The sequence below is a fragment of the Poecilia mexicana genome, unplaced genomic scaffold, assembly GCF_051168715.1.
Source record: "Poecilia mexicana isolate PSO_F unplaced genomic scaffold, ASM5116871v1 scaffold_9, whole genome shotgun sequence".
Taxonomy (NCBI): domain Eukaryota; kingdom Metazoa; phylum Chordata; class Actinopteri; order Cyprinodontiformes; family Poeciliidae; genus Poecilia; species Poecilia mexicana.
Window position 1 is genome coordinate 23,973,743 of NW_028263378.1, and position 243,793 is coordinate 24,217,535.

Below are 243,793 nucleotides of genomic sequence, written 5' to 3' on the forward strand. Positions count from 1 at the left end.
GTTAACACAGTAAATATGGTGTAAAAGGATAAAATCTAGATCTGCATGGAGACCTTTACAGCATAGTATGGAACTGGAGAATAGGCAGAAATTACAGACATTGTTCTACATTTAGAGACCCAGAAACGTAATAACGATTGAGTGTTGACGTCAGTAAGTACGTAAATGATCTTTATTGACAGTACCTTTCACGGGTCAGAAACTACAAAGTGGTTTACAATAAAAACAGGCATAACTGTATGCAGATAGATTAGAAATGCTTGGTTTAATTAGTCCAGCTGTCTTCTCTGTGCAGCAGGATAAATGGCTTAAACTATATACCTTTAAATATTATAGTCAATAAATTAGGATATTATTGAAAAGTTCATTTATTCCAGTATGTCAGCTCACTAAGTTAAACACATTATATAAATTATCTGCAAGTACACTCAGACTGATGTCTCCAAGCTTTTATTTATTTTTAAATATGATTATTTTTACACAAACATCTTATGAAAATAGCATTTAAAATTAGAATATTGCATTAGATTAATGAAAATATTAATATAGATGTATAGGTTTTAAAAAAAAAAAAGTTTTTTATTTTCAAAAGGTACTTTTAATCTGTGAAAAGAGCCTCATCAGGACGTATGTTATAACTTTTTGAATGGCTGTTCATAATTGTACACGTTTCTTAGTGCTAATGTAAATGCGTGTGCAACTGAAAAACACTAATTAAAAATGTCAAGCGTGTAAAATTTTAATTCTACAAGTTTACCAATGTGACACATTCACATTGCCTTATGGCAAGGCCTTTGAGCATTTAACCGCCAAGAAGACTCTAAAGACCAAGAATAAATTATTTCTTTAAGAACAAAAAAAAAAAAACATTTCATATATCTGGGATGGTATTCTTCCTGTCCACAACGAACATTTTAGCTCACTCAAACATCACTCTCTCTGGAACATTTTCCATTCATTTGTATTGGATTTGCAGTTGCACCCATCTACAAATAGTTTCTTCCTAAAATAAACATTGGTCATTGCTGAGTTGAAATGATTATTTGAAGTAAGCAAGTAAGTATTTAAATGACAGTATTAAATGTAAGTATTTAGGCAGAGAGGCTTTTTTTTTTTTTTTTTTTTTTTTTAATTGAATGTTAAAATGACTTTACTGCTCTAATCAGGCAGCTTCAGAAGTTTTAGCTGCACGATTGTGTTCATGTAGTTGAAAATTGTCTCCTGAACTATCATGATGTAACAATGCTCTCTGTGAACAAAAGTTAAATTATTTTTGCACTGTCCCTATATTTTTATATCTCATCGTCCCTCTAATGAGATGCGCTTTAAGTATATTGATCATTGGCGGTCCACCATCTTTCACATCTGTTTCCAGAATAACTAATCATTGATTCTTCTATAAATGTCCAGTCACAGAAAAATGCTGACGGTTTTATGGCGTTTTGTTTTTTAAATCGTATTCATATAAACCATCATGATGTTTTAAAGGCTGAAGTTAGAAGAGATCAAAAGTCCACTTTGTCTCAATCTCTGTCCGACTGGCCGTTAAATCTGGATCCTCAATTACATTCTTGATCTAGTCTGGAATTGAACCAAATCACGGGGTCGATACACATGCTGCATTTAAGACATTAAATCCTTATAACCTTTTAAAAGAGCCTCACTTCAAACATCCTTGACAGTCCCTTTAAGCTGTGCCTGAATTAACATGAGCACAAATTCAACTTAAAATTGCCGCATTGAATCCGGTAACATGAAGCAACGATTAGCTGTTTTTTAAATCCCCCGAACAAATGGAGGATTTTTGAGCCTCTCATCAACAGAGGTGTCAACGTTCAGATTTAGCTGATCTGCTTGTGAGGTGATTTAGAACTGGAGGCAGAAGGAGGCAGCAAGCCCTGACAAAGAGCTGCCATCGCACAGAAAACATACCCACAAACCCTTGCCTGTGGCTTGGCCTTTGAAGGTGCATGTCTCTTCTTGACACTTCTCGTCAACTTGCCTTGGGAACAGTGAATTCCATCCACTTGGTCCAAGGTTTTTCTGACTGTGTGGCATGATGCAGTAGGAAAGAAACAACACGCAACTGTCTTTATTTCAGGTACCAAGTCACTAATCCCTAACGGCTATATTCCCAAAGTAATCCGTATTTTCCAGCTGGATGGTTTGATTCACTGAAGGAAGAAGGTTCAAACTTCCTTGTATTTAAAAATAGAAACACTCCAAAGCAAAATACCAGCTTTAACACGCCGCGAGAGCGGAGGGCCATTGTTCTGCGTTTTCTTTTGTACAAACAGGAATCTGACAGGGAATTTGGCATATTTGTGGCACTGCTGCAATTAGAAGAGAACGACATTAATAGATCGTGCTGGGTGTAACACGATTAAAACATAAATATGCAAAGCACAGTGGGAGTCCAGCGGCGCCCTGGATGTGCAGGGACAGATGCCAGACGTCCTCGGTGTTTACAGCGAAGACAGTACAAGGAAATGGGATCAGAGTGCATTAATTTGAAACGTCTTCTCGTTTTGATTTCGGCAGGACTTAAGATCAAGACGAGCTAAAACAGTAAATGAGCACAGCAAGAGATAAAAACGTGAAAATAACCTAACATGTGCAGAGGAAACCGCCATGAGAACCGCCATGTGCTCAGTGAAAGGAAAAAATTTCTTTCTTTTATTACTGGATGGATAAAAAAAAAGCTAAGCATTATAAGTTAAGTAATGATTGTCATTATTTTTTGAAGGGTCTCTAATGTGAGAGAAGGTGTGAAAAACACTGTGCATGTCTGGACAGGGATCTGCTCCCAGGCAGCTGCAGTGGAGAGTGAAAGTCCTGTCTGTCTAACGGACTCCGGCCCCGCTGACACGTCCCGTCCTCTTCCACGGGGTATTTGCTTTCTCTTTCAGCGGATTCATTCTCGGTGGTCCCGTGTTCAGTTTGGCTGATGAAGCAGACGGGTCCACTTGCAGCAGATTTACACGAGCTGCCAGGCGCGAGGTGGCTGCCCAATAACATAGGCTCCTGCGGTCCGTGTTCAAGGACCTTTGAGCTGCTACATGGCCATTGCCAGTGAAATCTCCGTGTGGAAGAGTGGCAGGGGAACCAAATGCGTCGCTGTGACAAAAAGGCTCTCACTGCGAAAGGTTCCCCTACAGTCGAACGCGGGACGTCGAATCAATTTCAAATTAAGGCTTGCAAGCTGTAAGCGTTGTGTCTGGGTTGCTGCAGCGTGTAGCTCGCTTTGATAAAGTGTAGAAAATGGTTACTTTCCTTTATTTGTTCGCTCAGATTATGTTGCGAAAATGTTTATGGCCCTTGAAAAATTTTGTCGCATTACAACTGCAGTCTTCATTGCATGTTATTAAAAAAACCTAAGTTACTCTAAGTTAGAGGAAACTGAAGACACCCAAATGGACAGGAGGTTTTACTTTCCAGCAGCACAACAAGCCTAATTATACAACCACAACTGTAATAGAGAAGCCTAGATCAAAGTATATATGTGTTTTAGATCATCCTAGTCAAAGTCCAGAGCAAAATCTATGAGAGAATCTGGGTAGGATTTGAAAATTCATTTTCGTAGATGCCCTCCATCTGATTTGACTCAGCTCAGACCATTTTGCAAAGAAGAATTGTGCAAAAACCTTCAGCGTCTAGACGTGCAAAGCTGGCAGAGACAAACTTCAGACTGACAGCTGTAATTTCGGGGAGAGTTGACGTTACGCGGTATTGATTCCAACAGAGTAACCGGATTTGTTCAAATAAAAACTGGAACCTTTACAAGCAGTTCGTATTGTATATCTTAGGCTTAAGTGCATCCCGAATCGCTTCAGTGGAAAAGATGGAACCGGTAAAGCCTGTGCTGACAGCTGCTGACAGCCGACATGAGTTCATCAAATGTAAGTGATTTTGACAAAGCCTAAATGGCAACAAAACGCCTTTTTGAGAATCCGACAAAGTGCGACTGTGATGACGAAGGTGACGATGACAATTCTGATAAATGAACCGCCGCGCTGCCGTTGCACCCAGCAGAATGTTGTTTGCTGTCAAAAATTAGCGCCGCAGATAACTTCTGTTTCACCGCGCTTTCTGACGAAATTTCGTTCTCATCTTCCACATCTGTTTTTATTTTCCTGCTGGCTTTCTCTGTCACAGTGCGGTTTTCAAAGTTTTTTTTTGTTGTTGTTGTTGTTGTTGTTGTTTTGGGTGTTTCTCAATGTGCCCTCGCAAACCTCTCCAACCCAAGTAATAAATTTACATTTGCGTTTCTTCCATGGTTGCCCATATCTGCGACAGTGTTCCCTCTTGTTATTGTTCCAATCAATTATCTTAAACATGACAGATGTGATTTGGTAAGTTTTTGGGAAGGATAGCGGGAGGGTTGGTGACAGTGGAGGCTGGTGTGTGTGCTCTGAAGCGCAAATAAATGACAATAGAAAGAGTTCAGCGATGAGTTTATGATCAGCTTGTGAAAGCTTTTAAACGAAGCCTCTCTCCCCTCTGACACAATACCAGCCACAACACCAGCGGAGGGAAGAATGTCTTCACAGCTAAATGACCGTGACGTTTAAGTGTGTTATCACTCACTCCTCTTTCCGAGTGAAACAAAGTCCCTCGTTCTGAGGGGGAGGAATCGTGTCTTGGATTAATTAGCTTGAGGAACTCCCAGTTTGGGGAGCTTAGCATGTGCAGGGTGATGTTTTCTTCAGAGTCTTTTCCACAGGGATAGGTTTGCACTCATCTTTGATAGTTAACCCCGCGTGACCCTTCCCTAGAGCCACAGACCGCTCCCACTTTTCTGCTCCTGCTTCTCATTAGGGCCTGTCCACTAGCCTGACTCGGTCTAAGCAGTCTGCCACCCAGGCCACGAAGACGCCGGCACACAATACGATGTGGATACGTGTAAAAGGATCCGTTTCATCTGTTAATAGCTTTGTCGGATTAATTCATAAGGTGACACGAATCTCAGTTTACTGTCTGAAGAGTCAGGGTTGTTTTCGTCCTGGTCTTGCTGCATAGGCGAATCTGAACACACGGGGTTCTGTCCGTTACACCGCGACGATATGTGATCGGACCTTCTCATGTGTATTATTATATTTTACAAGTAATGTGGATGATTCAGTGCAACATAACAGTAGAGTAGTTAATAAATGTTTAAACTGGCTGATGCTGTCAACTATTTAGCTTCATTTAGGATGTAACTGCTGGTAAAATGCTCTGAAAAGGCCTTACAATTAGTGACACCATCCCTCCGCTCCTTGTAAATTACTGAGCCTTCGACATCAACATGAAAGACTGACTAAAGTCTCTCCAAACAATTAAACATGATGATTAGTTCATATTTTAGTCAGACGGAGCCAAAGACACATGATGGGGATGTTTTCAAATAGCTTTTTAACTACTTTTGTTAACGATTAGCACAGTTAGCATTGTTAGCTAACTGTAACAGTAATTTCTAAACGGTAGATTTTCAAAGTGTTGGAAACAGAGTGCTGACATTTACAAATCTTTTTATGCTGAATGACAGAGAGAGAATAGAAATAAAAGAATAAATTAGAATATCTTTCAAACGTTGATTAGTTTCGGTAACTCAATTCCCCAAGTGAAACACGTCATTGGATTAATTACAAATAGACTGATGAGTTCCAGCTTTTATCTCTGCTAATTATATATATATATATATTTTTTTTTTCTTCTGACAGCTAGATAATACACCATGTTTTAATACATAATATGTCTAACATGTGCCTATGGTTGTTATTTTCTAAAAGTTTCTTTTAATCTGACAAATAAGCCCCATTAGAGCACATATTGGATCTGGTTCAAAGCAACCTTCTGTATTGATGTTAACCTTCCTGTTGTCTGATGAAACTTGTGTTGTCCATCTGTTGAGCTCTGGAGTTTTCTCCTCAAATCTTATTCCAGTAACAATTTGAGATATGTTTCAAATATTTGCACACAACACATATCCTGTCTTGTATTATCTCCATCCACTAAATCATCTCAGAAGAAGGTGATGATGAAGAGCTTAGTGCTCGTTCTGCAGAAACAGACTGAGAATAAGCTTTTGCAGCATAATCCCCCTGCATATTTAAACCTTCAGTAATCTACATCCTTTTAAAAATATATTGATGTGTTTCAAGCATTTGATTATGTATGCATGGGTTTTTGAGATTGCTATGTATGTTTAATGCGTATGTAGACTGTGTAACGATTTTGTGGCCACATCTTACTTTAGTAATCTGGTAGAAAAATTAGAAAGCAAAACAAGGCCAGGTTAAATATATAGCATCAAGTAAATATGGCAGTGCAGCTGGTTTCCATAAACTCAAAGGAAAACTATAACCAAAAAAGCTTTGGAAAGCATTGCATAAAAAAAGAAAGAAATGTTAAAATGTATATTTAATCTGCAGTTTCACACATCAGTCAGTGAATAATGATCAGAAGGTGCGACAACAACAAAATAATCTTTTAGTCTTGATTTTAGAAAGCCAACAATTTCTGCATAGAAAACTAAACGCTATGGAGCAATGAATATGTAAAAAAAAAAATTATTTCCTGCTTAACTGATGAATATGTATTTAGATTTATCAAAAATATTTCTTAAATGTTCTGAACTTTCATGGTGCCTTTTTAAATACGAATTGTTTTGCAATGCAGTTCATTTTACATAACTGTTTATTCTTACATTATTCATAACATTTTTTCATCCAAGCAGATATTTCAACTTTTGCTGCATGACGGTGACCAGTTTATACTTAATTGTTAATATCCAATCAGGAAATTTTACTGGAGGACAGAAAATACTATACTATGTCTATTACAAGCGGTATCCAAACAATTTTAAGCAGAAGCGTTAAAATATTGTGATTTTCTTCACCTTTATGTTGACAAAACAGAAAATCACTAAATAAAATTCACAAAATATCACGAGCATTCCCAAACATAGACCAATATTCTTAAAAGAAAAAGAGAGAAGAAATACAAAAGTGTCTCTTTGACGAATCATAATTATTGTTTCACACTGCAGGCAGTGGAGTTGAAACCACAGCTGAGTCATTATCACTGTATCACCGCTATCTCTGCGTATGATGAGACATGAATTCATCTGACCTGCTTGGGGCAGGACAAAGGGCTGAATTGAAAGCAGGGCACCTCGAGGCCAAGCTGGCGGCCGGCCCAGCTGAGGAACACCGGCCAGCCGCCACCTGCATGCTGCTGCCCGCCCGCCCGCCTGCCCCCACCACAAGCTGCCCCCTTCCCTCCCCCACTTCCCAGCTCTGACCAGCCTCATCTGCATCCCAGCCGTGTCCCTACTCCCACTCCAAATATCTGCCCGGTCCATCTCATCCGCCCATCACGCCAGCTGAACTCGAGACGGAGACATCAGCTGGGAACAGATGTCTCAAGTTGTCAGTGTGCCGTTTCTTGCAGGCAGAGCTTGTCAGATCTTTAATGTTAGACTGTAGCTTAGCTTCTGGTTGTGTGGATTTTCTTTTTTTTTTTTTTTTGACATTTGAAATTATGGACAAAAGCTGTCATATTATCAGCTGTGGGACATTTGTTGGAGACTCAGGCGCCACGTGACACAAAACTTTGCTCTGAATGACGTCACTCCCTCAGTACTAATTGTCTTTGGACTATAATTTAAATGCAAGACATATCATCACCCTGACGTTGAGTAAAAATTGACCCGCCTTCACCAAGGTGAAGGAATTGTCTTTCACTTTGTTAGAAAAGCTAGCCTATATTATCAAAGGAAAAGCAGAGGAGTTTGAAAACATATGTAGACCTTGGTTGGACTTTTTGAGACACAACAGCGCAGAATTTAATGAAACTAATAGTGCTGTACTTTTTTTCTTTTCTTTTTTCACCTGCTTTTGTTTGTGTGTGTTCATACCATCTGGGAGGTACTTTTCTTTTTTCAGGCTTACTTTGTTTAATAAGGTTCAAAATGCTAATAAAAATATTTCGACAACAAATTAACTCTGTTTTTTTTTTTTTTTTACTCACTAAAATGTAAAAATAAAAAAAAATAAAAAACCTGTAATATTTCCCCTGCATTTTTGCCAGCCTGAAAAAGAAAACCGGCATCACTTGCTCGCATAATCAACACGGATTATCTTGTTTGTCTCTCTTTGTGTCCCATAAATTGAACCTGTCAGTGACGGGGTGCCCACTTGGAGTTCTAGGACTGCTTTTGATCTCTGACCATTAAAAGCTGCAGCATTAAGCATATGAATGCTTCTGAAATATCTCAAAGTTACCGGCAAGGATTTGATTAATTGGCTTGTTTGCTTTTCATGTGTTCAGCCTCTGTACAGCTTCAGGGCTACAAGTGTGCTTCTCTCTCAGTTCAACAGTGCCCCCTGGAAAACAGATGGTGTATTGCAAATCAGAAAATCCATCTGAGGGTGGGGAGAAAAAAAGGTGACAGCACAACAGACTGATCACTTAGCCTTCCACTGGAGAGGCTTTTTCTCACGCAAACATTCACACGTTCGAGCTCCTTGATGTTGAGGTGAAAATTCCGCCATGCATTCTCATTGTAAAGATGATTTAAACACCTGCAGGGATGATGTCGCAACTATTAGCATACTTGCTAATAACAAAGACTCACTTCTTCCACCTCTGTTTTTTCTGCCTGAGTCGGGCCCCCGTTTAAATTTTTACTTTTACCAAGATCACTGTTTACAATTCATTTCCCGTCAAACTCGGATGTCACAACCCAGATGACCCTTGCCCCCACCCACCGAGTAAAACCAATATCTAAACACTGAGCCGGGATGACAGCGGAGCCAGACAGGGAGCACAGGGATGCCAATGCCAGACAATAAGAAAAAAGGCCAAACCGAGGATGGTAGAAATTCCCCTCCCAGCTGTAGACCCTCGTTGGGTCCCTCCTCTGAATTCCTGAGCTCTCCTGAAGGAGCCCTCGAGGCTGGCAGAATGGCAGGGCTGTGTTGTGGGAGTCAGTGCTGTTTCTCTAAACCCACACATGGGAAGGAGAGGGCCGAGGGGGCGACGGGGGAGAGCGTGGGGGGTACGTGTGCGCTTGATAAAACCGCATTTTTGACCCCCTCGCGTCGCTGCTGTCTCTGCTGCGGCGTCTGATTCACGCCGAGGCGTAGTCGGGGCCCTCCAGACTCGTCTCTGAGATTCACGCCAAGACTAATTCAGCGGCTTGTTGCGGGCGACAGTGTTTGACATCGAGCATCAGCTTTCCGAGGCGCACTAATGAGAGAGTTCAGGGAAGGTTAAAGGGTTAGCGTGCTTTACTACTGCACTAACCTTGATCACCAAGGTAATTATGAGGCTGGGCGGGAGGGGACTGTGGACATGCCTGGGGCTGTGGACATGGCAATACAGAAGAGCACAATATCTCAGCTGAAGTGTGTGGGTGATGTAGGTGAGCTTTGCTTATTTGTCAAAAACACACTCAGACTTTTCTGTTTTAATATTTCTCACCCAGCTCCAAATTGTTCTAGTGGAAAAGATTTTTTTTTCTGATTGACTTCTTTATAAATTCTTAACTTTTAATAAAAAAAAAAATAAAAAAAAAATACTTATTTAAAACACAGGTTATCTATTTACATGAAGAAAAAACAAGATAAAGGTTTAAATTTTATTAAAGTATTGTTTTGGAAACTCATTCCTAATTTATTTGATTAAAAAAATCTAAATAAAAAAATGTAAAGGATATTTATTTATGTTAGAAACAAAATTTACATTTAACAAAAAGACATGAGACATTATCATCAAAGAAAGTTGTCTATAATGAATTACTTTATATTAAATAAAATATAATAATAAATAAGTTGAAGGATATTTTGCATCACGAGTTGACCCTTGTAATCGTTTCCCTTTTATTGTTATTTCTGTATGAATATTACACACAGACATGTTTGTCTTCAGAGTGATGTGTCTCTCCATTGAGTGACTAAATGAAACAAACGAAAACCTGAAGCTCAGATGTCCTTGCAAGAAACTCAACCCACTCTGATGTAAATTCCACTTAGAAAGGAACTTACACCCCTACTAAAACTGCTACCTTTACCACTACTACTGCTAATAACAACAATAATAATTGTCTAAAAAATAGTGGTATGTTGTGAAGGTATGCACCTTTCTGAAGGGTGATCCAGACGCCGAAGGAGGCTGTCATTCTGCATGAAAGCTGACAAGTCATATCATCTGTGTTCATCTGCATGCAGCGGCTCTCCTGAGGGCTCAGACTGTGGACTCTGTGTGCAGGACCAGTTTTGGCCCTCAGATCGGGGGAGCGGTTCTTAAGGCGATCCATTATCAGTAATGGGTCAGGGTCGCACAATGGGGGCACTTTGTCGGATCTGTCGGGGATGCACTGCGGTAGGCAGAGGGCTCGCTTTGATCTCTGTGCGTATGTTCACCGAAGTGTGCCATGTCTGAAAACTGATCCTCTAAGTGACATTGCCCTCCCATAACCGTCGGGGTCCGTATCTTTCTTCTGGAAAAACAAAACAAAACAAAAAAAAAAAAAAAGATGACTGTTTACCTGTATTCCCCGCAAGACGTAGCTGCATCTGCGTGGAGCAAAAAATCGCAGCCTCACGGAAGGAAGCTTTGATGATATCTCTGTTGCCCGTCCTCTGTATCACAGATAAACGGGCAGTTAACAGTTGGCTTGTGTGTGTGCATGCATGCATGCAAGTGTGCATCTGCGTGAAGCCGGGACTGCCTGGTGTTTGTAGTTTTTGTAGTCCTCAGGGCCCCCGTTGGGTGTGCTCACTTTAAAGGGCCCAGTGAACTGTGAGGACTTGAGACATGAGACCGTGCCGCCCAACTGGCCCAGAGGACACGGGTTCACCCGGAGAATGTGAGCCGGGCAGGGGAACTGGGCCGAGACGTGCTCCCACAAATAGCCATCCCATTCCTGCGAGAGAGCCATCCCGGCTAAAAGATCCGCCTGTTGCTCAACAGAAGGAAATGCTGCATTGCAAACAATGCAAAAGATGAACCATGTGCTTCATAAGTCCCAACACTAAAAAACAAAAAGGCTTAAATGGTTCAAATCATCAAACAAACATTGGCTAAATGATTGCTTCATTTACTAGAGAAAAATTGTACAAACAACCATGTAAAAATAAAATTGTCCCCCAAATTAAATGATAGACCACCATGTTTGGTCCATTTTTTCCCAACCATCTAAACTTAATAATCTAAATTTAATAATTTAAAGACTTTCTAGAGCAGGATGAGAAACAAATGAATTGATTTCACTTCCATCAAAGCCACTCACAATTCTGGATGGATCAGAACAGCGAGGCTGTAAGATCTGGATTTGTTGAGAATAACAGAAATAATTGAGACAAAAGAAGATTTGTTAAAGATTGAAGATGTGGTTCACTTGTGGACCAAATGTCAAATTAAAATATCTAAACCAAACATCCTTCCTTTTTTGTGCATCGTTGAAAGAAAGCCACAAGGACTCCCACTTACGTTTTACAATTACTTTAAGAGAGGCAGCAAACACATGGATGATTTTCACTCATGATGAAACATGGTGATGGCAGCATCATGCCGTGGAAGTGCTTCTGGAGACATGTGGTAGAGATTCAGCTTCCATCAGGAAAACATCGTTTTCGAATACTTTAGATCAAATCACACTCAAGATTTAGTCAATGTCCAAAATTAAAAAAAAATAAATAAAATGATGCTCACAGATGCTCTCCATCCTCTCTGACTGTGCTTGAACTACTCTGCAAAAAAAAAAAAAAAAAACTGGGGGAGGAAAAGGTGGCTGAGCGTGAGACTGTCTCTGCATATATAAAGCTGGCAGAGACATGCCCTCACAAAAACTGCAGGAGTAGTAATACCTTTTCAAGGCACTGTATCAGAAATAACATTTACATTTCCACAAACATATTTTTCGGCAGCGTAGTGTGTGTGTGTGTGTGTGAAATTTATTTTTAGCCATGCAGATAGCTTGAGGAAGCCCTTATAGATTGCACCCTCCCAGGAGAGGAAAAACAGAGACTCCAGAAGTAAAGCGAACCCCAGCTGAGTGTTGATATCAGATTGGGATGTTTGCTGTTTTAACATGAGCCTCTCTTTTCTTGTGTCCTGTTGTTTCTTCTCCTCTTCAAGGGTAGACGGGCAGACGAGGCCCGAGGCTGTATCTCCCCAGCTGGGATCTTAAGGTTAAGCTCCAAAGAGCAAAATACCAATGTTATTTCTTGCTGCATTTCCTTCGTTGCTACTCTATTTTACATCCTCCTCTGGACGTTTCCCATCGCACGGCTTTGCTCTTGTAATTTGGACGAGGTTGTCCAGTTCATCCTGAGGTAAACGGTTAGGAAAACACAGACGCTCACTGTTGCTGAGCTGTCCATTTTTTTTTTTTTAGTCCTCTGAAAGACGGAGATTCGTCCATTTGTGGGCAAGACGTTAGAAAGTCGAAAAGGGCCCCAAGACTTATGATCGCGGAGTTGTCTAAGCAACTAGAGAGCAAGAACACTCCTGGAGCACGTTCACCTCTTCTTTGTTTGCAGAGAGCGGCATCCGTCAGGTCGAGCTCCAGAGGTACAGGGCCTGACAAAAATGTCAATTAAAGGGCAATTTAAATATTTAAGCAACAAAGTTAGTAAGCGGTCCCCTGGGTGCAGTTATGGGGGAGGAGGGAGCGGCAGGAGAAGTAAATGCAGCCTCAGCTCCCTGGGGAGCAGCCTTAATGCCAGGCAGCCAGCGTGGATAGTTGGGAGGCATCACGGCTAGGGTTACAGTGTGAATTAAAGCTGACACTAAGAAGCGCTCCTCACAATGACCTGCAGAAAACGGCAGACAAAAGAGCCCATTTTGAAGCAGGACAAAGGGGAGGTTGGAGGAGATACCTGAGCCAAGGCCGACCGAGCCAGCGCGTCTGCGGAGCGACGGACGGCTGGTGTGACGAGACCACCGCCGTTATAAACCCACCTGTAGAAGAGACACGGGGAAAGATAGTCCTGCATGCCCACACCCCGCTTGGCTTGAGAGCCCACATGACTCAAAAAAGCTGAGATTTACGAGAAGGGGGGAAAAAAAAGGATTTTATCTGTATGCGCTGACGTTTTGGTCTCACTCACAAGGTGTATAATTTCCTTAACATTTTAAACAAACGTGTTTGTTGATGCACTGTAAAAAGACATTTTTGAAGAGTGTTAAATATTAGCCATTAAAATTATATCAAATTTTAATTCAGCATAGTAGTTTGCATATATAATCTTCAATAATGGTTAAATCTGGAGTCCTGCAGAGACAGTGAGGCTGGTATGTTTTTATGGGTTGTAATATGAGGTAATGTACGGCTCTGGGAAAAAAAAATTAAGATATCACTTAAAAGGATCAGTTTCTCTGATTTTACTTTTTATATGTTTGAGCAAAAGGAACATTGTTCTTTTATTCCATGAACTACCAACAACATGTCTCCGAAATTCCAAGCAAGCATTTAGTATTTATTTGCAAGAAAACGAGAAATGGTCAAAATAAAAAAAAAAGATGCAGCGATTTCAGACCTCAAACAAGTTCATATATTCACTTAGAAACAACAATACTGATGTTTTTAACTCGGGAAGAGTTCAGAAATTGATGTTTGGTGGAATAACCATGAGGTTTTCAAAGGGTGGTGGTCTCTTCATGTTTTTCTGGAGCTGTATGACCCAAGTTAAAGTTAAGAACTAGGCTTGGTGCAGAAATGTTACTTTGTGTCAAGTTTTACAAACTGCATAAACTCACATTTTGTCCCCTTGCAGCCCCACGCTACAGTGAATCTTGAAGTACTTAATAACTGTAAAGTGGTAGGAAAAACTTACAAACGCTTTACATTTTTATCACAAGGAGGCATCTGAAAAGTGTGGCTTGCATATTGATTCCAGCCCTCTAGAATCACTACTTTGTAGAACCATCTTTCACTGCAAACACAGCTGCATGTCTCTACCAGCTTCCAGTGAAAGTCTTGCCCATTCAGACCAACTCAAGTTCAGTTAGACTGAATGGAGAGAGTCCGGATATCGATTTTCAAGTCTTGCTGCAGATTCTCAACTGGACTTGATGTAAATCGTTCCGCTGCAGCTCTGCTGGCTCCGTTTTGATTGAAGTGTCTGTCCTTCTGGAAGGTGAGCCTCTGCTCCAGTCTCAAATCTTCTGCAGCTTTCAACAGGTTTTCTTCCCACTTTGCCCATTATTTACCTCCATCTCTGACCAGCTTCCCTGTCCTTTCTGAAGAAAAGTATCTAAAGAGCATAATCCTGCCACACATTTAGCATGGTGTGCTTAGGCTGATGTGTTAGTTTTATTCCAAATATAATATTCTACATGCTGGCCAAAAGTGTTTTGGAAGGAACAGGAAGATGATTTTTGGCTGAGAAATGTAGGTAGTTATAAGCCAATCTATTTCATTAATGAAACACCAGTAAAATGTATTAATGTCAATCAAATGTATCATTTGACCCCTTCTAGTCTTATCTAAATTTATGTTGCGATTCCTTTGTCATCTGAAGACAAGTGTGTGTTTTCAAAAATAATTTCCTCAGAAGCAAAGTCCTCTCAATCATTACAAAAGACATTTCCACTTGAAATTCTCATTACCAGAAATACCTCCGCCAACGCTCCACCACTCCTATAGCAACGCTGCTGTCGCTCCCCACCCCTCTGCTCCCCCAAAATCAGTCAATAAATGGTTGTGAATTCCACAGAAGTTTGTACTATCTCCCTCCGTCTTCCGTCACCATGGTCGTCAGCATGCGTTTCGCCTCCGTCCTAATCCTCCCCCCACCCCCAACTTCATCTGAAAGTCAGGATGACTCGTCGTGTCTGTTTGTGTGTGTTTGTGTTTTCTCTGACTTCTCTAATGTCCGCCTGCTCTTTCGGCAAGGAGGCCGCGCAAGAACTCGCTCGAGCAACTGGAATGGTTTTATTCTTCTAATAAATATATCAAAGCTCTAATTCCCCCTCTCACCCTCGGCCTAAACTGAGTTATCTGAGGAGCTTATATACTTCTTTATTTCCAGACAATAGTTCATTTGCTTTGAGCCAAGCTGAGAGCATCCTGGTCTCAGTAATTACTTTCTGCAGACATCTCCCGGGGTGCGGAGTGTCCAGACGACAGCCACATCCGTACTCTGGCACTCCAAAGGGTCACTGCGAGGACAGCGCTTGCCGTGGAAACCATGTGAGCGGCCATCTTTATGCTGCCGCTGCCGCATTCTCTTCACCCGCTGTCTGCGACATAAAGGACGAGCGGCACTCCTTAGAGCCAGATATTATTAAGCTGAAGGCTTTGTAGGTGAGATTCCTTCTCTGTTGTGAAAACAAGAAGACCGTGACACAACATGCCGAAACCCAGACAGGTAATTAGAGGAGATGAGACACCTCAGTGACATTTATCGACGGTGTGAAGCAAAAACACAAACAGCCACCTTTAGATGTAAATGAGATCAAAAAGACCAATTTTTTTTTAATTATTATTATTATTAAGGTAACCACATTTATTTAACCATTGAAAGATACTTAAAATGTGTGAACATTCTCCACTGAGAAATATTACTCTAAAAATTATGATGTTGCTTATTAAAGCTTGCATTCACTTATTTACTGGGATAAAGTAACACTATCCTGTGCTCAGTCTTGGAAAAATTTCCTTTCAAGCCAAGTCACACGTTGATGTTCGTACTCCTGATAAATGAATATGCAAAGTAACTAATTTAAATCAGATATGGCCCTTCAACCAGGGCTGCATGGCAAAGGGGGGCACCACCAGAAACAATAAAATAAAATAAAAGACTCTACATTATCTGTGAGTAAAACTGCAGACAATCCAGTTCAAAGCTTTCAGTTAAACTAATTGGCTTTTCATTGTTTTTGTGTGATACGGACTGAATTTTAACACTTGTAGATCAAAATCTAAAATACTTAGCCTAATCAAATCTGACCTGGATTCAACTACACTGAACCGATATTTTTAAACAATTTGAAGTCTATGAAACATTTATTTAAGATGAAACCTATTAAAATTTGGATAAATGTTCTCCCCGGTGATCCACATGCTGACACCCTCAAACGAGAGCATAAATTCAACCAAAAGAGCTGTCAGTATGGAAAAACCTGATCTGGAGCTTACAGATCGTAATATAGGGTGGCATTGGCGGGGACAACCTGATTGATCTGTCATTTGTCCCACTGAGCGCCTATTTATTGTTTATTTTTCTGTCATTTTGATAGGGAATGCATGCTCCACTGTGTTGGGTGCAGAACATGATGATGAAATCATGGTCATTTCCATCGCAACGCTGTCAGTCTGGTTTGCATCTTATTCATCGCTTTAGACTCTGAATTAAATTTAAGGCATATTTGACATTTTTAAGGAATCTGAATTGCATTTCATCCTCTCTATTCAACTTCTAAAACCCTCGGACTGAGCAAACCTCAAAGTGATAGTCCCACAGAGATTCTTTACCAACAGCTTGACGGTCATAAAGTATTTATTATTTGTACATTATGACGCTTTTAAATTGACACAAGCATCCAAAGCACAACTTTATAAAGCTGGACTGAATTATTTACATCAGCTTAGTTTCTTTAAAACACAGTTTTTACTTTGTTTAGGAGAAAGTTTGCATTTGACTATTTTCAACTATAGCTGACGTAGCTCAAACAGATCATTTTCAGTACCTAATGTTTCTGACAGCAAATTAAAAAGCCACTGTTTTCCTTTTTGTTTTTGTTTTTTGTTTGTTTTGAACCTCTGTTTGCACCTTGTTGCATGGCGTGTTTGGTAGAGACAGGTGTTGGGAACCAAAAAGGCAGCCAAACTACCTGCTCCGCTCGCGCTTCCTTGTACTTCCAAACTTGTATTTAGCTAAAACACAAAGCCTTTATCAACACAAGTTAAATTCTACATGCAAACTAAATCTGGCCACAGCGTACAGTCAGACAGAGCCGCCCCAGCAGGAAACCAGTGGCTTACACGTCTCCGGTCTCCACTGATTAACATGGATAACTGTGACCCACAGACTGGGTGAGGATTCCTGTCTAATTGAATTACTGTCAGTCTTCCAGCCTCCAAATATTGTCTTGAACTTATACCCCTCAATTATTTACATTTTATATGTGGTAAAAGTTTCCCTCCCATCAGCGTTTTATTATGTCAGCCGTACCAAAGCATGTTAGGACCATGAAACAATCTGTAAATGAAGGACAGGTGAAATAGGGAAAGTGTGTCCTTGAGTCTGGGTTTCATTTGTACGCTAAAGTGGAAGCCATAACTTCATTCACTGTTTTGGATTAGCCAAATAGTGTCACCCCTTTCCTCTGCACTATAAAACTCAGTTAAAGTGTTCAAGTTAAGTTCCATAAAAATTACAGGCTTTATATTGGCAGCGAATTCTACCAAAACAGTCACTTGTGTGTACTAAAACAATTGAAATTGGCAAGAAACCCCTGCAAAGTCCCATCATTGGAAAAAAAAACAACAACAACGAAGTTGCTGAAAAGGTTGGAAAACAATCTCAAAAGAGATTGGCTCAAGAACCATAATACAGGGATGCCTCTCATAATATGATCTTGGATCTATTTGTCACATGTGAGGAATCATAGATAAGTTTGAACATGTCATAATACTTCTTTTTCGAAGGAGGAAATAACCTTGAAATTGTGGTTCAAATGGGACAAAGAGTATAAACGAACCATTTGGTGATCTGTATTTTTGGCTTTAGAGCAGCAATTACCTTTATGTGTCGACCAGTCCAATCCCTGGAAAAGCAGAGAAACTGTGGAATGTAGCTGAATCACCCTGAGCTGGAATGACTGGTCACAGGTGCCAGAGGTCAGCTGAATCCATCCAGAAACACGGGCTACAGCAAAATCCATAAGCATTCCTCGGTTTACACGGTAAACGTTTGAATTTGGAAAGACAAATGCAAACACTGGAACTTTTTAACTGCCTACTATTTATGTTTCATGACTTTCAGCAGTGTTTTTTCTTCCTTTTGCATGTGCAAAGCTTCTCTGTGCGAAAAAATAAAAAGCAAAACAAAACATACTAAGGATTTTGAGCTTTTCTCACGTTTTCAAATAAATGCTACTATGGTGATCAAAACTGCATTTGAAGGGGAAGAGTTTTGAGCTCAGGAATTTTAAATGACTGCTAATTTTATACTGTTTGTGATCCGTTGATTTTTCAAATGTACTGAAATTCTATCAAAACCCTATATTAATATAAAATAGTATATTTAGCACATAACTGATGTTCTTGGACCAAAAATGAGTAAAATTTCCTTAAATTATATTAAAAATAGGTTAGAATGAAAAGTTGTTGTTGAGTCAAATATATGTTTAAAGTCAGTGGAAATGTAACAAATAAATTAACGTTTTGCTGGTAAATGTACAACATTTGATGAAAAAAGCTAACTTATTCTGCCAAATCCACCTTTTCCTTTGGTTCCATTTTGTTCTCTCAGTGCCGTTGAACATCACCGGGTGGATTGTTCCCAGAGACAGGGCCTGCAGCTCCACTTCCCTCCATGTTATCCTTTCTGCGTCCTGGGAGAACACAAAAAGTGAAGACGGCATCCCCGGCTGACAAAACAGCTCGCTTGTTAAACTCCAGCAACACTTCCTTCATGTAACATCCATTCGACTTGGAGAGTCAAGACACGGCGGCACGAATGTTCTATAAAATATGCATATCTCAAGTGTCCATGCTGGATTCCACAGTGGACACTGGGAGATTTATGGCACCATTGACCCTGATTGCTACAGCTTCCTCAAGAGAACTCGCCAGGGGCTGAGTGCCGAAATGCTTTAAAATTTAAAGAGGTGGTGAAGAAACTGCACAGAGTAGACAAACCACATCAGTTCTTCCACAATAAGGCTTTTCTCCTTCTTTTTCTTGCCTTCTTTCAGAGTGATTCATCCCACACGGAGCGGTCGTTATCCGGCACTTCAACTTATTTGCATGTTTTGACAACAGCCATTCATAGTTACGGCGGCGTTCGTTATGGACAACCCGGGAAAATTGGATTAATCTTTCTCAGGAACGAGGCAGCGCTTAGCTCAGATTCCAATTAGAAAGTTATTTAGCCTAATCACATAAATTAACTTTAAACATGATTATTGCGAACCAGAGATGTCTAAAATTTCTTCTTTGTGATTGTTAACAACTCTTCCCCCGTGTGCCTTCTCTCTGATTGCAGCATAAAGGAAGCTTTCGGCTGGTGACGGGGAGTTTTTTTTTTTTTCTCTTTCTATTCTTCCTTCAGTCCCTTTGCTGCAAGCACAACACCTGCACATTTTTCAAGGTTCCAACAGAGCTCTGAATTTGACCTTAGCTTTTAAGAAAAAAAGAAAAAGGGTGTGCAAATATTTTTAAATGTCCAAATGACATTTGGCCGACTGACTGGGGCTCTGTTCAACACAGAAAAATTTCCAAAGGAAGTAAAGTCTGCACACCTTTCTGGTAGTTATACGGAAACCTCAAATTGTCACTGTGTTTAAATCTACCTGAAAGCGTTTCCTGACACCTGGCAGCCATGAACCATGGACAGGTGAACTGGTGAGGTCAGTTCTCTCAGGGATGGAAGATGATATTTTCCTACAGGCATGCCGAGCTGACCCTACAGCACCTAGTTATATCCCAGCCCTCTGGCCTGAAAAAAAAAAAGAGAAAGAAAAAAATCTCCCTCCTTCTCCAGGATAGATTGGGTTCTGGGACCCTCTCCTCTCTGCTTCTCTCCTGGGACCGACCCAAAACAGAGGAATAGGTGGGGGCTTTCATGGGAGATCACAGGTGCTTATATACAAAATGGCAATTTTCTTCTTCCATAATTCCATGTTACCGCATTACCAGATCTTATCGTCAGGCCAGTATCTCATTCCTGAGGTTTTAGACGTTAATGAAAGATGCTTTTCCTCCGGGCCGCTGGGGGGCTAGACCAACAAGCCGTGGATTCCTGTTGGTCTTTGTAGGGGGAATACCAAAGGCAGCGAGCGAATCGAGCTGAGGTCAGAGACAAAGCATTGAGCCCAGGATGGAAATGCTTTCTGCTCACCGAGTCAGGTCATTTTATAGTTCTGGGCAAAACCTTTTAGATGTACTTCCTATAAAAGTATCTATACCACTTGTGCTTTCCCTCATCGTGTCACTTTTAAAATGACTCAATTGTTTAAAAGGCATAATCAGTTGTTTTTTTTTTTCATGTATTTCCATCATCAAACACATACCCAGAGTGTTGCTTTGACTCATTCGTGCATGTTTGAGGAATCCTTGAATCTCATGTGGCAGTTTTGGAAACTACATCCAAAGAGTTACGTGTGGTAGAAAGCTAGGACCTTCAGCACACCAACCCCTACTGGGAAACATGTTGGTGGCAGCATCATGCTGCTGGCTTACAAGGGAAGCTATTCAGAATCAATGAGCGGATGGGTGGCGTCGAATAGAGGGCAAACCTGCAATGAAACCTTTTAGAGGCTGCAGAAAAACTTGAGCCTGGTGTGGAGGGCTGCCCCTCCGAAGAAGAACAATGATCTTAAAAATACAACCAGAGCTGAGTTGGAAGGGGTCGGATGAAAGCATATTTTCATTAGAATGAATGTGATTTCATCTGAACAGTTGTCGCTCCGATTGTATGTTTAGAGTCATAAAAACAAAAATGCATGTTCCAGTTTTAAAATCTTTCAAAGTCATGTATTTCCTTCCACATCCCATCTATTCATTGCTCTATGTTGGTCTGTCAGATAAAATTCAAATAAAATACCTGGTTTGAAGTTGCAATGTGACAAAATCTTGAAAAGTTCAAGGGACATGAATACTTTTGCAAGACTGCACACAGAGTACCCACCAGAGCGATCCTCACAGTGGACACTAGCAAGCTAACTTCCCCTTATTATTCCCACAGCTGACATAATAATCACCTAAAACTGTCGCAGTGTATCATTACATAAAAGAGAAATATTAAAATGAGGCAGACAGATCAATGCACACCATGGTATAATATAACTAAATGAATGGCATGCTATTCTTTTCAATGGAGAATTGAAACATTTTTTGATAATTACTTTTTATGCCCTTAGTGTGCTCCACAATCCGACTGAAACAGCCTCAACAATATGTGTCGAGGATATGTAATTTCACCCACTTAGGATCATTAAAAAGAGATCATATTAAATATCGCTTCCAGAGAGAGGAGAGAGAAAGCGAGAAAGAAATAAAGAAGAGATTTGTTTGTCAGTCAATTCCGACCCTTCGCAATCTCCTTAGTCCTGTGAAAGAGTGGCGGAGAAAAGGGTCGGGGTCAGCTTTCTGTAAATCTGCTGATGAAATGTTGACAAAACAGCCAATTTTCTGTAATTTTCCTCCGACCCTCTTTCAGCAGCTCACTCACTCAGAACCCCTTCATTTCAAACAGCGGCGCGCCGCGACCTCTGACCTGCATCTCGTCCCTTGGCCTCCCTTTGGCCGGGCAGAGAGACATAACAGTTGTGCCTTTTAGCTCAGGTGGACGCCGCTTAAGGAGCCAGCGCTATAAAGGACGCCATTGTCTCTCAAGCAGGATCTCCTGGGCCCCAGTAAAGGGATAAGAAATGTAGTTAATAGCTCAAGAGTGGCCTAATCATCAGCTGCCATTACTGCCCCAATATCAGTGGAGATGACAGACTTATCAATAACAAAGGCCCAGCTGAAGCCTCTGCCGCTCAGTCATTTTGATCTTTGCTCCACTAATCAGAGCTTTCATTTGAGCTAAGCACCGGGCAACACACCTCTCATTCTCTTCAAGCTGTGCCAGATATCACTCATCTTTACAAGCCGCTCTGTACTCCCGCAACCCCCGGCCACCATTTTCACAAATTGGCTTAATTTCTCAGGCAAATAAATGACACATCTGAGAACTCATCATCTTTGCAATGCCAGTGATTATTGCGCTCGCCGGCAAAACCCCTTCTCTCGCAACTGCGGCTTCGTCTCGAATGGCTTTAAGCTGGAATCCAGCTGGCTTTCAAATTAAAGTGAGAATCTGTTAAATGACGGAGGCAGGCAAATGTTTCATGAAGTTATTCTGTGTTTTTCACGAATAGCGACGTAACATTGTGTGTAAAAACACAGACAACTTTGAAAGAAAAAAAAAAACACTTTTCCGTCATCTACGGCGCACTTACTGTACATACTAACAAACACGTTGCAAATGAATAAATGCCCCTTGACATTTTGACATTGCCTCCGTTTCTTACTCAGTCCACCTGAGTCAGTACTTTATAGAAACAGCTTTTACTGCAAATTAACCTGCAAGTCTTTTGGCTTGGATCTGTGAACATTCCTTTTCAAGTCTTGCCACATATTCTCCATTACATTTGGGCCTGGACTTTGAGTGGGTAATTTTAACTCATGTTTATGCGTCGATCTACACCTTTGTATTGTACCACTGGCTGCATGTTCAGGGTCACTGTCTAGGCAGAACATGAACCTTCTTGCTCCAGTCTCAGTACTTTTGAAGCTTCTAACAAATTTTCTTCTGGATTTGCCCCGTGTTTAGCTCCATCCGACATCCCAGTAACTCCAACCAGTTCCCTGTTCCTGCTGAGAACAAACACGCCTATAGCACGGAGCTGCCACAACAATGTTTCCTGGTATGCTCTGGGTATTCAGGGTCATGCACAGTGTTTGTTTTCCTTCTTGCTCAGCATTTTGTATGTAGGCAAAAAATATATATATATTTTGGGTCTCATCTGACCAGCCAACAAAATGTCTTGAGAATTTTTTTTGTTTTTATGATGACCTATTATGCTTCATTAAAAAGGTTAAAGGCTATCTTAACCTTTGGGCAAGACAAAACATATTCATTACATTTTTTGCACAAATCATTTTTAGATTATGAGATTATAGTCCCCTCAGTTCCACCTATTTTGAGTTCCTTCCAGAAGGAACTGTTTTAGGACTCTGTCACTTTAAATCCAAATAAGCTTCTGCTGGCCACACCCCTCAACTGAATGTTTACACTGACTGAAAATGACTGAAAACAGATGAGCAATCATTCAATTGTACGTCTTTGAAATCAGAAGTAGACCCCGCTGCACAACCAATCAAGGCTGCAGAAAGAGGTTTCAAAATGGTAAGTCAACACCAAAACGCTTGTCTTTTCCAGCAGTCATTATACAGAGCATACAATGATAAAACCAGCTGACCAAATGTGCTGGAGCTCCACTTGGGTTGCGAGTTGCTTGGTACCCATCTAATGTGACTAAACATTGATGAGCTTTTGAAATGACTTGTTTTCTAGACACCACAAAACATTAACTTATTGCCCCCAAAAATTGTGGGTGTTGTTTTTAGAAGCAGTTGAGACCCAAATAGAAGTACAAAAATGTGCAAAATGTGAATTTTCCACATTTTTTTTCTAATTCCTTCTCTTCCCATTTCTTTTTCCATTCTAATTCATTTCTCAAGAAATGAATTAGAACAAACTTAAAATCTAGACAAACTCATCTAGGGAAACTACTCATTACATTAGATCAACATTTGGGACTATCTACGTTACACAATCAAACATGGAGAACCAACACTTGTGTTACTTTAGACCAATATTTAGCTTATTATTATCCGGAGAAACTCCTTTTAGCTTATAAGTTATGGAGTACATATACTTATAACATCTAGTTTATATATTCAGGAATTAGAATGAACTTATCCAGAGAAACTCCTATTGGCTTATCTCTTCTTTTGCTCTTTCCTTTGGTTTGTTGTTTTTTGTATTTCCTTCTAATTTATGTAAAGCACTACGAATTGCCTTGTTGCTGAAAATGTGCAACATAAATAAAATTAACCTCACTTTACCTAGGTCCCCTTCAAAATTAACTTTTTAACCACTTATCCTCAAAGACTCAAAGATTTTTGGAATCCACGACTCATAGTTGCCCTGCCAATAGATTCACTCACCTGAGTTGTGGTTCTCTGCAGCTCTTCCTTTCTGCTTTATTTCTTGGTCTCCATGATGCTGTTTGATCGCTAATGTTCTCTGAAGTCTTCCAAGAACAGCCATGTTTACAAGAAGCATCACAATGGGACTCTCTCCTGAAGACAGTCTTTTTTTATTTTATTTTATTTTTTTACAGAATTTAATTTTGGAGTATCAAACAAAAGGGAGCTTGAGACAGATGCATGTCATGTTTGTCAGATTTTCCCTCACAGAAAAGCATTTTCCTTCTGTGTCATAATTATGAACAACTCAGGAAAAGAAAAAAAAAAGAAAACACTTAAGTTTGTGGTTATAGCATGACAAGGTGGTGAAAAATTCAAGCAGGGTGAATACCTGGAAGGCACTCTTAAGTTTTAAGAGTAATTTTCGCTGTTCATTTCATTACTTGTGTCAGTTCTATCACACCAGTCTTCTCCATCAAGGAGAAACCTGAGAGGGTCAGAGCAGGCGCGCCTGCACCTGGCCGAGCCGGGCCTTTTATTTACAGCCATGGTGAGGATCAAGCTCTGACTGGCTCGGACACCTGCTATTGGCAAATATGTTCTCCATCAGTGAACTATAGACTTTTTTTTTTCTGAACAGGAGGACTGGGAGACCATTGTTCTCTCCAGCAGTGACAGCCAAGGTATTCTGGGATTTCTAGGCACTCGTAGGAAACAATGTGTCATTCATGCTAACTTTAAAAAGTGGACTGCATACTCATAACAAATTGTGGTTGAAGTTGTGAATCTGGACGCTGAAAAGTCGCTTAATATCGTTTGGAGTTAAATCGCTTTAGATTGTAACGAATTCATTTGCAACCCAATGGACACTTGCAATTAACACAACAACAATGACTCAACACACCAGAATATAATTCCGGTCCCAATATGACTGAACCCACATGCATTTATAAAAATACCTGCCTTCTTAGTAAGCATTAGCTATGGTCTCAAGTTAAACACAAAACAGTGGAGCTCCTTATTCCCCCCAGTCTGACACATGATATGTGCTTTTTTAAACAAATCACCTGGTCTCTGCTTCTATACAGTCTTATATAAGACCATGGAGTTTGAGGATTTTGCAATGTCATCTGGGATTAAAAAGGGGCAGCACATCAGAGCCCCAGGCCACACCACCTGGAGACCCTCCCCCCCATCTCCCCCAATCGATCCCACTGCATTCAAAGCCATCCACGTTAGCCTGCTGCCAAAAAATACTCGGTCGACCAAACGACACTGAGCTCACAAAGCCCCGCTTCAGAAAAGATTACAACTTCAACAAGAAACTCTTTGATTGCAGGTTTGCTTGAAACGTTATCAATATCATGATCATTCCTGCGGATCAACAAAAAAGCATCTCTAATCACCATACTTTTGGCTGCACCTTCACTTGTGTGTTGGTCTCCTGAAAAAAAAAAAAAACCCACGAAACAGAAAAATGCGGGGATGGGAAGGTGGGGAACTCACTGTGGAGAATAAAACACTGGCTTGTTTAACAAGACACATGTGCAATGACAAAGCGATTCCTCTCTCAATGTTGATCACCCACCTGCACACAGATTAGGTCAGATATTTACCTGAGCTGCCAAGTTGTCACTCAGGCTAGTAAGAAAAAAAAAAGAGAGAGAAAAAAAAGAAAAACAGAAATCCACACAGTGCGCATTCATCCTTCCTTCTCGTCTTCGGGAAGAACAGATAAAGTCCTGCAGAGAATAGAGAACAGGGGCTTACTTGTCCTTTTCGCTATCATGAAAACAGGCAGCCAAGAATTATTACTCAGATTAAACACAGCATAAACAGTACAGTGTTTAAAAAGAGACTAGCCATCAACACTGAAATGGACAGAAAACGGTCAGACAAGTTGAATCTTTACTGTTGTCACATTAGGCCTGAGTGGTATTAGCAAAATAAGTGATTTGTGATGTGATTGTAATGTTTAACCCATATTTTCTTCACTGGTCTCTAGATATTCTATTCTCAAAGTGTCCACGCACCATGAGCATCAGTATCTTGGTCACTAATATCTACATCTGGTGTGGGGATCCAGTGATAGTTTGTCTAACTGGCCAAATATGCAGAGAGGATATGCATGACATGTGCAATATACTGTATTAACATACAAAACTTTGAATACTGAAGACATTCATGTTCTGTATAATTTCTCATAAAAATCCTACACTATTCCTTTTTTTTAGTCTTTGTTTACCTGTCGTGGTCTACAATACATGTTCAGCAAAATACTATAACATGTTCAGGCATAATTTGGTCTTTAAAACTTTTGTAGGTATTTTAGCTCTCATTAAATATTTCTATTACAAATCCAGTTAATCTGATGAGCTCGGCTCAGTTTGTTTCGTCAGATTGGCCTCTGGCGCCACTCTGTGGAATCAATGCAGAAGTGAAGTACAATTGTATCTCAAAACCCTTCCGTCGAAAGTCACTTTTGTCGAATATACAAAAGAGCAGAAGACATTCTTACAGCTTATTTTCCTTTATTATGGCTGGCACTAAGTTTATTTTTCATCCCTTTCATTGAGCTTTTACCCAAACAGTAGCACACATAGATCGCAGACTTCACACAAGAAAACACACACACATAAATTCTCAGTTTTGTCAGACTTACGTTTTCAAAAGGACAAATACGGAAACCTATTAAAACAAATGAACGATGCAACATGCAGGGTTCCAAACAAAAAAAGTGTAATTTAACACTTTTTTGGGGTCAAATTACATTTTTAATTTAGATTTTGTTTGTGTATATTATTATTATTATTATTATTATTATTATTATTATTATTATTATTATTATTATTATTATTATTATTATTAACAATAGTGTCTTTATTATCGTTCTCTCATGTACAATGCTTATATACTGATATAAACAACATATTGTTTCCTCTTGGAGCAACAAGAAGAAACAGAAACTCATTCAGTAAAACTTGTACATATGATTCTGTTCTGTTCTAGATCAAGTTACCACAGAATAAATAACTTTTTACTGTAGTTGGAAAAAAGAAAGTTAGACTAAACTGCACAATTTAATTTCTTTTTCATAAAACATAACCTTCAAACCATCAGTTAAACTACTTCAAAGAAAAAGACACGAGCTTACTCTATTTCTCCTTTTCTGCGAGTGCACGTCCCCCACTCCGTCATACATTAAGAACATAATATGTCACCGTACAACACTGACACAAGCAAGGGAGGGGCTGCTCTGCTGCAAGATACATTAGATAGAATGAATGCAACGAGCCTAAAGAACACTTCCTGTTGATGCAAAAATTGCAGCAGAAACTGCCTGACACATCTGGACTTGGAAAAGGGGGGGAGGCCTGGCTGTAGTGTTAGTGAGCTGCTGAGGGGAATGGACAACATCTAAATGCCAACCTTCAAGACGGTGAGTGTGGTGGACTTCGTCTTTGGCATGGACTGGTGACCGTAGTGCGTTTGTAATGTCGGCACGTCGGTGCCTTTTCAGCGTAAGTAATGGCGAAATAATTACCTACGACCGTACGCTAGCTGCTATCTTCTAGCCAGCATTAGCCTGTGGGTAACGCTCGGCGCTGAAACGAAAGTGACTAGTAAACTACGGCTAACCGTTAGCACTGGCTAACTAGCATTATAGCGGTGTAATATTATAGCCGACATAGTTTCCACCCGCGTTCGACGTTATAACTTGGTTATTAACTCTCAAAGGCTTGACAGTTATCAATATAGTAATGAACTGGAGCCCAAGATTCATGCTTGAATGACACAATTTGGAACAATTTGCTAAAGTAGTCCATTTCTCTATGAAATTTGATTGTAGGCTAGCTAGTGTAGCTAGTTAGCATCTGCTTGTTTGATGCTTAACACCCGGGTTGTCCAGCCCACTGAATCGGCTGAAAGTGGTTAAGTAACTTTAACCTGACTTTAAGCTTTTTGTTGGAGCTTAAATAGTCGGTACTTGAAATTAAAATGAGCTCGACGTGACGGTGAAGCTAGCGTCAACGATAGCAGCTTTGCTATTTAGACCCTCTCCTCCTCCCCCATCATTACCCGTTGTACATTAAAGTTTGAAGCTGTTCCTATTTCTTCTTATGTGCCTTGGCAGTCGACACATAAGAGTGTGCACTGTATGCCTCGACGCTTTCGTGGACTTGTAGGAGGGTGTTATTATTTATAAACGCAACTCCAGATTGAAAGTAGTTAATTTATATATGTGGTGTAAAGTAAAAGGTTTTTTGATAAACTATGATATGATAACTAAAATATGATGTGGCACCAGGGCTGCATTTAGATTCCATCTGTCAAAAACTTCACTGGGTTTCCTGGGGCGTGAGGTGGGCCAGCAGACATGGCAGCACACTTTGTTACAATTTGTTCTAAGAAAGTGAGATATGGCAGGACAAAGTGCAGGGACATGGCATATTATTTTTCAGTAAACCTAGGTCTCCTGGGTCACTGAAGGCAGGGTTCACTTCTGTATATTTGACAGCCATTTGTTCTTCAATTCAATAAAAATTATCCTTAGAAAAGAATCAGTATTAATGTTGACATTTGCAACTGTTGCCAAGCTTATTTAAACAGAAACATTCGCCAGATTAGATTGTTGCTGCCAAACGAGTTGCAGTGTTTGTTTACAAGTGCTTTGTGGTATTGAACCCCCACATTCTTTTGTTATTACAGCTCTGTGTTTGCTTTATGTGGTGAGTAGTTAAATTGTATTGATTCTAATTCTGTTTGTGTTTTATTATTTTTCACTGAGAGGCACAGAGCAAACTGGTCAGCATTCAAATACTCAAAAGATGCAACAAATGGCTAATTTTCGGTTCTTTTGAGTTTAGTGCAAATCAGATCAAGGTTTGTTGATAGGAAAAGATCTTGCTATCACTTAATTTTCTGCTTCATCTATAAATACTTTTTCTACAAGTGATCTTACATATATTTTTCTTTAGATATAGTCCTTTAAAACAAACAAAAAAGAGATAATTTTGCAATCAGCTTTCAAAGAAAACCGGATCAGCCAGGTATCAGTCAGAAGGTGGTGAAGTGCTCTTAAAATGTATCACTTCCCCAGCCTTAATGGCCTTTAAAATGCTTCACACCACAAGCCACATTCCCATATTTTTAGCTCTCTTTTTAGTCTATGCATAGAGCACTGTCCTCTACATTTTCACTTTGCACTATGAAAACCCGTTAAGGTTTAATTCCACCAACCAGTTATGACTCCTCCCATCCCTCTAATTGCCCTCCTGCTAAAAGAGGACTACAGTAAAAGTTATTGTGCATTTAGATATTTACAGCAACTGAACAGCAAGCGGTCACTTTACTTGCACTGACTTCTGTTTTAAGGGTGCTGTATCAAATTTAATTTGTTTTACCCAACAGGAACCTTAGTCGGTCCACTGTCTTAATTTGGTTGGCTAATCTTTAAATTTATTGGTGTTTTTATTAATAAAAGCACAATGCAAACTAAATCAAACGTAAAACATTTATTAGGGATGTTTGTTGATGGTGTCTTGTTTTAAAGCCGATGAGGAGGATAAAGACAGGCCCGAATGTTTTAAGATTCTAATTTTTCTTCATCTGCTTAACATGTATTTAGCCTGAAATGAAGAAAGAAAAGAAAAACGAGCTTCATGTATTCCAAGCAAATCCAAGAGAACCCACCCACAAGGCTCAACGTAAAACCTTCAGCGCGCCGTGCTGATTCCTTCTCGCTACAGAAGGCTGTGTCGTTTTCAGGATGTGTGTTATTTTCACTTCAGCAAAGTTATGCGCATCTTACTGTCCCCTAGGCCCTCCACGGTCTATTTTTATATGGGTGCTTTACTATCTGTTTTAAATTGTTCTTCATTCTGTGCTTGTTAAGCAGTTCTGTCCCATGTCTGGTGTGGCCCACAAACAGTTTTTCAAAAGTAGGCAAATGCTGCCTGCTGATGTTGAAGAAAGCATAAACTGCTTTCCTGCTGACTTTTTTTTTTCCTCCTCTAAATGACAAGCTTTTTAATATATCTTTGTGGACCTACGTAGCAGCAGCATCAAGCTCATTATCTAGCAAGAAATATGAGCTTAGCTCCAATTGTTTTGTTTTTTTGCGTCCAAGCCAAGCATGTGATCCTCACACATCATGTACTTTCTAGTTACTGAGCTTACATTCTTTGTCTGCCTTTCCATTTGGCTCCACCCAGTTTACATGTAGAGTCTGTCAGTGTGAATATGTTTTATTTATTGATTGCAATGGCAGGAGTGAAAATCAACCCTATTCCTATAGATATTTCTTACGCCTCAATGCAGCCTCGTCTCTGTTGCTAAGAATACAGGTTCATTGGACAGATGTCTTAAAAAGATGTCTTGGCAAGCTTTCGCAACTGGAGAAAGTGTTTACATCCCCAGTGTGCTGACAGTACTCAGTTTGCATAGGATAGTGCTGAATAGCCGGCAAGGGTTATGAGGGAAAAATGTGGGGCGGTCGAGGAGGTAGGAGAGAACAGTGAAAGCTAGACAGTCTATCACAGCCTAACAGGATAGTCCAGCATATTTGAAGTGAGCGTCTGTCAAAGCTTTATAAGCAGTTAATATCTTATTTGAAGTTGATAACTCTCTCTTGGCATTTTAATTTGTTACAATAAAAAGCTTGTCCTAACAGACTTCTACTTTCTTGAAAAAAACTCCATTCTCCAAAAGTTTTCTCATCAACCTCAAACTATTAGCGTGTACGCACTGAGTGGCTGTTTACCAGTTATTATAAACAGAGAAAATGACGGAAGAGGTGACTTGCCTTTTTCAAACACCAAGAAAGTAACATTTTTTAAATCACAACTAAGTTGTTCCAGCCTCTTGGAAGAACTTATTTGTATTTACCTGCAATAAACATACTGGAGTTTATTTTGAGGCCATTCTTTACCTGTTTTTAAGAGTTAATGCCTAATTTCAAGCCAGTGTTTTTGACAACCTAATGTCAGGGTAGGTGAGACTCAAACAGGATGTGTTAGTGAATGTAGAAGACAGTAACTTTGCAAACGTGTTAATTACCTCTTCCTGACTGTAAGTTATAATTTATAGTCATTGTTTTTTATAGGCTGTATATCCTTAAAAGGCCTGCTACGTAGCAGCTGAATTCAACTCATAGCTTTTTAATAAATGTTGTCATAAGTGACAGAGTCTAGAAAGATTATCACACATAGGCAATTGCCCCACATGAGTTGATCCTGGTTGTAGTAGCTTTTCTTTACAAGCCTTCTGAAGAATAGTAGGTGCGTGCCGACCTTCCTGGCAGAACCAGATTTTCCTCTTTCTCTGGCAGGTACTGTATGTACACTATACCTTTTTCGGTCTGGCTCCAGTGACTAACGTTTCACTACAGTCACTGGCGGGTAGACTTTGAACAGCCATTTGCGTAAGTTTCATCTGCTTTCCCATCAATTTCCTTTTAAGGTGTAACTATGTACCCAGCACCTTTCTTTTTAACGCTAACAACACAATATCAAATTTTTATGACAAGATCATAATACACCTGCTAAGCATAACATGACCAAAAATAGCCCTGAGCCATTATGATATGGGCTACACTAGACCACTAAGGGTGTGGTAACAGATTGTTGAAGTCCTATAAGTTGTGAGGTGGGACGCCCATCAACGGAAATCGTTTGTTCAGCTTGATGTAAGATGTTCTATTGGATTGAGTTTTATGGGATTTGCTAGTTGTGCTTCTCAAACCATTTCTAAACTTGAGGATCTGCAGCTTAAGCAGCCTTCCATGCAATGATCTCTGATGCACTGTGTATTTTAGGTATACAACGGTTAATGACATCAAGCTGTATTAAGGTTTTTAAATCAATTTAAGGAAACGCTAGGAGGAAGTAGAACATACAGTAATGCCCCTGACAAGCCTGCCCCATCATTTGCTGCACATTCCTCCTAGTGAGATGGTTGAAAGAAGGTTTGCATACTTCTCCACTTTCTTTTGCTAATAAGAAAGACTATTTTTAAATATTTTGACGCTGCGAAAAACAGAATCATGGTGCGCAAACTAAAGAGCCTCCACCCATCACATATATCAAGTCAAAGATGTTTTAGTTCACAGCTGGCAGCTATGAGCATAAAGTCTGTTAAGCTGCAGGCAGACTACATGAGGAGATAACTTGTTGATCTTAAACGGCAGAAAGGAGAAATGCTTTGCACAGGAAACATTTCAAAACAAACTCTAATTTGCGTGGGAGTCGATTCTAAGCTTTTCTTTCAGCTCGAAGCGCTTCAGCATCAGATGAGCTTTTATTGTGTCAGTGCTGCCAGAAAAGTTTCATTTTCATCAATGTCAAACACTTATAAATATTATAGATTATTTATCAGCAGTTTCTTTCCCGATATGGACTCTCTCAGCTCTTTATTCATTCCTATTTCTTTTCCTTCTAACACAACAGATGTGGGGGGAAGTGTTCACTTGTTGCCTATTGTGTTCTAGCTACTAACACGTGTAAGGGTTACTGCCTTTATCCCACAGTGGTCATGGTATTTTGCATATATTATAGTGTGGGTGTGTGAATGCAAAATATTAAAACAAGAATTGTTTTTGCTCTTCTCAGGCTGTCGACAAACTGGAGAAACATATCCAAGAAATGGACGACGGCAGCTACATCGAGTTTGATGTGCCGGAGTTCAGTAACACAGTTCTGACCCAACTCAACGAGCTGCGGCTGCAAGGGAAGCTGTGCGACATCATCGTCCACATTCAGGGCCAGCCATTTCGAGCTCACAAGGCCGTCCTGGCGGCCAGTTCACCCTACTTCCGTGACCACTCAGCCCTCAACACCATGAGTGGCCTTTCCATTTCAGTCATCAAAAGCCCTGAGGTGTTTGAGCAGCTCCTCGCGTTCTGCTACACGGGTCACATGTCCCTCCAGCTCAAGGATATTATCAGCTTCCTCACGGCGGCCAGCTTTTTGCAGATGCAGGCAATCATCGACAAGTGCACCCAGATCCTGGAGAGTATCCATTCCAAGATCAGCCTCCCAGTTAATGCTTGTAGCCCAGATAAAGACAGCTCGCAAATCAGTCGCAATGGTGTAAACGACAGCAACCTGTTCATAAACCCTACCCAGATCTCCCCCCCTTATTACCCCCGGCAGAGCCAGGGAGTCGGCGAAGCTCGGTCGGAACAAGCAGGCAAAGGCCAGGGCCGGGTGCGGCAGCAGCAAGAGGAGGGGCAATCAGATCGTGGCAGTAGCGACGGCGTGTCAGAGCATGACGCAGTCATCGAAGGTGAAACCGAGCAAATAGAACTGATTGGCAAAGATGGGCAAGTCACAGATGTGCATGTGAAGGTAGAAAAAAACGACAGGCCATCTTGCTCAGATAGTTCCTCGGCTGGCGACGATGGTTACCACACAGAGTTTGTGGACGGAGAACAAATTGTGGCCGTAACCGTGGGTTCCTACGGCCCAGTCATCCAGCCTGCTGCCTATTCTTACTCAGGGCTGTCCTCCTCCTGCTTCGTCAACCTCAGCAACTCCAGTCCTTCTCGCTCCATCCTCAGCGGCTTCAGAGGCGGGAGAGCCCGATCAAAGCGCCCAGTGGCTATCCCGGCAGGGGTCCTGAGTCAAATGAAACCCGCTTCAGACGACGCCGAATCAGCCGTGGGCTCTGCGGGGTTGGAGAATGATGTGCGAGATCGCAGCCTCCGGAGCCAGTGGTACCCGTACAACGAAAGACTCATCTGCATCTACTGTGGAAAGACCTTCAATCAGAAAGGGAGTCTGGACCGCCACATGCGCCTGCACATGGGAATTACCCCATTTGTTTGTAAGTTCTGCGGCAAGAAGTACACGAGGAAAGACCAGCTGGAGTACCACATCCGTGGCCACACAGACAATAAGCCCTTCCACTGTCAAATCTGTGGTAAATGCTTCCCATTCCAGGGCACCCTTAATCAACACCTGCGGAAGAAGCACATGGGAGCGTCAGAGGCTAGCAATCACACGGACTCCCCGGAGAGAACCGAGGATAGCTCAGGTCAAAAGGACCAGGGAGACACACCAGAGGGGATGGCCTATGAGGCGCAGTATGCGGAAGAGGCACCAGCCAATGAGATGGAGGAGAGTTCCAAATGCAGTCCAGAGGAGGCTCAGGCATCGAGATGTGATTTTTAAGGTCCTGCTTCAGGTTATGGAAGCTTTAAGATATGATTAGTTCAACTCAATCTAAAGGACTCGCCTTTTTTTTTTTTTTTTTGGAATCCCTCTGCTACGAACCTTTCTTGATACAAGCGTTTCTGTCAGTTTTTTTTGTAAAATTGATGCAGAGAATGAGTGAAAGAAAGTGGATGCTTTATTATAGAAATTCTTTCAAGCAAAGGGAGTCACAACGTACTATTTTTGAGGTGGTCCCAATAATCAAGACCTCCAGTTGATTGCTCTTTTTATCTTTCCATGTTTTTTAAAAAAGAAAAAATATTTACAGAGTTATATAGGCATGTTGCAATAATTGATAATGTGAAAGCTCTGGTAAGATGCTTGTCATATCACCTTTTTACCTGACCTGTTTTTGCACATGTGGCCACTGGAGGTCACTTACTCACAAGGAATGATTTTTCTGCCAGTGCAAAGCTTCGTGTGACATATCCGTTTAATACCTCATGTTGCAACTACATACTCATAACAGACAGTATTTTAACTTCAGTGAAACTCACCGGGTTCTACCTCATAGCCAAGAACCTAGCCGGCACAGACGTGTTCACCGTTTGAAATCCGTTTTAGCTTTTATGTACAGTTTATCTTATTGCCAAACGCTGTAACACTTATCCTTTTTACACAAAGCCTTGATACTAGGGTGGGAAATATTCCTTGCTGATTGTATGGATTAGGGACAAAGTCCTTGTCAAATGTCTACCGTCAGCCAGGTTAAAATTATGATCAAGAAGGTGCTATGTTAGGAGTGCATTAAACCTGCTAGCTTACTTGTGTGCTTCTGGCAAATATTGCGGACAAATTAATCGACTGGCCCTGTTATGGTTTTCAAGATACGTTTTTACTTTCCGTCTGGCGATACTTGCTTTACAAAAACACTTCAGGATTTTATCCCACACATCACTACTGGAAGTCTCACTCAGTTGGTCCAGGTGTGGTTTTAGATACTGTCACCCATGAAATGGGTGAAATATGTCCACGAAGTAAAGTCACATGTATACCTCTTTACCCTGTAGGCTAATTTACAATGAATTAACATATGTGTGTGTGTTTTATAAAGAGGAAGGCTTCCAATGTAATACTCAGTATCTGACAGAGACAAGCGTAGTTGCTGTTAACTAAGCACAGCTTAGGGACCAGCTTGAACAATATGCAAAAAGAATGAACAAAGGAATCTCAGCCATTGCCTCATGGTTAATACCCCATCATTTATAAAAGCTCATTTCGTTTTCTTGTGTTTGTTGGGAACCCATTTAGGAGTGTGTTCCTCTGTGTCATCGTCTTAGATGTGGCATAGCTGATTAAGGTTAAAAGATAAATATGTGGAAATGTGGTCAGTTTTTTAAAAAAAAGTATTAGTGCACTTTGCAGAGTTAGGTTTCAGCTTAGTGCCAGCCCACCGATTAAAAGAGCAGAACTTGGTTTTGTTGTTCTTGATGCATATTTGGAGTATAACTTCAGTCGGAGAAAAGTACAACAACTTTGTTGCCATTCTGAAATCGTATAAATACTATTGGCTTAAAGTCATGCATGTGGCATGACTTTTTTATTTTTATTTTTTACCTATACTCATTGTGTTATTTGGGATCAGGGAAGGGGATCTTATTATGTATAAAAAGGCGCTTAAAGTGCCAAACTAACTGTTTGCGAGTTTAAAACTTAGCTGGGTGGTTCTGTTTGTGCTACTCTGCTTCTTTATTTGCCATCCAGCTGTTAAATGCCTTTTTTGTGTGTGTGTGTGTGTGTGTGTGTGTGCGTGTGTATTTTTAAAGAACACCTACTATAGACTTTAATTTTCCCCTATCTGGGCCATATGTTGAATTTTATGCCAATGAATTGAAAATTGATTACATTATAGTTTATCTCATATAATTTCCATAATTATTGTACGTTTGGTGGAAGATTCTGTTATTTGCTTTTGCCTAAAATTACGTGAGCTTTTTATTTTGTTACTTCTCTGAATGTCCTTGCGTCATCTTTACGCTTTTAACGGAGGAGATAGTGACACCAAAGTGTGGAGAATTTCTCTTAAATCAGTATGGCTCGCTTTACTTTAGCAGTGTGTACAAACAAAGCGCACGCTTTCACTTATCACAAGCAGTCTGTCAGCCTATAAACGTTTACCAAGTACAATTTTATATCTGTCAAACGCTGATCTGACCTCATCAATACAAGTTGCTGACTAACATAAATTTTTACCATGATCTTTACCAGTCTAAAAGTAAAACATCCATACCCGTTAGAATCATCTGTTGAATGATAAGTAAAAAAAAAAAAAAAAAAAAACCTGTTAAATTAATCTTGTGCCAAGACATTACACCAAAGACTAATAGGTGATTTTTAGAGTCTGTTTTGATTATACTAGCTTAATGCTCAGTAATATAGGATAAGGTGATTGCTATTTGCAAGTTTGGTTTCTCAGCTTATAACAATCAATTGTGAAAGATTTAAAGAACATTTTCAATAGGTAAGTCAGTAATGTTATATTTTAAGCCATAGAAAAGTTCAATAGGTTTCGTAATTATTAAGTCTGCAAAAAGAACAAAAAGAGAGAGAGAGAACAGAGTGGCATCCTAAACCTCGTGCCTTGCCACAAGCTTTATACTTTAGATCCTGGCACTTGGAAATGTGCCTCTTTCTTGAGAATATGAAATAAAATGGCCACAACTAAAATTAGTGTCTTGCCCAACAATCGACATCAAATTGCTTCGTCACCTGACAGCCAGTCATTTTCAGCGTATTTCACTCATGGTGTCAGAACACAATTCAGTGCATAGTTGTGAAGTGGAAGGAACACGATGTAAAGTACAAAACCTGAAAAGTGTGGTGTGCATTTCGTACCTACCCAGCTCAGTGGATAATCTGTTGACGTTGATTTTACCTTGAGGCGTGTCTCTACCACTGTTGCGTTTCAGATCCTGCCAACAGTTTACTGGTGGATTGAAATCTACTTCTTGGTTTTGAACATGTTAATCATCCTGCTGTGACTCAGCCTGTGTTCAGTCTTTTGCAACATCCAATTGCTTCTTTTGCTAATTAAGTGTCCGCACACCAAGATTCTGCCACCACCATATTTCACCATGCAGATTAAGTGTTCAGGGTGATATGCAGTGATACACAAGGCATTTTACAGAGCATATTCTTTCACTTGTTTTCATAGCTTGTTGCCAACGTTGAACTGAATTTACTTTTAAAAAAAAAAAAAAAAAAAAGTCATAGCATCTCCATAAACACCAGATTTGAGGATAGTGTTGCTAATAGTTGTCCCGGCAACACAAGTACTCACCTGAGCCGTGGTTATCTGTAACTCCACCAGGAATTGTTTAAAATAAAAAAAACACACACACACATCTAAGTGCCACTCCTCAAATTTCTCTCTCTACATATAAAGATACTTCCTTCTATTTCACAACTACATACTACATTGTTTCAATTTGGAAAAAAAAAACTAAATTACACAGTGATTTCTGGTTGTAGTGTAGTAAATTATTCAAAAGGTTATGAATACAATATTAAGGCACTGTAAAAGTGTGTACCAGGAATGAGTTGGACCTAAATTTAATCTTTGTATTGGACTCAGCTAAATCTGGTCTCTAACTTTCACCTAGTCTTTTTTTTTTTTCTTTCATTCTGTTTTTTTTGGGGGGGGGGCATGGGGACGGGCCGTTGATTTTAACTGATCTTTGTAGCAGTTGATCACAATCAAACAAGGCAGACTTGTTTCCAACAAGCCAACCGACGGGCCCGTGTTCGCAGACTGTACTCGGACAATCTGAGTTATGCACTGTATTTGAAGCATTTCAGTGAAGGAAGATGATGCATGAAAAACAACAATCTACTTCCTCTTTTTTTTGTTATATTGGTGCAGGAAACTGCCTGAATATTCAGCAGATAATTAATTAATATTTGTGAGAGGGGGGGGGGAAAAAGAAAAAAAAGCTTATCCTCATATACTGTAGCCAAATTGCACGTTGCTCAGCCAGAAAATTATAAAAATGCTAACTGATAGATTTAACTTAAGTTTTCTTGTAATTGTTTCATTGACTGTGCACTTATATTTGTCAAAACTACATACCAGTTCCAACCGGAAAGTCTACTTTATCTCCTTATTTACATCTAAGGAACTCAGTAATAGTTCCCACAGTTATTTTTGGTAAGTAGGTAGGGATGTTGTTCCCTTAAGTGGTGCTTTTAGCTTATTAAATTATGTATTCATGATTGGTGAATGGAGGCAGAATTGTTTAAAGGCTTTTTATTTTATTTTTTTAAATAAACCATAGCTACTTCTTAGATAGTACACACTTCCAGAACCAACTGAACTTGAAACACTCTCAGATTGGCTCTTTGTCAGTTTTTAGGTCCACCTCTTCGAAAGGAACCGGAGATGCATTTTGGGCCACAAGTAATCAAAAGGAAGTGTTTACAAGGAAGGCTGTCAGACTACTTCTTTTTAAAATTGCAGCTCGTCCTTTTCCTTTTATAATAAACTCACTTCAGGTAGTTAACGAACACTGATACAGGCTTAAAACAAAAAATCACAAGTCTTCCATAGCTTTTCAGTCAGTTTCTGTCCACTGTGTATTATTGAAAGAAAAGCAATAACCTCTTTTTTTTTATTATTTGAGAGAGTGATTGTGGGGTATTGGGATCATCAAGCCTAATGAAATATTGGCCTGTCATGTATCAAACACAACAATGTCAGGGAGCGGATGAGCTGAAGTAGGACCAGGACGATTTTAATGTTGCTTTATCTTTATTATTTTTTTTCTTTTTTTTTTTCTTTTTTTTTTTATAATACTTTGGATGGTTTGACTTTTTACTTTTCACAACAATGACAACAACAACAAAAAAAAGAATATTCGATCAAAGTTTTTGTTGTTAGAGAGATGTTTCAGATGCTCATCGAGATGCAGAGGGAGTCGGTGAACTGCAGCAGAAACTGGGCGCTCAGCGGCACCGTTTATGGAGGTGCACGTCCAGCTGAGTGAAACAACGAAAGGGATTTTCGGGCTGTATCGCCACTGTTATGGAGCGCGGGGCCGCCTGTCGAATATGTTGAGGTTCGGCGATCTCCGGCGGCTCCTCGGGATTCAAAGCTGTAGTTCAGGATCGGAGGAGAACAGTTCCTCCTAAGGTTTTCCGCCCTGCCCCTACACTCTGCACTATAAAGTGTCTGACTCTCATGTATCTATTGACAAGGCAAAAAAACAAAAAAAAATCAAAAACCTCGAACTCAGGGTATATATATAAATATATATATACATTGATATCCTTGGACACAGACTTCGTGTCTGTAGCCTAAACGTTCGCTTCTCCTCGGGCGGGAAACCCAGTCTTCAGTCCCCACACGTTCTGCCTCATGCTCTCAGTGAGCCCTTATGTCCCACAGAGCTAAAACCCGAGGCCCGCCGGAGACCACGAACCGAACCGTGACAGCAGAATCGACCCGGCTCCAGTTTGTTTTTTTTTTGTTTTTTTGTCCACTCTATACACACAACCTCACAACCCAACTGTGAACCTCAGAACTCTACTGTTTTGTACAACTATGAAGTAAATGAAGCTAGCTACAGCTATAGACGTTGTATCTATTGCCATTTATGAATTTATTTTATAGCATGAAATAGATATATTTATTCAAATTATATATTTTACTCATAATCATTCTGTGCTGCTTCATTTTGGTTCTTAAGCTTGTAAATTGCCTTTTTATTATCTAAAAAAAAAATGTCCATAGAATAATGCGTTTGTAAAATAAAGACGCTGATTTGGCTTTGTTTTGTCTTTTCTTTGCATACAAGTTGAAGTTGGTGAGTTTATTATGCATTAATATCTGCTTACAAATATCTAATGATTAGAAAAAATTCTGGAGTTCAATGCTTTGGATCAGCATTCATGTACAGGTGCGGCTCAATACATTCGAAGAGTAAGATATGCATTTATTTTAGTAATTAAATTAAAAAAATAATAATTCACAAATATAGTTTCATTACACTGAGTGCTATATCAAGCTTTTTTTTAAGGTAAGATTAGAATTTTACATGAAAGCCATGAATGGGATTTTTATTCCAGAAATGTCTGGACAACCATGAGGAAAAAAAGTCATTAACACCCTGCAAAGAGGTTAAGTTAAAACATATTGCTGAAGAAGACAGTTGTTCAAAGTGCTATATTTATGTAATACTACTGGAAAATTGAGTGGAAGGTTGAAAAGCAGGGTAACAATCCACAAGCAAAATGGATAATCCAAAGCCCATTTAGGATTTTTTGGGGGGAAGTTCAGTAGATGTGGAGTTGGAGCTTCAAGAGTCACCACTCGTGTTTTTGTTTGTCTTTTTCTTGCATTTTTGCCTTAAAGCTCCGCTTTTTAATCGGTTTGAGTTAATATTTGAATTTTCAGAAATCATTTCGGGTATTCATTAGCTGCTACAAGCAATAAAAACAGACACCAAAGCTTCACGTCTAACACCGTGTGTGATAAAAGTATGTTTTAAAATTTCTTAAGCTGAAGTACTGAAATATGCTAGTTGTTTGAAAGTATTGGATTTATTGCACCTGTTATATAACACAATGAGCGTGAATGAGAAAGTAAGCATGTATATGTGCAGCTTGGCCCTCCAGAGGGAGCTAGAGAATCATTTTTCAGAAGAGCAGCATTCATCACCTTCGGCCTTCAGTGACTGTGTTTTAATTCCACTCTTAAAATAATGATTAAAACTAAATACAAATCCAGAGTGATAATTAGCAACTTTTGTTTGTTAGATCGCAGATATTCAGAAGCAGTTTTCTTCGCCTTCCCAGATAAAACCGTGCCCTTGGAAATATTGTGATCCGTCCAAGTCACAGAGGCCAAGTAGCAGTGTATAAAACAATAAACGGCATTAGTCCCAGATGCCTGGTGATAAAACGTGAATTTATCACCAGTCTTGATGGTTCTCCAGCTAAATTCTTTACATAATTTTTGCCAATGTTACTTTTCCTGTCCCTGCTGTGTCAGAAAAAAATGCATCCGAGGGGAGAAACCACGGCACATGTGGTAGGACTGAAAGGGCATTATGTTCACTATTTTTTTTTTTTTTTAACAGAATCAAGTGTCTCATAAATCACCATTTGCAGCTGCATGCTACATTAATATAATGCTAACTATAGTGTTTCTTCTTCCCCTCAGTTAGTTCCTTCGCTCTGCAAAAATGGGATGTAAAATTTGCATCATTTAATGCATAAAAAAAAGAAAAAATCGAATAAAGTTCATGAATTGACAGTGTTATGGGATCGTAAGCACATGCGATCCTGAAATAACAGCCTAAAAAATCTCTGCTTGGAGGAATAAGAGTTTTAAAAGGAACCACTAAACACAAGGCCAGGAACCCAGAGGTTGCTGTGTTTCCACAAGGATCTTTAAATACAGTATGATGTGATGCGGGTTTTTAACACCGACGTGGACGGATCTGAGAAACTCTGATTATTGTGTCACGCTTTCCCTGAAATGCAACTTTGAAAGGACACTTTCATGTCTGTTCGACTTTGAGGCGATCCTATGACAGCTGCTTTGAAGTGCTGTGGGAAAAAAAAAAAAGATTATTGAGATTATTTCTGTTTTTGATATAAAATGCAGTTTTCATCATTGGAAAAAAAACAAAAACAATAATCAGCTTTTCTTGGTGGAGTGAATTTGCTGGCGTGCTTTGAATCATTGTCCTCCTGCATTACCAAAGCACTTTTAAGCTTAACGTCTGAATTTGATGGCCAGACATTCTCCTTCTGGAAATACAAATGCTGCTGTTATATCAAATGATAGCACAGTCATTATTTGGATACAAAGGGAATATCACTGTTCAGTAGTAGGGGACGTGAACCTGTTTTATATTGCCAAAACTTTGATTGGCATGCTAAGAGCTGCCTGACTAGCTGACTGATTAACAAGCTAATATCAGCTTACAAAGCTCAGAGCAACACAAAGATAAAATATTTGGCACAATAAGCACATCCCTCTGAAAATTGATACTAAATTTAAAATACTAAAATGATCTGCGATGAGCAACAAACGCATGCTGTGGAAAATGTTATCGTAACTCTAAAAAAAAATGAACCCAGTTTATTGTTTTACCCACAACAGCATCAAGATGTTGCTTGTCTGTATTTATTTATTTCTTTTTTTTAATTCTTTCTTTACATTTCAAGGAAGTGGAAAAGCAGGAGAACACAGATGAGTTTCTCCTCCTACACACAAAATGTTAAATTTAAGGCTTCTGGTCCTCAGGTCCGTTTTGTCCCGGGTGGAATTCCTTTCGCAGCCCGATCAGTCTCACAAAATAGTTGTGACAGGTAGGGAAGGTTAACCTTTGACTCCAGTTAAAAACTTCCAGTGGCTTCTGGCGTGCCTGCGCCAAGTGTGACAGAATGGAAAACATTTCAAGATGGAAATGTGCGAAAAGGAAAAACATAATTTCCTCCAAAGCAGTAGCACATTATCCACGACCGAGTCGATTTGAAGCAGTCATGTATTTGTAACGTTAGCCGCCAGCTAGGTAATGCTACATGACAGAACAGATCCAATAACGTAGGAAACCACTGAAACGGAATAGGTTGAACCTTATGTGTTGTGCCGTGACTACAAATGCCACGTCTGTGTGTTTGTCTTGACCACAAGTTTGACATTTTGGTCTACACCGAAAAGTAGCTCTATATTGGCCAAACCCATCTAATTAATCAAATTCGGGTGATTCAATCACCAGGAATGCAGATGACTTTGACAAACCTTTATGAATGAATGAATGAATGAAGTCCAGTTGTTGCCGCTAAGTATGGTACAATTCATCTTTAGTTTTCAGGCGCTACTATGTTTTTCTGCAGACAGATTAGAATAACTTTTTACCTTTAATAAATAAAATCCACTATTGATTTTTGATTTTGCTCAGGTTAACTCTGTCTCATTTAAAATCTCGACAAAAGATAAGCAAAGTGGGAAAAAAATGTGAACAGAACAAGCCTGTAGAGAGTCTTATAACTTAGCTGAATTTTTTTCTGCCCATTTTATTCTTTTTTAGTATAAACAATTAGAAGTGTTCAGTCAAACCGTGGAAAACTTGCAACTTAATCTCAGCGTGTTTTCTCAGTTTAACTCAAAGAGTTAAAGGTTAACTGCGACATCGTATTGAGGTTTATCTAAACTCCAGTAATTGTGGCTCATATTTTAGTCAGTAATTGTCCTTTGTTAAATTTCTTTGACAGCTGATTTTAGATGCAAGTTGTAGCATTTAGTTTGATTTTTTTTTTTTTTTCTGCAGCTGGGATATCAAACAGTGGAGTGAGAAGAATGTGGCTTCTTACAGATTTCGGTAACACTTTATTTGAAGGGGGGTGAATAAGACTGTCATGACACTGTCATAAACATGACATAACACCTGTCATGAACATGAATAAGCCTTCATGAATATTTATGACTGTTGTCATAAAGTGTCATTCGGTAAATTATGACACTTTTAATACAAAGTTGACATTATTCAAAATGTCTGTTATGACAACTTGACATTAACCAGGAAATCATTACTGATATAAATTTGTTATAAAAGTATTACTGATTGCACTTTAAAAATTAGGTAACTTTGTGTTATTAAAGATAAAGTTTAAACAGTAACGATTAATGTTAATGTCAAGTTGTCATAACAAAGACATTTTGAATAATGTCAACTTTGTATTAAAAGTGTCATAATTTACCGAATGACGCTTTATGACAACAGTTATAAATATTCATGAAGACTTATTGATATTCATGGCATTTGTTATGTCATGTTTATGAAAGTGTCACAACAGTCTTATTCACCCCCCTTCAAATAAAGTGTTACCCAGATTTCCTTTGCTTTTCTTCACATTTCAACATTTCAGATGTCCTAACAAATATTTATATGTTAAACCTGAGTAAATAGAAGCAAGTAGTTTGCAAATGATTATTTTTCATTTACAAAGGACACCATTGCACCCCACTGACCACAATGATCATCATTTTTTTGTGATAACTGCTAATTAGTCTTTTACATCATTGCGGAGAACTTTTTGCCCACTTTTCTTTACCAGATCCCTTTGATTCAGCCACACTAGACTGTTTTCAAGCAAGAATGACCTGTTCACAGTCAAGCCATAGTACGTCTAATGGAGTCTTGACAAAAGTTCAGTCTGGAAGACTCTAGTCGCACCTGCCTCATCAATCAGCGCCTGCCTCTCTGCAACCTGGACCTATCGGCGCAGACCAAGCCTCGCTCCAGCCAATCATTGTTTGGGCTCCAGTTTAAAAGGACCTTCACCCATAGCCTCCTCTGCTCACCAGCTGCGATCAACCCACCTCCACCCCATCTCCACCTTCTGCTCCCGGCTCTCAGGCCTCATCTTCCTCTGACCGCCGCCACCAGTACAGGCCCCGGGGGGTCTACGTTCCTATGCTGCATCAGGAATGTTCATCGAGCTCATCGAAGTCCAGTTCGATGTCCCCGGCCGGGGCATGAACGCCAAAGGACTTTGTTTATTTTCATGTTCACTTTGTCATTAAACTCTTTTAATCGCCTTCTTTCTCCGTTTGAGTCTCTCCAGATTGAAAAAGATTTATATCCAGCCTTTGATTAGGCCAGTCCAAAACCGTCAATTTTTATGTTTTGAGTCATGTAGAAGTGAGAGTACTGGTGTGCTCCTGATTATTTTTCTGCTACGTAGACCAGGCTCAGGTTCATGAACCGGTGGTCAGACATTCGCTTTCAGTATTTTTAGTAGAGAGCAGAATTTATGGCTCCAGCAATTGTGTCTCCAGACCGTCTCACTAACACCCCCAAGCTTAAATGTAAGTATGAAGTTCTTCTTTCAGTTTTATTTTGTGTTAGATTGAACCAGATGTTACTTGACTCACATCCTCCAAAAGGTTCCACTTATGTCTCTGCAGTCCAAAAAATATTTCCCCAAAAGTCTCGATGTCACTGAGACGCAGTGTGGCAAAAGTCAGATGGGCTTTTATGTTCTTTTTTTTTTTTTTTTTTTGGTCAGCATGGAGTTACGACCCCTAACTCTCCCATGATTCAGATTCATTCATGTCAATCACAAACCCTGACCTGCAGTACTTTGGACTCTAACATGGATCTTTTTGTGACCTCCTGGATGTACTCTTGGAAAAAAAAAAAAACAATTGGTAGGTCAGTCACTACTCGATTCTCACAAATCGTAGGGACGACTTTGTGACTCTCTTTCCAGACTAATAGACGTGAATGACTTTGTTTCTCACCTGTTCTTGGATTTCTTTAGATTGGAGCGTGGAGTTTTGCTCCTTGAGATCTGTTCGTCTACTTCATGTTGCAGAGCAGGTTCAGTTGAAGTGATTTATTGATTTGAACATAATCAGACTTGGTGGAGATTACCCTGAACTGTCCAAACTCTGTGATTAATCCAAAATAATTCAGGACTGAACTGTATCCACGATCACACAACTGACTCGTAGCTGATGCCAAGGGTGATACGACTAGAGGGTAATCACCTAGGGCCAGGCTACTTTTGGGTCATTTAAAAAAAACATAAATAAATAAATGAAATCATTAGTTGGAAACTGCTTTTTGTATTTTTAATGCGACAAAAAAAAAAATCATAAGCACAAGCAATGTGTGAGGGGTCGTACATTTTTTCCAGTTATTCAAACAACTGAGGCAAAAGTGTGGTTTTCTATCTATGGTACAGCTGACCAGTAAGAACAGACTTTAAGGGATTTAACTTTACAAAAACAAATATATTGTTTTTATTAGTATTACTATTATTTATTTTATTTTATTTTATTTTATTTTGGAAAAAACATACTATAAAAACACATTTAAAACAACCTGTTGAACAAAGGAAAATTCCTCTTATCATTCCCTAAACGATTTCCTGTAAAACTCCACAGAGGATTTGCAGACCGTCTGGAAGAGCATGGAATAGTGGTCACGGTATGTGACTATAAAGTTATACCAGGATCTGCACATCTCCTCAGTTAGGAATCGGTTCACATGCTGAGCTTTTGGAAAGTGGGGGGGGAAAAAAAAAAAAAAAAAAAAAATGTTCCACTATATAAGAAGCAAATACCTCACCACTATTTTACACGTTTCTATTTTGAAGCTTAACTAATAACTTCCATATGCATCAAAAGTGTTTTACAGCAGCAACTGGGAATAGTTCTTGTAAAAGGTTTGGAAAAAGAGGCATGTTTTTTTTTTTTTTTTCTTTCTTAAACTGAGTCAACATTTGCTGTTTTCCTATATATTTTTGAAAAGTCAGATGTGGGAAAAATTCTGGTAAACCTAAACTGCAGTTAGATTACGGCAACGTGAAGCCGTGTCTAAAGTCGGCGTTCAGTCAGTCCAGTGGAATGCTCAATTACACAGGTGTCAGACGTGCTGCCACTTCTGAGGGAAAAAAACGCTGAAATGATAGCCGGAGTCTTGTACAACTGCATGTCATGTCTGTCCGTGGTGAGTTATCGCCAACAAATGCCGTGAATCACGTCGACGAAGAGAAGGCAGAGCGGAAAAAGGGACGAAAAGATGGATTTGATTATACTTAATGGTTACGGTTTGCACAATGGTTTATGATTAATGTTGCACTTGAGAAACTATTCGGTTTGAAAGAAGAAGAAAAGGGAGTTAGTGTTTTGTCACCGTGTGACTCTATTATGCCTGTAATATTCAATAATTTTTATAGCTGCACCCTAAAAAATTCAGCATGTACTCGTATTTTATAAAGACTTTCATGGAGGAATTTTCTCCAGTCTCATCTACGGTGGACCAAAGGATTGTGGGTAATGCGAGATGCAGGGACAGACTTGTAATGCTGAACCAAAAAAGACTGCGCGATAGAATTTTGACTGACTGTAGGTCTTCTCTATTGTACGTTTACACACGTAGTATGTACTAACTTATAGTACATACTATAGGCTAAGTATATAGTATGCAGTATATGCTTGTACACCAAGTGGTGTATTGCAGACAAGACATTAGATTGATAGCAGATGGCATTCATTGATTTACCTCACTGCAAACTCCAAATCTCATAATTACAGGGTCGCTCTTTTTTATTAAGTACACACTCTAGACAATGGGTTTGTGTTATAAATCCAACAAAAAGACCACTATTTCATTTATAAACAGTCTGTTCTGTAGCATAGCACCTCGTCGAGGCCAGCAGGTCCCAAAGCTTTCCCCACTACGTCCAGTCCCATATATTCACACGCTGGTGGTAATGAAACTACGTTATAGCCACGGCTGCTCTGGTGTAGTCTGACACTGGCAGCCTACCTGTCACTCCTACCATCTTCAGCCCTTTTATATTTAGATTTTTAGAAATGTGTGGAGGACTTTATAAAAATCCGTTGTAAATTCCTAAGCACGCGGCATCGCTTGTCCCCTCGACAGATGTTTTCTGTGACCAAGGCTTCTAGTAAAAGCAATTATGATCTTTTCTGTTGTGACTACTAAGTGAAATGGGCATTGCGAGAGGCCAGGAAAGTTAAAGCATTCCTCTATTAAAAGCCCAAGCATGCAGACTTTAACAGATGGGACACAACAATGCAGGCTCATTGAAAGCTGCAGGTTTGAAGGTTCAGGAAATGTGGGCTCCTTTTGTGCTGAGAGAGCAACATGTCAGCTCAAGGTTTTTCCATGTTGGTTGAGGAGTGGGAGCGGAACAGGCCACCCTTACTCAAGGTTTTCCACTGTGGTGAGTCTTCAGACTTGCACGGCATCCAACGAGTCTGTCCTCTATGTTTACGGAGACAATGAAACACTGCCCTTTTCTTTTTTTTTTTTCTTTTTAACCACCATTAAGTTGATTGAGAAAGCAGACGTTGTGTGTTTGTGTATCTGGTAAGTCGCCTTTTAGCAACTCATTCATGTTTTGTTAAGGAAAAGACACTGCTGACAAGAATGACAAGTGGCATGCTCAAAGTCTTAACTTCGTCCTGTTTAAAGCCTCTGTGACATGTGGAAAATAGCCGTTCAGCCAGACTTAACAGCCACTGTGTGTCAGCTTAATGCTGGTTAAAGCGTCTTTGACATTGTCACACAGGAATGCGAGCAATCCCTTCCGTGGTTAATTTTGAACCTGAAACTGAAACTTCATTCTGCGTATAACTGTTCTCCGATTAAATCCACACACGTGTTGAACAGTGAACAAAGGAAAATCTTTCACCTTTCGTTTGCTGTCGGAAAACGGTATTAACAGAGTTGGGTTCATTGCAATGTTAAGTCATTTTCCTGTCACACTGACAAATTGAGGATTACAGAGTGTTTTAGCTGTCAGTGGAAGAGACTGCTGGATGCATTAAGTTTACTAGGCTGTCATTTTTCATCAGTCACGCTAACTATACGGGATATTTGACTGTGTGTAGACGCCGGAGCAGAATGTTGGAGGCACAATACTCTCTGAGGCCATGTTTAAATATTCAGTGTTAGAAACTGTATATTCAGGATTTGTATGCACATTAGTAATATGACTTGATCAGATTAAACCATGAAATTATAGAAAAAATCTGACACGTTTGGCGTATTAAACCGTCTTCAGAAGATGTAGTTGGGTGTCGCTTCGTGTGGGTCAAACAGCGAGCGATTGAATCATTTCAAACTGACGAGCATCAAATTCTTGTCTGTTCTCAGTGTTGGTGCTGCTTTGTCCCTTTTAGCCTTCCGTTTTATTGATATACTTTTAATTAGAGATGTTCTGAATCCAGCCGTCGCCGACATCAGGTGCACTTTGAGGTCCAAAGCGCTACGATCAATTTTGATTCATTCGAGTTTTTGACGTAGCCTGAATAGAGGTCTGAGTTTTGAACACAAAAAGAAAATGTAGAAATTTTGAGATTATCTCAATCTACACATCTAAGCGTCGGTCACTAACATTTTTCCTGGTTTTGTTGAAATCATTAAGGTGTTTTCAAAAGTACAAAGTGTTTGTTGTTGCATTCATGGAGCACAAATGGTGTAAGTTCTTAGACATGATCCATTAAATGAATGAGGAAAACATTCAGATATTTTTTTCTTTTCTTTTAGCAGCACAGGTCAGAACTGGTCAATGTGAAATCAGCTTATTCTAATCACTGGTTAACTGATGGGCACATTTCTGCTGGATCAGCAAAATCATTTTGATCCGCTATAAACAAAAAACCGCAGCCACCACAACTTTCTGAGAATATGATGTTTTCTCCGGATGAAGAAAAGCTCCAGTGTTCCCTCGACAATGTCATCTACTTAATGGCCTTGTTGACAAGGTTATTAAATAGATGACTTAATCACATCTGCATCGCCTGATGCAGATGTGAAAGAACTTGCTCAGCTGGATTTGTTGACCTTCATTATTTAAAATAAACTTGACATGGCTTAGTGCTATGAATAAGTGCAGTATGACTAAAAAAACTTTCATATTAAATCTACTAAAAAACACACAAAAAAAACTTAGTGCTCAGGCAGTTTTCACTTTACTTTTGATGAATATTGTCACACATTCGGTTTTGCTGCTCCTTAAAGCAATCTGTGACAAAGCAACAAAAACTTATTTTGGCTTGATATCATGTTAATTTGTTTGGACAGTCAAGAGCAGAAAGCAGAAGGAAAAGTGATCATTTTCCAGGTAGTGACTCAAAGTATCCATCGTCCTGCCTCACAGTTTATATCCTCAAACAAATTCAGGAGGTTAGCTGCAGAATTTATTTAAGGAATCTTTTCATGAGCAAACTTACATTATTAGATTTTCTACTAAATTAATTGAGTCGCAGTTGCAGTCCCCCCCCAACCCAAAAAAAAAATAAAAAAAATAAAATAAACACAAGATCTGTACATATTTTATTGCAACTCAATTATGAAAGAACTTTTACATACATTATATTACAATTATCCTATGTACAAACACATTGTGTTGGATTCATTTGCATCGACAAAACAACACATTTATACAGTAAATACGGTGCTCGGGTTTCACAAGCAACTTCGGAAACCTGCTTAAGCAATTCACAATTTCAAAAATATTTACCAAAAGATGACTGATTTACCTTATTAAATCTTGGCAATAAGTAGATTTTTCTTTTTTTTTTTTCCACCAGATTTTTAATTGAAAAGAAACAACAACTGATAAAATGTTTATGTGTTTGTATTGCAATTTGTGGCTTCCTTTAAACAAAAAAAAGAAGACAAAAAAAGAAGGTTAAAAATATCTTGTAGTGTGCACTGTAAAATATGTGCCACAACATAGGAGTCTTTGTTGCAAGTTAATTGTTTTAGTGTTACTGGAAACTACACAGCTTGAAGTAAAATACATAATTAGCATGAAATTAAAGAACAATCACTGGATGCATTTCCTGTGTCGACCTCCTTCGCTTGTTAAGATAGATATTAATGTAGAGCTACTCAGACCGAGTAAAAGCACAGCTACCGACACCCCCTGTTTGCTACAGTGGCAACTCTGGAGCAATGTGCACTCTTTAAATATCCCGTAGTGAAAAGAGAAGCAGAAAGAGAAAAACAAAACAAGAAAAAAAAAATAAACAGCTACAAAAAAAAATATTATTATTAAACATATTATTAATTTGGTGGGGAGACCAGCATCACCCTGATGTTTCAATATTGCACTTTCAGGATCATGTTTTGTTTTTATTTTTTTTATTTTTATTTTTTTTGAGAGCTGTCTTGGTCTGGTGGAAATGATGCCAAGGAGTTTCGTGTGATGGAAAACAACACCGCTCCACGTGTGTCCCTAATGGAAGGTGTTCGGGTTCGGACGGATCATCATGACTACTTTCTTCAGCGAGTAGGCTCCTCCCCTGAACTCTGCCCAGTAGACTCCATCTTGGTAGCGGCTGCGGTAGTGTCCTCCTCTGTACCAAACGCCGTTCAGATTTGAATGTGCACAAGAGTTGTACCACCACCCTCCCTTCTGATAGTGAGCGCAATTTCCTGAAAAGATTAGAAAATAGCAAATAATAATAATAATAATATCCTTCCGATAATGACAAATGATGCTCTGCAATCTGTTTTTAAAAAGCCAAACTTTTTTATTTTACCTGTGTACGCATCGTGGTCTCTGTCCAGCGTCGTGAACTGTTTGCCGTTGTGCCAGGTGAGGGAATCCCCGGCGTTTCCGTGATACCGGCCCACTCTGAGCCTGTAGTAGTCAGCTTCCGGCTCCACTCTGAAGCTGGCGTACTCTGCAAACACTTTCCTCCCAGACCAGTCCTCCAGCGTGATGAGCAGCTTGTAGGTTCCCTGGTTCGTCAGCCAGTAGATGTTTTCCAGACCGAGCCAGTACTCGCCGTCTATGTTGCCAAATCCTTGCTGTGGAGCGAGGCGATAAGAAAAACATAGTCAGAGCGATTGGGAAACCCTCACTGCATCGTTTGGGCTGAGCTTTGCGCTGCCTGTTTGCATGTCTGCGGGGTTGCCCGCAGGATAGCCGCGTACTCCGTGTTGCTGAAACGTGCTGTATAAATAAACTCGACTGATTGATTCACAGGCCTTTTTCGAGGCGGCCTCGGTTTTCGGCTCTATTGTTTGTCGTCAGGGAACGTGATTATTAACGGAGCCTTCGGGTCAAGTTTATAGCTGGTATCAGCTAGCCATGTTTCCACTGTTTTATTGTTATTGCAGCACAGCAGGACTCACTACAGCGAGTGAGAAACTCAACAATCTGAACGGTTTCTAACTTCTTTGATCTGGCTGCCTTCACGCTAAGTTGGCCTGGAGTGCCTTGAACCAGGGAGGCATTCCTCTTCATGAAGAAACGTACCACAGTCAGTACAACATTCAAGAGTCTTTTCAAAAGTGAAGGAAATAAGCTTGTTGCTGCCTCGAACAAAGATATAATCTCAAATTCACTCTTGTAAATTGTTGGACTTGGAATAAAAAGAAGTCCTAAAGGAAAGAGAATGCAAGGAAATTAGAGTCAGCAGCTCCCAAGGATCTAACTGCAATAGATGCTTCTAAAGCTCAACAATAATCTATTCATTAGTTGAACTTTTTACCATCTGGTGGTGTGGAAACACCTTTTGTAAGCCTCCTTCCAAACTATGAGCGCCTTGACTTGGTGTGAAGTTGTCGCACCTTGTACGTCTCCCAGTTCCTGAAGAAGTTGACAGCGCCGTCCAGCCTTCTCTGGATGACCGTCCAGCCGCCCGGGTCCTGTCTCTGGTCGCACCACACCTGCATGAGGCGGTTGGCGTTTTCTGGCTTCACCAGGTACATGCCGCTGGAGGTGTGGCCGTCCTCGAGCGCCTGCAGGCAGTCTCTGAACGGACCTTGTCGGGGAGAGTTGAAGAAAACATCAGCACCGTGTCAAACTCCATCACTTGCAGCGGTATACGTCGAAATATTAGAAAAGGAAGAGAGTTACAGTGACACAAGGAGGCATTGCTGTTTTTTTTTTTTTTTTTTTTTTTTTTTTTCAACAAAAGTTCTTGTTAGAACCGTAAAATTGACTTTGGCTGCTTTTCTCATGAGGGAAATGACTGCTGGGCTGCACAGCCAAAAGAAACACTGGCAAAAGGGCAAAAGGGAATCCTGACTACCGGATGAATGATGAAACGGTAGCAGCAAGTTCCCATCGTGTATTTCATAGAGATCAAAAGTCAAGCATTGTTATTTGACTTATTTTCACCTATAGTGTTTATTTTTAATTATTGTTATTTTCAGTATAATTGCACATTTTTGTGGTGTAAAATCATCCTCTGGGACTGACATCAGATTGACAAATCTTTGTTTCATGCTCTGTTTATTTGCCAAAAAGCTTACTCAGGTTAAAGACAATAGGTTATGGGAACTATTATAGTTGGAATGATGAGGATTTATTGCTTTACTGTGTGTGTGTGTGTGTGTGTGTGCGTGTGTGTGTGTGTGTGTGCCAGTGTAATTTTTATTCACATCTAATGGGAAATGTAGAAAACCCCCAAACGCCGGCTGGCTCCCTGGCAACAATTTGTTTTGAAAGTGTTTACGTTTTCCTGATATAACACTAGCGTGCGATGCCGACTGGCACAGAATAGTGAGAGTTTAAATACAGCTAGAGGAATTAGAGATGGACTTACTGGGATCACACAAAGAGGGGAGAAAGGGGCCGAGAGGGTTGCAGCAAAGCGTTTGCCGAGAATGAAACGAGATGGAGTTTGAAAGTGGAGGGCTCGGGGGGGAACCCTCTTATTCCCCTTAAAGATTGTTTTTGGTCTATAAAACGAGGCTGGATGATAATCTTCTTCTTGGCCTGTGCTCAGCCACCCATCTATTCTCAGGAATGTCTCTGTTGAGCAGATACAAGCCAGAGAGCTGCCCTGTCCTGGCCTGCTCTGTTCTGCCTGATAAAGTCTGCTCCTTCGGTGGAACATATGACTGATTCTCGCCTGGTGGAACAAATGACATCACCTACTCCCTGTATCTCTGTACCTACCTCACCCCCTCTGGTTTTCTCGTCTTCCCGCTTTGTTCCCCTTTCCGTCTGTCTCTTCCGCACTGTATTGTGTATTCCTGCTTGGTATGCAGCTGTCTGTTTGCGCAAAGGGTTTGCGAAGGTTTTTCTTGTCTTAGCAACATGGATCTGGGCAAGAAATGACTCGTCCACCTTCAAACAGTCAATTCAAAGGTTGACAGTCTCATGGTAAGCATTAGAGTAAACTGTCAAAGGTTAAAAACACCCACTAGTCATTAGGGAAATTGCGTGTGCAATTTTTCCCCGTTTTTTTTTTTAAACAAAGTGTAGATTTCTAAAGCAAAGAGAAAGTAATAGGCCATGCAAAACACCCTTCACATCAGTTTTAAAATCTACTTACATGTGTTTTTAAAAACCATTTGACCTTGGGCCAGTGATTCATGTTGGTACACACATGTACCTTGCTAGTATACTTTGTGTTTTTTGTGGATTTAATGATGGCCATTAGTAGATATACATCTGAAAAAGACGACAGACAACAGCTTTTCTGTTCTGACAACCAGTCCTTTGCGCTGGGGAATGCATGAGATCTTTTTAAAATCGCTCTTTCTGGAAGAATGGCAAAAGAACTGTTGTCTCATGAATAGTAATTAGGCAACTCGGACACAAAAGGTTCTTGTTTTGATCCAGTGCTCAGAATAGAAACTGTAAGAGAGCGTCTGAAAAGGAGTTTAAGCTACTCACCAGATGGTTTGTCAGTGGTAGATGGGCTGTGTGTACCAACGGGCATTGTAGGAAGGGGCGGAAGAGACTTTTGGTCACTCTGGATCTCATTGCTGATTGGGTTGTTTATGCGTGGAAGGAGAGGTGGCTGGTAAGGCTTGTTGAGAGGTGGAGATGGTGGCGGAGGAGGTTGAGGTCGTGGCTGCGAGGCGGGAACGTAACGGGGAGGGTGTCGGCTCTGGCACTGCTCCTCCAGCATGGCAATTATGGCTGACTGGTTTGTGGCTAGGGAAGCCAAGTGCTGGTACTTGTGCTCGAGGTCTTTGTATCGACTGGTGAGCTGCTGCATCTCTGAGGTTTGGTTCAGGATCCGGTTCTCCATTTGGGCTAATTCCAGAGCATTGTCTCTCTTCCTGATGATCTCGTGGAGGAGCTGCATGTACAGCTGAGTCACTCTGGAGTTCATATTTCTACTTTCCTTCCGCAGAAGCTTGACCTCGTTGACGATACCTCCGTCCACCTCCACCAGCTGCTGCAGGGTTTCGATCTGCCTTTTCTGTTTCTGGAGCTCCACGTTCAGCAGCTCCAACTCTTGCTTGTGGACCCGATTCTCCAGCATGGCCTCGGGCTCCTTGGAGTTCACGCAGATGGCTCCAGTCACCTTTTGTTGAGGCACGATAAAAGTGTAGGAACACTTGTCCTGTGGCTGTTCAGCTGGAGCACGTTTGCTCCTCCCAGCATACAAAAACTCTCCTTCCAAATCATCCTCACTGCTCCCAAATTCCTGGGTCTTATGCTTGCCTTGGCTATTGTCCGACAGACTTGCCTGTGTCTGCTGGACGCCCCAACTTAGTCCATAAACCAGAACGACCCCCAGCAGGACCATTGAAGGGGGCTCCATGTGTTATTGTCCAATTCACCAAAACCTGTAGACAATTAATAAGAACACAAATCAAATTATGATTACAAATATTTGTTTGAAATTGTCCTTGTTGATCCACCATACAAGGCATTCACAACTTTTACTCATGCTGCGAAACTGTCAGGATTTTGAAACATCATCACTTTGACATTCGCCATTGGATGCTCGTCAGTATTGAGGTTTTAAAAAGCTGTGCTTCAAAAGTACAACACTTTTCCATCGTACTATTTCTGTGGTTTAAAAGTCTTTTCAATGATATAATAGATTCGGTGTCAGAGTGTATGGAACTTTCTGTGGCTACACTGAGCATAACGTGGGGCATCGCTCTATAGGCTTCTGCTACTCAGCTAGTTTACAAAAGTCTGCTACACTTTTCCTTTGCTCCTTAAAATACAACTTTGGCTTTTGGAAAAGTTTTCAGGCTTTCAAAACACACAAACAGACTTGAAACTAACAGAGCAGCTCCAATCCCAGGCTGGCTACCGGAGGAGACAGCCTGACTAATCAACCGGCTTGTAACACTGGGAAGAGCAGAATGAAGAGTGAAAAGGTCAAATTATTCATCTGTTCTAAGACTAACCCTAACCCATAAATTAAGCAGGTGATATATTCTTGTCAAAAACTACAATTCAGAATCAAAATCAAAGTAAACCATCGTTATCTATAACATTATCGGAAATAATCAATACGTTATGTTTTTGCAGCAGCAGAAGGAATGATTCTTGGTTTTCTGTTTTCCATCAAGAAGAGTTAGGGTTAGTTACATCATGTCATCATACGTTTTACATTTTAGTTTGAACACTGTCATGTCAGGAAGCAATGGTATTTTTGTTCTTGTACGACCAGTACCTGTTTGACATTAGACGAGCGAGCGCATTCACTGCTCTGCTCATTAAAAGCAGATGTTGCTTGCCTTCTGTCGGGGCACACTCACTTGTAAATTGTGAAAAACATCCAAACACAGAAGCACTGTGCATTAACATCTAAACACCAGCAGGTTTCGGCACTTAAAATACTTGGTCCAACCAAAAAGAGCACATAATCTGAGGGGAAATTGTTCACATGTGCCGCCGAGCGTAACGGTGGCTGCTTTGACTTCCCACGTCATAATAACCGCGCGGGACGCCGATGATGTGCAATGCAGAAATTGCATGGTGCCCGCTCTGTTCTCAGTGGCACACGAGGAGAACGTAATTCATTGAAAAAATATTTACCTTCCAGCCTGACATGTTTGAATGTGATCTCTGCAATCAAAAGCAACACCTGCTGTCTGAAAGCCAAGGACAATATTTATTCTACCTAACAATGTGCCCGATCTCTTTTAATCAGATAGATTGTTGCGAGGCGAGTGTTTTTGCTTTGTTCTGGCTCTGGCTCTCTTTAGGCAACTACCACAGTCTGTCTTTTACGCACAAACACTCTTGTTTTGTTCGCCGGGGCCCGGAGATGGAAAAGCTGAGGCACTGCTGGGATGATGCAACCCAAGTGGCTATTTTAAATACTGATTGGGTTGCATCAGTCAGGTCTGCAGCCTCTTTTCATGACATGCTAGCACGGAAAGACAATTCCAATTATGTAACATCATGGTAAAAGGATTGTTGTATAACATAATTCCTGTTGGACTGAATCACTGATTCAATTTTTGGTATTGTTCTTTTAATTTTAGACTTTTTTTTCCTGAGATACGTTTTCCTTGTTAGCAGACCTTTTTGAAACAACCCACAACTTTCATTCAGAGGAATGAAAAAAAAATTAAATTTCTCATCTGTTTGGCCTCAAACAAATGAGCGATTATTCTTTTTATTAAAACCAGTAATTGCAGGTTTTGAATATGATGTAGTCTTGATAGACATCGGGGAAAAAAAGGGCCACAGACCACTGTAACTGCTGCATAAGCATAATGAGTCACTGGACTTATGAGGGGAACATGAGCGAAAGCTGCTGCAGGTCAGAATATGGTGCTTTTCTGATCCTTGCACCTCCGGGGTCTAATTGTTCAATCATAAAGTCTTATAAATTGTCCGATAGTCACTGCAGAAGGATCCTCGCACAGATTCTACACAGATTATCCTTCTCGGAGATTTGAGCACAGAATAGGGCAACAAAGTCAAAAAATGTTTTAGCCTTGTTATGTAATGTGCGGGAACGAAGCCAGCACATTAGAGTGGAGACATAGAGAGGAGAAATGCAGCACTTCTCAAGAACACGACCCTTGGCGAAATCAACGCTTCATGTTTGATTTATTCAAGGGTGTAAAACATCCTTTACTTTGTTTCATTCAAAAATCTACTGCAGTAAAACAACATAGTAATTGAAACCAGTCGTAATAATTTAAAATAGAATACTCAAAGACACTCTATCCTATTCAATCAGAGCAAAATGCTTGTATAAACAGATCTCACTCGAGTTGGTGGATTATTCCAGATTCTCTGCCCAATTCGGCTTTAGCCTAACCCTGCATACATACTCTGTTCCCAGTACATAAAATGCTCATTTTAAAATTGATTTTAAAATATATCAGAAGCCAGTTCAAGCAGTCTTTCATCAAAATAACATTATGTTGTTTGATTCTGATAATAAGGTAAGTAGTTCAAGTACAGAGTGAGTCAACCCAAAACGCAGTGATCCCTGTGGGATGAAACAAAGTCGGATATCATGCTCTCACAGTCTGGTTGCGGTCAGTAAGGCCATCTTAGCAACAAAAGACATTTTATTAGTAAGTTCAAAGTCTGTTTTAAAAAAAATAAACCAAAGTGTGTGGCTGTTGAAAGGCTAAACAACTAGAGGGACCGTGGGAGCGCCGTGCCAATCCAAATCCGTTGAATTCTCAAATACAGAGACTTGCATTGCTTTTGTTGAAGTTTTATATGCCTCGAGGGAAGTTTGTAGTGATTGAAATGATGCAGAACTACCCACTTCCATATGGAGATGTGTCTGTAACACATTAGCAAATTAATGTAAGAACATATCGCGTTTTCTGATTACTGATTCCAGCAGTAGAACATGTAATCTAAACAGGATGGGGCCAAACATCGAGCCCTGAGGCGCTCTAATGAAGAACATGAATTGGAAAAGCTACTGTTTCGGACACAGGGCTGACTCCATTTAAGTGCAGTGTTCCTAATTCCCTTACAGATGATGAAGTAAATGCATGTTGTAATCCGGTTAATGAAACCCTCCTGGGTTTGTGGTGCAGAATATTCTTCTTATATTCTTCAAATCATTGTTAAGCTTTTTTAGAAGATCTTAGCATGGGACGAATTACTGCTCGTCATAGAATCCATGTACTCTACGAGTCTATAGACTCATAGACTCTTTCCAAATGTGATGTAACGATCATGAAGAAATAAAAAGGGGAAATGAAATTTTAAAAAGGTCACGTCTTCTTCTAATTCTGTATTAGGCAATCTTTTTGGCACCACAGCATTAAAGATGTCAGAATTCTTTAACTGCAGACAAAGCCGGCACCCGGTGACATCACTCCTGCAAGTGCTGATTGGCAAAGCGAGGGCAGCCGCAGTTATGGCTGTAGCGCTCCCTGAAATAGTCACATGTCATAGAGGATTTTCTAACAAAACGGAAATAATAGCTTACAAATCGTCCTGCACCAGGATAACAGAGCATCTCAGCGCTTGTTTCTTGTAATGTGTTGATGAGTTGATGAGTGTGTATTTGGCCTGTGGGTCTTGCGGTTTCTCCCCTGGAACATGAGCCTGTCTCTGTGTGCAGCCATGTAATTTCCCCTGCTGAGGAGGAGTCCCGTTTTAGACATTGTTAACGTGGAATCTCCTGCTCTGGGCTTCGCCACACTTCAAAGATGATGAGGAAGGGAAGTGTTTGCAGCTTGCAGTTGAAATGCGTCTCTGTAGGTATATGTGGCATCTGCATAAGTGCAAGCGTGTTTTTGGGGGGAAAAAAAAAAAAAAGAAAAGAAAAAGATAAAGAAACGCAATACTCGCTGGGTGCCCATCTGTCCTGACGGAGGCAACCTGTTATTAACCTGTCCGCAGCCTCCCAGAGGGAACAACAGAAAGCCTTCACCTCCTTGTTTGCTGTTAACAACCTGCGGCTTTTTATTGTCCTGGAATCGGTTCGCCAAAACAAGTTGTGCTTGACCGGGCTGTAACTACGATAATTAACAGCTGCTTAAAGCGTCAGACAAGGCTTGAGCTGCTCACGGCATAGAGACGAGGGAACGACGCGCCGTGAATTGGCAGTGTCTTGGAAAAAGTCTGCTTCACACCAAAATGTTTTGGTTAAACTGTCCTCAGGTGAAAAGTCTGTGTTTACACCACCACTCCTCGTGCTGGACTTCTAGAGGGGGGCTGGCGCAGGGGTGGGTCACTGCTCCTCTGAATGGTCATGCTCAGCACATATTAATTAGAAGGTGGGCAGCTATGCTCAGCCTGGCTCGTATCTCTCACCCCCAGCCCCTCTCATTTCAGCCCGAACATGGCATTCCTCACATTCTTCATCACCTCATTAGAGTGAGCTGCCACACTCATATGGAGAGCTAGTGGCGATGGCAGACAGACCCTCTGCACGGAGAACTACCGCCGCCCCAATCCGTGCCATGCCTATAACATAAATCCACTGACCCAGTTCGTTCCCGATGTCCTACTTTCTATTTGAATGCTTCATAATCGCATCATCGTCCACGAGGGGAGATCACAACACGACCACACAGCACCTCATTTGTCAGTAGCTGAAAGGATGAGGACACTGTACTTTTTGGGAGGAAGAAGGGGGGGTAAGGGGGGTTTTGTGCAGCGTGTAGGAATCAGTGCCAGCTCTGCAGAGAACGGTCTCTCGCATGATACCCAAAGTTTTCTGGATCATGGTCAAACTTAATTTGCCTTTCGTAATCCACGCTATTACCTTGCTTTGACTGGAATCACTCTTTCCTTAAGCATGTAAGCCATGAAATGGGAGCGCTGATTAAACTCGACCACCTGCTCAACTTGCAGACAGCTCAGCCTCGGTTTCTGTCTTCCCTCCCAACGCAGTCGCCTGTGCTTTAGGTCTAATCACAGAGAGGGAGGCAGAGGGTCTTTGGGAACAGTTTCGATAAGTTCCACCATTGTACCTCAAAGCCCCTTTATCCAAACACTCCTCTGGCAACAGGAACAAAGAGGGGATTCAGCCTGCCTGCTTCTCTATCCCCTTGGCTCAAGGGGAACATCCTGAAGCAGTATGCTTGCCATAAGACATTATCTTTTTCCGCCTCTCATTAGAATAAGTAGCAAAATGTCACTCAAGGTTTCCCATGAAAATTAAGACATTACAAAACTGCCATTGCACTTAATGTTATTTTTTAAAAAGCTTTTTTGCAACAACAAAAAAAAAAACACTCCTGCAGACAACACGTCAGTCAAACCTGTTCTCAGTTAGTCACGTTTCCTTTTCTTTTTTTTCCAACAGCATCCTTTATGTTCCTCGGTATTTACTGGCACCAAACGGTGAGTCAGATAACAGATGCTGCGCTACCTACCACTGGTGAATCTGTGGTGACTCAGATCGACTGTGTGAGCCAAAGTGTGACTCCTTTGCAAAATGGGAATCATCAGGGCACATGGTTTTAACAAGGCATCGGCCGTGGGGGAGACGATCACTTTCCCTGTCAGATCACGACCGCCGTCAGTTTCCTTTCAACTCTCTTTGCAAAATAAACCCACAGAATAAGATGCATGCACAAACATATTAAGATCACTAAATGCTTACAAGACAACTGCACAGTGTTGAGGAGGTTCTCAGTGGCTTTGCCCTTCTGCCAGACCTCTTTGGAGATCGCCTTGGTAGGAATTCATCCCAAGTCAGAAAGTTTCACCCGTGTATCTTCTCTCTCCTCGTCCAGTCTTACTCTGAAACGCTCACCTCAGTCCATTCCAAGCAGTGGAGAACTTTGTGATTAAAAGGCTGTCACTTGCTCAATAGTTGCCCAACCTCCCACACCCTCTTTGGCAAACATTGAGTAAACAGTTCAGAGATCCTCTTGAAAAGTGTGCACTCTGAGAAGAAGACAATGGGTACCTTCAGACGGATGTTGGAGCTTACTTTCCTGCCAAACGGTGAGAGTCCGGGGCAGGATGTGTGCTGCCCGTGGCCGGTTGGGAGAAGACTGTCACTTTTCCGAGGGCTGAATCCATCACTTCTGCCTCACGGCTCTAAGAGGCTGTCTCTCTCCACCGCACCTCTCTCACTCCTCCCCTCCTTGGTGTACTTAAATGATGAAAAATGCTCAAGCTGTTTTTTTTTTTTTTTTCACCAGGGCAAATCCCCCTCCCTCCCTCTCCCCCCTGTCTGCCCCCTCTCTCCTCCTCCCCTTTTCTCCCTTAAAATGAACACATTCTTGTTTAAAGCAACAGCCGGCTTCCTCCACCCCTCCTCCCCGACGGTACAAAGGAGATCCACAAGCATGCACAACGCAAGTTATTCAGACACACTGCTCACATTTCAAGCGCCCCCTGCCCCCTTGTCACCGGTTCATCGCCGCCACTATTTCTGGCAAGGCTTGCATTGGTCGCTCTGGTTGAGGACATATGTGGCATTGCATCAGTCTGATCCCCACTGGGCACAAACAGCCACCTGTCCTGTGTGCGCGGCAGAGGAGGACGGACAGGCTGGAAGCAGATCCAGGTGTTCAGCTCTGGTCTGGTTCTGTGACATGCTTTCAGAGCCTGGAGGTGAGATGTGTGAAGCGGGCTGCGTGTCTTGATGCCGGACCGACTCTTGCAAGGGCGTGATTACGTCATTACTGTGAGAGCACACTCGTGTCCATGTGCTTTGGTGGATGTGAGGATATGAAACACGTCAGTGGAGTGTTGTCAGTCATGCCAGAGGTTTCCTATTTTCTCACGCTATGTTTTGGCTTTTGATTGTGTTGCCTGTTTTTCATACGATTATTTTTTCTTTGACAGCTGTGATGTTGGTACATTTCATGCTTCTCTCAGGATCTTTTTTTTTTTTCATTGTTATGTATTTTGTTTAGTTTTTTTATGTTTTTATTTTTTTTAGTCAAGCATATGTTCTTTTTGTGTGTGTGTGTGTGTGTGTGTGAGTCATAAATACTTCAGAAAGCAAAATTACAGAGGAATTGTCGCAGCTTTAGAAATACGTTTTTAATTATTTCTAACAGCTTCACTGAAATGTAATTGTTTCAGCTCAGCTTGGAGAAGCACCAGACGGGCAGTGGTGGTCACATGTTTGCACTTTGTTTTCCTGCTTCTCTCTCTCTCTACCTCGCTCTCTCTCTTTTTTTTTTTTTTTTTTTAGCTCTAATGAATAAAAAATAAATAAAAAATCAGTTTAACTCTGCCACGCCCCGATGGTCCTTGTCACGTTTCAGTTTATTACTTAGTTTACAAACCTTAACTTCACAGTTTTATTGTAGCTTGGTGATAAATAAAACTTTCCATTATGTTTCACAGCAAGCTTTAAAAGTCACAGGATATGTGATTCTCCCTCACTGGGTATAAACAGTTAATAAGTTACAGATGTCTATTTTTCTTTGGGCTTACTACTATAAAGTTAAAGCACTAAGTACTTGGTTGCATTTAAAATAAACAAAAAGGAAGTATTTAGCAGAGTTCCTACCACACCAGCTTTGCTCGGATGTTTGATATCGGACAGCTTTATTTGTAGTTTGTCTCCAAATATTGTTTATTTATACATTGTGAATAAATGCCTCGCAAATGCAAACCGGATGTCTTGCAGCTGGTGCTTGAATTCCTTAAAGCAATTAGGCATAATGTGCAAGACTGCTGGTTGGCATTCTTTCATATTTTTCAAAAAAAATATTTTTTCACCCAAGAATATGAGAGTTTTTCTTGTATGTTTGCAACGATCATTCAAGACTGCGACATTTGTTGCTTTTTCAGCCGGTGCGATCCGCTTTCCCACTATACTGCGTCAAACAAGTCAAACTCTTTGAAAAACCTGTTCGTTCCTCGCCTGTGGTGGCGCTGCACCAAGAACTGCTGAAGGAAACGACATAAACACCTCTAAAGGAGACACCAGGCAGTACTTCCTTATTCACGAAATGTGAACAAAATTGGAGTGGCGTCAGATTTAGCACGTTGTCTTCGGTAAAAGACTACGAGGCATTTTTCTAGACTTGTGCATTTGTTTTGGTTGTATTCCCCTGTATGCTGTCCACTGTAATGACCACTATGCATGAAGTAATTAAATTGCCTTCAGTTCATATCTGAGAAACCTGTTTAGAACAAAACTTACATTCACTTTGTCGTAAAAACGTCAAAGCTCCATTTTGCATTACACACCCCAGCACTAAAAACTGTTTCCAAATTACAGTACATTGTGAACCTTTCTGTTACATCCCTGCCATCTCATTCTGAAAAGCTGGTGAATTACTACCTGCTGCAGTTGCAAGTCAAAAGCTATTTTTAACCAAGTTTGGGTCTTAACAGCAATATGTCCAAGAGGAAAAGCCAGACATCCCTGTCCCCGACAACATTCTCCAGCTCGGTGTGTAGTACCTGCAGCATATTCTAAGACAGCGAGTCATACCCAAAGAGCCAACAAAGAGAGGCGCCCCGAAAAGGCATCCTGATCCTGGACATCTTAACCGATTGCCTTCGATGTGGAAGAGCAGCAGCTCCAGAAGGAAAAAATGTCTTTGACAAATGACCTCATAAAAATAAGTGTTATCCAGAGAATATTACATAAGTGATTATTTAATTTTCCATGTATGTTTTTCTGTGGACAGATCATCTGTTGTTCAGTATTTAAAAGTGGACAGCAGCTGTTTTTTTGTGTGTGTGTGTGTGGGGGGGGGGGGGGGGGAGTTCACTTCAGTTTTTAGTGAATGGAAACGTTTTAGCACTTTCTCCGAGGACAGACCGAGACGTTACAAATGGCTTGACAGAATAAAAGTCCTTGGATTGCCAAGAACCGGACAAACGAATTTGACATCTAAAACCGAAAGCCAAAACCGAAGGATCGGTTGCTCATTGAACAGACTAATCCTCTAAGTGGCTTTTTGATCAAAGAGAATAAGACTTAAGCTCAGGCATTCATATATGTTAGCAGATTAGTGGATGAGGCTCTGAGCCTCATTTTAAACCACATTGTTGTTGCACTGATTAGTTCAGTTACTTGGGCTTAATCCTCAGCAGACAGAGGAACGTGGGATTTCACAGATGTGAAGAGGAAAAAGTAGTGATCAACCTGTGCACAGATGGGAAAGGTTGTAGAAATCATCTTCAGCTTGGAAGAGTTTCACAGATGGGTTACTATGATGGTTAATGGCCTGATTGGTTTCCTGGCAGAGCGCTAAGTTTAGAGGCAGATAGCTAAATATTATGAGCACATCGCATGACGTGCAACATTTTCATAATAAATGTCAGATTTAGTGAACTGCCTGCTCATCTTGGAGTCGTCATGCTTTTTTCCCCCCTTTCTTTTTTCTTTTTCTTTTTTTTAAATCTTGTGAAATCTTACTGCTTTTGACATGATTTTTCATAACAAACTCACAGATGGGGGTGAAATAAAAATAAAAAAATCAAGCGGTGGTCCTGCAAAGCCATACTAAAGGCAAGACTTTTCAACCCACTGCAACAATTAATATCAAATACATTTTTAAATATTCAAAGATAACATGGCAGTATTATAGTTTGCCCTGATATCTAAGAATATTTTAAGAAAAAAATATAAGTTGTTTAAAAAAAACAAAAAAAAAAACACTTATTTTTCTGGACTTTTAATTTTGATTTACTGAAAACGATTATGTTAAGAAAAACATGGAAAATCTTTTCCATCCAGATAAAAAAAACCTTATTTGCACTTTTTTCTTTTGTTTGATTTTGTCTCACAAATTAATGTTTTGCTACATGAGAGAATATCACACACACACACACTCAAAACAGAGATTCTATCAATCTTCAATTTAAAAAAAAAAAGTGTTTGTAAATTTTTTTTTTTTTCTCACCAGATTGTAGGCGGATGAAAGGTGCAAACATGAAATAAAAAGTTTATAGTGATGAAGGCCAGACTTTTGATGTTACATGAAAAAAAAAAACAACTGGAAACCAACATCAAATGAATTAAGCGACAGACATTTAAAGAAATCCAAGTCCAACAAAAGTGTAGTTGTTTCACAAGATCAGTAAAAGAAATCTAAATAATGCAGTAACTCTTACAGTTCCTTTGACTTTTTTTTTTTTAACACAGCTTGTCGTCTTGGTTTAATTTGCATCCTTTGATTTAACACACATCATTCCTGGTTTCTTCCACACCCACTTTCTTTGTATTGGGTGCAGCATGTGGTTTTGCATCATCTCGTCGCACAGATCCTAGACAAATCTCGCTGTGTGTAGTTTTCGGCATCAACCCTGCCAGCCGCAGAATGGCACATAACAAAGGTTGCCGTAACAACCTCATACGCCAGCATGCAGACCCTCGCCGGACTCGTTGTTTGCAGCACACTAGACGTTGCTTTGGCTTTTGATGTGAAAAACAAAGCCTTGTGTTTCCTACAACATCTGGAATATTAATGCGTATGAGCACATTGCAAATTTCCACTGTGTCATAGTTCATTTCCACCAGGTTCTCCAGTCCTTACAATTCCAAAGGTCATTTGTTTCCACACTAAATAAAGCACACCGAAGTGTCCACTGATCTGGAAGCAGTATAATGCCGCACGTGACATTTCATATCTCAGGGGTGCAAACCCTGGTTCCCCTCCCTCTCCTCCTCCTCCTCTTCCCATTTCCTCCATCTTCAGTCAGGGAAGTTGGGAGGAGTGGAGGAAGCTGCTGGCATGGACGAAACCACTATAAAGAAATGAAGAAGAGTGATCTAATCTTTAAAGTCTTTCCAGCTCCCTTCTTGTGTTTCTACTTAGTGGAACACTTCAAGTCCAGATGCACTTTGGGCAGATTTATTTACTTTTTTTTTTCTTTTTTTTTTATGGTATGTTTCAGTGTTTTGCTTGTGACTTCTTCTGCTTGTGAAGGTCAAGCAGGGAAAACTATTTTGGCTACTGAAGGTTCATCAGTTGCAACATTAGCGGACAGAGAGAGAAAAAGAAGAAAGGTTCCAGCGTTTAGCCGAGGTCCGTGACTCAACCGGTTCTCTGAAAATAAACAGAATCACAGCGTTATGTAATCTAAATGACTCTTCTAGGAAATGTTTGAATGTTTGTCTGCTTTATGTTGATTTTCTTAAGTGTATCACTGTTCAGACTACTACATAATATGTGCTTTGTTTTCCTTTCAAACAGTACTGAAAAATCCTCACTGGAACTCCAGGAAGGAAAGGTTAGCAAACGTCTCACTCTGTTTGCTCAAAATAAAAATAATCACTATTTGTCTTGTATTTAATTGCTTTAAATGCACCTCTCCCTACCCCCCTCCATTCAGTAAAAGGGTGTGTATTAACACACAAACACACACACAAATAAAAATCACTTGAGGCAATATTTCAAATGTCTCTGGTTCACGCTGATAAACAGTTCAAATAAATGTAATGAAGTTCTAAAGGTAATTTCTATGTTCTCTTGGTAAATATTCAGTTCATTTCAGTTCAACAATTAGATGATGTACTAGCTCTCATTATCTAAGTTACTTTAAACAGTCATTATAGGTGGTTATAGCTGTGGGCAGAAAAGATCACAGGCTGCCTCAGACTAAAGGTGCCATTGCTAAGCTGCAGTGCCGTGAATAGAAATCTCCGATTCTTTTCTTTCCCTTTCTTTTCTTTTCTTTCCTTTTCTTGGTTCACTTTGTAAAGCATTCTTCTTTTGCACAATCGATTCTACAGTCCCCAGAGTTTTTCCAGCAGAGTTTCCAGGTCTTCTTTTATCAGCTTGTTGATCTTTGTGAAGTTACTGTCCCAGCAGACGACTCCCCAGCCGACCCACAGGAGACGTCTCGCTGCACACGCTTAAAGATCCGTGAGCATCCTTTTGGAGATAAGGTCTACTAATTACTTTCCTTCTCTTCATATGTGGTTGGAAAAACAAATTAGTCACTCGATTCTGGTGTACAGTCACTTTTAAAACACCAAACAATTAAATAACAGTAGTTTTTCCAAGCCCCACAATTATTTATACCCCTGCAGGTTTGAAGTAACCTCTAATTTTACCGACATGCTTCTTCTGACTGGAAGCATAATTAAGATTTTGGAGTTGGCGCAGCCCAAGTTCCAGGGTTTCAAATCACATTTCAGAATTTGTGGAGGGAATTAAAGATCAGGGTGATGACGTGGAGATCATCATCAGATTGTCGCCACAGATACAGTAAGTCATCCAAACACAAGAGGGAACTTGCAAAATCCTGGTCAGCAATTGCAAAAACAAAAGTTTGATTTTTCTATCGCCAATGAAAATTTTTCTGCCGAGCCCACAGAACGGTGTGAGTAGCTGTTGGTATGCTGTCTTTTGAGAAAATGCAAATAAAAACAGGTAATTATTTATTTCAGTGTCTTTGAAGAGAAGTTTATCTCAATTCACATCACAGACACACTTCTTGGTTTACTGAAAATCATTTTAAGTCTAAATCTGCCACTGGTATCAGTGATACTGGTCTGAACTGAATGTGGGTGAAGATCAGCACCAAGCAAAACTGGTTCATGTTGCAACTAAAACAAAGATTTCTGAGTCGGAGTTTCGTTGTTGACTTGTGGAGAAACGGCGACCAGAATGCTTGACCATCTGATTCCATGAGTTTAAATAGACAGAAATGTGAAACATGTGGATAGAGATTCGTCCCCCTAGTTGGCATGTGATCTTTTTGGCCTCTTGACCCGTGCCCTTTACTAAGTGGGAGTCCTTAGTAAGGAGTGCTGGAACACGTGTAAAGCAGCCAGACCGCCTGTTACTACACCTTCTTAGATTGTTGCTGCTGCATAATAGGGATGCAACGGGTCTTCGCAATGATCGACGACGGTCAAACAAAAAATTGCCAACCCAAATTTGTGTTAGTGGCAGGACGTAAAGTCACGTGAATCGTCTTTGTCCGGAAGTTGAATGTAACCTTGCAAGGGTTGTGTTCAAGAACATGACAGGAACATTTGTTCTTGTCACTAAAAACAAATTGGATGGATTGTGCTGAAAAGATCTAGAACAGAGCAGATCAAGTGGACTTGAACTAGTCTCTTTAGAAGTAGTGGTGCTTGGAAATGGGTAAAACCAAAGACGGATCTCTTACAGAGAGCTTTAAAGGGATTTTAGGGGTGTGTTAGGTATTTTCCAGGTACATAGGATAATTTTATATCACAACCAAGTAACCATGTTACCTTCACTTGTTATGAAGATGCGCAACCCATGTACGGAGGCCTTAGTCTTCGACACAGACGTCATAGGTTCAAGTCCCGACCTGTGATGACCTTTGCCGCATGTTTCCCCCCCCTTCTCACTTTCCTGTTTATCTACTCTCAAATTATGGCTGCTCCAGCCAAAAACAAAAACAAAACAAAAAAATGCTGTTAATTTAACGCAACTAGGGTCTAATAAATGGTTACAAGTAATTGAGTTCTCTTATGTCATAGGAACATTTTACAAGTATTTCTTTTATTTTGGAGTAGGAACAATGCCGACCTGTCAAGGTGAAATCCACAGGTATGCAGGCGGCAGACAGAAGAATAAAATATCTGACTGCATCACTGATAACAGAAGCTACATAGACAGAGAGAAGGGATGGATGAAAATAACGGTTTACCGGTAGATTAGTCGTCTACCAGATTATTCTCCCTTGTTGCATAACCATGACTTATTGACTCTGTTCGGAAAACAGCCACACAAAATCAAAGATTTTACCAAATCTTTTGCGGCACGTCATAATTAATACAATAATACTGTAAAAAAATAAATAAATAAAAAGAGAGAGAGAGAGAGAGAGAGAGAGAGGCTAAAATGGAAATATTTACACTTTTATTTGTGGCTTGGAAAGACTTCAGACTTAATTGTCCACGTCCTGGCCATACAGCGTTCATTGTGCCTGATGGCTAGACACACAAGAGGGTTCTGCTGGGAGGAAAATTTTCGGTTTTATGATCGGAGTGGAAAGAATGGGGCTGGCTCAGGATTTTTGTCAAGCTCCCTCCAACGGTTGCAGAAACCACCAAATGAGACTGTTAAATATGCAACGTGTGAGAATTCAGAGGGAAGGGATTTCAATCAAACTTCATTAGCCTGACGCTGGAGGCCCGAGCCGCCTGTGTGGCCTTGTCTTCAATTCCCTCGTCATAATTCATGTAGTGTGACTTAACAGCGCTCCTAACAATGCCTTGGCTGCAAAAAGCATTAGGGAGATTGAGAGACGTTTTGCGCCATCTGGTCAGTTTTTATGAGTCGAAGTTCAGAGATCTCTACATTTACCCCCTTTTTTTTCCTATTTGAACCTTGTTTTGTTACAAGCATCAAGCGCCAAATTATGTCATCGCGCATATAATGATGACATAAGTTTGAACTCAACATTGTTTTGGGCAACTTAAGGTTCATTGTTTGGTCCCCCAGGCTTGCTTTGCATCATTTGAAAAGAATCCAAGTGAAAACAATCCCGAAGGTGAAAGTTTATCCAGGTGCTGTGATTTAGTACACAAGCCAGCAGTCATGACAGACAAGTGAAGGCCTGTGCCAAACAGGAAAGACTGAAAAGATCTAGTAATGTGCAACCTAATGCACTGGGAGTTAAAATGTCCCGCGTGTCAAGTGGATGCCATACAGTCCTGGTAATTCGATTAATTTCATTTCAATTCAGAAGTCGTCTCTATTGATTCTGGGATTTTTATGTGCAAATGATTTATATGATTAAAATCCGACCCGACGTGTGATAAATTACAGCACTTACTCCTTTTTCTTTATCCAACAATTGCATGTAAAAGCGCAGCAAGGGGAAAGTCGGTAGTCTGTAAGAATTGATGTTCACACAGACCTGTGTTCACTGTGGCAACAATTGTATGTTAAAGTGAAGCATCACATCTCATGTGCAAATGAGAAAACAAATCCTAATTGCCGGACGCACTGGTTGATTTTCCGTGTATTACCGATTAGCTGTGCACGAATATGCAGTATTCTGTAGGGCCCAAAGCGAGATGAATATTTAAATTTTTTTTAACAAGAAAAAATGTCACAAAACTAATAAAAAAACAAAAAACAGGGAAGCTATAGTTCATTTTTTTAAAATCGCTGTATTGAATAGAAGCTGAAATTCTTTTGCACTGCACCTCAACCACAAAGTTTATCACAAAATTTCTGACGTGTTGAATTATTTGATAAATTTTTTGTTTAATCAAATCAAGCCATTACATTATTGAGCTTTTTCAGTCAATTGTTTTTATTAACCCAGAATAACATTATAATGATACCAACACAGCACAATACCTCTTATGAGCATAAGACTCATCAGGATGGGCATTACTCTGTACAATTTGTACTTTCTTTTCTAGTAAGAAATACATTTGTCAAAATGACAAAATCATGATTTAACAAACAACAAACCAATTTCTGCATTCAGTGCAAGTGATAACTCAAAGGCATCATGATGTTGCTCTGCAGAATGGAGTCCAGGTGAGTGTCATTCATTCACTCTAGGTACGCTTGTTTTGATTTTTCATTTCAATTTATTCTCCAGGGTACCGTTTTTATGTTGGTTTTTTTTGCATTCTGTACGGCTGCAGAAACCCCCCTGAGGCAAATGTCAGGAACATCATTAGGTTTTCCGAATGGAAAACTCATGTGTGGAGGAGAGGCGCGGATCGGAGGGGGCAGATTTTATTTTCAAGTGCCAATTATATATCCTGCTGCGACTTGCTAAAAAGCCACATCTTCCTCCAGGACTGCCAAGAATGCAGACGAATTGATAATGGATCCACTCCAATCAGTTCCGACAGCACATGTAACGCGATCTAAGAAAAGGTTAGCGTGTAGAGCCAGGCGAGTCGTGGCGAACGCAGACCTAAGATTCAGTCCTTTGGACTTTGTAGAGTTTAATGTAGCTGCATGAATGCTGGACGGCCGTGTAGGATTTCAGCATATCAGGTTCGATGATGATGGTGCATGTTCTGATATCACTATGACTTTCCCTAAATAAATAAACCGTGTTTTTAGGTAAATGATGTTGTGATATTATGCAACCCTACTTGCATGTCACATAATCACAGCAGAATCAAACTTGATTGTAAACAGATTTATAGCAATTTCAGTTCTGAAGATAAATATGATTTTTGTCATAACTTTTTTTTATCAGTCTCTACTCCCATGTTGTTGTCCAGCATGCCCAGCATTAGAATTACAGTTTGCCTGAAGCAGAAACTGTGGTTAGCGAATTATGGGTTTGGAAACTAGTTCAGCGGTTATCTGTTTACCCGCGTTTCTCTCCTAGATGAAGCCACTAACTGCTCCACTGCTGCCGTTCGTTTTTTCTCTACTTTTCTTTAATATAGAAAGAAGCTACTCCTGAACCAGTGCTTTGGTTTCATTTTTGTGTGAATGCTCTGTGTTGTGAGAACCCCCAGTCCGTCCTGACAGATGACCATTCACACTGAGCCAGCCTCTGCTGGAGGTTTCTTCCTGTTAAGGGAAAGATTTTATTATTTTTTTTCCGCTGTTGCTATGTGCATGCTCGGTATGAGGGATGGCCCTAAAGTCAAGGACACAACGCAAGTGATTAAAGGCTTTCGCTACACTCTCTTTCAGGAGGAGTGAATGCTGCAAGTCAGTGACTTTATGCAGTTTGCTTGGTTTCTGTTGGTGGAAAACTTAACTGATTTGAATAATAAACTGAAGTTGGACACATTGTTTGATAACTTGGGCAATTTGAAATATTTATTGCCGACTTTGAATCTGCCTGCGTGTTGGATTTAATTGACTCTTTTTTTTTTTTTGGTAAAGTGCCTTGTGAGATGACATGTTGTGAATTGGTGCTATTTGAATAAACTGAAATGAAGTAAAATTCAAGCAAAGACAATTTTAACTGTATTTTGTAAAAATCCTCCACTGAAAGAAAATCATGGACCTTACCACAGGGTCCGCGTTTCATTGGCTAATGCCCATTTGACGTCACTGCGCAGCTACCACATGCTTAACCGTCTCACAAACAAAAGCTAAAGTAGTATACACATGCTAATGTAGACTGTGGACTAGCAGACCACAATCCACACAATCAAAGTTTTTGCGACAGAACTCAAATAAGAATGGTTCTCCACCGTCATGTGAGTTTAGTAGAAATTAATTTCCATGACGAATGGACTTTTTGTGGTGAAAGTTGAGTTCAGTCGGGTTGATAAAAGTGATGACTTATCATTTCAGGTTCCTCCTCTTACCTTTGGCAAACATAGTCTAAGTTCACCCTCAACCAGCTAATGAGTTATGAGATCATTTTATTTTATGCTTGTTTGTAGAAGCTTTTTATGCCGTTCTAATTGGATCGTTTTACGTCCCATTTAGCACCACAAAGTAAAATGCCACTTTAATCAGACTTCAAAGTATTACACCCCCTTTACTGAGTTTATGAGTAAACAGCATGGCATGATTCTTCTTTTTGCCCAATAAAGCTGGTTACTGGCACCGTAACTATAATGTTTTGTGTAATGACAAAAAAAAAAAAATCTAAACTCTCAGCTCAAAACTGATTTATAAATTATGTCTTCTGTTCCCAATTGAATCCGTCTTTACTTTAATGAGCAACTTTCCTGGAGAGTGCCACTGACTTGAAAATCGGAGGGAATTCCTTCCCAGTTTTTATGTGACCAAATTCTGTCAAGTGTGGCATTTTCCATCAGTCGGTTTCAGCAAAGCATGTCTGTTTGTATGACCCTGCCGTAAATATTGACCCTGCTGTAAATATTAAAATCTCGGCAATCCAGGAAAGGACTTAAACGTGTTACAGTCATCAGTGACGCCGCCAATGACCTCTGAAGTATTTTTCCAGCCAAAAGTTGCAGAACACTTTTTATATACGTTTCTCATCCCTTGAACGTACTTAGTTTCTCAGTCGGATCCATCAAAACGGACGGAGTTGCCTTTAACAAGTTTGTTGTGTGCTTCACAACAAACTGGAAGATGTTCCTGATTCCCAGAAATTCAGAAAAACTCCCCATCAGTGTGTTTCTGCCACCGTGTCCGATGTTGCCATTGTGTGGCCTTGACAGCATGTGAACTCAGACACTTCCAGCTCATAAACAGACGGTGAGGCGGTAAGGAACAAGTACACGTAGAAGAAATTACTGAGAGTAAAACTAACATTCGTCATGTTGTGATGGCACATGGAGAACATTAGAGTGCAGCGCCTCAGCCTTGTTTCTGTCTCTGCTTTATTCCCCATCGATCTGCTTAGGATTGTTGAACATCAGTCACCTGGCAAATATGATATGGTCACGTTAAAAAAATTCCAGATTGAACTCATTTTCCCGGTTCAGTCCCGAACTGCATAGTCAAAACACAGATGAAACCCAGTCAGCCTTCTTATGGTGTACTGTAACGGGACATGGGGAGGGCGGGTGGAGCAGATGCAAAACCTGAGAGTGGGGCAAATGTTCAACTTCTAGTAGGAAAACAACCCCTTTTTATTGTAGTCAAAGCTACAACGAAATTATTTGATTGACCTCATGACCTACTGAGTTCTGACTCAGGGTGGCTGAATATAGACAGAAAAAAAACAAAACAAAAAAACAATAAGAGCCTTTCATTGTTTTCCTACCACATTTGTAGAGTCATATCTTGCACACAGACACTCCGGTTTTCAGAAATTTTACAAAAAAAACAAAAACCTCAACAAATTAAGAGCTTTTAATTATTTTTCTTCCACTTCTGCTACATACACTCCTAATAAAATGCTTAGAAGCTTCCTGTTGTAAAGTTACCAATAACTTACTGTTGTTTCTGGTTGCTACGGTAACCATTTGTAACACTTTCGTAAGTAGAGGAGGGGGTGGCTGTGTGTGTGTGTGTTTGTATCAGTGACTGAGGAACTGATGTTTGAGGCCTTCATAAATATTGGAAGTGTGTGTGTGACCACACAGTCTGAATGAGCTGCTGACCGGCTTTGATCTTCCTCCGTTAATTACAAACATTCTATTGATTTGTGGCCATTGAAGAAAAGATGCAGATATACACGAAAGCTCAACTTTTAGCATCTGTGCAGACTTGTATATTGGCTCCACATCTGTCAATGTGCACTATGAGATTTTATGAATATTAAACCATTCAGCCATTTATAAAGTGACATCCAGCATATAGCACTGCTTCATTCCCCTCCCCTCCTCCTCTCTCAATTGAATTACCATTTTATGAGGGATTTTACATAATACAACCCGATGGGAAGCAAATATGAATTAGATTTTCTCTCTCTCTCTTTTCCTCTCCCTGTAGTGAATTTCGTGGAGCTACAGCTTACAAATCATTTGTTATGGTTTCCTCTGTGAAAACAGTAGTTAATCAGGAGGCGGAAAGCTTCGGCTGTCTGGATGTCAAAAACAGACGGGAATCATCCTCGCTCTGAAGGAAGAGCTACTTGCTCCATTTGTTATGATTACTTCTCCTTGTGTGAAGAACAAGCTCTTGAGTGAACAAGGGAGGCTTTTCCACACGGTGCTTCAGCGTCTCCTCTTACCGCTGCAACAGTAGGCCTGCAGGGCCCCACCCGACGACATCAGGAGGGTTTGAAACATTGATCTTTTAAATGGCGTGAGGGCGACTAAATGTGTTACCTGTGGGATTCCTGCAGCAAGCCGTCCCACCTCGTGGCCTGCGATTAGAGGGAGACGAAAAAAAAAAAAAAAAAAAAGAGCAGTAAAAGGATGGGGGCCAGGCGGGTGGCTGCGGTGAGCCAAGAATTGCAGACTAAGAGCATATCTCGAAATCACAGAACCCAGAGGATGGGAGAGGAATCCTCCCTACAGTTATTGTTTTCCATGTTCTCTCACCCCCCTGACCCCCCCCCAAATAATATTTTCCAGATTAAAGCATTCTCCTTGCTCTCACTTCTTTTTTTTCTCGCAGGAGGAAAAAAAAGAACACACACACACAAAAAAAAAAAAAAAAAAAAAACACAAACGAACCACAAAATGGGAATTGCTTTTCCACTGCATGAGATAATGCGCTGCGTGCCGCTTCGGCTGCCAAGGTCGAGCGTTATTTCAGCTCGTCACGGCTCGCTTTGAAACGCAGATAAGAGAGCGTCGTCTCAACGAGAAGATTACGGATGTAGAACAGTTATACTAATTTGCCATAGTTTATTGTATTAAGCAGCTTTCAGTGATGTAATTCCTGCTGTCTTGGTTAATGAGTACGTCAGGAAGGATTTATTTATTCAATTTTTTTTTATGGGGACATTATACCATGAGCTTCCCCTGTGTGGAGAAATCTGGCTACAAAATGTTTACTGCCGCAACGTAAACATGGCTTAGGAAGCGCGGTGAGGCATTTCTGGGGCCACATCAGAAAACAAGAGGAGCTTAATAAGCCTACACTTCGGCACAAACACATGTGTGCAATTAGTGTCCTCTCTGCAGAGGCTGCTGCTTTCCGACAGTGCTGAGATCATAATTTTGGCCCGGCGTCTGCAGCCGTTTTGTACTATACGCTGCCTGAGACCACATAAAGACCAGGGTTGCACTCTTATATTCGAACATCAACAAGGGCATGTTTGAGTTTGGAAAATTGATCTCAGAAACACGAACGCATGCGATTCAAGGCCTCCGGTTTCTTTATTTCAGCAAAAAAAAAAAAAAGTTTCTGTAGCTAAACCTACAGCTCCGTCGGCTCCATGTCACCAAGGACGGGGAATATCATTCTTGCCGAAGTTTGTCCAGCGAGTGCAGCCAAATCAGACATTTTCTTTCCTCTTAGTGAGCTGCCCCTCATGTCCTCAAGAGAGATAAGCTGTCTCATGAGGACATGCTTAGGTAACATTAGCTGTTCCTCCAAAATCAATCAGTAGATTTCTAATCCCAGATTTTCTTACTGTTGCATCCTTGCCTGGATGATGCTAAGGAGAGCAGTTTGCTGCATGCCATCCCAGAAACTGCTTCGGGTTTGGAGCAACGCTGCAGCCAGACTCCTAATCAAACTTGAGCTCTTGCTCAGACAACTGTTTACGCTCCACAATTTGTTCAAAAGGGGAATATAGTAAGTTAGTTACCGACGTAATGAGTTGCAGGCCAAGCAACAGTTTACTACTCGTTACCTAACAGACCAATTTAAACTCTTCACGTTGTGTTTATCGTACGGTCCGTGTGTCACCACTCGGTCGACAGTGAGCGAGTCAAACAGTTACCTAATGTTTTAGTCAGAGCTTCCATGGGCTTAGTGGCAATATTTAGTCTTAACAGGTTTGCCAGCGTTTGGTCAGTTATTTCCACTGGCCTGGCAGAGCGCGCCATCCGAAGGTCAGAACCCCAGACAGACACAGCAGTCTGTCGCAGACGGTTCGAACGCTGCCTGTAAACGGTTTAGTTTAACTTCTGTCCCTCGTGATAAGAGATTATTATAGTTGGGATTTATTAGCAGGGTGATTAGACTTGAGGTTGTTTATTCTTCTAATAACCAACTCGAGATGAACTTCAAAGTACGGCATTTGTCTTCTCTGCAAATACCCCACCGGTGACCTAAGTTCTTTTCTGTAAATGAATTATAGCCAACGTATAAATCCGCCATCTGTGTTTTTACGTTCTCTTACATGTACTAAATATAGCTTGTTTTTTGCCATATGTCTGCAGCTGTCTGATTTATTGCATAATCCAGAGCCGAGTTTCTACCCTCCTCCTGTAGGTATGTGGGTACTCTGAGCTTTTATTTCCAGCCCTGGCACAACAAGGCAGCAATAATGCCCATCTTGCGATAATGTGTCGTTATTTTATTCTCTTCTTTACTCTTTTTTTCTTCCTGCCTCCTGGCAAACGGAGAACTCCTCCCTCCACAGCAGGTATTCAGATAATATTGAAATCTGGAATCCTTGTTTCCCTCGTGGCTGAAGAAAGTACTTCATGCTGCTCTTTTGTGGTCATCATCCTGCTGCAGAACCACTTATGGACCAATCACACGCCTCACTGACAGCATTGCTTGAACAAAAAGCTCTCCATCTTAATATACCAATGATTTTGCACAGCTGTATTACTTATATTGTGTTTTGTGAATGAGCAGCACTATTTCATAAGTTAACTTGTATTTTTATTTTATTTTTGTGCATATTATTGATAGAGAACTGCACTTAATGGTAAATGTGATTTAGCTTCAGTTTTGCCACCAGCTTCTGGTGCCTTTGCAGCAGCCACAGTCCAAAGACATACCTTGGCTCCAAATACCTTCTTGAAGTAGTTTATGCATTTTTTGGTTTATTCTGCCATAAAGATAACATATCTTTATATGATAGCATATTTTATGCTTGTGCTAAAAATATCAGTCAGTGCATTGTAAGTCTTAATAACCATCAATCTTTTAAAATGTTCTCGGGTTAAAACCCTGGACTTCAATCAATCATTTTGAAATTGGACACATATTGGAGAAGTGCAGGTCTGCCAATACATCCCAGTCCACCTAAATCAACGGGCCAAGCGATGATGGCGTCGATCAGAGAAGCAGCTATACGAGGTCTGTGGCAGCTTCTGAAGGAGCTGCAGACATCCACATCTCACGTTTGAAATCCACATGACATGGCAGCTGTTGGTCACACAAACCACAAAGCTGGCTTATGAGGAAGGTTAAAGATAAAAGCTATTGTTGGACAGAAAGCCGTGAGAGGTTCCGGCAGTTTGTTGCAGTTTTTCGGCAACCCACATAAGGGACACAGGAAACGTGTGAAGTAAAGGTGCTCTGGTCATGTGGGGCAATTTGTCCCACATGCAAACGGTTGTGTGATGAAAACCACTGCTGGCGGTGGCACCGTCATGCTGTGGGGGTTCCCTTTATTTCAGGTGGGAAAGGGAAGCTGGTTGGTGTTGGTGGTAAGATGGATGGAGGGGGATTATGGATGATCAGATTGACAACCTACAGCAAAATCTACAATGGCTACTAAACAAGTCATCAAACATATTTGTTTGTGTTAGAAAGGTCCAGTCAAAGCCCAGATCTAAATCTAATTAGAAATCTCTGGCAGAAGATGGTTTTCCACAGACGCTCTCCATCTGAGCCTGAGCCAAATTTTTGGCACCAATTTTTTGGGGTTTTTAACTTCCTCTCACTTTGAAGTTATGCTCTACTTTAATTTGGACATAAAAAAAATTGTTGGAGTGTGAATCAAGGTTAGTGTGGTTTACTGAAATTAAGAAAATAAAAACTGAAATCGAGACATTTTTGTTAGCTGAAATCAATAAAAATGGTAATTAATAGAAAAAATTTACAACTAGCCTGAACTATATTGTGGGTTTTTAAACTGAAACATACTGAAACTGTTGACATAATATCCTTTGTTCTTTGCGTTTATGAATCTGTTTGTTAGCCTTCTTAAATGATGTGAAATAGATTTTTTTTCCTCCCCAAAATAAGTAGTTTACATCAGCTGTTGGCAAATTACGGCACTCCTTAATCGTCCTGGCGGCACTTACTCTAGTCCGCAAAATGGCGATGGTAAAAGTTTGGAGAAAACGCCAGAGTCAGTAGGTTGTTCAACAATAACTGGATACATTTTTTATATTGTGAATCCACTACACAATCGATGTACATACATAATCACAACACTTTAGACCATTTTTAAACTCTGCACTTAAAAAAGTATGAAAAAAACAAACTACTACTATAACTAATTCAAACTAAATGATATTTAACCAATAAAAACTAGCCAACACACTCTAAAAACTGACTAAAACAAACTGAACTGGACAAACAAAAAGGGACGACGAAGCAAAACTGAACCATAACGAAAAGCCCAAAACTTTTAGGACCCTGCGCATCTTCAAGGCACGTTGTACGTGCATGGCTGCAGCTCCATCCTGTCATTTGGTACATAATAAAATGCATCATGTGGATGACGCTCGTGTTGACGCTCAGACGTGTTGCTTCTCCCTCCCACTTGTTGATTTGAGTCCATAGCTTCCCCTGTAAACAGGCTGAGATGGACATTAACTGTAAGCTTCTCCAGCTTACAAACAGAGCAGACAAGGAAGAGGAGCAGATGTGTAAAAGGGATACAGTTTAGATTGTGAGTGGGTTTTTGTGTGTGCGTGCGTGCATGTGTGTGTGTGTGTGTGTCCGTGTTTCCATTCTGACTTTTCTTTCACCAGACAATTTTATTTCCCGATGCGGCCCTGGACAGTGATATTCCATGATGAAAGACGTGGGAGTAAATCCCTGAGCAGAATAAATTGCTACAATTTGCTTCCTCTGTGTAGCTAGCTGCGACTTTGTGTCCCACTCTGCAGGTTTGACCCCCCCCAGAAAAACAGAGCTGACGGAAAACCCATCTCTGCTGAGATGGGTTTTACTGCTATCCAGGCTCTTGCTGGTCCGGCATGATGTCATTTTGACGGAATGTCCAAGAAATTTCACTAAGAGTTAAGTAACAGTTCCTTCCTTTTTTGTGTGTTTTACCCCCAAAAGCTGGAGTTTCTTTAAGCAGGCTCCATTTTTTTTATTTTTCTTGTGTCAGCTATATCGGAGCATTAACTACCATGAAGATTGTTAAAGAGCAGGGCTTGTTTCAGCACACATGGTCTGTATCAAATGCATGCGGAGGACAGAGCTGCAGTGATGCCTGCACTGTGAAAGTGAAAACCAATTAGGGTAGTTAAACTGAGTCACGGACTTTCGGGCCATGGGTTCCGCTGGGTTTTTTGGCCAAACCATTTCTGTATCAGATTTTTACACACCGGCCCGAGTCTGCCGAGCTTTTTACGACACTCGTAGATTAACCCCCGGGTAACGATGCTGCTGCCCTGGAGCTCCAGGACAGATAATGGGTCCGTTTGTTGATCAGAAGCGACTTAAAGACGGGAACAGGATGTTACTTGGATTTTAATAACGGCGTTAAAAAAAAAAAAAATGTCTTTGTTCTTCGAAAGTGTGAGTTTAGACTGAGTTGTAAATTCAGGTGGAATATGGGCTTCTAATTTTTAACACTGATAAACAGGATGCAAGATTTTAAAGAGAATAAAACAAATGTTGGAGACAGAAAGACATTTGGGCGCGATACCAATAAGGATGACTCAGTTGTGGTACTGAAATTAAGCAGTCCAGTTAAGTTTAATGGACTTAAGGACTTCATGCCAGTTTGGAGTCAATGGATCTGATCTGGGTAAATACTACTGTTTTTAAAGTGCTGCTTTTAATTGCTGTAATGGGGCCTTCAGTTTCTCTGTGTACTCTCCCCCACTTATCTTCAGGCACCTTTAGACAAAAACTTTATATTTGTCACAAAGCTCTGCTTAATGACAACTTCTGCTTTTATGGATTGCTTTTTATAATTTGGTTCCCACGAAAGGAAGAGTTTCTTTCAGAGCTTTTTTGTTTTGTTTTTTTACAAAGCAAGAAATATCTGTGAATTTTGAGCATTATAAAATTCTCCTCAATAAATGAAACACGAGAAGCCGGTCCAGAACGAATTAAAATGCGGAATAAACACGTGTTCTCTTTAGTACTTTTTTTTTTTTTTGCAATAAAAGAATAATATACTTTTTATTTGCCTTTTATAGACTAATTAACTAACTAACTTCGATTAGTTTATAAATTATCGACCTGGGGAACCAATATTTGGTTTTGTTGTTTTGTTTGAACTGCCTTGTTGTTGAAAATGTGCTGCATGAATAAATTACCTTACATTACCTAACACAAGCATATCAAGCTGATAGTAGCTGGTTTCTTAGTGGGGCTATCTGCTGAGGTAGCAGCTTAGCGCATGTCGATCATGCCTTGACTAGCTTTAAAATGGTGTTACTTTAGAAGGGTGGGGTTAGTTCATTCAGTTTCCATTCCATTTCTGGAAACATTCAAATAAAAAAATAAATAAATAGTTGGAGAACAGACTGGGCTTCATAGAGTTTGAGTGACTACAGCATTTAATTTCCCTTCGGGATTAATAAGAAAAGTGTAGGAGCCTTCTCTCAGTCAAGTTTACAGGCCGTGTGCTGAAACATAGGGGGGATGGAGCGGAGCAGAATTAAACCAAATGCTTCAAACGGCCAGAGAAAAGCACTGATTGCACTGGCACTTTCTTTGGATCTCAGTCAGTCAAAGGGGCTTTAAACCACAAACCGAATGACAGAAAACGTCAGCACTCTTTAAACTCGACATTTTCTTTTGTTTGTGAGTTTGTCTGATCTCAGCCCGTGACTACTCCATAGTGAAAACGCTGCGTTTTAGAGCCCGACTATTGCAAACGATCATCATTAACTGCAGGGAAAAGACGCATCGTCTCTCAGCGTTTAGTATTCACTTAACTGATTAGCAGACTCCTGAGTTCAACACGTGCAGCTAAGTCTCTGCCGGTCTTTTTGTTCCAGCTATCCCTGGAAACTTTTTTTTTTTTCCTTCTTCTTTGATGCCTTTAAGTGTTTCAGTTCTGAATTCAAATTGCCCAACAGTTTTTTTTTTCCATGTGAAGAATAGAACATAAAAATAAAAGAGCATTTAATGTGAGCATTCTTTGTAATATCCTTAGCTGCCCCATTGTGAGCAGCGTTTTCTGGATTGCTGAATTAAAGCGCATTGCTGAGCGGGGGGAAAGAAACGAACACATGAGATCACGCCTAATCGCTGTCAGATATTAGATTCAAGTGACGTTTCACACGAGAGCCTGAGCCATCCTGACAGCAGGATGCTCACGGTGCAGACAGATTCAGATGGATACCTGCCTGTCTGATGTGCAAGTTGTGTGTCTTTTATTTTATTTCTCTTTCTTTGAGATGCGCACATACACACACACACACACGCAGATGAAATCAGTCCTTTTTAACATATGATAACAGTTGTAGAAAAAAAGCAACTACTTTTTATTTATTTTTTTGTAAGTCTTTCTGGTACACTTAATCTAGCTTCCAGAAAGGGTTGTAAAAAATGCATTAAAGAGTTGTGATTCATGGGAACAAACAAATAATCTTAATGTTGCCCTCATGCTGCAGACTGCTGCAGCTCAAGGTTGCGAGGCTACATTCGTGTCCACTCAATCTTACCTGAGATTCAAAACATTAACGTACAGAAGTGGGGCGTTCGAACTGTTTATGTGATGCAGATTTAAAGGAAATTAGTTCGGCTTCCTTGCCCTTAAACAGTGATTTTGAAAGCGTGTACACAAAGGAATAAAATGTATGTATATTTCAGTATCTGAATATTTTCACTGGTGATGTGGGATAATTGTTGTTTACTTATGAAAAAACATGCATAAATCCTGACAATCACTAAGCTTGATATCTGTCTACATGACTTACATGAGCGCATTAATAATGTATCCGTTTACATACTAGTGGTATACCTTCCTCACTAGGATATATTCTCTCTGACAATGGTATATTTCATATTTATCACTTCTGTTTGTGGATAGCATTAAGCAGCATGGAGTAGATGAATGGGTAAGGATTCAACTTTGAACTTTTTTTTTTTTGTTTTCAGATTTTTGGTGCATTGAGACATGTGTTACAAGACTTGCAGCTGTATTTATAGTGTTGCCACAGAGAGGCTGGATACAAATACAAAACACTTGTCAGATTTTAATAGTTAAAAAGATAAATGCTGAGATACAAAGTATTATTTTCCTTCAGGCATTATGCACGACTTTGTGTTGGTCTGTCACAAAACCCCCACTACGTAAATCAAAAGGTTTGTGGCTGTTATTAAAAGTTTCAGGGATATAGATGCTTTGGAATGCACTGTCTGTCGTCAATATGTGCCTCATGCTGTGCTGCGACCCCTGCAGGACACCTGTGGTTAGTTTGGGCATTTAACCTTTTTTATTTGCAGCACTGATTACTGATTTGGGACACCTGGGGATCTGGTAAGGTTCCCAGGTGTCCTTGACCTTCTCTGCTCTCCTCCAAAGGAACGCTGCCACTTTTGCATACATCCTCCGCTCAGGCACACCACGCAGATTTCACCGACTTTGAACCCCAACCTTCATTTCAGTTATGCAGAAATGGTGTGTCTCCCAATGTGTTGTGGACTTTCAGCCAGCATAATAACAGCCGCTCAGTTTTCAACAATCAATGTTTTGAAAACTGAGCAGCCAGAGCCGTGACAAATCGGACCAAACAAGAATTCATGTTTGTCTTGCCTAAATATTCTTCAAGCAGGATGGGGGAAAAAAGTTGATAAGAGTTTTTTTATCCTGCGATTGCCAACCTAATCAACTATTTTAAGGCCTTTCACACATTTCTAGCAGAAATGTCAACAGTTGGGGTTTGGGTGGAAGTTGCTGTACATCTTCACGGACTGGTTAATTTCAGATAATCTTCCACTGTTTCGATGACTACATGTTCTTCGCTAATATTGCTCTTTTATCATAGAGATTTGTGCTTCACTGTAGCTGCCAGTAACATGATGGATTGTGGTAGTTTTGACTCAACAAAATACCTCATCGACGGCATAAAACTTAACGACGCGCATTGCGCAACAGAAGGCCTTTATTCCAGCTGACTCTTGATTGCCCTGCTGGGCAAGTTGACTTTAAATTGGATGAAAGGTTTTAGGCAACTTCTTGTTCACAATAAAACATTCCAGCATCATTACTCGACTGTGCAGCACGATTATTCGGAGCTGACCTCCACTTCAGGTACTCGTCATCCTAATTACTTGCGGCTGCAGTGTTTTTTTTTGTTGTTTTTTGCAACAAAGACACGGCAAGGTAGATTCATTTCGTCACCATGAGTAATGCTTCATACAACACCGGCTAAATGTCGTGTCTCGTAAGTCTTGAGTGTTTGTTGGCCCAGTCGGACTTGTATAACACAGAGAGGACAGGCTAAATATAAGTGGGTGTTGGATTTCAGGAAGCATGAAACGGGTCGGTGTTGAGAGGAAAAGCCTGAAAGCAAGTTGCATCTGCACTCCGCAGCGTGTTCTTTGGGCTCCAGGTTTGATGAATGACTGTCCAGGCCTGTGGTACCGCCCCACTTCCTGGGGTCGCCCTGCAAGAGGTCAAACCTTTGTGGAAGTGACTCGCTGAGTCCTAGCCCGGCTCCAGGAGGAAAATCTCAGGTTCGGTCCGTCTTGATCACGACATGAACTGCAAAATGGAGCCAAAGCACCAAAAATGTGATTACAGCACAAAAGATAGCTAAACGCCGAGGCCGCCAAGGCAAACAGAGATTGCCGCGTGGGATGCCGTCTTTCGGTTGCTTCAGTCTTTTTGAGAAAACACACAGTGTTGACTGAGCGTTAGAAGTGGTAGGATGCGGCTTCACTCAACCCATGTTGGAGCCCATTCTTTTCTCCTGAGGTAATTCAGTGTTTGCAGCTACAGAGGGAGTGGATCCGCTGATGTCACCCCCTCTCGCCCCCCAAATTCAGGCTCTGTTTGCAGATTTTGTGATGATCTATGGAGTGTCTGACAGGAAATAACAAGCGTCTGGCAGTGAACGTCGGTGCCTAAGTCAAACATCCAGGACTTCTTTGTCAGAAACGTCAGCTTTGAGCGTGATTATTGCTGCAATTGTCAAATTGAGACTTTTAGGATCTTGGCGTATATGCTCAGAGACATTACCATATTTACGCCAAAGCCACTGTGTGGGCTGTTTTCATCTTCGCATTTGTGCTTTGAAGCTATTAATAACGACGGCAGCTCCGTCAAATCCTACGCCTCCGAGCGAGGAGGGACGAGAGCCGCAGCCTGCAAGTCGCAGCTCGATGCTGTTGATCCCATCGGAGATATTGGCACGAAGAAGCTCGTCTCAAAGTGGAGAAGGTTTGATGTCTGGAGATTGGAGAGCAGCTGTGGAAATTTATCTTCTAATGAACAACTTGAGCTGTAAAAAGTCGTTTTACAACTGTGTGATTACAGACGTGGGCTGGTGGACATCTGGATGAAAACAGGGGAGCAGTTTAAAGCCTCTGATTCAACCTCGGTCACTTGTAGCATCATTGCCACGCTGTTCATAAAGAACTCCTGTAAGTGACTTTAAACTAGTAGCATATTTAAAATTTGAAAGAGCAAACTAATGTAATGCAAACGCAAACTCTGTGTTTGTCTTGTTAACCTGGAGATGCAGACAAAGACAGGTTGCTCACTTTAGCATCTGATTTTTCCTTTAGATGAAGCATCTAATGTGCAATTACAACATTGTTTTTTTTTTTTTTTTTAAGGTGCCACCTCTTAGCCTCTGGCAGTGGTGTGGAAGCTATTTTTTGCAGTTTCCACGCCAAAAATAGTTGGGTTTTGCATTGAGAGTTATTACTGAAGCAAGACAGACAATTACCTGTTCTGTCTGGGCCATAAATCTCCGCCGGGTGATTAGCGAAGCAACTGTGCGTCTGGCAAACGACGGCTTCGGCCTCACTGACAGAGCAGACACCGAATACCCCGAGGGAGCGGCAACCCCGAATTGTCTGCCAAATGTTTAGCTCAGTAGCGGAGGGGAGGAGGGGGTGGAACGTAGCACAGGTGCTCAGACAAAAGTCTCATTATCAGCAGCTCTACAGAGCGCCGTTACCTTTTATTTTGCTGCTGTGTCTTCTTCTGCTTTTCCTTTCTGCCAACGGTAACCACAGCCCTGAAGGTTGCGTCACCTTACAAAAACGTCTTTGTGTTATATTTGGATCTATGAGGAGTAAGCTCACAATGGTGCATGATTGTGAAGTGAAAAGGGGATTCGTCATTTTTTTTTTTTTTAATTCTTTAACAAATAAAAATGAGAAAAGTGTGGTTTGCCTTTGTGCTCTGAACTTTCACACAACCCCACTTAGGTCTGTGAACATTTAATGTTAATGTTTCTCGATTTGGGTCAAGTTGATGCAATTCCAGTCTGATAAATTAATATCCAATAAATTAGAATATTATTGAAAATTTCTTTAATTTCAGTAAATCAGTTAACCAAATTAAACACTTTATGTAGATTAATTACACATTAACCTACATACAGCTAAATAAACAGGACAATTAAGATTTAAATATTACATAAGAACAATAAAAAAAATAAAATAATGTGAGCTTAATGAAAGATATGCTTAACACCTGTCTAATGGTTATTACTTTAAAAAAAAAAAACACTCAATCAAATAAACAAGCCTGACCTGCAGAGTTTAGTGTGCTGAGGACAGGATTTCACCTCGCTCCCATTAAAACCAGGATCCATGGTGAGTTCTGGTTATCAGTACTGGGTTCCTGTTTGTTCACTAATTTTACCCAGCAAACCTGACCGGCTTCATCAGAGCTGCTGGATTTATGCTGAGATTAAACGAAACGCATTTAGACTCTTTACCGAAAGGACAACTTGTGAAAGTTATCGACTGCACTGGATTTTGGTTTAGTGGAGTTTTAGGAGAATGAAATTGCCCAGACTATAAATGCATTGCCACGCTTTTAAGAGAAAACGTTTTTTGAAAACCGTCCACGCTTTTCCTTCCACTTCGGAAATATTCCTTTTTTACGCTGATCTATCACATAAAATCCAATTTCAACACATTAATGCTGGAGGTTGTAAAGTTTTTCAAAATGTGGAAAAAACAAAAAAAGGTTAAAACTGTAAATATGCTTCTCTCTCTAGCTGACAAATCCTCCTTTGATTTGTTGAGCCTCCTAGCATTCTAACAGTGGAAGTAAAAATCCTATCGGTGCTTAAAAACCTTGGAGAGCTTCATGTAGGGGTGAACTGCGCCATACAAGCTGTGAAAATTAAGACACGAAAGGTAAAATTGGCGCAATCACACAATGGTGGCTTTTTCCTCGTACCTCCTGTACGTACTTATCACCCTATTCGAGTCTGGAAAGTCGGTTTCAGTGAAACACAGTACGAGTGTAGAGCTCTGGAACAACCCAACAAAATCTGACATCTGTGGTTCTGCCGTTTTCTGGGCTGATGTGGAAGAAATGAAATGTAAAACCGAACCCAGAACAGTAGCTTTGAGACTTCAGCTCCGAGGGCCGTCGTGCATGTGGTTGCCATTCTACCTCTTTCCATTTGCAACAACCAAATGTTTGATTTGATACAACCCCCCTCACTCTCTCTCTCTCTCTCTCTTTGACCTCCCCCTCCTCCTTTTCCGTATGCTCGTCGCTGGGAGTAATGGTAGGAAACGGGACTTGGCTGGCAGGCCGGCGGGGAAGCAGGATGGATGGAACTACTGTGGTGAGCGTTGTGGGGATGAAGTCAGTTTCTGTCTCACGTAAAAACCCGAGCAGGCACAAGAGCTTCAGTCCAAGCAAGCCCCGTTTATTTTACAGAGTTATTTTCACACAGACAATCAGATGCTTTTCCTGTCGTCATTTTGCCGCTGTTTGGAAATGTGTGTGTGTGGCTCTGACAGAGTATTATCCCACTGACTGTAAACTCTCCAGACAGCCATGAGGAGTCTCACACGGGCCCTGTAAAAAGGTAAAGTCGTGTTCAAAAACCTACTGATGTTCTTGGCGCGCCGGGCCCCTTACGTGTGCAGGAAATATTGTGGGCTTGGCTAGAAACGAGTGATGTAAAGGAAATCTGCCACACAGCATGTTGGGGTGGGTTTTATTGCCACTCTGCGCAGGGAGACTTTCATGTCGGCACGGGCCCTTTGTGAGCACATGCGCTCTCTCAACATTTCTGCTCCAAATATGAATCTACGTTCATGTTCAGCTCTTTCATTTCTCCGAGATTACGCTCAATGTCACACTGACATGATGTCGTTTACCATTTAAATTACTTGCAAATGAACTTTTCTGCATGCTCCGTCTCTTTTTGTGTGTGTGCGCATTTTGTACTTCCTTGCTTCTATGGCAACAAGTAAATATTGACGTCTTTTTCATTTGTCCACAGCTACTTTGGCAGAAAATCAACACGCTTTGGGGTAAGAATATACTGGCCATGTGGATTGATTCTTAGCATCATTATGTGATCAAGAAGCAGCTGAGGCCAGAAATTTGATATATCATCCGGAAAATACGTCTGGGGTTGTAAAAGTGTCTTCAGAGTTGAAAAGTGCATGGCAGTAAAATCTATTAAAGGTTTTCAAACGTGTCGCCAACATCTTCATATTGAGTCGCCACGAAGGAGGCATACGCAGTCCATGGGATTACTGAGAGGATTGTGCTCAGAGATCATTTTTATAGTTCACAGTTTTACTGATTCTAGCCAAAAATCTGCTGGAAACTTAAACGATTCAGATTATTGTGACTTCAGAAATGATCCAGCTTCGTTTCTGAAACTACAGTGCAAACGTATCGTTACTCCCTCTGTACTTTCACGCTAAAACCTTTCTGCAGATTTTTAACGAATGGGCTTTGTTCTAAGCCTTTCCACTGGAAGTTCTGGTTGTTGTTCCTGTTGGGCGGTGAAGCTCTTCAATTATTTTTTTTGCTTTTCTTCCATGTTTATCCAGTATTTAACGTCATTCATCTTCCCAAGAACTCTGAGCAGTTTTCCCAGTCGTTACTGAAAGAAAGAGTCACACAAGATGTTGCCACAACCATGTTTCACCATGGTGGTGGTGTTCAGACCGATCTGCTGTGTTAGGTTTTTTCTCCATACATAACATTTATATATAATTGAGCTCATCTGATCAAAGCAGCTTCTTTCATTGCATTTCCCTCCAAGATTTTTTCTTCTTTTTTTTCTTACCAATGGCTTACTTCTTTTCCATCTCAGACTTAGGGAGTGGACATAATAGTTGTACAACATCTCTAATCGTTCTCCTGTCAAAATATTGACAGGACAATGGAGAATGATTGCTGTGGATCTGGGGAACCTCCAGGTCACAACACAACGGCTGTATTTATTTTGACATTAAATGACGCCCAAAATATAAGTTTAAGAAAATTTATTTTTTAGGAGTATTAAGAGTAAAACGAAGCCTTCCTGCGCAATTCTGCTTGATTCTCATCTCCTGCTTGATTCTCATCTCCTCTAAATGCTCCGTCCAGGCTTTCTCCCACTGACTCGGATTCCTTCGGTAGATTTTCAACCTGGTCAGTTAGCGTACAGAAGGAGAAGTCGTGAACAGTGACAATTTTTAGTGTTGTTTTAGAACTGTAGTCTGTCTGTAGTTTTAGCAATGCCAATGGAGAAAATGAACGAAGCCATTCGGTCCATGTTGGCCACGCATCCAAATATCGAATTAACACTAATAGCCGCCGCGTTTGGCACAGCACTTCTCTCTCTTCCCGGTAAGCTTCGTAGTGTTACTTAACGTCAAGGACAAGTGTTAGCGACTGGGTAAAATCGAAAACTTCAACAGACTCCACGCCTCCAGGAATCAATCGTTTTTCGATTACCAAACATCCAGACCTTCTGTACCATGCAAAGCGTAGAACGAGTAGATGTTTTTTTTTTTTTTAAACAGGCTACAGTAAAGGCGAGTGAGTACAAATGTATGCCACACTTTTCAAATGTTTAATATAAAAATAAAATAAAATTGAAAGCCATGTATTCATTTCTTTATAAATTTACGTTGGTCCGTCACATAAAACCAAATGAAAACAGGTCCAAGTCAGTGGTTGTAATGTCACAAAATGCAGAAAGGGTTAATCTGTGTTCAGACGCCTTAGTTGCTGCGTCCTTCACCACACTTTTACCGTTAGCTCTGAGTTTTACTCAGCTTCCCCCTTCATGGTCAGAGACACACAAGCTTAGACTGTCTGAAACCAAGGCATTACTCATGCTCCTTACTGGTTTGGATTCCAGTTTTAGAAAAGCACTTCTTGTCTTATTTTACGGGGTTGGTCAATACAGTTGACTCTTCAGTGGAGAAAAACTCAATTTTAGTTTTTTTATTTTTACTGGAGTGTAATGTTCTAAAATGTAAATTTTGCTTTGAATCATTTTGTACTAACTTGCAGAATGCAGAGCTGTATTTCCAAACAGACCAATCACACATCAGTTTGAAAGTGATGTTTTACTCTGTAGCGCTTTCTGATGTCTAAGGCTAGATCTAGCGCTCTGGGTTCTATCTGTTTACGGTTACACCCCAAGAAACTGGTTTCACTACATTTCCCATGAACCACTGTCATAAAGCATTCAACTTAGTTAACTGCAGATGTCTGACCCATGAATAAGGAGACTTTATAAAGGCAAAGCATTTATTTACCAAACTTCAGAATGCAAATTAAAGTAGACCACATATGAAAACATACTGAATATGGTCACCAGCAGACCTTATGTCTGCCTGAATGAATAGAACCTAAAGGAGCGGTATCCTTGTGGTTTTTCTTTAACCTCCTACTAACCAGGAAAATACAAATAAAAATACAACAGGCTTTGATAAATACCTGGTTCAGAAATAGGGACTTTCACTGTCTTTTAAACGCTTATAGAATTCTACGCTGACTTATTCTGAACAGTCCCGAACACATAAGAGTCCTTTAGTCTGAACAAAATACATTTAAAATAAATAACAGTTTTAATTAGTGGGCCCACCATAAAATAAATCAAATAAAAGCCGGCATTATAGTCATTCAAACCCCCGTTGCAGGCCTGATTCTGACGACACTCACCATTGGTGCTCGATCCACAGTGGCTGGTTTTTATAAGGTCCTGGTGACTGTCTCTCCAGATAACAGTCAGCTAATCCACGCCTTTCTCGGTAAAGGCGGAGGAAACGCAGCCAAGTCCAAAACAGCGGGCCCAGCGCAGGCGTAGCTAGCCTCTTCCTCTCCACCGGCTCCTGTGTATACTTTTGGCATCCAGCTCACCAAATGCTTCTTCTTTGGTCCTTCAACTGTCCCTTGGCGCTAGTGCATATTTACGTCGTTGCACTTTTTAGACGTTTTGTCCCCAAAACGAGTTACCAAAGTTCCAGCACTCTCCACGGAGTCTTCTTCTTCTTCTATTTGAATTTTAATGGCGGTTGGCAAGAAACTTTAGGTATGCATTACCGCCACCAACTGGTAAGGAGTGTGGACCACATGACAAAAAAAAAAAAAAAAAAAAAAAAAATAAATAAATATTACTATATCCTATTAAACAACTTACACTGTTTTAAGAAATAAAATAAGGCCTCATATCCTCTACTTCCTGAATCTTTCTGTAATAAATCAACAATATCAAATTTCATTTTCATGCTACTAAGGTTTCTAATTAAGTTATTTCTTTGCATCAAATAATTCCTACAACTGAAAATAACATGTTCCAATGTCTCATCTTCCCCACAGTCACATTTCCCTGTCTGATGTTTCCCTATTAGAAATAATGATCTATTTAGTCCAGTATGTCCGATTCTAAACCGTGAAATAATTATCTCTTCTCTTCTTATTCTTTCTGTTCTTCTCATTTGACCAATATTCTTTTGAATTTTATATAACCACCTTCCTTTCTTTTCTTCATCCCATAACTTTTGCCACCTCTCTCTTGTTTTTTTTTTAATTGTACCCTTTATTTCTGTTATACTAAAACTAACATTAATATCTATCTTCACCCGGTTAGTACTCTCTTTGGCCATTCTGTCTGCCATTTCATTACCCTTAATCCCGTGATGTGCTGGAACCCAAACAAAATTTACTGTTAGCCCCATCATATTGATTCTGTAAAGTGTTTGTTGTATTTCAATTAATATATCTGGTCTACTATCTGATTTATTATTTTGCAAACTAAATAATGAAGAACTAGAATCTGAACAAATAATTGATTTTAATGGTCTTACCTCTTCCACCCACTGAACTGCTAAAAGTAAAGCAAGCATTTCTCCTGTATACACTGAGACTCCATCACTGATCCTTTTTCCTACTTTAATCTGAAACTGTGGTACAATAAATGCTATCCCTACCTTATTAGCTGTATTTTTTGATGCATCTGTGTAGATTTGTACATAGTTACAATATTCATTTAAGTATTCTTGTATTATATTACTATTCATATTGCTAAATTTATCTTTATTGCTCTTTTCTAAGACGGAAAAATCAACCTCAGTATCATGAATTAACCAAGGTGGAACTGCAGATAATGGAACTGCCTGACATATATCTAACTGATTTAAATTAATTTCATTAACTTTAGAGTTTATTATCCATCCAAAGCTCTTTAATTGTTTCTTTGAATTTTCCCAGCCATGTTTAAGTACCTCTAATGTTGGATGATCCTGACTTTGTCCCTGTAAGTTTGACCAATAATTTAAGGATAATTGATCCCTTCTAAGTTTAAGAGGCATTTCTCCCATTTCAACCTGTAATGCTGCTGTTGAAGATGTTTTAAAAGCACCGGTACATAATCTTAATGCCTGATGTTGAATAATATTTAACTTATGGAGGTTTGAATCTGCTGCTGAATTATAACTTATACATCCATAATCCAAGACTGACCTAATTAACCCAGTATAAATTGCTTTTAATGATTTTCTATCAGCTCCCCACTCAGTTCCAACTAAACATCTCATTATATTTAATACTTTCCTACACTTATCTACTATTTTCTTAATATGCACTCCCCATGTCATTCTTTCATCAAACCACATTCCAAGAAATTTAAATTGTTTAACCCTTTCTAAATCCTGTCCATATAATTTTAATTTAATTTTTCCATCAACTCTTTTCCTTGTAAAAAACATAATTTTAGTTTTCTCTACAGAAAGTTTAAAACCCCATTTATACGACCATTTTTCTACAGCTAAAATTGCTCCCTGAAGTTTTTTAACAATAAATTCTAAATTTCTTCCTCTTTTCCACATTGCTCCATCATCAGCAAAAAGTGAAAATCCCATTCCACCCTCTACTTCTTTAAACATATCATTAACTACCACTGAAAACAATAACGGACTTACTATACTACCCTGTGGTGTCCCATTTTCTATATTCATACTCTCAGAATAGTCCTTCCCTATCCTCACTTGTATTTGTCTTCCTTCTAGAAAATTTTTGATCCATCTAAACATATGACCATTTATACCCATTCTTCTCATTTTAATTAATAACCCTTCCCTCCACATCATATCATATGCTCGCTCAATATCAAAAAATATTGCCACAACACTCTCTTTATTCACTTGAGCCTTTCTAATCTCATGTTCTAAACATAAAATTGGATCCATTGTACTTCTCCCTCTTCTGAAACCACTCTGATAAGATGATATAAGTCCCTTCTTTTCCATATAATATATTAATCTTTCATTTATCAATCTCTCCATTATCTTACATAAGTTGGATGTTAACGCTATTGGCCGATAATTTTCTGGTTTGGATTCATCTTTTCCTGGTTTTCGAATTGGAATAATCACTGCTTCCTTCCAACTTTTTGGTAATTCTCCATCCTCCCATATCCTGTTGTACATTTCTAATAAAATATTTTTAGAAGACTCACTTAAATTACTAACCATAACATAACAAATTTGATCTTTTCCTGGAGCTGATAGCTTACATTTTTTGAGTGCCATATTTAATTCATTTATTGTAAAATACATATTCAATGGATCATTTGTATCTTCCATTTGTTGCAATAAATTCTTGTTCTCCAATATTGTCTTTTGCCTTCCTTTTTTCCCCTCTTCACTAATATTTTCAGAACTATGGATTTTAACAAAAGTATTTACTAACATTTTTGCTTTTTCTATATCAGTAACTGCTGTTATTTCTCCATCATTTAGTATTGGATATCCACTTATTCTCTTAATCCCATTCATCCTTTTAATTATTGCCCAGACCTTAGAAATATCTGTCTCCTTCCCTATTGAATTACAAAAACTCCTCCAATAATCTCTTTTTGCATTTTTAATAATCCTTCTTACATTTGCTTGCAATTTCTTGTATTCATTCAGATTCTGAAAATTATGATTTCTTTTTAATACTTTGAATGCTTTATTTCGTTTTTTTATAACTTTAGTACATTCTGATGTCCACCAGGGCACCAACCTTCTGTCTCTTCTCCCGCCTTCCTTCCTTATAGCCTGATCAGCTGCTTCAAGTATGGCATTACTTATAAAAGAATTTAAATCATCAATACTACTATTCATGTCTACTTTTAACATTTTTATTTCACTACTTTTCCTAAATTTTCCCCAGTCCGCAGACCTAAAAGACCACTTCTTTATCCCTTTTATACAATACCTCTCTATATTTAGCTTTACTTCCATCCTAATAGGATAATGGTCACTTCCTATAGTTGTTTTATTTAAAACTTGCCATAAACAAACCCCTGCTAAACAATTTGAAACTAATGTTAAGTCAACTGCTGACTCTGTGTTATCTCTAAAATTAATTCTAGTCCCACTTCCATCATTTAAACAGACCAAATTTTTAACATCCATTATTTCTTCTATTATATCCCCATTTTGATCATTATGATGACTCCACAAAGAGCTATGCCCATTAAAGTCCCCACACCAAATAACTTTACCCTCTAGAAATACCCCAATTTCCTCCATTAAATCTAATGATAGTCTTTTACATGGATTATAAAAGTTGATTATTTTAAATCGTCCATTTACTGTCCAAATTTCAGTAATGATATATTCTAACTCTCTTCCTTTAGCTAATAATCTAAACTGAATTCCTTGTTTAATAAATGTAATACACCCTCCTCCAGATCCCCCCTCTCTGTCTCTTCTAATGCTTTCATATCCTTTTATAACAAAATCAAGATTTGGTTTAAGCCATGTTTCTTGAATACATATAATATCTAAATCATCTTTATACTCTCTAATAAATCCTTTAAATTCCTGTCCATTTGCAATAAGGCTTCTAGCGTTCCATTGTAGGATGATCAGTTTTTATCTTCCTGTCCTTCGACCTTTCCTTCTGCCCCTAACCTCGTATTTATGTGTTCCCAAGATATGTCCTTAATACCAAAAAACCTCTCTGCCCCTTTCACAATTATTTTGATTTTTTCTGTTTTGTGCTTAACTTGATCTGTACAATTAATTACATATGCAATGAACAATAGAATTTTTTCAACTGTTAACCCAGTTTCAGTTCCACTCGGTCTCTGTTCTGTTGTTGGGTTTGGTTGAACTTTCCTTATAACTTCCTTAGGTTTCACTCTTTTAACAGCTTCAGCATAACTTATATTATTAGTAGCTTTGACTTGTTCGATTTCCATTGCTTTCCTTCTGACTTCACATCCTCCATAAGTCACCCTATGTTGCCCTCCACAATTACAACACTTATCCTTCCCATTTTTACATTCATCATAATTATGCTCTCCTCCACACTTTGGACATCTTTGTTTTCCCCTACATGCAGCTGCAATGTGTCCATATCTCTGACATTTATAACACCTGAGAGGAGGAGGGATATATGGCCTTACAGGGAAGCACATACACCCGACTCTTACCCTTTCAGGAAGAACTTGTGTTTGAAACTCCAACATTACTGAGAGACTTTCCACCCTTTCACCTTCCACTGTTCTCATCAATCTTTTGATTTTACTTACTTCACCTCCATTAATACTGTGTCTAAGTTTTTCTAGATCTTCACCAACTGGGATACCTGTGATCACTCCTCTTACCACTTTACCCTCTCCCAAAATCTTTATCTCAGTAATCAGTTTTTTACAAATACTGTGGGCGTTCATCACCTTGTTTTTCTGTTCTTCATTCCTCACTGTGATCAACAGATTCCCATCTCTAAGAGTCTTAGCAAGTGTCAGATCTCCAAACTTCTTTTTTAATTCTCTTGACAGAGCTAACGGACTAAGTTGTATCCCTTCATCCTCCTTCCTAAACTTTATGATCAACTTAGTTTCCTGCCCAACAATCCTCTTGCAACCTGCATTATTTTCATCTGAACTATTTTCTTCTAGACTCCGTTTGCTACTACTTTGTGTCTCCACCAACCTTTCTTCCTTTCTACTTCGTTCTCTTCCTGATCCTCTACTACCACGTACTGGAGTCCAGTCACCAAAATCCATTTCATCGTCTCCCTCATCCTCAACTTGAGTCGCCATAGCAGTCCAGTCACAAACCAGTTTATGCCAACCGCCAAGATCAGCTGTTTCTGTATCAATTCTGCTCTGTCAACTCCGCGATCCACCTTCCCTCCACGGAGTCTCCCTGTCGTCTCTCTCTTCTCTTCCTCCGTCCTTCAGATTAGTCCCGCCCCCCAGTCAATCAGAATACAGGTAAAGTGTAATCACCCAATAGCAACTGACCTTAGGCAGAACAACCAAAAAAAAAAAATATACACAGCACTATAGTCTGTCACACCTCGTGTTGAGCTGTACATTACATACCAACTACACAATATTGTTTGTTCTTAAAGTGACAGAACACAATATTTTAACAGAAGTTTTACTCCAACTGTTTATTTTCTTTTTAATGAACTCTTGCTCATTTCAATCTTCTACCAAAAGATTTGGAAATTGTTATGTCTCATTTTAAGATATGAAGTTGCATACATTAAATGTTATTTATTTATTTATTTATTTTAAAAACAACAATAGCAACTTATATTCTTGGGAACCCAAGGGGTTAGGCCACCTGCTAAATGTATTCTCTCTCTCTCTCTCTCTCTCTCTCTCTCAAACTGGTGTACCTCTCACTTTCTCCCGAGGCACATACCTGTATTTTTAGCTACTTATATTAAAGCTGCTTGGGTTATTTAAAACCTGTCAGATTGTTGAGATACGTTGATTCTTTTCCCTCCCTCCCCGTCTGAAAACAGCTGCCTGTATCTGGAAGCGACATCGACGATGTGAAAACCCGGTGAAACAGCTGAGAGAAACTGAAACACAAAGACCAATCATCAATCTATAGTCTTTACTGTAACCTAAACTTTTCCAGTCGTTTGGCGTAATTATTTGTATGAAAATGATGATGCATGGAGGTGGAGATTGTTTAGGCTTTGGGACGTGAATTCGGGTCCAACGTGAGCCAGAATATTGGACAAAACCAAATGTTTACGTGACTTTGATGTGAAAAATTTGCTAGCAGATCTAGTTTGTTAATGACGCTCTTGAGCTCTGCTGCTTATATCCTCCAACAGGCTCCGGCGTTGTGCTCATTACTGAGCCAGTACTGGGGATGAGTGTGTAAAGCAGCAGGGGAGATGGCACGTGTGGCCGTTCCTCGACTTTAGGCGTTCATTTCCACTAATAGTTGGTTTTATACTAGAGGGGAAACAGCCCTCTGTCTGCCTTACAGTAGTTTACAGATGTTCAAGGGAATTTGTGAAGCTTCGTGAAAATGTAATGAACGAATCGCCTCCAGGTCTGAGCGTAGCCCTGCTGTTTTTCTAAGAAGCTTATTTCTTTTTCCCTCTTACACAAACTGTGTTGCTCAACACGTCGGCAGCCGCCGCGTTTTCCGTTTCCACGAATCTTTTGAAGTCCAGGTCTACTCTGCGCTATGGTTATCTGCGTTGGCGTTCTGGTGGCGTTCACATGATCTACCTAAGCGTTTCCTAGTCAAATATGCCTCTCTAGGTATCTGCGAGCAGGTGCGCTCCCTGTATGTCTGACTTGAGCCTGTGATGAAGTGTTTACCAGTCTGGGGGTGTGTATACTGCATGAGTAAGCTTCTGCCAAATCTCTCTCTGGAAATCTGACCTTTTTTTCCACTGAATTGTCAAAGTTTATTTAAACTGGTTGGTTTCCTGGCTTTAATTATAGCCTACGAATTTAAAGTATGGTTGAGGTCGGGGGGCCATTACAGACGAGTTCATTACCCTACCAGAACACCCAACTTGTCCTAAATTTAACCGTCTAGTCGTTGTCCTCAAGTCGAGTTGAAGAATGAGAAGCGGCTGCTTCTTCATCGGTTCTTTTTTTTTTTTTTGCAGTCTAAAACTACCACCAGCAGCAAAAAATGTCTTTTAGCATGATGCTGCCGCCACCATGCTTGAGAGTTGGATCGTTTTTGTATGCTTGAAGGTCCCCAATTGCAAATCCTGTTTACTTTATGGCCACCCGATGAATGTGTTTTCAGTGAATGAGGGCAGATTCAGTTGCTGGTTCTGTACCAGGTACTTCTTCCTCATAAAAAGTAAAGGTTGATACTTGGACCAAAAGCGATAATGATCCCGTTCACATATCAGAACTGTTTTTGGAAGACATGAAGCAGGCTAGCATGAAGCTCATGGTACAGCCCTGACCTCAACCCAATGGAAAGTCGATGCATTATCCCTGAATCCCATCTGAATGCCAAAGAAACCAACTAGTTTAAATAAACTCTACAAAAAAAAAGGCCAATATCCAACCAAATGTCTGCTGGAAATGTGCTGATGGATGTGGTTTCTTTACATTTTGTTTAGGAACATTTATTTAAAGTGGTCAAGGATTTTGTATATATCTGAGCATGTCTGCAATAATTTTGCATCTGTGTGGCTTGGAGGAAATCCCGCTCTCCCCCAAAAATGTAAAACTCATAGATGCTGGTTGTATCATCATTCTACCCTTATAAACAGATTGTCATATCTTGGTAAATATCTTGGTTGTCATAATTTGGTAATGAACGATATTCCTGCTCATTATGAGGAAATGTAAACTTTTCATCAGAGCTGTATTCACTTCTAGTCAGATTTGTGTTGAATTAAATTAAAAGCAGTTGTGACATAAAGTCGATTTTGCAGCTCTATGTTACAATAAGGCTTAAATACGTCAAGCCTTATCTTAATTTAGACAGACAGACACACACACACACAGATATGTCAGCACTCTCCCGGCACAGACCTTTCTTTGACCTCCTCCCATGATCATTTGGGAAATGAGCATGGGATGAGGTAAAACCATTCCTCTCTATAAAATACGCCAAGTTGCAGAAGCTCTCCTTCTTCAACAAGTACTTCTAAAAATACAAAGACACAGGCATGGCTCTCTTTTGATGTGGCTTGCCTTCTTTTTGTTGTTCTTCTGAAGTCACTTATTACAGCCAGACGTTTTAGGACTGGCGATGGATATGAAATTAGCGGCAGCTGAGATACCAGCAACACCCGGTCATGCTTGGGTCTAAGACAAATGCTTCAGCATCTTGAGGATTAAAAAAAAAAAACTGAGTCTTGCTCCACCTACTGAGCAGCTGAGGTATTACCCAAGCCAATGATCTCACTGGAGACTTCCTGTCCACAGAGTTCACCAAAGGCAAAGAGTGATCTAATTCCTGGGGCTTGAATTTCAATCAAAAAAGATTGTTTGTAATTCTACGTAACGACGATTAAGTAACTCATATCTGTTAGAAGGACCGGTCATTGTTGGGATGTGCGTTATTATTTACTCAGAAAGAATATTAAGATTCCTTCTGGGACATGAGACAATGAGTAATGTCTAATTTGCATAATTCTCCCAAACATTTTCTAAACAGATCCCTCTTGTGAACATCTGTGTACAAAAAAACAAAACAAAACAGAAAAAGTCAATGACAGGAAGAAATAAATGCACAAAAACTTTAAAAATGACTTCTGTTTATTATTTATTATTAAATTATTTAAATCCATCAGATTAAACAAAGTCTTTGGGTCTTGCATCTTTACATGAAATATGCATGTTTCTCTTCATTATAACTTTTTTGTGTTAAAGTCTGGCAATTGTTTTGGACGTGAAAATGTTGCAACTTATTATTGGTTCTGTTGCACCTCACACAAATGTCAGTCACCAAACAAGTTCTCAGTTTCCATTCAGTTGCTGCTCAACTCTTTCTTACAAGCCGTTGATCAGACGACCTTTGGCGTATTTGTGTGCAAGTATCTCTACGTGTTTACGTAAACCAAACCGAATCGTGTAAGGACTTCTACAGTAAGCAAGACCCACAGGATTCTGTCTGACTAAGCAGGTTACTGAATCGTCAGCCACCGAAGCCGGCACAGATTCGGTCATTTTTCCAGCCTTGGAATTGGACTGCAAAGTTGACAGCACCTCGTTAAATCCGCTGAATAGCTAGACTGGACGCTTTCCATGAGTTTCCAGCCATTAGGTCATGTGGAATATGGCACATGTCTTCACCATGTAACCCAGAAGTGTTAAGAAAGCACTCGAACTACATAATGAGTTCTTCAGTTTTGGTACTTTGCAGCAATTGAACGAAACATTACGACATAAGTGTAGCACTTTGCTGTTTTGCTGGGGCTGAAAAATCTCCAAAGCCCCCAAAGATCTCGCGCTGCAACGTTGTGATTCCGTTTTGCATCTGCATTAATGCAGAGCTTCGCTCATGTTTGTCTTGGATTAACAAAAATCCACATCTGTTATAATAAAACGGTGGTTAAAAAAGAAAAAAATAACAGGACACCCATTTGTTTTTAGCTTATCTTATTGTTTCAGCAGCTGCTCTGCCTTCTTTACTTCTGTTTTACACAGTCCACTGTTTTCAATGCCGAGGCGAAAACGGTGAACAGTGTAAAATATAGAGGCACAATCACCTACACTGTTCGTACTCAATTTCAAAAAAAATTTTTCCTCTTCACATCTGTTTTTCTGCACTGATATGTTGTATTGTAAATAGTTTTTTTTTTGTTTGTTTTTACATTTTCAATGCACATTTTGTGCAGTTTTGAAAAAGTGATCCGTCTTTGCACATCTTGTGAATCGTGAGTCTGATATTGTTTTCTTCCTAACTGGACAGTATTTTCTTATCTTGTGCAGTATGTTATTATCACTGTTATCATTACTGTTGTTAATTTTGTTTCTATGTTTTGTTTTTAGCACTTTAAGAACTTTTTGTGTGTGAACCTGAATTTCCCCTACGTGAGACCATAAAGTCTGTTTCTGTTTCTATTTTCCTACTCCATTACTGCACAAAGTTGTCTCCATGTGTTTTAGCTTTTATCTTGCGGGGTTTTTTTAATGTCTTCCCATTCAGTTCTCTCCTCTTGTGCTGTTCATTATTGTACTTTTGGTCTTGGCATTTTCACTTCTTTCCATTGTGTTTAGTTTCATATTTTTCTTCCACTGTGTCTTTTGGTTTATCCTCTTACATTAGTCTTAGTGTTTTCCTCTTTTGATGTGTATGTTTTTGTGTTTTTAAGTCCTCCTGTGTTATGCATTTATTTTTCTTTCCTCAGTCTCCCTGGCTGGACCACTCTCCTTCAGCTGTTCTGATTTTCTCACCTGGTTTCATTGCCACCTTCCACCCTTAATGAAGCTATGAAGCTTCTTAGTTTCCATCGTTCAGCGTTGGATTCCTCCGTTACGCTCGATCCGGCTTGACACGCTGTTCTCCATTTCTGTGCTGTTTCGTAAACATTTTTCATTCCGTCGTTGCCTCCGGCGTTCCTGCGTTTTGGTCCAACCACGACGCCAACCGTGGCGGATTCATGTCTGGGGTTTAATGCATCTTTGCACAAGAAAAATGTCGTGGCCCTGGCGAGGTTGTAAAATGTCAACGTAAACATTCAATAATGCTTGCAGAGGTTCGTGAATGATTCAGATTGAGGTGTGGGCTTTGACTGGGCCATTGGTTTTTATTTATTTTTTGTTTGTTTCGGGCATTTTGCTGTAGATTTCCTGCTTGTGTTTAGACAAGTCTCATATTGCATGTGGAATACCTCTGGTACACAGAGGCGTTCATGGTCGACTCAGTGACTGGTTTCTGTGGTTGACGTCACCGCTTGCCTGTTGGTAAGCCGTTGTTATTCTGCTGATGTGCTGTTTTTGGTCTTTCCCAAACATGATGCAATACATTTTAACCAAATATGATCAAACTCTATTGTTCCAGAATCTTGTGGTTCACCCAGATGCAACTTTAGGAGCCCAGTATTCTTTCTACACAGAAGAGATGCTCTCCTGGGAACCCTTTCGAACAACATATTGCATCATTGCTTTTTCCTCCTTGTCAAGAGCTGCAATATGAAACATGCCAACTGACCTCTGAAGCGTCTAACGAGCAGTTTTGTTTGAATTTGCTGCAGCATCTGCCTAGCTGCTACTTTGCAACTTAAGTTTTAGGGAGGCAAGAGCGGATTCAGTTTCTCCCATCAGATTTTCCACTGTTGCTTCATTTTTCTTTTCTTTTTTTTGCTAACTAGAAAATAATGTAAAAGTATGTGTTTTTGTACACTTACGGTGAGATTTATATGAGCGTTAAACCTGGTGAAGACTAGATAGATGCTCTTACACCTTCGACTGGAGGAGAGTAAACTCACTCGTTCCCATGACTGCACTGAAGGTGAAAAACATAATTTTTTTTCTGGAACAAAATTGAAAACACACTGTAGTTGTTAACGTTGCAGACTTTTCCAATATGCTTGTAGGTAAGAGTCGAGACGGAGATCCCCCATCCCTACTGTAAACCTCTGTGATTTGCAGCATCAGTGCATCAATGGAGCACTAAAGCTGTTCTGGGAGTGCGCTGCCTCGCACTAAACACACCTTAAGACTGTGTTTTTGTACTTTTTGAAATGAAAGTATTAATGGGAGAGATGAAGGCTTCTTTTAGGAGAGATGCTCTGTCCCACGTAGGGACTGTTTCACGGCAAGATGTGGCAGAAACTCTGCGAACTGCAGGTTTTAGCCTCAAGCGAAGGGAGCAGATTGTGAAGCTTTGGGTTAGTCCCTGGCCACTTTATTAGGTACTCCTATTACATTGCTGCTTAGTGCAGACAGCGAGTTAGTAAATCACATTCAGTTCGTTAAGGCTGATCCAGACGTGTAGAAAGCAAGCTTCAGAATGGAGAGGAAAGGAGACTTAAGCAACTTTGAAAAGTGTGTCGTCAATAGTGAGACCGGTGTGAGTATTTCAGAAACAGCTACTGAAAATTTTATGCACATCTGGTTATCTGGTGTACGGAGAATGTTCTGAAGATGAGAAAATCTCCAGTGAGAGGCCGTTCATGTGACTGAAAATACCTCATTGATGTCAGAAGACAACGGACCGGCTGGTTCGAGACGATACTGGAACCTCAATTCCAATGTGTTTCTTTTCCTGTAAAGCAAAACAGTAGACAAAATAAAATTTCTAAAACTGTTGATGTGCTTTTAATCAAGTATTATTTACCTTGGTTTCATTTGGTGCCGCTAATTGGCAGAACTTGCAGCGTAGAGAAAGCCCCTGGTTTGCGCAGTTAAATTTCTGTTTCTGGTAATCCCTCAGGGAATCGGCAGCGGTGATGCGATCATTTCGATGTGAACCCTGCATTCTGCAGGACTGCTTCTGACACTTTGGTGAATGTGTGCCGCAAAGGAATAATGCAGTCCTGAAGGACAAAGATGTTTAAAAGTCATACAACCAACATGAACCTAGTAAAGAGGTCACTGGGTGTCGATATCTGCAGCAGAAATGGTGAACAACAGAAATCAAGATCAACAGGGATAAACGCGGTACAACACTGGAGAAGCAAAAGCATTTTATTCATACAAATATTTGACACAATTACAGCAAAGAGAGTTTTTTTTTGTTTCAATTAAAATATTAAACCATCTACAAATATTGTTGATAGTTCATTGACTCCTCTTCTTGTTCCTTTATGGTCCTGGTTTTATTCCACATCAACTAGTGTGGAAAGTATTAGTTTGCTGTATTCTAATGCAAATACTGTAATAGTTTGCAAATTGCTTATTATCCTTTTTAATTTGTTTTTGTTGTTGTTGTGAAATATCACTGGCCTTTTTATTATTAGCACTGGCACCAATCACACAAACTCAAAAAACCACATTCAAAGTAGCACCTTCTGACATGACAAATCTAACAAAAGGAGTAAAAAAATAATCACATAGGACCGTTAATGATGTGCCAGTACATCAATTATAACGCAAACCTGATGTTGCTAAAGGTGAGCTTAAAGCAGTTTTTGTTTAAAATGACTTCAATAAATAATATAGGGGTTTCTGGGGACACTAAACAAATTCATAGCTGTGAAAAGATTTGCCATTTTACTTCCAAGTGCGAGCTATAAAAATATCTCTGTACCAAACTTGAATATTCAACATGAGAATCAAACACTAAAACAATGAACATTCTGGAGAAAGAAAAAAACCATTTAGATTGTAACTCGAGACAAAATTATGTTAGTGTTACGTTCCCGTTCTCCTCTTTAGCATTTTCCATCGGATTCGCTTCTGTATATGAAAGTCTCACATCTTTCCTGATAGGAGCATGTAGCAGACATCTACACTTCAGGATGATCAGCGGTTTTTTTTTTTTGTTTTGTTTTGTTTTTTTCTTACAGGGCTGTTACAAAAACTGAAATAGCAGAGTTTCTTCTCGTGGTCTGATTTTGAGTCATCAGCAGAGCAACGTGTGGGCTCAGTAGGGGTACGCTGAGATGGAGATGTAGATGATGAAGATGCTCTGGTACGTTATGCGACCGTGTTCTGAGATCGTGGTGGCCTGCACCTTGAGCCTCATGAGGCCAGGTCTATCCAGAACGCGCCGAGTGAAGATGATCCCCCTGCCGGCCTCGTCTCTGATGTCAAACACTCGGCCCGTCACGCCCGTGACCGACTCCTGCTCGAGTATCGTGAAGGAGGTGCGCTCCTGCAGGACGCCCGACTCCGAGAACGCCGACAGCCGCACCACGTTGTGGTTGGGCGGTATGCCGGAGGGGAGAGTGAGCAGCTTGTACTGCAGGAGCAGCGGCGAGCCGCCTGCGGCGCAGTCCAGAGAGCAGGGCCTGAAGCAGGTCCTGGAGAAGCCGGCGGGGGAAAGAGCAGAGATGTGTTTATTACATGAAAAACGAAATGTTTGTGTAGAGACGTGGCCAAGATGGATTACAGCTGAAGAAAATGATTTACGCTAATTTTACTGCTTCAGTGTTAGATGCCTTTATCAGATGTTTCCAGGATATTTTTTTTTAACATTTCAGAAAGGCTTTAATAGAGGAATGGATCAAATTTATGTAAACTGTCAGCTTCTACCCATTGGGATTAACATCCAAGGAGTTTCCCCGGCTACGGTTCCAAATTTCAATGTTTTCACCACTAAGCCACTTAAATCATCGCCTTTGCTTTGTGACACAGAGCTCTATACCTAGAAAAAGATCATGTTCATCAACAAATAGCTGCAGTGTTGTGGAACAAAGCTGCTCATTGAGGAAGCCTTCATCCCTTTCTTTCATAACAATGTTCTTAGGCAAACTGTGAATAATCCCAACCCTTCGGACTGGAGGCAACATGAATGGTTTCACTGTTGCCAGGATACAGGAGTCATGGAAGAGTTCGTTCAAAATGCTCCACCTCACTATGTGTGTGGAAACATTGCCTGCTGCTATTAAAGAGCAAACTCTGCATCAGCGGCACCCTGATTTCTCAGTTGAATTATTTTCAGGAATTGGCTAAATCTTAAAGGACTTTTGCCTAACTGAAATTGTTGATAGTTTGATAATGCAGTACTCTACCCTTGCCTGCGGTCGCTGTCTGGGTCAGGCTTATTTCCACCACATAACATTTTTAAAACAAAAACAAAAGATTTCTGTCCGCCTTCACACCTTTGACCTGCTATCCATCTGGGAGCTGATTTGCTTCGTAACAGGACAAAACGTTGACATCTTATTTACCCAGGACGTCCTGCACTTTGGTAGGAAGTAGGGCAGGGTGTATCCAGACACTGGTATCCCCCTCTGGTATTAAAGCACATCTGACTGAGTCCACACTGAATTCCTTGTTCCACGCACTCGTCAATATCTGTTAAAAGGAGGGGGACGCGGACTTTTCTGTTATTTGCAGGAGCGGTTTGAAGATTGTGTTCAGCGTAGAGCGATCCAGGAAGTTCATACCTTTACAGCTTCTGCCATTGGGCAGAAGTTTGTATCCTGGAGGGCACAGACAATGAAAGCTGCCGACCGTGTTTATGCATTTGTGTTGGCATGGCTTCTTCAACAAACACTCATCCACGTCTGTGAAAAAAAAAAAAAAAAAGTTAAAAACACTAAGGCCACATTAAAAAGAACAGTGTTCTTTTTAATGTTTGCAGGAACAATTAACACTTGTTCCTGCAAACAAGTGTTAATTCAAACCTACCCACACATGCGCCATCTCTGCTGGTGTAGCCCACAGGACAGCTCTGCCTCGTAATGCGAGATGCTCCGTTAGAGCGGGAGATGATTGGCCGGCCGAGGGTCGACACCAGCTGTGGGCGGAGTCTCGCCCTCACTCTGGTACCGTTGGTGAAGATCTGGCCTCGCTCCAGCCCCGCACAGGAGCGCCCGTCCCCCATCAGCAGAGTCCCGGGAGGGCACAGGCACCTGAAGCTGCCGGGCACGTTACGGCACTGGTGCGCACAAGGATTTGGCGTTTGAGAGCATTCGTCGACGTCTGGAAGGCGCAGTAAAATTCACGATGGAGTCAATGTGGGACCCTTTTTGAAGAGGTGTTTCATCAATCAGACAAGAGAAACGTCCTACCCAGACACGGAAGGCCGACTCCCTGAGATCTGTAACCTCTGGGGCAAACGCATCCGTACCCTCCGACCGTGTTCTGACAGATCTGACTGTAGCGGCACATGTGACTTCCGTCCTGGCACTCGTCAATATCTAGGAAGAAAACCGGGAGGCAGCTTGGTTCAAACATTTTATTCTTAAAACCAACTAAAAAAAAAAAAAGTAATAACTGTAAAAGTGAAATCAAACAGACAAAATAAATGCACTTTTTTCCCCCCCCTAATTACTTTCCCACATTTCTGCTGTCGAAGCTGTGAATTCCCTGTAATAAATATTTTTGGTATTTTTGAGGAACAACTCTGGACAAATAATTCCAGCTCTCGTTCTGAGGGACAGACTGAGTCCAAAAAATTACCCTCAGACATTCCCATAAAAATTCTGCTTATTGTCAAATGTCGTGAAACTCTTAATTCCAAGTCATTTCAGCTCTGTCAGTAAGATTGTTGTGTGTAAAATAAAATGCGATAGCCCTTCTGATCATTAACGTGAGCCACGGCTGTTTATCTGCTCTAATGCTGAAGTTAGCACAGTTGAAGTAATTAAAGTAAAAGTATAAAGATTTCCCAATCTAATCCCAGGGTCTGGATTCTAGTCAAGGTTTTTTTGGTCTGTGAGAACAAAACTCAGCTTCGGATAGTTATTTTGTAAGCGACAGCCAGTTGTTGCAAAGCAAATTATTAATAGTCATGACCCATTCTTGTGAGCAAGGCTTGCAGAATTAAAAATTTATGACATTATTTTGTTCTAACAAATCTACAATCTACTTTTTTTTTTTGTATTTTACTCTTATATCACAGTGGAAGAGAGACTGAATTATCTGCTGCGACTCCCGATCTGCCAGCGTCACGTCACTGCTCTCTCTGTTCAGATATTTCCAGAAAATTCTCGGTGCAGAAGAGAGAGAAATACGGAGAGCATCTGAAACACTCGGCGAATGTTGTGACATTCAAAGCAAAATCAAGAAATCTCTCGAGTTAATTTTTCTGTAAATTTTGTTCACGCACTCCCAGCGAATCATCAAAACAGATAAACACGGTAAGAACTGAAGCTGTTTGTTCTGGATGAAAAAAAAAATAATTCAGCAGGAGCAAGATTTGAGTTCATTAAGGGGTGTAAAAGTATGTCTTGACGTAAATATATTTTTAAAAATAAATGTTAAAACTATGCAAATTTTTGTTGCCTTGTTGTCAAAATGTTCTATTTATTTTGTAGAACTTCCTGCTTGGAAAAAATGTAAAAGTGTCAACAAAAACAGATACTGTAGTGTCATTGTTAAGTTTGTACGTGTGATACAAGTCTTGTAATTTTACTGCATTTTAAAGGCGTCGCGTTTTCAAAACCTGCATGTTTCACTGACTTTCTTCAGATCGATATCAAGGAGAAAATCCCAAAGGAGAAAATCTCTTGAAACAACCAATGTGTGACAGTCACTCACCTGCACAGGCCCCATTTTCTGCTGTGGTCATTCCAGCCGGACAACTGTCAAAACACTGATATCCTCCATCGGTGTTGCGGCACTGCTGGTGCGCCGGGCACACGTTCCTCATGCACTCGTTGATGTCTGGAAAAGTCCAAACATTCACCACTCAGCTGTGGAAATAATGTCATGACACCCGACATGGACACACCACAGATTTGATTCTAAACGAGGCTTGGGTTTCACACTAACAGACTGACTTCAGCAGACTGATCGGGGAGACAAGGTCACCAAATCCCTGGCGAAATAAATAAATAAATGACCTCAGCTTAAGCTGTCCAGATACTCATCTGATCTGAAGAATATGCGAAGATGGGGAAAGAAAATGTGCTCATCTGGGTCTTAACCACTTTACAGAATGTCTGTCTCCAAACCACCATGAGGTGTTTTAATCACAAGAAGAAACTGACTGACCGATGCAGCGATGTCCTGACGACTGGTATCCAGGATGACAGATACAACGGTAGGAACCCAGAGTGTTGAGACACTTATGGTGGCACGGGGAGACGGCAGACTCCTGGCACTCATCCACATCTGAAACACAAATTAGCCATGAAAGGGTTCATCAGTACTAATACGGTGCCTTCAGAAAGCGTTTAGAGGCCTTAAAGCTGCAGTACATAACTTTTATGAAAAATATTTCTCTACATATTTGTTGAAGCTCTCACTATTTCGTCAAAGTATGGTTATCAGATAGATAATCTGTGGACATTTTTTGTACTCTTCCACCTTCTCCCAGTGCTAACTAAAAATAACCAATCGGAGCCAGGAGGAGGGCCTTAGCGCTGTCAATCATGCCAGTTTTGACAAATGTGTAAAGAACATATTTTTAATAAAACTTACACATAGCAGTAAAAGTAAAAAACCTTGATGTATTTTTACTTAGATTTTATGTGACAGACCAAAACAACGCAGTGCAAAACTGCGAAGTGGAAGGCAGATGATAAATGGTTTCCAGTTTTCTACAAAAATAATTTGGAAAGGTTGGCGTGCGCCAAATTGCTCAAAAAGACTTAAAACTGCAGCTGAGATTTTTTATATTTTTTTGTGGAAGCACACATATTTGCTGGAGACTGTTTATATTTTAGTGTTTAACTTTTTATTTGTTGTTTAATCCTCAAATTCATAAAACACATAGAGGAAAGGCCCGTAAGCACCATTAAGCCGGGAGGAAAGCCAGTCTTTCTTTTGTTTGCCCAAACCATCACTATTATTTAAATAAAAATACATTTTCTGGACATAGGATAGTGCCTTACTGTTCTAAGTCAGATGCACTCTGGAGAAAATAAAAGCTTTGCTTGCAGCTGGAAGGAGTTTGTGTGTGTCATGAAAAGCTACATATTTCTTCCGTAGGCTGTGTCGTTTGGCTTCAACCAAGCATTGTTATTGCCGTAATTGAGAGAGAAACTCATGGTTCAAAACAAACAAATAAATTAATTTTTAAAAAAAGCTCTTTAAAAATAATCAAAGCGGTGAATGGCTTAGCCTGTCATCAATGATAAATAAATTCGTCCAATCGCATGACTTTATTATGTTTACCGACAAACCTCTGGGGTTTATTTTTTACTGACATTAAATTATACACATAAAATCCTAATGCAAGACACTGGCGTTTGTAGTTGTTAAATTGGAAAAATGAGGAAAAATTGGTTTTAAAGCAACGGCAAATGTTGTACAGCGTGCTTCGATTGGCGATAAATGGCCGTAGGACAGCATGTCTCAGACTGACCTTCACAGCTGGTTCCTGTGGCGCTGGGTTTGAATCCCGGTCCACACTTGGCCTGGCAGCGGTATGTACCCACTGTGTTGACACACTGCTGGTTGTAGTGGCACATGTGGGAGCCTTGGGAGCACTCGTCAATATCTGAGTGGGACGCAAGCAATCCAACAAATCCAACACAGTGTTGGCAGGACAGTATTTACATGTTGGCATTCAGCAGGTTGTGTTTAGTGCCTCACCGTGGCATGTGTTGGTCTCTGCAGAGATAGTGAAGCCAGAAGGACAGGCACAGGTGAACCCTCCCAGGATGTTGTTGCATGAATGGGAGCAGGGAGACTGCAGGGCACACTCGTCTTCATCTGGCAACGAGACATTTTGTTACATTCACAAAAACCGAAGAACTGAGAGAAAAATGCCAATAAATATCGCCAGCAACCAGATGAGACAAATAAGAAAAAAACCGTCACACCAGCACAGTAAGAGGCCGTGTCGAGACTGAAGCCTTTTGGGCATGTGTCTTCATAACCATCTGCAAAAGAAAAAAAAAAAAAAAAAGCATTATTTCAGGTTCAGCGATTCATGTGTAGTAGGAATGTCAGAGGATAATTTATTCTGTGTATCCCCAGACCTGGTACGAGGAGGCTGGTAGTGATGTGGAAGTCCAAAGTCAGGGTGAACATGTTGTAGACGCTGTTTATTCCAGAAACCTTGAGCAGCTGAAGCACAGGGCCTTGGCGTTCGTCCTGGCCCTCGTAAACGATGGTGTGATTACATCGCAGCGCCATGGGACTGCCTGCTCTCTGGTGGGTCTGCGATGACCATGAGTACAGCTGTCCTTGGCCCGTCTGCACGTATGACTCATCAAAGTCCTGTGGGAGGAGGGTCAAATCAGGTCAGACGAATCGAAGGGATCCATTTCTGCAGAGTGACGTAAAAGGAACTCGAGATACAGTCGAGGCCCCACATAATCACTTCCACAAACACACCTGAAGGCCCAGATGAGATGAGGAGGATAATGACGGCGGAACGAAGCCGTTGATTACGATGTCAATCAGCAGAACTCCCTCCGAGTCCAGTCCCCTGGCCACATGGGTCAGACGGAGGATCTCTCCTGTGAGAATCCAATAAAACACTGTTTGTTGGACAAACTCGAGCATGTTCAAGGTAGCGAGTGCTGCCATCTGCTGGCTGCTTTTACAAATGAGTGCTCAGTTCTGACATAAAAGAAATAATGTCCTATTTTTTTCTGTTCATTTTTTTTTTTTTTTTCAATTTCGATGTAATTTTTATCTCTTGTCATTTTTTGTGTGTTTTAATCAATCAATCAATCAATCAATCAATCAATCAATCAATCAATCAGCAGCAAGGCATTTCAAAGTGCTTTACATCACTAAACACAAAAACTCAGTCATGCAACATTGAATCAACAATCAAATGTAGTTGTTGCACTACATTACAGAGTAGCAAAGCCGAGGGCCAGTTTCACATGTGATGGCAAAATCCATCACATGTGAAATATGTTAAACTAACCCGCTATTATGTTCTGATTTTATTCTACCCGATGAATAAATCAATAAGGAAGACAAAAAAAAGTGAAAGTTTGATGAGCTCACCGGTATCAAACTCCAGCTGAGACTCCTGTCTGAACTGGCCCTGTGTGAAGGAGAACCCGTTTCTGGCGGCTCCGTTTTGAAGCACAGTGGTCCAATAGATGGGAGTGAAAACAGACACCAGAACCTGCAGCAAGGGACCTACGACAAAGCATTAGTTCTTTATCTGCTATGGGTATTTCAAGATATTTCAAACATTTTCCATCTCTGAATTATCACTTATTCATGCAAGTGTCTCTAATAAAAATTTAATGAATAAAAACAAAACTTCTAAAACAAAATACCTCATTTATTTAGCCCGCTTTATATCCAGAGCATTTTTTTTTTACTATAAAGGGTTTTAAGGCTCTTTACAGACACATAAAAGGGTGAGTGAACTTGCTGAAACAACTCCTTTGAAGCTGCAGTACAGTATGTACAGTAACTCACCGACTGCAGGAGGGATGTTGTCCAGACGTGCCTCCAGAGTGCTGCTGCCTTGTTCCTTGTCGTCTGTGATGTTGGCCTCCAGGAAGGACACACCAAACTCTCTGTCATTCACCATCCCTATCAGACTGCCTCGAGTCTTACGTGGAACCTCACCTGTCAGCAGAAACCCAAACAGTCTGATAAATAGGAGTTTTGCAGGTGGTTTGTGCACGCCAGCTTGTTGTCGAATGTAACAACTTGGATAAATAGAAGAAGTCTGGCGACGCTACCTGGACACAAACCAGTCTGACATTTCCTTGAGTCGGTGCTCGGGCCGCCGCAGGCGCGGCCGCCGTTTGCTGGCGCTGGATTGTTGCACAGTCTGTTTCGTTCCTGAAAACCTTGACCACATGTACTGCTGCATGGACTCCATTCCCCCCAGCTGGAGTAACCTCCATGAACTATGTTAGAGACGATAGAGAGTCAATGATAACAGCATGGATGAGTTGGTTTTTACTGCCAAGCATGTGAAAATCAGCTCTAAAATCACACAAAAGCAAAGCGAATTTTTAAAACTGCAGTATGCAAGTTTTAAAAAAATATGTATTTTAAGCATGTATTAAATTTGAGAGAGATAATCTGTGGAAAAAAGTCAAGGTCCTCCACCCCCGCCCAGTGCTACTATGGCAATCTGTAAAAATGCGCCACTACTGGTCAAAAACAACCAATAAGAAGGTCTTAGCTATGTCAATCATTCTTGCGAACACGCTACTCAATGTACTAATAACGGGGAAAAGCAAAACTGTTTATCCACTGACATTGATGAGCAAAAGGGTGAGTCTGTGTGAAGATGGCTAACAGCGCTAACACATGAGTATGACATCCCCTCTGCTCCTAATACAAACAATTAATGACTTAATTAATTAATTAATACTTAAAGACAGATCTGCATTGGTCAAAATCCATATCGGCAGAATCAGAAGATCGGAAATTTGGATCAGTGCATCTCTAGTTACTGGTTTTGCAACTAATCTGTGAAATTATGTTGGCCAAACTCACTCTGGACCTTGAGGGTTACGGTCCTCTCGGCTGATCCGGCCTCACTCTCAGCAACACACTGATACTCTCCTTCATCTGCAGCCTGTGGATCCGACAGGTAGATAAGGCAGCTCTAACTTGGTTAGTGTCCTACCATCTGATTGTGACATCACAATCCTTCAAAACAAAATCAGTTACTTTTACAAGGACAGAAAACCAAGATTTAAAACAAAAAAAAAAAGTTGACATGTTTGTTCAGTGGAACACCTGATTATATTCTATTAAGTTGTCGTGACAGACAGGATTTGTCCAGGGAGGGAGAAATTTCACATTAGAGTCCTCGGTGGGAAGGACACTCATCCGTCTGTGAGAGTCTCAGCTGCAGGCTGTTCGATTACGGCTGCAGTTACGGACCGTAACGAGGTTACAGACCAACGGAGGAGGGGCGAGTCTTGGAACATGCAGAGCCCTCGCCGTCACTTTGCTCCGTGGCTAATGCTGTTAGCCGCTGTGGCTGAACTGAATCTGATTTGGATGGAAGCGGGGAGACTGTAGGACAGTCACACATGGCCCCTTCACTTAGGGGGACTGCAAATCGAAGTTTAATTTGGATAAATGATGTACAACTTTTTTTTTTTTTTTTTAGATTCTTTAGGAAAGCCTAATTATTCAAACTTAAGCTGCAATGGTTAAGAAAATGGGTTTAGTGAGATGTAAAAGGCAAAATAACAAAATAAATCATAATTACAGTGATGCTGTAAATGACCAGAGATCCATTGTGGAGTGCTTGCATTCGGAGGAGGCGGTTTAAGGGCTTCCCATTTCGTAGCCAGCGGAGGACGGGGCTGGGATCTCCGTGAACTGGACAGTCAAGCATTGCGGTGCCACCCTGGACAACCGTCTGAGACGTGTGGGCTTCACCCTTTAACACCGGAGGCTCTGAAGGTGCACGGGATAAATATTTAACACGGGAGACGCGTAAATTATGGCTTATTCACATGTAAAGCTTAAAGTAGAGACAATCCTTCAATAAAATCTCACCTCTGATACGGACGAACGAGAGCGCTCGGATGGAGCCCACACTGTTCTCTGCCAAGCACACGTAGGTCCCAGCGTCATTCAGAGTCACGTTCTCAGAGAGGACTGAGCTCCTGCCTGCCTCGTCTGTAATGGCTCCTAGAACAGTTTGGTCGTGGTCAGAACCCCAAACACTCTCCTGAACCGAGACAACTACCACATGGCTGCACCTGAACCGAGTACCTTTGTAGGGCTTGTTGTTGATAGTCCAGGAGATGGAGGGAGGAGGTGTTCCCTGAGCATGACAGGACAAGGCCAGACTCTGCCCCTTGTTCAGGGTTACATCACCTGGCAGCTCTTTGAAAACCGGCCTGGTGTTGATTGACAGGCGGACATCTCGTCTCGCTGAGCCCGCGGGGTTGGTGGCCACACAGGTGAATATCCCAGCGTCTCCCAGCTGTGTGGGGAAAAAAAAAAAGAAAAAAAAACTGTCAAAATGAATTCCTCCGAGAACAGCTAGAGGCAAATGTTATTAAGCACTTAACGGTAGAGATGCACCGATACACATTTAAAGCACTTGGGAAAGCTTTCAGCCTGAGATGCCGGCTTTAGCCAGTTCTGAAATCTCTTTAGGAAATATAACAGGAAGGAATATAGAGATCTTTCTAGACTTCATAACAAGTTGATGCTGGCTTGGACTAGAAACCTCAGCCCGAGTTGCCTGACCATCGGTATAGTGGCATATGCATGTTATGACACCTTCCTGATGCTGAAACAGCAAACTTTGAGCTTTCTTCACTCAGTAACAGCATCCACACTGATGTGACTTCAGTTTGATCTGGTGGCGCTCAAGTACGGTTTGATAGGAAAGGTCCAACTGATCAGATCTGAGCTGAAAACGGGACAGTCCCACTCATCAGCCGATGTTTCGGTGCACCTCTCGTGAACTTACATACAAACTACATATTAAGTCTGACCTCCACTCTCTCGATAATCAGCTCTCCAGATCGTAGGATGGTGAATTTGCCGAGAAGGTTCGGGACAACAACGCCGTCCTTCTCCCACAACACCCTGGGCTCTGGTAAACCCTGAGCCGCACACGGCAGCAGAGCCTGAAACCCCTGGATGACCGACAGCTCTGTCTGTGCTGGTGGAATCATGGGTGGAACTGAAATGCAACAGATCGAGTTGCGTCAATGTGTTATGCTTTTTGCACAACGCGAGGAGGAGTTAAACAAAGTCTCTTCTCACCTTGAACAACTAGCCTCATATCATGGCTAGCTCTGCCGGCCAGGTTTTTAGCTGTACATGTGTAGATCCCGGCATCGCTCCGCTGCGTGGAAGCAATTGCCAGAGTTCCATTGGCAAAGATACGCATATGAGCACCATCAACCACAGGCCTCCTCTCTTTATGCCAAGTAACTTCAGGTTGTGGCTGACCATCAGCCGCACACTCCAGACTGACTGGCTGCCCTAAGACAGCAGTGTAGTCAATTCGAGGCACACTCAGCACTGGTGGAACTGGAAAAAAAATAACAAAGGAAAGTAAATTCATTCATAAATGTCCCATAAATAAATGCCTAATATAGCCTTTTAAAAATAAGAAGTAAGTAGAAGTCCTTTTCGTATACATTGTGACAACAACACTAAACTGAAGTCTATTTTACCTTGAAGGACCAGCTTGGTTCTCGCTACAGTGACACCAGCCTCGTTCTTTGCTAGGCACTGATAGGTCCCAGCATCTCCAAGAGTCACACGAGAGAACTTCAGCGCTCCATTTGAGAGGACAGCCAGCCTGTGACCTGTGGCAGTCATATTGGCACAATTACTAAAATCTGATGAGATTACAATCCTGTGAACATTGTTCATGGCAATGCTATTGTCTATTTCTTTTTTAAAAAGATCACATGTTCTTGTTACCAGCTGCTATAGGAACTCCTTCTCTCTGCCAGATGATTGTTGGTCTGGGAAATCCTTGAACTTCACAGGGAAGAACGGTTCCATGATTTAACAATACTTGCACCTCCTCTGCCATCGGCCTGATCTCTGGTGGCTCTAGGAACGTGGAACAGGACACAGTTAGTCATTTCACACTTGACATATAACATCATTCACATTCCCTCCCCAACAACTGGCCTAAGGTCCATTAGGACCTACCTTGTATGGTCAGGGAGACGTGCTTGTGAGCCACTCCAGCCGGGTTTCGGGCTGAGCACGTGTATCTGCCAGCATGACTCGGCAAAGCAGCAGGTATCTCCAACACCCCTGCATGAACATGACATTTAAAACCATTTATCATATATTTTTAATAATGTTTATATTAGAATCAAAATAATAAGTTAGTTATAGGCCACATTAGCATACACTGCAAAAAAAAAAAAGAACTCACAAGTAACTTTTCAGCAAGATATAGGAGATTGTTTTAAGGCAATAATTCCTTAAGACTGAGGAAAAAATACCAGTTCCACTGGAAGATTATTTTGCTTATAGAATGAGAAAAATGTCTGGCTAAGACTTTGTATTTTCGCAGTGCAACAATAATAATATCATCCATAACATTTAGTCATAGATAGCATTCAGTTATATCAACATTATTAAAACCATATCAGGAAATATCAAGACTGATGTATCAGCAGAATGAATACTTTGTTTCCTTGTGCTAAATTAAAAGCAATTATATCATTTTATCCAGTTTTCTTAGATTAACCAAGAGTAGTTCTTGGTTTGAGAAGAACAACTCAAACCAGTTATCTTACCAGTGGGAAGAACACGGTAATTTCCTCCCCTGGTCCCCAGTTTAGCTCCTCCCTTCGTCCAGGTCACAGTGGGTGGAGGCTGTCCTTGTACGCGACAAGGCAACGCCACAGGAGACATTTTCACAGCCTTCACTGCTGTGACATCATCCTCAATAGAAGGTGGGACTGCAGAGGAATAAACATGTCAAGCATTCAGTGGAATTCATCAGAACTTTCAGAATGTGGCAAAATCCCAATCCCAAATCCCTGCCTTGGAGGATGACCGCGATGACCCTGCGCTCCTCTCCAACCTCGTTGACCGCTGAGCACTCGAAGTAACCTTCATCCTCGTCAGATGGAGACAAAAGAACGAGAGACCCAGAAGACAGTAACCTGGATGGAGAGGGTGTGGAGGCAGAGCAGGCTTCTGTATTTTCAGTTCTGTGAGTTAAGATGCATTATTATAGCATATTCAAAAGAGGGTGCTGAGGTTCTCATCATCGGCGAAGACTAATGAATAACAGTAACAAGAAGTAAAAAAGACTCATTTTTGTTAATTGGAATAAAAATAAATACTTTGCAAAATGAGAAAAACTAATTCAAACTTTAATGGCTACTTACAAAACTAACTAAAATTAACTTAATTTAAAAAGAAAATGTTAATTAGCTTCCATTTGTGTCTCATTAGTATGAAGCCTGGTTTACGTTTGTTGTGTTTTTTTCCTTGCTGTACTACGTCATTGCTGATGTCGGTCCGTCCTAAACTAGCATCATTTTAGCAGAAGTTGAGATAAAGAGCCACATTCCAGTTTGGGTTTACACTGAATATAACTGCATTTTAGAAAGAAAAAAAAACAAGTGCCTTGGAGAGGAACGAGATAAAACACGTTTTATATTAAAGGGGAAAAATGCCAAAAGCCATAAAATGTACTTGAAAAGCTTGCACAAGCCCTGCCTTGCAGGTGCTGTTATTATACTTACTATTACTGTGTCATATATCTTTTGTACTTGCCCAGTATGTATGATCATTCATTTTCAGTAATTTACCACATTTACTTGAAATGACAGTTTTTGGAGTTTTGTTGCACAAAAACGTTTTCTAAAAATGTGTTTTCTGTTCGTCTCCTAGCAAGCAACTCGTATTGCAGTCAACAGTTTGACTGAAACTCACAAAACCTAAACTCTTAATAAGCATTTAAAAAAAAACTAGAACCTAAACTAAACTTGCAAACAATTGGATAAAACTAATAAAAACTAAAATTCTGTAGTCAATAAAAGCTAATCAATAACTGCAAAGCTATTAAAACGTTGGTGAGTACATTTGTGCTCACCTGTATGCACCAGGCTGCTGGTGAATGTCAAGTGGTGAACCATTCCTCTTCCAGGATATTTTAGGTGGTGGTATACCCGTGGTCTCACAACTAAGCACAGCTCTGGTTCCAGTGGTCACTGTCACGTTGAATGGACCTGGACTGATAGAAGGACCCACTAAGGAGAAACAGAAAAGCTTAGATAAGAGAGGCTCTTCCTTTTTTTCTTTTTTTTTTATTTACAGACTATAAATTACAGAAGGAACACAGACAGATTTATAAAGAAACTACACGAGGTATCATTCACCAAACACACGCAGATCCGTTGCGCGGTGATCCGAGCCAGCCGGGTTGGACACTGTGCAGTAGTAGCGACCAGCATCATTCAGCTGAGCCCCACGTACGCGCAAGGAGCCTTCAGATAACAGTGAGAACCTGAAACAAACACACAAGTGAACAGTCACCATGCTGTACTCATTTAGATTATCTATTTGACAGCGAGTGTGAAGAGACAGACGCCTTGCCCAGTAATCTTAGGACATACTTATTATTATCCCTAGGCACAGGGAAGCCATCTTTCCTCCAGATGACCGCAGGTAAGGAGTCACCTTCAACTTCACAGGGTAAAACCACATCCTGGCCAAGATGAACCGTTACCAACGAGCTGCTTTCCTTTATCACTGGTGGCACTGCAAATAGACGAGCAAGTGCAGCTGAATATATTTAAATTACCATTACTGCACAAAGCATTATTTTCTAAAATCCATTAGAGGCTGAGGGTTTGTGTACGGAGTTTCGTAATGCGGGAGAAATAAAAATTCAGATTTTGGCAGGTTGAAAAGACTCTCATAAATCACTTCACAAAACAAAGTAGTTGTAGAATAACAAATAGAGAGCTATTCATTTTAAACAAGTTTGAAAGCTTGAAACGTAGTTTATCACAATTTCCCTAAGAGCCGCCCCGATTTAATAAACATTAGTCCAGCGAGACAGAAAACACACAAAAAGTCAAGAGCATTACCAGGATAATAGTCACATTTTTATGAATAATCAAAACAAAAATTCATATTAGGTTTCGGATTGCATATAATGCTCTACAAAAATATTCACACATTTTGTCTCTTTACAACAAACTTAAGGATTTTAGATGGATCTTGTTTGTGGAGCCTTATGATGCATAGCAGTGAAGCACAAGACCAAAGGAGCACAGCAGACAGGGCAGGGATAAAGCTGTATAGAAGTCTGAAGCAGAATCTGTCAAGAAGTAACTCATTAAGACAACCAGACTAAAGCATGGCCGCCCACAGACTGGGCTTAATCAGAGAAGCAGCCAAGGGGACCATGATAACAGAAGAATTATCAAGGCTGAAAGACAATCTGGCCTTCACGGAAAAGTGACGAGAAGAAAGCGACTAAAGAAAGAAAAGAAAAACATAATTGTGGCATTATCATATTATGGAGATGAAATGATTTAAGCTGGCCAAGCTCCAAGAATGGAGAGGAGAAGAGTAACACCCCTACACATACAGCCAGATCTATACTGAAGTATTTCAAAGCACACTGATGTGGAAAAAGTAGGCTTTAATGTAGCAAGACCTAGAATCCAACTGAACTTATGTTATCTGGCACAAATAAATCGGCAAAAGTTTTAACCTCCAGAAGTGCAAAACTGATAGAAACATAAGCAGAAAATCTTTGTGGTTTTAACGTGAAATATTGGAACAACTCAAATGTTTTGGCACTCTACATTTACACTAAACTACATCTTACTTAAATGCTGACTAAATAATATAATGACTTGAGTGAAAAGACAAATACACCCAATATATCCCTGATGTATTATGATGCAATTACGTACACCAATAGAATAATTCAAACATAATGTATACTTAAAAGGTAGGTCAAAGGTGATAAATATATATATTATACTTACACATAATCTCCACAGTGAAGAAGAGGCTGGTGCTTCCAGCCATGTTTGTGACAACACAACTGTACTGGCCACCGTCCTCAGGCTTGACCTCCTGAATCTCCAGGTACTGACCTCCTGCCAGCCGCTGGACGCGCCCCCCAAGCTGACGGAACAGGAAGAGACAAGGAAAAGGTGAAACGCAAGTCAGAGGAGTTCAGTGTTATCTATTTAATTTTTCAACTCCGCACCTGCAGCTTGGCCTCATCCTTGTACCACTCTATGTCTGGAGGGGGGTCGCTGTCCGCCAGGCACTCTAAGGTCAGGTGTCCGTTAAATGGCACGGTCACCGACTTTACATCAGTAGACCCGAGGAGCGTAGGCGGGACTGAAATACAAATGGGTTCCACTGGAATAAATCACTCAGAGCATAAATCCCCTCAGTGATTGATGAACTCGTTTTTAAGCCCTAGAGGGTTTTGATCCGAGGGTGGAAGAAAAGAACAAACAGGTCAGGACACATTTACAACTCAAGTGTTCAGACTGCAACAGCATGTGCCTGAATGTCCATTCAATACAAAAATAAAAATGATGAATGATAAAAACATCACCATGCGTGCAATTCAGTCACAGAAGAAGGTTGATGATTATGCCTTTGGAGGTTTTACTTACAGAATTAATCTTAACTTTGCAGGCCCCAACAGCACTGTTACATTTCCGTTCACCGAAGCCTCAATTTGTTACAGCACGCAACAGGAGGTGGAATAAATGAAGTATGCTTAGAGTTTTACAAAACAAGGCTGAGTCATCAATCAAAAAAAAAAAAAAAAAGGTCAGATCTCCCATGTTTTGTGCATAGCGTAGCAGGAGTAAGTCTGTTTTAGCAGGTTGTTTTCTTCTGAGTTTTATTCATCACTTCCTGAGCGTAGTTAGGAAAGGAAGCGGGGGATACAATGTATTTCTCTAATGTCAATAACTTTGAGAGAGCAGCTTGTGTCACCTTGCACTCGGACCCAGTGGCTTTTTCCATCCTCTCCGGCTAGGCTGCTGGCCAAGCAGGCGTAGAGACCTGCATCCTCGACCTTTAAAGCAGAGCACATTCATCAACCTGAGTGCTTCTGGCAGAGCAGTCTGGTTTTCACCTACACTGATGCTATCTAAATTATGACCTCCATTTGTCAATACTGTTGTCTGTATTTGGAGGAGCACTCCGGCTCTTTTTATTTTAAAAATATTTTAGGTGTGACAATGGGAAAAAAAAATATTTTTTATAGAACAATTACATGTTTGCTATCACAAATCTACACTAAATGAAATTTACAAAGATTCACTCATTTCTTTTGTCACAGCAACGCAGCAAAATTCTGTTGAGTTCGTTGGAAAACATATTTAAAATTTGTAATGACAAAGACACAAAGGTTCTAAAAATGTTCACAAATAAAAATCTGAAAAGTGTGGCATTTGTTTATATTCAGCTGCCTTTACTCTGCTGCCCACAAATATAATCCAGTGTAACCAAATGTAATCTAAGAAGTCATATTCTGTGGGCTCCACAGAGGTTTGTTAGAGGAAATTGAGCAAACAGCGTCAGAAAGACCACAGCAAACAGGTCAGGGAAAAAGATGTGAACAGTTCAGGAGAAAGAATCTGCTGACTGGACACAACTACTAGTTTATGAAGTTCAGAAATCTGCTCTATGTGAGAGTGGGAATACGAAAACGATTGTTGGAAGAGAGTCGTAAGAAGTCCAGCTTGAAGTTTTCAACGAGCCGTAAAGTGCACATCATAAACATGTGGTCAGATGCGACCAAAATGAAACGTTCTGGCCTGCCAGAACAAACACGACGCACCATTCCCATGGTGATGGCAGCAGCACTGTGGTGTTGGGATGTGTTCCTGGACAGGGAAGCTGTTAGCAGTTCATGGGACAGTAGAAATGTTTGAGACCGGGCAGAGGTTCAACTTCCCAGCAAAATACAACAACCCAAAATATACAGCTAAAGCTACTGCACTGAAATAAAAAAATGGAGCTCCTACTTAAAAAAAAGAGTTTATTTGTTATATGTAATCCAGTTAAGTTTGTCGAACTTACTTTATTTACATTTGTTTAACACAACAACTTGATAAACTGACTATTCAAAGGAACAAACTGTTCAATCTGAATATGATTCACTATTTTTGCAAAGGAGATAAGCAAAAGAGAAACTGTCTGTAAATGCACTCTAAAAGATTCACAGTTTTAAATGCGTTAGGGGCTGTCAGGATATTGTAGACCTTGGTTGTAAAGCATTTGAAAAACGTATCTTTTACCTTCCATTTTCACTATCATACGCTACTTTATCCATATCTTTTAAAATCACAATAAAATTTGTGGTTGTAACAAAATGACAAAATGTAAAAACATTCAACAGGTACCAATAACTTGTCAAGCTACCGCGGCACACCTGAACTTTGCTGATCCGGACAGCGTGTCCGTCCTGCTGAACGATGCCGGCTCCCTCCAGGGGGCGGCCGTCCTTCAGCCAGCTGATGGTGGGAGGTGGGACACCCGAAGCGGAGCACTCCAGCTCAAGTGGACTGTTTACTGGTATGGTCAGCTCTTCTGGAGAGCTGGAGCGGGAAATCTTTGGAGGCTCTAGATGAGAAAAGGAGAATGGCTTGCCTCATTGTTTATTGGACTTTACGACACGAGAAGATTAGTGCAGCGATCGTTCTACCGAGTACAGTGAGGTTAAAGCTTTTGGTGCTGCTCCCCGCCTGGTTACTGGCCACACAACTGTACAGGCCTTCATCTGAACGTATCACATCAGGCAGCTGGAGCCGCGTCTCCTGCCCGTCCAGCAGCAGGTTTCTGTGTAAAGATAGCGGCTGTCCGTCCTTCATCCAGGTCAGCGTGGGAAGGGGGAAACCGCGTGCCTCGCAGGTCAAGGTCACCAAGGATCCCTGGACTACTGTTACTGGCTCCACTGGTTCCACGCGATCAACACCAGGGGGCACTGCACACCAGGAACACGTACTGAAAAAAACTCTTCAGATCCGCATTTGCTTTGTATCGTCTCTAGAGGAAAGCAGCAGATGAAACGTTTGGATTTTTACCTTGGACTTGCACATCGTAGCTCAGCTCAGCGAGGCCGGCTTGACTCCGCGCCACACATGTGTAAACCCCGGAGTCCGACTGTTGCACAGGAGCAATCCTTCATTTCAAAGACGGGGGAACATTAGGAGTGACCTCACCGCTAATAATCTAATTATTTACAAGATATCAGCTACGATCTAAACAGACCTCAGTAAGGAGTCAGCAGAGAGGAGGCGCGTGCGGGGAGAGAGGAGCAGCGGACGGCCGTTCTTCAGCCAGCTGATCTGAGGCGGAGGGTTTCCGGCTGCGTGACACTCCAGAGTCACAACGCTGTCCTGAGTCACCTGCACCTCTCTGGGGACTGTCGTCTCACCAGAAATAGATGGTGGGACTATGATAAACCAAAGCAAGTTTGAATTAGTATCGCAACTAAATGTGGACAAACGCAGTTGAAACCAGATGTTTAAACACGGCAAATAAAAAGACACACACTATTTTTTTTTCTCGTTGTCTGTAGTTGAATCAGACTGAACTTCTCTCATTTTAGGACAGCTAGATTTACAAAATTATTCCCATTTGCTAAATCCCTCAATAATGAAAAATTATGTCAGAGATTTATTTATGAATATCTTCACAGGATTTTTTTTTTAAACCAGTGAATAAATGCACATGAATTACGGGCCTTTTTAAACTTCTCAACTTGAAATTAACAGTTTAAAAAAATGTCCACATCAGCACTTTTAAACTTTAACAAAGACAAATAACTAATGAAAACCAACCTAAAACAACGAGCGTGTAGATTTTGCTTTCCTGGCCGGCAGTGCTGACAGCCAAACACGTGTACGTCCCAGAATCCTCAGGGCTCAGCCTCCGTAAGGTTAATGTGCTGCCACCAGAGGTCAAACTGCAGGGTTTTACACACACACACATACACGCGCACACACACACACACACACACACACACACGCGTTTTCACATGCATCTCCCTGCACAAACTACTCCACCTCCGACTCTCTGCGTTATTTTCTCATCATCATTAACAGCATCTTCCCATGGCTTTCACAAGAACACAGATTTGCTCGCTCTGGCTGATGCAGTAGCGATGATCATGTCACGAGGAGAACAGCTGTGACACAGCTGCTCACAGTACGCGTCATGGTGGAATTAAAACCATTTGTCTGTGCTTCCCTTGGTCATGCCTGTTATGGTGTATTATCATTCATACTGTAATACTCGGAAACCTTCACGGAGCAGTTTTAATCACTCCTGACATTTTAAGTGCTAATCTCTTAATCACACACAGTTAGAGCAGTGAGAGTCTTACGCGATGTGATGCATGTCTGATCCCTCCAGAGGCTCTCCGTCTTTCAGCCAGCTGAGGCGGGGCGTGGGGATCCCATTTGCTCTGCAGTCCAGGGTCAGCTCCTCTCCCACGGGCGCACTCACGTCGGATGCTTGGTCGGAGTTCAGGATGGTGGGCGAGACTGGGAGCCGCGCAGATTACATGTAAACGCTGCTCGTAAATCCTCGCTTTCGCGCAAAGTCAAAAACAGAGTAAAAGGATGTAAGGAGAAACTCGCTTACCGAGCACTGTGAGTGTGTAGTCTTTCTTTGTTTGTCCTTCGCTGTTCTTCACCAGACATGTGTAGGTCCCAGCGTGAGACAGAGTGAGAGGGCCCAGCTCCAGCCTGTTACCTCGAACGGACCACTGCCACTGCAGACTGCTCTCTGGATCGCAAAGGCACCCACTTAATTTAGCCGTCACGTATGAGAAGCTTGTACTTTTCCCATTTCTCCCGTCACTGCCTTGCTCTCACCTATAGGAGTTCCATCTTTCAGCCAAGTGATGCTGGGGACAGGCACTCCTGTGGCCTCACACAGCAGGGCCACATGGGAGCCCAGGGTATAATTGACAGACTCCCGCTGAGGCCCATCGAGCACCGGTGGAACTAAGGGAATAAACACGTGTAGCATTTAACCATACACCACCCACAAACTTTAACAGGTAGATGTTTAATAATGTGCAGCTCAGGGACATTCTTACCATGGACTGTCAGATGAAATGTCCTATCCACCTGTCCAGCAACATTGGACACTTTGCATGTGTACATTCCACCATCTGTAGTCTGTGGCAGAAATACATGTGCTTTTAACCAACAGACAGACAGACAGACAGACAGACAGACAGACAGACATCCATCCAAATCATCTGTTTTCTTATGATCCGTTTATCCATCCATTTCTAATTCCATCTATCCATCCATCCATATACATGTTTTATTTATCTGTATTTTTGAAGACTGAAGTCTGTTATAGCTGTATCAATGTGTATATTTGTCATGACGTTTTGTATTTTTTAGGGGTGACTGCAGGCAAACAGATGATCCAATTGTTCGCTGGCTCATATCTGCACTCATCAGATAACAAACATCAACAATCCGGCGAACAAGTAATGCTGACAGCCACTTAATGCCCTTATAAGGATTTTGTTTTGCCTCCAGCACTGACACACCTATGACGTAATGCATTTCTCCCAACCTGAACGCCTATGATCTCCAGCTGGTGGCCGTCTATCTTCAGCCCGTTCCCGTCGGCCAGTTGCCGCCCATTCTTGTACCATGTGACCTCTGGCTCGGGAACACCGTGAGCGTCACACCGCAGGACGACCGAAGAGCCCAGCTGGGGGGCCACGCTGTCCGTCTCAGCGTCGAGCCGAGGTTTCAGCGAGGGCGCGACTGTTTATTTGGAGGCAATGGAAAGTTTGATCTACTTAGGCTCTGCATGATTCACAGCTGACATGTCGTCAGTCACAGCTGGTTAAAGATAAACACGTTTTATTGCATGGACAAAGTGTTGAGATTTGATCATCTGTGTATGAATCCGAAATGTGCAGATGGATCATTGTGTGTTTGCTCACCATAAACGCTGAGGAGAAAGCTCTTCTGGTCCTGCCCTGCCGAGTTGCTAGCGGTGCACACATACTGACCTCCATCTTCCAGTCTCGCCCGAGGCAACTGTAACATCTGGCCACCTTTAATGCATGTCCAGGTTTATATATAAAAAAAAGTAATCTCGGCGTGAAAATTGGATGAAAGGATCAGAAGTGCGGCTGGTTGTGGAAACGATTTCAGCGGTTGACCCCTGACTGACCTGGCAGAATGTGAACCGTGGTGCTGAAATGGAGAACCTGCCCGTCTCTGGTCCAGGTGATCTCTGGGGGAGGGTACGCCTGGACGTCACACAGCAGTGACACCATGAGCCCCTTGATCACACTCACCTCCTCTTCTTTGGGACCAGTTATTCTAGGAGGCACTGAGAATGACATTTGTTATGTGCATTCAGAAATAAGTTGAAGTGTTTATACCCGAGAGCCTCGTTTGCATGTTGTCGCAATATAACCACAAACATTCAAGTATTTTCTAAGGATTTCACATGAAGAATGCGTATTGAAATTAAGATGTTTTAGTGATTTCCTCCAAATAAAAATCTGGAAAACACTGCATGTTTGTGTATTGAGCCATTCTTGGAGTCGATGCTTTGCAGGGTCATCTTTCATACAAATTGCAGGTCCAACTTTTTTGGGGTATTTCTCGGCTTTTCATATCAACCTCTGCTGGATTCATACCAAGATTACATAGACAAAAGTGAACTCTATTTTCTAATTGGAGGATTTCTGAAAGGGATTGGCTCCAAGGGATTTACATATTTGGGGGTATCAGAGTAAGGAGCATAAATACAAATGCTTGCCACACCATTCAGATTTTTCCATGTAACCTTCTGTTTCAAGGTTATGCAATAATTTGTGATGGTCTATTTTTCTAAGAAAATCCCGTAAATTACACTGAAGATGTGGTTGTAACATGAGGAAATGTAAAGATGTGTATTGGGTATGAATACTTTTTAACGTCCTACCTTGGACTGCCAGATTGAAATGCTTCTCAACTGTTCCGACCTTATTCTCAGCCACACACAGATAGTCAGCCATGTCAGAAACTTGTACACTGAGAAGCTGAAGGGTTAAAAAAAAAGAACAACAACACAGTGTTATGACTCCGTACAAAATCCCCGCCGGATCGGTCTACGCAGTGGTAAAAGTGATACCCGTCTAACCTGAAGCTGCGTTCCGTCCTTGCTGATGTGGTGCTGTGAGTCTGCGCTCACCGGCTGCCCGTCTCTCAGCCAGGAGACCACCGGAGTGGGGTGTCCCGTTGCGTCGCAGTGTAGAACCACGGTGCTGTTCACCACTGCTCCCATTTCCTCCATGAACTCCTCTGATGCTCCCATAATAACAGGAGGAACTACGGATAAATAGAAAAATAAATCCTCATGTTCAAATTTTATTGCAAAAAAAAAAAAAAAAAAAAAAAAGTGTGTTTGTTTGCTTACTGAGGACCTCCAGTTCAAAATGCATGTGATCCTCTCCTGCCTCATTTACAGCTTGGCATGTGTACTTTCCACCGTCGTCCTGTTGCACTCGAGGGATCTGCAGCACCTGTCCTCCTGGCAGGAAAAAAATAATAATTCAGATATGATGTCTCGGTCATGCAGAAAAGGTTAAAGGTCACAGTTAAAAGAAGCTTCCACCTACCTGGCTGCAGCATCACTCCATCAGCAGAGGTGAGTTTTCTCCCATCCTTGTACCAGCTGAGTTTTGGCGGAGGGATGGCATTGCTCTCACAGGACAGGCTGACTGAGTGACCCAAGACAATGTCCCGCTTATGCACCCTGTCCTCGTTGTCCCCTTCATGTCCCAAACCCCAGGCTGCTTCCGTGTTGGTCACCCGCTGGAAGATTGGCGGAACTGGCAGGAAGACAGGAACCGATCCCGATCACTTTCTACTAATGCTTAATCAAAAAAAATGTTTCAATCTCAACAGAGAGACGTTGCCTTGACAAGAGGTTTCACCCAAAGCTAAAGCAGCTGTGTGCACACCTTGAACAGTGATGTGAAAGTCTCTCTTATCCTCTCCAGCAGAGTTGGACACCACACAAGTGTACAGTCCTTCATGGGAAAGCACGGCATTCTCTATGTGGAGGAGGTGACCGCTCTCCTGAATGCCAGTCTGCTGGCTCCCAGTCAGCAACTAGACACAAATATACATCAAATTTGAAAATCTTAATGCATAATCCTGTGTATGAAGAAGAATGATGAGATTAAAAGCAACTATAATTACCTAAAATTGTATATAATGGAATTGACTTTTGTAGTGGATGATATGGCTTTGATAGCTGTAATCCTTAGAAACATATATATTTTTTATTGATAACTCAGAAATAAGTTATCAATAACTTATTTAAATAATTAAATACTATTTTTTTTATTATTTAAATATTATACATAAGTAATTCAATGTTATTTTCTTAGGTTAAATGTAAACAGAAGCAGATAAATAATTGCTTATTTATTTGAAATTGCTCTTAGATTGTTTTATTTTGTTAGGAAATTCTCGACTTACTTCCTATCAGCAACAGGGTTTTTTGCTTTATTGAATAATTTTACATTTAGATCCAGAGTTAGTATGAATAAATTTTAGGTTTAACTACACCCTTTAATGTCTAAACTTAATTAGAAAATGACATCAATGATTGTAAAACTTAAATTGTATTCTGGTTCCAATTTCACAAGCTAGTGGGATTTGCCAATTTATTTGCTTATCAGCCAGGCTGACTGCAAAAGCAATACAAGCTCACAATGCATTTTGTGATTTCAAACACTGTAGGACCATGTCCACTAAAGAAGGTCTGTGTGTATGTCTGATTTAAAGAGGTACAAATAGGAAGACGCACAAAAAACTAGTACAAATAATAAACTTTTTACTGAACCTGTTACTACGTTTCATATTCAGACAGCCATGCTGGATTTTGAGATTTGATTAAACTCTTAGGAATATTCAACATTTCTACTTTTAATTGGAAATGAAATACATTATTAAACCGCAGTCTTCAAGCAATTGTTGAGATAGACACCTATGCTGCCTGCGAGTTCAAGGGGAGAGGAGTGTGAAAGAAATCCGCCGTGACCCAGAGCCTTTCATATTTGCAGCCAGCTGGGTCAAACCTGGCAGCAAGAGTATTCAGCTGATCAGACACTGAACACACTTACACTTAATGAACAGAAGAGTATGAAAAGTACACTGTTCCGAGCAATCTCAAAGCAACCACAATTGCTAACGTAATGGGTCAAAAGGGCATCTATTCAGGACAAGAACCAGTGACGACATTTAATGGACTAATCAACCGGTGTGTTCCTGTTGAGACGTCATTGTATTGTATAATCATCATCATGTTCTCACTTTTCCTTACTGAACAGAACCTTCGAGTGACCTTGCTTCATTAGTCTCCATTGTTTTAATAAATTGCATTCGGAGGTAAATCAGCTGGCTCGCATCCTCTTTATTGAGACAAATAGGCAAAGTTTTTCTAACTTAGCACAAGCATGCCGGTATCTGCACTTTTTTGTTTATTTTCTTTCTTTTTTCTTTTATGACATGAAACACACAACTGAAAAACTCAAAGTTCCGTCATGTCAATGTTATAAAATGTCTATAAAGATGATTCTTGGAAAAACATGTTCCGCAACCACCTTGTTCAGGTGAGTAAAACGTGTCCATCAGACTCAGGAGAATTAAATTTCTGCTAAAGGATCTCTACAAACTGTATAATGTTGAGTAGCACATTTACAAAAGGAATCTAAAGTTGCCGATTCGGAGAGAAAAAAATAAAATAAAACAGCAACAGTATTTTACTGTCAACGTTGTGACGTTTAATTACTGGATTCTTTATGCTTTTGCTATAATTAACATGCTTCCTCATCACACAAAATCTGGAGAGGGGGTGGTTTGTGTAAAGGGATCTTTAAACTGTTGAGGCTCTTGCATTTCTCACTGATCACCAGCAGAGGCCGATAGAGGTCAGACCATATTGGATGAAAATCACAGAGCTTATAGCTTTGAATGCACATCAATGGCACCACACCAACCTGTCCATCTTTAAACCAATGAACTTTGGGTTCGGGGAAACCTTTGGCCAAGCAGGACAGAGTTAAACTTCCGTTTATCCGCACTTTCTCTTCCTGACCAGAAAATGTCGAGGTTGAAGAGTCTCCTTCTATCTGCGGTGGGACTGATGAGATGGGAGAAAATAGTTAATCATCCAAAAGCAGCTGCTCCAGTTGTTTTGCCTTTCACTCCTTACCCAAAACACTGAGAGAGTAATGCTTGGTGGCTGTGCCTGCTGGATTCGTGGCCCTGCATGTGTAAAGGCCGCTGCTGTCTCCCTGTGCGGAGCCCAGGCGCAGAGCCTGCCCGCCGAGGGTGTACGTCAGCTGAGGGGTGGACACGATGGGCTGATTATCCTTCAGCCATGTGATGCTGGGTGTAGGCGAGCCCACAGTATTACAGGAGAGGACTGTGGGGAAACCCAGCACCACTGACACCTCTGAAGTCTCATTTGTACCCTTGATGACGGGTGGAGCTAGAGAAAAACAAACAGAGAGCAAATTTTAAGCAAGGAATGTTGATTCAAGATTCATGATGGGGAGAGTTTTAACCTTTATGTCTGCAGTGTAATCCTGAGTGTTTAAAACGCTTTTAAATCTGTTTGCCGTGTGTCTTAGGACAACAAAAAGGAAAAATCACCTTGAACTGTGAGTCTGAACTGGCGCATCTGGGTTCCTGCGCTGTTCCTGGCCAGACACTGGTAAAGGCCCTGGTCCCTCAGTCTGACTGACTTCACCTTTAGGACCTGGCCGTCTTCCAGAAACTCCACGTGAGGGTCTCCGTCAGGGGACAGAACCCTGGATGCAGACGGAGGAATCAATAATCAAATCAAATCCTTCACATGAGGCTGAATGCCACCATTCGACTGTTGGCGATCACGTACTCTCCATCATGGCTCCATTCCACTCTGGGTGCTGGTCGCCCACTGACTCGACACTGGAACTCGACCTCCTGACCCTGCACCACAGTGAGCTCCTGCAGGCGGGATGTTCCCGAGATCACTGGAGGAGCTGGAATAAAATTATATACAGAAACATCTCAATAAATTAGAACAAGATAAGAACTTGTCTGGTGTCCAACTCTGTTATCAGATAAATTCAAGTGGCAGTATTATGTGCTTTCTTGTCACATAATGGCATTTTATTGCACAATAAAGCAACTACGCTGCCTTCAATTGTTATGAAAATGTTACATAGATCAAACATAACTTAAAAGAAGTTTGACTTTGAAATTTAATTCCTTGAAATTAGCCCTCTGTCTCTTTAAAAAGAGTACGTCATCACAACAAGTGTTTTCTGCTAAGCCATTTATAAATGTTTTTGGGAGCTCTGGACTCAGAAACAGTTCATATGATAAGCTCAGTTCCACCAGGTGTTTGCTAATTGGTGCTGACTAGTCTGGAGGAGCTGAGCGAGAGAGGGGCTCTGGAATGCAGAAGCTGGGCTTGGGAACATTATAACATGATATAAAGCTGAAAAAAAGTCAATTATCACAGCAACAATGAGTTCCTGACCTCACCTTGTACCACTATGTTGTATTGTCTCCTTGCCTCTCCAGCTGAGTTTTGAGCTGTGCAGGCAAATTGGCCTGCGTGTTCCTGTTGAACTCTGTAGATTCTGAGCAGTCGGTTCCCGTTCTGCAGATACACACCGGGGTTGTCCACCTGGACACAGTGATCAGCTCTGTAAACCATCTGCCCCTTTACTGACGGACACATCAGCCACTTGGTGGCATTGTACAGCTAGAGATGGAAATGATACAGTATCCAAGTGACGCACTCACAGCATGACCATCTTTAGTCCAGGTTATTAGTGGGGAGGGAATGCCGAACGCGTCGCAGCCCAAAGTGAGCGGCTGCCTCAAGGTGACAGTGAGGTTCAGTGGTTGGCCGTCGTCTTGGATCTCCGGAGGAACTAAAAATACACAATAAAGGGATTTGTGTCATTAGTGTGTCTGTTGTTAGTGGGAGAGAAAGCAGGTATGCAGCTATAAATAAATCCCCACCGTTTACTTTTAGCCTGGTTTTCCTCTCGACTGAGCCTGCCTCGTTGGTTGCCACACACTTGAAGTCTCCACTGTGGCTGGCAGATGCTGCGCTAATTACAAGAGTGCCATCCCTCGCCACAGAGTACTCTGATTGTTCCGGATGGATCTCCAGGCCATTCTTAAACCAGCGTACCCGGGGATGCGGTGAACCTGCAGGTGGAAGAGAGGGGAAATGATTTGGATTCTGAGTGAGCACAAAACGAGCTTTATATTGACCAAGCCGGCGAAAAAAAAAAAAGAAAAGTAACTCCCATCCCTCCGATTCTCGACAGAACTTATCGGGCGCGTGGCCCAGAATGGAAAATGCCAGCTCTCCATTTATCTGCAGGGCGGCAGGCAAGACACTGCCAAAACGGTTAGAGTCCTTGCAGCCCCCCGAGGCATGCTACAGCCAAGGTCAGACTCACATAAAACAGAAAACAAAGTATACTAGAGGGATGTGAGATGTAATCTTTAAGCCTATGGTCTCCAGATTTATTACCTAACACCAAAATGAAAGCCTTGAGCCGTAAGAAAAAATAAAAAAATAAAACAAAGGGATTGACGATTCGACTGAGGAGCCTGAAACAGATGTGTTTTGTGGATTACCGAGTGACGGAGAGGTGAAAATGGTCCACTGCAGAAAGCTAGAATGTGAGAAAAAAAAAGGATTTTCTACAGAGCGACAGAGCGGCAGTCCTGGAGGAAACACCACTTGGTCTATTTCCAGAGGTGTTATATACAAACACCAGCCGTGAGATAGGGGGGGGAAAAAAAAACACTTTTCCTCAATCTGTGAGCTGCTCACCATAGGACACCACAGGCAATGTTGTCATGTGTTGCTTCTTTTAACACGTGTACAGCTTAAAGAGATTTAATGCAGATTCATTATGTCATTGCTGGGAGGAAATGCATACAGATGTGCCGCTTTAGATGCTAACAGATCTCATTAGTAGGCCCTTTTTTTCCCCCCTCAGAGTCGTTAGTGAAAGAGGATATCCTACATGTGTTTCTTAAATATTTACCCCCTTCATTTGCAATACGCTTCTTGTATTAATAATGTCCTCCTGGCAAAGATTTGCATTAGCATTATTAGGCCTGCTTAGACAGATTGATCTCAAGAGAACAATGCAGGGATGCGCGTTTCCTGCTGCTGACTTCCTCTCTTGAACATCAACTGCTTGAACGGCCCCATAAAGTAGCACATCGCGGTATCTGCCTTCCTGTATAGCAGAGATGTAAAGAGGGCTATTTTGGCTTTATCTGCCTCTTCCCCTGCTTCACGGTGCACCTCAGACATCTCTGTCCTTTATCTGCCAGCAGCAGCAGCCTGTAATTAGGATTCCTCTCCCAGCAGGCCGCGACCCACAGGAAAGCAGATGTGGCTTGCCGAGGCAGCCGGCAGACCGATGTTCCAGCTGTTGCTCCACATTATAGACACAGTCCTCACCTTCTCTCGTTGAGCAGGTTACCATGGCAGAGCTCCACACAAACAATGGCTGTCTGCGGGAGCTCTCTGGTGAGGATCGCTCAGTGACTCCAGGGACAGGTGCCTACACCTGCGTGCTTTGATAAAACTGTAAGTTCTCTTGGAAATGCTAGCTCGTTGAGCGGACAGGTTTCAGAATGGGAGGACGGCATAAGGGGGATGCTGCCATCATGCAAATTCGCTGTGAAACCCAGAACATCACTCTGAAGAGGCATAGCTATTTCATATTTTCAGAGTGTTGCAAAAATATTCCCACCCTGTGAACTTTGTCACATTTTGTCATGGTGCAAAACAGAAACTTCAATGTATCATTTCTACAAATACAAATACAAAACGAGTGGCATCCTCTTGTATTTATCCCCCTTTACACTGATATTTCTAAAACAACATAACTGTCTTTTAAGTAGCAGACACCTGAATAAGAACAAGATCAGCTGTTCTTTGAAGGCCGTCAAGGATTCATGAAAACCTGTCAAGAGAAAGTTTTAGAAAACTCCAAAACATAATTAAGGAGTAAAAACAATATTCCAAGCTGTGAACCATTCATGGAATGCTGTTCATTCTATAAGTGAACAATAGAAAGAGAATAGCCCAACAGCAAACGTACCAAAACATGTCCATCTGACAGAGCAGGGCAGGAAAGTATTAACCAAGAGACTTGTGGTAATTGGAGAAGCTACTAAAATCCACAACCCAGGTGGGGAAATCTGTCAACAGAACAGCTATTAGTTATGACCTTCATAGAACAATGGCAACAGGAAAAGCGAAATTAAGCCCCGTTTAGAGTTTGCTACAAGCTATTGAGGGGTCACAGCAAACAGGAAGAAGAGAACGCACTGGACTGAAAAGACAATAACAAAACTTTTTGATCAGCACGCAAGGTGATATGTGAGGTTAAAACTCACACTGCACATCACCCTGAACACACGGTGGTGGCAGCTTTGAGCAGATATTGAAAAGAAATTGGTGGACAGCTGGTCAGGCATGATGTGATGACGTACAGAGTGAAATCTAGGGTAACACTGGAAGAAAACCTGTTGGAAAAGGCAAAGAACAAGTCCAGAGCTAAGTCTAAACAAGATTCTGTGGCAAGACTTGGAGAAAAACGTTCACTGATGCTCAAGCCTGAGGTGTGTTACAAAGAATAATGGAAACGTTTTTAGTCTCTGTACAGATAATTAACGCAACAGGGACGGTTTTACAAACTAAAACACCAGGACTGCAAATATAGATACAGGAAGTTAATTATATTAGTGCCATGCATTTACATTCTGCATGCCATCAATATAATTAGTGATGCTTATTGTTTAGAGACGTAGAACATCTTTGTAAAGTCTCTTGCATTAGGACATTTCGCTACTCATTAGAAAGCACATTGCCAAGCAACTACGTTGTTTAATTTCCAATAGAAGTAACTGCAAGCCTTTCAAAAAAAATCTCAAATAATTAGGTAAAAATAATGTACTTAATTCTTTTATAGTATCTGCATAGACTATTCACTGTCTGGGATCTTTGTTTGTAGTGAACCCGGTATCAGTGCTGGATACTTAAGTATGTGTTTGGTCTGACACTCATTGTTGCCGCACATCGTTTGTTTTTCAGGAACTGTGCTTAACTGAGCCCTCACTGACAAAAGGGGACAGAACACAAATCCATGCTAGACCCTTTAATGTGCTTCAACTTCATTATTAGATTTACATCAGACTGTCACATAAAATCCCATTAAAACAATGAGGTCTGCAGATGTGAAGTGACAAACTTAGACTAAACTTGAGGATTATGTTCTTATTCATTGAAATAGGCATTTTCATTTTTCTTCTCACCATGTTGTGGAACCAACCGCAATAGAAGAGACGTATACAATGTCATCAATGCAATGCCAGCAAAAATGCAGCTTTTCAGTATGTGCGGACCAGACGCATCTATGAATCCTTTCTTACCTTTGGCACGACAGGAGATGACGACTTTGCTGTTCACTACTTTCTCCAAGATGGCATCTCCAGGTTCTGCAAAGGACGGGGCCTCTGGGGAGGAGTGAGGGAGCAGTGATAGGTTTTTCACTTTGAACTAATAATCTATTGATAAGTTAAAAGTGCATGAGGAGAATTAATCAGACATTTCTTGTGTGGAAATAAGAAGGAATCAGGAAGCCTTTGGGCATACAGGTAATTTGTGTTGTGACATTTGAGAGAGCACACAAGTACTCTAAGGTCATCAACAAACATTGTACAAAAGTCACTGGAAGTGAAAGTTAAGCCCACAGAGAGACTGTAATGGAATGATTACCACACAAAGTCAAACAGATGATGGTGTTAGTAGTATGGGCATGCTGTTGGCGTGGCACACTCTTGGGCTTTCACACAACCTGTGATATATAAAACTTTGTTGGAGACCCACAAGTTAATCCACCACCTTTACAACTGGCCATAAGGTGTAGCAGATCGGCATTAGGTTGGGGTGAAGTCCAAATTTAAAGCCCTATGAGTCATGTGTGGACGTGTATTGTCTTGTTAAAAGGCTGTAACATTGTGCTGGCATGTAGACCTCAAGTCACATCATTATGGCTCTGAACGTCCTGAAGCAAGACTTAAGTAAAGTGTGTCTTTCCGCAAATCCTGTCGTCTTGGCACAAGATTATGCTCACACAGATCTCTGTTGTGATGCAGAACAGAAATTCATCACTGAAAATGACAGAGTCCCACTGATCCTCCTGATTATAGCACCACTCCAAACACAAAAATCACTGCTTTGGTATTAATGGTAGCCTATGCTTTGAACATCGGACTGTCAGGCTGTCTTTGGTCCTTGATTGTTGTATATCTTGGACAAACAGAAACTCCATAACCTGTTGGTTCTAACATTAGGCAATTGTGACATCTGTACAGCTCACAGGCTGGCTAATCTCACTTTATGACTACCTAGGCTGATGCCATCAGGTACCTGAAGCATGACTGTTTTTATTGGAAAAAAGTGATAACTTCATTTTTGTGCAACCCTTCATTTCTGTTGTCTATAGAAATTGAGGTAAATTACTAGAATTGCTTCATTCATTGGTGTATTGCTTTTGGAACGCAGTGTAAAATGTTCACACGTCTGAGGGTCTGAGGTTGTAAAGTAGAGATATTCACCAAGGATTTCCAGCGTAATCTCTAATGTTTCCTGTCCAGCACCGTTTTTGGCCACACACTGGTACGTGCCCTGGTCTGCAAGGGCGACTGGATGGATCCTCAGGGGTGCAGAGTTCTTGTTGCCAACAGGACGTCCGTTGTGGAACCAGCTGATCTCAGGCCGTGGTTCTCCTTGGACCACACAAGGGAGAGCCACTGTTTGGCCAAGCATGGCTTTCAGAATGGATGGTACTGGCTGGATTCTGGGCTTGGCTGAGAATGGAAATTGGTAGCATCAGTGGTAAAGTCTCCAGCATGTTTGTCAGAGATGCTGAAGATAGCATAATAGCCTCTGAGCGTTAGACTAAGTTCAACTTACAAATGAATCTCCGCCGATTTACCTTGGATGTGTAAATTGTAGCTCAGGGACACGTTCCCTGCTGGGTTTTCTGCAGTGCAGGTGTACAGTTTACTATCAATCAGACGCACATCAGTGATCCTCAGAGAGCCTGAAGGCAAAACGGTGAACCTGGGGAGGAATAGGAAGCAAAGGCAAAGCAATGGAGAAAACACTTCATGAGTCACAGCAGACCTGCAGCAACTCCTTAAAAAAAGAAGAAAAAACTGTTTCCGTTGTTAGAAAAAAAAAACTTTCATAATAATGTAATACTTAAACTGCAATGAATGCAGATATGCAGGCTCAGTGGATATTACTAAGATAGACCATCGCAAAGTAGAGCATAATTCTGAGGTGAAAGTCTCTCTTCCAACAATGGCTTTACCATCTTGACCATCTTGACCTTCTCTTTCCACCTCACAATTATGAACGACTTTAAGTTGGTTTATAATATGAAATTATAATAAAATACTTTGCTGTTTTTGTAATGTGATGAAATGTGTGGAAGTCCAGGGTTGGCCATACTTTTGCAGGAGAGTGCAACTGTTGCTTAGTTTGTAATATTTTCTTCACTTTTTTAATGCTTTATTAAAAGTGTTTGCTACAAATGCAAAGAGAACTCACTGTAAAGCAGCTAGTTGGGCTCTTTTCTGATGTCATTGTTTTGGTGCACACGACAAAAATGGATCTGTGACGACTGACAGGCATGACTAAGTGAAGTCTGGACCTCAGCTAGACCCGAGTTGTGCTCCCAGAGAACAATTAAATTCACATTTCCAATTGCGCAGAGCCATTACCGTATAAAATGGTAAGGGAAGCTTGACCTTGATGATATCACTGTGGGAAAGGTCACCCTACCCTAACATCAATTAATTTCCGCTTGCTGGGAACAATGAAGCAGGTTATTTGAGGACATACAGAACATGTGAAAATCACAAGTTTTGCTAAAGGATAAAATTAGTCATTCATGTCTCTGTAATCAAAGTTTTGTTTCTCAGAGAGCAACCATGTGCAACGCACAGTTTATGTGGAAACACTCATTTGTCCTATGGATGTTTGTCACAGATAAACATCCATAGAGCATCCATAAGATCGTGGCAATCACTTACACTAAACTTTACGTCAAGAAGATGCTTTGTTACCCAAACAGCAGCAGGAGTCCAGCGCATGTCAAAGAAGCTAAATGTAGGTCAGTCGTGTTTAATGATTTTTGCGATAATATAAATTACATCAGAAGCTGTGCAGCTGTATAGCTGAAAGTAAACACACCTCTGCAATTTATCTGAGATAACTCTGTCTGCCAAGCAGCCGAATTCTAACAATAACATGTTCATGAAAGCGGAGACTCGGCTGTAAGCACAAAGAGCTCTCTATTTTAGCAGCCATATGCTGCAATACCTCCACCAACGCCACCACCACCCCGGCCCTCCTCCCCAACCACTGTAAAAAAAAAAAACAGAACATGTACAATCAGAACCAACTGGCTGCCCGTTCAGTCCCTACAGCGCTCCAACACAGAGGAGTTGAGCCATCGCTCTCACTCATTCATCACTCCCCACTCTGCTGTCAAATCACCAGCGTCTGGTTTAGAAACTAACTGGGACAAATCCGTCTCGTCAGCACTGGGTGGAAAATGAACAAGTAGTGGATTAGAAAAGTACTCGTACTCCTTCTACATTTTGTCAAGTTCCAGCAACTAATCACGTCAATTATCAAAACCCAGTCATCCCTGCAGAGGGAGGTCTTATCTCCAGCAGGCACTGAGCGAGAGGCGGGGTTCACTCCGGAAGAGTCGCCAGTCCATCACAGAGCAACGCAGAGATACACAGGATAAATAGCCATGCACACACACTCGGGAAGTCTCGGGAAGTTGGAGTACCCAGAGAGAACCCATGCGTGAACAAGGAGAACATGCAAATGCCATAAAACCCCAGGATGGGATTTGAACCCAGGACCTTCTTGCTGTCTGGTTACGGTGCTACCAACTGCTCCACCGTGCAGCCCAGAACCACAGCTAAAGTATCTCATGGAGATTTTATGAGACTGAAATAAACCAAAACAAAGATGTTTATAATTGTGAAGTGAACTGAAAAGTTTACATATTTCATTTAAAAAAAAAAAAAACCTGAAAAGTTTGGAATGCATTTTTATCCCGCTCCTTCGCAAGTCAATGCTTTTCAGAACAACTTCTCGCTTCAGGTACAGCTGCGAGTCTTTTTGGGTATGTCTCTACCGGCTGTTCACACCTACAGACCAGCTCAGTTTGATCAGATGAAGGGCTAAATAAGTAGATATGGGAGGAAATTCACCCCCACTCATTTACGCTACAATCAGCACCCTCTGGTCATTTCCCCCGGAGTCGCAAAGTGTTTCTGCAAAGAACAAATCTTTACACGGCCCGCCTGTTTCCACAGGTCCCACATATGCAAACGGCGGGGTGTGGGGGTTGTTCTCACAGATGTGTTATTCTCATCAGACAGAACTTGTAAAGAGTCAGCATGTTGTTTTACAGCTCAAACACTTCTGGGAACACAAGCATCAGGCAGACGGTATGCTTGAATCTCTTTTTCTGTCAGTTCATATCCCCCCCACCCAGCTTCCTGGCATTCCACCCCCACTGTTTCCTTCACATCCAGCTCGCACAAGTCTTATAGTAACTGAGTCACCACGAGTCTCCACCCCGTAGCCCCTGTCGTTCTCCTATCTACCCTACCCCAACCCGTATCTCATAACTAGACGACATGCGCTGCAGGCTGTCTGGTTATGAGATTTTGTCTATGATGTATCCAATATGTTGCTCCGATCTGTCATCCTGTCGGCACCTAGGGGTGACAACACATAAAAATAGGGTACCAGGCCAGATTTCACCAGATGTTCCTCTTCAGCACAGACTGTGGGTCAGGCCTATGCACACACACAGCTTTCAGTGGACTGTCACTATCTCTGCCTTACTCCACTTTCAAGGCATCATCAAGAGAAAAAAAAAAAAAAAAATCAGCAGTACTTTCAAATGGATGCTTCCCATCAGCAAAATGCCCTTGTAATACTAAATATCTGACATGTTGGCAAGGTTGTTGGAAGTACAAAGGTGGGAACCATGGGTCACTCTCCAGTTAGGTCTAATATGACTGCATATTGATTCCCACAGAAACCATGTTCTTACCCGGCTGTGACGGGGGGGATGGGGTGCCCGTTGCGGCTCCATGTGACTAATGGGGAAGGACTTCCCTGGGCCTCACAGGGGAGAACCACCTCAGTCCCCACCTCCGCCGCCATCTTAACGATGTTGTCATGGCCGCTCAGGCCCATAATCTTTGGCAGACCTTAAAAAAAAAAAAAATGAATGGAGGGACAAGTTTTGGCAAAGTCATTCTAGGTCTTTTCTCTTGTAAAAGGCCGAATGCACCTAAAACACTGCAGCACCTTATTGTTTCACATTATGTTACGCTACAATCACAAACTTCAGTGTATTTTTATTGAAATTATATGTGATAAACTTTAATAGCACGTAATTACTGTGGTGTGTGTATCTGTATTCAGCCCCCTTTACTCTGATGAATCCAAATACAATCCAGAGCAACCAGGTGCCCCCAAAAGAAAGTCCATGTGTGTGTATTTTGATCTAAGCATAAATTCAGATGCTCTGTGAGGGGCTCACATGTGTGTAAGAGGAGTTTAAACCAGAGGTCGGATATAAATCAGTATCTCATCTCATAAAGGACACAGAACACAAAGTACAGCTGTGATCCGACCAAGACATTACCGTCTTCCTAAACTGCCTGGCCAGGCGAAGAGAGCATTCAAAAGAAAAAGATGCCAAGAGGCGAACTGCAGAGGAGCAATGGAAGAAGCATAGTTACAGAAAAGTCACAAGAAGATAAGAAATCTTGTTTCAACTTTGCTGCAGGTCAGGTAGGCAACACTATATACATTTGGAAGAAGATGCTTCGGTCAGATGAAATCAAAGTCGACCTCATTAGGCTATATGAAAAAAAAAAATTAATTATATATATATATATATATATATATATATATATATATATAAATGTAATGAGTGTGTGACAACATGTGAAACATTTCAAGGTATGTGGATGCTTGCAAGTGAATGTCTGTCTAGGACTTTGCTGTCACTCTTACTGTTGACACTCAGCTGGATCTCCCGGCTAGCGTAGCCCACCGGACTGGTGGCGGTGCAGATGTAGATGCCTGCATCGTCGGACGCGGGGTGGGGGATGTGGAGGTATCCATCAGAGTCAGGCTGGAGAGAGGAGCCGTCCCTGGGTAGAGGTCGCCTTCCCTGCGAGAATGGCAGGTGCAAGAGCAGGAACACAATTCACGGTAAAAGTTAGAGCCACACCAGCGCAGAGACACTGTGCTCGGTTCAAGGCTTGCACGGCAGCCTTTGATGTCAAATGTAATTACAGACCACCAGTTGAAATGCTCTCTATTTGCAATAAGCACAGAGAGGAAAGTGGCCAGCTGTGAAAGTGCTTGCTTTTAACATTAAAGAAAATCCTTTTGCTGATTTGCTTTTATCTCAAGAAAAAAATATTTACGTAAGAGCAGAAGTCTCTAAACAAAAGGAGATTCAGTTAAGTATGTTGAAAAAGAAGATTGTTGACCTTCCCCTAGTAGATAAGAAGATATAATATGAGCTGACCCAAGTTTTCTAGAAATAATAATCCCAGTATTTTTTTTTTCTGTCTTGAATTGCTGAATTCATTGTGTAAATTGAAATGTGTGACCATGTGGGTCAACCTACGCTTGTAGAGAAATTATTCACTGATTAATCAAACACGTCACTGTTGAAGCAGGCAGAGGAGTTGGGCAGTACTGGCTACTTTAATTTTCATGTTTTGCATCCTAAATGAAAAAAAAAAAAAAAAGCAATCAGCTTTTGCCCAGATGGACAAAACGTTTTGGGTTTTCCTCTCAAGATGTGAAGAAGCTACACACGAGAGGTTTTAAATAGATTTCTAAGGTACTATAAAATCCTTAGTTATTTTCCACAGCCCAGTAGCAACAGGGTAGTAGTTGCCATGGTTACAGCCTCTCTTTTCAGAAGGATAATCAAGGCTTGATTGCAGCACAAACTATTGTTGTTGGAGTTAAGAATATTCTGACAGACAAAAGGAAGCACTAGATCAAAAAAAAAGGAAAGAGTAAAAAATAGGGTTTATGTTAATGTAATCACAATAAATTACAGTAGTTATGTAAATTATAACAGCCACTCGACAGTCTACTTGCACTTCAGAGGCCTTCGTATTTATTTATTTGTGCATTATTAAGGATGTTGGAGTTAAACAGAATAAATATTGCATTAGTTCTTTAATAACAAGAGAAGAACAGGAAAGCATGAATATATAATCAGTCGGTGAAGTGGATTTGGACTGTGTGTGGGTTAACCTACCTTGGACCAGACAACAACTGGTTTGGGAACTCCGCTGGCCTCGCATGCCAGCGTTAAGGCTACACCCTCGTTGGCTATGTACTGGTATGGGCCGGCTCTGATCTCAGGCGGCACTGTGGAGGAAGAGGGTGGTAAAACAAAGCTGTCTGACCGTGAAGAACCTGTCCGCAGCACTGCCGCTGCACCACACAGCCTGCCAGTGTGGGGTCGCATTGGAGGTATGCCTTAATTACAAACTGATGACAAATTATAATCTGCCCCGTCTGTCAATACATGCCTACGAACAAAACGGCCCGCTCATCAAAGCATGCAGTAAATGAATCCCCTCTCTGTGATTAGAGCAGGTGGTTGAATCATCAACAGATTTCGTGCTCAGCGCTGAGTCGGCACATTTTCGAACCCGGCAGTGTCCGGCGGAGAGAAGCTGTAAAACGGGAAACCGAGCAAAGAAGCTTTGCAGCGCATAATTAGATGGTAAATTAAACCAGTCTTACTGCGATCCACCAAAAAACATTAACATGAAACTAGAAGATTTTACTCCACTAGCTTAGCAGGAAGTGTGAACATGAGGGCGAGGCATCCATAGAAACTTTCAATTGTTGACCTCAAACTAACTCAGTTCACCATCTGTAGTAACTGTGACTACTGATTTATTTCTCTCATCTCTCCCAGTTAAAGCTTGTTGACAGCCAAAGGTTTCTGGGACTTTTAAGCTTTGAAATGAGAATATTTGGTGTTTGTGTTTGCGACGACTTTAAGCCAGTTCACTCGCGTTAAATTGTATAGTGTACAAAAGCGTAATATAGTCAGGTTATTGTCTAATACTTTACATGAAGGAGCGACACGGACGCCGATGTGGATTTATTGGTAACCAAGACAACAGAACGTAACGTCGCAACCTTACATGCGAGCATGCGCTGTTGGGTATTAGTAAAACCACTAACTACAGTCAGCATCAATACCTAATAAATATCAATATATTTACTCTTATATGCATTATTAAAACCTGCTTGTCCAGGTGAAAATAATACATAAAGCAATTAGTTCTGCTTTCAGCTCTCTGGTAGGAGCATTCCTCCTTCACCCTTCACAGTCCACGGTGAAATAATCACACGTTACAGCTATGGACCACTGGGTTGTAATCCTGACTAGAGCGCTCCTCGTTTTTTTTTTTTTTTTTTGCTCTGATCATACAAACACTGTGAAAGTGATTTAAAGTTAGGAGTGACTCTATATAAGTTATAATATGCATAAAGGGTCTGTGTCAGAATCATTTGTTATACTTTTTCTACTGAAAATCACAGTTTTTGCAACTAGACTGCATTTCCTCTCTGACGCAAACTCCTAAGTTACGACTGGAGCATTTTATGTAGAGTTAAATCCATTTACACATTCTAACAAATTTAAAATGACTTTCTTCAGCTGTTACACCATAACCACTAACGAAAAAAATCCTTCCTGCAGAAGGAAGATTTGGGGGTCATTTACTAAGAAAAAATCTGATGGATCTGGACAAAGTGGAAACACACACAGATAATTGACAAAGTTCCAGGAAATGAAGTTCTGGGGGTTAAGGGTACAAAGTGTCATAGTTGAAACAAATGGTAAAAATTCTTCCTTTGCCTACTTCTACTAGAGTGACTAAGCTTTCTAAGCTGCTCCCTCTTTCATTAGTTTCCTACCTTGCACCTCCAAGCTGACTGTGATGTTCGTGGAGCCCGCTACGTTCACTGCAGTGCAAGCGTAAGTCCCAGTGTCTTCTGGGAGGGTTCTTTCAATGTACAAGCTGCCATCACTCCTTATGAACATTCTCCCGTTCACTTGGACCTGTTCAAGCAATAACAATAAAAAAAAACAAAAAAAGCAAAACAAACACATGCTTAAAAAAAAATGAAGAGAAATATTGGAACAAATATATTTAATTCCAGTCAGGCATACAGGTTTTCCATTACTGGACCAATGTCTTTCTGGAAGCGGTATTCCACCCAGCAACATGCAAGGGATGCTCAGGGACTGGCCAGCGCCTGTGGTGATGATTGGTGGAGCTTGGGCTAAGACAGGAGGCTCTGTAGGAAAAGAAAGTTAAAAAAGAACAACAATAAATAGAGCCAGGAAGTGTGAAAATGAGGCTTGTTGGATTGGTGTTACTGCTGCCGAAAGCCTACCCAGTCCAGTGACACTAACTCTGGCCTCAGCTTTAATGGTCCCGAACTGGTTCTTGGCTTCACATATGTATACGCCTTCGTCATGCATCCACACACCTGCAGTCAAACACACGCCTTTAGAAACAGATCACATGTGGCACGGGAACGTCTCGACTCTCACTCTGAATAATCTCTTTATGTAGGACATCAAGTCTTAGGAGCTACAGCTCGTAAGACCTCTTCTCAATAACCAGTGTTATTATTGCTTTGACGGCCCTGTAATTACTGGTTTAAAAATAGAAAAAAAAGGGGGGATTAATGGTCTTAGCTCAGCTGCCAGCCAGCTGACACACACTTCCCCTCCTTGGTGAATTCCCTGGACATTACATGTGGTAAAATTGACCTATAATTAAATTCTTGTGTTAGCTAGCCAGCTGATGGTTACAGCAGGTAATGACGGGCATTAGTGACACTGAAAGTCAGGACAAAGAGCATGAAAGTTAAAACAAGAGGTGGATGGATGTTGGGGATTGCCGAATGCGGATTATTTGCTGTTTTAAACCGAACAGGTAAAACTAATAAATTAGGTCAGTCAGGAGCTTCTGCAGTGACAGAAGCAGTCCATACAAATGTAACAATTTCTCTTTAGCAATATTATATTATAATATTAAGGACAATATATTGTGCTTAATATTGTCATCAACAGTGAATACAAGGTCAAAAAGTCAGGAAACAAAATAACTGCATACACAATATAAATGCACCCTTCTTTTTTGTGTCTGACATTAAATCAAATAAACAATTTCGGTATTAAGTCAGATGGAATTACCAGAACGATTTCTTGAAATGTACTAGTTTACTTACTGTATCACCATGTGATAGAAAATGTCAGAAAGCCCAGATAAATATGCTGTGGTTTAGCAAACGTTTGATAATAATTCATAATTTTCTCTGACGAAAAATGGGAAGGGGGAAGATCGAAAGAGCCAACTGTGACGGTGGGAACATCAAACTCTGTGGATGTTTTGCTGCTTCACAAAGACAGCATTGTGAAGAGAAATTATGATGAGAAACACAACAGCTAAAGCGGTTATTCAGGATGTTAAAATGTGGGTGCAAATGGGTCTCCAAAACGGCAGTTTAATCTGATTTAATATCAGACAGAAAGGGGGAAAAAAAAGTTAGGTTTTTTTTAAGCATAAGTATTTGGTTTCAACTGTGTGTTTATTTAATCTTAACAAGGTGTTACACAACATAAAAAAAATGAAGTCAAGAAGAGTGACTGGAAATATGCAGCTTTTATCCAGTTGGATGCTTGGGAGCCATCTTTATGTGGTTCTGGCACCTTTTCCACAGTAACTCACTTGGGTCAGCGCAAGTAAACTAGTATTAGCCCCTTGTGGAACCGAAGCGCACTCACTTTGAATTGAAAGATGGCCGCTCTCCGTCTGCATTGTCCTGCTGCCGCTGCCTGTCCTTGCGAGAAACTGCCTGCCGTCCTTCCTGCGCCAGCTCACCGTCGGCTGTGGGAAACCTCGGGCAATGCAGGGAAGGGTGATGTTCTCCCCCACGTTGGCGCTCACGTCGGCCGGTGCCTCGGAAAACAATGGGCCCACTGTGGAGGTGGAAGTGGCACAAGATGACTTTCCTTTTGTTTGGGCTTGAGAGTAACACAATCTTTATGCAGAGCAGTAAATTGTGGTCTTACCTCCAACCTCTAGACTAACAGTGCCAGTGGAGGTTCCAGCAGAGCTGCTGGCCACACAGTTATATTGACCAGCATCGACTTCCTGCACGCCTCGAATCTGCAAGGTCCCGCTGTGCACATCCTGCTCTACGAAAGGAGCAGAGCCCACCTCGAGCTCACCTGGAAACACAAACAAAACAGCTGCTTTTTCAACCAAAGTATCCCCACAGCCGTGGCAAAGAATGAACCGTTTGTCTTCGACTTACCTTTGAACCAGCGGACGAGGGGAGGAGGAACGCCTGTGGCTTGGCATGCCAACGTTGCGTCACTACCGACAGATACTAGCACGACCTGCTGAGTAACTGTTAATCTTGGCACCTCTGTGGGGGAAATATGTCAAAAAATGTTAATATTTCAGCAAAACACAAAGATAAAAAAGTTAAACAGATACAACGCCTTGCAAAAGTATTTCACACTGCTTAGACTTTTTCCTCATCTTCTCACAATAAAATCAATTTTATTGAAGTTCCTTTGAAATAGGAAAAATGAAATGAACAACTGTCAATTTTTATTTTGCTAATATAAATCTGCGTGGTTTGGCTTTCGGTGACATATCAGAAGGATTAATGATCGAAGCGCATTCATGTGTTGAAATATCCTATCCAAAGTCAAGACCTGAGTCCACACAGAATATGTGCGGGAAAACTGGAAAACTAAAGAGGCTCCAGATGAATAAATACTTTTGCAAGGCACTGTACACATCTTACATGCAGACGTCTGATTTGACAGATCAGTGTTGTTAAACGTGACATTCAGACTCGGCGGGTTTATAACACCGGGGTTGCCTTAGGGAGGAGGCTGCCACTCTCGATCACTGTTAGCGTTTCCGTCAAGGACGGGGCTGACAGCTCTAACTGACACCACGGCTCCGCCGCTGTCAGGACTCGCAGAACAAGGGGAGAAATATCTGACGGTGTGTGGCAGAGACAGGATGTGGCCACACTCGCAACATAACAGTAACCTGCAGCAGACATCTGCAAAGATTACCTGCATACGTTAGCGACGCAGACTGAGTGACGCTCCCGGCCTCGTTGGTCGCCTGACACGTGTAGTCCCCGGCGTCCTCTGGAAGGGCTCCGCGAATGGTCAAAACTCCTGCCCTGTTTACACTGAATCTGTGTTACACAGACGACACAAAATGATATTATTTGACATGTTCCGATGTAGAGATAGAGACATCGGAACATGTCTCTATCTCGACTTCGACTATCTCGACTTCCCTCTTTCTAAAGGGGAAATATTTTTATACACATGGAAAGTTCAGATACATACAAACAGTTTCAAGAAAACCTTTCACAACAAGTTGGTTTGATGTTTTGAACCCAGAGCTACACATTTTTTCACACTTCGTCATGCTAAGATCACAAACCTCAATTTTTTTCATTGGATTTCTATGTGCCAGACTAACACAGTAGTTTTGACGTGGAAGGAAAATGATACACATCCACATTCCCTAAAGTGGCAAATCTTTAGGGAATGTCTTAACATTCTTTTCGGATTTTTTGACTGGACCATTCTAACGCATGATTCTGCTTTGACCCAAGCCATTTTACATAGCTCCGGCTGTTTGTTTAGGGTTGTTGCTCTGCTACGCTAGGTTTTTTTAAACCAGGACTTTCCTGCGTTCAGCTCCATTCCGCTTTCCATCAACTCTGACCTGCTCGCTTGTCCTTACTAAAGAAAAGCAACGACACATAATAATGCCGCCACCACCATGTGCAACAGTGGCAAGTAATATCCAGTGTTAGCAGAGTTTTGCATGTTGATCAAAACTTTGGCCTCATCTGACCAGAGCGCCTTCCTACATGTTGCTGAGCCGTCAGAATGGTTTGTGGTAAACCGTTAAATCTTATTGCTTCCCTTCAATAATGACTTTCTTCTCCCCGCTCTTACATAACCACCAACTCTGTAGAGTTGTCCTGTCTGAACATTGTCCCACTTGAGATGTTGATCTTTGCCTTTTGAGTTGCCAAGGGCCTCTTGGCTTATTTTCTAATTAATGCTCTCCATGTCCAACTTGTCAGATTTAGGTGGATAGCCATGTAGCTTTACTGCTGCGTCCTACTCTTTCAATAAACAATGGACTGAACGGTGCTTAGGATGTTGTTTTATGATCTAACTCTGCTTTAAACGTCTCCACAACTTCCTCCAGGTTGTGTTCCTTCGTCTTCATGATGCTGTTTGTTCCCTAATGTTCCCTAGTAAAACCTCTTGGGCCTATTTCTTGTAGTTAGGTGATTTCAAAAGACAACTGATAGCAGCTGATTTCATTTAGGGGTATCAGTGTACAGGAGGGCCAGAAACATGCTCAAGCCACCCTTTTCATTTTTCCCAAATGAATGAAATCCAAATGAAGTGCACTGAACTTTGTATTTGTGAAGTGACAAAACTCAAAAAAGGTTGGAAAAATTGAAAAGAGCAACTTTTTTTTGGGAAGGCAGTGTAAAAGTCGATGATGATGACACTCCACGGTTCTCCACGGAGTTGGCTTAGCGTTCTCTTACCTTGGCTGATTAGCTAGAGCCACGTTTCCATGGCTCCAGGAGACCTGAGGAGGGGGGGAGCCGGACACTGAGCAGACGAAGCGGATCTCGTCCCCTCGGGAGAACGTTTGGGTCTGGGGGCGAACTTCCACAGAAGGAGCCTCTGCAATCAGAGTCAAACACAAGCAAACAGAGAAACAGCGATGAGTCAGAGCGTTGTCGAGGCAGCATGATGTCATTTATAACTTCCTATCAAAAGATTAACAACCTTAAACTCAAAGTGGATAAACGTCTGACATCATGACCGCGAACAAGTTTCACATTTATTTGCCTGTTTTCGATGCTTACTGAGGGGCATGTCTGCAATGAAAAACACATTTTTCTCTTAACATCACGCTTGGCGGATGAGCTCTACTTTTTTCTTTTTTCTGTTAAGGAAGTAGCTCACTCTGACTGCGAGGAGGTTAGGGGAGTAATGGAAACCAGATGACGGGAGCCTGAGCGGAGCCATGAGGCCCCGGCGTGTTAAGTGCTTAAGCAGATGATCCACAGGGTATCTTCCTTCCGTACCTGGAACAAGAAGCCACACTGTGATCTCGCTGCGCCCGTGGGCGTTGGTGGCCTCGCACCGGTACGCCCCGGCGTCCTGTGGCCGAACTCCGCTGATTTGCAGCGACGAGTCGGCCAGCAGCTTCGCCCGGCCCGCTCGGGCGTGGACGGCGCGGCCAGCTCGATGCCACGTCAGGTTGTGACGCATGTGGCCGTCCACCTGACAAGACAGCACGGCCACGCCCCCCACGGAGGAAGTCACGTTCACTGCGGGCCTCAGGACCGGAGGAGGCTCTGTGTTTGTGGGAGCGCAACCAAAACATAAAAGTAGAATTATCAGCGGTGGACAAACAGAGCAGAAACAGTTTACCTTTTAGAGACAATGTTTGTGCTGGCATGCTCAGCGTCTGGGTGATGTTTTAGACGTAAAGCAAGGATTTCATAAAAAAAAAAAAAAAAAAAGAAAACCTTGGATCTTCTTTCAAAGCTTTGTAAAGAAAGACAGTGATGAATGCTAAACTCCAGAACTTAAACTCATTTGTGTGTCGTATACCTTGAATGGTGAGCTGCGTTAAAGCCCGTCCTTGTCCTGCGCTGCTCTGTGCTACACACTCGTACGTGCCTTCATCCTCACCGGATGCATGTGCGATCTCCCAAGATGCTACAGCAGAATTCCTAATAGAAAAACACATGTGGTAGGTTAACAAGTCATTACTTTTTTCCAAGTCAAAGCTCAAGTTTCAAGTGATTTAGCTTAAGTTTTATCACACCGGAAGATAAGATTTTAGCACATTTTAAGACATTAATATATTTGCTTTTACTTTTTCAAAACATTCAGTTCAACATACAAACATGCTGATGTGAATTATTTAGGATATTCATTTGAAGCAATTTAAGTCTGACAAAAAAAAAAAACCTCCCAGCAAAATCAGAGGTTAGTTGTAAGGGGCAAATACTTTTTCTGTTCATGTTGAATTTCTGAACAAATCAGACAGGAAGTGCTTTAATTAAAGAAGTATAAATACCTTTGTATCGACATAGTTACTGCCTATAAATTACCTCACTTCTTCACTATGTAGCCAATATGAATAAATGTGTTTTAGAGAATAGACTCTCTCCCACTGAGCCTATTTGTCCAAAAACTAATTAAGTTTTGAGATTTCCGTGGTGTTTGCAGACTGTGAGAGCGATTTTGTTTCGATAAACCGGAAGCATCCTGCCGCTTCTGCTGGCACGCATAGCAGTAAGGAAGAAAAGCACGCGAGCTGCTGCGGATCAGGCAACATGTGGCACACAGGTTAGATTTTTGTTTGTTTCCCACTGGCTTCGTATTAAAAAATGGTCTCAAACCACCCCAAAAAAAAAGAAGAAAAACAGAAAACTGGGAAACTGCGGTTTATTATTTTACAAAGATATCACATAGAACTACATATGCACTACGCCATTAGATTTTTCTACACTGCTGTAACTTAGCTGGAAGTAAGAATTATGTACTCAAATTATTTACACTTACTGGCTTACGTTTGATTGCATGAGATAAAAACGGACCATGAAGGTGAAGGCTGAGTCTGCGGAGAGTGAAACTAGGGTTTAAGCCGCAGGCTCTCATCTGTGGATAATCCAGATATATTTTCACCAAAATTCAGTCATACTTTATAAATGTAATTTAAAGCAGATTATCAACAGACAAAAAAAAAAAAAGAAGTTTTAATTTTTTTATGATGACACAATCGAATATGTAATGTTCTCCAAAAACACAAAAAATGGGCTGTGTAGGCTTGATTCTTGACAGATGAGCCAATAAAATGCAAGAGTCAGGCAACACTAATGCCTTGCAGCCGTGTTCACTGGGGAGAGTAGGGAGCAACTTAATTAGCGATGAAAGGGGTCATGCGTGCTTGAAGGCGCCGCGTCTAAAGGAACCTGACTGAAAGTTAGACCAAACTCTGCAGAAGAGCATCAGGAAAACAACGAGGAGGAGGGTGAGAGGTGGGGGGACTCACTGGAAATGCTTCTCCTCTCCCAGTGTGATCCCACTTCTGGTAAATCTCAGCCTGTAGGGAATGTCACTCTGCACGGAGCAGCCAATGGTGGCAGGCTGCATGTAAAAGCCCCTTACCACATTAGGCATTCTCACAGCTGGGGGATCTACAGGAAGGAGGAAACAAAAGGTTAAAAGGTCACGGGGCAGATGGACGAGGTGTTGACGTGGGTGAAATATGTCCGCGAGGATTGCTGGTTGTAGCCTTGCCTGGAATGATGTTGGTGTAGGAAACACTCGACAGTCTCTGGAAGCGGAAGCCGGATTCGTCATTGCCCGTTGCCTTGATGAAGAAGCTCTGCGGTGGGGTGCGGAACTCCGGGAGAGTCCACAACCCTTGTTGGCCGAGGTCAGAGGGCAGAGATACGGGGATGGTGCGTAAGGAGCGTCCCGAGGCAGACATGAGCTCCACCTGGCTCAGGTAACCCGGCGGCTTCAGGCCGGTACATTTTAGCATGACATGGGCTGGGAGTCCTGGGTGGGGAAGGGGGGAAGGAAATATCAAGCGTCAAACACACTTTCTCCTTTTCATAAAAATGTAAATGCTAATAGAAGCCTGTCAGCACCTTTGACTGGTCTCTCTCTGGTGTGGTTGAACTCTGAGACAGGCAAAGTCGAAAAGCCGGCCCGGAAATCTAGACTGCTGACCCCGGTGACCCTCAGAGTATGGCGCCCACTGCAGCTCACCTTTAAAAAGTAACATAGCAGAGTTTAATTGGCCAACTGTCGAAGAAACCAAAGAATACATTTTGTATCCACTTTTCTCAAGTCAAAGTACCTTGAGTTTCCAGAATCCGGGTCTCGGAAACTTCAGGTTGATGACACGAGCAGAGTTGGGAATATTCAGCAGTTCCTTCAGGCCCTGCTCAGCACCAACGACTCGACCTTGAGGAAAGAAGCGAAAACAGAGATTATTCAAGGTAAAGGTGCCTTGTGAAAGACTTTTACAAGGCACATTACAAAATATACATTTTACCATTTTACATTGTTTTTCAATCAGAAAAATATGGCATGCATTGTGTTCACCTTGTCAGCAGTTTGAAGGGACCCAACTTTTGGGCCTAAGAGTTTTTTGAGAATGTCTCTTCCAGTTTTGGCCATCTAAAGAGTTTTTGTTCCCCCAGTCTTCTTAACAAATTATCTCCAGCTCTGCCAGATTGGACGGAGACCATCGCTGAACAGCAATATTCAGGCTCCAGAGATCTAATCATCAACTCTGTTCAGCTTCCCTGACGTACAGGACAACAGCCTCCCTGCCACATGAAGCTGCCCCCACTGTGTGTCATCATGAAGATGGACGGGGTTAGCTTCCTGCCAAACGCAGCGTCTGAATGCAGGCCAAAAAGTTATGTTTTAAGCTCATCTGACAAGAGGATCTTCTTCCAAAAGTATGCTGTGTTCCCTACATGGCTTGAGGCAAACTACAAACTGGGCTTCTTCTGGCTTACTTCAACAATGGTGTCCTCTTCCCACGCTTTAGTAGAAGACATTTTTGTGGAATGCACATCTACTATTTCCCCCTCTCAGCTTTAGATGTGGATCTTTGCAGCTCCCCTAGTGAGTGACCATTGCTTTTTTTGGCTGATTTCTGATTATTGATTCCCCTTTCCCGGTGTGTGAAGAAATGAACAAGTATTGACAGGATCGATTCATTTTTGGAAGATGGATTACTTACTCTCAGCGTCCTCTGAGAGACGCTGAGAGTAAGACATTTGGAATAAACAATCAATCAATTAATAACATACTAAATTAACTCAGTAATTTTCATTCTGATTATCAATATTTTTTGAAGGCCGATTTTGTTTACAGAGACTTTGTAATCCACGTAATTCATGGTTTCGCTTGTGGGTTGTTTTTATTTCTGCTTTATTTATTATTTTTTCTTCTAGCTAAGTGTTCTTTACAAAATTAAACTTTTGAGATTGCCTTTGAGGGCAACGTTGCATTTTTGTGCCATTGTCAACATTAATTGAAAACGGTCTCAAAACAACAATATTATCATTCATCGCAATAATTTCTGGGGCGATTCATCGTCCAGTAAAATGTTTTATCGGCACAGGTGTTTTTGAGAGTTTATGGTATTGTTCCCTGACTTGTCTGTTTTGTATTGCTCTACCACAATGACTCTCATTAAAATACATTAAATTTGTGGCTAAAAGGAAAGAAAGAAAATGTGTAAAATGTTGATACCTGTGCAAACCACAGTAAAATGTGTGTTCAAATTTTAAAAGTCACTCATTATTCTGTGAATGTACAAGAAAAGATGGGAGGAAGCAAACTGCGTAACAACCGTAGGGGTCACTGAGCTCGATTTGTGGCGCCGGTCCGCTGAGTGAGACGGTGACCTCCCTGAGACTGGGGTCAAAGGGCACTTCCCACTTGTTTTCCTGGGCACTGTCGTGGTTAGAGGACAGCAGGTGGACTTTCATGGCCTGAACCGTCTCTTCTACCCACTTTAAAACCTGACAGGAGAGGAAAAACAGAATTTTACGACCAAAAACAACAACAGAAAAAAAACGTATGTGCAAAGAGACGTGCTCATCATCCGGCTAACCAGAGGTCTTCCTTCTTAACTTAAAATACACAGCGCAGGAACCGGAAGGACTTTTCCTGGCACGCCTTCCCTTCCCTGCTCTTTGTCTTTAGACTTTGCTTTCATCACTAAAGTATTCCAGAGAGAGGTTTTTGCCTAAACAAAGACAAGTGAAACGTCTCAGCTGTCAAACTGATAACATACAGTTTTCTGCACTCTAAAGCATATATTCCCAGAAGAGCGTCTCTCACGGTGGAAGTATTTCAGACAGTAGTCTTTCTCCGGTTCTAATGAATCACAGCTTCCTGCTCGGAACGGAAAAGCATAGCTGGATCTGGGGGTGGCAGCGCTGGCTGTGTTTTAGAACCAAACTTGCATATTGAACCTAACTTTTTTTTTTTTTTTTTGTCCTCGGAACAACCTGACTAAGGATAACAGAAACAGAGGTCGCTGACTGTATCCCCCCCCCCACACACACTTTTCTAGAGAATCCATTAAATTTAAAGGGAAAGGTTCGGTCAGGTGGTGACACACTCGGCTCACTTAGTCATCCCAACGCGCAGAGTGAAAGTTATCCAAAAACTGAAATAACCACGGACAGGTTGATTGTACCTAATTGCAAAAGCAGTAATTACTCAGAATATCAAGTCACTCAGAAGCTCTCGGGAGACGCATCTGACATTATAGACTTTCAGTTTTGACAGCTGTTTTACTCTCTATGTGTAGTAATTGTGATGGTATTGATTCCCACATTTTCCCAGTTTTCTTCTCGTTTTCCCCAGAAATGGAAACAGAAGCCAGAGACATTTCCCAGTGTCTCCTTTCATTGGCCACAACAGACCAAAACTCTTCCATCTTCTGAAAGCTTAACAAGCAACTGACGTCTAGTGTTTATTTTAACCTCGCAGGCATGTTTTCATGTCGAAAGCCGGGCCGTGACACGTTATTTCCAGAAATATATTTTAGGAAGTTTAAAACCAACAGAAGATTAGAACAAATTTTTAAAACGCAATCATCAAATCTCTACTTTTTTTTTTGTTTCCCTCTGTGTCGTTTCAATTGAGTACTGACAGCAGCTGGTCTCTCTTTGAAAACTGGAAACAGCTGTAATGACTGCCACATGTGCAGTCATCACCAGCAGAACAGGAAACTACAAACCAAGATGTCCTACATCTGGCTCGGGACGGACAGCTGGACGGTGACCGCTGCTGGTTCAAGTCAAGACCGAAGGGAGGAGTTGGTTTGAATCCGCTCAGGGCTCGGATAAAAGGAAGCAAAGCCCAGAGACGGGACGACTCGCCGTCCAGGCCTCGGCAGGGCTCCGCGGCCTCTCCCCGTCTCAAACGCCGGGAAGGCGAAAGATCACACATCCTGCGTAACCTCATCCCGCGAGTCTCAGATGAGTGGGCCTACAGGAAGGACTCCCCTCTGTTAGTCGAAGCAGCTCAACAGATGAGTCAGGGAAGGAGAGGTAAGCACAAGCTGGATTGCCCCCATCATCCCCCCTGACTCATCCACGTATGAGAAAAAAATATGTATCCACGCTGCGGTTAGGAAGCCTGACTCCAGACGTCCCGGTGGGCAGGGGTCAGTTTAGTCTTTACCCAGGTTTAAACACCGCAACCGCAGACATTTGCTGTGAAATGTCCCGCTACAAATAAGAGTGGGCTGCACCAGATGGAGCCCCTGCTCCTTTCTCGGCGGGGGCCTCGACACGCAGAGACCGCTAGAGAGAGGCAGCTCAGACTTAAGAGTGGATGTTACCTACATTTCATTTTATGCATGAGAACCATTACCACCCCCTTGACTCACTACCGAATCCACATGATGAGGAAACCAGAAGGGCAACAGTACACGCAAATATGCGCACCTTTCTCCTCGGAAAAACACGAACCCGTCAACCATATTGTGTTAATGAAATCAAATCCGACCACTTGATTGGCTATTTTAATGCTGATCGATATTTCCTTGCGTTTAAATATGTATTTGTAGTTTCCTTCCACTCAGTTAAGATCTGAAGAGTCTACATCTTTTTTTTTGTTTGTTTGTGCTGTTAACAGATTATTCTATTCCAGCTGTGGATCTCTGCAGCTCCCCCAGAGTTACCATGCATCTATGAGTTTGCGTGGTTCCCTATGTCTTAATAAGTTACTCCATGACAAGTTTTGGATTTTTTGAAACTCATCTAACCCTGCTTTCGGCTTCTCCAAAACATTCTCCGACATGTCTGCTGTATTCTTTGGTTTTCTTAATTAAGTTATCAGGATTCTTTACTTAGGTAAGGCTCAGTTTAGTGGCTTCAGAGTGACGGGGGTTAAATAGATATGGAAAACGCACTTTGCAGAGATTTATTTGTAAAGACACATGAAAACCACGTAATGCTTTTCTTTTCCTTGTAATTATGCACTAGTTTCTATTGACTACTACATAAAATCTAAATAAAATGTGTTGAAATGTTCAGTTTTAGTTACCTGGAAGCCCGCAAATAATCAATTAAAAGTCAAAGCCCTCGTGTATAAACAGAATTTTAAAGATTATTATAAAATGTACATTTCACACTCCATCACAGCAACATGAGCTCTTCCTCCCCGTTTGCACATTCTCTCTCAGATCCCAACCAGTCAAATGTAAAGGCTGTGTTATATTGAGAGTAGAGGGAGCTGTAGTGTGAGGACACTGAGTCGATGCCACTAAGCAGCTGCGTTGGAACGAGCAAAACCATTACAGAGCGTATCCTGGGATTAGAGCGTAACATAAGTGCTCTGTATTAACTTCCTCTCTGCACACAGAAAAAAAGAGGACTCTGTATCTGTCATTTGTGTGCACATTATTAAACTGTTATTAAGGGAGAACATTTTGGTCAGAGCGGTAGCGCTTTTGAGGTTTTTAGGGATTAAAAGATTTGCAACATTTTCTAAAAATGCGTGCCACACAAGAAGTGTAATCGAAACGGATTCAAGAAAATAAAACAAGTACGCGCAAGCGTGTAACCGTACACCAAAGATCTGCTTGAATACTTGCAGCAGTCAAAAGTTAGCCGTCCGGAGGTGGGGTGTTGGAGCGAGACTGGACCCACCCTCCTAATACTCCCGTCACACACACAAAAAAATCACGTTCAGGCTCTCTTTAAACAGCTGGCAGGATTATGGTGCGATAATGAAACGAGCTGCCCCACACGCAGGCGTATGTATGCTATACGTACAAGCAGGAGCTGACAGGAAACAGACCCACACACGCACACACACACACAAACACTGGAGAGTTCACAGGTTCAGTGGGCCACCAGGATCCAGAACCTCTGGCTCCAGCACAGCGCTACCCAGCCATCTCCTGTGTTGACATGCAGGATACCAGTGTCTCTTCCAGAGGAAACTCTGGCTTCTTTTACGTCTGACTGGGAAGCGAGCCCCAGTTGTCTTTGGCCCCAGAGAACAGGGAGGGTTGCGGGGTCGGGGGGTCGCGGGGGTGGCTTCTGTTACAAGCTCCTTCCGATGTAAAAGAATCCCTCAGCCGTATCGTATGAACAGGAAGTTTTAATATCGTTTGATTAGACTGAATGAAATTGCTGCTGTAGCAGTCTGATAGGCTCTGTGCCTGTTCTGCTGCTGCTGCTCTTCTCCAGACCGGCAAGTAAATAAAACAGCATGGAAAGCTTGGACAACCCTGGTGAAAATTTATGCAGCTATGAATAGCCGTGTAACTACCAGATGGCATGATTGCATTACATATAAGCTGACACATTTCATTCATCAAAAAAATAAAAATAAAAATGCAGGCAAGAATATTAGGTTTCCGTTTTTTATGGGTTCACAATAAAGCTAACAAAAATGAACTAGTTTTATTGCTTTTTTATTATTGACACCAAAATGGGCTACAGGAAATGTTCCTAAGCAGCTTGAGGCTGTACAGGCATCACTCCTGAACATTCCTCTGTTAGTTTTATGCACAAAATATAATTAAAGTGGATATATACACATATGGAGCCACGCTTCCCTAAAACAGAAGATGACAACCATAAGTGGATGACGACATGTCACCTGGAACTGCAGAGCACCACTGTCTGCTGCAAACAGAAGATAGGCTGTTTCCTTGGCAGAACAAGTCATTCTAATTGGAACGTGTTGAATGGATGTGTGATCTCATGCGGACAACACCGAGATGATGGCAGAAGCAGCGTTACCTTTTCCAGATATTTAGCTATGATTAACAGCATGGTCTCTCCAAACCTTCCCCCAGCAAGCTTTCCCTCAATAATTAGCTGCAGCAAAGGCTAATTTTTTTTCCCTCAGTGTCTGAGCTAATTAAAAAGAGATTATACATGTCAGTATTCTGACTTCCCCTACAAACACCACGCAGCTTGAAGAGCCTTTATAAAACCAACTAAGTGACAGAAAATGAATAGGGTGACAGACAGTGTCCTCTGATTAACATTTTTACACCTGCATTACTCCACTATACTCAAACTCTGAAGAGAAAAGCAGACTGATTTTCTCTTTCAGCCACTTCCATTCACCTCCGCTGTGTTTCACATAACCACTGGACAGCTCTCTGCTGCAATATATCCCCATTAAATCAGCGCACCAATACTCTTAAAAGTCTTTCTAATCTAAAGTGGACAGACAGACCTCAGCCTGACCCTACCTTTCATGGTAACTGTCACTTTACGATTACATAAGGCATGAAGGACACAGCTACCTGACGGTGCTCGGTAACATTATACTCTTCATTTCCTTTGTGGAGAACGAATCTATAGCTAGACAGCTCTATAGACGGAGACAAAGAGAGTTTATTGCTGCTGAATATTGAGATATCAGTTAAATATAAATGAGTGCCTGATGGCGATTTCTGTTTACAAAGTCGTTATTTTAATGAGCCGAGCCAGGAATGCGCAGCATGTTTCCACGAATAGAATAAAGATGAACAAAACGCTGCAGAGTGCCTGATCTTCAGTGTTGCTTCAACTCATTAATTTTACGTAAAAAATGAGATGCTTGAGTCTGTTCTGTCACGGTCTTACCTCGTTCACCTGCTGCTTGTCCAGGTGAAAGATTTGTCCTGAGGAGGTGGCGGCGATCTCCTCGTACGCCCTGTAACCGGGCTGAGAGCGGTCCCCGCAATCTCCGGTCAACACAAATACAACCTGACGACACAGAGAGTCAGGCGGGTTTTTTTGTTGTTTTTTTTTTAAAGTTGCAGATCAAAAAAGACAAAGTAACGGATAACTGAAACGACTGGAAAAAAAAAACACATAAGCCTTTAAAATGCAAGTAAATAAAACCTGAAAGGTGTGACGTGGTTTCTGACGAGTCTCTTTTTCAGGGACAGTGAAGCCTTTTGAAGTTAATGAGAAAAATGATCTCAGCCAAGATTTAGATAAATTCGAGGTTAGAATGACCCAGTCAAAGTCCAGGCTGAAGTCCAACAGAGAATCTGTGGCAGAACTTACTGAAGATAAGACATTTCTCTGTCCAATCTGAATGAGGCTGAGCTATTTTGCAAAGAAGAATGGGATAAAGTTTCTGTCTCTACAGATATGAAAAGCTGGCAGAAACAGCCATCAAAAGAACGTTTTGACTCACACGTTTCAGGTTTTCACTTGAAAGAAAAAGAAAACATGTCCCTTTTCGCCACTTTGTCTACGCTTATTATCCAGATCTTTATTTTTTAAAAATACACACAAATCTCTTCTAAATCTGCGCATCGCAGCACAAGTTTTCAGTCTTAGTACCTGTGATTGACGGAGCTGCACCAGTCGCAGAACGTCTCTTTTCAGGCGGAAGTCTTTGGCCCGGGCATCGGTGAAAACATAGATGAAGGATCCTGGCAGCGAAACCTCCAAGGCCTTCTTTATAGCTCCTATGCTCATCTCAGGGCAGTCGCCTCCACCCTGTTTGACAAGAAGCACATTTACTCAAGTTGTGTGTGAAGGATGTCAGGATCCGACTTTTGTTGCCGACATTCAGGATGAACGTGTCAGATCTTGCAACGCGTACACATTATTAACATAATACCAATGAACACAGCAGCACTTCCTCTTGTTGGAATAAATAAATACTGTTGATCTCATCTGCAATTTTTGCTGATGTTACTCTTTGTTCAAGAATTTACCATAATCACCTGATTGTTTTGTTTGGTTGGTATAGAGGAGCTAAATAAATACAACTGCTTTGTGTGTTTTCTTTCGCACCTGGACAAACAACTCTTGCAGATCCTGCTGGAACTTCTTCGGGTCAGTGGTGATGGACACAGGGCCGATATCTGCAAAGGTGAAAAAGGTCATCGAGAGGAGATTTACCTTTAACGACATGGAACACTCAAGATAAAGTCGTCTCAATATCTTCTGGTTGCAGAACATTCGTCATAACCCCACCAGAAGAAACTATTTTGTTGTCCCCTCTCAGCAGATTCCAGTTTTGCCTCTTTGCTTGTTCATGTTGCAGTGATAATAAAGATTAACTCCGCTTTATTTAGCTCAGCTGCTAAGAACAGTGACAAAATCAGATAACCAGCAGCCTAATTAATAAGGACCCAAATGATGAAGCCTGTTGTGCTCGGCATGGATCTAATTTGGGCACAGCAGAGGGTTGATGCACTAACAGAATTAATACATTTATTCATTCTTTTTTTTCTTAAACAAATAACTGAAACCTGGCCAAAGCCTCACGGACAAAGACGGAGCAGTCACTTTCTGCCGCCGTCAGCATTTTCATCCGAGCGACTTCCCAAAGGACTGGAGGAGCAGCAGGCGCAAGATGATGGATAAAAGCCAGTTACAGCCTGATGCTCACTTTGACAGTCTCTGCAGTCAGTCAGTGAAGCAATAAACATCAGCAATGACACAATGAAGGCATTGTTCTCCCTATTGAACACTGCTGCTGCCGCTCTGACAAAGAAGACCCCCATCAGGTAGGGTGGAGCCTCGTGAGTTCTGCCTTGCGATTGTTATTCCAACTATCAAAAAGAACCACTCTGACATGAAAAACAGAGCTTGCAGACGTGTGTCAGGCTGATGATATTTCATACTCGATCACAATCTTTTTTTTTTTTTTTTCCCCCCAGTATTGCTGCCTTTCAAGTTGCCTTACTCTTCCTCCTCCTCCTCCTCCTCCTCCTCCCCTTCCTTGTCGGTGCCTGTAAAACACTGACAGCACTGTCACGACTCTTTGTTTGTCAGCCGCTGCCGCTTCTTTGCAATCTTGGAGGTTTACAAGGTCCCCGAGGGCAGGGCACATTAAACACAGACAGCATGTGTGGTGTTAGTCCCCACCACCCCCACGTGCTCTCCCCAAGGCTGGCTAAACCGGGGGCAGGGGGAGCGAGAGGGGGGCAGGAGAGGGTTTTCCGGAGACTGGGGTGTGGAGGGGGGTAACTGGGGGTTAGCAAGTGTGTGTATGTATGTTTGTGTGCTTAGAAGGGGGGTAGGAGGGGGGGGGGAACGACTGGGGTAATTACACACAAGCAGCCGGCATATGCTTCTCATCAGAGCACAAACACCACTGGAGGACTCTTATTTTCAAGCTGAAGCTTTTCCAAGAAGAGGACAGATGCTGGTGGGGGAAGACGCTTACCTGTTACTCTACAGAACTCCGGCTTTCCTGCTCCACGCCTGGCTTGTTTGGGTTTTAATGTGCTGCCTGCTTCTGAATTTATAGGCTGCTCTACAAAGTTCACACTTTTCATGTGTGAAGCTTTCAATTTAAATATGCAAAACTGCAACAGCTAGATACGAGGAAATCTAAGGTATACTACCATGTTAAGTTGACCGACACAGTGGTAGAAGAATTTGAGCCAAAACGGACTATGCTGTGTCTTTCAAAGTATTTGTGTCTGTTAAACTTTTCTACTTTTTGACCCGTTATAGCCATAAACTTCGATGTATTGTATTGGGATTTTATGTGATAGAACGCATGTGTCAAACTTAACGCCCACAGGCCAAATCTGGTCCGCCATAGCTATTTGCTTGGCCCTCAAGGCTCTAGAGAGCCACATAGACAGAACTTCAAGACAACAGCTCTATACCTCAATATCGCTTTATCTGTCAAGTGAGTCTTCTTATTCCTATAGTGCCAAACTACATCAATTCGGCAGTATACAATTGAACATTGAAGATGTTCAATTGTATTACATTTTTAAAAATACTCAATGACAAAGTTAATTTGTTAACCATATAATAGGTAGTTTCATTAATACATTCAGCCACAACCGGCCCTTTAAGGACATTGATAAACTTGATGTGGCGTAAAATGGAAATGAGTTTGACACCCCTTTGACATACTAGCAAAAAGTGGTGCAAACATATAAAGTTCTTTGCAAATAAATATCTGAAAACTGTTTCAAGTATTTAGATTTAGCCTCCTTTAACCCTAATACAATCAACTATAATCAACTGGCTTGAGGATGCTTAGTAAACAGAGCAACCATCAGACAGTTCAGCGATAAAAAGATCTGTTCAATCCACCCATGTGGAAATGAAAAGAATCAACAAACACAAACAGCCGTGAGGTGCAAGGAGAGTCTGGAGGAGCAGCAGATAACTTTGGCTTGGGTGTGAGAATCTGTCGATACAATAACCGCAGGTTGTTCCTCAAGAAGAGATGCATAAAACAGAATGTATGAACACAATGAAAATGCAGGAAAAGGAGAACAAAATTTAACTTTTTTGGCCTGCGCTCACGCATAGTGTGGCTATACGTGGACGCAATCGCCTTCGTGAGGCAGAGTGGTGGCAGCGTCATCCTATGGGGAAGCCAAAACTCTTTGGAGCTGATGAGAAGATGCAGCTACATGTAGAAAAATCTCTCAGATGTTGCAAAAGATTTAAAACAGGGGCAGAAGTTCACGTTCTAAGACGACGACAATGAAACGGCTCAGATCAAAGCATATTTATGTGTTGGAATTACCCAGCGAAGGTCCAGACGTCTAGTTAAGAATCTGTGGGATTGAAAATTCCTGCTCACATATGCTTTCCATCTAATCTGTCTGAGCTCAAGTTGTTGTGCAGAAGTTTCACTTTCTAGATGTGCAAAGCTGGCTGGCAGAGACACGTAAATCTGCAAAGATGTGGCTCAACAAAATATTTTCTGAGGATGCTGAATTTGAATAGGCTACGTCACAGGTTATGATGTAAAGGCTCAGGTGAAAGAAGACATAACTGCGCTTTAAATTCAAATTATCTGTCGCATCAAATCAGAATAAAAATACATTGAAGTTCTTGGCTGTAGCATGACAGAACCTTAAAAAGTTGAATGGGTATTAATACTTTTTTCCAGGCTTGCTAGTTAGGACATTGTAGGAAATAAACATGTGAAGTCTTTGCAGCTTTCTGGAACCGATTTGTGTCTGATTAGACCGTACCTGGGTCGTGGAAGGGGACCAGGACAAAGTTTTTGATGGGTCTGGTCCTCCGGCTGAGGGTCTTTTCCAGGATCCGTGAGGCCCCTTCAATCACCTGCTTCAGATCGTCGTACATCGAGCCGGTAACATCGAACACAAAGGCCAGCGTTGAGGCACTGTCACTGGGCTCATCTACCTCCTCAAACCGGGGGAGTACCAAGGAGTCTGCCAAGAGTCTGTGCACGCTGATAAGGAGCGCCAAGACCAGGCACTTCAATAAGGAACCGAACATTTTTTAGAAAATATTATTATTATTCCTCCAAAATTTACAGCATTTGTCCACCAGAATAAAAATAATAAATAACGCGAAGAAAGAACATAAATGGGGGAAAAAAAAAAAAAACTATTTAAATGGCCGTGGGACGGCTCCAGGTAGATAGAAAAGTTCTCTGGAACACCACGGCTCCGCTGAAACGCATCGAAATCGGGTTTGAACAACTTCCACAGCAGAACATCCGTGCGTAAAGTTTGGAGGAGCGTGAGGTCTGGCTGTGCGCTGGAGAAAGCCCCAGGAGAGCTGGTGCTCTGACGCTTCAAACCGGGGGCGGAGATGGCATTAAAAAGTTCGCAAGACCCAACCTGCTTTTTTTTTTTTTTTTTTTTTCCTCCGCGTGTGTGTGTTTGTAACACGACCCCGCTGGCTTAAACAATCCAACATTCAGTTTGATTTGCTCCATGAATCGCGTGGGGGCCCCTTGTGACAAGGTTTTAGACAGATTTCCGCGCATTACGAGTGGGTCTGCAGTCCGTATATTGAACTCGTTGACAACATTGTCTTAGTAACAGCCGTCTTTTTAAAAATAACCGGGGTTTATATTCAGCTTGACACCGGTCTAATTTTATATGTGGTCCCCGCTGAGAAGTGGCCTCTTGGTGAGTGGAATATCAGGGTCCTCCCATCTCCATCTAGGTAGAAATGTTAGATTATTAATCACGACAGTGTTTTTATATATAAATAAAAGTTTAATTAATAAGAAAAAAAAAAGACAGGACTTACCAAGCTATTCGGCGGTGGTTCTAATAGAAATTAGTCTTGTGCTTCATGTAATGAATGGATATTTGTATAGGTACAATTAAAATGTAGATATAAAGAAGTGAAATAATTAGGAGAACCTCCTGCAGGCTGGATATATGTTGCAAAATATTAAGAAATTCCAGTAAAAAATAAAGAAAATGCTTTTTATATTTATCAAAATGCCGATTTTGGACATCTTCACATTTATATGCACGTAAAATGGCTAAAAATCACACAGACATTTTGAAGGAGGGTCTGGCAGCCAGTCAAATTGAAAGAGCTGTCTGAGAACTTTAGAAAGAAAATTGAAGCGTGGTAAGGGGTTTAAAAGTTGAAATACTCAACAAGTGGTTAACATTCGCAAGCATGACCAGATTTGAGCTTCCCAGTACATCACCTCCAATAAGCAGACAGAAGGATGTTGACAGAAGTGTCCAAAGAGACAACTGTTACTTTTGTGCAGACTAACATTTCCTTTAGAGAATGTGGACAAGACCAGGACGAAGTCTAAAGCTGTATATTTGGACACCAGAACAAAATACAACATTGCAGGAAAATAACCTAATACCAACTGTGAGGCTGGAAGTGTCATGATTTGCTGCAGCAGGACTGGCCCAGCTCACCCTCACAGAATCCACCTTGAATTCTGACATGTACCAAAATGCATGCTGGAGGAAATATGTGCCCATCTGTAATAAAATGAAAACTGAAGCAGGAGTGAACCACTTTAAACTGGACCACGAGGCTAACTACTGGGGAGTGGGGCGTCCTAACTTTGTTTAGAGTTAGAAAACATTTTTAGACATAGATAATTTTGTTCTTTACATTTATTTAAAGCAACTTGTATTCTGGAAAAAATAGGAAACTGAATATTTAGCAGATTTGTTTTCACATGACTGTGTATATCCTTGTGTATAAGTTTCAAATATCCTTAGATAAGTGAAGGATAGTGTAGTATAAGTAAGTGCTGTCACATTTGAGTTGCAGCAGAAATAATTTTGCAACAACAGAGCATATCTGTGGTGTATATGGTATATGGGATGGCTGCACCAATTCAAAGTAAATTTAAAAATTCAATGGCAAGCTAGGCTAGCTGCTGATCACATTGAGCATGGACAATTTTACTATATCAATGTAAAACGTAACACTTTAGTTTAGCACAAAATAAATAGATGCTCGATAGTGACTGAATAATGCAAACAGGCAAAAGAAGACTTGCTTGCAAATGTTCTTGCTGCCCCCATTAGCTGTGGCGCCCTGGTTAGTGAGCCACAATACACATACGGAGAACAGTTCCAGCATTACATGAATGTAAATGGGTGACTGTTTTCCTGCAAAGCATGTGGCGGAGAGCCAGTTCATTTTCCAAACACAAGGCCGGTGCTTCACTTTCAAACACACTCGTGTTTTACTGCACTTTTTAGTATCACATGCTACAAATACAAAAAGGCTTCGACTTTAAAATGACAGAACAGTCATAAATCTGGACATTTCTTCCTTTTGGTATGTCATGCACCGGTCTTTGATGAGAAAAAATAACAGAAAGTGACTCAATCCCGGCGAGGCCGAGAGGCTCAAAAGCCGCCAGGCGGCATCAAATCATCCATCACTGCCACATGCCACAGTTTCATGTACTTCATTGTTCATTAGTTGTACAGTGCAGGTTTAGTAAGCTGGCACATCAGAATCTGTGTTGCAAAGCAATAACAGGCACTAAAGCTTAACATGACACTTATTACGTGATGTTACACAGTGGAATACTGAACCCAGAACATGTCCCGTATTTTTTTTTTTTTGCCTTAATGCAATCTGTGTAAACTTGAGTGATATTCTCTAAATAGGAATATAATCAAGGTAATTTAAAATTCTACATTTGAACAAAAGTTAATCTACAAAGCCGTCCCTTAAATGCATCCCAAATACTTCTCTATAAAAAGAAATTTAAACACTTTTCTACTCATTCCAAACTAAAATACAGAAATATAAATATTAGCCACTTAAATGCATTTTATTCTGTGCTTTTACACTGTTTAACAGATAAATGACAATCATAATCTAGTAAATTATAATCTGCATAAGGCAAACAACTATTAGTGAAGCAGATAAAACACCAAAAAATGTCCTAAAATAAATAATCTAAATATAAAAAGAAGGAAGAATCACATGCTCTGGCCTCACACATTGCAAATATCATGTAGACACTTGCAACCACGGCGATCTCAAAAGCTTTACAACCAAAACTGACGTCTTGTTTGCGCCTCTCAGTGACCCGGGCTTTGTGTTGCCAAGGGTGGAGTGCGGCGCTCTCAAAAAAGAAAAACGCTCGGCCTCAATTCTGATGTAAAGCTGCGGGAATGCTCTCCGTTGTTCAAGCCGTGTCATTCAGGATGCAGTTGTGCAACGGGGTCAACAGCACACACTCATGCTAACGGGGGGGGGGGGAATTAAAACACAACAGGGTGCACGGACAGCAAACGCAATAAAAATCATCCATAGAAAACTCTGTGCTGCTTAAACATTCCTCTTCTCTCAGAACTAACCTCTGAATGGGAGAAAAAGAACGCTCCAACAATGGTAAGGAAAAATACAGTGCGATACATTTCGACACCTTTGATAAAAAATAAAAATAAAATAATCGTTCTATATTTATGAGAAAAGTCTCATAAATGCAGCAAAGCAGAAAATAAATTACCATTGTATGTACATTATAATATATACACTATAACTGCTTTGTAGCTTTTAAGTTAGTGTTTGTAACACATTATTTCCAGAGACTTAAAGTATCTCGATGCGGAGGCGAAGAGGCCGTGGCAACAGCACAGTCCCTCTGAGCTGTTCTGGTGATTTACGGCGTTTAGACGAGAAGAACGCAAGCGTCGTTGAGGGATCCCGTTCCTCGGATTGTCCGACACTTTGCTCCCAGAACACGGAAACGTTCGAACACAGTCCACAACGCCGCTGCGGGGCTGCAGAAGCACTGAGCGATGACCGAGGGTGAGGGCAGGCATTCCTCGTTACATCAGAAGAATTTTGTGTTTGATGTCCTTTTTTTTTTTTGCGAATGAACGCAATCAATTGGACGATGGAAGTTTGTAATCCTCCCTTTCGGGTTGATCAGGATGTGACGGAACGGCGTTGGCGTGCAAAAAGCAGGAGGGCGCTGAATCAGACCCCCTCTGAAAAAGTTGCGAAACGGATAATCACTGCGCTGAAGATGGAGTGCGGCGTCGTAATACCTGGATGCTAGAGAACAAGCAAACAGAGCATTTATACAGGATGCATATGTCTTCATGAGCTCGCTTCACAGTTGACAAAACACTGAGCAGGATGTCAGCCACAATTGGCAGCAGCCAGTGCATTACATTAGGCAGTGAGATGTTTCCATCTTTATTCAGCGCTGCGACAATATTACGCTGCCAGTAAACAAGTGGGCCATTTGAATAATTCATGAGGACAAACTGAGAGCAGACAGTGGCTTTCCTCCGTTTTGCGTCTTCCACAGTCGGCTCTGATGGAATAGGAACTACACTGTTTTAGCAGAGATTGTGACGTAACACCTGGGATCAGAGAGGAGCTGAGGAATGGTCCAGCTCGTTTGTTTTTGTTTTGTTTTGCTTTTTTTCCTCCACTCACCTTACATTTCTACACAAGTCCGTCATAGAGTGACAGTGCCTGAACAATGGAAGGGTCTGCCTTTGACCCTTCCTGAAACTCCTGCAGAGTCAGCTTCCCATCTGCATTCTGCAACAGGAAACACAATGAGACTGAAGCTTTGAAATGATCAACAAACCAAAAAAAAAAAAAAGAAAATCAGGCAATGCCACCGTACTGTTTTGCCATGTTCTGCACTCAGTCACTTTATTCTGGTTAAGGGATGCATGATATATCGGCGGTACTAGCAACAGCATCAGCCAATATTAGTCATTTTTGATCGATATCAGTCCATCTTGTTGCCGTCTGTTTTGGTCATGTGGTATTTGTTTGGTAATATGACATTAATAGTGATGCAGCAAGGGATTGTGGGGAGTTTAAATGAACCTGGTTCGGTAATATCGGTAAATATTGCCTGTAGGCCATAACACCAACACTACAAATTGGATATCGATATCGACCCAAATTTTCATATTGGTGCATCCCTGTGCTGGTTTATCCCAAAGAAATCCCAATGAAAAATGTTTAATACATTGAAATTGCCATAGTTTACTATATAAACTCTTGTAAAGTGGTAAAATGAGACCAGGTTCAGAGCTAGTTTATTATTTAGCAGCAACTGTATTGCTCCTGCTTTATGCTGATTAACTGATGTTGAGTTCAGTGAACCTTGTTGCTGACAGACCCGTAGTCCTGTCGGCTACAGCTGGCAGTGGTGAGCTGCATCTCACCTTTCACTACAGCTGAGTGGATTCCTAGGCCTGAGAGTGTGGGCACTGACGGCCAGTGCTGAAGATGACTATGACGTTTATAGACTGCAGTGTTAGTGATACTGCTCTGGGTACAACCACCAGCTCTAGGCTTCAGTCTCTGTAGCTCTTAGGGTAGCAACAAAGGCAAAATTAGCCCAGGTAATGCTAAATGAATAATTATTGCTGGACTTATCTGTGTCAACTAAAGTTTGATGCTAGGAGGTCAAATAAAAGGCTACATCATAAAGTGTAATAATGCTACACTGACCTTGTCCATCATTGCAAAAATACGGTCCACTCTCTTTTCTGGTGTGTTTTCTTCCTCTGGTAGCTCCACAGTGTTTCCCTGAAACAGATGTTGCATAATTATCACTCTAGCAAATCAGGACAAGGAAAAAAAGATGTGGGCCCCATACTTACCACCATTTGATATATAGCATCTACAATGTTTAACATTTCATCACGAGTTATGTAGCCGTCGTTGTCGAGATCATACAGTTTAAAAGCCCCTGCACAGAGAAAAAAAAGTAATAATAAAGGCTTGAAAAGGTGATTTTCACATTTTGTCGTAATTTAATCACAAATTTCGAATGTTTTCAGATTTTATGCGATAGATCGACATAAAGTGGTGCATCTGGAAAGCAAAATTATTTGTCTGCAAATAAAAATCTGAACTGTTGTGCGCATTTGTATTCAGCTCCTCTTTACTCTGACACCCCAGATGAGCAACAGCTGAAGTGAGACAATCTGTAGACAGGACAACTACTAGCTGTGTACTCCAAAAATCAAAAATCCTACGTGTTTTGAAAAACGAACCACACGTCGATATGAAATGCCTTGATCATAGGGATGAGTGTGATATTGACAAAACATTTTATTACGATATTTTACAGCATTTACTGTATTGCAATAATGATACAAGTCATAATACAAAGAACTTAAATTTAAACAAGTACAATAAACTGATCAAATCATATTTTCAACCATAATGATATTAAGCAGCATAATGATGTCTGAAAGTCTGTGCTCTGCGACTTTCAGACGTCTCTCTGCTTCAGCACACCTGGCTCCAATATTAGCGCATTAGCAGAGCTCTGCAGGGCCTGACTGCATGCTAGGGAGGCAATTCAGCCTCAATTTGTATGGAATTGAATAATCACAGCGTCACGCTGTAGTGATACTCCTTTCAGCAGCGATAGCACAGCCGGTCAAGTTTGATGATGAAAGGCATGGAGCTAAATGCAGTTTAGTGGAATCTGGGAAAGAAGCCTGCAGGAAGCCGCAGAAGAATTTAGACAGGGCATGGACTGACTTTCCAGCAGGATGACAAAACATACAGCCAGAGCAAAAATAAAATGGTTTAGATCGACCATCTAAACCACTGGGCCATTCTAACACACAGTTGCAGTGTGTTAGAATGGCCCAGTCAAAGTTCAGACCTAAATGAGAGTCCAATCAGTACAAAAGAAGTCTTTGAATTTCTCTTCACAGGCGCTCTCAAACCAATTTGAGTTATTGTTATTTTGCAAACTTCAGAAGGTGGTTCTACAAAATATGAACTCAGGGCAGCTGAATACTAATGCACGCCACACAATTTACTGACTTTTACTGGTAAAAAAATTCCAAAGCCATATATAATTTTTCATTCACTTCCTAATTATACACTTCTTTGTGTTGGTTTTCCATATGAAGTCCTAATAAAACTCACTGCTCTTAGAGGTTGTAACATGAAAGAGGGGAGTGAATACTTTTTCAAGCTGCTATAAAATTTTTAGATCACATTAGTTTTAATGAAACAGATATGGTTAGAATTTGACCAATATGTTTTGTTTTTTTTTTCCCCAAGATGCTGAAAGTTTCCTGAAGACACATATGGTAATCTTTTACAGTCGGTGCTCCTTTGAACCCACCTGTCCTTTTTAATACGTAAAGCAGCCCAATTAAAGCTAAATCCTGTCATTTCAAGGCAAAAAACAGAGAACAGTTCCTTCTTACATCTGAGCTTCTCATCCAGAGTCCCCCTGGAGGTCACTGACAGGGCCTGGATGAACTCGGAAAACTCGATTCGTCCGTCCTAGCGAGCGACAGAAAACAGACGCAAAATGTAATCAGCTCTAGACAAGAAGACCATCCCACATCACATTTTGTGTAACTCTAACTTTAATGAACTCCGCCCCCCCTCCGATTCTCCTCCTCCTCTTCCTCGTTCCTTCATGCTGTCCTTCCTGCATTGTGCTGAAAACTGGGCCAGACGTTTGCTCCAACGGAGCTGCTATTTTTCGCCCTGCACCTGGCTCTCTCCTGAGGCTGAAATATGTCACCTCTGGTCATTAGCGAGACGGATGCTACTGGTTCATCTTCTTAAGACTCCCACCTAACGAACACAATCACCGGATTTTGGTGGCCAGGATGTTACAGATTTTTTCCCAAACATTCCTCATCTTGATTGATCGTGGAGGATCATTTTGTTAAACAAGGGAGAAACTCCACTCCGATTTGGATGTTTCAGCTTTTGCACAGTCTTAAATGGCCGCATCTGCATTCAATTTTGCATCAGAAAAATTGAATGCATCTGCAGTATTAGGGTCTTAATACTGTTTATTTTTATTTTTCCCCCTGTGTGGCTGGACTTGAAGCAGAAAATAGAATGGAAGACAGTCAAAGACAGATCAAATCCTACATAGTCTTGAAACGTAAAATTGTCTCCTTTAAAAAAAATGCAAAAAAGGAAAATTCCACACACAATAATGGAAATTTCAGGATTTAGCTTCATATTGTGGCTAGAAATAGTAAAGGCCACAGCTGCATGACAAAGGGTTTCCCACATTCCTTCACAACAGACATCTACCTGTATCCTTCCACCCCCACGTCAGGAAACAGTCAGGCGCTCTCGATGGTCTCTGAGGTCAGTTAATTTTATCTCTACTAGACATCTGCCTATCTAAGAAAAATGCTGAAGTCATGCGCTGCCAGTGACATAAGCCATAAAACCATTCTCTGACTACAGGGTGCCTAACACCAATGAGAGTCAAAGATAATCGTCAGACGTGCCGGGGTTTGTCTGATCCCTCCAACAAAAAGCCATTTATCTGCAAGTCAATAAACCTCCAGGGGGCACACAAGCACCCTGGGAGCTGCTGGCTTATTGTTCCTCTGCCTAAACAAAATCTGAATAATTATTTGCAGCTGTCATGTTGGGTTGGTTGTTCAAATATACAAGCAACACTTTGGCCTTGCTCAAACTTGCACGAATAAATAAGCAACTGTTTGATTCTAACAGAAATAACGAGAACAATTGGAAAATACCAAAAACTTAAAAAAGAAAAAACAGTGTGTGACAGAGAGTTCATTAACTGGTCTTAAACAAGTCATAGTATCTTGTCGTATAGGGTGAACCATGGAGATGTCCCAATCCTTTTCCTAAGGTTCTGACTGGAGGACATCATCCATTCACTTGTAAACGATCAGTGTCAGTGTTCCTGACTCATCATCACCTGTTGGTGCTCAGCTGTGTGTAATCCAGCCGAGCCCCAAACGAACAATGTCTCATTTTGCTCAGCCAGGTTCTAAAAAAAAAATAAAAAAAAACACACCCTGTTTTTTGTATGCATAGCTTGTTAAAGTGCATTATAAGCCACAAGGGTATTTTGTTGATGTAACAAATCTAAATCGCCCCTAACAACCCATGTCTTTTTAAACCGCTGTAATGACATTTACAGGGAAATAGAGACTATAATGGCTGATGTAGTTCCTTGACGACCTGCTGTGTGGTGTGCTGTTGGTGTAGGGAGGTTTGTGGAGAGAGCGGATCCGCAAAAAGGTTTGTTTCTAATAGGAAACCAGACAGGCATCTCTCAACAGGTAAAACACAGTAAAAGAAGAATCATTAAAAATAAAAATGAAGTTTCAGTAACATTTTATTATGAAACGGGGGTTTTTTTTTATAGCCATTTCAAATTTTTAAACACTTTATTGGCATTACAATTAAACCATTCTTAAAATATAGAAAAACTTCTTAAAATATAGTGCATGCAAATGTAATGTTTTACTAAGAGAAAGTCCAAAACGCCTGTAAAAAGTCTGTTATTATGAGAATGTTTTCAGGATTTTGTCGGAAACGATTAAACAGCGCTTGGTAGCCATTTTCTCTAAGTTATATAAGGCAACTGAAATAATAATGCGAGTGCTTTAAACTCCAGTACTTGTGAGTTAAAATCTATAACAGCCTTGCACAGTACACTTTGATCATATTTTGTCAAAGGACTCCACTCCCTTTAAATGCAGTCGACAGTTCAGTTGAAAAGAGTCTGAATGAAGAGCATTCTGCAAAAAAATAAATAAAGAAAACACACATGCCCTGTGCTTCTAAGAAAAAGGGCAAAACATGTTCCAGGAACTACAGCATGTTAAAAAAGAATAACCCATTAGATTTTATAGATGCCATTTATTAAGTGGCAGCGCAGAGAAAAAGAGCCTAGAAAACCACCAACCGTTGCTTTTAATTTAATTTCAATCCCTTATTAGTGTCTTAAATTCTGCACAATATGAAGTACAAACCTTATTTTCATCAAATACATTAAAGACGAACGAAGCAAACTTGGTGGGGTCTCCGAAAGGAAAAAACTGCTTGTATATCTTCTGAAAGCCCAAAGCATCCAGCTGGCCACTGGGACAATCCTTGATGAAGCCTTTGTACCTGAAAAACAAAATCAAAATATTAAAACAAAACAAAAAAAAAAAAAAAAAGAAGTATCAAAACATCCGTCTTGCAATCAGATAATCAGGCTCCAACTGGACAGCGGGCCGAAGTCACCTCAACGACAAGCGAGCGTGACTGATTCAGCATGAAAAAATGTGCCAGACCAAAAAGGTAAAGTGCAAAGCTATTTGTCTCACTCATAGATAAGATGATCACGCTAATCCAATAGCGAGCCCAAGGTGGTTAACGCTAATCAAATTCCTTTCTGCTTCTCTTTGATAATATGTGGAGCTGATAGATAAGTTGGAGAGCTTCCTCTCGCTCCTGGAAATGACATATCTGGAGAACGACTTAACATCTCTATTAGCCTAAAAATAGAAGCATCTCATAAGCAATTTGAGGCGCAGTCACTCAGAGGTAGGCTGTCTCCAGGACTGCTTTTGTAACAGAGAAAACAGCCATCGAGGAATCAAACCAACAGCTCAAGGAACAAAATAGAGAGTGTTAGTTTCTGTAAAAATAAATGTTAGATGAGTGGCAGAAGGAGGACGTAGAGGAGGATTACCCCTCTAGCTACATAAAACATTGCAAAACTGATCAAGTACACACAGGAGAGCACCGCATGTGCATCTCCGATTCTGTTAAGGCTTCTCAAAATGAGGCCGGTCTATAATTAAAGCACAGAAGAGCTTTGAAGAAGACCGAAGGCCAGCATGGAGCTTCTCCGTGCACACACACTGAGTCCTTCCTCTTCTTACACGCTTTACTTTTAATCTGCCTGAGAGATAACAAAGCCAGTTTCGTGTAAGTCCAAAAGATGGGAAGCTGCTTTGAGAAGCAGCTGGGAAAAAAAGTTAGTTTAGCAAGAAGAGGAGCGAGATGACAGCAGAACGATGTAATATGAATTATCTGGAGATGATGTGCAGTGAAATGAGCGCCAAGCTCACTATGATGAAGTATAACCTCATTGGTATTCAAAGTGCAGGAGACGCAAAGCGTGTCCTAATCCAAAGCCAAACCTCTTTGTGGGAATCCGTCAGTCATTCTTCTATATTCTACGCCTTTTTTCCAGTCTTTCTATAACTTCTATTTTATATTGCCTATAGTGACATCCACAGTGTTGAAGCATTAAACATTGTTTCTCTTTTTGCACTGTTACAACCACAAGCTTTAGTGTATTTTACATAATGGACTAACACAAAGTTTGTATAATTAAGTAGAAGAAAAATGGCACATTTCCAACGTTTTTACATCTCTAAAGTATTTATACTCAGCTCCTCTGAATCAATAGATTGTAGAACCTTTGTAAAAGATTTTCTGTCTTTGTTCAGCTCAGGTATGGTCAGACATGATAGAGTGCGTCTGGACTTTGACTGGGACAGCAGATGTGACCTCTTAACAGATCTTCTTCCAGGATTGTCCAATATTTACCTTAATGAATCATCTAATAAACTCTGATAAGCTTCCCTATCTCTTATACCCGCAGCCTGATGCTGCCACCACCATGATTTCTAATAGCTTCCTTTCGATAACAGCTTTCTTCTCCTCAGTCTTCCATGAAATCTAGATGTTACATGTCCTGACAGTGTAACTTTTTATGTTTTCATTTGCGTAATACTTTTCCATATTCAGGTGATGAGCTGGCTTGTGCGTTGTAAAATCCAAAACCTTTGTCTTATGACTAGGAAGAGTGCACCGGTTGCAGTATTCTGGCCGATCTAAGGTTTTTAAAAAGCTTGACCTGCCGATTCTGATTTTGGCAAATATGGATTTTTAAAAATCAATTTCACACTTGCATGTCGGGCGATAGCTAATCTCCCAAAATTAAGGAAATCGTGGCGGAATTATCAGTTTGCCAATTTATTGGTGCACTCCTATTTATAACCCAATCCTGATTTAAACTTCTCCTAAACTTAATTTCTACCATGTCCCTTTGTCCTGATGACGCTGCTGTTCTCTAATGTTCTCTAACAAACCTCTGAAGCCTTCACTGAACAGCTGGATTTATTCTAACATGAAATATACTCAAGCAGACGTAATTATTTCGAGTTGAACTGCACCTGTTAGGGGTATCACATTATAGGGGGTTGAATACAAATGGATACAACTCAATCCAGTCATATCTAAGCACTACATACGTTGTGCTGGTCTATCACGTCTAAATAAAGCACATGGACGTTTTGTGGTTGTAACGTGAAATAACATGGAAAATAGCAAAAGACAGGAATACTTTTACAAGCCATTAAATTACAGCTGATGTTACAAAATAAAAAAAAAATAAAAATACTTTAAATATATATATATAAAAAACAACTGATAACCAGGTTTAGCTTCTTTTGTGATTAATCTTAGTAAATTTATTATTGATGAGCCAACACAGAAACTATTTATCTGGCTATTGCTGACTAAAGAGACCAGCAGCGTTCTGCTTAGTAGCAACAAAATATGCAACAAACACAGAAGTAGTAATGATTGAAAAAACGCTTCCTGTGTGTTTCATTGGGATTACAAAATACTATTTAAATTGATGAACACTCTCATTACAGAGCAAATAAAAATAGATCTAAATGTGGTCTTTAGATTTAAATTGTTCTACAAAAAAGTTGTGGCTTTTAACAAGTACATTCTGCTTATTTTCTCTATTAATTTATCAGAAGTGATAATTACTAGTCTATGAAAACAAATCATACAATTGATTCTCAAGGTTTGCAAAAAACTGTATTGTTGTTTATATTATCATAAATTCTAAAAACAAAAAAAAGAAGAAATTAAATAATTATGCCCAAGTATTCCCATCTGTTAATGTGTTTTGTGCCCTCTTGTGGACTAACAGACAAAAGCAGGTACCGTTGATTCAAACTTTTTCTTCCTTTTATAAGAAAAACAAACAAAATATTTTCATCACCAGACAGAGGGATTCCATTTAGTAAACCGCAGGAAGAGCATACTAATGAAAAATATTCTTCTGGAAAACTCTTCATAAAAAGAGTTAAATTTAAGAACTTGTACAGTCTGCTATGCTCTACTTTTAGGCAAAATGTGTTTTTATATATTTCTAATGAGTTATATCTAAAAGGGGAACTGAATCTCTTAAGTACTCCTTTGTTATTTGCCTTAAGAGTGCCAGAAGCATGGCTTACTTTCAACATCTTCACAGCACCTTAATGACTGTCACAAAAAAAAAAAAAAATCTTACTGCACTTTTACAACAGAGACAGATCTGCAAGATAAAACGATCGAACTCGTGCTGCAGAACCAGAGAATTTCAAGAACTAAAAATAAAAAAACATTTCTTTCCAGAGGCTCACAAACAAGCTTCAAATTATTAATACGCTCAGGCAAATAATAAAAAAAAAACTAAATTTATTTCTGATTTTAAAAAAAAAAACAAGGCACACACCTCTCAAAAGATGAAAAAAATAAATAAATAAATTAAAAGAATTTTATTTTTTATATAAAATTGGATGTTGAACATTATGTAAACCCTTCTCGACAATCGTTAACGTTATTCTTCTTACAATCGAGTTCCAGTTTTTAGCACGAGTCCTCTAGGATTTTTACTATTTATATTTGTTGATGAGCTTATAGTCTTTGAGGTTGGAAGGCCTCCTTGCCATCACCCTAATCTTTAGCTCCCTCCATAGTTACTCTACCAGTTTCAGCTCAAGACCCTGGCTGGCTCGAATTAAAATTACTTTACATGAAAGATGATGGTAAAATTAAAAGATTACTTTACAACTAAATCTGCCAGAGTACGAATAATTTTTTAGTATAACTGCACATGCCTGGAGCAACATTACCAGAACCACAAAATCTTTGCAAAGTAAATTTAATACGATTATAAGAAAGAAATAAGCTGTGTGTTAAAACGCAAAGAACCTGGCAAAGGTATTACATTTTTTTCTGCATGTTCTCACATTACAACCACAAAATTCCCTCCTCTTTATTGGGATTTTTGTTTTGTTTGTTTTTCCCGTTATATTATAAAACAATATCCCAAGCTTTGAACCTCTCATGAATGTCCGGTCTATCATCTAAAAATAGAAAGTATGGCGTAACCACAAAGCCTACCAATACACAGTAGAAAAACTGTCAGAAGAGGTTAAAGCAGAGGAGCAGAAGAGAGGTTTATGCCAACTCTGCAGGACCTGGCCAGGTTTGATGGGAAGATGGAGGTAAATAAAAAGTCCTGACACTGGAGTGGCAGTTCAACTATCGCAACATCCATACAACGAAATGGTTTAGATAAGGGCTTTTCAATGGTGGGGGAGAGAAATGAGATTGAAAAAAATAAAAATAAAAAAGCTAACTTCCCCAAGCATACGCCAGAGACAAAAATGGGCAGATTTTTATTACCTAAAGCTATGGTGAGTAAGAAGACAGAGTTTAGTCTAAGCAAAAAAAAAAAAAAAGAACTGCAGAAAGCATGAGAATGATTACCTAAAGTTGGGTTTTCCATCTAAAGATGCTGCAATGTCACACCAAGCTAAATGGACTGTGGTCATAGCGGAAAGTAGTTCATACTTTTATCAATGTAAATGACGAAGCAAATGAAGCATCGCATGTGGTGCTGCTGCGCTTAAAGCAGCTAAATCCTCACAACCTCAGAGAAACAAGCATGAATGGAACATCAAGTTAATGCAACAGCAAAATGTTGAAAGATGATATAATAACACTAATGTAGTTGGGGAAGGGCAGTTGTTGCTTTGCACTTTGCCACGGGGCTAACTCTACCACACTCTGAAAATCCCTGGTTTAGATCAAAGCTTGTTCGTCTATTAGAATGGTCCAGTCAAAGTCTATTTAAAAATATGCAGCAAAACTTAAAATTTGCAGTTCACAGGCACTCTCGACCCAACCTGACTGAGTTATTTTGTGAAGATGAATGAGTCTAAATGTCAGCTTCTGTGTGTGCAGACCTACAAACTCAAGGGGGATGAATATTATTCTTTTTTTTTTAAGCAATAAAAATGTCACTTTTGCCTTTAAAGTTTGCAGTCGTACTGTTGGGAAAAGTGTGAAAATGCTGAAGGGGCATGAATGGTTAAGCGCCGTACATTTGTTTGCATTTTTAATTAAATAAACCTTTTTATTTGAGTTGATTTGTCACACAGTGATCAGATGTATTCGTTTTACTCCTGACATCAGGGACTTAACCACATTTGCAAAACCAGTTCTATAAAGTGAACATACAGTCCAGTGTTGCTCCAGTGGGTACAGTAAGCAGGGCACCAGGGAGTAAACATGTTTTCACTGTCAGCTATTTGCCAGGAACGCATCGTGTCCGACAGATCTTCGTGGTGACACTAGTGTTAAGCCCCCCCACAAAGTCAGACTGTACTTGATGCAGTGTTATGCTGCAACGTCTAGAAACATAGCAGATTTGGCGTACAGTATCAGACCCCCCCCCCGACAGTGATAAAGTATTTATTATTGGCACCAGCAACCTCTCACTGGCATCTAGCATGGTGGCTTGCTAAAGAGCAGGATGTTTCCTTTGCTCCCGCCTCGCTGGCAGGCACATCACTGAGCCATGGGATTTTGTTATTGATTTCAGGTAGGCCTCAGGCATACTAATGATGTTCCCCTTGGAGGAGAATTAAAACGGGAGCAAACTTAATGCACAACACAGGCATTTATCTAACCCTGCTAATTCTTCTGTGTCTGTGCCTGTGCTCTAATTACATGCCATCTGCCATTTCCCCTGGTAAAATTCCCTCTCATCCCTCACACTTGGCCGTGTTGATTGCTGCTGATCTAAGAGTGAGGATTCATGCAAAAAAAAAAAAAATCTCTGTGAACGACACGGAGGGTGATGGTGAGCTAGCAGGCTGCGCAGCCGGCAGGGTGGAGGTTTGAGGGTTGCGGGGAGAGGGTGGGGGGGGGAGTTTCCACCCCATTGCACTCGGGCAGCCCGGAGACTCTGGAACTTTCAGCAGCGATATCTACAGTGCAGTCGCTGTTGCTGCTGCTGCTGCGTGGCCTGGCTCCTTCCCTCCGTGCAGCTTCTAAGGGGGGGCAGGCAGGGGGGGGGGGGCATAAGGAGCAACTAGCTCTCGAGTCACAGCTCCTTTCATGCATGCACAAGTTGATGGTGAAATGCGAAACCAAGCCAGGAGAAGTGAAGTGTGAAGATGGAGGAGTGATCACTTCCGAACAGTGGTCTCTCTCCTATGATAATCCCTGTTCTTTGTTTTAACTGAGGGCAGACAACAAAGAGAAGTGATGACTACTCATGCTCGAGTCGAGTCATCTCTGTGATGAAGCTGCACTTTCTTATGCATGTTAGCAGTGTCAGTGACCCACAACAACTTTAAATTCCAATACTGTCGATCACCTTCTCAATAGTCTCTCCTATTCTGGTCCAAAGTAAACGAGTAAGAACTGTGGCAAAGGAACCGCACCAGGACGATGCTGGTAGAAGTCACACTGACTAATAGCTACAAAAACTAACAGGAAGACTTACTAATCTGAAGGTTTGTGAAGGTTTGATGCCAATGTACAACACTTTGTAACAATATTCTTACATTTTACACTTTTATACATTTTGTCCTGTAGTGATCCCAAAATATTTTACTGGAAAAAAACAATGCATAAGTAAGAAGAGTGTAAAATAAATTTGTTTTTTTGTTATTTGTTTAATTAAAAGTTGAAAAATGTGGTAAGTGTCTCTATTCTGATACTCCTCCCATAGAACATCGTTCAATTCACTTTACTGACTGAATGTACAAGAGAATTAATAAGAGAAGAAACAAAGACTCTGGAGGAGCTGAAGAATCCAGAACTAAGGTGGCAAAATCTATCTACATGACAACCTTTAGATATGCATTTGATAAATCTGAGAATAGACACTGATGAAAGAAAAACAAAACATTTATGCATTGGAGTTTGCCACAAGTTTTATGATCAAAATTTAGCTTTTTGGCCAACATGCAAAATGCTGCGTGGTGAAAAAATAACTAGAGATACACTGATTGCAGTTTTGTGGTGGATCTTTAAAACGACTGACCTGCCAATTCCAATTTGGCTGGTACTGATTATTTTGTGTGAAAAGCTACAAAATATAGTGTCAAAGTCATTAACTTGGGCGTTTCTGTCAGTCAGCTCTCTCTCACAGCAGAGGAAAAGGGGACAGCGGCTGGTCTTCAGATCTTTGCAAAGGTAGACAGTATCAGTGCATAAGATCACATATGTAGTGGAAGTCAACAAAAACCCAAAATTACAAAAATTGGGCCAATTTATCGGTATACTCCTAAAAATAACACTTCATCCAAAATCGTAAAATGATGGCAACATCATCCTGAAGCTGGACAAAGTGAACCACTTCCTGAATGGCTAGAACTAAATACAGGGTAATAGTGGAAGAAAACCAGCAAAACACTTGAAATTGAGATGGAAGATTACCTTCTAGACAAGATACTAAAAGTTAAGGATGAAGAAGTGCCACACAAAACCCCAGCTGTAAATGCAAAAAAGGTAGTTCTTTAATTAAGGTACTTAAAGGTGCTGAAAAAAAAAATCAATCATTTAATAAATTGCACTACTTTATGTTTGTCTATTATACTTTATAAAATTCCAATAGAAGATCCAATAATTTGTGGTTGCAATGTGGCAAAATATGAAAAAGAAAAATGACAGGGTGTAATTACTTTTGCTGTATTCATGAAAACCTTCAAAATGCAGCGACCTTACAACCTCTGTACCCCCGCACCATTCCTCTCTTATCAGACATCCCGTTTGCAAACAGAGTGAAAAGGTTAGGGAGGAATGCATCATGGAAATGTTTGTATCTGTTTTATCAGCCTTCAAAGTCATTTAGCCACAGTGACGCTTCAGAGTTGTTCTATTTTCAGAACTCATCTGTCTTCAGGGAAGCGTGAGGGAGACGGCTTCAAATCTACTGTAAAAACACTTTTCATAGACTGACAAAAACCAACTCCTGGACAAAAGCACACCAAAGTGAGATCCGCTAATGACCCCTGTCAAAAGTTTCGATATATTATCATCGTCAAGTAACAACAGAAAAAAGTCTCATTAAAAATAAATGTACACACTTACCACTGCTGTACTTCTTTCTCTGTGACTGTAAAAGACAGAAAAAGAAAAGTGGCATCAGAAAGAGATTTTTGTCCTAGAAAAAATAGCCTAGTAGTTAATCATCTTGGCCTAAACCTTTCCAACACATATCCACAGACAGAGCACAAAAATAATCAGCCCACATGCAAATATTGGAAAGTAGCACCGTTTCACTGAAAGAGGAAGCAATTGATTGTAGCGCATCCAAAGAGGCAAGTAGGAAAGCTGGGAAAAAAAAAGGTCAGTTAGAATGTGAAAGTCAGCCATAGATTTAGGAGTAAAATACGTTTTAGCAGCAGGATATGTTTCTATGCCCACACAAGCAGCACGATGTACCAGGACCAATGGATCCCACGAGTTTTCCCCTCGACTTGTTACTTTCCCCGAACTAACCGAAGTAATTTTCTGCTTTCTGGCCCCTGGAGTTTTGTAATGAAAATGAGGGCTGAAAATCAATAACTTTATTCTAAGCAAGCCGTCCTTTGAGACTTCCTGCTAAAGTACCACTGCACCACTTCTAGCGAGCCAGAAGTGTTGTGGGGGTCGAACAAGGAGCTTCTAACCACAACTGCCTGGCGTGTTTGTTAAACACCAATATCCATCATCTAATGTCACGCTTAACCCAGAGGAACTCTGTCATGGCTTTTACGTCTGTATAAAACATAGAAATGAAAGCAGCAAAGCAGACGTACACCTGCCACACATTTAAACTAACGCTACTTAAAAAGCCAGAACTGGCATTAGATTACACATCATCCAGGAAAAGCAAAAACCTTTTCTGTGAAATGTTCACATTACTTTCCAGAGTATAACAGAATCGCATTAAATCTATTGATAAAAGGCAGCTTTTGCTTGCATTTATGTCCATCTTCACTTGTTCTGCTCGGCTTTTAGCAAAGAAACCCCTCATGTGACCTCTTCCAGGAAAAGAAATATCAGGTCGAGCCCACAACTGACAGGGCAGTCAAGCTACTATTAAACTGGCCTTTAAAATCAGTTCAGGCAAAAAATAAAAATAAAAAATAGAAAGAGAGAAAGAAAGAAAGAGAGAAAGAAAGAGAGAAAGAAAGAAAGAGAGAAAGAAAGAAAGAAAGAGAGAAAGAAAGAAAGAAAGAAAGAAAGAAAGAAAGAAAGAAAGAAAGAAAGAAAGAAAGAAAGAAAGAAAGAAAGAAAGAAAGAAAGAAAGAAAGAAAGAAAGAAAGAAAGAAAGAAAGAAAGAAAGAAAGAAAGAAAGAAAGAAAGAAAGAAAGAAAGAAAGAAAGAAAGAAAGAAAGAAAGAAAGAAAGAGGGAAACTGAGGTAATTTATCAAGGCTAGAATTATCACATAAAACATTTATTTTAGAACTGCAGAGGTGATGGGATATGGGGAAAAAAAAATGTCCATATTGCCCCTCCCAGACCTGTTGCTGTTGAAATAAGGCTTCAAAAATGGCCATCGATTAGGAGACATAATTATTATTGTACATATTTAGCATTGTCTGGGAAGTCATTTTCATTTATCATCACATTGATGATGATAATTTTGCTCTTTTATTCTACGAGAAATTACTTCCTAAACGTTAACACATTTATAAATATAATTAAAGTTATTCTGTTATGTTTATCAATATATTTGCTCTACTTATTGAAACATGTAGCCTGTATAGTAATGAGTAAGTTTTGAGTACTTCTGTGTTCATGGAGTTGTGACAAATTGCTAAAAAGCATTCATGGTCACTTTTTATTATCCAAATAAATATCACAAAATATTGTGATAAAATGTTAAGTCATTACCAACTATTCCTACCCCTCAATTTTTACATTTGCAACTGCAGACTGGCTACCTGAGAAGATAGCCCAGCTAACTAACCAGCTAAGAGTTTATTATACTTCTGTTCCTTAAAAAAAAAAAAAACAATACTTTACACAATAACCAGTTGACCGCTAAATTAAACAAGTTTACTCTGTTTTCTCTTAAATCTACACTTACCAGTCACTTTATTAGGTACATCTTGCTAGTATCAGGCTGGACCTTCCTCTGCATTCAGAACTGCTCTATTTCCTTGTGACACAGATCTTACGAGGTGTTGGACATTCCCAAGGGATTTTGATGCAACAGAATCATGCAGCTGCTGCAGATTTAGCCTCCTTGATACAAATCTCCCTTTCGATGTACTGTACTGAGATCAGGTGACTGTAGAGGGCAATGGAGAACAGTTTGGACATGGTGACTTATCATAAGTAGACATCAGAAGAATGGCACACAGTGTGTCACAAATAGGCCTGTCACGATAACAAATTATGCTGGACGATTAATTGTCTAAAAAAATTATTGCGATAAACGATAATATTATTTCAAGACCTTTTGACACTGATTTAATGGCAATGACTAATAATGCATGCGATTTCCTGCCATAGATAGATACATTTTATTTTCAAAAGAACACATAACACTGGAACTGATAAACTAAATAAACAAAACAACCAAAACCAAAAATAAAATGGATTCTCAGTCTCCATTAACAAAAAACGTACTTGAATAAAAAGTAAACAACATAAAGCCAAAGTGGAAATAAATATTGCATTCAACCAAAAGAGTGCAGATTATGGAGTCTGTATGTGCCCTTCAATAATCACTAGATTTAAATAAAGAAGATGGGCACATCTAACTACCTAATGCAATAGTTCACACTACATGGTTTTTTTGCCCTTAATTCTCCTTATGACAATTTTAGATCGTTGGCCGATCTAAGATTCTCGCTGGTGATTTCGTAACAGATCATCCTGCAGTGTATGGTGTGCTATGGTAGATCATCGATCTAAATCAGGGGTTTTCCCTGACTGGGAGCTTAAAGCTGAATGTGACAGGTAGCCAATCAGAAAGCTGGATTCTCCTCTGTGCTTTCTGAGGGGAAATTATGAGGGGAATCCCAAACAGCTGACACTGCGCAAATGATATGTGGAAACAGGGGCGCAGTATTATTCAGGTGGATGCAAAAACATAAAAGTTAAGAATTTAAATTAGTTAAATTAGTTCTAATTTAAATTAGAACTAATTTCTAATTTAAATTAGAAATTAGAACTAATGTCTAATTAGTTCTAATTAGAACTAATTAGAAGTTCTAATTAGAACTAACCACCCGCTGGTGCCCATGCGGCTGGACACCACAGGGCACTATGAACCCGATCGAACCATTATACCTAGGATTCCTGTCGGCTAATGTGTCGTCTCTCAGGTTTTGAAAATGGGCCGACAGTCGGCCGACAACTCGTGTAGTGTGAGCTGGACATTACACTAAGGAAATGAGGAAGGGAGGGTCAGTAGAGAGCACCGGAGATGAGCCTTTTTTCATTCAGTGTCATCAAGAGAAAGAAAAATGGCAGGAAGAGACAATAAAGCTGATAACTGAAATGAGGTCGATAGGTTTAATTTATCGTGCGATTAATTGATTTATCGTTTATCGCGACAGGCCTAGTCACAAAGGGATTGACACAGACAGCAATGCGATGCTCAGGCAGGTGGTGACAAAAACATGCAAAGAAAATATGTTCAAAACCACAATCACCAGCCAAGCAGCCATCCTTCCATGTCTTTTCTGCCAGATTCAGGTTCAGTTACTGCTAAAAATCCAGTCTCATCAAACCAGGTGATGTGTTTCCAATGTGTTGTTCAGGTTTGGTGAGCTATTGTGAATTTTAGCCTCAATTTCCTGTTCTTAGCCAACAGCATTGCAGCCTATCCATGAAAGGCTCAACATGTGAATTCAGAAATGCTATTCTGTGTTGCACAACAAGTGGTTAAGCTACTAAGGCATTTCTATCATTCCAAACCGGCTTCTCCTTTCTGACCTTTGACATCAACAAGGCATTTTCATCTACACATGTTATGAGTTTCTAAAACGCAAAGACCAACAATCAAACCACAAGTAAAGTTACTGAACCTCTCTTCCCCACTCTGATGCTCTGTTTGTATTCAAGTAAGTTGACTTCACCTCATCGAGAGTCCGTGTTATTGCCTCATTTACGAGCTGCATTAAAAACCAATTAAAGATCAGCCCATTCATAATCTATACCCGCATATCTGTAGTGCCTATCTCCATTGGTCATGTGGCCCAGTGCCCTGCACCGGACGAACAACCACCCTCTCACAGCTAAGGACAATTTAGATAGACCTGTTAAACTAGATTTCATTCAATGTTTTTGGGCTGTAAGAAGAAACCGGAGTACTAGGTGCAGAAGGAGAACAGGCAAAATCCATAAGTCCAAGAACTCTTCCATCATTTGACAAAAGGATTAAACAGATGTATCAAATACATTTGACCAGGGAGCGGGTGTTTCAAAACCAAAATAACAATCAAATGTTATTGGTAATGTCATTTTCAAACACACTGTCTTTTCTGATTTAAGTAAAAGCAATAAAATTTTATTACACATTCTTTTTTTAGAAATTTGTGTTAATATCAAGAAATCATGTTTTGTTTTCGTTTTTTTTCCCCCACACATTCACTAAGCTCAGGCTCTGTTCGGCCAGAGTCTGCTAGAACACGTCCTGCTTGTTACTCTGTCAACGATGAGAGCCATCAACTCTCAGGACTTACTCAACTGTCGTGCCATCACATGGCTCTGCCCCACATCCCGCAGAGATTTGAACAGGACTGCTGCTCTGTCCACGTGATGCCAGAGTGGTTATTAAGGCAAAAATAAATAAAAAAAACTCCATGTGGAATTAAGCTCTTTGAAAACAGCAGGTGAGACCCAGACTTTTTTTGTGTGCAAAAAACAGGAAAACTATAGACTTTTATCCACAATCTGTACAGCTTAATGCTGCCTTTAACTACAAAGTAAAAATAATTGCAATACTACTAATGAGGCTTTAAAAACAATAGATAATGTCACAACAAAACAGAGGAAAGACATGTACTGTGCATAGATTCTTTAGAAATAAACATGCTTTGCTTTTTTTTTTTTTGTTGCCTGTTAAAACATGGGACATTACTTGCTGGGAAAATGTGCAGCTTTTTATACCAGTCAACTAAAAAGAGACCTTAGCACAGAGAAATTTAAGTCCCCAATCTGTCAAGAACTAAAAGAAAGCACTGAATAAGATGGCAGACGAGGCTCCTCGTGGGAGGGCAGGAGAAAGATGCAATAGGATGAAAGAAAGCAGAAATGATAGAGTCTGAATGCAAGCAACAGAACAGGGGGGGGAGAGTGATCACAGTGGGAGAGAGAGCTTGGTGCCCCTCTCAGCGATGCTAACCAGATAAGATCCTAATTACACTATTCCATTCCCCACTCAAAGAGGGCAATTAGGGGGTAAAGTGAAAGAGAGAGGCAGGGTGAAAGGGTAAGAGAGAAAGGGAAAGACAAGGAGCGCAGGACGGCAGCGAGCGGTCCAGCCCAGCGTGATGCCTAATCTTTCTGCACAGCAATTTCCTGCGACAACAGCCCTCCTTGCTTCTGCTGCGGAGACACCATCCACACAAATAACAGTGTCATTAAGCAGCCAATGGAAGTCAACTCCCACCCACACCTGCACGCTTGTACCGCTCAAACAATAATAATCTTGTGCTCTGAAAATAACACGCAAACGATTCAAATATAGTCTCCGGAGAAAAACGCTCCTGCTGGTCATTATGAATCTCATTTCTGCTCAGGGTTTTGATTTAAAGACAATGAGAGGACACACAAAAAAAAAAGAAAATAGATATCAACAAGTGGGCAGAGTCTATTTTTAGACATTTCCTGTATGCGAGCTCCCTGTTGAAGTGATGCTCCAGTTTGTAAGAATGAAGTTCGGCCAGGAAAAAAAAAAAAGTGCTATATAAATTATAAATCTTTCTTTGATACCGATCACAAAACAGAATGAATGAATCCCTGAAGATGTTCAGTATCAGTGAGGTTTGTAAAGGTAATGTCAGAGAAGGCATAAAACAGGGTAAAATGTTTAAAATAAACATTCTATAGAGCCAATTTAATCTGCCATAGAGTATGCTGGACTAAAGAGCAGCACATCATGTCAAATGATCACCACAGTTCCAGTTTGTGGAACTGTGGTTCCACAAACCACAGTTCCACAAACTGGAACTGTGGTTCCAGTTTGTGGAACCACTGGAACCACAATATATTGAATGCCATATTGCCATTCAATATGGCAATGAACTCTTTGGATGCCAATATATCTCAGCTATAATGCATTCAAACTCTGTAAGCCAAGAACACATTTGGCCAGATGAAGGGACTCTTAACTTCTATTGATGCACCAGAGGACAATTTCAGTAACCGAGATGCTAAAGCTGACAGAAATATTGTGTACAATTTAATCTGTAAAGTAAAAAAAATAAATAAATAAATTAAATAAAATACTGTAAATGATGTACATGATTTTCTGTTGGAATAGAAAGAGGTCTTATCAAAAACTCAAAGTTAGATTTAGGTTAGTGCATTAAACATTCTTATTGCTAATAAAATGCACCAAACAAAGCCTAAAATCTTTATACCAAGAAGTCTGCTATATTTTTTTTAGCTGGGTTTCTTTTGAAGTGAACCCTGTTACATAAACTGGAGAGCAATATGGGCATTATTGTCTGTTTTGATAATTATCATCATACCATTTCAAATTAAGTCTGTTTTTTGAGATAGTATCTGTTTCAATACAAAGTTTAAAAAATAATTTGTAACAAGTAGAAAAATTAGTAATATTTCCTTACGAAATTAATTCTAAACAATTATGATTAAATTTAGCTTATAATATCAATAGTGGCACTTTCTTAACTAGCAATAAATTAACTTATAAATCACATTTACAGGACTATTTAAAAGTGAAGTTTGAGTGCAACCAGGAAATAATGCAAATCAAATCCAAATTACTGTTTGCAGTCTCTTCTCCATCTTGCAAAAAGGCTAAAAATGTATTCTCCAACTAAATTTCAAACTTTTATGATTATTGTTGACATTGTTTATTTCCCACCATTTTTCTCAATGTATTTTTTGATCCTTCAGTCACACAGAAAGTGATTCCTCTATAACTTTGTTAGGTTTTGGACCGCTTTACTCAGAAAGTACACTAAAGCATTTTGTCATTACTTAAAGTTAATGAAAAGAAATTGGATTTTTTTTTTATCAGCATAGGCAGGTCAAAATTTCACAAAATGAGTAATCAGAATTTGGCCTCCAAATTAAGAAAATAGTTCAGATCCTCCACATTTTCTCCCCCAAAGCTGCAGAATATTGCTTCTCGACTCAGCCTTTAACAAATTACAATTAAATGTAAATCAGATGGAGAGCTGACATTTAGACGCAGCTCTGGTTCATCGATAATCACCGTAAAAAGTGCTAAGTCAGGGCAGGGCTGGTCATTGTGCAGCCTGGGTGGCACACGGTGGGTGGAAAACATCATTAGAAGACCGCACCACTAAAATCAATAGCTTTTCTTTTTTCATTGTGCATGTTTAGTCATTCCTTTTAATCTTTCTAAAGTTCAGAGAACTTCCTTCAGGCTGTTTGAAGTTAACGAAGAAGAAGCTTCGGGTACTCACAGTAGGTTTTTCTTGTCAACTCCTCCACCACTTCTGGCTTGAGCTTGCTGTTTGATTTCCCCATGATCTTTCAGCTCTCTTCCACACCTCCAAATTCACCTTGGCACGCTGCACCTGTTACTACCTCCTCTCCAAGCGCGCTCGTCTGCCAATAACATACAACAAATTGTGGGTGCAATGACACCAACACGGGAAAAAAAAAAACCCCCAACAAAAAACAAGGAACACTGTCTTCTTGTTTGGGTAGGGAAAAAAAAGACAACATAGAAATATCAAAAGAAGAGGACAAATTTCTATTCACAAGAGTGGATCCTTCACTCTAGCTGCTGTCATGATTTGCTCAGTCATCATCCCCGGCACATCAGACAGATGCATCAGACCCCAGGGGGGAGGAGGAAGACGAGGAGGAGAGGAGGGGGACTCTGTGAAACAGGGCCAGGCAGGTTGTTGAGTCTACAAGAGCGCCACAGAGTCCCCGCTCATCGTCCGCCTCATTTCTTCACAGCAGTCCGTGGGCGAAGAGTGGCGTTCGGATGCGTTGCTACCTCCGTCCTTGGATACAAGAGTCACTCAAAGGCTGGGTTAAGCACGCTCGCTCCCTCACAGTCGTTCACTGTTCTTCTCACTCCACCCACCCCTCCTTTTTCCCACCACTATCTCTATTGCTCGGGGTAAGTTACTGTCGAACAGAATCCTCCCTCTTGACAATCGAGATAAGGAGGTGTGTAAACTAAAGCACAATGAGCCGAGCTTTTGCTTGGATGCAACCCTCTTCTGCACTTCTGACACTCTCACAGCACTTTTAACTCTAATCCTTGAAATTCATACAGACATAACGTTGTTTAATTAAAAGGTTTGGAGTATTTTACCAATAATTGGTAGAGCACAAAAAAAAAAAATAAAAAATACCAAGTCTCCTTTTAGTCCAATACTTTCGGAAGCCAACACGGCATCTGGTGCTGCTCTCAAAATAAGCACGAGAGTCCGCCCGTCTACGAAGTTTACAGGCGGATTTGAAGAGTGACGGTGTTTTTTTCCTTTTCCCTCTCCTTCATTCTGACTCATAATTCTTCCTCCTTCCTGGCCTCACGACAGAATAGCCTGGTGATTTCCTCCTCCGTCACAGCAGCCGAGAGATAGGGATAATGGAATTTCTTTGTATCGCGGGCCCTGGCGTTGTCGTGCAATGATGTCTTACGACAGAATCAATCTGAGGCAAAGAGCACACAGCATAACAACAACAACAACAAAAAGAAGAGGGTATGTACTCGGCACCTTCAATGCAAACATCTGCTCTCTGTGTCCGCAGCCAGTGAAGCACTTCTGAGGGGTGCTACGCTGGTAATCACCATCTTTGGCGTGCTTGAATCTTGAGATGTGGGGTTTTTACTTAGGCTCTAAGGAGATAAAAAGAGAGCAGTTAGAGTCTGTATGGCAAGCACGAGCGCTACATGTTGACAGGGAAAACAGCTGCTTTTGTCCACATGTATATCTAACTGTAAGCCTGTAGATATTACTATACAACAAACCGTACTCCTTCAACATTACATTACATTTTTTTCATGTAAAACCAACCAACTTCAAAGTATGAAATTAAGATTTTATGCAATAGGTCAACACAAAGCAGTGCATAATCACACTTAAGGCAGTCCAGTCATATGACAGTCGCTTTGATTGACATTTGGGCAACATGCAACACCTTGTGCATGACTGTCATCATTGCATATCACTTTTAATACAAAATCCTTACTGTGGTGGCAGCATCATGCTGTGGGGAGTATTTGTTTTTATTAGTTTAGCTAAATACAAGAAAATCTGCATTTTCTTTCATTTGGGGTATCAGAGTAAAGGGGGCTAAATAAAAATAATAGCACGCCACGTATTTTTAACTTGCAAAATATGTTGAAAATCCTTGTCGCCACTTCGCAATTTTTGCTGGTTTATCATATAAAAGCCCAACAACATGCATAAAAAGTTTTTCGTTCTAACGTGACTCAAGGTGAGAAGTTAACAGGGTACTTCCACCAAGCGCTGTAAACCCACCCAAAGAACTTTTTCCAAGAAAAAATGTGTACAGACCAAAAGCTGAAAGTGTTTAGGTAACAGAAACCTCAAAACTTGCGCACTCGCGTTTCCTTCACAGCAGCTTAATTAGGTGAAAAGCGCTTTGTTTCAGTTTAACACCTCTACAAGAGGGGAGAAACGCCATGGTCGCGGCAGCAGCAGGTGGGATGTTGCCTTTAGGTACCATAGCAACGTAGTTTATGGCTACAGCACAACAGCGACAATGCGGGGAAAGCTTTGCTAGTCATTGTGCACTCGCCACGTTTGGTACCCACGCCACTCCATGTTGCCGGCCGACAAGAAGAAAAAGCGGCAAGCGCGCCCTGAAATGAATAAAAAGCGTTTTCCAAGTACAGAGAGAGGCTTTACCTGAGGCGAGCTGCCGTCCAAACAACGTGTCCCGCCGCTGTCCTCTTCCGCTAAGCTCGGCGCTGCTGCGCTGCTCCTGCTCTGGAAGCCGTCCGCGCTGCTCTGATGCCGCTGTCAGGCAGTGACGTTGCTGCTGGCCCCGACCAGCTCGGCTCAGAGACGGAGACGCTGACGTCGCGGTACCGACGGGCATACAAGTGACTCTTTGTGTGCCCAGTCTTCACACGTGTCATTCAGGACTGTATGGATTACCTTTTAAAGTTATACTACACTCTTCGGCTGTATCATGAAGTTGCCAAAGATGATTTAGCTCGGATGAAAAAATAAATAAATAAAAAAATCCTTCTCTTCGGATTAGTTGACCACTAAGTGTTGGCATGGGCGGATTTTAACTCGGGCTGTGTCTGGGCACAACTACGCGAAACGCCCCCAGTCCTCCACCCCAGTTCCTATAAAAGATGCTTCCACAACTAAAACTGATGTAAACTATTCAGATAGAATTTCTGTTTTCCTTTTTTTTTTTTTTTTACCTGCTATAGTTGTATTTTATCCCTTTTGCACTATTTCTGTCACACTTAGATTTTTTTGTTGTTGTCTGTTTTGTGTCTCTTTTACTTTTGTGACTGTGAGGAAGATCTAAAACACTAAATAACACATTCAGTGTAGAATTTAATTAATTCACTATGCATTCTTTAAAGATTGGGTGTTCTCATTAGAAACCAGAAATGTTTAAACAAACTCAAAAACAAGTGGTTATAAAATAGAAGCTATATTTCCTTCTCATAGTCAGAAGTGGAAGAGGAGAAACTTGAATTTAGATTTTATTTGTGTGTTTAAAATTATAAAAATGAAACCAGCTGCAAAAATGAATGCCCATTTTGTCACATTCTGACTCTCCATACACCTATCTTTTCCCTAAAGCTTCACTTTGTAACATCACTGCAAGAAATGGTAGGGGCTAATATTGACATCTGGCTCAAAATAATTTAAAAAAAAATGTTTATCCAAATTTGTTTTTATCATTTTAAATATTTTTAATTTGTGGTTTCTTGATAAATTCCTCTTGCCCAAACATGGACCATATTGAAATGTAAAAGGCTTAAATGCATTGATGTACATAGTTTCCTATGGCAGAATTTGAAAATTAGGTTTGATTTAAAAAGAAATGATCCTCTTATATTTAATTTTTGTTAACTTCTTAGTCTTCACATCCATGTTTTCAAAACAGCTAAATAAACATGTTTACTGGACCCAGCAAAATTTAGTGTCCATGATTATAAATACTGTAACTATTCTAATTCTTTATCTAAATAAATTATCCTGGTATCACTGAGGCGGCTGGGGTTAAACTTGTCATTTGATGTCTTCTCTTGAATAAATGCGTGTATAAAGATAAGAATATGCATTTGTGAGAAGGTACAGCTAATTGTAACAGTGGGAATGAAACAGTGGACCTTTATTTTGTTGCCCTTATTTCACAAAACTGGGAACACTGATTCCTTTTGTCCAATTGTTTGGCTATTTTCTGTCAAAGACAAACTCTAAAACCCCAGATTACATAAACTATCATCTAAAATGTGTAGAAGACCAATTTGAATAACTGGGATTGTCCCAGTTATCTCATTGTAATTGATATATGTGCAGATTTTGCTCATTTTTGATACTGGCATGCATCCAGACAGAAAAAAAAAATCAAACTTGGAAGTGAAAGATCAATGATCTGTTGTTTTCATTTACGTTAATCTGAGTTCCTTCTGCTCCACTGATGCAATGCCAAGTCCTTTTCCCACAAGTCTTATTAATAATTTTTTGTTGCTCTGAAAGTCAACACTTGACTTAAAAGCTCATGCAAGGCATTTCCAAGCACAGCCTTTCATTATTCTCCATGCATCCGCAGCACGTAGACAGATGTTCGTTTTAATAGATTTGTAAATTAACACTTTTGCGCCAGTGTTGCCCTTTGGCCTGTTGGAAGGGTTGGATCAGATAGGCTGCTTGACATTGGCAGCTTAGCTTGCTTTCCTTTGCCCTGCCTGCCCTGTACTCACTTAATGCATTCAGCTGAATCTCCAATTATCTCACAGGTAGAGAGGACCTGAGAGCGTAGAAAAGAGGCCATTTGCAATGTGGGGTAATGAAAAACTGAACTTCAGATGCAGTTAAAACTTGCAGGAATTTTTTTTTTTTTTTTTTTTTCAAATTTAATGAGGTTAGACATAATTGAAATAGCTGCACCTTTATTGACAAACTCACATTGCAGGAATGCAATTTTTCATGAGCAGCCGCATCCAGTACAGGGATAAAACCGCAATTGCTTTCCTTCCAAGCTAAAGGACGGAGGTGTTTTTGTATGGGAAGCACATGTATTGCTCTCCTACTGTTTTTAAACTGGCATTACTTCAGGGCCCAATTTACATTCCTTTTTGTTTTGTGGCTGTGTCACTGATAGAGAGCTCAAGAGAACATGCAGCACATTTAGGTCATCCCACGCTCATTTCTGAATCGTTGCTTCTGGAGACCTACACTTGCGGACCGAAATATGTCAGCGTTACATGTGACTCCCACTCTTTGATTATTCATTTACATTTAAACAGAAGCGAGATCTAATGCGGGCCTATTAAAGCAACAAATACTGTTAACTGTTGCCGCTTGTTTTTTCTTTCTTGTTGTTTCTTCCAGGCATTACAGAAGCACTTCCCTTGAAAGGATTCTGCGCAGTGACTGCATAATCGTCCATTTATAAGACAGCATACACACACACTACGATCATTAACTCATCAGCAGTGGGGCGTCATTAAATTCTCTTTCAACTTTTTTTTTTTTTTGCATCACTGTAACATGGTGACATATGCTAATACAGCTGGAGTGTCTCCTGGAAGAAAGCCTAAAAGTGGAACGTATCTTTGTACGTTGTTGTACTGGTGAGCTTCGGCTCCCTCAGTGTTACATTACGCCCTGGAAAGTTATCATCTCATAGGAGGACCAACACAGTATTCATCTTAACTCAGCAAAGAGAGAAGCATGGAAAGCAGTGAGAACTTCCGTCAGCAGGAGGGCAGGAACAGTGCTGGGTTTGACAAAATTTCAGTGCACTGCATCTTGAAGAGTGAGACACCTGTGCATAAGCAAATGACACAATGATCGAGCAAAAGATATTTGGAAAACAGATGCTATAAGGCCATTTTATTGTTTTTTTGTTTGCTTTTTTACGCCTCGCTATAAGTTTTATTCAACATCTGATCCATCACTTTGGCAGTTTTATAAATAGTCATGCACCTAACTTGGAAAAGAAAATGCGATGAGTCAGACATGAATGGAGTGCTAGATTTAGCCAAGGCCTTTTGGTTGTGGCAGCAATTGATAGCTTTGAAAGATAAAAAAAAAAAAAGAAGCACAATCAAGCCAAGGCAATTCGTTCTTTGCACACATCCGGCTTTTAAATCACCAGCTAGACTTCCAGCTTCTATAATTAACTTTTTTTTATTTTTTTTACTTTTTATAAATAAATACAGCCACAGTCTGCCATTTATTATTATTTAATCCTTGGGAAACCCATTGAGGGGAAGCCCTTATTTATATTGGTGCTGAGGTCCATTCATTAAAATAAAACTATTTGGCACTGTGAAGACAAAGCAAATCCCACAAGAAATGCAATTAAAACAAAATAAAAAACAGAACAAGGATAACAGCTGAAGTCCATGAGAATGATCCAGAGTCATTGGGTTTTAAGCTTCAACTTTTCATCAAACCAGATGTTTTCAGATATCGTTTTTTTCAGTTTCTCAATTTCAGCGTTGTGAACTGACAAGGTTTCTTGGCTCTCATAATCTGCAAAGAACATAAATTTAACACATGAAAAGTCTAGAAGAGTTCAAACCTAGTTAAGACTTAGGTAGCTCTTTTAGATGAAGTCTAGAATGGTGTAATGAGAGAAATCTAAACATCAATAAGGATTTTTTTTTTCCATCAACATAAAACTGGAAGCAAAAAACTGGTTAATGAAGAGATAATATGGTTAATATAAATGATAAACATTAATGGTTTAAGGGCAGAACCCTGGAAACTCCCAGAGAATCTGAGTGAAAAGAAGATTGATCAGAATCTATCAGCGAGCTATATGCTGTAGTTATCATACAAAAGGAAATATTTTATCTAGTCCTAAACATAAGAACTCTAGTAAGAAATATGAGTGGACATCTGTGTAAAAAGTCCTATTTTTTTCGGTACGTTTCTGCTTCTTATCTAAGACGGCAGCCATGTCACGTAAATCATGGGTGGCAGCACCCAATAGTGATATGTGCCTATTCGAAGCTAGACTGGTATGGTCTTAAAGAATGAATGAATTAAACGTTCAGTGCTGTGAAAACATATTTGCCAAATAGATTTTTTGTTTGTTTTTGTGACATACTTTATGTGTCATTTCATCAAACAAAAGTTAAAAATCAACACTTGATAATTATTTAGTAAGAGTTAAAATGCTACTTATACCAACCTGATCCTAAAGTCCTTAAAAGAACCTTGAGCTCTTTCTATATATGAACTGTATTTCTTAACTGTGTCTGAATTTCTTTAGATATAGGCATGACGTTGCTTTTGGCATCTCCTAGCCCGTCTCCTGTTTTCAGAAATAATTTCTCAATACCAGTTTGGAAGTAAACAGGCTTGGGTGTGACAAGTGAAATTCAGCTCAGCTTTCCAAAAAGAGCTCTGCCAATGTGACAAAATAACAATAGTACAGTGTACGTAGAACACAGCTGAAGCAACAGATGGAGATGATGACAAAGAGCAGGATTTAAACGGCAGTCCTTTAATGCACAAAATGACATCCACTCCAAATGAGTGCATCTCCAAATCTGAGACAAGAGGTCAAGCTTCATAATTAGATGCACTCTCATAAGTCTTGTTTTTACATTAAAATGGGGAACTCTGCAATGGAATTCTAGCAAAACTGATACGGATGCTTAGCTTCCTGCGCTAAACTTCTTGACAAATGAACAGCTTCCTCCCCTTTATCCAAAAACTGCAACCAAACAACATTTTCCTGAGGCATCATCTGCTTGTGCCCGCTTCAGTATCCCATATGGCTAGTTATGTATAATTTAGGACTTCATAAATATAAAATCCCTTGCTCCCCTCTGAGGGAACAGAGATGGGCGTGAAAGATAGAGCGGCATTTATCACAGTCTTGTGCTTGACAGATCCAGCACCGAGGTTTCAGCTGAGCGCCGATGCCGGCGTTGCGTCCGCGCCAGCCAGCTGTTAATCCAGACTGACAACAGGCAGAACAACAGCAGATGGGCTTTTGGGTCCCAGAGTTGCTGAGATAAACTACAGCCCTTCAGGAAAGAGGGGCGCTGAGCAGAGCTGAAGAAATACTTGGAGAGGAGAGTGAAAACACTTTATAGCCTCGTTGTCACATATCTGGGGTGGAAATTTATGCATGGAGCTATTAAAACTAATGTCCAGATGTATCAAATTTAGCAAGATGACTGAGGTTTTTTTTTTTTAACTTCAAAGGAAAAAAAAAACAAAAACAACTTTTGTCAGTGATGTCCTAATTTTTTTGGTTTTACAGTTTTCCATTGTATAAATGGAGCATTTTAAAATACAAATACAAATACACTGAGAATTCACTTCCCTCCTAATATGCAGCTTAGCTTTGGCTTTATGTCTTCGACGAGTTTCAGGGATGCCACTCTTTTTACATTGCTGTGGAGAGAACTGCATTCCTCTTCATTCGTGTTCCGGTAAAGGATCGAGTCTGCCCTCTAGAGGCTGAGAAAGTCAGTGACACCCTGGGATATTTGCGACAGCAGGAGGGGTTAATCTGGTAGTTAACGCAGCCTGAACATAAATATGGGAGAATCTGAAAGTGACTTTTGGTTTCTTAATAAAGCATATAGCTTAATAAAGCTTTATCATAAAGCATATTCTTGATAAAGCAAATGGAGCCACTTCTCAGTGGTTCCATTTGATTTCCATCAGAAATATTTCTAATACATGATGCCTTTCCTTTAATTTTAACATTTACGCAGTTTCATTACTCTGAAGCAAGGCCAGATTTTACACTTATTAGTCATTTCACAAATCCAATAAGAGATGCCCTTTTGATCCCAAATCTGGGGGGCGGGGGGAATCAGGAAATGACGTATGACACACATCAACTTTGTCCCTACTGTTTACATAAACACTAATGGCTAGACTCAGTCCCACATGAGCAGGAGGGAACATATATATATATAGATATATATAGATAGATAGATATATAGATATAGTCTGAGCGTCACAGCAGAGCAGGTAGACACACAGAAAAAAGGAGGGGAAAAAATGTTTATTATGACTGCGGTCTGTCTTCTGCTCCTACTGCCTGGCTTCAGCTCTCTAATGGGATCTCCTCGGGATGAGGTAGGTGGAAAGCTGCAGGCGAGCTGGAGCTCTGCGGCAGATGATTCTGCTTCTCACTGAGCTCTGACAAAGTGTATTGAACTCTTCCAACTTTAAACTGGGAAAAACTGAACTTTTTTTCTGAGGAATCGCGTCTTACTAAAGGGAGCCTTTTAAAATAGAAATACTGAATTGGGGTGAAGTAAAATGAAGATGGGACACGTTGTTTTACGACGTTTTCCCCAGAACACAATTTGAAAAATCAGGTGCTGCACTAAAATTTGTGTAGTCGTATTTACTTTGACACCCCTAAATCAGTATGTGGTAAGAGTACTGAAACATTTATGCTCTCCATCCAATCTTAATGAGTTTGAATAATTTTAAAGAATAGGCAAAGAGAATTTACTTTTACATCAAAATTATACACTTTGAGTTGCTTTTTCATGTTCTATGATGACTTGGATAGAGGCTTGGGATTTTAAGGCTGTTGAAATGGTATAAATACACTAAAAATGTTCTTTTGATTTTAAACTGATGCTGTTTCTCCCTCACAAAAGCCACAGGACAAAGTCTCCGCTTTAGATTCCTCTGCAGACACCACAGGTACCTAAGGACACAGTTAAAATGGTCATTTATCTGCCTCATTGCATGCAGTCTCAGTAACTGTTTCGGAGCAACGGCTGTGCCCAAAAAGCTGTTCCTTGTTGTCCGTCTCAACAAAGTGTTTTCCCTTTGGTTCATAGTAAGTGACCGTTTGCGTCGCTCAACTCTGATTCCTGACATCGCGCATCTGGAGCTGCTGGTGGTCGTGGGGCCAGATGTCCAGCAGGTCCACAAGCAGGACACGGAACGATACATCCTTACCAACCTCAATATCGTGAGTCTACGCACATAGGCCTACAGTCGAAGAATTCCTCTCAGAGTGATTTTAGAAACTGCGGATGGAAATGTAGGTCAAACATACGGTTAGGCTGCAATAAGGAGTGATCAATAAATAATGAAGAAGTATATTAGAGAGGGGAGGGGGAATATGTTTTGAAGTTGTACAGTTTATCCTGAAACGTTCCAGTGATAGGCTCTGCAGGGCAACAGCGTAATCACACTCTGAGCAGCAGAAGGTATAACGATCTGATCAATAATGTAAATTCTGATCAGGCCTCTGAGCTGTTGAGAGACATGACCCTGGGAGCCAACATGAGGGTTCACCTGGTTCGCATGATCATCCTGTCGGAGCCAGAGGTAAGAGGTTGGAGAAACATCATGTGATCCTCAAAAGGGAAATTACGCTCTATGAGAAGTTTAACTCAGTTTTATAGTGTAAAGGTGATAAAGCATTCATAAAAACACCACTACGACTTAAAATGACTCTAAACGCGTAGATACATTTTTACAGCGATGCTCTAACTCATATTTTTGCTGTGGATAATCTTCCAGCCAGAGATCCAGATGTCCACCAACATCACCTCGTCTCTGAGGAGTGTGTGCGACTGGGGCAGAAGGATCAACCCCTCCAATGACTCAGACCCGCTACACGCTGACCTCCTGCTGTATATAACAAGGCATGGATGCATTCCCTGGCATTTAAAGTTCATCCAAGTCCCTTGACTATTGCCACATTTTGTAACTTTGAAACCACAAATCTGAACGTATTTTACTGGGATTTCATGAAATCGACCAATGCAAACAACACACAAATATGCTTTGAATTCATTCCAGCTCAGTGTAGCTCTGGCTGCATGTTTAGGGTTATCGCAGAGGTAAAAGGTAAAAGGTTGATCTTTACCACAGCAACAGTTCTATAAAGTTTTATCCAAGGATTGATTTTTTTACTTAGCTTCCACAGCTGAAAAAAAGGCCAGCCCACAGCATCATACGTCCTGTCTGACGTGTTCCTTGGACTTTCTGATGATGTTAGTTCAGTAATGTTCCCTCAACAGTAGCAGTGACCTTCACAGAACAGTTGTGTGTCATACCTAATAATTTGCTTGTGGTTGGACTTAATAAGCTGGTGACTTCTGAAGGAGAATCAGCTCAGTAAGCAAATTACGTGGTGAATCAGAAGCTGTCCTCCACACAGGGAGAGCAGATGTGGATTTCATTTAGTGGTATTAAGAGTAAATGAGGATGAATTATATGAATGCGCTTTTCATTTTCTTTTAAAAATCTTACTTTCCTCTGGCTTCATGTTTATGTGCTACCTTGCTTCGGTCTCTGAGATCAAATCTGAATAGATAGTGCACATTCAAGTTTGTGGTTGAAACATGGCAAAATGTGGGTGGGATTACTTTGGCACGGCACTGCGTCTTACTCCCGTACAAATAAGGCCACCATCTAAATATGTCGTGACCATCAGGTATGACCTGGAGCTCCCCGACGGGAACAGGCAGGTCAGGGGGGTGACACAGCTGGGAGGGGTCTGCTCCAGCGACTGGAGCTGTGTGATCACAGAGGACACGGGATTCGACCTGGGCATCACCATCGCTCACGAAGTCGGCCACAGGTACAACACCGAGCCATCCGTCAGTCTGCAGTCAGCCTCATAATCTGGGGTTTTACAGCCGCCTCCATTTAGATTATTCTCTAATTTATAGTTGCTTGAAAGTATTATTCTTTTTTTGATATCTGAGCCAGCAGAATTTGGCATGAGTCACGGAGAAAGTGTCCAGCCTCCCCACTTGCTCCTTAATAATTCATGTAAAACTATAACTCTTGTGTTGCTAAAAGCATAAGTAGGACATAAAGTCAAGTGCCCAAATGATTGAAATATTTTCAGATCATTATTCAAATAAAACGACAAAAGGGCCGCTAAATTTTTAATGACGCAATAAAATTGAATTAGAATGAGAGCGAACAGCTTTAAGGCAGGGTCTTTAAGGGCTCTTAATCCTTCATAATCCATTTTTATCACTCGGAGAGCAGGTGTAGTACTGATCTAAGAGACGATTAATAGACGGCAATTATACGACGGCTTTAAATGCCACCAGTCATCATGCTGGATTCGTTCTGCACTAAGGTTACTTCTGCAATTTTCAACGCCATTGCCTGGCGTTTAGCTTCGGAATCGACCACGACGGATCGGCGAACGGCTGCAGTCGGAGCGGCTTCATGATGGCCTCGGACGGAGGCTACAACAGCGTGGATCTCACCTGGTCCCCCTGCAGCAGACAGCAGCTTCTCACCTTCTTCAGGTGGGCCAACAATCACACAGACCTCAGTGATGCCAAAAGGGAATTTCTTCTACAAGTTAAACGTTTTCATTTTATTATTATTATTATTTTTGTCCTTTTGAAATTTTGAGTTTGGTCAGTTATTGGAGCTATTGGAGTGGAAGTGGTTAGTTTGTAAGAGCTGTCTGAGGCCTTAAGCAAAAGATTGTAATTAAGACTATGGTAAGCAACCTTCAAGTCAGATTTTCCTCTACATTAAAAATAATTCACGGATGGCCTTAAACAAAAAAAAAACTTCCAACATTCCCAGCAGGTCTCGCCATCCGAGCTAGCATGCACTGTGAGCACCTCCCAAGATGGTAAAAGGAATCTCCAAAAACACTAAAATGTCAACACAGCAACTAAAGTTGGCTCTTGCTATCGTTCATACGATCATGTATCTCTCTATAATCAGAAAGACGCCTCACATGTTTAACTTCCGTGGGATGTGTGTGCAAGGAAGGTCTCTTAATAAACCCCCTAAAAACCAGACCATATACATGAATATTTTCACTCTATGTATTGGGGAAATTAGACAATAATCTATTTAATATTCGCAGTGAAGGGAGAGCTGAATGTGTGAAGGATTTCCCCGCATTGAGAGGCTCCCTGCAGGACTGGAAGCCCGGGCTGTATTACGGAGTTGACGACCAGTGTCGCATAGCCTTTGGCAGCGCTGCCAGAGCCTGCTCTTTCTCCAATCCTGACCTGGTACGCCGCCTGTAATATTAGCTCTGGATCACTAGGTGGCACCCCCCAACTTCATGGAAGTATGCATGCAATTCCACTGTACGTGTTGATTCATGTTTACAATTATCGTCTAAATTTTCCAACAGCCGCCTTGCCGTGCTCTGTCCTGTCATGTTAAACCCGAAGACATCGGCTCCTGTAAACGCCTCCTGGTTCCACTGCTGGATGGAACAGAGTGCGCACCCAATCAGGTAACGCTCTCTATGTGTTCATGGAGAAATGCTGCCGCAGTCATCCCAGAGTCGAGGAGTAAACACAAGCACATTGTTCATTCTGTCTTCTAGTGGTGTCTGAAGGGACGCTGTGTGTCCCCAGATGACTTTGGCGTCTCTGTCGTAGTCAACGGCTCCTGGTCCAGCTGGTCTGGGTTTTCCTCCTGCTCCCGGACATGTGGCGGAGGGGTCGTGCTCCGTACGAGGGAATGCAACAACCCCAGGTGGCAACTGTCACGCAAGCATTAGTGTCTGCTCGACAGAGCTTCGTCTTAAAGAAGTGTGTGTGACGTGTTTTCAGACCTGCTTTTGGAGGGAATGACTGTGACGGCCCAGATATCGAGGCTGAACTTTGTAACCAACTGGTGAGTTCTCTCTGGTTTTGTTTACACTGGGCCTCGCAAAAGCTTAGACCTTCATTCTCCATGAAGCTCTAAACATTTGAGTGTGAATACATCATTTAAACAAGACCATTCCATCGTGGCTGCCTACAAGAAGGCTGCAATCTTTGACCCTGTGTAAGATTTTTGTAGTTTGACAGCTGCTCTATAGCGCAGAGCAAGATGTAAAAGAATTCCTTCCACTCATGTTGCTTTAGCCTTGCGAGCGGACCCAGTTGGACTTCATGGCAGAGCAGTGTTCCCAAACAGACCCCCAGCCCTTATACTTGCTTCCCAACACTGCCTCCTTCTACAAATGGATCCCTGCTGTTGGCTTTGTCAAAGGTGATGGTAATCTAAACATTTCTAACATGTTTTCTACTTCTTCTTTTTTTTAAAACAGAGAAAATCAGTATCTCATATTTCTCTTTCAATTTGGTGACAATCAGGGGACGAGCAGTGCAGATACATGTGTCAGTCAGATGGAGAGAGCTTCATAGTGAGCCGTGGGTCTCATTTTGCAGATGGGACTCGCTGCATATCAGACGTCTCAACTCCTTACGGCGCAACAGCTGCTTGTCTTCGAGGGAGATGCCAGGTGAAAAGAATAAACGTGTCAAGAGAGTCAAGTCGGTTTCCTTTTCGTACGTTTTTACACTTGCTTTTGACTCTGCGATCAGGTGTTTGGCTGCGATGGCGTGCTGCACTCTGGGAAGGCGTGGGATGTGTGCGGGGTGTGTGGTGGAGATGGGTCCACCTGCATTTTGACATCCGACTCGTACAGCGGCGGTGGTGCCAAAGGTACCAAATGACTAGATATCTACTTGCCTTTCTTGACCTTGTAACACAGGTAACTGAGCTAATTTCTCTTTCCTCTTTTCACGTAAAGACTACAACACGTTTCTCACTCTGCCGGTGAATGCAACTCAGGTCCATATTGTCAACAGAGCGCCTGTCTTCACTCATTTAGGTGGGTGGAGTCACTTTATTAGAGTGAATTTTCAACAACAGCGTATTTGGTGAATGTAGAGCATGTGAGGTTGTCCTATGTCTGCAGCTGTGCTGGTCGGGGATCAATACATCGTGTCTGGATCGGGTACCATGGCTCTGAACACCACCCATCCCTCACCACTAGATGACGACCACGTAGAGTATCGCCTTCACCTGACTCCTGACCTTTTACCTGAGATGGAAGAGGTGGTACTACCTGGACCTCTGAAGCAGGAGATAACCATACAGGTCAGGAAAAAGGGTGGAATTTCTCAAATTACACAAAAAATTTTATTTCACACTAAATCCAAGAAGGCTTCAGCGGATGAGGAACAGTAACACCTTGACCATAATCATGGTGCTACTGCGCTATTAGTACTAAACAGTAGTTTTAGTACAAAACAACCTTTGCTAACAGAATACAAATTATATTTGTTTTTTAACAATTGTAAAAACGCTTTCAGTCAATTGCCGCCTCCAGACTCCCGACTTCCTTGGATGCACAATTTAGAAATGCAGGGTTTCCCAAAGTGTATTATAAGCCTGGCGGGCCACCAGGCTTTACTTTAACTATAACAGTTATTACGTCATTGGAAAGTACACAGTACATGATATGTATTTAGTGGCCCAACTGAGGGTGTATGTGACAGTCTACAACGTGTCTAAAAACACACATTTAGATTCAGGTACACCAATCTTTGATTATGGCAGAGTATTTGTTCACAAATTGTTTGTTTCAGCTGCTTACTGAGGTCATTTTGTTTATAGCCTGAGAAACAGGGGGGGGGGAGTGCTTCTGGTAGCTTTTTATTAAATTAGGTGGAGAGTTGCCAGCCCAGTGTAGGTGTATTGAGGTTTCATTGGCATAAGGCCAAGATGGCCGCTCCTCCTTTGAATTTGCTGATGATCAACCCACACAGGTACGTGTGTGAGCCACATGTTACGGATGAGCTACTTCTGCTGCACCAGACTGTGATCACTGGAGCAAATGATTATTGTGGTGATAACAGATCTGAGCACCTCAGATCTGTTATCACCACAATAATTAACTGTACAACCTATAACCATTACAAATGTTTTTTTTTTGTTTGTTTTTTTTGCACACTCATACCAGTTGAGTTAAATTTCACGCTCCGCCATGCGTAACAGGACGCAGGACGGTGTGTTGTTAATGCATCCCAGAGGACGTCTCTGTCAGGACTGTGCAGAGTCCATCCACGAGTTGGAGGATTTTTATATTAAAAAACTGTCCAAAATCAGTGCGAAGGAGGCCTTTGTACCTACAAAGAAAGGAGTGCTTGTCTGAAGTACATTGTCCATTTTTGAGATTAGGCATCTAATGTTTGTAATTACTTTCTATTTCAGGTCTATCGCAAATATGGAAAGGAATATGGTGAAAAAACAAATCCAAACATCAGCTTTCAGTTTTATGTGCCAAGAAACAAGTCTCTGGCAGACAGCTCGCCCAGAGGCAAATGGGCTCCGTTAGCAACACCCTGCTCTGTCACTTGTGGATTGGGTAAATAAATAAGTAGAAGTATCTAATGACAAATGTGTGTAATAAATGGTACACATGTGATGAAATAATGCATCCTCCCAAGGTTTTTTTTATTCTTCCCTAGGTATACAGAGGAATGAGCATGTCTGCGTAGATGAAGACACCAACGAGCTTTTGAAGCCACACTACTGTAAAGCCCCTCCTCCACCCACAGTACTACACACAACCTGTCAGCTTCCCTCCTGTCCCCCCAGGTTAGCTTTACTCTCAGCTCCGTTTTTCTTTTTTTTTTTCCTTCTCGTCCTCCCTTTGCAGGTACGCACGGCCCGAATGACTACACATGAATAATTTACTGTTTTGCAGGTGGGATGCAGGAAATTTCGGGGTCTGCAGTGCCTCCTGTGGCGGCGGATTTCGGGTGCGTCACGTGCGATGTGTTCAAAAGCGTGAACATATCGTGGTAAAGGTTCCCGATTCACAGTGCTCCGCTGATACCGCTCCCCACCCTGTGGAAAAATGTAACCTGCACCACTGCCCTGCCAGGTGTAACCTGTGATTTATCAATGATTATGTGACCTTTAATGTATTTGTTTTGCAGATACAATCATTTGCTCCAGTGATCACAGAATATAGAAGACTTTGTTAAAATACATATATATATTTTCCTGCTCCTTTGGTGCAATCTGAAACACTTTATCTTCAGATGGTCTGTCTCAGAGCCGGGGAACTGCTCTGCTGTGTGTGGACCGGGGGAAGCAGAACGCAGCGTGTCTTGCGTCCGGCAAGAAGGCGGCTTAGATGTCGAGGTGGACCACAGCTTTTGCTTAAATCAGTTCAGACCTCCAGATTCGGTGCCATGTGTGGTGGACGTCTGCCCCATCGGGTGGGACTCTAAGGGGGAGGTAACGTCAAGAAGGCATTGAATTTTTGAGTTTAATTACCTAATTTAACGCCTAAACATTGTTTGTCTTGACCAGGAGCAGCCCAGTTTAAAGTCTGGCCTGCTTCCACGCTCCAGACAGGCTCCTGTGTATGTCTGGAGCCCCGTAGTCAGCCAGTGTTCTAGGAGCTGTGGGAATGGTAAGCTGAGAGCTGTCAAGCAGCAGTCACTTCAGAACCTTCTCCTTCGGTGTAGTAACTCAAGGCCCAATGCTCATGCGTGAAAGGAACCCTACAGGTTTGGTTTTCTTGTGTGGATCACCAGACCAGACTGGGGGTCCCTGACTTCCACTGTGACTCCTCCAGCAAACCGGAGCCGCACACTGAGATGTGTGGTTTTTCTCCCTGCCCTCCAATGTGAGAAACTTTTAATTTAACAACTACTTGCATTTTGTTTGTAGCATTAACAGCGCTGCTTTGATTTGCAATCATATAAAAAAGGAAGGAAAATAAAACAAAGCTTTCAAAATTTGCTCTAAGTAAACAATTCAAAGGTGCCCAGCTCCTTTTTCATTCTAATATCCTAACTAAAAACAAAATGCTTTCAAAAGTTAACTCTGAACAGGTTTAAGCAGTGTGGATACTCCTGAAAAAACACGACTTTACAAATGCTCCTTTTTCCTCAAACAACCAGGTGGCGCTCTAAGCAAGGAGTCTGCACCGTAACGTGTGGAGGAGGGGTAGCCAAGAGAGTGCTGTACTGTGCTAGAGAGGCAGATGGAGAGGAGGAGGAGGTGTTGGAGGATTACAACTGCAGCGGCTTTCCCAAACCAACAGCAGTGGTTTCATGTAATACTCACAGCTGCCCTGTAAGGTGAATTTCACACAAGCAGTCTGAGATCTGTTGGTTTTTTCAAAACAAAAAAAACGGGGCAAAAGTCATCTCACCATCAACGTCACTCATCCAGGTGGAAGGTATTTAGGACATCGCCCTGCTCCGTGTCCTGTGACCTGGGTGTAGCTCAGAGGAATGTGTCCTGTGTCCAGTTTGTCCACGGGAAGGAGAGCGTGGTGCCAGAGGACGGCTGCCGTGCAGCTGTCAAACCTGCCACCACTGTGCCTTGCCTGGTGCAAGCGTGCACCTTCAAGTGGGAGGTGAAACCATGGAGCCAGGTACATGTGACGGGATGGGATGTGAAGATTAGTTCAGATTGATGTGAATGCAGGATTCAGTTCAGATTTAGCGGGGGTATGCGTGTCTTATCTGAGAGCGTTCCTTCCCAGAGTATATTATTTAAACCTTACACCAACTCTTCATTTGAACACTGCTAAACCAGGGGGTCTGCAACTTGAGGCTCTGGAACCATGGATTGCAGAGGTTGCGGACCTCTGCTCTAAACAATCTGGTGTGCATAATCCAGCTTACGCTGTGCCATGTGCTCTTCAGTGCTCAGCATCCTGTGGATACGGTATCCAGTCCCGAGCTGTGTCCTGTATGGGCCCCCCTAAGCCTGAGCCTCTCAGCCCTCTGTTTTGCATGCACATGCCCAAACCGATCACAATCAGAGGCTGCGACACGGGCAGCTGCAGAGACGTGGCCTTGAACAAGACCACTCAAACCCTGAAAGCAAACTCCACAGAAAAGCCTCTTCCATCTCCTCCTCCGGTTCATAAAGATGCGCCACGGCGCCGCATGGGCAGCCTTCCTCCGAGGCCGACAGAGACCATGGCCGTCAAAGAGACTACCACAGCCACTCCAACGCCTAAGCCTAGTGAGTGCTCCGTCGTTTATCGCAGCGTGTCAGCAGATAAAGATAGAGCATGATTATCATCACAGTGCATGTGCTTTTTGAGATGCATGTGGACGGCTACTGCTGGAGGAATCGGGCACTGTGGATTTGCACAATGCGCCGAGCAGATGCACAGTGTCGATTGGTCGGCCCCTCGACGAGATCATCAGCATCACACTCGTATCCAGCTCTTTGGATTGCAGAAAAAGTAAGCTCCGATTCAACCGTCAAATAATTTTGAAAGTCTGTTGCAGACACAAGGATATACGTAACCCTGTGTGTGTGTGTGTGCGTGCATGTGTGTGTGTGTTGTACAGGGGAATACGTGGCGTTTTTCGATCGTCTGGCTTTCGTGAGGAAGTGTGTGCAGGCAGCAGGCAGTGAGCTGACCACCAGAACCAATGTCCTGCTTGTCCGGCAAAGTGTGGTCACTCCTGGAAATGGGGTTGTGTTTACCTACAGATCGAAGAAGAATACGAAAAGGAGTCACCATCAGGGTAAGGCAACTTATTTAATAACCAGTTTAATATCACACGTTACGCCCAACATTTGTTTTTATAGCTAAGGTGATGATACACAGCTATGCATCTCTGCAGAGCTAAACGGTTTTGCAACTGTTCACTTTAATGCCTGACTATAAACAAGAAATGGATGAACTACCTTTTTTTTCTTTTCCTTTTTTTTACTGTATCGGGACATATCTTGGTTGCACAGTGTGAAACAGTGGGCTCTGTTGCCTTTGTAGGTTCAAATCCCAGCCTGGGTTCTGCTGTCATGGACTTTGGATGTTTTCTCCAGGTACTCAGGATTTCTCCCACAGTAATGACTTGTAAGGTTAACTGATCTCTCTAGGTCGCCCTTAGTTATGAGTGTGTGTGTGCGTGTTGGGCTGGTAACTTGTTCAGTGCGACATTCCAAGGATCAGTTATTCACAGCTTTAGCACAAAATAATTGTAACCCTTTCATGCATAGTGGTCACTGCAGTGGGACATTAATGCATCATAAAATACACCATCAACTACTGGCCATCAGCTGCAAATGCAAGCAATTATTTTTGTTGAATCCAATATGGCCGACAGTCAAAAAGCATGCCGACCGACCCGGTCTCTCCTTCTACTGTAGACAACTCTTGCAGGTAAAAAAAAAAAAATATTGCGACATCAGATAACCCCTAAAGAACAATACTACTGATGTATTTTTCAAATAACTTTGTATTTGGAGAAAATTACAATTGATCACCGAAAAATAATATTTCTTTCTTTTTTTTTTTTTTTTTTACAAATTTTTTCCTACCATTTTTTATGCCTTAAGAAAATAAAAAAAATTGGAAAAAAATCCTGACACAAAGGATCATAATTCAGGCATAAAAGAGTTGATGATTCTTTTTGACTGTTCCCTGCTTTTTTTTTTTTACTATCTTAAAATTATTTTCAGTTTTATATAACAATATTTAAAAGATATGTTGTGTTGTTTCTTTAAAAATGTCATAATTTGGCATCTTTTATCGGTACTGAATAATGGAATTTAAGATAAATTCATTTCAGTGAAATGTAATATTTGAAATAAAGAAGTACTTTAAGGAGTTCTAAAACATCCTGAGAGGGAAATACTCCCTAATTGTTTAAATAAAAATGATTAGAAGAACTGTAAAGTGACCTCTGTATGACTGGTTTATATTCATGGCTTTACTAGTTGCTGTGGAGGGAGTTCATCCTGGGGATTTCCACAATAAAGTATTATTCCAGCCTCAACAGTACAACAGAGAGGAATATGCTGCTGCAAATGTCCTGACAAAATATCATCTCTAACTTCTCACAGACAGAACTGCATTTGAACGCATGTGATCTTTTTCTCAACAGACAATAAGTAAACTCTTCCTCCTTCTTACCTCGCAGATTGCGACATTCAGCTATTTTCCCCCAGCGGCATTTTTGAGAATCCGGTTACGTCCAACACCAGCCACACCTGCCGAGTGCTCATCAACGCCCCTCCCTCGGTGAAGATCAGGATCCAGGCGCTCCACATAGCGTTACCATTCAACACCACCGGCGCCCAGTCCACATATATCATGGTACAAAACAAGCTTTGTTTTTAAGACGCGTGGAATTTGGATGAAGAATAAAAACCATGTTTTTATTGTGTTTCTTGCTCAGATCCGAGACATGGATGCCTTAAAGACCAACGTGTTTAACGGCCAGCAGCTGTTCCTGTGGCACTCCTCTGGAAATATGGCTGAGGTTGAATTTCATGGCGACTACCTGAATTCCAAAGGAACCTTCAGAGCCGAATACTCCTTTGTGCATCTTTGATCCACGACATAAACCATAAAGAATATATTATATGTGTAGTATCTTTCTTTTTCGTATACAGTACCACTATCATTTATTCTATTTCATAGAAAAATCCTTTTTCATTTAATTTACATAGCTAAAATATATGCTTCTTGATTTTTCACCTGAAATAAACATACAAACCAAAACGCCCTGGATCTGTTAAGATTCACCAGGAACTGGTAAGAGAAAAAAAAAAAATCTTTGCTCAACTACAATCGCTCGCACAATATCTTAAAATACACATCTACCATTGACCGTTTCTCCATTTGAAGGCAGTGCATTTTCAGTTTGTTTTCCACAAACCCTTTGGTAACAGGTTTCCTCTTAGTCCTCCGTTGCGCAGCGTCGGCGTTCCGCCAACAACGCTGGCAAGGACTCGATTCAGTTTCAGCTTCGTACACAAGCGGGCTCATGTGTGGGATCACTGTCTGGCCGCGGCTGTTTCTGTGAGGAGAGCTCTCATGTCCAACAGCGCTTCCTTTACAGCCTGGGCGAAGTTGGCAGCGTTCGTGTCCTCACAGCTGTTGAAGGCCGTGATCGCGATGTTGATATGCTCATCCATGGGATTGTAACACACCCCGTAGCCATCTGGCACCATCGGACCGAAACACATCACGCAGTCTGTCTTGGAGCCAACCTGGACGCAGAGACGCGAGAGAGCAAACGCGCAAATAAATAAATCGGAGTGTAAACAATCATTCTTTTCGGTAATAATAGGCTGTTGGGTTCTTTGTTTGTTGTTGTTTTGGTTTTTTCGCATACCTGGCTAGTATAGAGGTTAAAATGATGAGCTACTGCATAAGAAGTGTCCATGAATATCTCAGGCATAGAGGTCAAATCTTCAATACTCTGAATTTTCAGCCCAAGTAGATGTCTGTCGATAGCCTGTCCATGGATTGCCTAAAAAAAAAAAAAAAAATGGGTAATGTGTGGTGATAAAACTAATAGGAAGCTGAAAATCATCAACTAAATAAAATAAAACAGCAGATCTCACATTGTGCGTGTTTTCCTTGTGAGCTTGAACTGCCTTCTGCAACAGAGCAAACCTCTCCTTGTTCTGTTGGGAACATTTTCTGCTCAGTAAAGCATCTCACCTCTCAAAGATAGAATATTTATTGTCCCTTAATATTCTTCATATACCCTGAATTTTTCACATTTTGTCACATCAAAACCACGACCCCCCCTCAACGTTTTTTTTTATTGGGGTTTTATGTGATAGCACAACACAAAGTCTTATATTCCAAACGACGTTCCAGTAGCACAATCGCATAAACAAGTAAATAGAGTCTTTCTGCGTGCAATTTGACGGCACAGACGGACAATATTGATCGGAGAAGAAGCCGACAGGCCAGTGGCAGCTGGAGGAGCTGCAGAAAACTGTCAAAAAAAATGACACTCGCAGGAGCGGCCAAATTATGAAAAGAAATCTGTGACTTATAGTCTGGAAAATATGGTAGTTGCAGACTCCACAAATCTGGGCTTTGTGGAAAGATTGTGAAGAAAAAGGCAGAGAAAGACAGACATAGGAAGTCCAGCCACAAATAATGAAGGGCCCACAGCAAACAAGTGGAAGAGCGTCCGATGGTAAGCAGACAAACATTTAATGTGTTTTTGCCTACAAAATGCGACGTGTATTGAAAAACCAACCCTGCACATGAGCCTTAGACCCCCATGCAAACCTTAAAACATTGGGACTGCCTTTCCTCATCAGGTAAAAGGAAATAAACTGGAGTTCATGTGAAGATGAATGGACCAAAATGTAGGGCAATCCCAGAAGAAACCCTGATAGAGGCTGACAGAAACACAATGGACGGGGTTATATCAAAGCACATTCCTGTGATAGAATGGCCCAGTTAGTGTCCAGACCTAACTCCCAGTTAGGGTCTGTGACAAAGATTGAAAATAAATGTTTAAATACGCCCTCCATCTAATCTGCATTGATTTAACCATTTTAAAAGCAAAGTATTTTTGCCTCACTATTCAGATTTTTTTTTTCAAAACAGTTTCCATCCACTTCACAATTAAACACTAATTTGTTTCAGACTCTATTTGTGCAAAAAGGTGGTGAAAAAAAGCATATGCATGCCACACTTTTCAGATTTGTAATAAAAAAAATCTTCACATCTGTACTTTGTGTTGCTCTACCGCATAACATTCCACTAAAAACACCGAAGCTTATGGTTGTGATGAAACAAAATGCTTCTGCAAGGCGCAGGATAAAAAAAACCCCTGCTCTGTCCTTACCTGCTTCGATGGGTCTTGCATTGCCTGAACAAACTTAAGTGAATCCACAGTGGTGGATCGGATTGCTTCCGTGCGTCCGTATTTGAACATTCTCAGTGTTGCGCTCTCATAAGTAGGACAGCAAAGATCATACATCCTAAAATATAAAGTCAACACAGAGATATGCATTTTATTTTTATATGTTACACTTATTTTCCAGAGCATTTTTTGTTTGTTTGTTTGTTTGTTTGTTTGTTTACTAAAGAGAGATTTCGTACCTAAAGTAAGCCAGCTGTAGAGCCATTTGCACAAACGCATCTGGACTCAGCTCATGCTGCTTTGGCAAATTTCTTCCAAAATGAGAAAATGTGAGCACCTTCACGTCCAAGTCCTGCACCATTCTGAAAAAAATAAAATTTAAAAATTAAAAAAAAAAAAAAAAAAAAAACAAACAGTAAAAAGTAAAGAAAATGCAACCAAACACTGAACACAAGCATATCTGTTAACAGCGTACGCACATGTTCATATTCTGTTTGGCTTTTTCTATGTCTCTCTTGATCTCCGGCGTGATGTTGAAACGTAGCTTCTGAGGCATGGGCAGAGGAACCATAGGAGAGCGAACCATTTCAGGTCTCTGCCTGTCGACAAACGTAAAAACAGATCAATCCGAGCTCAATCAGAAACAGGGGAAAGCGGTCGTCCAAAGACCGAAAGAGACGCACATGTATTTAACAACGTAGTCGATGAGAAACACGATGGGCGGACCCTCGGCAGGCGCATGCTCGTAGACCAGCCCACACGTGCCGTCCTCACCGATAATAAACTGCGGAGGAATACGTGGAAGTTCTCAACCAATGCCAGAGCGCTGTTCATTGTTTTAGCCTTTAATTCCTTGTCAAACTCACCTGCAGCGTTTTATCAAACCAGCGGTTGCCACTGTTCCACCGTGTCCCTCCTCCGTGGAGCATCTGGGCTGCCACGCGGCTCAGATACATCTCATCTGACACTCGGAGCATCGGAGCGTCCAAACAAACTGTAAATATGCTCTTCTGGATGGCACGGACCGACTCCTTATTTGTCCTGTCTGAGGGTAAATAAGAGCAGAAGGAGTTCACATTAAATATTTTCTCAGAGCAACGTTCAAAAACAAAAATAAACTGGAATGTTTCTCATGCTATTTTCTCCACGTCCTCCTCACCCTTTATTAGGTTGTTGTAAGCTTTTCCCCAGGTGTTGCGGTGCTGTGACGTCAGGATGCCAATTGGTTCTTTATTAGTTTGCAAAGAAGAGTTCCAGATCTTCTCCAGCTGCATGGTGAGCTGATCTACTGTCAGCGGTGTGCCGTCACTGTTATAAACATCTAAGACAAAAAACTAGAGGAGAAAACTTCAGTTAGCTTTAACACGGGTCAAGATTTTCTCTCCCAACTTCGAAATTATTATGAGGTTGCAATGTTAAAGACTATGCAAACACTTGGCTGCACGGTACCTGAAAGTTGTGGACCACGGTAACGTGGCTAGGAGGTGTCGTCCCTGCAGAGTAATGCACCACCGTGTCTCTCTTTGGTCCGGGAATACGGCATGTGGACAGGATCTGGTAATACTGGTCCATGCACAGAGGCTTTCCATTCAAATACTGGACAGGCAGAGTTTCTCTGCAGCACAACACAGTGTTAAATTAACAGTTTAACACTGTTAAACCAAGATCAAGGACCAAACCGAGATCTTCCTGTCGCACAGCAACAATGTCTGAAGTAATTTCAGGCAGACTCACGTGTCGACCATTCTTTTAAAGTCCAAAACCCCTGCAATGAGTTTGGCAGCAAACCTGCAGAGAAGAAAATCAAAGCTGCTCTTCACAGGAGTGGCTACAAAACACGTCCATAGCAACCACTGCCAAACACTTAAATCAATCTTATACATTTCAGAGATTAATATTGTTGTTGGAAAGATGATAAGCAAACTAAGGCTGAGACGATTAATCGGATGAATTGTGATGAATTAATTCTTGCAATAACTGATTTAGTAATTGAACAGATGCATACTTAGTAACTGAGTATACTGCCTATGCAGATTCTAAAAAAAAAGGCCCTTTGCTGAAAGAACAAATAGCTCAGAGCAGAAATTAGGCCAAAACTGTACAAAAACTATATGCATTTTCCATTTAAGATTAAGAAAAACAACTTTGTCAATATGTTCACCTAGAACTTCTCAAGTGACGTAGTTTTAGCTTCACTCGGTTCAAATTTGTAAAAAAAAAAAAGACATCTCCTACCTCCTAAGTACTTTCTGCATAAAGTTATTAATCGATTGATCCAAAACAGAGTCAACAGATCAGACCTGTGTTGATGTTAAGTCAAGCAGAAAGTCCTGAGCTTTTCATATGTTGATGTTACAAGGCTTATTTTTTAGCTGCAGATGCATCCTTTGCTGCAAATAATCAAGCATTCACTAAAGGAATGCAAAATATTCATTTTCTTATTTAAAAATGGATTTAAATTTTTTTGTTCACTGCATGTTTTCGCATACTTCTGATGTTGTATTAAAAAGGCGTAAGTGGTTAAATGATAAATCTGCAGAATATGCCAATTATTTTATCCGATTAATCGATTAATCGTCAGAATAATTGACAGAATAATGTCCTCTATGAAATAATCGCCAGTTGCAGCCCCAGAGCAAACTCTGGCCTCCACATTCACAACACATCCCATATGTCACAGCAGCTAAAAACAGCTGAGCAGCTAGCAGGCTTTAAATAGCCAGCACGAAAGGGGAAAGACTCTGCGAGTGTCAGCTTTAATCTTCCAACTTAATACCACCTTGTTTACACTGTAAGCATACTGTAGTTATACAGGTTTCTCTCACAGCCCGACACTTAAACGATCGTTATACCTCAGAGTATCACACTGAAGGTGTGCTGAAGTTGGAAACACAGAGAGCCGTGCGGTTGTTTTGCGACGGCGTTTTAGTTTTCGCCACTGGTTCAACAAGGGAAGACGTTCTTCCTGGTTGCTCACCTCATCTGCCCTTGGCGGTCTTCGAAGTGCATTCGAGGCAGAGCGACTCCAGTGCTCGTGTAGACGGCCACAGGCATGCGACAGTCCAGATATGTCGACTGCATCCACCATTCTGACAGCTAAACGCACATCCACAGTCAGAGAGCATGTCACACGTTTGAATGGACGGATTCAAAGAATATGAAAGCCAACGTAAAAAAAAACAAAAAATTATGTAAATTCTTGTCTGCAGTTTGCCACAAGCCTCGACAGGGAACATAGAAAATGTCTGGTAAATATCTGCAGATCAAAAATTTTTAAAGCTTGTTTACCATAATAAAAAAAAAGACCTCTAGTTTCCAAATTATTTTGGACCCCACTGATTTTCTTTTTTTCTATTCCTAAAATATCACAAGTGAGACTTTTTCTTTAAAAATGCTTGCAGCACTTATCCAAGTTTTGTTAAACACAAGTACCTTGTGTCGCTGCAGCTAACCTTTTCCCTCGTAAGACGATGTGAATCTGTCTGTAATCGGTTAGCCCTAATGAAAAATTAAAAGACTCAATAAATACCTGTGGCGGCAGGTCAAATTTGTATCATTCTTAAATGACAATGCTGCAAAAAAATTCAAATAGCAAATAACCCTGAGGCCACACATTGGACTTACTTTCTAGCCTTAGACTGAAACAAATTCAAGTGTGACAGTGGTCTACTCAAAGCCCAGGCCTAAATCCAATTGAGAATCTGTGGCAAGACTTGACAGTCGATGGCCACAGAAGCTCTCCATCCAACTTGACTGAGCTGAAACTACTTTCCAAAGGACTGGTCTGAAGTTTTAGTCACTAGATGTGCAAAACTAGTGGAAACATCTTCTAGAAGAATGGACTCAGGCAGGGGGTAAATACAAAGGCACAGCACAGTTCTCACATATATCTACCATAATGGAGCCCAATCACATAAACCGAAGGCAGACAGAGCCAAATATCTACCCAGTTATCCGTCTTTCTAGCACGTCTCTCGAGCCCCTTCTGGAGCCGTTCTCCTACTCCGCCCTTCAGGAACTCCTGTATTAGAACGCGAGTGTGTTCCAGCTCTTCCTCGCTGACGATGGGCTCCAAGGCGGCCAGGTAGCGCTCACACGTCTGCTTCAGAGGCGGAACAGGTAGCTTGGGCAAACCTTCCTGATGAACAAAGGACCTCTCTGATATCTGCTTTACCGCTCTGAGTAAACGGCATGGGTTTGCAATGCCTGGACGCAGCTGCAAGACAGGAAGAGACTTTGTTTATATATTCAGTGAGAAATCATAATAAATATCCTACTCCGTTTGTACGAAAGAAACGCGGTAATCCGGTCAAGTAAAGTATAACAGGCTATAAAGATCCACGGCGTGAACATGTTTGTGTGAGAACACCTCTCTGAAACAGAAACTTGACTCAAATTTGTGGATAACAATTTGAATATTCATAAAGGCAAATAGTTCAGTGATAGATGACTGAGCATGTGAAAAGGGACACCGAGACAAATAATTGGAGCTGTTCCACTGTTTGTTGGGAGCAGCGGGGTTGTGCTCTGCCATCCTATAAATAGAAGGTTGACACTGCTGAACTGCGACGGGATGGTTGCTAAAACAAACATGCATGAAAGCATGAAATCCATCTGTGCCACACATGTTAACACGCGGGTGCCATGTTCATAAGGTCCATGCTCGTCACCAGGTACAAAATAAATCTTAGATTGAAAGTCAAAGACAAGTAACCAAATGTTCAATGACAATACAAACAGTTGCTGATGAAGTATTATTTTTCCTCAGAATTAATTGATTTTGAGAATGTTTTTAAAAATCACACTTAAAAAGAAAAAAGGAATCACCTTCTACTTTGTGCGTATTGATGACATCACAAGAGCCACAAGGGTTGGGCTGATCGGCACAAAACACATGCAGCTTTTGACAGAGTCAAACCTTGATCCTGAATCATTTGAGTTGGAAAAGGTTCAGCTATTTTTTTTTTGTTTGAGCCAGAGTTTGACCCTCCCAGGCCATGATGCATACAGCTGTGGCTGCAGAAGCAAATGTTGGTGAGTCGAATCTGTTTATAATCCTTTTTATGTTCTTATATATTTTTGCTACAATGCATATTCCCCATGTATGAAGTAAGATTGTTTTTTTTTTGTTGTTTTTTTTGCACGTAGTTCCCTACGTAGTTTTGTGATTTGCAAGTGAAGGCTGGTCTGCAGATGAATCGACTGTGCGACTGGCTTCTAGGATCGGGTTTATTATTAGTCACTCTTTCTGGCAAGTAATCTTGGCATCTGCAGTGGTTATGGCGGCAGTTTTACTGTAAATACTGGGACTTATTTTAATAGAACAGATCGACTACCAATGTGGTTTTTAGTAAAGGAAAAAAGAAACACATTTCTGAAAATAATTACTGATGATCTTTGATCATCTGGCCTTTCCAGTCTGCACTGGTCCTCTTCACAAATTACTTCAATATGTTTTCAGTACATTTTCCCTGAAATCCATGCAGCTTTCCCACTGAAGGCCCAGAGGATTCTGTGCGTCCGTAGAGATTAGAAGTGAACATCTCTGAAGGAAGCATTTAATTAAAAACATGCAACTGTCAAAGGGATGGAAAACAAGAAAGAAAAAAATATGAATGCACTCTTTCAAATGAAATCGGATTAGTTGCCTTGTGTGATTGCCATTGGGGGCAACTATTGTTTAAGGGAGCTTTATTTAATGACAATTTAGAACAAAATAGCTCAACAAATATAAAAAGTACTCAGCTGTTCCACAGTGAACTGAAGTGAGTTTCATTGATTTCTTTTTTTCTTTTTTTTAAGTCTGGCTACCAGCTTTAATGTATGGCTGTAAACGGAAATGACGATGAAGTGGGAGGCTGTCTATCATTTCATATGTACAGATGTGTGTCACCTCTATCAAGGTCGTGGGAATAAGATAGAAGATAGAACTTCCGGTTAACCCTTTCAAAATAATATTTTTGTGACAGCTAAGTGCGGCAATGTCATTAGTTTTATACACCACCTGTTACAGGGAATGATGTGAAGCACTGAATATGTTAAAGAAGCGCCGTTCACTGGCACAACCTGCGGCTTTCATGTCGCCGAAGTTGACATTTTATCAGCATACGCATCTCGTTAAGCAATGCTATCGGAAATATTAAGCTAACCTTACGCAACACAAACGTTGTCAAAAACTGCACCTATATTAAAATGTACAATGATAACTTTGGTGCATTTGAAGACGTGAAGGGGGAGATTAATGAATATTCCTCTCGGTTCCTTCGGACCTGTCACTGTCCCGGTGTTGTTGTCCTGTAGCGCCCCACCCCTCCTCTCCTCTCCTCCTCCACTGCCTCATGCAGCCCGTAAACAACAACAAACCTCCTGCGTCTGGTTCAACGAAATAAATACAAGACACTCACCGCAGCTCTGACGATAACCCCCAACATGGTGCCAGAAAGACGCGCTGAAGCCTTTGACCGTCCCGGGAATACAGATGGGTAAACCCCCGGGCTGTCATATCTCAAGGACAGGAACACTGTCTATTCTCAGCTGCCCGCCCCCCGTCGGACCCACTGAGCAAAGACAAGTCAAAACTCTTGTTTTTAGGGAGGAGTTTCATACATGTGGGGATAACAATAGCTAAGCATCACCTTAAGACACTTTGAAGCACTTATTATTATTATTATTATTATTATTATTATTATTATTATTATTATTATTATTATTATTATTATTATTATTATTATTATTATTATTATTATTCATCTTTGTGTGAATAAAAACAATTACACGAAGGTAAAAATATAAAAACATAAATTGAGAATAAGAGACTGTAAGAGAAAATTACGAGCTGTAAGCTTACTGGTTAAAAAAGGTGGGGTTCTCATAAACAATTAAGAGGAACAAGACAGCAAAACTGTAAGACATTTTAGGGCTATATTTATATATTCATATGAAAGTTTTTGTAATAAGTACCATCACAGCAAAAAATACTGTATTTCCAAAGTACTGTAGTATTGACAGATAGCTCACAAGAGCTGTGAGAACAGCACATAATTATCTGGTTTGTTTGGAGCAGTGCTGATTTTGCAGCGACAAGAGGAAAGATTTGCAATACTGTTCTACTTTTCATTTAGTATACATCAGCCTGTCACTGAATGTGCTGTCCACATTTTTTACTATATCATCTTGTGGACCAAAGGGACAACCCAGGACAGAGCGTACCTTCCTGATCAGCTTATCCCACCGTTTCGTCTCATCTGTTGATAAGGTGCTGCTCTGGCAGACCACACCATAAAAGGTGGTTTCTTGAGGAAGAAGAGTAGTGTGTAAACATTTAGGTTTATGCTTTTCTTTTTAAGTAATAATCTGGAAATTCAAGGTTTTAGTATAAAGCCAGATGCTTCTCACTGAGCTCAACTTCAAAATGCAATATGGCCTTCTTGAATATTAAACATACTGGGAGGAAAAAAAAATGTTTTCAGTAAGTTTGAAGTTTATTAGCAATAGATTTTTCACAGCGCGTTACAAAATTGTGTTTATTGAATGTGTTACGTTGTTTTAATGTACAGACATATTAAGTTGCAAAGCTGCAAACAATACTGAAAATAGCTATAATGCGACATAATTTGCGTGAAGCATAACGATGAAAGCGGTTAGCAGCTGGAAGACTGGATATGCCGCTTGCTAACATTAGGGTGATTTATTTTTAGCTACATTAAGCATGGACATAGAATGGGACTGATCAACCAATGGGCTCATTTATTTGTACCTCCAACAAGCCAGAGATACTGGCTTGCTCCAAGGCAAGTATTTTGTTTGTGTGGAGCAGTGCCTTCATGAAGGTTTTCTTCAATGTTTTTCATTTTGTTTTATCTTGACTATCTTAAATGTTATAGATCAAACAAAGCTGTAATATCTGACAATGAGAACTTGTGTTGTTTAAAATGCATTTTTCAAATTAAGGGTAAAACTGTCCAAACCAACCCGGCCCTATGCGAAGAAACTAATTGCCACTGAACCTAATAACGCGACATACTACCCTTTGTCAGCAACAATTGCCTTGATGCGTTTGCAATAACGATAAGTCTTTTATGTCATTCTGGAGAAATTCTGACCAACTCCAAAAACAAATCAGAAACAAACTCACTGACGCCTATCGGCCTGGAAAATGCAACTGACTCATTTCTAAGGCTTTGAGGCTCAAGCACTGATCAAAGTGTGACTGAACTTCAGGTCAGGACTTGATGGCTGGATGTTCTCCTTCAAGACTTTCTGACAGAGAGCAGAATTCACTGCTCCATCAACCAGAGGATGCTGTAAAGCAGTCCCAGACCATTTACACCACCCCCACAATGTTTGATTATCAGTGTTTTCTGAAATGCTTTGTCAGATTTAGGCCAGATATAACAGGACCTATATTTTGTCTAATTTGTCCAAGATATATTTTACCAAATGTTTTGGGAAAATATGGTCTTTTTGATCAATGGAACCCTCACACAAATGCCATTTTTGTTCAGTCTCTTATTTCGTATGATTAAATCATGAGTATGTCATGATGCCAGTAGAGCTACAGATCTTGTCCTGGGTTCTTTTTCTGACCTGCTGGATGCATCCTCGATGTGCTTGTCGAATAAATTTGGTGGTCTGACCGCTCCTCTGGAGGGTCACCTCTGTTCCAGGTTTTCTCCATGTGTGGATGATGCCTCGGCTCTCACTGTGATCCTCTTGACTCTAAAATCCTTCTAAGGCTTTATAATAAAATATTTAAGTAACTTTGTTTCTGGAGATTGGAGCGTGGTGTGTTGGCTAGACTTACTCACTTTTAACTCGCATACTGGAAGATAAAATCATGATGTTGAAGCTTGGTGAAGTTCACCCATTCCCCTTGTCAAGTTAACTATATTTACGTTTCAGTTTGCAGACAATAAGCAGCCGGCTTCAGGCTGGCCACCTCAGCAGATGATTAATCAGCTAATAAAAGCCTGACATATTATTTTCATGTTATTTGGAAGCCATGATGACATATGTAAAAATAAATTAAATCCAGAAGTTTGTTCTGTATTTTTGCTTAAATCTGTGCAACAAAGTCAAAATAACAAATCTAGAAAATATCACTTCAACTGAAATAATCAATGCTATCTTAGCAAAAATAACGCATTATTGTTTCCCTACTTTTTAGACTCCTATTCTTCCAAACCAGAGAATGAATTAGACCAGAGGATTCTCTCTTATATTTATCTATCAACCCCGAATAGGAGTATCTAGTTTATTTACTTTGGATCAACATTATTAGCGTTTTCTTCTTTTGCTTTTCATTTGGTTTGTTATTTGGTTTGTATTTCCTTCTAAATCCTGTAAAGCACTTTGTATTGCCTTGTTGCTGAAAATGTGCTATAAAAAAATTACCTTTACCTTTATGTTCTAAATATAAAAATCTGCTTGTCAGAAACATGTGTTTTTTAGTATATGTATATGATTTTACTCTTGATATCACTACTAAATCAAATGTCATGTTTTACAGACTTGTCAAAGTAAGAGACAGTGGCTTCCACCTCTTTATGACCCACCTTTAAAGAATAATATTAAAAAAAAAAAACGTCATGAGCAGGCTTTTGTTAAATAATGTTAACTTTATTTATTTATCAAAAAAAAAGGTCTTGTTATAAATAATATATTTACAGAATGATATCCTGCGTTAAGCTGGTGCATGATTCTGTACAAATCATCAGTGGCCACATGATGGTGCTCTTCCAACATCTTTTCACAGAAACAGTACTGACCAGTTTCCTCAGGAAATACAATCCAAAGACGGACTCCATGATCATCTATTCTAAGCGGGATCACAAGAAAATACACTTCATCTATAAGTGCAGTAATGACAGAAGTTGGCATGAAGAAAGTCTATGTGCAAAAAGCCATTGGAGATGGATGTGATTGCTCTATATGAAGTCACATTTTGGCAATATTCTTCAATAACAGCGCAGAGACAGAGAGAGAGAGAGAGAGAGAGAGAGAAAAAGAGAGAGAGAGAGAGAGAGAGAGTGTGTGTGTGTATGTGTGTGTTTGTGTGTGTGAGGGAGAGAGAGAGTGAGGATTGCAGTCGTGTCAAGATTTATTTGAAAACAACAAAGTAAAATCATACAATGAAAATAAAATAATAATAATAAAAATTAAAAAGCAATCACATAAATCAAAACGCTTCGATTGCTCTGGTCCAACCACTGCCTGCCAACAGTGTGTGTTTTAAACAAATTGTCTGAGTGCCGAATATCTGCTCAAGGTCCATCTGCTGCCAACTCACAAACTCAGAAAGCCCACCTGATCCCAGAACCGAGATCAGGTTGGAGATGTTTGCGCTGTCCAGCTGCTCCGAGTCCGATTGTAAATCATCCTCCTCCTCCTCATCCTCACTCCTCATCCTCTTACACGGCACGGGCACAAAGTCCGGCAAATAAAACTCCGGGTCAACAATGTAATAACTTGTGTCCATCTTTCGCTTTCTGGTGTAGCACTGCGCGCCCGCCTGCGGCTGTTTTGGCTGCGCGCAACAGTCTGAGTGGAAGTATCCGTTCGTCACAGTTGTCACCACATGCGTGTCCAAGTCCAGGACGGTCTTTTGGTTGGCTTGTGCGTTCAGGATGGGTAACTCCCAGGAAGATTTGTCCGCGCAGCTCCAGCAGGCTTCTGAAACCATGAGCTCAGAGTCACTTGGAGAAGCCATTGCGCACGCAGAAGCGTCTTGGTGCGCCAGCTCCGAGGGCTGTGCGCTGGACTGGTGCGCTCCGCAGTGCCAAGTGTCCGACTCCACGCCTGTAAAGTTGCAGTAGAAGTCATCAGCCAACTCCGTGAAGCTGCTGGTCAGCTCGATGTACTCTTGCCTCCTGTGGACCGCCGCCGCATCCTCGTACGGAGGTGTCCTCTGCGTCTGCAGTGAGTTTTTGCTCATGTAAAACTGCCTGGCGTTTCTGAGGACGTACGTTACCAGCAAGTTCTTGTGGAGCTTGATGCCGCCTCTCTGCGTCCTGGAGCTTTGGATTTTCCTTAAAGAAATGGAGATCAGGTTCTGTGCGTCAAATGCACACTCCATCCTCAACTGGGCGACCCTTTGTTTTTGTTTTTTGTTTTTTTCCCTGTTCCTCTCAGTGTCTCAAAGCGCTCGTTCTCTAACAGGAGAAATATTTATCTCGTTGGTTGAGATTCCTACTAGGCTCGCGTAGACTGTGTCCATAGCGCTCCATGTCTTCCCAGTAAGGGCATGGATTTTCAACTCTCATCTTTCCTTTGCCACGCCCTCACGTACACATTGTCCAATGGGAGGGAGGCGGTGCTTCTGTTATAACCAAATATCACTACTGGCCTCATTGAAAATGCACGGAGGAGCAGGCATGCTGCATTTCACTAAATGTGCACCGATCTCTGTAAATATGAATACCAAAGGGGGGGAAAAAACTGACTTTTTATGAGTAGAACAAAATGGAATAGAACTCACAAGAATATTGTAAACCAATGGAAAAGAATTAATGACAGAATGTGTTTATACTAATGCAGAAAACGGGGAGAAAGCGTTAAATAAATACAATAACTTCTATTTATGGCATTTCTTTATTTGCAGAAATGAGCATTATAGTCCAGAAGCTTATGAGTAGAAAACAACCAAATATTTTTCAACTCAGTCTTGGACAGGTCAGGTCCAATGTTTAGTCTGATACATAGGTTATAGTTCCTCAACTAAAAACGTGTTAAAGTGACTAATTTCCATCATTTATTCTGTCAAAGAGTTGGCTGAAACAATAGATCATCGGGGGTTTCAAAAGGCAAACTGAAGGTGCAAAGTTTTGTTAGTGAGAGCATTTATTTTTTATTTAATTTCATTATAGGTTTTAATGAACTTTTTGTTTTTCTTTTATTATTTAATTTACTTTCATTTGCTTCTTCATTTTGGTTTTATTGATTTGATGAATTAACTTCTCTTTCCAGTTGTTTAAAATTAACGTAGATTTCAGTTTATTTATTTATTGATGTACTTTATGATTTATTTTTAATTCATATTTAATTTGTATTCATTTTTTTTCTTGTTAACAATCTCAATGGGATGTGAGAATATATGTTTTTTTTTTTTTTTTTTAGAATTCTCATCTCCACATTTAGTGTTTTCTCATCATTAACAAAGCAGTTTGATTGACTGATTGATTGATTCCAGAGAATATCGATTGATTGCAAAGAACAATGTCCGGCCAACGTGTGTTTGTGGGCCCCGTGTGGATTTGGCTCAGGCTGAGTGGGTAGTAAACGGGGAAAGGCTCATGTAACTGCTTACAATTTCCAGCATATTTGAAATATAACAGTTCAAAACATGCAATATAAGCTTCACCTTATGCTCACAGTTGTCCTGCGTTACATCGAAGGAGTCACTGTGTAATCCACAGGCAATCTAAGGTTAATTTTTAATCCCATTTGTTACTTATACTGGCCCCATGAGTAAATGTCGGCTACGTCAGTTAGTAAACAAATAACATCTGGGTTTAAATTATATTTACGTGTGGTTTTAATTCTGTTAAGAAAAAAAAATCACATTAAATAAATGACTTGTGCTGAGAAGGCAAGGCAGATTAGAGGGTCCTGCAAAGGACAGTGAGGGGAGCTGAACAGGTTATTGTTCTGTGCCCGTCCTCCGTATAGAATCTGTTTCAAAGCAATCTGCAGGAGCATGACTCTAAGCATGTTCAGAAAGTCCTCACACTCCCTCCATGCTGCCATTAGGCAAGATGTACAGCAACAAAAGAGCCACAAAATCCTCAAAGCCACACAGCTTTGTGTTCCCCATCAAACTGTTAAATCACTAGCTTGGTGTTAGCAAATAAAAATTCACAGTATGGAATTTTCTGTCTCATGCTGTTGTATGCTATTTTGAAATGACTTAACTTAGATAGCAATTAAATGCATCATTACATGCCACTGTATGAAGTATCGCTTGTCCGTGTTGACTTTATGATTCTTTATGGTTAATTATTTGGTTAGAATGTAAACGTTGAACATAGATAGCGCTAGCTTATGCCAACTGCTTTGCAGGTTAAAAAAAAAAAAAGGCTAATGTTAGCCAAAGCGAACATATCCATTGTGTGGCGTGAAGCAAAGTCATCGACGTAGCCCAATAAAATGAAAATTATTTTACAGCCTCATTTGCCATCGTAGCATTTCTTATTTCATCCTGTGGATACGGTTCAGTGCTCAAAATGGAGGCAAAAAAAAAAACTGGGCCACCATTTCTGACCCAGTTAAAGCACAAAACTTTGACTCAAACAGCAACAAGTCAGAATTTGGGTTAAAATAATACCAGCTGCTTAATTATACGTTTCACAAACATCAGCATAGAAATAACTTGAAATATTTAACAATGTGGAGGGGGGGGGGGGGGGAGACAGAAAACTGAATAGAAATGATGAAAATTGGGGACGATAGAAGAAGAGAGTGGACCAGAACGAGACCAGCACGACGCACCCTGCTGGAGAATCTACTCAAACCGTTCTAATTAGGTATTACGAAATACCTTTATTCATTTTTTTTTAAATAAGTAGCACAAATGGCTGTATTTTAATGCAGCACTAAAATCTTTGGCTGCACAAAAGCGCAGACCGCAAACATTTCTGTCTAAAATGTGGAGAGAACACAAACTCCGCTTCACTCTTTGAGCAGGAGGCTTTGCCGGTTCTCCTGTATATGCACCGACTCGTTGCATAATGTCTATAAGGCTGCGCCGGAGACTGCAATTTTCTCCACCGCCATCTGTTGGGGAAGCAGCATCAGAGACGGCGACTCAAAGAAAGTGAACAAACTGATGAAAGAAAAAGTCTGGCTTTGTGCTGCATGAGAACAGCTATGGACCTCACGGAGTTGACAGAGAAAGAGAAAAATGTTGCACAAGCTGTGCAGCATAATGTTCAACACAGTGAGCGCACAATGCGCCGATGAAGCAGCAGATCCTCGGCAAGAAGTTTCTGCAGCACACATGCCAAAAAAAAAAAAAAACAAGTACAGGAGGTCATTCCTTCGAGCAGTAATAACCTTTTTATAGTCAGTGTGCAGAGGAGGGAACTCCTTTGACATGCATGGTCTGCTTCGCTTTTTTCCCTCTTTTTTCTCTCTCTTTTTGGTTAATGAGGAACTGTATGTATTTAATTTCCTTTTGGGATTATCTAATTCTTCCTTGATTCAGTTTAATTTATATAGAACAAAACAGAACAGAGAAGAATAAGGAGCACTAGAATAGTCATGAAAAGGTAACAATACAATCACCTTTCACATCACCAGCACAGTGTTTTTTATTTTATTTTTTTTAATTTATTTTTCAAGGGTGAATTTTGAAATAAAATAAAGTACATATATGTACTTTAAATTTAAATTTATTTAAATGTATTTAAAATTTTAGTACATGAAAACACAGCAAAAAAAAAAAGAAATTCTCATAATAATGTGCTCTAGAATAAAATAAGATTTTAATCAGGTGAGTAAAATTCAACTGAAAACAATCACTGCTCTAGCACATCATTTGTATCATTTAATGTTGAGCATCTCCACATACTGTGCCGAAAACTTATACAGTGCCTTGCGAGAGGATTCCTACCATTAATTTATCACATTGCACATTTAATAGGACAACGTGAAACCAACTCAAAGAAGCGCATGACTTCTTTGAGTTGGTTTACAGGAAACCAACACAAGGAAAAGGATAAATAGTTATAAGTAGTGCGGTGTGAAATATATTTGCACCGGCCCACTCTTAATCGGATACCTCTAAATAAAATCAAGTGCAACCAACTCTCTTCAGAAGTCTGTATTAATTAATAAATACATTCCATCTGTGTAACTTCAATCCCAGCTGCTCTGAGACATTTGTTAGAGGATTATAGAAAAGCAACTGCATCAGTAAGACTGAGGACAACAACAAACAGGTCAGAAATAAAGGCCCAGAGAAGTTTAAAGCAGGGTCCTTACAGAGCTTTTTTCCTCCATTATCCAAAAGTAGAGTCTGACAAGATTGGAAACCTAACAAAAGTTAGCACACAGACAATAAAAAAAAAGACTAGTTGGTAATATGAGGTGTAGTATCTTCCACAGGGACTTTCTAAAACGAGTCCTTGGGAAGCTGGAATCAAACTCACCACCCCTCGGTTGCCAAACAATCGTGCTTCCCTGCTTTACTCTGAAGCAAGTTTTCATATATAGTCACAGAGATGGCAATGAAGAACGCCAAAAATATGAAAAAGAATGCTTGAGAGTGTGTGTATATGTTCTGGTTAGAGACAAAAGGAGGCATGTCAAGGTTTTGCAGAAAGTATTATGGTGGGAGGGCGAAGGACACAACACCAACACAACTCACAGTCTGTGTGTGGATACACACCGCCTGTTTAGCACAGAGTCACACCAGGTAGGAACAGTTTCTGCAAGGTGTGCCAGCAACAAAATCCTTAAAACAGTGGAGAAGTAGGATCTGTGCTGAGACTAACATGAGCTACAAAAAAAAAAAAAAAATGACACAACAAGCGAGTTTCATAGAAAGCCATTTTAAACTATTCAACCTGATCAGACTTGACTAAAGCTTTTCCACAAGAGGAAATAATAATCAAAAATGGTTAGATGGTGAAACGATACTGCATACAGTGGGCTGTATTCATGACTCTACTACACTACAGAACCAGTTTGTTCACTCCAGTTAACGTTCGACAACAATGTGTTTGCATGGACGTTTGTGCTCTATGTGATGGACTGTCAACGGGGTGGCGGCTAGCAGCTAGCATAGAAAATGGAGGGAATTACCATCCACTGTATAAGCCAAACAGCCCTTTAGTTATCCAGGTTATGAAAATGTTTTTCAACATGCAATGTGATTGCCTTAATGTTAGATGTAAGTCACCTCAACCAATTTCTTGTGTTGAAATCCTCTCCCATGTTTGGTCAAAACCAGTAGCCCAAGGCTGAATTCATCCGTATTCAACACAGACGAAATAACTAATATTTGGCTGTTTTTTTTTGTTGTTTTTTTTAACCAGCCATTCTTTGTATTGTGATGAATAATTTAGAATTTGGCATTGCTCCTGCACTTGCCTCCCAAGAGTTTAGTCGCACCTCTGAAAGCTCTGACTCCTTAAATATGACCGTACCAGGCAGCACTTAGAAATTACGTTACGCTTTTAGGTTTAAACAATGTCTACCTGAAAAGGTATGGTACAGTATTTACCTTCCCTCTGTAAGGACCCTGCTATCAGCTGTAATTCCAACTCTTAATTCAGAAAGTAGAGTTGTACTTTCAGAATTACCAGCTGATGGGTGTAAAAAGTTGGAAGAACCAATGACCCATCGAACTGATTTTCTTGTCTTGCACAGAAGAAGAAAAAAAAACATATTGTTTGCAAACATCCATTAAATTATGTGTACTTTGAGAGACTGACAATAACACCATTAAAGACTATCTCTGATGACAGAAAACCTGTCAGCACACTCAACTGAGTGGAAAAAAGCTCTTCATGGAGAGATTATCTGTCATCTGTGCCCCACATCTGCTTGTGTATACACATACACACACACGCACGCACACACACACACACACACACACACACACATATGGCTGACATAACACCCAACACCTGGATAGGACTTTGATTTCCTGCCAAATAGGTGGTACAGGGGGGACAGCCACTATTATAGTTATCATGCTCTGATAATGCTGTTAATTGGAGTCAGACATGCAAAGTCTCATGGGAATTAAGTCTAAATGGCAGACAACAGATTGATGCCGAGTCTTAAGTGGTATTGCAGGAACAAATGCGGCGCAAACTTGTCAGTCTGGGTTTTCTTCCGGACATAGCCTGACTTTGTAATAATACATGCTGCAGGTGAATGCTACATGCACTTGCTGGCCACTTTATTAGGTACACCTGTTCATTTCGCTTAACGTTATAAGAAAGTTAGCCAATTGCATGGCAGGAACTCACAGTTGATCTCAAGAGTTTATGTACTTCGAGGATGAGCAGGGATAAGTTTGGAAATAAGCCTTTTGTGTGAACTTTGTTCTAAACAGATTAACTGAAAAAAACAAGTCTGCTTAGTGAAAAGGTTGCAGTGACCTGCATGAATGTTCTCACCTCTAAACTAATCATTTGTTAACTCAGTCTGATTTAATCTCCGCATTCTGACGTCTTGATTTAACACTTACCGACTCCACAAAGTCTGATAGACCAGAAAAAATGTATCTGTTCTTTAAGATTTTACTTACCTTTAGGATTTCCTCATTTGTATGAAGGTTATGTGGTTACTCAGGATAACAAAGATCAAAAAAGGATTCTCACTGTGCAATGCGTATCAGTCTTATAAATGGTACAGCTGGAGAAATGAGCGACTAACCATGAGGAAAACTGGAAGTTTTTCCGGAATTGCTGAAAACACGAGACAGAAAACGGTCAGAAAGGCTGCAAAGTGGTGAACGGAAACACCAAGGGAGCTTTGTGGATCTTTGGTCTCTATGTAGCAAACTGTTGTATTCTTCATTATGTCTGGACAAGGACAAAACATTTTCTTCCAATGAGAACATTGAGGCCTGGATGAATTTTTTTTTAAAAACTTAAAAAGTTTCTATATCTTGTAGGTTTCAAAATCCGGTTGCAATAGCTTTAAAATGTGGCTGGAAGAGAGAGACAACACAGCGTTTCACCAAATGCAAACCCACAACCACTGGAAAACACGGCTTTCTTCTGATGGGACCGGAGTTTTTGTCAAGTGAAGATTTCCAATAATATGTCAATTTTGACCCAAAGTCTTCTAGTTTCTATTTAAAACTTGAAGGTGAAGAATAATTTATTTTTGCAGCATCACAGAGAGCCCAAGTACGCATACATGCTTCCATGATTTATCTCGGATCCAGCTTTATAAAGGGGTGTGTTTACTTTTGAGAGCTGCTGTGTCTTTATATGCCTCGTCTTTATTTTTTTAGAAGTTTTAGTAGCTTCTTCAGATTAAACTGTCACATTAAATAGAACATGCAAACCCCATGCCGGGATTCAAACCTGGCCAAAATTAGAAGAACTTCATTTTATTTTAAAGACGATAAAAACAGCAGCTGCGGGCCACAGTCTATTACCAAAACGGACACATTCACATGAAAATGTAGCATCAGTTTGCAAAAAAAAATGAAAGGTATCATTAAGGATGCTGAAATATTTTAGTTAGCATTTTAGTTTCACAAATCTTTGTTTGCTTTTATTTATTTATTTTTTTGTTTGTTTTGTTTTTAACACCAACAGTCATACAGACAAGAATCAGGTGGATGAGGAATCGAAGGGCTTTAAATAAACTGAAACAAAAGCTTCTTTCTCAAAATGACTCAAGAAACAAAAAGACAGCAGCTTACACTAAAACGTTACAGGGAGGGAAAGACAATACAAGAATCTGACAAAGGGCGGCGGAAAAATGTGCGAATAAAAACACTGTGGGAGCTGAAGACTAACACGGGGTAAGTGTGAGGATTATGAAACCAGGTGTGAGAAGAGCCGAAAGAAAGAGAAAGAATAAAACCCAATGACCGCCACATTTAATGAATGGTTTTATTTGTTTTCGTCTGAATTGTGGAGCATTTGTTCATGTATTTTGTCACTTATACGGTATAGTCTTTAGGACTGTTATATTCCAGGATATCTACTATGCTTCACTAAGCTGGAACAAACTCCCAGAAAACTGCAAAACAGCCGAAACACAGAGTTTCTTTCAATCAAGGCTAACACCCCACCTGTTTAGAGTTGTCTTTGATTCATAATAACTGGAACATTAATCAATATATTTGATACATATTTGCTTAATGATTTTGATGATTTGACAAAATGTAAAGTTTGCAATTGTAATGTGTTTGTATGATGTAAAGCATTTTGATTTGCCTTGTTGTTGAAAAGTGCTATACAAAAAAACTTGGCTAACATGTCTAACTGCAAGCAAACGGGTGATTTTTTTCAAATTTATTTATTAAACATGCCTCTACACAGGACCCATACACAGTGCTTTGCAAAAGTATTTACATCCTTGCATTTTTTCCCCTCATACTCCCTCTTTACAGCCACAAATTTCCATAGAAGATTTTCTAGAAACTTAATGTCCCAATTCGCACACAGAAATCCATCCCGTCCCACAAAGAGATCACCAAAGTCAATTGTCTACAATAGAACCACTTATCCGAGTGTGCTTGTTTAAATGTTCAAGAAAATGGAGACAGTAGTTCATTTAGTGGCTTCATCTAGAAGAGAAACACAGCTAAACAGATTAACTCAGTTTTAAAGGGCACAGGATGAAAAGCAGCACACTCGATTAGTTGCAGGGATCGCTCCTACAATGCATGAATATGCTTTGATCCAACGCATTCAATCTGTCCCCTGCATGACTTGTGGCAAACTTCAAAGAAGACTTCTTGTGGTTTTCTTTCAAAAGCCACTGTTTTTTTTTTCTTAAAAAAAAAAAAGCCAGGTTTGTGGGATCCACCACTAATAGTCATCCCCTTAAGTGGGATTCTTCCACTAAGTCGTGGATCTTTGAGGCTCCTGCAGAGCTTGACTGTTCCTCCTCCACTTGGTTTGCCATGCATGCGATCCCACAGATACCAACAGATCCCTTTATATGTGCATTGAAGTAATTATTTCATATTATTCAAATCATTCCCTGGCAGATTTTGCAGTTGTTCTTGTTTAGCCCAGAAATAACATAGTTGGGCCGTTTGTAGCTCACATGTCCCATCCAAGTTCAGACTAAATAGTACATTAGTCAGTTTGATCGGCCCCTACCACAGTTACGTATCGATAAACATCAGCAGACATCTAGACGTGTTTTCACCTGTCATCCGTCAATCACCCATTTATTTGCTGCTTAGACAAATACCACTTGCTTTTTTTTATGTCTTTTTAAGGCATTTCTAACAACAAAGTCGTTTAATTTATAGTTCTGGTACATGTTGGTATAAGTTTTATAAGTTTAAATAAAAGTTTAAGGACTGATTCGGTGTTCCCAGATGTTTTTCAGAAAGTTTGATCAATCCCACATTTTTGAGGCTAATGAATGATTGCTACCTTGTGGTGAAAGCACAACTGGAGACTTCCCTTTGTTGACTGAGAGAACGTGTTCTTCTTTTGGCTGGATGTTTTAAGAGATTTTTCTGTAAACCATGATAAAGATTCTTCATCCACTCACCAGTATTTTTTGTTCTGCAAACCTCCAGGGCTTTCATGTAAGGACCTTGTGAGTTGTTTCCTTTTGTTCCCCCTTTAACTAATCTACCTCAAGATGCGACCGTTAAGCGAGCTTGAAAGCATGCAGTGTGCTTTTTTAAATAGTTTATGGTTCTCGACAACAACTTCCAAAAATGACTGACAAACTTGTCAAGAACTTCAGATGTTTAAATCCTGTTGAATTGACGTGGAAAATGTGAAACGACGGCGCACCTCTGTAGAAGTTTATATTCAATTATCCAATTGCATTTTCAGGTAGCCTGGTAAAAACCATGTGCTTGTTCTAATGCTTTGCTTTGAACAAATGGTCTAGACCTTCAGTTACCGGGACATAATTGCATAATTGCCGGACTTGTGCAGTCTGTTGAAGTTTTAAATTGTGAGATGTGATTTTATCCAATTGGTAACTTTTGACTGTGATGTATGTAACGCGCAAGCTGATTGGTGAAGGAAACTACGCTATGAAGCTTACCAGAAATTGTATGTGCTGTAAACAACCCCCTTTGTCCCTCTGGGAATAATGAGGTGACAAACCAAATGAGATAACTATGTGACAGTGAGACTATAGGCTTTGTGAGATGAGACTGAGCGTATTTCCGCACCTTATAGTCTGGTAGACTCGTTTTGATTGGGGACCTAAATGGCTGCTGTTATTACATGTTTAATTGGTGAAGTTCACATTCGCACTGGACTGTGTCAAACGATTCAATCCCTTTAAAAACATACTCAGCAATGCTTGTAGTTTTAAGTTGTATTCACTGTCACATGCAGGTAAAGTTATTCCCCAGTTTATTTTTCTAAAGTGTAGGAATGTCAAGACAGTTTATGAATAACATTTAAAAGAAAAAACACAACATAGCTTCTTGACCATTCATCCAAAAGGGTCGGTTTTGCTCACAGGCTGTGTATCTTTGCAGGGACTCTGTGAAAAGAGTTGTATTTATCCACTCTGCAGTCGTGGGTCATTGCAAAACTGTCCTATTTCTTCTAAAATGTTGATTTGGAACCTGTGTGTCTCACAGGACTTTTGCATTATTGCACAACAATCCGATTTTACAACATCTATCCAACGCCGTGAAACGTATTTGCTCCTTTTGCAGATTTTTTTCTGATTTTTTTTTTTCCATTCCTAAATATTTCAAATCATCAAAGAAATTTCAAAGTCAAGGTTTACACGAGAAAATAGAAAATGCACATTTCAAAAAAAGCTAACCTTAACAACCTGGTGTGTCGAAGTATTTGCTCTCTAATCTTAGCAACTGGTTTTGACATCCTCAGTGAAAACAGCTCCCTTTAAATATTTGGAATAACTGCCAGTGAATACTGGTTAGAATGCCATTGTGCATTAGTTTGATTGTAATATAAACTTTGACTAGGCCTTTCTAAAGTCTTTGTTTTTTTATGTTTTAGGGAAGTTTGTCATTAAGAGGTGTACTTGCTTCTTTGCTTTGGATAATTATTCATCGGCATAACCCAAGTGTGTTTGATCACTGCCAGTCATCTAGGTGTGGAAGCAGCAGACCATTAATCTACCTCCACCATGTTTTACTGTCATAATTGGGCATTATGTGCTTTTGTTTTGTCTTTGGAAAAACAAATCTTTGGGAAACATCAAGATGTTTTTGCCCAATGAGGAATGAGTGTTTACAGTCTTTTTGGTCTGAAGTGCTCTTCACCCTGGACATTTTTGCCCAGACTCCGTCTTATTGTTGAGTTACAAACACCTATCAGAAGTGAGGCAGGTGAAGTCTGCTTTCTAACCCCTTCCAGGCATGTTTGGGATCATTATCCTAATGGAACGCCTCATTGTGACTCCAAATGCCAACCATGTGACCCAGACTGTTGCCGTCAGATGAAAGCCAAAAGGTTAAAACCTCTGAGAACAACCCAGAAAGCACAAAGGCCCGAGGATGTCATGAGCAGAAACTTGCTGGAACACGAGTGCCATGTTTTATATTAGTGAATATTAGTGATGGTATATGTCAATATTTGAGCCTTCAGGTTGGATGTTACATATATAAGTCAATTATTTGTTTTCTTAAGTACACACTTGATTCTTGTTTTGAAAATAATTTGTAGTTGTTTGTGTTGTGGTCATTCCCCATAGGTTTAAATGCATCACTGAATGTCCATGATTAATATCAAAGTTTTCGCTATCACATTAATTTTCAGAGAACTGTTCACTTTTCTGCCTTGGTTGCTGCTATAGGTTTGTAAGGTGTGGAGATAAAATTAGAGTTAGAACTAGCAAAAATATCCCTAAAATATCCTAAACATGTTGATCTTTCTAAAAAAAAAAAAAAAAAAAAAGAAATACATTGCAGTAAGTGGTAGAAAAGCAAAATAAAAAAAAAAAAGATAAAGTAGAATGAATACTTTCAAAGAAGTATTTGAAAAATACTTAGTTGTATTTGCTAATGAAAACATAGTATGGGAGGTTGTACGCTGCCTGTATCTTCTGTGGGGACGGTGTGTTCAAGCACGCATTGCTTTTCACACGGAGATGAAAAAAAGAAATCCGTTTTGGTCTTCAATAACCAGAGGACGTTCGCTGACATGTCTGCTAGCCCCCAGTTTATTAACATGTGTTCATCCGTAACTTTCTTATTGCCACTCTTCCATTCCATTCAAGGTGTAAAAAAACTCATCTAAAATCTTAGGATGTTGGTTTTATAATCTAACCTCGTTGGGTTACTAAATTTCCCCCAAACTTGATCGCTGACATTTCTTTATCCTCAGGATGATCTTTGTTCACGAATGCTGAGACCTTTACAGCACACCTGGGATGATAGTGAGAATAAATTAAAAATGAATGGGTGTCATGGATTAAATTGTGTGACTTCCGAAGGCCATTGGTTGGATCAGATTTTATATAAGGGGCACCACACTTAAAACAAATATTAAAATCTCAGATCATTTATTGTTTTCCTTTCACTTCCAAACTATCTGTCCTGATGAAATCTCAATACTACATTTTCAAGCAGTAAAACAGAAGATGAAAAAAGTTTAAGAAATACTTCTACAAGGAAGTTTTATGTTAGTGTTACACTTAGTCTGTGTTTTTTTCCCTGTTCAAGTTTAAAAATGAACGAAGCACATGTGCATTCTGTCCAATCCTTTGTTTCAAAGTGACCCTAAGTTTAGCCCTGCTCAGGGTCAAGCCTGCTTTTTGCACTTAGCAGATAAATAATGAAAATAAACTTTAAAAATATTTTATTATTCAAGATTTGAATCCTACGTATAGGCCAGATTTGAAATATGACAAAGGGAGGGACTATCATGAAGTTTTTAAGCATTTTTTTAGATCCATGTGGAGTGAGGCTTTCAAGTACTTAAAGATTTAAAAGGACAGAGTGACGCTTTCCTCTAAAATAATCTCGTCTAGCTTCAGAAGACCGTTCAACTAACCTCAGATGTGAGTTTAGTCATGTCACAGAAAGAAGAAGGAAAAAAAAAATCCAATTGCTTAATACGATATTTTACTCTATTGGCTCAACTTTTTGACACGCAGCCACATTTTGAAAACCCAAGGAGGGAACAAACAGAAAATAGAGGCAATTCCTTTAGTGCAAGAAACCGAGGCTGAGATGTATTAATTTCCAGTAAGACTTAGTCAACGTGACGAAACAACAAAGAATGACTTTTAAACAAAGAGAATCCAGCTTTCCCTCAGTGCGTCCTCTGAAAGCCTCGGCTGAGATATGCTGCTATGTGGAAGATGCACACAATTACTTCAGAGGCGGGGTGCTTTATTTACATATGCAATATGCATAAGCAAGGTTACTGTGAGGGTGAAATAACCGAGAGATAGAAGGAGAGAAAGGAGGAGGGGTTTGGGACGGGTGTGTGTGTGTGTTTGTGTGTGTGGCTGTGATGGAGAAGTGTGCGTGGGGTAAGAGGGAGGCAGAAAATTGGTGTTATCAATATTTAACCAACCCTTCCAGCATATTTATGGCAGACAATAGAGCAGACATGCAACTGTCTCATGTGAGTGGAAGTGTATTTATTATGCACTGAAACAGAGCCTGTAAATAGGATGTTCATTGATACATCACGGCCACGGCGGCAAGGAATTAATGACGAGTGTAATCCTCGGCGCACAACTTCCAAAAGTTGATTTTGACCCCGCGTGTATTTAATAAGCACGCAGTCGTTGAGCCCATCGCCGATATTCATTAGCGGAGCTCTACATGTGGTGAGCAGCTGTATGTAATTCAATCACTTTCAGGAAAAAAAAAATGTAAAAAGCAAGGAAAAGAGGGAGAAGAAATACAATGTCTGGAGCTTTTCTGTTTTTTTTTTTCTTCTTCTTCTTCTTTTTCTTTTCACAGACCCATGGCCTCTCAGAAAATGTTTCCATGTGTTGTGTCTGAGCGCGCAGAGAGCAAAGAGGGAAAACATTCTCTCCTCCAAACCACATGCAACAGATTCTTTCTGAAGCCAAATAAATCAACTCTGTGCTTTTAGATCATGTGACACTTTTTGTGCTTTGTGTTATTCCCAACATATCCTGTTTCACCCCCCCCCGACACACCCCTCCTACCACCACCACCACCACCACCTCAACCAATTCCACCCCTTCCTCCCTCCAGCCCCCTGCAAACGCAGAAACACTCAGAGTTTCCACATCCTGTGCGTAAGATCACCTGTACAGACAGAATAGCGTGCTTCGGTGTGACATGCTCGGGCAGGAAAACAGGAAAGGGAGTTCAAGGGTGTCCAACATGAAATACTCGCGGCGCTCGCTCAGTTAGGGGAAACCCAGAGCGCATGGCCCCGCTCCAGTTCCTGACAGCAGAGCGAAGTCTCGCCGGTGCCCTTTCTTTGCTTTAGTACTGCCATCATGTGCTCTAATTTTGCCTGTGCAAAAAAAGGTTGTGGGAGGGCAGCAGGGACACTACGAACTGCACGTTTCAGCCTTTTAACGGGATACTGCAGCCTTAGTGTTCTTTATCTCTTCCTATGTGACATTTTGCGAAAAGTAAATTACATGCAGTTGAAGCCAGAGGTTCACACTCGCTGTAAAAAATAAATAAATAAATAAATAAATACTTTGCTCTCGCTTTGTGACGTTAAGCAAAACAGTTCCTGTTTTTATGCCAGGAAAAATAGAATTTATCCTAAATTCTAAAGAAATTTCTTGAAGTTTTCATACACTGAGGTTACTATGTTTTTGAACAATTTGGTAAACTCAGATTAGGGTGGCTTTGTAAGTTTGTGATTGGTTAGTTACAAAAGTTTTGTTAAATAGAGCCACACCTACAGATTGAATGCTAAAAGATCCTGCCTCCATGTGACACATGAAGAGATGATCTAAAGCGACCGTTTATCAAATGCCTAAATGTGCCTCGTTCCTCTGTTCAAACATTTCATAGAAACGACATGAATGTCCAACATGATTTAAGTGTCAGTTGAACCAGTTTGTCTTGGAAAGCACATCGAGATGACATTTGTTGTGAATTGGTACAATGTAAATAAAATTGAATCACACTAAACATGAATCGCCTCCAACATAAATCATCCGTACTCCTTATATTTGTTTTCCAGTATTTTTCCGAAACACCAGTTACGTTGGTTTTTATTGGAAAGTACGTCATCAATACGCTTTCTGCTTCAAATTCATCATTGTTAATTTGAAGCAGATTTCTTTGGACCTACGTCCAAAGAAATCTGAAAAGGTTTGTGTGCTTTTGTATTCGGTTTCCCTTAGTCAGTAATTTGCAGAACCACCTTTCACTGCAAGTCATTTGGGTGTACAGTGCATCCGGAAAGTATTCAAAGTGCTTCACTTTTTCCACATTTTGCTGTGTTACAACCTTGTTCCAAATTGTACTAAATTAACCTATATCCTCAAGATTCTGCACATTTTCTCAATACCCCATTGAGAAAATGTGGGCCTTCTTTTTTGAGTTTTTTCTTTTCTTGTTTTACAAATTTATTTGCAAAAATAAATCTGAAATGATCTACAGAGGAAAATTTGTCTTTTCTTAACTGTCATTTTTAAATCACTTCTTGAAACTCATCTCTCGGTATTGGTCTTTGACAACGTGTGCAATGCTGAATCTAGTTTATTGCTTTATCTGTTTTTATAGTGTGGTTTCACTTACCCCTAAGACACAAAGAAACCTATTTTATATACTGCGTGTTGTGTTAAAGCTCCTTATTTTTACATTTTCAGAAGTGGAATGGAAATCTGATTTTCACCTGAATCTATAGGTCCAGACTGGAAAGTTCCAGCCAACATAAAAATGCTTCGAACTAAGCCGTTCCATTGTAGCTTTGTCTGTTTGTTTAGTGTTGCCGTTCTACTAATAAGGGAACCTCTGCCTCGGTCTCTACTCTTTCACAGCCTCCAGTTTTTCTTTCAGCACTGTCCTCACATAATGATGCTTTTACCAATATTTCTCCATCGGGATTCAGGATCACCTGTCAGTCTTCGCAGAGATCCAGACATGCCGTAGCAACATATTTAAATTCTGGTTTGAAAGAGTCTTCTGTTTGTGTTGTAGTTTCTAGTAGCTACTTATAATTTAATTTGACTAACTGGATAAAAAATAATAATAATAGTGATTGATTTTTATGTTGTATCAGCACCATATGATGTCAGAATTGCACAATGTTGTTTACACTTGTCCACCAGTGACCTTGGACTGGCTGTTACATTTTTTTCTGTTGCTAAAAGGAAGCAGCAAAAAGAAAAAGGTGTGTTGTACTTTGGGAAGAAGCTCTCGAGTTCCAAATCTCAATTCAAAGCAGTAACACAATTCTTTGCCCTGAAAGCGCTTCATCTGCTGCTGCTTCCCTGAAATGGTTCTAAGAAGGAAAGTTGTTTTTTTTTTTTGTTTCTTTTCATATTTTTCTTTTTTAGATATGGTTCAGTGGAGAGGTTAAAGGTCATTGATCTTACCTTCACCACCTCGGTTTGGATAAGAGGTGAATGGTTAGTTCAAGTGGAATAAAAAAAGAATAACAAATTTTAAAAATCTTCAAAAAGAAAATCTGTAACAGCTGGCTTCTATTTTATAAACTATTGACCCACGAAACATATTGAAAAGCTGCCTAATGGAAAAGTAAGGCAGTCTGTAAACTGCTGTGATGTGTTTTTTTACTTTGTAACACAGTTTCTGGAGTTTCTCAATCCATGTGAATGGAATGCCATTGTTCTGGAGAACTATAGACCTTACTATAATTAAGTACAGACTTCTAATACATGGATAATATTGACCGGTTCGGTCCAAACAAGTAGCATCTCAAAAGATAGAGAAGAACAAGCGCTAACTTTGTTTGCAGGAGCCCTGTGACTGTAGTAAACTAGTAGCTTTGGTAAATAAGAGCAATAAAGCAGAGTCTGAAAGCACATGAGTTTTTTTTTTTTTTTTTGTTTTTTTTCAGGCTTATCCACAATTGAATATTGGCAAAGGTTGGTAGCGGAATGATAACCTGTAGTTATTGATTTTACAGTGTCATGGTACAAGTCCAAAAAATAACAAAATGTACAACCTGATCCGATAAAAAATTAATAATAATAATTACAAAAGTAGTTGTCAAATGGTGATTTTATTTATTGGTGAAAAAGAAAATCATATCTACCAACCTTAAAATACTAGTAGCTAGCTCTACTTCTAAAACACATTTTCTGTTTTCCTTTCAGTAGCCGCTCCCAGTCCGGAAAACTGCCTGACCTGTAGAATCAGGAAATTCCTTAAGTCAAAATTGTCTGGCAAAACGAAGAAGAATGAAGGGTGTTAAAAAGCAGCGCAGTAGGAACTGATCTAGAGGAGTTTGAAAACACATAAGAAACGATGCCAGTGACATACATCATTCTTGAAAGGGTTACAAAACCCATTTCTAAGAATTTGGGGCTCCAGTGATCCACAGTGAGAGCCATTACCCACAAATGGAGAAAACATGGAACAGTGGTGAACTCTCCCAGGAGTGGCTAATCTACCAAAAGTAGGAACAGCGACAACTTATACAATTGAGCACGAGAGAATCCAAAGCGACATCTAACGTTCCGCACATTTCATCTGCCTAAGGTGACTGTTTTTCATGGTTCAACAATCAGAAAGAGGATGGGCAAACACTGGAGCCATGGGATAAATACCAAACCAAAACTACTGCTGACAAAAACCAATGCAAAGGCCTCTCACACGTTTTCTAAAAACATCTTGATGATCCGCGATACTTTTCGGAAAAGTTAAAGGCGTTCATCCTGTTACGTCTGGGATCGAAGCAACACACCTATCCAGAAAATAACATAATATCAATAGCTAAACATGGTGGTGGAAGAGTGATGGTGTGGGACTGCTTTGTATTGACCTGAGCGTCTGGCAGTACGTGATGAAACCATGGATTACAAGCAAGTTGACTTCTGAACAGCTTAAAAATCTAAATGAAGGGTTAGGGGTAGCCTAGTCAAAGTCAAGTCTTAAACTAGATCAATATAATGTGTTGACTTTAAACAGGACGCTCATGTTTCAGAAAAACTCCAGCTGTGATGAACTTTAAACCATTCTCCAAAAGAAATGGGCTAAAATTCCACCACAGCCACATTTAATACCAATTGCAAGTTATCACAAATGCTTGGTGGGATAAGTATTTTTTAGGGGGTAATTATTTTTTTCATATAGAGTGACTTTGATGTGAAATGAAATAGCTATTTACCTGGTTGATCATTCTTCGCTATTATCATTAGCTTTAATGTTTGCTCGATGATCTCCAAAAAATTACTTTAATGGAAAAGCAAAAACAGGAGAAATCATAAAAGGGGCTAATATTTTTTCTTATGTACTATTTTTCCCAATAGTTTTTGAGCTAGTATATTAATAAATAATGCAAGAAATATCTTTAGAGTTTTAGTTGTATTCATTTCTGCTTTCTGCCCATGTCGTAAGGAAAACTATTCCTAGCCATAGTTCCCGTCACTACAGCTATCTCACACAAACTGACAACATCAGTCTCTTTGTACTAAGAGGACTATTATGATATGTAAATATGAAACTACAGCCAGAAGCCACTGATTAGCCAAGCTTAGGATAAAAAGCTGGAAACAATGTGAAAAAGCCCAATAGGGTATTTAGAGAGTTAAGAAAATGTTTCCATCAGACCCTATGAAGGTCACTAAGCATTCTACGTTCCCAACAAAGCATAAAAACCAAATAGTACCCTAAAAGTTTTAGGAAGTCCTGTAAATTGTTCTAATACACTCTAACATATTTTTTTTGTGATAATTACTTGTATTTTTGCATGTTCTACTGCAACCTTGTAGCTCACACCATAATTGACATGGCAGCCTGATCAATCAGCGCTGTTCTCCATACGTGGGGTAACACAATGTTCCTCTGTGCTTCTGACAGTCATCCCGAACCCATTTACTGTCAAATGGGTTCTGCTCTCTTCGCCGGAGCTCAGATGCAGATTTATGCCAGAGCGATGCCGCTTCTTGCATATTAGATGAAAGCCTTGTTTGCATATACCCGCTCCCTCATCTCCCCACCACAACCGCCGCGCCCCCTCCCTGCCTCCCTCCCCTCATCCCCCTTCTTTCTCTCTCTTCCTTTTTTCTGAGGCGTCACTTTAATATGTATGCAAATGGGCTGAGCTCCACGGGCAGATATGTGTGGAACCCTGTCCTGCAGTCAGGAGGTGTAGGAGAGATTGTGTTTGTATTTATGAGGCATGGGCCCTGCCGCTCTTGGGAGAGAGAACGCTCCGAGTGGTGTGGTGGAGGCTCTGCAGTGCAGGCAGAATGCAGATATGCCAATGAGCAGAGGTCATGGCTGTCACTAATGATAGGAGGAGACAATTAGAGTTAACCAGAGCTGTAATGTAAACTCCTCTTAAACCCAGCAACAAACAGACAAACACCTAGAAGCTATTGTATTCCTGGTGTGGTGTGGAGAGAACGATCTGCCTCTTCTGGAATGTTCAGCACACTGCTGCAGCAGCAGCAGCAGCCCTGCCTACACCAGGATGGGGAGTAATGGGTGACTGGTGTGTGTGGAAGACCAATCTATTGATCCTGCGCATCCCTCAAAGGGACGAGGATCACTGTCGGGAGCCGAGATAGGGAAGACAAGGTCAGGTCACCTATGAGAGATGCACCCCAAACCTATTTCATCAGCGCAGACCCTCCCAGACAGGCCTCAAAAGCAAGCGATCAATAACGCCTCAGTAACAATGGAAACAGAAATAACGCGCAAAGTAGGTATAGATGTCCGCCTAGGTTCGAGCGGAAGGAAATCCCATTTACGGAAAGTTTTAAGAGAAAAACTCAAAGGAAAATAAGAATGAGCACAATGGTTTTATGTTCAAAATAATAATATCATGGCTTGATGCCAATCAATGATGTGCCATCACAAAACACGCACACATACACACAACTGTGCGCAAATAGCGTGCCTCTTTCCTCTCTCTTTCCCACTCTCTCTCCAGCACACTCTTATCCACGCAGACACACACACACACACACCCTTCCTCCATCATGAATAAACCATACTGTGTCTGTGAGTCATATACCACCCCCACATCCCTCTCTAACCCACTCCCCCATTCGCTGCTGCTGCTGCAAGAGTAAGAAAAAACACTAATTAACGTGATGGCTAGCTCCAGCTCCTGTCAGCAGCTTGTGGGGGCCCTTCTCATCCAGCCAGGCTCTGCTGGTCTCTGGTTTTAGCAGCTTTTTCGCTCTCTCTCTCTCTCTCTCTCTCTCTCCCTCTCCCCAGTCACCATCTCGGGAGAACCGGGGCCCCCTTATTCATATGCAGCCCCAGTCACAGGCACCTGGAAGCAGCCGGCACCACCTCCACCAGCAGCACCACAGACCCCCACCCCAATAACGTGTCTATCACCAGTACCCCCACCTTAGTCAAACCCACCTTCTGTCAATTTAGAACCCCCTTCTCCCCCCATACACTCCCAACAACCCCTTCCCTCACTCAGTTTATGGTCAAAGAAACTAACACATCCACCCATTAGCTGCAAAACGCATACAGATCCTTTACTTATTTTTTGTCTTTTTAAAAACAAACCAGAATACAAACTCTAGCTGAGGAGACGTGGGAGCAGCAGACTTCATCTAGGAGATGACACAACCCAACTGATGGGTTGAATCACCCAACGGTGGAGAGAGCAAGAGAGAAAGAGACAGGAAGGGCTGCGTGCCTTGGTTGGACTGGCTCGGTAACCATGACAACGCAGCCGGGAGAGCGAGAAACAGGAACATACAGAATCTGTTTCTGCTGAGACTTGCACATGTGGCACAGTGCTGCTTTGCCTCCAAGAAGAAATGAAGGGGAGGTGTGTGTGCGTGTGTGTGCGTGTGCGTGTGTGTGTGTGTGTGTGTGTGTGTGTACTTGTATTTGTTCTCCTTATTCCTCCTTCTCTAGGACATTTTGGGGTATAATAAGCTGCCTTCTTAAGAACGATAGGCCTTCTGGGGACCAAGCCCGATGCTAATGCGGTGGAATATAATGTTCAGGTTAAGGATTAAAGCTAGGGCTAAAGTGCGAATTAACCTTAGACTAAGATTAGGTGTGTAATGTTAATAATTCCGGTTAAAGGAACAAAAGGCAATGTAATGTAACAAGGATGTCCAAACTTAAGAGCCGGTGAAACTTGCTAATTGTTCCTCTGACGACCTACAGACTTTAAGCTGATCAAAGCCCAGTCCTAATGTGATGGGCTACTCTCTTTAGGGTGATTAGCAT

At 40.8% G+C, this 243,793-nt stretch overlaps 7 protein-coding genes across 9 annotated transcripts; 2 read left to right on the plus strand and 5 right to left on the minus strand.

The window, feature by feature from the left end:
• The first annotated feature begins 27,175 nt into the window (after positions 1-27,175).
• Positions 27,176-39,898, plus strand: zbtb34 (zinc finger and BTB domain containing 34). 2 transcript variants are annotated; one of them, XM_014986788.2, is made up of 2 exons: positions 27,176-27,441; positions 32,530-39,898. In XM_014986788.2, exons 1-2 carry the CDS (start codon positions 27,415-27,417, stop codon positions 34,090-34,092), a joined length of 1,590 nt encoding a protein of 529 aa, XP_014842274.2. In that variant the 5' UTR covers positions 27,176-27,414; the 3' UTR covers positions 34,093-39,898. The 2 variants fall into 2 exon arrangements, with proteins under 2 accessions (XP_014842274.2, XP_014842275.2); XM_014986789.2 differs by having other exon boundaries at positions 27,177-27,359.
• A 10,050-nt stretch (positions 39,899-49,948) lies between these two features.
• Positions 49,949-61,368, minus strand: angptl2b (angiopoietin like 2b). 2 transcript variants are annotated; one of them, XM_014986792.2, is made up of 5 exons: positions 61,202-61,368; positions 54,271-55,175; positions 52,212-52,405; positions 51,176-51,446; positions 49,949-51,068 (listed from the first exon to the last, which is right to left on the minus strand). In XM_014986792.2, the coding sequence occupies exons 2-5, from the start codon at positions 55,148-55,150 to the stop codon at positions 50,869-50,871; spliced, it is 1,545 nt and encodes a 514-aa protein (XP_014842278.2). In that variant the 5' UTR covers positions 55,151-55,175; positions 61,202-61,368; the 3' UTR covers positions 49,949-50,868. The 2 variants fall into 2 exon arrangements, with proteins under 2 accessions (XP_014842278.2, XP_014842277.2); XM_014986791.2 differs by having other exon boundaries at positions 60,893-61,367.
• A 41,983-nt stretch (positions 61,369-103,351) lies between these two features.
• On the minus strand, positions 103,352-164,204 carry hmcn2 (hemicentin 2). Its single transcript, XM_088009032.1, has 80 exons — positions 162,976-164,204; positions 159,809-159,879; positions 159,350-159,508; positions 158,639-158,761; positions 153,379-153,550; positions 151,867-151,973; positions 151,655-151,775; positions 151,299-151,562; positions 151,051-151,195; positions 149,601-149,722; positions 149,069-149,341; positions 148,520-148,661; positions 147,003-147,130; positions 146,222-146,335; positions 145,977-146,135; positions 145,689-145,883; positions 144,290-144,385; positions 143,807-144,190; positions 142,125-142,237; positions 140,852-141,011; positions 139,878-140,037; positions 136,719-136,846; positions 136,339-136,590; positions 135,151-135,234; positions 131,701-131,892; positions 131,479-131,609; positions 131,215-131,359; positions 130,580-130,706; positions 130,336-130,493; positions 129,893-130,171; positions 129,678-129,820; positions 127,632-127,782; positions 127,287-127,499; positions 127,085-127,198; positions 126,809-126,996; positions 126,611-126,707; positions 125,849-126,010; positions 125,616-125,729; positions 125,237-125,433; positions 124,743-124,824; positions 124,516-124,647; positions 124,283-124,426; positions 124,023-124,182; positions 123,478-123,602; positions 122,906-123,089; positions 122,719-122,816; positions 122,340-122,618; positions 122,067-122,257; positions 120,623-120,704; positions 119,874-120,010; positions 119,647-119,788; positions 118,258-118,402; positions 118,021-118,148; positions 117,735-117,891; positions 116,675-116,796; positions 116,425-116,589; positions 115,826-115,933; positions 115,589-115,723; positions 115,336-115,470; positions 114,920-115,189; positions 114,646-114,836; positions 113,912-114,125; positions 113,693-113,827; positions 113,400-113,590; positions 112,673-112,754; positions 111,904-112,074; positions 111,635-111,787; positions 111,209-111,346; positions 110,582-110,706; positions 110,224-110,464; positions 110,065-110,124; positions 109,835-109,954; positions 109,605-109,739; positions 108,290-108,409; positions 107,834-107,959; positions 106,363-106,491; positions 105,980-106,273; positions 105,736-105,855; positions 105,517-105,643; positions 103,352-104,646 (listed from the first exon to the last, which is right to left on the minus strand). Exons 1-80 carry the CDS (start codon positions 163,244-163,246, stop codon positions 104,268-104,270), a joined length of 12,726 nt encoding a protein of 4,241 aa, XP_087865158.1. The 5' UTR covers positions 163,247-164,204; the 3' UTR covers positions 103,352-104,267.
• A 1,814-nt stretch (positions 164,205-166,018) lies between these two features.
• Positions 166,019-192,043, minus strand: ncs1b (neuronal calcium sensor 1b). The gene is made up of 10 exons (XM_014986795.2): positions 191,159-192,043; positions 190,001-190,122; positions 188,726-188,870; positions 181,190-181,214; positions 172,990-173,128; positions 170,428-170,506; positions 168,853-168,941; positions 168,701-168,778; positions 167,663-167,770; positions 166,019-167,272 (listed from the first exon to the last, which is right to left on the minus strand). The coding sequence occupies exons 3-9, from the start codon at positions 188,787-188,789 to the stop codon at positions 167,672-167,674; spliced, it is 573 nt and encodes a 190-aa protein (XP_014842281.1). The 5' UTR covers positions 188,790-188,870; positions 190,001-190,122; positions 191,159-192,043; the 3' UTR covers positions 166,019-167,272; positions 167,663-167,671.
• Positions 192,044-197,316: 5,273 nt separating this feature from the next.
• Positions 197,317-209,581, plus strand: adamts13 (ADAM metallopeptidase with thrombospondin type 1 motif, 13). The gene is made up of 29 exons (XM_014986798.2): positions 197,317-197,563; positions 198,100-198,145; positions 198,286-198,419; positions 198,698-198,781; positions 198,977-199,101; positions 199,896-200,042; positions 200,596-200,730; positions 201,309-201,459; positions 201,585-201,689; positions 201,783-201,934; positions 202,012-202,075; positions 202,309-202,435; positions 202,540-202,688; positions 202,771-202,891; positions 202,980-203,060; positions 203,148-203,329; positions 204,446-204,599; positions 204,703-204,832; positions 204,942-205,121; positions 205,282-205,480; positions 205,556-205,658; positions 205,745-205,874; positions 206,152-206,331; positions 206,426-206,630; positions 206,905-207,229; positions 207,312-207,455; positions 207,565-207,744; positions 209,143-209,318; positions 209,401-209,581. The coding sequence occupies exons 1-29, from the start codon at positions 197,486-197,488 to the stop codon at positions 209,554-209,556; spliced, it is 4,143 nt and encodes a 1,380-aa protein (XP_014842284.2). The 5' UTR covers positions 197,317-197,485; the 3' UTR covers positions 209,557-209,581.
• LOC106917657 (carnitine O-acetyltransferase) lies at positions 209,360-218,402 on the minus strand. The gene is made up of 14 exons (XM_014986799.2): positions 218,247-218,402; positions 215,789-216,058; positions 214,820-214,938; positions 213,577-213,630; positions 213,292-213,457; positions 213,002-213,176; positions 212,709-212,887; positions 212,526-212,626; positions 212,322-212,441; positions 212,082-212,204; positions 211,825-211,960; positions 210,575-210,637; positions 210,343-210,480; positions 209,360-210,217 (listed from the first exon to the last, which is right to left on the minus strand). Exons 1-14 carry the CDS (start codon positions 218,271-218,273, stop codon positions 210,002-210,004), a joined length of 1,887 nt encoding a protein of 628 aa, XP_014842285.1. The 5' UTR covers positions 218,274-218,402; the 3' UTR covers positions 209,360-210,001.
• Positions 218,403-221,439: 3,037 nt separating this feature from the next.
• Positions 221,440-223,201, minus strand: LOC106917658 (immediate early response gene 5-like protein). The gene has a single exon (XM_014986801.2). It carries the CDS (start codon positions 222,914-222,916, stop codon positions 222,020-222,022), a length of 897 nt encoding a protein of 298 aa, XP_014842287.1. The 5' UTR covers positions 222,917-223,201; the 3' UTR covers positions 221,440-222,019.
• Positions 223,202-243,793: the final 20,592 nt, after the last annotated feature.

Coding starts and splice junctions, on each gene's coding strand:
- zbtb34 (XM_014986788.2), top strand. CDS start 27,415: ATGTCGGCACGTCGGTGCCTTTTCAGC. Junction 27,442..32,529: donor CACGTCGGTGCCTTTTCAGC/GTAAGTAATGGC, acceptor TGCTCTTCTCAG/GCTGTCGACAAACTGGAGAA.
- angptl2b (XM_014986792.2), bottom strand. CDS start 55,150: ATGGAGCCCCCTTCAATGGTCCTGCTGGGGGTCGTTCTGGTTTATGGA. Junction 51,447..52,211: donor GGAACTGGGAGACGTACAAG/GTGCGACAACTT, acceptor CTCGCTCCACAG/CAAGGATTTGGCAACATAGA. Junction 51,069..51,175: donor AGACCACGATGCGTACACAG/GTAAAATAAAAA, acceptor TAATCTTTTCAG/GAAATTGCGCTCACTATCAG.
- hmcn2 (XM_088009032.1), bottom strand. CDS start 163,246: ATGTTCGGTTCCTTATTGAAGTGCCTGGTCTTGGCGCTCCTTATCAGC. Junction 140,038..140,851: donor GATCCAGCTGAGTGTCAACA/GTAAGAGTGACA, acceptor TTTTTTTTTAAG/GTCTGCCAAAGATTATGGGC. Junction 124,427..124,515: donor GAAAGATGGAACTCCTATAG/GTGAGAGCAAGG, acceptor TTTGCGATCCAG/AGAGCAGTCTGCAGTGGCAG.
- ncs1b (XM_014986795.2), bottom strand. CDS start 188,789: ATGGGGAAATCAAACAGCAAGCTCAAGCCAGAAGTGGTGGAGGAGTTG. Junction 168,942..170,427: donor TCTGGATGAGAAGCTCAGAT/GTAAGAAGGAAC, acceptor TTCTCTGTGCAG/GGGCTTTTAAACTGTATGAT. Junction 168,779..168,852: donor ATGCTATATATCAAATGGTG/GTAAGTATGGGG, acceptor CATCTGTTTCAG/GGAAACACTGTGGAGCTACC.
- adamts13 (XM_014986798.2), top strand. CDS start 197,486: ATGTTTATTATGACTGCGGTCTGTCTTCTGCTCCTACTGCCTGGCTTC. Junction 202,892..202,979: donor CAGCGGCGGTGGTGCCAAAG/GTACCAAATGAC, acceptor TTTCACGTAAAG/ACTACAACACGTTTCTCACT. Junction 204,600..204,702: donor CTCTGTCACTTGTGGATTGG/GTAAATAAATAA, acceptor ATTCTTCCCTAG/GTATACAGAGGAATGAGCAT.
- LOC106917657 (XM_014986799.2), bottom strand. CDS start 218,273: ATGTTGGGGGTTATCGTCAGAGCTGCG. Junction 210,638..211,824: donor TGCAAGACCCATCGAAGCAG/GTAAGGACAGAG, acceptor TGTTCCCAACAG/AACAAGGAGAGGTTTGCTCT. Junction 210,481..210,574: donor ACAAGGAAAACACGCACAAT/GTGAGATCTGCT, acceptor TTTTTTTTTTAG/GCAATCCATGGACAGGCTAT.
- LOC106917658 (XM_014986801.2), bottom strand. CDS start 222,916: ATGGAGTGTGCATTTGACGCACAGAACCTGATCTCCATTTCTTTAAGG.